Source organism: Poeciliopsis prolifica, unplaced genomic scaffold, assembly GCF_027474105.1.
Source record: "Poeciliopsis prolifica strain line A6 unplaced genomic scaffold, Auburn_PproV2 SCAFFOLD025, whole genome shotgun sequence".
NCBI lineage: Eukaryota > Metazoa > Chordata > Actinopteri > Cyprinodontiformes > Poeciliidae > Poeciliopsis > Poeciliopsis prolifica.
Window position 1 is genome coordinate 4,382,501 of NW_026562400.1, and position 215,555 is coordinate 4,598,055.

Sequence of the window (215,555 nt, forward strand, 5' to 3'; positions counted from 1 at the left end):
CTATATATAAAAAAATTAAAGCAGGTCGTTAGTCTCTTAAAATACTCGGAATTCAAGTATTTCTCAAATATATGGTGACAAAACCAAAAACAAAACTACAAATTTAATCAGATGTGAAGCATTGAAATCTTTTCCACAGATATACCTTCAGAAAGCCTTGAGAACTACTGATCGAAGCGGCTTTAAATGAATGAAGAGCATCCGAGTGCTCTAATGTAAAGACATGAGAGATGATTCCTCACTTTTGCATATTAGCATAAATCTGGCATTAAGATGTACAACAGGGTAAATGTATATAACTCATAGAGATGCATTTCTATGCTCAATATAAAGTGATCCATTAAAAGACTCTGTGGGATGAGAAGCTGGATTCTGTGTTAATAAGGCTTTAAAACACAGTATAGTGTTCAAAAATGCTCCATTTATGTTTCTGAGCATATTGTAGTAGATAAAATGCATATAATAATTGTGCGTTTTTACTTTAGATGAGATAAAAGTAGAATAGAGAGATTTGAATTCCCTTTTGATGATTTAATAATAAACTGGCTGTTTAGCTTCTTTTGCTTCAGTGATCACACTGATGCTGAATAGTCAGTTTGAAATGGCACTTCAGATAATATGTATGACATAGCTTATGATATGTTTTATTGTGGAAATGTTGCGTCGTTGTGATTCAGAGCTCCTGCCAGGTCTGTGTTTTACAGACCAGGATGTGGGCTTTTAAAGCTTCTCCCCCAAACTCTTATGTACATTTTGCTCTTCGATTAGTCATGCAACCACAGTCCTGTAGGACCTCATTACTGTTGGTTATCATTTTAATCTTCTGAGCTGCAGGAGGAACAGGAAGCCTTGCTAGAAATCTATTAAAAAGGAGGTGAACATGGATGAGTGAGAAACAAAGTGTTTTCCTCTGCGTCTGGGCTCTTGAATTCCTTATTTTTTCCCCTCCCAACACTTTTTCATTCTTCCTCTCATTTATCTTTTCTTTATTCTCCTTACTGAAGGAGTCTCTGTCATTATCATTTCAGTCTCTTTTTCTGTCATCTCTGCCTGCTCTGTCCCTCTCCGGGGTTTTCATCCTGACCTTCAGACACCTCCTCCTGGTGCTGCTTTAATAACTTACAGGGGAAATAGGAAATGTGGTCTCAAGTCAAAATTGAAATGGGGTTTTCACCACAGGCTGTTGATATTCCAGTGGCAGTACACTGTAAGCTACTCCCAGAATATTTTCATCAAATTTGTGCCCTGCATCACTTTGGTTAATGAAGAGAAATGATGCGATTTCAACCTCGAACCCTCATTTTTGTGACCTAAGGACGATCCCCTTTGAGCCAGTGAAATCTCTCTGTTCATGTAGAATAAGAGGCTCAGAAAAATGCAAATCATTAATTTTAACCTTCATTTATTTTTTCTATTCACGAGAGTCGATTTCACTAAAACCATTCCTGTCCCCAAAATTACCCTTTTAGCTTCTCTTAAGCTGCTTTTCACTTATTTCCAACATAAAAACTTTGCTGTTTTTGGACACTGATTCATACCTAATTGTAACTTTTACCAACCTAAATCCACAAAACTAATTGTATATGGTCTTTCTTTATTCTTATTTCAGCATATAAATTTACCCAATACAAGGGAAACCACAAAAGTGTTGACACTGATTAAACCAAAATGCAGAAAAACTTCCCCAATACCAAAAAATAGAGAATTAATAGTAGATGGAGTTAAAATGTCCAATATTACAGAGATATTGACAAGAACTTTCAAGAAAAGTTATTATACAGGAACAATAACTTCAGTTTGATGTTTCTTTGGTTAAGAATATTGTTGGACACAGTGATGTTCCTCAGGGTTCTGTTTTGGAGTCCCTTGTTGTCATTGATACAGTTGAGAAAAATATTTGTCCCCATTTTGACAACGTAATTATTGTTCTAATATAACTTAAGTGCAGTTAGACATCATACATTTATTTTGCACACAGAAATATTGTTCCACAAAATTGATACCTCACATTAAGAACTGCTTGAAGGTTTTCTCCTAAGTTACACATATTAGAAGAACTTTAGTAAATGTTTGATGTGTCACTTGAGAAAGTATTGTCAAAAAAAATAAAAAATAGAAGAAATCCGTTTGAATTTGAGAATCTTGATAAGTATGAGAAAAGTTCTCACTGCATTTCCAAATATCAAGAGCTGCAGAGACAAGTGAGAAATTCAGGGAGAGTCACAAAGCTCACAACAATCCTCGCAGAGGTAAGGCACAAAATAAAGAAAACTGGTGAGGGATGTCAGCTAAGGACCCTTTCAAAAGTGGCAAAATAAAAAAACGACTTATGCAAGTGAGAAATATAGTCTAACATAAGCTCTTCACGGGAATGGAAGACAAGGTTGCAAATCTACAAAATCTTCACTTCTGCAAAAGAGGCTCTTTCAATTCAGAGAGAAATATATTAAGGAAACCCTGGTGAAAGATTGCATGAACGAAGCATGTCCTTCAGTTAGAGAACACAAAATCAGAGGAACTGCTTATGTTTGGAGAAATAAAGGAGATGACTTTTACCCAAAAGACAGCGTCCTTACAGCAAATAATGGTTGGTGTCTTCTGTGTGTCTGGAACTATGATTCTTGTCACTGTGAAAGGAATTATGGTGAAAGATGAATGTGGGAAGTTTTTGGGAAACAGAAAAATGTAATGAGAACAAAGGTCTTGGTTGTTGCTGTGTCTTCCAGCCTGACAATGACCCTGAACATGCATCGCTGCTGCAAAGACCTACCCCCAAAATGGAGGTTATTGACTGATTTGCACAAAGTCCTTATTAGAAATCCAATATAAGTTCATGGGATAAACTGAAGACAAAGTTCCCTGAAGTCAATTACATCTGAGAGAATTTGAGGCATTTAAAATAATAATAATAATAATGAGCTGTTATTTCTCAAGATCCAAGAATGTGACTTGTTAAAAACTGAAACAGCAAAAAAACAGAAAGTCATTACGAACATTTAGCATCAGGGAAGCTAATGCTTCTTTCAGTAGCTGCATGCTAACATCACATTTTGTTGTCTGGAACCATCGACCTGAAAGGCAAGAAATCTTTTTTAATCCTTACCATGCAGTCTTATAGACAGTTTAATCTCAGCCTATAGTCATCCAGACATGCTTTCTGCGTCAATATGCGGTTTTCTTTCCTACAGCTATGCCTCAAGTTTTACATTTCACTCTGCATTACCTCCCCAGTCTGCTGGTCTATGATATGTTTCAGAACTATTCTTGTCCCCGTATTTTCTTCTCACCTTATCTGTTTGTTTCTTGTCTTAGTGCACACTGAGACATAGTTGACTTATGAATAGACAGTTCCTCTAAAATTGACCTCTAGGCATCGCTACAAGCAATGAAGATGGTGACTTGTTTTCATTTAAAGCTGTTCAATCTTCTGTTGACGTCTAAAGATAGTTTACTAATTTTTCTGAAAACATTTGTTATGTTGCGCCATTGGAAATATTGCTTCTCCTATTTCCAAACAGCTATTTATCAGTTTCCATTAACTGTTTCTTATTGTAGAGCAGATATTTTTTTTGTTTGCTTAGACTAATTTTGTTTCTCATTCACTTTTATTTGTGTCAATCTGCCATCCTGACACTCGTCCTGTCTTCTGGCTTGTGTTACCAAGATGAAAAATAAATCTGTTCTGAATTGTTTTGAATTGTCAAGTGCCAGGACTTAATGAAATGATGATGACAAAAACCAAAATGGAACCAAAAGTAAATTCAGTCAACACAACCCATCATCTTGGATCTATTGTTCCATCAACTGCACTGACATTAGTCAGTCAGAGCCATTCATTTTTACCTCAGACTGGCCGCATTACCATAAAATGAGATGCAGCAGTTGCTCCCTTTTATGTCAGCAGTTCCATTTGAACATACTGGAATGGGGAATATTATGTGAAAGCAGCCAGACGGCATTTAAATGATGCTAAACAATATGGCTGGAGACAGAGTGACTGTTTTCCAATTCAATTTCATAGTGAATAACCTGCAGTTTGATTTGATTTTTATTTTCTCCTCCCAATGAGGCTCAAGATAGAAAAAGGGGCAGCCTCAACTCAGAGATAGGTGGCACAAATGGAGAATGGCATCATTAACATTCCCTGACAGTTAACGTTTCAATCTGCAGCGGCAACTCAATGCCGACACAAAATGCCACATGACAAACAGGAAAAACAGAGGTGCCAGATTTGGTATGAGACACAGGTCAAGATCATCGAGGCGTCCGTGATCGAATCAACAGCTGTGTGACTGCAGGAGAGGCATACAGAAAATGTAGAGTTAAACCAAAATTATTCATCCCACCTGGTGGTTTCTGATAAGAAACGAGACACACATTTCTCAAGAGATGATAAGAAAATGCAGTTTAAATACAGTTTTTGATCATTGCCCTATAAAAGAAATAAACACAAAACAAGCTGTAGCATCACCATAATGCACTGATAGCGCCTTTGAACCACATTTTCTGCAATAACTTCACTAAACTCAAAGGGTTGCTGCAGAGAAACGTATTCTGCTGCACAGTTGAAATGCAGCACAAGAAGAATTACAAGGAAGCTCAACCTCCACACAAAAACAAACTATAACAAATTTAAATTGGTCATAGGACAGTTAACACAGTAATTACCGTTTTTAAATATGGTACTCAAAAAATACGGCTGTTAATTTGGGATATCCCAATATTATGGTCAACCATAAGTACATGCACACATGGTGCTGCAGAGTTACCAGGATTCGTCACAACAGTATGAGGGATGAAATTAATCAAACCAATGTCTCTTCGCATGACAGCAACTTTTCTCCTCTGCTTTCCCTTCATTCAGGCCCAATATGATGATTATTTAACTACTCATTGCAATAGGATGTGTAGTAGATACTTATCCAGGAAGAGTGATCGCTGCAGGTTAAAGGGTTTCCTTAGATCAGTGGTTCCCAAAGATCTTCTGGGCCCCGCTACGGATTACAATAAAATCCCCCTTGAATCTTTCTGTATAGTTTGACTGAATTATTTTTCTTGTAAAGAGCACCAAGGCGAGATTGGTCGTGAACATAAATAAGCTGAATTAAATTGAATTTCAGTCTCTGCTTTTGTGTTAATGGGAACCAAAAGCAGAGACTTGGATCAGTTCTGATCCAAGTTGGAGAGACAAGATTCATGATGATTCATGAAGTTTTTTGGCCACCTGGTATGTATTCATCTTAGTCTTCCTTTGGCCAGTCGTTGGAAATTCCAACTTTTCTGATAAGTGAAGATGCATTTGAGTAACTAATAGTTCCAACACTGCTGGAACAATTGGCCTCAAGTAAAACCAGAAAGCCCCAAAATGCCAATATAAACTTGGAATGCACTACCTGGTCTGACCTGGTCTATTGCCATCAATGATATACAATTTTATTTCTCTTCTCATTACTTGTGCCTCTTACTGCTAGTTCAAGACATGCTAGCCCTTTGAAATTTGAAGGATTTGCCTTCTCATTAATTGTCTGCATATCATCCTCATTATGGCCAGTAACTTGTTTTGTGAGTTTGGAAACTGGCAGAACCAATCAAACCTCTAAATCTGTGAAGAATGCTTTGTATTCAATATGTTATAGGTTTGCATGTATTGATTAACAGTTGTGTTTATTAAGAATCAGGTGACCTTTGTCAATTATGCTTTGAAATGTTTATTTTGCTCTTTTTCTCCACAGCAGATGCAGGATTTCGCTGACCAGGGGATGATGTTTGTGGGATTTGTCCAGGAGCCATACGGAGCGCCTTGCACCCGGATCAGAGAACCAGAGACCCCCTCCTTGTCTCTGCACTCCAGCCCCAGTTCTGTCCTTGGCTCCCTGGGCAGCTGCAGCCCATCAAACCCCTCAAGCCCCAGAAACCAGCCAGATCCTGGAGCAAAAAGTGACAGTACGGACAAGGAGGGGAACATGCAAGCATCCCGACTGGATAGGGAGAAAAATGAAAGTGAGATCAACAGTGAAAATCACTCAGGTTCTGGCGCAGGGGGCATTCGGGACGACATCTCACCAGCAGCATCTCCATCATCAGAGGGAGACCTGGAGAACAGCGAGGTTCTGGCCGAGGAGGACTCGTCGTACCACAATAACAACAAAGACATCATCGGAGACAGAAAGGAGAGGCCAAGATACAGGAGAGGCGATGGTGAGTGGTCACTATGGTTACAATTTCACATCACAACTAAGATGAAAGAAGTTGTTAGGCAAAAATCAAGGTAATTATCACCTGCATGCTGTGATAAATGAAAGGACCTGCTGGAAAGCAAAAGAAATGTGATTGCACGATGCTCTCTGTATACTCAGCTTTTTTCTAAATACCCCTCAAAATATTCTGTAACATACTTTTAGAGTGCCGGGTTGCTGGTGTGTTTACAATCATGGTTCAATAATATCACATAAAAGTCTTATTGAGAATAGTCTGATGTTTAATTAGCTCAAATTTACATCAGTTTTGAATGCTATGTGAAGCACATGCATACAGTGGCGGAGCCAGAGGGGTGGCCGGGGTGGCACTTGCCACCCCCAGCAGAGCCCTGGCCACCCCTAGTGCCACCCCACTGGAAATGGTAATTTTAAAATATAATACTTATGAGATCGGCAAAGATTTGCCAGGAAAACTGTAATTTCCGACTGTCCCTGAAGGCAGCCCGATGCCCGACGCCGTTCATTGGTTAAACTGACATGTGGGTCCTGCTTGTTCAAAAACACATCAAGGCTTTAGAGTTACACCGTCCAGGAGTTTTGCAGGTATTTACAACATTTTACCGCTCAGCGGTAACCGCTGATACCTTCCTAATGAGAGGCGGCACTTGTCATACATTTCTAAAAAGAAAAAAAAAAAATGGTTGTGTACTGCTGCTTGGTGCCTCGTTTATTATATTATCCATGCTAGTGCTGATAGATCGTGTTTTAGACAGATTCTTTTAACATGTTTTAGTGCACATGCTGCCCTCTAATGTTTTATATCTCCCAGCTCTTGCTTGAAATGTGTGTGGTAAGAATATGTGAAAAACCATTAAGTTTTTATAATGACTGAAATGTAAGTAGGCTATGTCATATGAAAGCTTTGAATTATAACCTAACTAGTTATATTAATTAATTTTGAACGAAAGGAAACAAACATTTTTTCCTTTCGTTCCATGGAACGGTCCATTTGTATATGGACCCTCTGATAAAGCCTTGCTCACCCTTTGGCCACCACTTGAAAAAAAGTCTAGCTCCGCCACTGCATGCATAATACTGTACGAGTCTTTTACCCAACTGAGATTATTATTATTTTTTCTTTGCTTTCAAGCAGCCAGACCTGCTTGTTATCTCTTAATTGTATTTTTTTTGTTCAAGGCAGACTTCCTAAAGGCATTTCAAGGTTTTTCTTTTATCATTTTTACAAAGTTTGAATCTAGTCATTTTAGCTGACCGTGGCAGCAAATTGTGAATTCTGATCCTTGTCAAAACTTTGAAAGTGGTTGAAAAAAAGCTTAAGGCCTAAAGAAAATGTCCATAGAAGAGGGATGCCATCTGAATTTCATCCCTTTGAAAGAACATGAGAGTCCAACCAACCCTGGAAACAGAATTTCTTCTATTATTATGTGGTGTTTTTAGCATCTTATGCCTGACAAGTCCTCTGAAAAATTAGTTGAGCACATTTTGGAAAAGATTTATAAAGACTGCCTGACAATCTGATAAAATGAACAGTCTTAAGAACTCAGTTGTTTTTACATGTTTTACATCTTATGCATCAACATGGTACTTCAACCTGACTTAACCCTGTAAAAGATCAAAATAAACAGCAGAAAAATAAGCAGTAGTGAGCTTGTGTTACATATATTGATAGTAATTTGATTTTTTGTTAATTGCAAATTTTTAAGTTTGGCAGATAAAAACTGAAATTAACTCCAGAGTTTTATAATTCTCATATATCTGATAAAGTTACATACTTTATCAGACTGTAATTTTCAAGATTTTTGTGTCATTAAGATTTTCTGGATATTCAAATACAGATTTAAACAGCAAGTTTGAGGAGGAATAAATGCCCATATACATTCCTATTCAATAATCCTTTAAAAAATTAATATAAGGGAGAGAAAATAAGCAGAAGTACCTTCCAGGTACCCAAATAACTATTAATTTAAAACACTTTAACAGATTACGAGAAAGTCTGCTTGTTTATGTTTCAGTAAAGTGATCCACTATTAAGCAATGTACTACTGGCATTAAGTATAACTATAAATAGTCCAGTGGGTTCTAGTTTAATAATTTTGCTACAACTTATAGTTTTTTTTTATTATTATTATTTCTGGAAGCGTTGGCATATAAAAATAAATGTATTTGTGTAGATGCCCATGATTAATTCTCATGATGATTCATATTTTAGTCAGTTGGGTTCCTACATGCTTTAAATGTAAGAACTAATTAATCCACAAGGGGAACCATAATTAAAGGTCAAAATGTAAAACTTCACAAATGCTTTTTCTCTAGGCTCTAAACTTTAGAGTTCAGCAAAATGACCAAACAGTAATTCTTACAAATTGCACAGAAAGGCCAAATCATGGAGGATCGTAATTAAAGGTCAAAACTTTAAATATAGGAGAGCTGCATCTGCTACAGAGATTATGTCCCCTATACTAATCTCACTATGTAGTATTAATGGATTTCCAGACAAAAAAAAAAAAAAATACAGATTTATACTTAATAAAAAGTGCATAACTTGTAGCTGGTTTCAGAGCAGGTGCATTTACTGTGGATTACATCATTTTGCCGGGAGGGTTGAGAATGAGCTGTCGTTCCCTCACAAGTATTCAAACTGAAAGATTTGACTGCTCAAATGATCTCCATCTTTGTAACTTTGTGTTTTTGTCTGCAACTCTACTTTTTTTGTTTGTTAAGAAAGAAATACCACTGCAGATTTCTCCTAAAAAAAACAAAAAAACAAAAAACACACTGCGTCTGTGGAGGAATCATTTCCTGCAATGTTACACAACAATGTGTCGCTTCGGGACATAATCCCTTCTCTCTGTCAAACACAAAGACGGTCGTCTTATAACCAGAGTTGTGGAGCATACAAATTTGCACACAGCTGATGATGCCGGGAGTTTTTTTTTTCTTTTTTTGGAAGGTGCTTGTTTTGTCTGTTCGGAAAGCAAGCCAGCTACACGCCTTTGAGTTGTTCTTCCTGCACATTTATAGTTTCAGCTTTCTTTGAGTGTCTGGGATTAACAGATGGAGACGCCTACCACTTTCAGCGCCTCCTACAGTCTCTCATCCTGTCACTGAACCTATTTGTGATATGTGTCAGCATCATGTGCAGTCTCAGTAGGAGATATATATATATATATATATATATATATATATATATATGTATATATATATATATACATATATATATATATACTGCGTGTCAGCTATTAGATAGAAATGAACTCATTTTTAGATGTTATATAATACATTTGTGTAATTTTTTGATCTCTATAATCACGTGTTGACATGTATGCAGTTCTCCAAACATGGTGTGGAGCTCACCATCACCCAGTGGTCCATCTGGGCTTTTTGCTGTGAGATAATCCCCCACTGACTTGTCCTCTACCTCCCTCAGCTTCACAGCTCTTTCCACTCTTTCCCCCGTTCCTTCTCCCAAATCTCTGTGACAATGCCAGTAGCGCCAGCATCGCAGCCAGCCGGGGCGGTGAAGGAGTCTGCCAAAATCGCATGTCCCTCTCTACTAATGCCCAGTCTGCCGAGAACGCCCAGGAGTCTCTGCTGCTGCTGCTGCTGGCTTGTCCTCGGTAATCCACAAATCTTTGAGGTGAACACTGTGCAAGTGCTGGCGCTGAGGCTGGCAGAAAGCTATGGATTACTGCTGAAAAAGAAACACCACCAGTGAGATCGGAGCTTTAGCGAGATCCTCTAAGTCTGGAAACACGAACTCTTGGATGAGTTAGGGAAAATGACAATTTCTTCTCATGAAAAATCTTTTTGGGATCAAAGTAATTTAGATGAGCAGGAACAGTCTGTGCGAAAATAAATGTTACCGGTGTTATTTTCTGCAGGTATGAATCTGACAAATGGAAGTACTTAAGAAAGATGCAGAAAGATAAACTGTTTTTGATTTTTCTAAACTTTTTTTCCTGCCCAAATTGTGCATTTATAGCTAGCCGTGCAGTCACACAACACTTTTCTTTTTCTTTTTTTTTGTGCTGATTGGAACAACACTTACTAGTCATTTTATAAGGTACGAAAGTTCATTCTCAACCAATCACATGGCACCAACTCAATTAATTAAACCATCTCGATCTGGCAAAAACCAGTTGCTAAAGTTTAAACCGAGAATCTAAATGGTGAAGGACGAGGATTGAAGTAACTTTGATTGTGGCATGGTTATGGGTAGACAGCCTGCACTGAATATTTCAGAAACTGCAGATCCGATGGGGTATCCACACACAGCCATCTTTTAGATTTACACAGCATGGCCTGAAACAAAAGAAAATGTTCAATGTGCATTAATTGTGGGGACAAAAATGTCACGTTGATATCAAAGGAGAATAGCTAATTCCAGATTTTAGAAAGACATCAGTAGCTTAAATAGATTGGAACAACAAAGCACTGCAGAATGCCATCTCTGAATGCATAATGTGCTAAACATAAAAAGAGATGCTCTGCAGCAGCAGAAGACTGCACTGCTCAACTAAGATCAAAAAACTGAAGCTAAAATTTGCACCAGGTTATAAATGTGTTGTATGGCTTGATGAGTCTCAATTTTAGAAATAATTTTACTAGGCACTGCATATGCACATCTCTAATGTCTGTGAAGATATTAACTGATTTGAACACAAAGTACTTTTACCCGCCGTAGACCAGAAACTACCATCGTAGTTGTCTGAAAGATTGTTAAAAATGTGTTACAAGTAGAAATTTCACCTTAATGTGACACTTAAGTCTTTCAGTTCTCGCTCTTGGCATAACGCCTGAATGCTAATGATGCACCACTGTTGTTTTATGAGCTAGAACAGTCTTATACCGGCCACTTTCGCATAAGAAGTCCCCCTGGCTCTGGAAGGAACTTGGCAAGCGGCTGCTTTAAGAGATTTATGTTGGCTATTAATGTCTTATCTCAGAGATCAAAGATTACTAAATTTTGTGTTCTTCCATGTAGCAAAGTATCTGTTCCTCTGCAGTTTATACAATGTAAATTACAGAATAAAAAAAAATATATATATATATTTATATATACATATAATTTTATATATACATATATATATGTATATATATATATAAAATTTGCTATTGATTTATAAAACGTTAAGTTGCTTTTTATCTCATTAAATTCTGTAGTGAAATCTCTGACTGTAAATGCAGATTTTTTTCTATTATTAATCACCTCAATATAGTCGACCAAATTTTAGCTCATAAAAGCAAATTCCTAATCTTAGAACTGAAAACAAGAGTTTCATCCTATTGTTTTGTTTTTCATTCATAGATTAGGTCTCTGTTGCAGCTTCCCTGCACTGTGCAACTCCAGTTGCATGTTTTTTGTGTTACAGTAGCAAGGCTTTGATATCTGTGATTTTGCAGTGAGTTCTGGCAGATGTCCGTCTGCACAGATTTCCATCAGAATTATTACAGAATTTCACATGAAAGCCTGGCTTTGGGTGGATCTGTTATTATCTCACAGTCCAGTATGATGGACATCAGAAGGCAGACTTCTTATCTTATTTTTCTCTATTTTTCCTCCCACGCTGTCCTGCTGAAATTGCCCCTCGGCAAAGCACTCAATCCGCCTCCTGTGGTTTCTATATGTTTCCTCTGAACTGCTGAAAATACTCACATGCTCAAAAATAAGTTACCTACCCTTCTGGCGTTGGCTTGCTGCAATTTAATTAGACCATGTAAATCATTCAGACAGAACTCAGAAAATAGTTCATACTGCAAAGCAGACAGAAAGCATGTTTTCATCCAGTGACTGTTATTCTGCCGTTTATGTTGCAATTTAATCCACAAAGCAGTCAAACTAGAAGCAACGGAGTAAACCATGAGGAATCTAGTTTTAATGTGATTACACTTCTTTTTGTCACATTGCCAATGTCTTTTTTTTTATTGTTTCATGTTTTATACTGGCTAAGTGGACCAAAGTTAAAAAAAATTGTATAAAAGTAAGTGGGCTAAAAAAATTAACAGAAGTAGTGATTTGTAGCTTTTTTGTGTGTTTTTGTAATCTTTTGCCTGTCCAAAGTCGTTCCTGTTTCCTAAAGCAGGTCATAACAGTCATGTATGCATGGCTAGATAAGTAAATCAGCTCATGCCTTGTAGCACATTTATCAAGTTTTAGGGTGGCTATTTTTGAATTCCAAAGGGAGACAATTAAATTTTCAAATTATATTTCAAAATGTAATTTTTCAATGAATGTGTAAGATGCCATAAACCAGTTAACATAAAAGCAATTAGATCTATTGGGAAGATCTGACAAGTTGGAGGCACATTGAATGGGAATTCACTTGTGTTGCCTAAGATTTATCTTCCATATTGTTCCCTGTTGTAACATTGTTAGCATTGGGAGGATAACGGGAAGATTGTGTGAGTTTTCTCCTGTTGCTGTTGATCGGATATTTCTCAAGAGGGGCAAATGAAAAAGATTTAAGGAATTAGGAGGACCAGCTGTCACATCAGTCTGTGGAGCCAAAGAAGAAATGGTTATAAATGATTCATTCTTCCTGGATGGCTGGCTGGCTGACGAATGGACGGACAGAGGAACCAAATTGATGAAGCAACGGTTCCATTACCAAACACCACCATCCAAAATCGGTGTGCGTGTTGGAGCGTTTGAGTGGGTGGCAGTGTCACACATTCTGCTCATCCATCTGGTTCACTTGGGGAATGACAGTCTGACATTTGCATTGGAAGAAAAGGGGAAAATGTTACCAGGCGCAATTGGCAATGTTTTCTCACAGATCCAAACCCGGCTCACATCTCACGTTTTGTGCTTTTTCAAAGCTAAGCTGAGCAAATATTTTTCTCGCTCGCATCACAACTACTAAAACTCTTTTGCACTTTGATTTAGTATGATTCGAGTGAAGAACAGTGACAAACGAACTGTAGATAAATTTCCGAGCCTGTTTCTCTCTCCAGAGGCCCACTGCATTATGCATATCTATTCTTGATGTAAACAATAGCTAGCTGTGCAGCTTTTAATGCATTATTCAAGGTTATAGTATGAATTAACTCGGTTACTATAAAATGATCCTTTTTAAGTTCTGCATCAGCAGTGTTACATCATTTATAGAAGACTTTAAAAGAAAAGAAGAGGATGACTTGTATTGTGAAAATGACAAAATTGCTTTTGATTCAATGCATGTCTGATTTAAAGAAGGAAAAATCCTTGGGAAAGATTTGCGATGTATTTGTGAGTCACGCTCGGGGCATCATAAATCCCATATTGTATTTCTTTTTTATTTCTCCTATTATTTCACACCTGTCAGATGTCTTATAGTGCTGTGCATACAAATGCATTGTCTTGACAGCAAGGTTCCTCAATTAAAACAGAGGGCACCAACTAATTTGATTAACTCTAAGATAATTTAATTTTATTATTTGTGTGTTTCTTTTACATGTAACAATAGAAACTGAATATTCTAGTTGTGGATTAAGGCACTACTTGTTAATTCCCCCTTAGTTGTGCTTAAATACGACCTAAAGGTGCATTTAACTGTTAAATTGAAGGATTGTATCAATTACTCCACCTGATATACATTTGTAGTCTGAACATCTCTTTTATTAACAGTGATTAGTAAAAAGATAACTCATTAAAATAAATAGGGCTTTACTATTTTGGACCTGTGAGATAATTGGGGATCTCAGGGTTATAAATATATTTGACCAGGGTCAGTTTCATGCTTTGTAGGAAAGCTACAGACTAATTTACTTGAAAGTCTTTTTATTTTTACTCTAGTAATGCAAAAACATGAGATGAGATTAAAAAATCTATATTGTGAGGATTAGAATATTGAGCTTTAATCTTATGAGATTATACATTTTTCACACCAGAATGTTTAGGCAAAGAATCCGTCAGAGCGGTAGAGAGAAAAATGACAACACAGAAATAATGCAGGTTGGTGCCAATAATGTCAAATTATTGACACCAACCAATTAAAAAAGACCTGGAAAACAGGTAGCAAGAAACCTTTTATTTATTGCCAAATATCCTTTTTGTTGTATCATTATTATTCTAAATAATGTTTTTTGTGCCTGCTTTTTAAATAATGACATCTGCAGACCTTACGCAATATCATCTACTGCATTGCAGAAACAGATTTCACATCAAGTGGAATAAAGTTGCGTTGAAACACACAAACTGTTATTTGCAACCGATGGATGATTACTACGAACAGTGCAGCCAACTTTTCTTGGCCGTGTTGCTTGTGATTGTTCATGTTTTGGCTGAAATTCTTTGATTTTCATCTCAGAGGACAAGAAAAGCCTGAACCCAGTGGAGAATTACCAAGTTATTGCAACAAAGTCTCAGGAAATTAGATAAGTGAGTGATTGAAAATAGCCAAACACCAGATATCAAACTTTAAATTACAATAACTTGTCAATATATTCTTGGAACAAAGCTCTTCTGTGCTGGAGCCAACCGTTTACTGAGAAATTCAGAGCAACTTTTTGCATCTGAGAGTCTTCCCAGGGAGACTTGGATTACACTTTGGATTTTAGCCAGAGCGTGGCAGTGGTTCATATTGGCAGAAAAAACCGTCCTCAGATGCAACAGATTCTCGATTCAAATCAATTACAAAGTTCTTTTTCCTGTCTTCCTTCAACAGGAGTGGAACTGCTGGCTTTGTACAACAACCCGCCGCTCCGAGAAGGCCAGGTGAAATACTACACTGTCAAAGTGCCTCTGCGAGTTCAAAGCTATGAAGAAGGCATCAAAGGTGTGGAGGCCAACTGGTTGGATCACATGACCCAACACTTCAACAATGGCGCGTCGCTCATTGACGGATATTTCTACCTGGGCAACGGGAACGGTATTGATTTTAATTTTAAGAACAAACAACCCAATTGTGTCTCTTTACTTCTGAAAACAGTCAAGATCTCTGTCAAGACCTCTGGTTGTCTGTAAGTTCACACTGCAGCTGGTTTTTCATTGTTTGTTGACCAGGTTGCCCTTTTTCCTTTCACTAAAAATGTCAAAACAGATTCTAAACCCACACAAGTCTCCATGATATCATAAGCCTGGGGCAAGAGATTATAAACCTTATTGGTGTGTAAACTATGAACATAGAGCGTTATAAGCATTGTTTGAGAGGATCTCAAGTATTTACAGACTGGAAATCTGCACAACATCCAACACAAACACAATCTATTTGTTTTTATTAAACAATAACTAATTTATCACTGGTTTGTAGAAGCTAATAAATCTGCTGCTGCTCTTCCATCTGATTCCTGGAAGTTAAATGTATAGATTTTTTAAACTTAATTCTGAGTTAGAGCACTCTTTATAATTCTTGGCACTATTCCCAGCAGCATGTGAACTACTGTATGCCTGGATATTTTTCTAAAAATAGTGACATGAAGCATATCCTGGCAATGCTAATGACCGATATGTTTGATTGGTTGTAGTTGACACTAGTGACTTATGTGCAAGGATTTATAAATGTCCTTCAAGCCCCAGCTCATCCTATCATCAGCATCTAAAACAGATTTACACAGACTCTCTGAAATATGGAGCAAAGTGTATTCCATATAAATCAATTATGCTCCACCGAATTCAATTTATAGTTCAATTTTTATTTTGGCTCTAAACATAACAGAAACAACGTTATAATAAAAAAGCACTAACATTGTAACGTTATTATGACATATTTCCCTTTCTTAGCATAATGTTATTTTGCATCTCTTTTCTTCCATGCTACAGATGGACCTTGTAGCATGTTTATTTAGCAACATGTAGTAATTTAATAACTGTCCTATCCACTATTTCTGCTGTTACTGTTCCCTTTGAAGGCTCTATATCTTTTCTGCTCCTCTAATATTTCATCAGGCGCTGCCATGGGGCTCCCTCCCCCCGTCTCAAAGCCCCTTCGTATCTGTAAATCATTCAGATTGTCCTATACTGTTAAATGCTTACATAAGTCATCTATATTCTGACTGTTAAAGTTAATTTTATATATAAAAAAAGAAAAAGTAAAATTGATAATGCCAATAAATGTGTGCAGGTTCTTATATCTTGTATAGAATAGATTCAATTCTATTTTTTACTGTATAAATAATTGTTTTCAATGATCAATCTTTATTTTAGTGTATTGCAAAATCAAGCCGATCTATTAAAATGCTTGTTTTCAGAGTCAAATAGAGGACTATGTCCAGTTTTAGGGGGCGGTTGGGAACAATATTGTTACTCTTACATCAGACCCCAGCAGCACTGTGACAGCAGAGAAATCAGCCGACAGAGTAAATACAAGGCAAAACTCATTAATCTGGAAAAATGAACGCTCCAGCAGCTCCGCAACAAAGATAATTAACCTGATAACAAATTGGTGCTTCCTTGCATATTTTATGTTCTGAAAAATGAAGTAATGAAGTGTATTATGACTACACATACAAGAGTCCTCTAACATTTTTTTTTCATCTTTCATATGGTGTTAAAATATGCAGAAAATCTCTGGATTATCAGCAGCATTTGCCACCAGTGTGCTTTACTGATTATTACAACTGGATTTACTTCACGGCTCAAAGTTTACCACTTTTAAAAATAGACAACTTTACTGGTGTAATTTTAGTTTTTTTGGATATTTGCTCTCCAGAGAGCAGCTGGGAGAATGACATCAAAGCGGCAGCCTATTTGTTGTTAGCAGCTAATTACATCAAACAGCCGAGCAGCTCAGGGCTTTTGAATCGGCTTCCATTCCTGCCGTCTCCATATTTAGCAGATGAGTTTGTGAATTGATGATGGGGCTCTTGACATGATGCAGGGGACCATCTCAGCCTCATGAACATCAAGGACATGTTTGACAGCAAAGCGGCAAGGACACGGACCGGTAGACTTATAGCTGGATCGGAGAAGCCAGTGACAGTCTTGATTTGCAGCAGAGAGAAAACAACTTGTCATGCTCTAATAAATACACAAACTGTCTAATGAGTCATTTTGCTTTTTTAAGACCGACCTCTTTCTTGGATATTAGGTTTTATCGTGGGTGTCTGCCTTTCACTATATGTTACAGGTTTGGGACGCGGTTGGAAAACGGTCTTGGTTTGATCAGCTTCTTGTTGAAGACTTGTGTAATTTTTTTCTTTTCTTGTCTTCTTTCATTAGCCTTGCTATTTTATTTCAATGATGGAAAAATATGTTTTTCATTAGATTTTTTTTACATTTCTGTGCAGAGCATAGAATACCACAGATTTGACCTTTCATATAAATGTATCTTCGTTCTCCAAATCTCTTCACAATGTTCTTGTGCAGCTTTTAGATTTAATCACAACAACCTTACATGCTGCTCAGGTACCGTCGATAGTTTTCTTACTTTTTTAGTTTCTCTTAGTTCTGAAGAATGTCTTTACTAAGCAAAAAGTTAAAGTACATTTTCTTATTATCTGTCTGCAGTGACATGGATCATATATTGTCCATATTGTTTAATCAGTTCCACATGATAAATTTCAGATCCTGAGAAAAGTTTGGAGTCCAAGAGAAACAGAAAAATATCCAGAATCAAAGGAGGTTTTGTTCAACATAGTGACAGTTTTAGTCAAGTTGTTGAGATGATTTGCTTGCACATTTTATTTTGCTTATTTTCATAAATAACCAGTTTGATACATTTATATGCCAACAGGATTTTTAACTACAATTACAATTACTGTTCCTGTGCATCTGGTTCTACCTGTTTTGTAACCTGATACCTTCACAAAACGTACCCTCATCCATTCTAGGTTGCTAATTTGCTGAATAATTTCAGCTTTGGGCATGGTGCCATTAGAACTAATTGCTGGAGGGGGAGCCTTAAGAAAACTCCTTTGGATTAGAAATTTCAAAGCTTCTTTAGCATTTTTTTCCCCAAACACTGACATTCTGCTAAACTTTGACTGCACCTACCAACACGTAATGAAATATTTAAAATGTTTGAAACACTGCGTCTCGTGGTTATTCCCAGTGCAGCTGCACTATGATAGTGAATCTTTGAGATAAGGATAGTTCATGAGTTGAGGACACTTGCAGTTATTTTTCCCAAGGGGAACAACTGGAATGCTTTAAACATTTTACTCGCTAGAAGAAGCTTTAGCAAAATTTTCCAACTATAAGCACCTATTTTTTTTATTCTCTTTTTTCCTCTGGTTCAGTTTGTGTTTTCATGATAAATAGCAACAGGGAATGTGTGTGTCTCTGTAAGAGATCTCTTTTACAGAAACTTGAGGAATAAATGTGTGAATGTCCTGATTTAGTCAGACTGTTATGGTACAACATTTGCATTCACATATGGCTACTGTGCTATCCCCACAGGCAGTCATGGTCAAAAAAATAATAATTGCAGTGTGATGCACTAATGTAGCTTCTGAGTTTTCCAGGAAATGGCTTTTCTTTTGATTTAAATGGAAAGAAACATGACTTCTTCTTTTGCTTATTGAGGATATTTCACCTGCAAACTAAAATGTAGGTCCAAAACACAGCACAGTTCTGCCAGACATGGACCTACACATTGTAATCTAACATGAATATACGTTTAGCCATCTAGTAATGGTTTATGTTAGAGGATAGATGAGATATGGCTCCCTCCTCGGGTGCCAGAGGTCAGGGGTCGGCATAAAAAGATTGTGTCTTTTACAATAAATACATTCCATTGCGTAATCATGTCTAGTCACTAGAAGCACTACAGTTTGCATTTTAAAGGACTGTTTTACTGAATTTATTCAACAGTTTCAATGTTCAAATCTAAAATGGATTATCCTGCATTTTTGTTTTTGTTTCTTTATAATTAAATATTTAGTGAATCTTTCTCCTATAAGTAAATACAAAAATAGCCTTTTTGGTGCTTATTTGTCCCTGGGATAATCTCAAATTAAGACAAAAAGCAAACTGTGGACTGGTTGTAGCTATGCAATTAATTTAAATTTTAAAAGATAACCTCCCATGACACCTTTGGTGTCAGACTTGCAATCAACTAAAACCAAACCACTGCCACCACTGCTATCTTAATATATACCAATAGCTAATTTTTAACTGTATATTAAATTCAAAAGAGAAATATCTACTCATAGCTAATATTTACTTAGATATTTTTACAGCAGTAACAGAAATAAAAAGTATATTTTAATTTCTAGCTAATATTGTACACATACATTTCACTTACAGATCCCTATTAGAGTAAAATTCAAGCAAGCTTACTTCTTTATTAGCATTTCTTGAAGGCAAGTAGCCTAAATATAGGACAGTCGATAGCAGAAATATTTCATTTATTTTAAAATGCAACAAACTGACATGACTCAATGGTTCTAAGTGGCTATCTCGCTGTGCAATCAACATCATTTTATTTTTTTCCTGTTCAAGCTGCTTGGCTGTGAGCCAGCGGGAGGCATGACCAGTTTAACTGTGCACTCAATATTTTCTAATCATGCTATTGTTATGCAGAGGCACTAAATTAGCAGCTGATTGATATTAATTATCTTTTCACCTCATAGCTTTTAAAACTTCAATTCTAAACTGTAACATTTATTTCGCAGCACTTGAAAACTCTCAAAGATATGCAGCTCTTGACTGCAGTGGCATGTGGCGTAATGAATGGTGGTAAATTTGTAATAAAATATGTTACTTAGCAATTGATAGTAGAGTTATTTCAGCTTGTATGAAGCTGTTGGTAAAAGAAATCCAAACTACATTAAAAAAAAAATAATAATCCCAGTTGTGGCTGTAGAAGCTCTGGATTTTAAAGCTGTGTGCAGAAACTGATTGAAAGAACAGATTCACCGTGAGGAATTAAAATTTTCTTCATTTCCTAATATCTGACTTTTATATCTTGATTTATGTTAATTGCCTTTTAAAAACTTCCATTATGCTTTCAAAAATGCCATTGTTATTATTTAATACTGCATTCAAAGCAAATTTCTAGAAAGAAAATTTGACAAACATCTTTTAAGCTGATGCTGAAAAAACTTACAGATTCTGCTGTAAGTTATAAATGTTATTATAAATTCTAACATTTATTTTGTTATAATTTGAATCTTGCTGACAGCAAACCATTTTTGCAAGTTTTACTGAGCTTAAAATAAGGCTATGTTTTCCCCCTGTTTTGTTATGGCTCAAGTTTTTAGTGTATTGCTAAAAACCAAAAGCCACAGCACATGGTTTAAATTACGTTTTATGTTTTTGTAGAGGGTTTGCTAATACTGCAGGAGGAGCAGGAAGCCAAATTGTACAAGAAAAGTGTTCTCCAGCACTTCAGCAACCTTATCACGTGAGATAAAAATTAAACGTGGAAATTTCTAAACCACTTATGTTTTCCTTCTGGTATTTCATATTTAAAATAGAAATCTAGAGATTATCTGCCTTTTGTTATATTCACTATTCATGCTCCATTCCTCATGTTTCCTCCTGTTAACAGATGTACTCTTCAGTCTCTGACAGTCAGTCGTTCCGCGTGGTTCAGAGACACATAAACAGATGAAAACACGCCGTCTACCTGTAATCCTTTTAAAGACGAGTTACCATGGTGAGGTTCGGTAGGACGGCATGGCGGGCCATTGTTTGCATACCCATGTGTCTTGTGATGAGGGATTGCTCAGCAGAGCTGGATGTGACAGTGATATTGAAATTTTCAGATCCAGAGCTTCTTGCAGATCCAACTGTCACAGTGTATGCATCAGAGATTTAGCCTGCAGTCAGAAAAAATGCAGTTAGTGTGGAGCTGCATCTAAATATATGCCCAGACAAAATAAATGCATGATTAAATAACATGATGACTATTTGAATGTATATACATAATTTATCTCTGGAGCCATTCTGAATCTGTTATGCCTAAAATAGTTTTGCAGCAACTTCATTATTACATAATTTAACAATTTTTTGAATAAGATGAATGAAACCCACCCAGTCTGTGCTGCTGTTTGAGGAATCCAGATCTTTTTTTTCACCATTATGGTGAATGCAATTTAATTGTAGATGTAGCTAACACCCAAACAATGTTCATATGTTTTCTTAAATAGCAGTTCTGTTTTTTTTTTTGCTTTGTTTTTTTTTTTTTTTTGTAGCTTCGCATCAAAATGAGATAAGATTTTTTTCTGAAATAGGCTTCATCTCACAAAATTGTAAATTAGCTACATCAGAAAAGCAGGATGCTCTATATAATGAGTTATCAGGATGAGCCACTCGACGGCAGCCTCTGCTGTTTCACTAAATCTGACAACAATACTTCCATTAAGTAGGTTGATAGCAAGAACAATAATGCTTGAGATTCCTACAAATTCACTAAATTACTATTAATTTAGCGGGTAGTAAATTACCCGCTCAAATTTACTAATATTTTTAGTTCTTTATAGATTACTTTATTATATGCAGGTATAAACAATAAAAGAAAAATCACAATAACTGTATTTTACGTATTGCTTAATTGGTCAAAGTATAAATATGGAGCCTACAAATCTGTAATCTCATAAAATCAGAGCCTTTCTCCTTGGTAAGCATAAGCATTGACTGTTTTGTTGTCATGCTTGATACACATTCTTATTCTTAGCTTATTAATGTTCACGTGTTGCTGCATTTAGTTTTTTTTTTCCACTGATACATTTTTGTTTTTTTTAGATTTGCTGTTTTTTTTTTTTCTGTTTTGCAATGCTAGACCGACTATTGTAATTTAATTCAGCAAAAGCTCCTTTCTAAATCTCAGCTGCAGATGATTTCACAGTTTTGCTCCCATTTAGTCAACCCAGTCACAACCATGCAGATCAGCTTGTTTGGGCAAAGGAAGCAAATTCAAATTCACTCAGGTGAATAGAGTAAAACCTTTGAAAGGCTCAGAGCTTGGAGCAATATATGGGGCCACCCTGGCTGCAGAATTATTGCACAGTAACTGAGCTATCATGGTAATTCACTGTCAGGGATGTTTCATAAATAGTAGTGTGGATTTTCACTCTGAATGTCACACATTTTTTCAATGAACTGTAGCATAAAGGGACAAAAACTGACACTTCTTTCCTGGAAATCTCAGGAACAGGCTGTAATCTTTCAGTCGTACATCAGCACTTTGGCAGGCACATATCTGACCAAGAGTCTCAGTACATTTGTGATCCTCTAATACTTTCAGCTTTACTCTATCAGTTGAGCAGAAAATTGAAACCAGTTAAGCTCACAGTATTCGTTTTCGGAAGTTTCTCTTTTACTCTGCATTTGGTCTTCTCGAATTCGAGAGAAATCCGCCAAACGGCTCCCATTTTTGAGGCACCACTCCCTTTTCTTTTATCTTGCACTCTAAAATCTGCCTGACAACCCAAGGGTACCGCCTGCCAGCTGCCTAACATCAGGCTCCACAGGGAGGAGTCACATCCAGTCCACACTCCCTCACCTCTTCCTCGCACTGTCCTGGCTGTGCATGTCCACTCAGCCTGTTTGAAATATAGATAAGCTGTCAGCGGCCGGTCTCCAGCTGTCTGAGGCAGTGGCTGGCACGCTTGTTGAAAACATGTCACCAGAGACGGCTTGGGGCAGGGTTACTCTCCAGCTTGCCAAAGGTCAACCGGGTTTTAGACTGAAGAAAAAAAAAAGAGGAACTCAGTGTGCAGGAACACAGTGAACCTAAAACATTTACCCAATCAGTATTTACTCCATATTGTAACACCTTGATCCACAGGTATATTCATGGGAAAAACAAAGCACACTCAATAATTTGGCAGTTTGTTGAACCACCGACTTTATCAGCGCTTGAGTTGTTTTCTGTCAGTGAAGCAAGAGACTGACAAAGTCTCATGTCGTTGTCCCTTGGTTATTTTGACTTGTGATTTTCATTGACATTTCATTTCTGCAGGCTTCTTTAAAGTAGCATTATGGCATTTTGCTGAAGTTGATTTCTGGACTTTCTTATTGAGACACTCTGTTGAAAATTAGGACTACAGTTGACCAGCAGACAAATGCCAATGAAAAGCTGAAGACCTCTAAAAACACTTAGAACTACATATTTTAATAGTTAAAACACCAAATATACCTTATGCATTAATACGCACAGTATAAACCATCTTAGCACTGAAACTAACATCTGTTAGTTCTCAATTCCACTTTTGGGAAACAACCAATCAAAATGAATGGCATTCCTGGATTGGTTGCATTGAAATTTTTAAGATACGGTCTATAAAAAAAAATTGTGAATAGGTGAAACCATCAACACTGAACCAAGAATAAGCAGGAGGTCACTGTAGCTGCAAAACAAACCACCATCTTCGTTCTTGAAATTTGCTATGAAGTGTTGGTGCTGAGATAATATATTAGGTTTTCTTTAAGACATTATTGTATGCAACATCCCAACTTTGGTTTCATCTGTTCACAGCACAGAATTCCTGATTTGTTGAGATTTAACCTTGCAAACCTACCATTAACAATTTATTTTGTGGACAGAGTAGATGGAATTGGCATCCATCTTATGATGTCTGTTGCTATTTAAAGTGATTGAAAATAGGTTGTGTATATTCATAAGTCATAAGTTCCTAAATTAAAAAAGGTTTTATAGATCAGATTAATCTTACTTTTCTTTTTAATAAAACCAAATATTTTGTGTCTTATTCTCATGAGAAATTTCTTGTGCATCATAAAGCTTTACTGAGATGCTTCGCATCACAGAATTGTTTGATATAGAAAAAGAATATCTAAACATAGATAAAAAGACTGTAAGATAAAGACAGCAAGAATCCTAAAAGATTGAAGGCAGTTGAAAAAAAAAACATATTAAAACTTGAACAGTTTGTACCAAGATCTGATTGTTTACTTATTCAGAGGAGGAATAGATGGAAAAAGATATCAAAGCTTGAGGCAGTTTGTTTCACACTCAAGCTTTGTACTGTCTATGTGAAAGTAACAAGATGAATTCAAAGGATAAAATATTTAAAAAACAACAACAAAAAAACATCTGGGGACAGAAAATAAATAATCTGCACAAAACTCTAGGTGTTTATAATCATTATGTTTATCTTAACCTGTGCCAAACTATCTGGAAATAACTAATCAGTATTGCGGTGTGGATTATTCACATAACATTTTATCTGTCTCATCAAAGTACAAAAGGATCTGCAGCCGATATTTGTGGAAACTCTATTGATAATATGCTCAAATATTTTATTCATCACATCTTAAAATAGTGATGGTGGCTGTCGCAATCCCTTTTTAAAGGTATTAATCTGACAGGTACGCCTACAGGCGGCCATCCCTCTGCAGCAAACTTAAAATTCCTGACTCATCAGAAAATATAATGACACATTTATTAGTCTGAGTGCTCCTGCATTAATGAGAGGGCAGATTATTGGATGTTAAATATAATATGGTACATATGAATTTACAACACTTTGTGCAGCACTTTGCAGAAGTATTTATCCATCTTGCATCTCTTTACCTTCTATCACATTACAATCATAAACTACTATGTATTTTGATGGGAATTTATGTGACGCAAGAACAAGATTGTCCAATTTGTAATAACTGTGAAGAGTGCATTTTTTTCTTTCTTCCTTCCTTTGTGCTGATCTAATCCCATAAAATCCACCCAAATTGTGTCACAGTTTGCAGGTGAAATTTGAGAAATGTGAAAAGCTAAAAAGTCTGAGTACTTTTGCAACGGACTGTACACACACACACACACACACACACACACATGCACACACAGAAACATTTAAAAAGAGGGGGACAACATCAATAAAAACAAGAATTTCACCAATTTTAAATGAAGGACTTAGAGGATTTTTGCCACTAAAATGTGCATAAATTTAGTGGATTAACTTCATGAGGCTGTGGACCTGAAATCAATATGCAGTCATATTCAATAAATTAGAATACCATTAAAAGTATTCTTCATGGTTTTTCTTAATCCATGAAGAAAAACACATAGATCAGTTGCACACAATCTGACATTTTCAAGCCTTTATTTCTGCCAGTTATAAGGATTTTCCACTTAATGCTAATGAAAACGTGACATTTAGGATTAGAATATTTTGTCAGACCTATAAAAACAATCATAATACGTATGTGAGCTTAATGAGAGGTATGTTTAATACCTGCTTAAAGATTCTGCTTACATGTTGGTGAGATATTTGGGACACACACATTCTCACGATTTTTCCAACACCACCTAAATTTAGCCCTTTACGATCCAAAGAGTCTGCATGTGTCAGCACATCTGTGGCTGCTGATTTCTGATGCCATGTGTCAGCTGCTGTCACCTTGCCACTCCACAGCAGTCCACTCTCTGCTGCTGCCTTTCCAACCAGTCCAACAGCTCCGACACATTTGCATACCTCGCCCTGCGACCTTGAGCATGTGATTCACCAGGGATGGAGAACAGTTTTACCGAGAGCACATGGTGGTTTTTGCAAGTGTAAACAATTTATTCTCACTCGGCCCGCCGGCTGCTCAGCTCAGCTCACAAGTCAATAGGCGCGAGATAATGTTTATTCGTGCACGCACCCGGTGGATTCCCCTGACAGTCTGTGTGCCCCCCAGCAACCGGTACCCATCTTCTCCTGCCTCTCTTTCCCCCCATCATCTCAGAGACTGTGTGCATTATCACCAGAGACAAGGCTAAGCAGCGAGACAGGAACCGTGTGCTGATCTCACCTGAGTGATCCCTGTTGGGTTGGCAGGGAACCAACACCAATCCTCATCACCTGACACTTCCCAAAACGGTCCCTTTACTAAATCTGCCAGGCAGCAAATGCTGACAGTTTAGACAGGGAAGGAGAAGTTGGAGAGAAAAGAAGCACGGGGGGCAGGAGGAGGTGAAAACGGACAATGTCTCTGTTTGAGGGAGCCAGTGGACGTCTGAGAGATGTCTTCAATTGAGCGTGCACAAGTCCTAAATGGGTTTTCAGGGAGGGAAGGAAATAAAAGAGTCTGTCATCCTGCGCTCTGCCTCTCCCTCTGTCTTCCTTCCCTATCTTCTCAGCCTCTCTAGCCACCTCTCATCCCTCTATTATTAAGGCTCGGTAATGAAATGTGGAGTGTCTCGTGTTGGTTCCTGGGCTCTGGCAAACTGTATTAGTGTGTAAATGGCGTGGCTGTAATGAGAAAGCACTCAGGCCAGCTGGGAGGACCGGACCTCGGCCGGTGGTTTGTGTGTGAGCGTGCACGTCTGAGCCTGTGCATCAAATGAAAAACAAGAGAGGTTTCTGAGGGGCCGCAGTGGTGTTTCTGTCCTGGTCGCCAATCCTGTGATTGTTAGGGTCCAACAGAACAGAGACGCTTTGAAAAATCTATTTGGTCAGCAGCAAACAATTCAGCATTAAAGTCTGTGTTGCTAACCTCATTTTTAAGGTGAAGAATCCAGGGATCACAAAGGTTTATCCCTTATAGACTGGCTTCATTAGATCTGTGGCTAATATCACTTAAATTTCTCCAAGGATAGCTTTTCTGTCCTGATCATTCAGACGCACAGTCGTGCTTCTTTTAAATCATTTCCCCTGCAGGGTTCACCTTGATCCCGAGCTGTAATTAGCCATCATGTCAATTGCTAATAGCTGCACAGTCTTAGGTTTAGTTATCCATTTTTTTCTATATGTAGTCGTGTTTGTACATTCAGATTCAATGTCATGTCGGAAGGGTTTTTTCCCACCTGACTGGTTTCCTTCCAGTTTTGTTCTTTATTAAACTCCATCCATCTTCACATTAACCAGTTTTCTTGTTCTTATTCAAGAAAGTGCGGTACCACCAAAACCAGAGTGTTCCACATTAATTAAGCTTCAAGAAGTTTTACATCTTAGATTCATTTAAGTTTTGACCTAATCTGACCAGAGAAGCTTCTTACTACCTGGTTTGCAGCAAAACCTTCTTTCAACATGACTTTCTATATTTAAAGTTTTTTTCAGGTGTTGAATATGAGCATAACAAACTGTTTTTTTTTTTTTTTTTTTTTTTTGTCTATACAGCATAGACTGACTTCATGCAGTCTGTGACTGTATTTTACCAGTTAAATCTGCCTCTTTTTCATCATTTCAGAAAAAGAGTTTTTCAGTCTTGATCCTCAGGACAGAGCAGAGCTTCTTTTACATTCTATTCACTACTGAATTCACCTTGATCCTGAGCTTTAATTAGTCTCTGTGTTGCTGTCAAGCCCAATAATCAGAAAAATTTTTGATCAAGAAGTTAATGTCCATTTCTGATTTAACCTCCTTAAAGCAATGCCTTTTTTGTTCTACATTGTTTTCTTGCATAACGTATGAGTTTGCACTGCTCAAAATAATGGTTCTAACTTCTGGATTTTGTTTTTACTTTCTCCACAGATCTACTGCCTAAAACAGTGGAAAGCGTCTTCATCTTCCAAGAGGCGAGCGAGGGTGAGCCAAACGCTGCTGCACCAACGTATGATGCCATTGTAGTGGAACAGTGGACCATTATTGATGTAAGTTTAGATATTTGTCTTTTACTCAATAAATTGGTAGTTTCCTGGCCTGCAGTTGTGGCTTGGGATAAGATGATCCAACAGATAAAACCCTGGTCCATTAATGTATCGTCACTCATGAACAACACACCAATATCCTTAAACTTCTCAACTTGAGAATCACAGTTTTTGCAGTGTTGAACCATCGCTGCAGGCTTCAGTTGTTTGATTTGATTTGTAATCATTGTTAATTATTTTTTCTTTTTTTTATTTAGTTTTTATTAGCAGTAATGGCCTTTATTCATCAGCAGCTTCATAGGAATAAGGGCAGGAAGAGAAGGGAAGGACATTCAGTAAATGACTCGTGGTCGGGTATTAAACCTGGGACAGTTACTTCTACCACTGAGCCATCCGGACCCTGTGATTTGTAATGATTGAACAGCGGCCCATTTTATAACAAAATATACTCTTCCTTTACCACTGAATTCGTCTTGTTCAGAGATATTTTGCCCATCCTCCTCCACCTCATCCCTGAGCCAACCTCACTAGCAGAACCCCAAAGGCAAATCTGGCAAATCTAACTTTATGGGAAATGTGTTGTGGCTGTTTGTCTTATCAGGGACAGACAAGGTCTAATCTGAAGGCCGATTAGTGTCTTTTCTCAACAAGTTCCAAGTTGGAAATTGATTTTTTATGGGAGTAGAAGGAGTAGCAGGCGTTTAAAGTCCTTTTATCTGTTTCTGTGTGTTTTTATGTTGTCTCTTGCAGCTCTGTTCGCATACGTCTGTGTCCGTCATTTGACAGTGTTCGATTTTAGGTTTTGTGTCCCTATATGTGCGTGCAGATCCTATCTGTGTAATTGAATTTGGACTTTTTTGTCGCCTGTGGCTGTCCAAGTGTGAAAAGAGACTATTGTCCTTCTAAAATATGTCTCTCTCTGACTGACCACCATGACGCTGATGGCCTTGTGTGCCTATAAAAAGTCCCTTGCAGTCCTCCCCTCATCTGAGCTGAATGGTAATACTGTTACAGTTAAATGGATTTCAAGGTTTCCTCAGAAACACCAACCAGGAGTGATGCCAAACCGTCACCAGTGTTCCAGAAGATCCAATCAGCTCCTCACTCCTGGAGGCTTTATCAAAAGCCGTTCCACTCGAGCGAGCTGCCAATTCAGATTGACACTTGCTCTTTCACAATGGCTGATCAGGGCTGCACGTCATTTCCATTATCTGCAATAACTGCCTAAAATTGATATGCAAAGCATCCTCACAGCTTCTTATTGTTTCATTTCTGTAATCATTAAGATAGAAAATAAAGAATATTAATTACTGTCGGTTTTCCTCCCTCGTCGTCTTTAGTTAAATAATCTCTTCTCGTGAATGCTTCTATAGTTTCATGCAGCCAATAGTCTCACAGGTGGTTGAATGTATGAAATGCAGCGAAGAAGAGCGCATGCAATCATTTATATTGTCGTTAAGTGGGAGTTTGTCATTTCCCACTCGGAGACTGTTTATCAGCGATTGCACAATTGCACGATTGTTTCATTCATAAACTGGTTAGAAATTGTAATAAGATTAGCATTTGAAAAAGACTGGGTTGTTAATGACATCAGATCCACAAGTGCTTTAATACTTCTTGCATTTCACTGGAATATTCTAGGATCAGTTTGAAAGCTAAAGGATTAAACCAAACAAAAAGAAATCGAATGCAATGAAAACGGCAAAAATTTGAGGAGGAATTTACAATAAGCTTTCTTCTTTACCAACTTTAGAGAAAATGTAGTGGTAGAAAAAGTATGAACATTCATTGGCATTGCTAAGTGAAAAGAGATGGTCACATAGAGACACACTGAGCCAGAAGTAGTTTATATGAAAAAGAGAAATAAAGACAGTACACAAGGTTAATCTATACATTAATGATCCAGTACAGGAAAGAAAGAAAACTAAGAAAAAGAAACCTGCTACAAGCATCTTTTATACAAAGTTTGTGTAGGCAATAGGTCAGTCAAGGACTGGGAAGGACAAGCAGCTAAACCCAGAAGCACTCAACTAGGAGTAATTTCACTGAAATTGAGAATCACAGGGGGTACATAACATTATTTGCAGCAACAGCTGCCTCATTGCCTATAACTAGGAAAAAGAGGCATCTAAACACAGAAGCACTTTTCTGGAATTGTATTATATAGCAAAGAAAGAACCGACTTTGCAAAGTAAATGACAACAAAGGTTTGGCATGAGCCTCCATTAAGAAGACAACAAAGCTAGACACAAATGCACAGAAACCCACTTTACCCAAAGAAGAAAAACAAAAAATACACAAGGTTCATGGTTAGCAGTATGTCCTGGAAAGATAAGCGACTAAACGCAAAATTCCTAGTCGAGGCAAAGCTTTTATGGAAAACAAAGCAGAGAGAAAATGGCAGCAATAATTGCCAATAAGACGTGCCAATAATACCTGAATGAAGAAAAGTCGGTGTTAAAACAATGCTCACACTCACCAGGTGTTTTTTGATTTTCTTATTTATCCTACTTGCTTTCTCTCCATTTGAGTTTTCAAACTCTGTTTTACTATTTTTACATAATAGTTGATTCTGAATCTAGTTGTTGACATCAACACTGTAGAGAACATCCTGTTTGACTTTACTAAATGGAGAATTGTCACATTTATTTACAAAGCTGTAAAATGCAGCTTTAAATAGTTATTAAAGCAGTATTTGACGACATTTAACAAAATGCAATTATTAACAAATGTGCGTCTTGCGAGTGCTGATCCCATTTTTAATGACAAATTAATGATGAATTAATTAATGACACATTTTTAATGGACCAGAAGTAACCAAGCTGTTTTTCCCCAAACAGAGAAACTGGCATCCAAAGAGCCCATTTTCTTTGTTTGATGGACAGCACCAGCATAAGATGATTTTATACTGATTTATGTATTGCAACTAATCCTTTTTTTCAATTTTATTGTCGTCTTACACAATTACATCTTGATGCTTAAATAAATCAAAACAATTGAGTTTCAGCTTTTGCAATTATATAGAATAAACCTTCATCAAAAGTGATTCTTCCAGAGATTTTCTGTGGGAAAAATTGCAGAAATGTATCATCTTTTGTCCTTAAAATGTCATGTGAAGCTGCATCATTCGAAACATGTTTTCCTTCCTGGGCAAAAATGACCTGAATAGAAATTGTACAATATAGACAGTGAAGTGTCAGAAAATGAATAACTATTCAAGAACCTCTGTTAAAAAACTCCAATTAGGACTGGCTTCTCATCTCTTGTGTCCTGTGGGAAAAATCAATACAGGAAAACAGGAGCTTCCCTGAAACTAATGTTCTCTCTCTTATCACTGAGTTTCACAGCAGCAATGACCAAACAAAATGTATTCGCCTTCAGACTTCAGCCCGGGTTGGAATGAATATGTCTGCTCACCATCAGCAGCTGCAGGGAAATTTATTTATCCAGAGAGCCTAAATGCATTAGCAGGAACATGTTATATTTCTGTCTTTGAAGGCACAAAATATCCAAGCATGTGTTAGATTTTTTTTGTAGCAAAATAATGAACCGATTTTTTTCTTTGTGTATTTGATGTGCATGGAGAGTCTGATGTTATTAACATACGCAGAAGCTTCCCTTTCAACCTGCTTTTCTCGTAGCATTTTTAAAAGCACCATTATCCACTTGAGCTTTGTCAGATCTGGTACGGGGCCCATTGTTGAAAACACATGTTGGACCACAAGCTGTATTCTGATGTCTTAAGATGATAGAAACTTTCAGAAATAGACTGTCCTCTGAAATATCAGGTTATGGTCCAAGAAAATGTTCCTTTCTATGGTCAGAATATTTAACAAAATGAAAAAAGGGTAAAAAAATAGTAAAAAATCTGTGAATGTGATGAGAAATGGGAAATAAAAAAAAGTCTTCCAGCTGCAGGACTACAAATGAGGATCAATGGGTTCATGTCTGAAGGTTTGGGGCCCCACTAATATTTATGGTCATCTCTGCTTCTTGAATCTATTAGAGTTCCTCTTTCACGGCACAAAATTTGGAGATGAACCATGTACGATAATTTACTGAGGGTTGAATCAGGCAGTTTACTATAATGGTCTAACATGTTGTCCTGGCATTGTAGATAAATTGCACGTCATTTCTGGAACATTTTGAATTTCATTTTATGCTTTTTTTTCTTTTTCTTTTTTTTGCTTTTTAAGAGAAATGCAGAATGATTTGGCATTAGTTAATGGACTTGGCAGGGATTCGTCGACATTTTTCAGAATTTTTGTTTTCATCGCTGCCTTAGAGAAAAATCATCAGCTGAAATTTAACACTCAGCAGTTTTCACATGTGTTGATCCTTCTTCTAACGTCGCTAATGTGAGGGATGCTTGAATACAAACAGAAAATGGCAGAAAAATGTCTTCCAGATGTCAAAGAAAGATTGCCTGTTTGTGTTTTTGTAAAGTTGCTTTCTGGTATAACAGAATTTCATAGAGAAGTTCATATGAAACCATCTTAAGCCATTATTTATGTCAAAGTCATTTAAATTATATTCTGTCCAGAACAATGGAATACAAACATTTAAATCTGATAGTGGCTTTCTTAAGGAAAAAATGCTACCAGCTACTGAACCACAGGGCCAGCAGGACTGGAAAGATAAACAAAAGGCTTCCAGATAAATAATGGCAGCAATATTTCTACCAGTAGTTGTGTTTTCCATCATTGCAAAACTTTGCTGATATTGCGCCAATGTTGAATAAACTTAATGTTGCAATTGCTATGTTTACAGTAAATAAGAAGTGCATTTGATAACTCATTGAAAGCATGCCACACCATTAACCTCCACTTATTGTTGTCTTTTCTGCCAGTAGAAACATCTGGTTATAGATCACATAATTGGTGTGATCATTTGCAGTTTTTCAAAATAAATCATTGTCAATAAAAACCAAAAAAACAGTTGTTTTTTTCAAAGTTGTTGTATTTCGATTAAGCAAGTTTATTTTCAAAATTTCAAACTGCACAATTAATAATGTATCAGGCCAGGAAATCAACATTGCTGATCCTAGAAACACTGGGATAGGAACACTTTCAAAGGAGAAATAAAGAACAGAACAGAATAGAAATAACTTAGTTGTGCTCGTTGCATAGAAAGAAAAACAAAGCTGGTCAACAGCAATGGCCCCCTCCAAGAAACAAACAAGCTAAACACAAAGGCACTCGGCAACCACTTTCTATGGGAATGAAAACAGATGAGTGCTTGAAGTTAATGATGGCACCTACCAGGCAGTAAGTTCTCCAGCAGCCTGAGCTTTTAGAGAGATGACTATAGAGTTAGCTCATTATAATATAGAAATGTTAACCCATAAATGAAAACTGTTCAAAAATCAATACTGAAGCACCTGACCCTGCCAATATCAGGGATTGTTCTTACAGAATGACTTCATCCTGATGCCAAGAGACGCACATTAGCATTCACCACTGACAGACAATTATCTATGTAATCTTGTTTACAAGCATATATCACTAACTGGGTTCAGAGAAACTGAGTCGGTTTGAACTGAAGAAACAAAAATCTGCTCAGTTTCATTTGATACTCAATGGCAAATTTGTTAAGCTGCAAACCTTGACAAATAAAATGCAGATAATGTTCCACATCACATTCAGAAGCGTTATATAAGAAAATATGTGACTGGGATGCTCGCTACTCTAATTAGGCTCAGCAGAATGTTTCTTTAATATTTAATCACAGTAAAGGAATTATTATCCTTTTCAGAAAACACCTGTGTCTTATACAAAACTCAAATAGACTGTGAGCATCTATGACTGGAAGAATCATCCATTTTGTAATTATCATTTACTTTTTTCTTTAATGGGTGTTAATGATGTTGAAAATATTTTAAAGCTAAAAAAAACACCTCTCTCAGTCTCTGCTGCTGTTTATGTTCCCCCACAGCTGCAGCACATTCAGATTTTATGCTCACCTGCTCCTTGCTTCAGTTTTTAGGCTTCCATTTTAGTTCACTCCTTGACGGATCATCCTATTGTCTGATCACTGTTAATTCAGGGCGGAGATAAATTCAGTGCACCCACCTTCTGCTCCAGACTGCTCAGAATCCAGCTTGAAAAATATTTCTAAATGTCCTCTCACCATGTTTTTGTAAGAATGTAAACTTGCCAGGGCAGAAGCGTGTACTATGTTTGTACTTCCCTCTTGAGAGACCATATTGAGCTCAAACTCTGTGATTATCTCCAACCTATTGACGACCATAGCTGTTGTGTGATGTAGAGGTCGGGTCTATCAGACAAACTGCTCAATTTCTCATGTAATCAGTTATTTATTCAAGATCAAAAGAGCACCAGTACTGACAACTATGTGCTGTGAGACTCTAATCATTACATTACAATCACTTGAACTTTTGTGCAGCTTAATTTCCTTTCTGAGAGCTTGACATCGTTATTAGATAGAGTTGACATTGCTTTGGAAAACTAATGATGGTCAGTAAATAAAATCTTCTTTTTACAGCTTAAAGGGATGTCTTTAGGTAGATTCACAGAGTTGCTCAGGCCTTGAACTTTGAACTCTCAACCCTAAGGACAAACCAGACAATCTGCAGGGGGAGATTTAAGAGAATGTTTCTATTCCTGCAGAGAGACACACACCCCTGAAAATTATTGTTGACAAGGTTAAAATGGAAGGAATGGCAGTTCAAAGTAAAAGCAAGTGAAGGGAGCTTAACAGTTCCAGCATTGTTGTCACTTATTCCAAGAATTCACTTGCACCAGCAGCTTTGAAGAAAAGCATTTCACAGACGGCGCAAACTAAATTATGTCTAAAATGGGATTAGGGTTCAACATCACAGCATCAGTATGGCAGCACAGGAATCTTTGAAGAAATGTGATTAAGTCTTACACAAAGACACCTCAGATGAACACAAACATGTTGTTTTTATGTTTCCTGCAAATCAGATTCCCCCCCCAAAAAAAATTCCACAGAGTCCACTGGGTTCAATGGATGTTCACAGGTTTGTTTTTGCACGTAAGGCAGCATGCTGTTTTGTTTTGCTTAATGTGAGTCCTCAGCTATTATTCAGACTATGAAATCATGTCCTGTCTGTGAGGTTCTGTTTGAGTTCGGTGTATGAATGCTGAGGCTCGAACATGTTGTGCAGAGAGCTGATGAGTCGCCTGTTCATCATATCTCTATTTTTTGTGAGCGAGGTGAGAGAAGAGCTGACCTACATAGAGGGAGAGCAATTTGCACTCTTCCTGACGGTGAGAGATCACATCCTTTCTGTAGGACGGGGGAGAAACGTTCCACAGGGTGTTCGAAAACACAATAAACACCAATCCATCGTACTTAAGTGAAATAAATAACTTCATGCTTTCGAAGTTGAATTAACTCTGATTTCAAACTGAATCAGTTTTTAAAGATTTTACCTACCTTTTTAGCCAGCCTGTGGCCTTTTATACAAACACTAGTTTTCTTTTTAAACATCTGCATTGTCAGTTCTATCAAAGAGACGTTTCAGCTCTTATATTTTGCACTTGGTTTCATTTAATAAGTGCTTTGACAATCAAAAAGCCTCATTTCTAAACCAGAGGAACAATGAAATCTGATCCAAAGGTCGACTGACGCAGCAAAGCATTTCTCAGAATTTATTAATAAAAGCCAACTTTAAATGGAAAATTGACCTTGTCTCTCATTAATTTATTTGAGACACGTTTGGTATGAACAAATATTGCAGTGCCTTTTTCTTATTGGGGGTTTTGGTTACATGAAACATAAAAGATAATGAAAATTTTAAAACACAAAAGAAAGTAAACATAACACGCGTCAACATTCAATGACGCAAAGCTAGAAATAAAATGTAGTGAAGTTAGTCTTCCTTAAATTTGTTTAAAAAAATACTCTAATTGAAGCATAACTTAACAAAATATGCTTAATGGTTTTCTTAAAATAATTTTTTTTTATTGTTTTTGCAGTTTCTGAGATTGTGGCCTCAAGAATGAACCATTATGCTTTTTGACATAAACGGTTTCATTGTCTAGAAGAGAAGAGGCCGTCATTTGAGTAACAATAGTCCAGGAGGGAAATAAAATTTTTATTTCAATTTTATCTTGCATGAAATGCTTGTATTATAGTTCTTCCTTGTAAAGTGCACAATAAAAGCTTTTACTAACACACATAATGAACTGCGAAAACTCCACCAGCTGATGCTCAGCTTGCTTAACTACCCCATCATGTGATATCCTGTTACACCATTTGTCCTGACTCAGATGCATGATAATGGCTTGTCTGGATGCACTCTAAGATTTATTATTGTTGGACTAATCCAGTTTTAAGCTTGTGAAAGGTCTCCTGAGGGATTAGGTAGAAAAAAATACCGGATAGAAGCAATAATGACTAAAACATTTTCACTGGCATAAATGTTTGCTTTTGTGGTCGTCTGTTGTACATCCTTGGACTTTCATTTGAATTCCCGTCAGTCTTTAGATAAAAGGGGTTGTTTTGTGGCTCTTCATGTTGGAAAGTCACCACCTTCCAGTCACGCCCACCTGTTTCCAGTATTGAGCAAGCCCTTCACTGGTAGTAATAGCTCAATATTCTTAGATAACCTGAATCTGTCTTCACACAACTAGAACTCTCATCTTAAAGTTTGTAGAAAGTGCTAATTAGAAAACTGATCTTGATTTGAGACGTTGTCTGATGCAAAGTGATGTTGGCTGCCCAGTTGCCTTTGAAGGTAACTGTTGCTAAGATTTTTTTCCAGCACATCTATCTTCTTTCACATCGATCAGTCTACTGTAAATTGATAGTTTACTTCTTCATTTCTGCCTATATGTTCGTGGTGAAAAATTTTTGCTTTTGATCACTTTTAATCACCCCCCAAAAAACCATTGCAGAGTAGCTTTAAGGTGTTTTATATATTAACATTATTGTAGCCAATCAGTGATGCATTTGAGAGCACAAAGTGGAGCTGCTGAGTCTTAAAAGGTTATTTATGCCCTTTGAGAAGTAGATGTAGACACCTCTGTTGCTGTGACAACGCTGCATGTTGAGCGAGGCAGCCATGATCAGTATCTGAATGCCCTCTTTTTAAAGCAGTTTGCTTCATTATCAGCAGACTTTGTTAAGGTCTGCAAACCTGTTGACCTCCAAATATCTGAAAAAAACACACAGAGAGCTGGTTGAAAACAGTATTATGTATTATTATATTTTTTTTTGCTGTCTTCCAGTGGAGGGTGAAGGCAAGGAAGAAAAACACCAGACTTGTGTTTTTGTTGTTCCTGATCACAAAGTGCATATGAAACGATACTTTGTCCCTGTGTCATAGGAGAATAAAATTCTCATAGGTTTATTTTTCCAAACCTTGCTGAATTTATAGTTCCGCTTTGTATGTGAATATGAAGGAAATCTAGGGGGGAAATGTTAGTGTCACAAATCTTTTTGTGTATTATTTAAACATCTTTTACAGGAAAAACTTCTACTTTTTTCCTACTTAGATACCATTCAGTGAGAAAGTTGAATTGTAGTTGTAGAAACTTATTTTCACAGCAGACAGTTTCATGAGGGATTTAAAGTAGCTGTACTTGAAGTGGTAAAGCTGCAGGTATTCTGCCTTCTTTCTGAGCCATTGCCTTGCAGATATCATCGACCACAATGTGATGACTTTGTTTTTCAGACTCTCGGTTTGGTTGCTGAAGTGCTGATGCAGCGAGGTGGCCCCTGAATAATAAGTAAGGGGAGAGCAAAGGAGCCACACTCCAGGACTATGATTAACTCTCACCTTCTCCAAAACCATTACAGAAAAAATATTTCTCAATTTACTCTCAGGGCAGATTTGTTTTTGGGAGTGAGTCCAATATAAACCACAGAAAATGTTTATGTGCTTCTTTGGAAGTACAGACAGATAAATAGCAGTATTTTGTCTTCTAATGATTAGCAACTTAGAGTCTGATTCAACTTTCTGAGCTGGTTGTTCATGTTTTGTCAGTTTGGTCAGAAATACGTGGAAGAAAATTATTAAGTTGTGTAATTTCCTATGTGCTTGGGGAAATGATGAGCTCTGCACCTTGATGAACATATATTTAGTAATTGATGTCACTGAATTGTAGAAAGTGCCGCGTAAGAACCGGAGTCATGTTTTCCTTCCAAACAGGTGGACTTCATTGCAGTCTTTTTAACTGATCAATAGTTTTTGGATCAATATCACCTCTTCTCTTCCTTACTTGTCTTCTGTTCAACATTTTTATGGATGGATGCTCATGATCAAGCCACTTAACTCTGACTCATTAATCAGACTGGCATAAGAAATCTCTACATGTTCCCATTTCTTTAATTGGACGCATAAAATACTCCAACATACCACACAGTCTGACAGCAAAAGAAAGAAGATTATGAGCTCTCAAAAGCTGCTGCTTGCCAAAGAACTTTTAAAATGCAGTAGTTGATTAGGAAAGTTGATGCATTTCTGTTTCTCTTTGCGGATGAACTTGGAGGTAAACCGTACTTAGTAGAATACTAGGTTGTCAAGTCATTTAATATGTTATTCATTTCTGACCTGGAGAGAAATCCATGATGCATGGGTAGAACTTGCAGACCATGAAGAATGATTCAAACCTGGCCTGGGATCAGAAACCCCGTCACAATGGCAACAGCTGCATCACAGTATAACCCGACGGTGCAGAAATTAAACAAGTTATGCTGTTATCTCAGCTTACTTGATCTAATCTAAACTTAATTAAATTTGGCTTTATTTTTAAATTAACCCAATCTAATGTTGGCTTTGTTGGCTCCTACCAGTCACACATTTTGCTATTTCTGCTTAAAGCTGCAATATGTAACTTTCATTTTAAAAATATATGATTTTCACATATTTTTTTAAAGCTGTCTCTGTGTATGAGAGACATAATCTGAGAAAATATCAATTTCCTCCTCCCTGAGCTACTATTGCCATCTGAATACAAAGCTCTTTACCAATCAGAGCAAGGACTAGAGTCTTAGCTCTGTCAATCACACGCATGTACTCGCAAATTTAAATGTGCTTAAAAAGAATGCTTAGTTGATAGCTGGACCCTAGAAAAGAATGTAGGGAAAGAAGTATTTTTGAAAGATTGAAGGCCATTGAGAAGCAAATGGTGATTTAAAACATTTTCCCAGTAGCTTAACAGTTTTTAACAGCGTAATTGTTATCGTTTGTGGACTTGTTTATTCAGAAACCGTTCACAGATATTGTGAACTGTAAATTACTTAAGCTTTCGCTGACTGTAGGCTGATGTAAATTAAGTGTTGTAGCTGCAACACTGTGCTGGTCTGTAGAGACGTGGTTGTTGACTGTGGTTTCTCTGCCAGCATAACCAGTGTGGCTGTTGGTAATGGGAGCTTTTCATTAGGCTAATGTGTCTCCTCACTTCCCTCACTCACATATCTTCTTTAAGTGTTTACTTCTTCGAGCAATTACCTCTACAGAGTATAAATAATCTGCTTCCGTTTTCTGTAAAAGACTTGTTTGCTTCCCTCCCAGTGAGCATCTAAACGATGTCTAAGTCGTTCAAACACATTTTGGTTAAATTATGTTGTTTATATATTTTTTTAAGTGCAAATTTTTCTATTTGTCTCATATTGGTTTTAAAAATCTATTAGATCAGTGGACCTTCTGGACAACCTTTTTATCACCGCGGACCAGTCAAGGCTTGACAATTTCACTGTACCTACAAATCAAAGGTGCTGAATGTTGTATTTCCCCCAAATTTACATTATTACGTATCATAGTGCAAAAACATAAAATTAGTTTATACTACTAATTCAAACAATAGTGTCTGAGTTTCAGATTATATTGTCTGGCATATTTATTTTATTGTTTACACTTTTTAAAAGACATTTTCAGTCCAAATTTAAACTACTTTGAGAGAAGGGAGCTTTGCTAAACCATTTGTGAGCTGTGAATAGATGTATTTGTGATTTATGTCTAAACTATGAAACAAATCTGAGTGATTAAAGTAATTTTAGTTCAGATGCAACATTTTCTGAATCATATCGAAAAACCAAGATAAGATAAAAACAAGCGTTGGAGGTCGCCAGTAAATGCCAAATATGAAAAGGAAGTGATTCAAACAGTCAGAAAATGAACCTATTAAGTGTGTAGCAACAATATCGGATATTGAACATGAAGTGACTTGTGAACCTTCAGCTCCCCAAGTCACAATTACATTTTTGGTGGATATTCTGTTGGATTTTTCTGACTTTGGATCTCAGAAATCCTGATTTCTGTGAAGGAATGCACTCTGAAAAGCTTTAGCCTCTTAATGCTGCTCTACTGTTTCTAGGGGACAGAGTTACAGGTTGTTGGACTTTAAATAACCTCAAACCTTACATGTCTATCACTAAATTACTCACCTGACATTTTGGTTACTGAGTGCTCTCTTTGGTGGCTGCTTTTGTAAGACTGGTGAGTTAAAGTGAACAAGTGCATGCATGGGAAACTTTGACAGGTCCAACTTTGAATGGCAATAATTTCTACTCTTAGTAGACCAGTAATCCTGTTCGTGTAGGTGTGACAGTTTCTCTCTTTTACATAAGTCTTTCACCTCTTACAGTTGGTTTGCAAACTATGAATAGACTCTTGCGGTGATGCTTACGTTAGGCTGCCTCTTTGACTCATTCCAGAATTCCTTTTGTCGTAGTGTAGTTTTTAATTACGCATTGGTAAAATTGGTTCAGTTTCTTTTTCAGTCTTTAAAATTGAAAGCTGTTTTGCGTCATTCACCATGTCAAAATTAATCAGAACAAGGTTTGTTTGGGCTTACTGATGTGTCGTTTTGTGTGCCAGCTTGCCGAGCGACACGCGTTGTGGTTTTTCATTTTCGGCATGTCACGACGGCAAACCACACACACACTTCCGCTCTAAACTGATCGAGTTTGTGTGCTCTAGAAGTTCATCTATTGGGGGGATTTCTCTTCAGTCAGAAGTCAAAATAACCATTAAAATATTTGATTTAAATCTATGGCATTTATAAGGCTATGCAGCCATGGTTCATTTAACCTCAAACACTATTAAAATGTTTAGCACATTGTGAGCTCTCACACACACACAGTCTGTTTATTGAAGGACTCGGAGCACTGACAAAACGCCTGTCATGAATAAAGATGGTTTCCGTGTTGACTCGTGGCAGCCAGGGAGTTTCTGCAGTGGTTGATTTATGTCACAGGGTTTTTTTTTGCTTCTGTGTGCGTTGCTTTGAAAATAGACAGTACACATTCAGTATATTAAAGCCGTCATATCTGAGAGGAACAGTATTTTTTCAGATGATATTCCAGCCACTGCTGACAGAGTTTGATTGCATGTCATACTTATGTTTCTCGAAGCTCTGAAATCACAGTAAGAATACAGCCTGTAGGATAATGAGCACACTTCCAACACATTGTGTTGTGTGGTTTGGGTTTTGAGAGACAAACTCTGATGATTATACTCCAGTTTTAGGGTGTGTGTTTTTGATTGCAGGTCCTCACAGACTTTTTTTTTTTTTATCCACAGGGTTTGCAGGTGAAGACTGATTACGTTCCTCTACTTCAGTCACTGGCCACATATGGATGGAGACTCACATGCGTGCTGCCGACTCCTGTAATCAGGACTAACAGGTAATGACACTATTTTCAAGTGATTTTTGACCTCTACTGACATCTGTTGACAACCCTGAGAGGTGCAGAAGCACTTGGGACAGGATACCTGATGCTGTTTGGTCAGATTTTACCATCACAAAAAAGCTCAGTATTTTAGATTTTTGCTCACTTAATATGTATGTGTCGTTGTTATACTGTTGTTTTGCTTAGTTTTTTCCCCCCAAACCATCTGATACTACATAAATAATAGCATAGATGAAAAGGTAACTGACTTGAATTATTCAGTACAAAACAGTGAATTCCTGTGGTGTAGCATGTATTTCATCTTCCATTTGACATTACCCAGTTTTTTCTGTGTGGAGTTAATGGAGACCAGTTTGTTTGTTTGTTTGTTTCTTTATTTATTTCAAGCATGTTAGTAGTATAAAATCATGCACAAGAACCAGGAATGCAAAAGACGCATATTTTTGTACCACAGTAATCTTAACATGTTTGAAAAGGTTACTCAAAAAGTTTGGTTGCTAATCCAACACAGTGTCACCACTGTGCTTGATCAGCATACTAAATCACTAAAGCAGGTTTTGGTATTTTTGGCACTGTGGGAAATTGCCAATACCTGCTAGAAAATGAAATCAGTACAGCTTTTTTCCCTGTCTTTCTGATCACCTTCACAACTTCACAACTTCTTGATCAACTATATTTATATTGTCTGCATATAGTAAATCTACATAAAACATCAACATTCATCTGTAATGACAATTAGTTCAGTCCCCAAGCTAAAGGGGAACTGCAAGAACAAAAGGAAAGATAAAAACTAGGCTTTCTACTTTATGTGAAGCTATTTTTAAAACTAACTGGCAGTTTTTCAGTGAAAAACTAGACTTGTAATATATGCACAAGTCAAGTCTTCAGATGAATCTGACAACCTTTCAGAGAAGTTAACCTGACTATGTGTCAGTCTGGCCTGTGCAGCTGCTGCAGCTGTCTGTGTGTGTCTATTGACAAGTAGCGGCTCTGTTCAGTGGAAAAATCTGTTCACAGAACTGTAACGGTTCCTCTGCAAAGCCTCCGCTGACTCATCACTCCCAGCTGCTATATGAGTGTACATCCGCTTATGGTCAAAAGGCCTCGCTTGTTGTCAGACACACAGTAAAGCCTCGCCATTGACTCAGAATGGTGATGATTTAATGAAGTAGTCTGATATACTCCGAAGATGCTGCAGGGCACGAAGAACAAGCATAAAGTAAAGCTAGAAAAACAGAGAATAATTGTGCAATAAAATAAAGATACAGTGAAGGCTAACTTAAGAAGCTGTACAATCAACAATAAATACAGTACAACACAAAAAGTGTTAAACTGCACATAAATTGACTCAAGCCTTGAACAAAAAATTACTATCAAAAACATTGGATGTCATTTATAAATAATTAACTAAAAAGTAATTAGATAATTACTCTAAAAGAGATATTTACTCATTTTCTGAATTTATGAGACAAGTTATTGAAGATGAAACTGGTTTTATTGTTTTAGCACAGTTTGACCCAAATGCATATTAATAATAACAGACTATGCTTTGCAAAGGTATACATAACCCTTAACCTTTTCCACATTAAATTACATCACTGCCATAAACTTCACTGTACTTTATTAGGATTTTATGTTGTAGACAAGCATTAATAATTAATTGGAAGAACCATAGTGCATGGTATCCAGCATTTTTCAAAATAAAAAACTGAAAAATGTGGTGTGCTTTTGCATTCAGTCAACTTACAGCATCATGGAGACCAAGGAATGCAGCAGATGTGTCAGAAATAATGTTGTGTAGACGTTTAAGTCAGGGCTAGGTTCTAAAATAATATATCAAGCATTGGACATTTTAAGGAGCATCATCTGAAAATAAGAGTATGCACATCTGTTAATCTGCCACCACATGGTCATCCACTTAAACTGAGAGGGTGCCCAAAGAAAGCATTAATCAGAGATGGTGAGATGAATCGAGCTGCAGAGGAGTACTAGAAGGAAAGAGATTGCATAAAACTTGAGACTAGCCCAGAGGTTTTCCTTTGAGGGGGAAAGCAACCATAAACATACAACCAGGGTGGAAAGGGAATGCTTTAGATCAAAGCCTGTGAGCATAAATTTAGTTGAGAATCTGAGAAAAGACTTGAAAAGTGATACTCAAACCATTTTAGCTAATTTTCTAATGAAAATTTACTAGAACAAATCAAAGAAGTTTACACCCAGCTTTAACTGCTGCAGAAACAACGCTAAAGTCAAACATGCTCACAATTTAAACTTTTAACCCTGAGACATTTGTTTCCATAGAATGGCAGATTTTACCTGTGGTTGTCAGACAAGGTCAGTGTATCTTTTTAAATATGTCCCCTTTTTATACTATGACTATACAAGACATCATTTTTATGCAGGTCCTTACAAAAAGTAGCTCTTTTTCCCAATTAGTGTAACTTCATTTTGTCTATGCGCAATCAGAACTGGTGGCCATAATGAAATAGTAAGGCTTTGAGACAGGCAATGTTTCCATCAGCACTGTGACGGATTATTTGCCCAACCTTCTGCTCGGCTGCTCATGTTCACTGCTCTTTTAGAACACAACTGATTAATTGCCTCTTTATTTTCATCTTTTGTTTTTATTTTCCCCAACAACCCCTTGTCTCATCTTTTTGAAAACGCCCCAACACAGAGCGTGTTAATTAATCACACTCGGCCTAGATACAGAACAAGATGGAGCTCGTTTCTCTCAGTACTAAAAAAATATTCTGTGCGCTGAAGTAATGCTTGATGATCGTTTTCAGATTAGCAGCAGTCATTACACTTGTTTTTGAAGCGACTTCTTAATTTTTAACAAGTAAATGTGCATGCTGCTTGTTGTCTTAGAGGCTTCCAGGGCTGCACTTCATCTGGAGGAGGTCGGATGAGTGTCAGTGATCTCAGCGGTGGCTGAAATTAATGCGAAAGTGGAGCTCAGTAGTTTCTCCACACAACATTAATTCTTGTAGCAGGCGTTCATGTTCACCATACTCAATTAATGTAGATGGTAATTACATTTTGGAGCCATTAACTACAGTTAATGTGAACTTTGCTCCATTAAAAAGGACCAGAAAGCAACAAAGAATAAGAAAAGTTGACACAAAGGTGATGTTTTGATGACAAAGTGTTATCTAAGGTTTGGGATCAAAGCCAAGCCATATCTGCAACTTGATTCACCTGACGAACTTACCTCATCTCATCACCCGGCTCCATTTATCCTTTCGTCCTCCCTATTCATTTTCTTAAACTTCATCTTCATCAACACCTACATTTAAAACTCAAACCTTTGTTACATTTCTCCTCCTTTTCATCCCTTCATTCCTCTGAGTCCTCATCTGGTTACATAATCATTATTCCCCACTCATCTTTCTCACTTCTTTCTAATTGTTTTCTCTACATAGATGTAAAAAGAAGATCCACCCTCAGCATTGGTCCTCTTCATCCCTATTTATAACCTTGTTCTTCACACTCAGAAGAGGAAACTCATTGTGGAAGTGCAGTGTTTAGGAAATGGGCTTTTCCCAACCAACTTGGTACATCATGCTCTATCCTGGACCAAAGAGACGTGGATGAAAATGATGATGAGGAGGTTATGAGATGAGGGAATGTCCACTTGAGGGTAAAGGGTGGTGGAGTTGAAGGAACATGATGGAGTGATAAGTAGATGAACTGGTGGGTAATTAGAGGCATGACTGGGGTGTGGCGCTACTCATAAACCTAAGTTAACATATCCACTATATTTATCTGTTTTTCCTCAAGCCCTACACTGTTTTTACCTCAGCTTCTCTTTTCAACATTGTTGAATTTGTCAAGTATTTTGTCTGCTGTCACAGAAACCCCAAACTCCTAATCTCCTCCTTCCTAACCAACAATCAAGATTTCAACTAAGAAGTTGATGAAGATGAGCTTCAAGCTAAATCTGTACCTTCATTTATTCATCCATTGTTGCCAATTACCAGCAGTCAGTGGATGAGAGGCAAAGTACATCATGGACACATTACCAGTCCATCAGTTATGCCTCATCCTCATCTTTTTGATTGAACAATTTAATTTACCTTATCACTGTGCAACCCTTTCCCAGAAACTGGAATAAAAATGTTATATCTTAATAGGTGAAATAACTTCTGAGTAGGAAGTTTGCTTCAAGTGTTTATTTATTTATTTATTTATTTATTTATGTATTTATTTATTTATTTTTATTGGGTTTGTTATGTTCTTTCGTCTGTAACAAATTAAGCTATCAACAGTTACATTTACAACACAAAAACAGCCACAGGCTGCCTCTGTTCTGCACAACATGAAGATGCAGCAGAGCCGCTGACGCTGACAGCCAGGAGTAGGTTCAGCGAGGGCCTGTAATTTCCTAAGACATCTCACTCCTTTCTAGTTTAATGGCCTGGGGGCTTTTTGCCCGTTAGTTATCAGCTTTGATTCACCGCGAAGTCATCCAGCATCCTTGACAACCCAGAAAATAGTTTATGGATAAACGGTGGAAGGAAGGAGGTAATGGAAAAAGATCTTTGGATGGTTTAGATAGTGAGCCCTCTGTGAGTCCATTTCATGTTGAGAGAGGGAAGATTTGTCACAGGTTTTGAAGGGATCTGCAGCAATCGTAAAACCTGCCATCTTTCATACAGTGCAATGATCAGCAGCCATCTTCGTTTTAGAAATGATCCAGTATTTCCCCTCACTTAGTACATTATGGTGAAAAAATATAAACCACCTTATAGATTTTTTTCTGCTTTTACATTTTTGGTGCATACATCCATAAATTAGGCTGTGGGGACGTTTGAGACAAATTTGCAAGAAATAACCTACAAAGGGATGAATAGAAACTGTCAGGAAACATGAGACAGGCTAAAAGATCCCCAAACATCTAGAGATTATAAACTGAGAAGAGCTACAAATTCATCTGCATCTCTCTGTGTCTCCAGCTAACCACAGTGAAAGACATTATCCACAAGCTGATAAAACCTAAAGCAGCAACTAATCACAAGTCTACCAGAATTCCTCCAAAAGCTCATTAACGGTTAACAAAAATGCCATAGCAACATCTAAAGGTCTAAAAATATGTCTTAATTATTTCCATTTAGGTCAGAGGTCAAGATTCAACAAGAAGGAGATTAAAAAGAGAATGTCAAAGCATAAACTTCTGGTGACCAAAGAGAAAATAAAAATCTGTCAGTTTTTTGTTTCTACATTTGGCAAAAGAAGATTTGTTGCATAAATGAACTGGAAATTCTCCTCTGTACCAGAAAATGTTTCTAGAGATTATAAACCCGTCAGTTTATAATCTGCAGCTAAAACACACTTGGGTTATGAAGCAGGAAAATGTTCCAAAGTATATCAACAAATTCACCTCTGAATATCTAAAAAGGTGAAAGGTTTTGGAGTGGCATAGTCAAAGTTTGGACTTGATATGTAAAAAATTTGCAATTTTAGTCCCAAATCAAACCGAGTCTACTGAACTATCACTAATGAAAATACCCTTATTTTCCTTACAAAGCAAAATTATCTTTTGGAAAATGAATTTAATATCCACTCAGGCTATCTTTTTTTGCTATTGAAAGCATTTTGTTAATATAAAACATAAGTTGTGACAAAAAGAGTTAAATATGGTAGCACATGCCAAAATAATAAACAATGATGTTGTCACAAATTAGCCTAACTTTGAAGGTAAAGGTTCAAACTTCAACTGGCAGTTACTTTTATAGCACAAATTTGGCAAACAAAAGGACTAAACCTGCCAGGGATGATCCAACAGAAGGGCAAGGATGAGTGTGAGAGACGAAGAAAGCCCACTCAATAATAAAATCTGCATTTTCTGCCATGATTAATCTGTCAGCAGGAGTACTTGTGAAGATTATCCCTCTCAGAATGCAGGACTGTGACAGGAATAGAGGGTGGAGGATTACATTCTGGGGAAACAACAAAGAGAAGAAGATGCTCAGAAGTTGCACTCTCCGCTTTCATCTATTAAAACATGAAGTACAATAAAGTGTGGAAGTGACACTGACGGATGACAGTGGTGAAGAGGTTGAGCTACAAATCTGAGCATTTTGTCTAATCTGTCAGATAAAAGGGTGAAGCATGAGCAGTCAATTGGCTACGTTGATAGATGGCCAATGTGTGTTATCACTGGACCACATTCATCTTGGAGGCTTAGAAAAACATTTTTAAAAACAAAATAACAATAAATTATACAGAGTCTGACAAAACCAAGGATTTAAAAGCTGTAAATCAGTCAGACTGTGTTTGAAAAACAGCACTAATTGTTTCCAACCTTTCCTTCCATCTCTCTTTCCCTCTTGTCGACATCGTTCAGCGATGGAAGTCTGTCCACCAAGCAGATCGTTTTCCTGCAGAGACCGGTCATTAGCCGGAAGAAGAGGGAATCCAAGGTACAACATCTCTGACTTTTCTGTGTATTTTTAAGATTTCTGCAGTCTTTATGATCAAAACAACCATCTTACCCCTTTCATAGCTAACTACTAGGGATTCACAGATCAAATTATGTGTTCAAGGCTGGTGAAAAACTGGGCAATCTGAGAAAAAGCTCAGGATTTATTGACAATGCCATATTTTTGAGGCCAAAATTACTATGTTAATGAGATATACTTGCAGTAAGTTAATGGATTCTAAAAATATTTACTTTGTAGGCTACGCTACTGAAATATGAAAGGAAGGTTGTTTTTCCTTAAAAATCTAAATTTCATAAAAACTAATGAGCGAAGCATTGCCATTCCGGGACAAAGTGCACATGTTTAATTTAGTGCCACATTCCTGCACCGAGGCAGCTGTGAATGAGTTGCCATAAGAGAATTTACAATAGGTGACTGGTTCTGTTCTCCACCAAATCCAGACCCAGGAGGGATCAGACCCTCGTACTGCTGCACCAACACATCAACTCTGTTACCAATTGACCCTCTGGAATACAGTCACATGAACTTATCACCACTCCATTTGGGTACTTAACTCTTTCTATAACGATTGTTTATTTTTTGTTAGATTTAGCCAAAGCTGTGAGGAGCAATTCTTATGTAATCAGATGTGGCGCTAACAGCCACATCTGTCTCTAAAACTTCAGATTTCAGACCTTGCTCCCGCTAAAGGCTCTACCACTAGTCCTTCTGCTCATTATTCACCATCTAAAACCAACATCACTTTTTTCCAGCTCAGCACTGCAGCTGTTTTTGATTTATGTACATAAACATGCACAGTGTGAACAAATTTAAACCAGCATGTTTTTGTTTCAGATATGAGGAATGCTCCAGCAGCTGACAAATGTGTTATTTTGATAACCATTTGGTGTTAACGCTTTTCTGTAGACCCCAAACAGCTGTGATAACATCTGATGCTTACCTGTTTCTGCAGTGAAATGAATTCATGTTGATTTTTTTTCTCTTGGTTTAGTCTAACCATGTCTCACGAACACTTTTCTGTATCTAAAACCTGTAAAATAGTTGTAGTTTCACCTATTCCTTAGTCTGTCTCTCTGACATTGCTCATATGTTGTGATCTTTATACTCATATAAGAATATAAAGCATGTTAGGAGACACATTTGAATGTGAGAATATTTATTGTCTATTTAGCAACCCTGAAAAATCCAATCCAATTAAAACAGAAGAAAATACTCTTTAAAACTCTTTGTTAAATGTAATTTAAAATAAACTGTTTCTGGTGAGTAATAAATTAGGGCATCCTGACATAAATTCCTGCTTTTGATAGAATCACACCCCGCTGTATTGTTTCAGATGCACATTTCAGGAAATCATTACTAAACATATTGAAGTATTTTGCTGTTTAAATCTCTGACATTTAATTTGTTGTTTTCCTGACGGCTAAAGTAGGAGTTCCCACCACTATAACATGGAAAGAGCTGTCTCAGGCCTTCAAAAAGAAGATTGTAGGAGCTTATGAGCCTGGTAGGGGATTTACAGAGGTCTCAAAAGAATCAGCTAATTCACTGCCAGGACATTCAAGACGGCTCTCAACATGTCTACGTCTGATCGTCTAAGAAAGTTTCACCTGAAAGCAACCACGAGATCCCTTAAAAAAACGCCTTCTCTTGAAAGCATGTAATGTCAGAAAACGACTGCAAAAAGTTTAACTTTCCTAGGAGGTTTACCTTTGCACTCTCAGAAAAAAAACACAAAGGCCAGATTGCCACAAAAAATCATCTCAGTCAAGTTAAAGGGAGTAAAACCAGCCTTTTTATCCTATGAAAAATAAATATTGGATATCTTTTGTTCAATGAGTAAAGCTAGGTTATGTTTTTATTGTTTAAGTAAAATTTCGTTATTTTCTTTTCCAGAGATATGCACAAAATAAGGTTTGGCATTTCTTACTAAAGAACCTAATATGAATTGGTATGTGTAAAATGTTCACATAACTGTATGTAACCAGATACAATGTTTTGATTTGATTGTTTGTTCAAATGGATGTTCTCAAGGCCACCAATAATCAGGCAACACCCACCATGGCCTCAATTTCCTGCTCTGTTTTGTTTAAATTACGAAGTTATTCAATCTCAATATTAGATCTGCTGTGATCCGTTCTTAATTAAGTCTGTGTGTACTGCTCTGTGGATGGAAATATTGTCTAACTAACGTGCCATAAATGTTTCAGAAACTAATCTTCAAGGCCCGAAGCAAGTCCAACAAAAACTGCATCAAGGACGTGGCGAAGAACAAGAAGAAAAAGACAATAATTGAGAAGGATTCTGAGGATCTGAAGATCGTTGATGACAGAGAGAAATTTGGCAAGGAAGAGGAAAAGACTGTGACTGGAAGTACAAATGCAGCACAGGTGGAGGTAGCAGGCGAATCTAAGAAAGAGAGGAAGATAAAGTGTGAAGAAGATAAACAGGCTGATGCAGGGATGTTAAGCAGCATCGAAGAAGTCACACGGGAAGATGAACCAGAGAAAAGTAAAGACAAAGTAGCAGAAAACTGCACTGAGGAGACAGAAAGCAAGGCTCCAGGTGGAGAGGGATCAGAAGAAAATGGAGAGCCATCAGGAAAGGGGGAGGTCGAGGAGGTCAATGAAACAGTTGTGACTGTAGAAAAACAGAGTGAGACCAAAGAAAAGGAGCTTGAGGGCACTTTGAAAGTTGAATCCGTGATAGAAAATGGGATTGAGACAGATGAAGAGAAAGATGACGGTGAAGAGAATGAAATCAAAACAGGGGAACCAGTGGAGGTTATCGCAAAGGAGACTGTGGCAGATCCAGCAGCCACAGACCCAAACCCAGTGGAGGCTCAGGAGTAGCACCATGCAAGTCGAGCTTTTCCCCATCATACCTCTTAAATTCCCTCTCTTTAAAACTGATTCCTGAATCCAAATTGAAGTGGGAAGGTGGGGAAAGGTTATTCTGCATTGCTGCAGGATCATCCAAACCCCCCATCTCTCATATGAGTCCCTGATAAACCTGCAACAGTGTAGCTAAACAAAAGAAGACCATGACATCAGTTCTATTGTATAACCACAGATACTGAATGTATTTAACAACAGGGGATGCTTCTGCAGGCAGGTCCATGTGGAGTCCAAACACTGAATGGATAAAGGCAGAGGATCAGAAGGAAAGCAGTGAGATGAAAAACCTCAAAAAGACTTGGTCACAGTTCCAGTAAGAGTGGCAGATAAACCAGAGCTGCTTTGTTCACTAAACACTCACTATTTACTATAGATGGCTTAAGCTTTAGCTTTAGCTAGTAAACAGTCACTGCAGCTTGAGGTTTTAAAAACATGAAATATATACAAAAGTATTTGGATAAAATCGGAAATTAATTTATCGAGTTAGATGGCATTTTATGAAGCTCATCTGAGATTTATTTTTAAGTTTTCTTCTATTATTTTGTTTTTTGACCAACATTAGGTTGTTCCAACCATCTTCATGAACCCTTATGACGGAGCTAATTACAATAACTTTTCATATTTATAATTAGAGAAAATAAATTTTGCTATATGACTTTCTAGAGTGAGCAGGTTTTCTGGTTGTGTCAGTTCTTTGTAAGGAAATCACCTCCTTAGATAGTTTGCTCTAAAATCTTGGCAAGACCCAGGTCTATTTCCTCAACATTAAATGTAATATTTTAATGTTCTTGCAGGTCATTCCTTGTTACATTCTGATCCGGGAGGCAGAGGAAATTTATAGGAGCGCGCTGTTAGAGGTGATGCGAAAAGCATTTGTTGCGACAGGCAATCCAAAGCAGGCTGTGGAGATCATTGTTTACGCTGAGCTCTAAGCCGTCAAGTGCTTCAAAGAGAGCCGATAATCACTCTTTGGTATGGTGCGCTAAGCTTACCTTGCATACAGAATGTTCCCAATAATATTCCCAAGCCCAGCCAGACAAGAAAATTAAATTCAGCTGAATGTTCGCACCTCAAGGACAGGATCAGCAGTTAGGTTTCCTCTGTTAGCTTTACATACAGGAAAGAGGATTTCTGCACAAAATGTGTAGTTGGGGGTTGCCTTTGTTCTGTATTGAAGCCAGAAGTGAGAGCTCTGAAGGAGAAAGTCAGATAAAGGGAATAAAGAAGAAATAAAGAAGGACCACTGAGTGTGAAAGACTCAAATAACAGAAAAAATCGGTTTGTTTAAAGCAACGGTCATTTGTAACCAGCATTTCCTGCAGAGGTTTCTTTCATTGCGTTACCTCCATCTCTTTTTGCACCTCTTACTGGACGCAGTGTCTGACATTAACTGAGTCATAATGTGCCGTATCGCGGCTCTGCGTGGCTTTCCATTTTAGAGCTGGAGCGGGAGAGAGGGAGGAGGCGATGTTTACAGAGCGGGGCTCTCTGTGGATCGCTAATGGATTTTGTCAGTGGGGGATCTGTCAGTAATCATGCATTTATAATGGGGGGGTCACTTGTTGGGGGGAGTTATTGACAACAAAACACCTCAACATGTCAAGTTTCATGTTTGAAAAGGATGTCATGGGGATCCGTTTGCACCGGAGAGGACAAGCTTGATTTAGAAAATTACTTGCACCTCATCGTAATACCTGTTTTGTAAACTGTTAGCATTTGGCTGATTAAAAAGTACCTGCTGTCCTCGTATAATTTGTCACAATTATCATTTTTGTGTTGTGATAATTAATGATATGTGGTTGCGAAAAGTATTTCTTCTCTGGAGAAGAAACTCTACAATTTAAAGTGCTCTCCTGCCTCTGGTGAGATTCCTTTAAATGTAAAATGGAAAATGTTTTTGTGTAGAGTAGAATATAAAACTGTGACCAGTTTAGCCTTATTACTATACTGTAAATGGCCCAGAATCTGCTATTAGAAATGTTTTTTAGCGGCATATTGGTGATTTAAGTGTTATATGTTTGTTATAGTCAAACAGCAAAGTTTTGCTCCGGTTGGTGTTTTGAGGATATTATTCCTGGAGTTAAGAGTGAAGGGTTGAAAATGTTTATCCATATGAAGGTATTACATTTTGTATTATTTTCTGACATTTCTTGGACATGTTCTTGATTGTGAATGTTTGGTTTTCAAGAAAAAAAGAGGCTTATTCTGCTTATTCTGCTAAAGTTTGCAAAAAATGCATTGCTGACTGGTGCTTTGAGCTACCTCCTCAGGGCTGATGTTGGCTTTCAGCTTTGGGGTCGCTGCAAGAGCGACCTCTTGAAACATATGCTCCCTGTCCTCTACTGCTCCAATATAACTATGAGCATGAGGTCATCTCTAATGGCAGCCAAGGTCAAAGGTTTCTGAGTGAGAATGGATTTTTCTCAGCTGTACAAACAGGAGAATGCATGAGCACACCGTGACATATTTATTTAAAGTGCTTTGAATTATTATTATTATTTTTTTTTAGCAGATTGAGATTTCATAGACACTCCTGAGCTCATTTAGTGGGAATGTGACCAGCCTGAAATAACATGCTAATTCATGTTGGTCAATGAACAGCTCCAACCTTTTCTTTTATTATACTAATTCATAACAAATTAGTATAATCGAAATAATTTGAGCTGTTCTTCTGTAAGTTTCAGTCAAATTTAATTTAATCGATCAATTAGAATATTGAAATCTTTGACTTGATCAGAATCTCACGTAGATTCATTACCTCCTGAGTGATATGTTTCAGTCTTTTAATTCTGCTCACCTTGATAATTATGACTTACATCACAAACAATAAAATACTCTACAAAACAAATAAAAATAAGATTTTTAATGCTATCACAACAATGCCCATGTATGTGCAGTAAACACTTGTTTGGGGCTCGTTTACCTGTTTTCATACATTAAAGGGGACATATACAAAATTTTAATTTGTACTTCCATCTATTACTTCTAAAATTAGCCCAAGCACATAAAAGCTTAAGCAAATTTTTTGTAATGCCAGTTTCCACAATTGAATGGAAATGCAGGTATTTACTGTCTCCTGGTAAGTGAACAGTGTTCCCTGTGATTATCTAGGCCCATAATATCCCCATAATATAACACTTTAGAGATGTCAAACTCCAGGTATTGAGGCCTGTGAATTGTAACTTTAAGATGTTGCAATATGCAAATCAAATAATTCAATTATTGGTGGAACTCTGTACAACGTGAACCCATGATAAAGATTTGATTCAGGTGTCCCAGGCAGGGACACATCTAAAAGTTACAGGAGACCAGCCATCGAGGACCGGAGTTAGCTTCAAGCTATAATCATTAAAAGAAAAAGTAATAAATGCTTGGAATATATTACTCTTTGTGTAATGAATGTATTCATGAGTTTAATACTTGATATTCTTGAAATTTAAACTGTTGTGAATCAATGTCGGTGCTCCTGCTTTCTTCTTCTTTTGTGTTTGCTTTAAAATCAGAAAAGTATGACTTGAGCCCATTTGGGTTGTTCTACCCATGTATTCCACAACAGAATCATAGTCTGGAGAGCAGATTAGATATTTAGCTAAGCCAGAGTAACCTGACTGTTTTTTATTCCGGCTCAACAGCATGGACAACAGAAACTTTGACAGAGGACCTGACCCTGTTCCCGCTAGTTCTCTACCTGAGCCCTGCAGGGTACCATCTCCTCATTAAGCACTTACTATTTAGGTTGCTGTGTAGTCTAACCTCCAGCATGAATATGCTCAAGGGAGTGTGAGTAATTGGGGGTTTTCTTCAATTATTTTTGCCTGCTGTTAATGTTAACACAGACGGGGAGACAAAAAGCAAGGCAGAACCTGACATTTAATCAGCTAAACGATGCTGAACCATGTTAACTCTGCCGTGTGTGAAAAGGAGGGGACCTTTGACTAATGTTAGACTCAAATATACATCTGTGCTCCCCTCCATTTATAGTATCTGTGAGAAATATACAGCTTGCTGTCTTATATCAGCATAAATGTCTCTGAGCCTGAGTAGTGGCGCTGGTGCAATCGCTCTTGGTAATACTATAAAAAAAAACGCAATGGTTCATTTCCTGTGTGCTACAATGATGTGAAACGGACAAAGTAGAAGCGACAGAACATAACACAATAGGATGCAGTTACTTTTTTTCCTGTGTTGTCACTTTGGCTTTGCTCACAGCCTCTGGAAAATGTATTGTTAGATTTTCTTTCTCTCTGATGTATTTTTTTAACACCTGAGCTGCCATCTTGAATGTTAAGTATCATGTGCCGGTGTCATTTGCATTGATGTAGAAAAAGTATTCTCTATCTTTCCTATTCTGAGTATGTCAACATTCCTACTGTACCTGGCATCTGTACAATTTGTATATTATAAAATGATTTATATTTAATGTGTACATGTGTCCTTGTGTTTTTTTGGGGGTCAATATTTAAAGTTCAGCTTTTGTGGTGTTTAGGTTTTTCAAACAGGAAGGAAATAAAAAAACAAAGCTCAACTTTTTGATCATATGATCAGAGTCTTGTTTACTATTACATTTTTGAAATACTGACTTCCCTTGAATACAGAGTGTTCCTTTTGTTGTGTGGTTGAGAACAACTTGACATCGGAAATAAACTTTGAATTGACTTTTTGCTGAACTGTGCACTATAAATAAACTTACCTTTCTTGGATCAACTGCTTAGCATTTGGAACTACACTTTTCCAGGAAAAGAACTTTAAATGATTTAGTTGAACAAACCACCAGAATTTGTAAATGCTACATATATTTAATTTGTATATTCAACACATTTTGTTATTCAATCAACTGTGCAGGTTGAATAATTATTGACGGACTACCTTCATAAGGCAATAATACAGAGGAAACAATCTTAGTCAGAAATTGGGAATAAATTACATATGTAGTTTCTTAAACTACTGCTTTTTGACGCTGTGGAGAATTATAATAATTTCATTAACCCTCCCGACATTTGTGACATGCTAAGGTGCTAATCACTCCATCTTCGCATGTCACAAAGGTGGAGTACTATAGAGGTCATGGTCAGATATCAGGGAAGTGGGAGATTGTCCTGTCAGACCATTTGAGTCTTTTTCACCATTAAAGTTGTGAAATACTGACTTCCCTTGAATACAGAGTGTTCCCTTTGTTGTGCGGTTCATAAGGTTTCTATGAGTTCCTGGAGCCACTCATAGAAAAATAAAGCCGTGTAAAAGTGTGACCCCAACAGACAGCGCAGGTTAGCTGGATAAAAAGCCAGAGGGATCCAACTGAGACCATTTCTTAAAACCGTGGGAGGATTAAAGGCAGTTTGGACTCACGTCAAAGAGCTTTTAGGTCCCTTCACATGGTGCCTGTTTGTTAGATCTCCCAGCCACTGCTCTCACACATAAAAACTTTCCTCTTACCTGGATCAAGTTCCATGTAAATCCTCACTTTTCAGAATTAAAATTCAACCTGGGCCCTTTGCTTTCACTTTTTATGCTTGCCAACTATTGTCCTATCCATTGATATTGATGAAATATCAGTGAAAAATCATCTCATCATCTACATTCTCAGCTGCCTTTTTCTCTTTTCTACTTTTTTCTTTAACGCATTTCTTCATTTTGGTCACATTTGTGAGTTACAAGGATGGAAACAACTTAAAATGAAAATTGCTAAAATGGTGACATATGCCATTTAAGCTGAGGTTAAACTTCCTGTGTCCATAATAAAAAGTTGAACCTGAAATATTGCCCCATTAATTGAACTTTTATTTACAGTTACATTAGTTTATCATTACATCATCTACACATAGCACTGAATTGACTCGCATTGCTAGTTTAGTCCTAATCCCTGAGCTAAACAATGAAGAAAGTGATACTACTGTGTAACTTGAAGCTGAAACAGTTCAGTTCAGTTGGGTTTTATGCCATTTCCAGCTCTGAATAATATAGTGCATGTTTTTTTCATAAAGTTCTTAGTCCTACCTCGCGCACTGATCCGTTATACAGCATAGAAAAAACTGGAGATGCTGCCATGAAAAAGATAAAGTGGCAGACATACTTCTATGAACACAATGAATGCGCAAAGCAGAGGAGAGTCTAATGGAGAGGTGAGACTTATGAACCCAAAGCATCAATTTCTTAGAGTAAAAACATATTTCTTTCAGATTCGCTCCATCTGGTTATTACCTTCATTACCATTTGAACCTCAGAATACATCAACTTGATAGTTATTTTCCCACAACACAATAATCCATTTCCCCCACTCTCGGATCAAAACAACGCAATTTAGGCCCTGGGCTGACCCTCATGCATCAATATTTCACGTGAAAACACAAACACACATCATAATATCCCTGTGGTGTTTACGAGCTACATTATATTTACAGTTGAGTCAACACAGCTGGTGTGATCTATAAGCCACGAGCTGTGAGCTCAAGGGAGTGTAAGGTCATTAAGGAGACGGCTTTGCCTCCAACCAAAACGCCAACCATCAGACCCGTTCTGTTCCCTACAGGAGGCATTAATGGCTCTTTAGGCAGACTGGTGAGCCGCTGGAGAGCTGCTAAAAGATGGTCAGAAACACCAAGAATCTGCGGTTTGGGATATTAAACTCATGACCCGGAGCGTTTTCATTTCTGAAGTTTCACTCTGAGAACCAGAAGTAATGTTATTCAATGCTTTGCTGACAGCAGGTTGTTCTGAATAATGAAGTTTACCTGCCGTTAAGAAGGGAAATATAGATATTTTTGTGACTGCTGCAGTGTTCAGGAAGTAGCAGCGTTTCTATCAAAACAAGCTCTGTAGGTTTCTGCACCCAGAGGGATCATAAAGTCCAGTAATAGTTGGAGCTTCAGTCTTTAAGCTTGGCATGAAACTAATTTAAAATCAGTGCTGTCCAAATATATGTATAATTGTTTTTCATCAGGTGTGTCTGCAACTGATGAGATGTGGATTCCAGTTGTGCTTTATGCAGTGCTGCCATCTAGTGACCAGTTAAGACTGTAACGTAAATAAAACTCAACATGCAAACTACATATGCACCTTTTTATGTTACTTGCACTGACTAATGTATTCCTCATTATTACTTAAAGATTAGGTTAACAAAAGCTATTATTTTATCTAAACATTGCATTTGTTCTTAAATACCAATCCACTATTTTACAAACTTCTAAGATTTTAACTGAACAATTGTGAACAACTGTAGCTGAGATTACATTATATGCAGGTAAACTAAATATTTTATTAGCAGTTTGGAGCCCACACTTCTCAGATTTTTATTTTTGAAAGATGTTACTCCCGTAATGATTAAACTAAAACTTTTACGCCCTATGTGTGACTAAGACCTAATAATAATAATGATAATAATAATAATTTACTTTTGTGACATTGCTGTTATACAGAAAATTTAAGAAAATGAAAACACATTTGAAAAACTCAGTCAAATAACTAAAATGACAACCCGAAAGTATAAGAGAGATATTTGTAAAGTGGAAAAGTTCAGCTAAATTTTCAGCATAATTTCTTTTTCAGAAATTTGAAGAGAGCAAACAATTTAAATTATGCAAGTTGTTGCTATATTTGTGGAATCTATTTCAAAATTTTCAACTTGTTTTATTGGTTGGCATATGCTTTAGTCTTTTTTGTCTCACAGTGCCATCTATCATTATCTAATACAGCAAGAATGGGCAAAAAGCATTTCTGGACTTAAAGCAGTAAGAGATCAGGGATTGGGGATATTTTCTGGACTGTCAGTTCATTTGAGCTAAAAGTAAACAGCAGACAGATTTTAGTGACGCAGCATTTATCCAGCTGACATTAGCATCTTCATTCTTTCATGAGGGCCAACAAAGTGCACTTAAGCCTCCGTCTCTGGCCAGTGGGCTCCGAAGTTTAATATGTGGTCAGCACTGGAGTATTCATTATCACTGCCGAGGGGCCATGCAAGAGTACGTCAAAGACTGGAATCATTTTGTCCTGATTTGCAAAATCTTTGAAAAACCATTACCTCATTGTTAGATAACATCCTCAAGTTCTCCCACCTGACCCTACACAAGCACTGTGTTAGCCGATTAACTCCTCCCAGATTAATTAGCACCATTACCTCTGTGTTTTCCAGCCGGTGTCTTATCAACCTTTGTTAGACTTAAACTGTAAATTAATTAGCACCAACTCTCCTGTCATTTGGTAATTACCTCAGCAGCCGCAGGAGTTAAATGAAAGGCTTACATCAGCACTTTATGCTTCTTCTGACTTTGCTGAAACCTCATTGGGCATTAAGTGAGAATACTCCCACACTGAGGAGGTCTTCACCTGAAGAAGAGACGAATTGTTTACCTTGTCCAACGAGGAAGAGTTCTTATTTTTTAGGATTATTAATGCAGGTGAAATAGGTTTGATTTATAGATTCATACTTTTTTCTGCAAAACTGCAGAAAATATGGTTTTGAAAGCAAATCCACCAAAAATCTGTGCTTAAAGGTGTTTTATTAATTTCCTATTGTAAAGCTCTTTAATTTGAAGGTATCAAAGATGTTGTAGAATCAGTTGATCACTGTGGAAAAGAACAAGAGAAATACTCATCAATATCACAGACAGACAACTGAAAAGGTATAAAGTTACATATCAAGTTTGGTGTCATAATTCAGAAATAATGTTCTAAATTACACCCTCTTTTCTCTCAGTGATGTGAAAAAGCCCAAATTTTCTGGATTTACTTTTTATCAGACCTAAAGCTTTCAGATCATGAAACAAAAGTAACAGAAGGGATGATGTGTGTAAATAAAGTAAAACCCTAGACATATCAACAATAGATACAATAGTCAATGGTTTTCAAGCATGAACGTTGCTGCATCTCAATTAAATTCAAATGCAAACTTTGATTAGGCCACTCTAAATCCTTAATTCTTAGAGTCATTCAGAGATTAACTGACTAATATGGTTGCAAGAATAAAACCTTTATGTTTTCCTTAAACATAAAGGTTTAACTCTGATATTAAAATTGCTTTGATAATCGAAATGTTTTATGTGTGAGAAAAATGGCATAAACTGATGAAAGTTGTGAGCAGCAAAGCAGATTTATCCTGCAGTTTGTTAATGATCATTTGTTAACTTTATGTTTACCAAAACGATTTCTTAATATTTTAAAAATGCTATAAATAAAATATGTAGGTAAGCCAAAAGTCTATGAAACGAGAAATTAACACATGAATGAGCTTTCGGATTAGTTCCTTGGTGTCCAAAAATCCCAAAAGTCCAAAAAATAGATAATTTGTGGTCAGGAAATAAAGAGTAAACAGATTCAATTTGGATTTTTGGATCATACTGAAGCTTAATGTGATCACGGAAAGAGTTATCAAAGATGAAAACTTTATATTTTAGAAAATGATAGCCGGGCTTTGCTCAAGGGAACTAAAAATCACTTCTATTTTTAAATCTTTGGAGTTTCAGGGTCTTGGATCAGAAACATTTCAACACACCTGCTGAGATTTGTTACAACAGAAAAGTCGGACGTCGTTGAGAGAAGAGTCGTCCAGAGCCCACTGGTACTCCTCCATCTTGGTTTCTATGCCGCAGATTCCTCCATTGGTGCAGTCTTCACTCCAGTAGCCGTAGTCACCCCACTGCATGCCTGGCGCCTCCAGCGTTGGGTTGCTGCTGCAGCGGAACTTGATGTTGTTGACGGCCGTGTCATCTCCAAACAGTCCCTGGTGGGGCTCCACCCGAATCTGGAAAGATGTCAGCACGCCGCCAGGGCAGTACTGAGGATGGGACCATTCTCCAGTACTAGACAGAAGGTGTCCAAATGCAGGAAGTTAGAGTTAAAAAAGCAAATATAAAGGCAATACAATAATTTTTTAATTTTTGTTACATTTTGATCAATGGCCAATTTATAATTGAAGAGGATTAGGGCAACTGACAAAAAAAAAAATAGTTTTAAAACTCGATTTTAAAGCCTGTTCCAAATTTTGGACCAGATATCAGTGTGGATAAAGTGCAGGTTCACAAATGCTATATCAAGGAACCAACTGGAAACAACATTTGAACTTTTGTAGATCTAATTGTATTACATGATAGTTCATGAAAGTTGTGGAATTCTATATTTTTGTACATAATACCATCTCGATATTCTAAGCCTTGACATTAAAATTAAACTACTTATGTAGGCTGGTCACTTCTTTACGAGTGAGAAAACTTACAAAATCAGACAGTTATGGAGCGATGTGTCAGTCAGTGGGTTAGAGACCAGTTGAAATAGATTTATGAAAAGTTCAACTTGCTCACTGTCCGGTGTGTGACTCGACGTAATACAGGAAGCTGCGGCTCTCATCTTGGGAGCAGATGAGGCGGATCCCATTCAGGGCGGTGTCGTCCCCGCCGTACTGGTCGGTCTCCACCTGAGGAAACATGAAGCAGTTCTCAGACAGAGGAACGGTTTATCTCTGTTCTGCTACAGCAGCTGAGGAAATTCAAATCAGGTTAAATCATAAATGGTTAAGATGGAGTTTTGCACAGAATAACATTTTATGTATTATCTTGAGTATCCAGAGAAATTAACCTGTGACTTTTACTTTTTGCACAATCTCTCAAGCTTGTTCAGAGTCCTGGATTCTCTCTCATGATCTGTTCTCTTCATGTCACACCACAGATTGTCTGCAGGGTTCAAGGGACGTTCTGACCCCTGGGATGACCATGGAAGAAGGTTAATTTGTCTGTGTTGATTTCATCACATCTCTTGGATAACTAATTGATCGATTGATTTATTGCAGCCTTTTCTTATACAGGTAAACGCAACAACAAATGCTATTGCGTGCAATACTTCAAATCAATGAATTGAGGCAAATTTACACATTAAAAGCAAGACAAGAATCAAGTGCCCTATGAATAGCACATAGCAGATTAATGTTCCAAGCAAAACATTTTATAATGTAAGAAATTATCTTGTTAAAAGGCTTAATGATTACACAGTACAAGAGTCTTTATTAATATGAGGCTTTTCAATGAGAAATATGCCCACAGCATCATGGATCCCTCACTGTACTTAACAGTGAGCACAATGTGCCATTCATATATTCCTTTGTTTCATGCCCATTTATAGCAATTGATCCAGAGTAGCTCAGTTTTAGTCTCATTTGACCAAAGCACATTTTCCTACAGGGTTTAGCAAATTGTCCATGTTTACATTTGTGAAATATTTTTTCTTTACTGAATAAATATTCACTCTTCTTTAAATTGTTGTTTTTTTGTTTTGTTTTTTTACAATTGCCATAGTATTATTTTTGCATTTTAAAGTAATGAGAAATTAGAAATATGCTATTTATGTATGAATTGCATTACATTGTCATTGTACTATTCATATGGTTAATATTGAGTTAAAGTTAGTAAAGTTGATACAAAATACATTAAAATAAGCAAAAATCAGATTAAAGTCATTTTAAGTAACACTAAAGTTAGTATTTGATCAAATTTCCATATTTAAAGCTATATGAAGGTCATTGACTTCCATCATTAAAAGAAAAAAAAACTCTTTCACACGTTGTGTTTTAGATTATGGATTTCAGTAGGAATGACTTTATATTTTAAATTCAAAATATTTGTAAATGTACATTTTTATTCCTTTACCCTGACACTGAATCCAACAGCAAAGTAGTTATCAGGACACATCTCTGGCCAGGTCCAGTCTCCAAATCTCTCTCCGTTGTTCACAGTCAGCACAGATCTGTACTGTCTGCTGTTAAAATCTTTGCCGGCTCGCTGCAGAAACCCCGTCTCACAAAACCCGCCGGAGGCCACAGCGAGCAGGACCACGATGCTGAGAAGACCCGACATGCCGGCAACTGCAAAATCAGTGTTTTCACTCTGGAAGGCTGAAAAACAAGTAAGAGCTAACGGTTCCAACTCAAAGCTCTTAAAGCTTCCCTGTAGTTTCTGGTATCAGCATGAATCATTTACAGGGTCACATTACGGAACGGCGTGGGAATAAACAGCTGGAGGTGGAGAAAGAGAAGACGCAGGGAGTCTATTCAGCCTTCAGTGATATTTTGCAGCTCAGCAGTGGATCTTATCACCAAAAAGAGAAAAACAGACAATAGGGTTCTTTAACCTGCAGGCTGCAACAAAAAGTTTGTGTTAACTTTAAAACACAGACTAATGCAAAGACTAAAATAATACATCTTGCATCTTGAGTAAGATGCAAGATGTATAAGCTTACATACTTTAGCTCAACATGAGTTTCTTTCTTCTTTTGCTCTTTCCTTTGTCATTTTGTTTGCATTTCCTTTTAATTCCTGCAAAGCACTTTGTGTTGTCTTGTTCCTGAAAATGTGCTATATAAATAAAATTGCCTTTACTTTTAAGAAGATATATTAAACAGGATAAAAGTTGCTAAATTCCATTATTGAAAAAGTGTTTTGGTCATGGAAATCAATTAAACTCTTTTACAAATTTAGCATCTGACCAAATATAGCTATTTCAGTGCAGGTTTCTAAAACAGGCTGAGAAAACTGTGGAACTATGCCAATGATTGAGGCTTTACACTGGATATTACCTTATGCTGAGATCTGGACTGATCATGAACCTTTCTTGTTTTCTTTGTGCATGAGCAGGAGTATGCATCAAAGATTTAACTTTGTACCTGTCCTTGTACTTCCTGCAACCTCCAACCTCTATGTCAATTAGACAGACAGATTGATTTTGATTAAACTCTCAAAGCTTTTTCTGTATTTAATTGAGATGTAGTTATGGATGAATATTTGATATAGAAGTCCAAAATTGAATACAATGAAATTACAGTACCATATAATAGACTTTTTTTGTGTGTATTTGATTAAGAACAGTGTGAGTTTTTTCTAAAAAAAAAAAGTGAAGCATCAAAATAAAAAAGCACACATATGCGACTTATAGAAACAAAGTTTATGCATAATTGAAATTTGTTGTCTTTTTGCAGGTGAACTCAAGTAGGTTTTATTGCATGCAAACAACTCTGAATTTATTGAAGAAAATGTTTGACAGCATTCAGCTCAAGTAATTACATGCCACACAACCTTTATAACACGACATATAATGGCTATTAACTAGAATAGAAAGAAATATTCATCTTTGGGTGATCACTTTTGCATAATGTCACCTTCCTAACATAATGGACTAAGTCATTTTTGTCAAAAGTGATTTTCTTTGCCTTAGTTATCTTTTGGCAAAAAAGAGGTTGTGATTTTTTTATGATGCTTCAAGGACAATTGCAGTGAATAAAAGAATCTCCACCATAAAAAATCTACTCACATGCATTGAGGTTCTTTTCTTAACAGGAGTTCTTGCTTTATCCTTTATTCAACATATTAATCTCATAATGTTTTAACGATATAAGAAGTAGTTTGGATGTAGTTACCATCCCCATTGCTTTATTTCATCACAATGACAAAACGTCATCCTTGTGCCATCTGGGAAGTTGGAGATTATTCCGACAAAAACTGGAAGGTTTTGTACTATGACTTTGTTGACAGAAATGATAAGGCAGGAGTTGTGCCAAGTTGCTGTAAATTTTGCTGCAATAAGTCAGCTTGTCACTTTCCCACAAATCTGTTACCCATAGGACACAGCTTAAAGGGACACATATAGAAAACAATTTCATCCATCCTTCAAGCCCAGTTCCAACCCTAAGTTCAAACCTCCCGACTATTCTTCAAACCCTAACTCCAACCCGAGTTCTGACCCTGCCTTCAGCACTCCTTCCAAACCTGAATCCAAGTCCAACATTCATTCTTTCCTTCGAATCTTCATTCCAACCCTGTTATCAACTCTCCTTTCTATTTTCCTCCAAACCCTCATTCCAATCCTCCTTCCAAACCTATCTCCAACCCTTCAATAAACCCTCCTTTTAATCCTACTTACAATCCTAATTACAAACCAATTCTAAAACCTCTTTCAAGCCTCCTACCAACCCCAAGTCGAACCCCAATTTCATCCACCTTCAAACCCTAATTCCAACCCTCCTTTCAGTTCTCCTTCCTACCGTCCTTCCAGTCCTTATTCCAACCCTCTTAAATGTCTGTAGGTCAAGATGCTAGACAAACCTGGAGGCTAATATTGATATTTCAGCTAGCCTTAGCTTTTTAGATCTTTGTAGCTTATAAGCTATTGTGACCTCAGAGTTTAGCTTTGCAAACAATTTCTAAATCTCATTGGGTTGGATTTTTGTAGCGTTTTCCCAAGTGTTTGCTTTATTCTGATGCTTCTGCCTATTTCTTACATTTCTGCAAGTGTTCTGCAGTTGACTTAAAATGCTTTGACAATTTTTAATAAAAATATTCAGCTTACAGCATTCACACTGCAGTTTCATCAAAAATGCAAATTTTTCAAATTACATTTTCAATCAAGGAAGTATTTCAATCATATGTTTATGACTTATTTTTTGTAGACTAACATGTAATAATTAGATGGGAAAATAATTATGAAAATTGAATTTTTCTGTCATCTTACACAATAAAGTCAGTGGGTAGAACTAAAGTTACAGTAGTTGGAAGAATACAAAACTTTCTGCTTAACACAACAACTGAATTATATGCTTTCACAAGTAACTTTTGACACATTAATTATTTGACATTTGTAATTAGCATGTAATTTAAATAATTATTGATAAATGCCATCATTATTTCTAAATTTAATGAAATTCTAAAATATATTTTATGGCTTATTTACTTATTTAATTGTGACACTTTTAATTAAAGTTACTTTAGTTGCTAAAAACAGAGAAACATCTTCCTTGCTTGTTTCAGATTCAATTTTTTAATCTGTAAATTATGATCTTTAGTGTCAACCTTCTTTTCTGGGACAACTGAAACCTCCACACTGGGTCTCCTCTATGTTGCCTTCACTTCCCAAAGACAAACACTTGAACAATGCTCTCCTGACATTTGGAGGCAGTGAGGTGTTAAAAATTATTCAAGCACAAAATTAGCTGAATGACCTGCTGCTTTAAAGTCAAGAACAGAGAAGAAGCTTGTGAGTTGAACAGATTTCCTCAGAGCACTTGATCAGCAGAGGGGCGGTCGTTTTCTTTTAAATGGCGAAAATGAAGCCACTGAAGTGGACCCGGAGAGATTTCGAAGATCTGTTGAAACCTTAACTCTTATTGGTCCGTCTCTCAGTTCAGACATAATCAAGAAAATAATCAACAAAGTACTCCTGCTGAAATAATGCGTCCTGCTTCATTATCAAATGCAATTCTTTATAAATGTTTTCATGCCGTTGTAAGTAATTTACTGAAAGATTCCTCTAAAAAGAAAGAGCAATTAAGCAGGTGTTGTAGCTTCAAACCAAAACGCTGATTTTAATGTATTTTTACTAGAATATTCCCTGCTAAATGCAGACTCATGTCAATAAATTTACTGAATCGAGTTTTGTCCTGGGGTCAGTTCCCAAGAGGTTTTGCACAAAGTACAAATTCTCAGAGGAAACAGTAATGAATTGGAGATTGACAGCTTCATTATAACCTTTGTTCATATTGTTGAAGTTCAGTTCTTAAAAAATGAACTTTGAAATAATTACTCAGTATCTAGGAGATTAAAATATCTCAGAACATGCTGCCTTAAAAAAAAAAAAAATCTGCTGAGTGTGGCATTAAGTTTGAAAAGTCAAACTTTTCTGCCTCAATCTTCAGACACTCCTGAAATAAAATAAACCATCTATCCCATCCATCACTGTGAAAATAATTAGATTCAGACCAAATAAATCCAAGAGATACAGTCGGGCGTTGTTATTCCGCGTTGGTAATAAAACATAACTCTGCATGACAAATGTCATCGTCGATCAGGTGCCGACTGCCAGATTGTTTCATGTCTCATTGTTCCTCTGTAAATGTACAAGTGGTGACACAGAAAACTAGAGAAAATGGGGCACAGCCTTAGAATCCTGGATTTTGTGTTTCAATCCAAAATCCAACTTATCCTAAAAACTGAAGAAAATTATTCTCTTCTATGATTAAATTTCATTGTTTGACAACTTAAGTGACCATACAGGAAACGATTTGCAATGTAATCACAAAATAAACAGGTTAATCTTGACTCTCATGGGTGCCATGTATAGAAAGTCAAAAGTGTGTTTATATTATCTGCTGTTGAAAACTCCAACTTAAGTAATTTCCTGTTAACATTTTCCATATCAAGCTTGAATAAAGAGAACAGACGCGTACAAAGTGCTGAACTTAGAGGAATGACTGAATTCACTCTGGAATGGGGTGATGATGCATTATTAACATGTTCAAATTGGATATTTTAAGTGTATGCCTTTCCCACTGCGCAACATTGAGGGATATTTCTATTCTACTCTAAAAATGTCATTAAACTTTCTTGTATACCTGCAATCAAGTGGAAAATATTTATGACCCGTTTTGTAAAGTGCTTTGAGATGGCATTGTGAATCGGCACCATGTAAATGAACTGATCTGAATTTTCTTTCACCTTGACAGTTTCTAAAGTCCAGTCAGCTCTTCCTGCCATTGAAACTCATCTTTCACTTTGCAATTTTGGATTTGTCTTGAACAAAGGACAGATTGCAACAGAATGAGAATGTTTCACCTTGAACTGAAAGCCAGTAAATTCAGCTTGCAGACTACAACATATCTGCTGCCACCTAGAGGAACCAAGTTATCATCACAATGAAAATGACAGTTTCGAACAACTCCAGCACACTGGGTTTTTAATACAAACTAGAAATGTCAAACAGAGACACAAAACTCACATTAGTCCTACAGAAGAGATTATTTGGTGTAATTTACAGTCCAATGAGAAGGTTTCCTCTAATAGAAGTAATTAGCTTAACAGGAGGCAGCAGTCTTAGTGTAAACAACTACTGGAATGACATTAACACATAAAAAGGGGAAAAAGTTGAAAAAGCAGAAATACATTACTTTGTGCAACAGCAAATACAGTTAAAGTATTTTATACAAGCGTTTCTTTTTGTGAACATTCAACAGCAGGTTCAACTTTTTGTAGTTTCAGGATTCCACTTAAATCCTTTAAAGGGGAAACTTAAAATAACTTTTTTTTTAATAAGCAGCCACACGTGTTCCAGTAAGTGCAGTGCAGCCAAAAATATTTGTTTGAAAAAAACGTTTCAGTGTTAAATATGTGTTCAATAAATATAACATTCAGGAGCCTGATAGTTTTGATGCTTTTCTTTTTCTGTTTCTTTTGTAGAAGGATAAACTGTAGCAGTTTTTCAGTTAGTGTAATTTTAATAATAATAATAATTAAAAAAAAAACATTAATGAAAGTTTAGGAGAACTCCCACTAAATCAGTCAAATCTGGAAAATGTGCAACTTACTGCTAAACTTTGTAATTACAGTAGGTCAAACTTCTTCTATACAGTTCTACAAACCCACTACTGTACAGGGTTGAAGACTGACTACAGCAGAAATGTCACCGCAACACAGAGAGAGGAACAAGTCGTGCTTCAAACCGTTAAATGTAATCAACTTTGGGTTTTTACATAAGTATGAAAAGCACCATATGGTCGCTTTTAAACACCGCTAAAATGCTGTTGGATCTGGAACATGAAAAGGAAGCGCAGAGTTCTGCCAACATCTGGTTCCTTCAACATTTAATGCTGAGTTTTAGAGTTCACCTTAAAATCAAACCAGAACTGAAGTGAAATTTAAGAAAGCTAAGGTTCATGACTAAAGGTTTGCTGGTTCAAACTCCAAGATGTTTTGAGATGTGGGAGAAAATAACTTATTCGTCTCTTCAGGATAAACTTAAGTGCCAGCCAATCGCAGATCTGAGTCCAGTCCGTCTTTCTACATCGCTTTTTTTTTTCTTAAATAGCGCCTCCCTCTTTGGGGATAATAAAAATCTTCTTTATAAAAGAAACAATAATATTGTACAGGTATTTACAAAGCCGGGGGAGGAAAAACCAAGGCATTCTGTGTTTGGGGATTTGCATCTTTTAGTCCCACATTCACAATAAATTTAGCTGATTTCTCAGTTTAAAAAAAAAAAATGTTTCAGGGTGTATTATGTCCTGGGCCAGCCCAAGTCCCTGAGTTATCAGTGCTTCTTTTGTTTTAAGTTTGTGTTTATGAATTCAAGTTGAGTCTGAATCACTTGTGTCTGACGACGAGGATGAAGAAGAGGAAGAGGAAGAGTCTGAGCTGGAGCTGCTGCCACTGAGGCGTGACGGCTGGGCGTGCGCCTCCACAGCGCTAGGCTTTTCCACTGAGAAGAGAAAATAGAAGTTAGAAAAAAACTTGCTGAAAACAGGAAGGCCATGTTTGCACCAAAATCACACCTCTAAAGATGAGCCAGTGATTTTCACCACACTAAAGATATATGAACCAAACATTGTGTGCGTTCCTGCCGAATATCTGATGCCCATTATTTCTAGAAAGAGGTTTTCTTGTACATAACTTTCCAACATAATTGTTCAGTATAATTGCATTTGTACTCTAATAAACAAATGATGACTTAATGAAAGGTTGGCACCAGGGAATAATAACAGACTTCCACTGACTGGTGGTCTCCTTCCCAGAATGATTGGAAGCAACAGTTACTTATTTTTCATTTTCAACATAAATGGATGGATTTAAGTGGTTTGGTTGAATCTTATCAAAACTCACCTAAATCACAAAAATATATGTATAAAAAAGTTTTGTTTTGATAATATTTATTTAATCTAGAGTTATTTTTTTTTTACTCAAAAAGTGAATATAAATTAGAGTGTTTTCTTGATAACAAGTGGAATTTTAACAGAAGAGTGTGAGCTCACCTTTAGGCTTAGTGGGTTTTTTCACTGAATTGAGCTGTCCACTGACGTCCTGCAGCCTCCTCTCCAGCTCCCTCCTCTTCTCTAGAGTCAGCTCCTCCTTAGACATACTGCCTTTATTCTTCACTTCTGCAAATAAAAATTCACATGTTGATTTTGGAAGTCATTTTTTGCAGTAGATGCATCTTTTGCTACACATGACGAAGCGTACATTAGTGTTATTGCATTCTTAAAGGAATGGATATATTTGTTTATTTGCAACTTTTAATATTGTATTGAAAAGGCTTACATGGTAAAATGAAAAATCTGCAGAATGTTCCACATTTTTTTATCCAATCAATCGATTAATCGTCAGAAAAAAACAGATCACTAAAATAATTGTTAGTTAACTCCCAAACTACATTAAACTTTTAAATGTGGATCTCAATGAATCACAACATAACAATAACAAACTTATTTTTTCCTATAATGTAGCTAAAAAGGAGCATTTGGATTTTGGTTTATTTTTGATGAATATGAATTTCAGCTAAAGCAGTCAAATAAATAAAATAAGAGTCTTTATTAATATGAGTCTTCATCAAATCTGCTTACTGTAAGTACGTCTGTGTTTTGTACAGTATATAAGAATAAACAGTTCCATTTGTTCTATAAACACATTAAAACAGGATAGAAGACATTACCAATCAATAGATGGAGGGGTTATCTACCTTGCTCACCGTAAGGCTTACGGGGTTTCTTCCTCAGACACGTCATGACATAGCGCTCCAGCTCCTTCAGCGTTGACGGCTTTAAGGTTTCAAAGTCGATTTCGATCTCCTCTGGGTTGGTGTCCCTCAGGGACGGCTCCCTGGACTGGATGATGTGGACCACCCGGCCGAGCTTCTCACCCGGCAGCTTGTTGATGTCGAGGCTGAGCTGGCGCTTCTCATCATACGTCATGGGAACGATCTCTTCCTCTTCCTCCGAGTCGTAGTGGGGAAGCATGGATGGGGCCAGCGTTGGATAGAAAGGTTTCTTTGCTGTCCTGGAAGACAAAGTGAACAACAGCAGCTCAGGTTTGTTTTAATTTAAAAAAGAAATAAGTTGCATGAAAAAGAAGAAGATTTTGTACACTTTTCCCATAGTAAGAGTCAAGAACTTTTCCAGCATCAGATAAACAGTACAAATGAACTAAAGGAAATATTTTTTTGTGGTAGCATTCTATATTCTGCAGCGGGGGTAAGGTAAACTAAAGTATAGCAACATTATGTCTCACTCGCGTAGACCCTGTACACTGGTCAGAAAACAAAAAAACAAACAAACAAAATCACCCAATTTCATCAACTTCAACATATAAAACATATAAGGCAAGCTTTATTTCAATTCTAAAATCAATAAGTTCCTGTAGGAACCCGGCATGTGGATTAAGATTGCTATCTGCTACTAACTTGTTGTTCTTGTTGCTTTTCTTTGTCTGGGCTCTCTTCGGTTGTGAGACGCCCGCTCTGGCTGATTTGCTCTTCAACATCTTGCCCGGCATCTTCCATTCCTCAGAACCAGCTCTGCTCCTGCCAGCACGGCTACGCTTTTCAATCTTCTTCTTTTTCTTCTTCTCTTTCTTCTCCTTTTTCTCCTTTTTTTTCTTGGGTTTGACGATGGGACCTTGTGACAGAGCAGCCAGCTGTTCATGCACGGCCCGGAGCTGTAAATGAAAAAATTAAAACAAAAAAACACATTTGTCATATTAGTCTCTTTCACTGAGATGTTTTAGTAAACTAAAAGGGGATGCGAATGACATGGTGGGCGGAAGACTTACTTGAGTACACACCTGATCCTGTAACTCGGCCAGTCGGTGTGCACGCTCTTCCTCGCTGTCTGAGCTCAGGCTGCTCTCGCTCTCTTCACTGTCGCTGCTGGGCTCGCTCTCAGAGGTGGAGGAGGAAGAGGAGGAGGAGGACGAAGAAGATGACGAAGATGACGTGGGATGTCCGATGACGGACATGGCCGTGTGTTCCATCGGCGGTTCGTCTGGCATCTTGGCAAAACGGAACTCAAAAACATCCTTAGGAAAATATAAATAAACGATCCATCATTCCTCAAACTAAGCATCAGACATGAAGCGTGGTCTGGTCCAAGCAGAAAGAGCCGCTCACCTGCAGCTTCCGTGCCATCGCCACCACGTCGTGGTCTGGTGGGTTGTATTTGTAGCAGTTTGAGAACATCAGTCTGACGTCGCTGGCAAACTGTTGTGCGTCCCTGTATTCACGGCAGTCCATCTTTCTCTGATTCACAGTTTGAAAAGAAAACATGTCAAAATAGCATAAGTTTATTTTTTCTACCAGGAAGCTCTTTGTTTAAATTGTCATATTACAAAGTAAATATATGAGACCTAAAAAGAAAGTATATAAATCACAAAAAAAAATTATAGTATTTCAACAAATGTTATGGTCAAGTTAAAAATCTAATAATCTAAGTATTTTGTAATAAGACAGCAGCACATATGCTGCATATTAAAGAAAAACAATCCATCTTTAAAGTAACAAAAATAAAATATTCAAAATATTTAAAACAGGTGCTACATTTCAAATTTGAAGCAAATTCTGTAGTAGTTGTAAGATTATCTTCTACTTTAACTTAAAAATAAAATAATTTATAGCTGTCAGAGTCACTGACAGCTATAAAATTACTTCAGCAAACACCAATGCCAACTCCTCTGTGTAACGCTTTGATATAAATAATTTAGCCCATTAACATGTTTTTTTTTTGTAGTACCCATTGTTTGTCTAAACAGAAATCAGAAAAAAAAAATTATTAAACCAGCCAAAATGCCTTGCTTTCCCCTTTGCCTGCTTTATAAATTCCTGGATAACTTTATGTTCCCTGTATAAAGATGATATTTATTATTCTCAAAATGGGAGGATCTATTTAATGTGTATTGACACAGCAGCTTGCAGCAGGGAGATCTCTCCCACATGGGAGCTGGACAAACACAGACAAAGAGTAGAATTGGTAAAATAAGTTTCTCTACACTGAACAAGAGCATACAGGGAACAGTGATACTTAAAACTGATGGGAATCCCAACATTTGTTAAATAAACTCTGCAAATATCAAATTATATGATACGCCACAGTTTTGACATGTCTGACAAATTCAGTGACTCTGCATTTTCAGCTTTGTTTTGTCTGAATTCAAATAGGAGTCCAAACTTATTTAGATAATTTAACAGTTCATTAAAATCAATAACAGTTAACATCATTTTAACAAGGAACAAAACTTTTTTCCCCTTGCTTGTGTTGCTTTTCTATCCATCCAGTTACCTTGATGGTGCTGAGGTCCATTGGACACTTGATGATGTCATGGTAGTCGTGAAGCCCCAGAGCAGTCGTGTCTACTGGTGTGTAAAAGGGCCAAGCGTATGCTGCGTGCTTCTTTGACAACATCTCTTTGAGCAGCCCACTGCAGTACCTCAGTTGGGGACTCAGCTTGCCTTTCTTGGAGAGCTGAGGCTGGACAGAGTCTGGCAGGTCCTTCTTAGGCGGTTTGATGGGACGGCCGCTGCCCACCCTTCGGCCCGTCCCGGCCATCATTGGCTGCAGGAGAACGGGACCGCCGGAGCTCCTCACCAGGCCCATGCCAGGTGGGGTCTCCAGGCTCATGCTTCCCATGGAGATGGAGTGCATGGAGGTGTCATGAACTTGACCCCCGTGACCCCCTTTTCCCAAGCCCACCATGTGCGTTGATCCCGACATGCCAACAGTAAAACCCAGGGTGGAGGGAGTTGTGGTGTCCGCTTTACGCTTCACGCCTTTTTTCTGCACAAAAGAGAACCACGATTTTGCTTATTTCTCTTATAAGTAAAAACAATCACTCTAAACTTAGTAAAACCTATAAATCATCTCTTATCATATACATTTAAGGAACAGCAATCAAAAAAACACATTACATATTTATACACACCTTAGTGGTGGGCTGTGTAGGAGGCAGGCCCATGATGTTTGCTGGAGGCAGACTTTTGGTTAGAACAGTCTGAGGAGAGTTGGCCAGCATGGAGTCACCAGTATCAGAGGAGGAAGGTGAGTAGGCGGACTGGGACACCGCTGGCACCTGCTGAGCCCGAGATGCTGCACACGGGGCGGAATGTAACACATGAGGAAAAGATACTACTGCTAGCAATTAATAAAGATTTTTTTTTAAATTAAAAAAAGATACCATACATCAACTGTTATGCTCTTTTACACATCTTTTGTAATTAATAAGATAATAAATTCTCATCAAAATAAGTAGGAAATGTTTCAAAAGTAATCTGGTTTAATGATAATTAAATTGATAATTCTTATAATTATCAACTATTATAAAAAAATAGTAGATACACTTAGCTGAGAATGAAAAGTTTGATGAGCACAGTCTTCAGAAAATGTTACAAAAATTAAGATGGTACATTTTCAATACTCTTAATCAGATAATATGTTCCTTACGGTTAGACTTGCGGCCTCTTCCTCTGCTGTTCTTGCTACGAGGAGCAGGAGAAGGCAGCTCAACTTCCTCTTGGGGCATCTGAGCTACCTTCTGGAGGAAGATCTTCTCCAAGGACTGGGCCATCAGCACAATGTCATCAGTAGGCTAAACAGGGAAAACATTTGACTTTAGAAATATTGGTATTCTACTAAAGATGTATATTATATTATAATTTGAGAATGCCACACTGGCTTTTAGTGTTGAATGAGAATTAGTCACAGGAGAAAAGAATTAGATGACATAATCAACTATGCAAGCTATAGTCAATATATCTTTTTGTACAGGCATCCAGTTCGTCAAAGAGGACTTAGGTGGGATTCATAACTGCAGTTTCTCATGTTGCATTTTTTCTTTCAATAATTTTTTAGTGTGAGTCTGTGCTATGAATGTGTAATTTGTCAGGTTAAAAAAAAACCTGGCTTGTTATTTAAATCAATTACATTTTTAAAAATAAGGAAACACACCAAATCAGTTGTAGTAGAAGCAGTACAGTGGAACACTGTCAAGTGTACAGAAGATGGATACAGATGGACGAAGATCAGGTGGATCTTAGGTGATCCACAGAATCACTGAATACTCGTAACAATTACACAAATCTTCACATGTGAGCAGAATAATTCATAAAAAAGCATTTCTCATTTTCTTCTCGTTTCAATGAAAACCTGTCAACACTTAACTGGTCAATACATCAACTTGTGTATTTTCTGAGAAAAGATTAAAGCAGTTTGATGTTCACAGCTCAACACATCTGAAGTTCTTTTTTGGGTCATCAACATCTCTTACGCTATTGAGATTTAAAAACTGGCTCAGAGTGCAATTCTGCCCCCAGACAGGTTTACTGCAAAGCTGCAGAAACTTCCTTTTTTTTGGTTTGGGTTCTTTTTTAATGTTTTCTCCCTGAGTAAGTTCAGAAATCTCAACCTACCTTGTTGTAGATGTAACAGTTAGTAAACATTGTGTTGAAGTCCTGAATGCACTCTCCGGCACTTTGGTAAAAGTTGTTTTCCAAACGCTTCTTTATTGTTCCCATGTCCATTGGCTGCTTGATGATTTTATAATAATCCTGGAAAAGGTGAAACAATGAGATACTTGATTTGTTTTGGGATTTTAAAATTTACAAGAGTGTGAAAGACTGTGATGAAGTAATAATTTTCTAGTCAAGTAAATAACTGCTTCACCCCAAAACGATGCATTTTTAAAAATATTTTAACAATGCCGTTTGAGTTGATTTAATAAAACAAGCAGCAAAACCCATCATGTAAAAGGTGTGACCTACTGGCAGGTTTAGTCTGTAAGCATCCACAGGCTCATGGAATGGCCAGGCAAAGTGGTGCCTCCACAAACACTTGATGAGGGTTTTCTGGAGGTACTGCAGCTGGTTGGTCATGCGACCTGGCCGGCTGGGGTCCTTCACTGGGGGCTGCGGAGGGGCAGGGGTAGCTTGGGTCATTGTGTGTGGCAAGGAGGGGCTTTCGAAGTCCTCGTATAGCAGGGAGGGCTTGCGAATACGTTTTCCAGAGCTGCAGTGCTGATCCAACATGCCACTGGACAACCCAACCAGAGAGCTGAGATCAGAGAGGAACAAATGAGGAGAAAAAAAAAGTTTGAATTATAGGAAGTCAACATATATGTGACAAAGACATCAAAGGCAAATAATCTGTGTTTACACACTTGACCCACTCATTCCAATTAGCCACATGAAAAGAAAAGCTGTCCTCCCATTCGCATAACTTGTCCAGGGAACTGGAATTCCTTCAACACTTCTACTTTTACCACTTTCATGAGAACCAGCGTTGCATGGAGCCAACAGCAAACACACTTTCATCGATCATGTGATAAGGCTGGCAGATAAGGTTCCAAATCTTATCTGTACATTAAATAAAAGAGAACATTCAGGAAACAGCCATTTTAACAGAGCGTAGTCTTAATTTTGTCATCAGTTTAATTTAAAGCTCAAGAAACTCTGGTTAGTTCTTAAATTCTATTTATACTTGATTTGCAATAGTAGTCACACTGTTTACATTTGACTTGATATATTATTTTAAATAACAAACTGAAAAGCTAACTGAAACAGCTCTAATGACTAAACAAAACAGAAGTGAAGTAGCAGCAGTCTAGTTTACTCAGCAATACAATAAATCTTTTTACAAAGCTTGTATTGTTTATAGCTGCTTAAGTTATTTAATCATTCTAAACACACTGGGTGTGGTTTTATTCTACAATGTTTTCATCAAAGCATATATTACTTATTTTAATTAATTATATGGCTTTCGCAAGAACATTAATAAAAAAATAACAAAAAAACAACAACCAAACAGACCAAAAAAAGAGAGAAAAAAAACATAATCTCACCAAAAACATGAATCAGTGTTACACACCACTTCAGTCCATGCCTTTAACGATCACTGGTAATTATCTATTCAACAGTTGACATGATCAGGTTGTAGGTTTTTAAGTCTTAATGGTGTTAAATAAGACGTGAGAAACAAAAAGGTACTATAAATCTAAAAGGAGTATAAACACCACAATGTAAACAATCTGGACTAAATATGATGTAAAAGGCCAAGGAATAAAAATTAAACTTTTAAATGTTTTTTTAAAAGGTTGTGTGAACTACAGTGGTGAAAGAAAATGAAAAAAACACTGGCTGCACGTCTATTTAGCAAATAGCTTCAATAATAAACTAACATCTGCTCATTATACTCCCAAATGTTAAAATATAGAGCGCCAAAAGACAAATTAATCTGTGCAATAAGTATGTTGACTTGAAAATTAATTATAAACTGTTAAATCTGCATTCAGATTTAGAAATCCGCATAAAAAAATTATTTGCATATTTAATAGAATTACTGAGTTTACTGCTTATTTGCATTAGGGGGCTTTATAGTTTTACCAAAACAACATTCAAATTCTTTGGACACGCCACAAAACACAATATAAATAAATATTACTAGGGCATTTCTGAAAAATAAATATAAGATGCCATAAACATTGAATGAAAATAAATACACATTTCATTATTTCTTGTAAAACTTAAGACCTTGCAGAAACCCTGTAGTTCTAAGTTTGTGATGTGCTACTGTAAATTAATTTATTGACATTCAGACCGACTCATCACGTTCCTAGTTCCCTCTAAGGAGATATCAGAGTAGGCAGAAATTGGATCTCACCCAATAAATCTAAAAACCCACCTGGAAGCTGTGGCAAAGCTTATACACACAAACATGTGGAGTCATTTGTCATCTAAAAGGATTAAAATTTAGCCTTATGCAAATAATGTTTTGCATTCTACTTGATTCATTGTTTGAAAATAATCAAATTAATGTTTCCAGTGTCTTGTCACCCTCACTGTTTTGTTATTAACTGTGCTATGTCTATTTTTTTTAATATGTAATATTGCAATTTGATAACACAAAAAACAGTAGAGTGGTAACTAGAAAATTCCTGGAGAAATTTAACCGGGGCCTGCCAAAGTGTGCCCGTCGATTTGGATCCAGCGTTCTGATGCGAAACATTAGCATCCATGCTAAAGAAAGCTGCAATGTCATCAATACAATATGGAGAGTCACAAGCATGACTGACTGCATTCAGTATACTAAATATGGGTAATAAGTAAGGGAAATAGCTATTACCTCATGCAAGGTAAAAGGCTAATGCTAATGCTCTGCCTTGCTCCGCAAGGCAGAGCCCTAACCTGAGTGGAAAAGATCATGCAGGATAATCTTATTGCACTGCCTACGGCAGTGCACTGGTGGGGAACAGAGAAATGCTAATGTTTGTGCTAATGCTAATGCACTGTCTTGCTGCGCAAGACAGTGCCCTACCTTGAGAGGGAAAGATAATGCAAGCTAAATCATTGCAGCGCCTCTGGCGCTGCATTAGCCACGGCCGAATTTTAAGACTTTTATTTTGAAATGTTCAGAATGTTTCATTTTAAATGGTCAATGTAATCCCCATGAATAACAGTGATTTGGTTAAATCAGACATATAATGGCCAAAAGAGCTTATTTAATGTAAAAGTTGTCAAGGCTTTTATTTTGAAATGTTTTTTAAAGTTAATTTAAAATTTCCACACTAATTCCATGTGTAAAATGGTTGGTTAAAAATAGTTATAAAAGGCCCAAAACACAAGCAGTTCTAAAGTCCAGCTTTTTTCTCTGAGTTCTGCCATAGTTAGAACTACAGTGATGCGTTTTTGTAGTCCTAATCTTCTGGCCCCTTTGTGTTCCGTTGCCATGGTAATGGATCCTCTGCCAGCTGTGAGTCCAGACAGGGGGAGACTTAATTCTATCAATTTGAGGCAGCCATTTTTCTTAAAATATGCATGAGCCAGAAAGGAATCTTAAGGCTTTTATTTTGAAATTTTCAGTAAGATTCATTTTAACTGTCCAAAATAATCCAAAGTGTAACAGTGGTTTTGTTAAAAAAAGTCACATAATCCCCAAGAGAGCAATTCCCTAATATAAAAGTATGTCAGGGCTTTTATTTTGAAATTTTAATTCAACTTTATTTAAAATTACCACGCTAATCCTGTGTGTAACAAATGATTGTTACACAACCATTTGAAATCAGTTATAAAAAGTCCAAACACAATGTAATTCTAAAGGCCAGCTCATTCCTCCTCAGCAGTAACTGACAGTTCCACCATGTTGTAGTTCTGACAATCAGCTCTGACTCTTTTGTAGGCACTGAGTGTTCCGCCATGTTGTAGTTCTACCTTTCAGGAATTGTAGTTCTAAAGAGCAGCTCAGTCCTCCTCAGTAGTAACTGACAGTTCCACCATGTTGTAGTTTTTATATTCACCTATGACTCTTCTGTAGGCACTGAGTGTTCTGCCATGTTGTAGTCCTAACCTTCAGGAATTGTAGTTCTAAAGAGGAGGTCAACTGTCATGTCAGTGTGACACACAAGTAGAGACTTAATTCTAAATGCTTGAAGAAGTTAGTTTTCTGACAGGCCTGAGAGAAATATTCAAGGTTTTATTTTGAAATTTTCATTAAGCTTAATTTTAAAATTTCCACACAAATACTTTGTGTAACAATGGTTGCTTAAAATCAGTTATAAAAAGCCCAAACACAATGTAATTCTAAAGGCCAGCTCATTCCTCCTCAGTAGTAACTGACAGTTCCACCATGTTGTAGTTTTTATATTCACCTATGACCTCATCTGTAGGCACTGAGTGTTCCGCCATGTTGTAGTTCTAACCTGCAGTCATTGTAGTTCTAAAGAGCAGCTCAGTCCTCCTCAGTAGTAACTGACAGTTCCACCATGTTGTAGTTTTTATATTCACCTATGACCTCTTCTGTAGGCACTGAGTGTTCTGCCATGTTGTAGTCCAAACCTGCAGTCAATGTAGTTCTAAGGATAAGGTCAACTCTCATGTCAGTGTGACACACAAGGAGAGACTTAATTGTAAATGCTTGAAGCAGTTAGTTTTTCTGACAGGCCTGAGGAAATATTCCAGCTTTTATTTTGAAATTTTCATTCATCTTAATTTAAAATTGACACACTAATCCTGTGTGTAACATGGTTGCTTAAAATCAGTTATAAAAGTTCCAAACACAATGTAATTCTAAAGGCCAGCTCATTCCTCCTCAGTAGTAACTGACAGTTCCGCCATGTTGTAGTTCTTAGAATCAGCTCTGATCTCTTTTGTAGGCACTGAGTGTTCCGCCATGTTGTAGTTCTAACCTTCAGGAATTGTAGTTCTAAAGAGGTCAACAGTCATGTGTGTGAGGCAGAGACAGATTTCTATCTTTGTGAGACAGCTCAGTCAGTTATAATGGAAAAAGCAGCCCGAACAACTCCTTGCCGTTCGGGAACCGTGATACGTATCGGAAAACCGTTTGAAGCATATGAGAGAGCTATTTTTTGTCTCCGATAGTCCTGCAAATCAAATCTGTAGCTCATTCATAGTAATTACAGCGATGATATAAAAATGGTGTGTGCTGAGGTCTGACATTTTCCAGAAAAGTATGAAAATATATGGTGGAGAGCGTCAGTTAGGCTGGAACTTGATTTTGCTCTAAAGCACCTTGACAGAAAACCGTAAGCCCTAGAAAAATTATGAAAACATTTCACCGGAGCAAACATTCGTATCAATGTCATGTCTGAGTTTCATACCGATAGCACGATATTTGTGGGTGTGGCGGCGATTTCAAAATTTATTTGGGGTCAGAATCGCACTGCTTCCCACACTCTAACGAAACGTCAGTTACACTCTAGGTTTTGGCAGTTGAGCTTTTCGGTTCGGCAGTTGGAAATTTGGCTCGTTTTTTGCTTTTTACGTCGCCGTCATAACGCCGATTCCCCATAAAAGTAATAGCTCCAATGCCGGGAACGAGCCGCACGTTTTGATACCACTTTTGTGGGTGGGCTCGCAGCGGTGCGAGCCGCATTCCGGTCTACGGAAGAAAAATAAAGAAGAACTAGAAAATTCCTGAAGAAATTTAACCGGGGCCTGCCAAAATGTGCCCGTCAGTTTGGACCCAGCGTTCTGATGCTAAACATTAGCATCCATGCTAAAGAAAGCTGCAATGTCATCAATACCATGTGGAGAGTCACAAGCATGACTTACTGCATTAAGTAAGGGAAATAGCGAATACCTCATGCAAGGTAAAAGGCTAATGCTAATGCTCTACCTTGCTGTGCAAGACAGTGCCCTAACTTGAGAGGAAAAGATAATGCAAGCTAATATCATTGCAGCGCCCGCGGCGCTGCATTAGCCACAGACGAATCTCAAGGCTTTTATTTTGGAATTTTCAGAATGCTTAATTTTAAACGGTCAATGTAATCCCATGTACAACAGTGATTTGGTTAAATCAGACATATAATGGTCAAAAAAGCACTTAGTTAATATAAAAATTGTCAAGGCTTTTATTTTGAAATTTGTTTAAAGCTTAATTTAAAATTGCCAAACTAATTCCATGTGTAACAATGGTTGGTTAAAAAGAGTTATAAAAGGCCCAAAACACAAGCAGTTCTAAAGTCCAGCTTTTTCCTCTGAGTTCTGCCATGTTAGAACTACAGTGATGCGTTTTTGTAGTCCTAACCACTGGCCCTGCTGTGTTCCATTGCTATGGTAATGGATCCTCTGCCAGCTGTGAGTCAGACAGGGGGAGACATAATTCTATCAGTTTGTGGCAGCCATTTTGCCTAAAATAGGCATGAGCCAGAAAGAGTCTTAAGGCTTTTATTTGGAAATTTTCAGTAAGCTTCATTTTAACTTTCCAAAATAATCTAAAGTGTAACAGTGGTTCTGTTAAAAAAGTCACATAATCCCCAAGAGAGCAATTCCATAATATAAAAAAATGTCAGGGCTTTTATTTTGAAATTTTAATTCAACTTAATTTAAAATTACCACACTAATCCTGTGTGTAACAATGGTTGGATAAAATCAGTTATAAAATGCCCAAAACACAAATAGTTCTAAAGGCCAACACCTTCCTCAAAGCTCTGCCATAATAAAAACTACAGTGATGCGTTTTTGTAGTCCTAACCACTGGCCCTGCTGTGCTCAGTTGCTATGGTAATGGATCCTCTGCCAGCTGTGAGTCAGACAGGGGAGACATAATTCTATCAGTTTGAGGCAGCCATTTTCACTAAAATAGGCATGAGCCAGAAAGGAATATTAAGGCTTTTATTTTGAAATTTTCAGTAAGCCTCGTTTAAATGTCCAATCTATTCACATGAGTAACAGTGATTGTGTTAAATCAGTTCTAAAATGCTCCAAACAGCAATTGATATAAAAATTGTCAAGGCTTTTATTTTGAAATTTTCATTAAGCTTAATTTCATTAAGATTAATTAAACTTAATTAACACTAATCCCATGTGTAGCAAAGGTTGGTTAAAATCAGTTATAAAATGCCCAAAACACAAGTAGTTCTACAGGCCAGCTCCTTCCTCAGAGCTCTGCCACAGTAAAAACTACAATGATGCGTTTTTGTAGTTCTAATTAGCTGCTCGGCCCTGCTGTGCTTCGTTGCTATGGTAATTAATCCTCTGCAACTGTCATGTGTGTGAGACAGAAAGAATTCTATCTTTGTGAGACACCCAGTCAGTTTTGACTGAAAAAAGCGGTCCAAACAACTCCTTCCCGTTCGGAAACCGTGATACGTATCGGAAAACCGTTTGAAGCGTATAAGAGGGCTATCTTTCGTCTCCGATAGTCCCGCTATTCATATCTGTACATCACTCACATTAATAACAGCGACAAGATAAAAATGGTGTGCGCTGAGGTCTGACATTTTTCAGAAATACATGGAAGTGATCCTGGCTGAGCGAGTCGAAATCCTGTCGCATCACTTTGCTCTGAAGCCCCTAGACAGAAAACCATAAGCCCTAGAAAAATTTTGAAAACATTTTACCGGAGCAGGCATGCGTATCTATGTCATGACCGAGTTTGATACCGATAGGGCGATATTTGTGGGCGTGATGGCGATTTCAAAATTTATTTGGGGTCAGAATCGCACTGCTTCCCACACTCTAACGAAACGTCAGTTACACTCTAGTTTGGGCAGTTTCTAACTGACAAGAATTTTTTGATGGTTTTTCGCTTTTTACTTTTTTATCGTAACTCCGAATCCCACCAAAAGTAATAGCTCCAATGCCGGGAACGAGCCGCACGTTTTGATACCACTTTTGTGGGTGGGCTCGCAGCGGTGCGAGCCGCATTCCGGTCTACGGAAGAAAAATAAAGTTCTATAATAATAATAATAATAAAGAGGCGTTCTATTAGGTGAAGAACAATAGGTGCCTGCCATGCAATGCATGGAGGCAGTGACTGACTTGCTTCGCAAGTCAGTCACTGCTCTCCTTATGCATTGCTATGGGCAGGCCCCAACTAGAAAATTCCTGAAGAAATTTAACCGGGGCCTGCCAAAGTGTGCCCGTCGATTTTGACCCAGCTTTCTGATGCTAAACATTAGCATCCATGCTAAAGAAAGCTGCAATGTCATCAATACAATGTGGAGAGTCACAAGCATGACTTACTGCATTCAGTACACTAAATATGGGTAATAAGTAAGGGAAATAGCTAATACCTCATGCAAGGTAAAAGGCTAATGCTAATGCTCTGCCTTGCTGCGCAAGGCAGAGCCCTAACCTGAGTGGAAAAGATCATGCAGGATAATCTTATTGCACTGCCTATGGCAGTGCACTGATGGGAAACAGAGAAATGCTAATGTTTGTGCTAATGCTAATGCACTGTCTTGCTGCGCAAGACAGTGCCCTAACTTGAGAGGAAAAGATAATGCAAGCTAATATCATTGCAGCGCCTGCGGCGCTGCATTAGCCACGGCCGAATCTTAAGGCTTTTATTTTGAAATGTTCAGAATGTTTAATTTTAAATGGTCAATGTAATCCCATGTATAACAGTGATTTGGTTAAATCAGACATAAAATGGTCAAAAGAGCACTTAAGTGATGGGAAAATTGTCAAGGCTTTTATTTTGAAAATTTTTTAAAGCTTAATTTAAAATTTTCACACTAATTCCATGTGTAACAATGGTTGGTTAAAAAGAGTTATAAAAGGCCCAAAACACAAGCAGTTCTAAAGTCCAGCTTTTTCCTCTGAGTTCTGCCATGTTAGAACTACAGTGATGCGTTTTTGTAGTCCTAACCACTGGCCCTGCTGTGTTCCATTGCTATGGTAATGGATCCTCTGCCAGCTGTGAGTCAGACAGGGGGGAGACATAATTCTATCAGTTTGTGGCAGCCATTTTGCCTAAAATAGGCATGAGCCAGAAAGAGTCTTAAGGCTTTTATTTGGAAATTTTCAGTAAGCTTCATTTTAACTTTCCAAAATAATCTAAAGTGTAACAGTGGTGTATATAAAAAAGTCACATAATCCCCAAGAGAGCAATTCCATAATATAAACGAATGTCAGGGCTTTTATTTTGAAATTTTAATTCAACTTAATTTAAAATTACCACACTAATCCTGTGTGTAACAATGGTTGGATAAAATCAGTTATAAAATGCCCAAAACACAAGTAGTTCTAAAGGCCAACAACTTACTCAGAGCTCTGCCATAATAAAAACTACAGTGATGCGTATTTGTAGTCCTAACCACTGGCCCTGCTGTGCTCCGTTGCTATGGTAATGGATCCTCTGCATGCTGTGAGTCAGACAGGGGGAGACATAATTCTATCAGTTTGAGGCAGCCATTTTCACTAAAATAGGCATGAGCCAGAAAGGAATATTAAGGCTTTTATTTTGAAATTTTCAGTAAGCCTCGTTTAAATGGCCCCAATCTATTCACATGAGTAACAGTGATTGTGTTAAATCAGTTCTAAAATGCTCCAAACAGCAATTGATATAAAAATTGTCAAGGCTTTTATTTTGAAATTTTCATTAAGCTTAATTTCATTAAGATTAATTAAACTTAATTAACACTAATCCCATGTGTAGCAAAGGTTGGTTAAAATCAGTTATAAAATGCCCAAAACACAAGTAGTTCTACAGGCCAGCTCCTTCCTCAGAGCTCTGCCACAGTAAAAACTACAGTGATGCGTTTTTGTAGTTCTAATTAGCTGCTCGGCCCTGCTGTGCTTCGTTGCTATGGTAATTAATCCTCTGCAACTGTCATGTGTGTGAGACAGAAAGAATTCTATCTTTGTGAGACACCCAGTCAGTTTTGACTGAAAAAAAGCGGTCCAAACAACTCCTTCCCATTCGGAAACCGTGATACGTATCGGAAAACCGTTTGAAGCGTATAAGAGGGCTATCTTTCGTCTCCGATAGTCCCGCTATTCATATCTGTACATCACTCACATTAATAACAGCGACAAGATAAAAATGGTGTGCGCTGAGGTCTGACATTTTTCAGAAATACATGGAAGTGATCCTGGCTGAGCGAGTCGAAATCCTGTCGCATCACTTTGCTCTGAAGCCCCTAGACAGAAAACCATAAGCCCTAGAAAAATTTTGAAAACATTTTACCGGAGCAGGCATGCGTATCTATGTCATGACCGAGTTTGATACCGATAGGGCGATATTTGTGGGCGTGATGGCGATTTCAAAATTTATTTGGGGTCAGAATCGCACTGCTTCCCACACTCTAACGAAACGTCAGTTACACTCTAGTTTGGGCAGTTTCTAACTGACAAGAATTTTTTGATGGTTTTTCGCTTTTTACTTTTTTATCGTAACTCCGAATCCCACCAAAAGTAATAGCTCCAATGCCGGGAACGAGCCGCACGTTTTGATACCACTTTTGTGGGTGGGCTCGCAGCGGTGCGAGCCGCATTCCGGTCTACGGAAGAAAAATAAAGTTCTATAATAATAATAATAATAAAGAGGCGTTCTATTAGGTGAAGAACAATAGGTGCCTGCCATGCAATGCATGGAGGCAGTGACTGACTTGCTTCGCAAGTCAGTCACTGCTCTCCTTATGCATTGCTATGGGCAGGCCCCAACTAGAAAATTCCTGAAGAAATTTAACCGGGGCCTGCCAAAGTGTGCCCGTCAATTTGGACCCAGCGTTCTGATGCTAAATATTAGCATCCATGCTAAAGAAAGCTGCAATGTCATCAATAGCACGTGGAGATTCACAAGCATGACTTACTGCATTCAGGAAACTAAATATGGGTAATAAGAACGGGAAATAGCTAATGCAAGGTAAAAGGCTAATGCTAATTATCTGCCTTGCTGCGCAAGGCAGAGCCCTAACCTGAGTGGAAAAGATCATGCAGGATAATCTTATTGCACTGCCTATGGCAGTGCACTGGTGGGGAACAGAGAGATGCTAATGTTTGTGCTAATGCTAATGCACTGTCTTGCTGCGCAAGACAGTGCCCTAACTTGAGAGGAAAGGATAATGCAAGCTAATATCATTGCAGCGCCTGCGGCGCTGCATTAGCTACGGCCGAATCTTAAGGCTTTTATTTTAAAATGTTCAGAATGTTTAATTTTAAATGGTCAATGTAATCCCATGTATAACAGTGATTTGGTTAAATCAGACATATAATGGTCAAAAGAGCTCTTATTTAATGTAAAAATGGTCAAGGCTTTTATTTTGAAATTTTTTTAAAGTTAATTTAAAATTTCCACACTAATTCCATGTGTAACAATGGTTGGTTAAAAATAGTTATAAAAGGCCCAAAACACAAGCAGCTCTAAAGTCCAGCTTTTTTCTCTGAGTTCTGCCATAGTTAGAACTACAGTGATGCGTTTTTGTAGTCCTAATCAGCTGGCTCCTTTGTGTTCCGTTGCCATGGTAATGGATCCTCTGCCAGCTGTGAGTCAGACAGGGGGAGACATAATTCTATCAGTTTGAGGCAGCCATTTTCCCTAAAATAGGCATGAGCCAGAAAGGAATCTTAAGGCTTTTATTTTGAAATTTTCATTTAGATTAATTTTAAATGGCCAATCTCATCCCATGTTTAACACTGATTGGGTTAAATCAGTTATATAGTGGTCAAAAGAGCAATTACTTGATGGAAAATTTTCAAGGCTTTAATTTTGAAATTTACATTAAGCTTAATTTTAATGGTAACACTAATCCCATGTGTAACTATGGAGTTTTGAAATCAGTTCTAAAATTCCCAAAAACCAAGTACTTGTCATGGCCAGCTGATTACTCATCAGTAGTAACTGACAGTTCCACCATGTTGTAGTTTTTATATTCACCTATGACCTCTTCTGTAGGCAGAGTGTTCAGCCATGTTGTAGTTCTGACCTTCAGGAATTGTAGTTCTAAAGAGCAGCTGATTCCTCCTCAGCAGTAACTGACAGTTCCGCCATGTTGTAGTTCTGACAATCAGCTCTGACCTCTTTTGTAGGCACTGAGTTTTCCGCCATGTTGTAGTTCTAACCTGCAGTCATTGTAGTTCTAAAGAGCAGCTCAGTCCTCCTCAGTAGTAACTGACAGTTCCACCATGTTGTAGTTTTTATATTCACCTATGACCTCTTCTGTAGGCACTGAGTGTTCCGCCATGTTGTAGTTCTAACCTTCCAGAATTGTAGTTCTAAAGAAGAGGTCAACTGTCATGTCAGTGTGACACACAAGGAGAGACTTAATTCTAAATGCTTTAAGAAGTTAGTTTTTCTGACAGGCCTGAGAGAAATATTCAAGGTTTTATTTTGAAATTTTCATTCAGCTTAATTTAAAATTGCCAAACTAATCCTGTCTGTAACAATGGTTGCTTAAAATCAGTTATAAAATGCCCAAACACAATGTAATTCTAAAGGCCAGCTCATTCCTCCTCAGTAGTAACTGACAATTCCGCCATGTTGTAGTTCTAACCTTCAGGAATTGTAGTTCTAAAGAGGAGGTCAACTGTCATGTCAGTGTGACACACAAGGAGAGACTTAATTATAAATGCTTGAAGAAGTTAGTTTTTCTGACAGGCCTGAGAGAAATATTCAAGGTTTTATTTTGAAATTTTCATTAAGCTTCATTTTAAATGTCCAAAATAATCCAAAGTTTAACAGTGGTTTTGTTAAAAAAGTCACATAATGCCCAAGAGAGCAATTACGTGATATAAAAGAATCTCAGGGCTTTCATTTTGAAATTTTCATTAAGCTTAATTTAAAATTCACATACTAATCCTGTGTGTAACAATGGTTGGTTAAAATCAGTTATAAAAAGCCCAAACACAATGTAATTCTAAAGGTCAGCTCATTCCTCCTCAGCAGTAACTGACAGTTCCGCCATGTTGTAGTTCTGACAATCAGCTCTGACCTTTTGTAGGCATTGAGTGTTCCGCCATGTTGTAGTTCTAACCTGCAGTAATTGTAGTTCTAAAGAGGTCAACAGTCATGTGTGTGAGGCAGAGACAGATTTCTATCTTTGTGAGACAGCTCAGTCAGTTATAATGGAAAAAGCAGCCCGAACAACTCCTTGCCGTTCGGAAACCGTGATACGTATCGGAAAACCGTTTGAAGCATATGAGAGAGCTATTTTTTGTCTCCGATAGTCCTGCAAATCAAATCTGTAGCTCATTCACAGTAATTGCAGCGACGAGAGAAAAATGGTGTGTGCTGAGGTCTGAAATTTTCCAAAAAAGTATGAAAATATATGGTGGAGAGCGTCAGTTAGGCTGGAACTTGATTTTGCTCTAAAGCACCTTGACAGAAAACCGTAAGGCCTAGAAAAGTTTTGAAAACATTTTACCGGAGCAGACATTCGTATCTATGTCATGACCGAGTTTGAGACCGATAGCACGATATTTGTGGGCGTGGCGGCGATTTCAAAATTTATTTGGGGTCAGAAATCCACTTCATTTTTCACTCTAGCGGAGCGGCAGTTGGTGGCAGTTATGCTCTGCGTTTCGGCAGTTGGAAATTTCGCTCGTTTTTCGCTTTTTACGTCGCCGTCGTAACGCCGATTCCCCATAAAAGTAATAGCTCCAATGCCGGGAACAAGCCGCACGTTTTGATACCACTTTTGTGGGTGGGCTCGCAGCGGTGCGAGCCGCATTCCGGTCTACGGAAGAATAAGTTATAATAATAATAATAAAGAGACATTCTATTGGGTGAAGATTAATAGGTGCCTGCCATGCAATGCATGGAGGCAGTGACTGACTTGCTTCGCAAGTCAGTCACTGCTCTCCTTATGCATTGCTATGGGCAGGCCCCAACTAGAAAATTCCTGAAGAAATTTAACCGGGCCTGCCAAAGTGTGCCCGTCGATTTTGACCCAGCTTTCTGATGCTAAACATTAGCATCCATGCTAAAGAAAGCTGCAATGTCATCAATACAATGTGGAGAGTCACAAGCATGACTTACTGCATTCAGTACACTAAATATGGGTAATAAGTAAGGGAAATAGCTAATACCTCATGCAAGGTAAAAGGCTAATGCTAATGCTCTGCCTTGCTGCGCAAGGCAGAGCCCTAACCTGAGTGGAAAAGATCATGCAGGATAATCTTATTGCACTGCCTATGGCAGTGCACTGATGGGAAACAGAGAAATGCTAATGTTTGTGCTAATGCTAATGCACTGTCTTGCTGCGCAAGACAGTGCCCTAACTTGAGAGGAAAAGATAATGCAAGCTAATATCATTGCAGCGCCTGCGGCGCTGCATTAGCCACGGCCGAATCTTAAGGCTTTTATTTTGAAATGTTCAGAATGTTTAATTTTAAATGGTCAATGTAATCCCATGTATAACAGTGATTTGGTTAAATCAGACATAAAATGGTCAAAAGAGCACTTAAGTGATGGGAAAATTGTCAAGGCTTTTATTTTGAAAATTTTTTAAAGCTTAATTTAAAATTTTCACACTAATTCCATGTGTAACAATGGTTGGTTAAAAAGAGTTATAAAAGGCCCAAAACACAAGCAGTTCTAAAGTCCAGCTTTTTCCTCTGAGTTCTGCCATGTTAGAACTACAGTGATGCGTTTTTTGTAGTCCTAACCACTGGCCCTGCTGTGTTCCATTGCTATGGTAATGGATCCTCTGCCAGCTGTGAGTCAGACAGGGGGAGACATAATTCTATCAGTTTGTGGCAGCCATTTTGCCTAAAATAGGCATGAGCCAGAAAGAGTCTTAAGGCTTTTATTTGGAAATTTTCAGTAAGCTTCATTTTAACTTTCCAAAATAATCTAAAGTGTAACAGTGGTGTATATAAAAAAGTCACATAATCCCCAAGAGAGCAATTCCATAATATAAACGAATGTCAGGGCTTTTATTTTGAAATTTTAATTCAACTTAATTTAAAATTACCACACTAATCCTGTGTGTAACAATGGTTGGATAAAATCAGTTATAAAATGCCCAAAACACAAGTAGTTCTAAAGGCCAACAACTTACTCAGAGCTCTGCCATAATAAAACTACAGTGATGCGTATTTGTAGTCCTAACCACTGGCCCTGCTGTGCTCCGTTGCTATGGTAATGGATCCTCTGCATGCTGTGAGTCAGACAGGGGGAGACATAATTCTATCAGTTTGAGGCAGCCATTTTCACTAAAATAGGCATGAGCCAGAAAGGAATATTAAGGCTTTTATTTTGAAATTTTCAGTAAGCCTCGTTTAAATGGCCCCAATCTATTCACATGAGTAACAGTGATTGTGTTAAATCAGTTCTAAAATGCTCCAAACAGCAATTGATATAAAAATTGTCAAGGCTTTTATTTTGAAATTTTCATTAAGCTTAATTTCATTAAGATTAATTAAACTTAATTAACACTAATCCCATGTGTAGCAAAGGTTGGTTAAAATCAGTTATAAAATGCCCAAAACACAAGTAGTTCTACAGGCCAGCTCCTTCCTCAGAGCTCTGCCACAGTAAAAACTACAGTGATGCGTTTTTGTAGTTCTAATTAGCTGCTCGGCCCTGCTGTGCTTCGTTGCTATGGTAATTAATCCTCTGCAACTGTCATGTGTGTGAGACAGAAAGAATTCTATCTTTGTGAGACACCCAGTCAGTTTTGACTGAAAAAAGCGGTCCAAACAACTCCTTCCCATTCGGAAACCGTGATACGTATCGGAAAACCGTTTGAAGCGTATAAGAGGGCTATCTTTCGTCTCCGATAGTCCCGCTATTCATATCTGTACATCACTCACATTAATAACAGCGACAAGATAAAATGGTGTGCGCTGAGGTCTGACATTTTTCAGAAATACATGGAAGTGATCCTGGCTGAGCGAGTCGAAATCCTGTCGCATCACTTTGCTCTGAAGCCCCTAGACAGAAAACCATAAGCCCTAGAAAAATTTTGAAAACATTTTACCGGAGCAGGCATGCGTATCTATGTCATGACCGAGTTTGATACCGATAGGGCGATATTTGTGGGCGTGATGGCGATTTCAAAATTTATTTGGGGTCAGAATCGCACTGCTTCCCACACTCTAACGAAACGTCAGTTACACTCTAGTTTGGGCAGTTTCTAACTGACAAGAATTTTTTGATGGTTTTTCGCTTTTTACTTTTTTATCGTAACTCCGAATCCCACCAAAAGTAATAGCTCCAATGCCGGGAACGAGCCGCACGTTTTGATACCACTTTTGTGGGTGGGCTCGCAGCGGTGCGAGCCGCATTCCGGTCTACGGAAGAAAATAAAGTTCTATAATAATAATAATAAAGAGGCGTTCTATTAGGTGAAGAACAATAGGTGCCTGCCATGCAATGCATGGAGGCAGTGACTGACTTGCTTCGCAAGTCAGTCACTGCTCTCCTTATGCATTGCTATGGGCAGGCCCCAATAAAGAGGCATTCTATTAGGTGAAGAACAATAGGTGCCTGCCATGCAATGCATGGAGGCAGTTACTGACTTGCTTCGCAAGTCAGTAACTGCTCTCCTTATGCATTGCTATGGGCAGGGCCCCAATTACAAATCGGACTGCAAGACTTCCAATCTCCTGGTTGATGATTGCGTGGTTTGAACGCCCCGCCTTCATTGTTTGTAAACACATGCAGTCCTCAAAGACGGAAACATGTCTTTACTTACTAATAATTCCTATTTTTTGTTAATATCAGAGCTTTACCGTCAACCTGGCAAACAGTTCTTGCTATTTCGTCACATCACAGAAGAGTCTAATCCTTCACAGCAGAAGCTGTCGCTAAGGCATCCATTAATATCCTCGAAAATCCAACGGTTCGCCGAAGAGCTAACGATTTGCTCCGGTTAATTGCGTACGTACACGTACGCTCGAGCAGTTAATTGTGAAAAATCATCTTAATAATGCTTGCATAAAGATGGAGGGTAGCACTGCCAGGCTCTGTGAGCGATGAATGACCCGCCTGACAGAGAGCCGGCGGGGAGCAGCCTGCTGAGACAGCCGATGGGGCTGCAGCTGTCATCTACAGACTGCTGCTTGTACACTGAAAGTTTATATAGCAAACGCATCACCAATTCCGGATATACTTTTAGAATGCATTAGCTAATTGATACGGAAATAATAGCCAGTTTTGAGAGCTAGCTAAATCCGTCTATAACCGCTGGCTCAAGAAGCTAACGGTAACGCTGATGATAAAAAAAAAGTCCGTTTTAGAAAGCACATGAAGGCCAGTAAAATGTCTTAAATATACAAAAAGCTGTCTGTAATTACCTGTCTTGAGGTGGGTTGACGGCCGCTTCCATTGGGTTGAGGGCGGACTTTTATTACCATCAATTTCTCTCCTTTTTTCAACCGCTGTTGTCGCTGCTGTTCAACCTCACAACCACTACGCAGCTCTGAAATGAAATGGCGACTGACTGCTTCCGCTTGAATCTCTAAATACTCGTCACGTGGCAGTGTTGCGTCTGTCCGGTGACGTTAGCTGAAACTCTGGGTTGTCATTGGCTGGTTGGTGTTGTCTGTCAAAAACACCTAGCGCATCAGTTCACTGAATCCAAGCTGTCATGCTGCTGTGGTTGCTTTATTTTGAGGTTGTTCTTTCTTTATAGATATAAAGATTTTTGTTGGCCTGTACAACAACTTTTGAACCCGAAAAGTCTTTAGGCATGCATATTCCATATTTTTCATTTTGAAACCCTTATTTTCCCGTGTTCTCAGCCCTGTCTTGGGCAAATACTAAAGTTTAAATTTAAACGTTTACTCTGAATACGATATATATGTTTAGTCATAGATCTCGTAAAAACAAACACACACACACACACACACACACACACACACACACACACACACACACACACATAAAGCACAATAATTAAAGGTTAAAAAAATATGTTCTAAGACATTACTCAAAAATCAGTAATCATTAAATCAGATAGTCCTAAATATTGTCCTGCAAAAGCAGCATGGAGAACCTCTTAATGTGCTACCATTGTCAAAAGTCTCCATTGTTTTTTTGTTTTTTTTATTATTATTGGTGTACAAAGTGATCAGATACATAAGAATTTAATTGTGGAGCTTTATTAACTTAAGACATTCATTTTTGATGAAAAAAACATTTCAATCAATAATTTCCCAAAATTTCAGCCAACTTGAAAAGCTAAAGTTGCAAATCAAGCTGATTATAAATCTAACTAGCAGAAGGGAGAGGGGATGGAAGTGACTGTAAAATTAAGAACAAGAAAAAGTTAGTTCCATATAAAGGTGTGGACTTGCATAAAAATGGCCTCACAAGAAAAGTTTTACACCAAATTGTTTGCTTACTTCTCCCTCTGTGTTGGTTAGGACATTTGGGAAAAAAATGTTTGAAGAAAAGGTTGAGTTCCCACTATATATATATATATAAAAATCTGTTGTACCCCCAAAAAACATTTTTTACAAACTTGGGTTTGTAAAAAAATGTAGCTGTTTTTAGCTGCCTAAATTGATATTATTTTGAATGTCAATTGCAAAGAGGAATTAAACAACCTTGTTAATGATCACAAAGTACATAAATAGATATATTTTCCATGAAGATTAAATGTTAAAAAACAGAAAAACAAATAATAATAAAAAAGTTTATTCTTATATGTTTGTTTGAATCCAACAAAGTAATTTCACATCAAAACATTTTAAAATTTTACAGTAAGAGTAAAAGACAGAAAAGGTACTCAATCAAAAGAACAGAATACTTTTCAAAATAAGACATTTCTTTACATCTGTTTTGTTAGCAGATGGAAAAATGAGATTACTGCATTTCTTATGTTGATAAAAGTGTTTATGAAGATCACTTGAAACTCTTCCAACTAAAGTAGTTGTTGGGGTGATTTTGAAGCAGGATATTAGAAAGCAACCAGGCTAAAGAAAAAAATAAATAAATAACTCCCATATTTGAAAAAAAGAGAATAATAGAACCCACAGCTTCAAATTGATCTTGAACACCCAAGTGAAAAAAAGGTTATTGATCAGACTGAGTAATATTTCAACATTGCTGGAACCATGTGTAATGGTGATTAGAGGTGATTCATGAATGCCTTTGATTTTTGTCCTTGTGGTACACTAGGATAAAGTCTGTTAGAAGTGTTTCAAAAATATGTATATTTGTATTTGCAAGCATGATATTGGTGATTAGATAAACATGATTGCAAAATTTAAAAAATGGACAGAAAAACATTATTTTTCTGTTTTTATTGTAAAACTTGTTTTTTGATTATTATGGAGTTTCTGAAGTTATCCATAGTATTTTACTGTGCCATCTAACCAGCTCAAAAATGTGAAATATAGAAAAAAAACATATAGAAAAAAATGACCACATAATGTTACGTGAGAGGAACCTTTCTACCTGCTGGCCTGGCCCAAAAGAGACGGCTGATAAGGCCTCAAATTTGTTGTGAAAATAATAAAAGATAAGGTTATATTTTAGTCTTCGTAGCATTTGTAGCATTAAAAGAATGGTCGGTTTTCTCTTGCACTCCTACAATGGAAAAGTCAAGTCAAGTGAAAGTAAAAGTTAAATGAGTTTTACTTACTTTTACTTCCCCTTTAATGCCACGGGACACCAGTGTCCTCATGGATGCATTGACTTACATGTAAGGATTTTGGAAGTGACAATTAAGGGGTTAAATAAAATCTCTGATCAAAACAATCCACATTTTTTAAAATTAGCAAAATGTTGTCAAAAGTATTGTGGTATTTTTATGACTATATACCAAAAAATGGATAAATTAAACAACGATGCATAAGGGAATCTGCATCTGCAGAGCAGATAATTCTTCTCACGATTGAAACATGTCAGTTGATGCTTTTAATTGACATTTCATGTATCAAGCTGAAATGTGCCATGAATGAAATAACGGTTTGCTGGACTTCGGCTGCTTTTAAACACAATAAACAGGATTGATGGGGCCATGTTTTTTGGAGAGTTGGCTGCTACAGAAGAGATTCCAATACTGTAGATTAACAGAAGATATTAGAGCCACATTCTTTCAAGCACCTGAAAATCTACTTTTTTTCTTTCTTTGCATCTTTTTTTCTAAAAAGGTACAAAATTATTTTGTACCTTTTTCCATATGCTGCATATGGAAAGAGTTCAAGGCGTAATATGGAATTTCTTAGCCTTGCCGTGAAGCAGAACAAGCTCAGGCATGTACCTTGTCTGTTTAAGTGCAAGATTATTTAAAATAAGTCTGTACTTTCTCCTGTGCCATTTCCAATGAACAATATAAATAAAAGCCTAAATAAATTAACCGCCCATATTTGTCTTTTAAGTTTCTCTGTTCTGTACAAAATAAATATTTCACAATCAATATTTTAAGGCAGAACATATGTTTTTACAGCAACGTAAAATTTGTGCAGCAGAATCTAGAAGCAGGCCGTTTGACAAAAATGAATTACTCAACATACATGATTTTTTATGTTTTATGGGTTTGTGAACAAAAGATTATGTTTCTTGTCTTCCTATTTCAAGGAGATAGGATCTAAGGATTTAACTTTCTGTTAAAAAATGCTGGTAATGAAAACACTTTTCTTAAAGATGTAGTTCTCTTCCCTTTCAAGGTGCAATTGTCTTATAGAGTCAAACTCAAGCAAATATTTTCAGTAAAAAGTGTTGTTTCATATTAAGAGCATTCTTACCAATATGAGTTTTGTTTAAGTTTTCACCTGAACGCCAAATAGCCACCCCACTTTAAGTCATTTTCAGTCACTCAGACGGGTCACTGCTGCCCACTGCTTTCATCTGTTGGACGTTTGAAGCCCTCTTCCTGTTTCTTTACCATTTCTGAATAAAGGCCACCTTTCTGCAAGAGAGTATCATGACTGCCCTCCTCCTCCACTGTCCCGTTGTTCAGGACAATGATATGACTGGCTGTCTTTGCGACACTCATCTTGTTGGAAATCATAAGCACAGAGCAGTTCTCTGCCAGCTTTAACAGAGCTTCACGGACCTGAGAAGTAAGATAAAAGATTTTTCTTAAAAAAAGAAGAAAAAAATATATAAGCAAATAAATAAAAATTCAGGCAAGTGAATTATTTTGTACCTGGTATTCATTCTCTGTGTCCAAATCACTAGTAGCGTTGTCCAGGATCAGGATTTTCGGTTTTCTAATTAAAGCCCTGGCAATGGCAATGCGTTGCTTTTGACCTCCAGATACTTGACCCCCTTTCTCACCAGCATCTATGCAAAAAAGAACACATACCATTAAAATAATAACATTATTAAGTAGTTAGGAATTTTTCTAGATATAATGTAGAGTATTTGATTGCTGTTCCTGTTGGTACTTCAGAAATTCACTCATACACCATAAAAATGTAACTTACGTCAGAGACAAACAATATGTGGAAAAACAATTTGATTACTATATCAACAAATTAAAAAATATATTTGGAGTTGAGAATGAAATATTGTGAAGCAGTAAAGTGGCCTGTTTGAACAGTCTTATCTTCAATGTAATAACACCACGATGAGTTCCTCTGCTATAGAAAGTAAAAGTGGATCGAACCTGTGTCGTATCCTTTTGAAAGTCCAGTGATGAACTTGTGGGCACTAGCCTGCTCAGCAGCTCTGTACATGTCCTCGTCTGAAGCGTCCTTGCAACCGTACTTGATGTTGTCCCGCACAGATCGAGCAAACAACACGCAATCCTGGCTCACCACAGCAATCTATTAAAAATAGATAAAGAAAGAGGTGTTAGTGGCGATAAAGCGTTGTTTAATGAGCCAAGTATCATGAAGACGTTCAGGAGTAGTTTGACATCTCATTGAACAGTTTTTAATTTGTTACAGATTGAGGATGATCAATTTACTGATTTCTGTTTGCAGATTCTCTCTCTCTCTATACACGTTTGTTTTTTTTTACTTTTTAGTGAGAGAAATGCATTTGTATATATTTTTACGTATGTTTTAATGTATGTTTTTATACATCTTCACATTTCTCACTTTATTTGTTCTCATTGTGTTTTTAATTTAGTCTTCAGTTTCAGAAATTTGACATGTAGGATTAGTACCATGAGGTTTTGCGGGCTCACAGTTTTTGACCACTAATAAGTTTTCACTTTAAATTTGAGAATATTATTGAATGAAATCTAAAGAAGCTCTCTGAATCCATTCCTGATGAATCATATTAACAGATTTATTTTCATGTAGCTATCTGTTACAGCTCACTACAATCTGGCAAGAAAATGAATAGAATATTTGACAGGGTAGTTAAAATATTCCATTTGATTATAAAATGCTCTGTTCATCAGATAATTTTTCCACCTTTTCATGTAGGAACTGGTCTTTGTAGTTTTGAAGGGGTTTCCCATCCAGCAGGATTTCTCCAGACTGAGGTTGGTAAAACCTCTCAAGCAGCTTCACACAGGTCGTCTTCCCTGATCTGTTTAGTCCAACAAGTGCAGTGATCTGCCCCGGCTTTACCTCCAGAGTCACACCCTTTTATGAAAGAAGATTTAGTTTAAAACAAACAGTCTTGGGAAAGATAAGAAACAGCAGAGAGGGGCACACACCTTAAGTATAAGACTGTTCTCATCTGTCTTTCCAGAATAGGAAAAGCGAACATTTTCAAACTGAACATGTCCTTTGAAATTCTCAGGAGCCAAACTGCCAGGAGGAGGTATTTGAGGTTTCCTATCAAGATATTCAAAAATCTTCTCCGAGGCACCAATTGCTTTTTTTACCTCCGGGTAGTAGCGCATGACAGCCTGGAAGAAAAAGAGAGGAGATTAATAAAAAAATCTTTATGAATAAAACAAAACATTTGTCTTTTTAGGGTTTGTGGCTCACCTCAACAGCGGAAGCAAACTGTAGCTCATAGAGAACAAATGAGACCAGGTCTCCACTGCTAACAGCCCCCCGAGTCACCAGGGTCCCACCATAGTACAAAATGCATACCTTCAAGGCCAAAGTTGTCATCTGCAACAACAAAAATGCCAGTTTTCAGAGAATAGTCAGCTGCTTTGTTGTTTCGCAATATGACCTTGATCCCGTTAAAACGCACTAAAAAACAGCCATCTTTGAATTGTGAAAACAGCAGCTAAAACCTTTGCTAGACCCGTTCACTATGGCCAAAGATCCCCAGGAATGTTTGAACTTAATTTCTTTCAAAAACTCTGCTGCTTATCTGCCATCTTACCGCAGTACTATTCACGTGACTTTCCCATCCTTTTTCCAAAATTTTCCATTGTCTCTTACTGTATGCTCCATATAAGAGGTTTCTGGACCTTCACCATCACTTTCAGCCTTACTGAAAGAAATGCTATCAGTGTTATTATCTTATCAGCATCCCAAGAGACTAATGAAACAAATAAAATTGCCAATGTAAGGTCTGAGATTATTTTCTTTTCTACATTAATTTCAGAAGCTAATTTAAATGGATGCTTAAAGCAGAATACATATCACTAATGTACTCACGCTGTTGGCCCAGGTAGAAGCTGCATAAGCTACTGCCTCCTTTTTGTTGAGAGAATATGTTTCGTCCAGTCGCTGTCTGTACTTCTCTGTCTCTCCGTCCTCGTTGGCAAAACTCCTCACTGTCTTCATGTTGGAGAAGGTCTCGGTGGCCACCTGGTTGGCCTTTGCCAGAGAGTCCTGAACCTTTGCAGCAATAGTCTAAACCACGAACACAACAAACTAAATTAGTTTACAGAATAGACCTTTGCAGCATATAAACAAATATCGTCCAGCTTTGGTATGTTTAGGAATTTGTTAGGTGAAAAAAAGAGATTCTGTTTTCTTTGTCTGCTGAAGTGAGCATAAATGCCCACTGATATTATTTACCAATACAATGAATATGTAATGAAGTAACATAGTGTCATGGTAAATTTATAACAATACATCTGATAAAGTTTACAACAAACTTCAACAACAAAAAAAGAAATGCTATTCCAGTTGGAATGTTTCCTTGGGTGACGTCACCTGGTGGAAATGTCCAGTGAGCTCAGGGATGACCCAGATGATGGGAAGTCCCATACAGGTCAGCAGAGTCATTTTCCACGACTGGCTGACCATGAAGTAGAGCAGGAAACCAAAACGAGCCGTGTACCACATCAGGAGACTCAACTTCTCGCTCAGTGCTTCGCTCATGTCGTTGGTGTCCGTGGTAATACGGGACACAAGCTCACCTGAGATAAAACAGAGGTTACAGTCCAACATGAATGCAAGTTTTCAATTGCCATTTTGTTGCATTATTGTTCCCTAATTCTCTCAACTGCAACACTGAGAGTATTTTGAAATCTGTGGAGAATATTATAGAAATAGTTTTATAGGCTCAGACATTTGCACATTGAAATTATTCCTACCTGTGGAAGTGGCATCAAAGAAAGCGATCTCCTGCCGGAGAACGGCCTGGAAAACGGCTCCCTGCACTGAGGTGTGAATGAGGCTCATAGTGATGTTATAGGTCAGGTCGCACATAAACTCAAACACAGCACTGAAACACACAGAGAAGAGGTTGACAGCACACAAAATATCATGGAAGCATTTTATAGGTGGAGTTACAGTGTAATTAATCCCACATGTACAAAAAAAATTGATAAAAGAAAAATAAAGACAACCACATTCACCACATTTTTATCCTTGTAAGTGTTAATTTATGATATGTTATGAGGAGCGTTTGTCTTCTTTCACACAATAAAAATTCTCTTGCAGGTTCTGTGCTAGAAACCTTTTAAATGGCAGGAAAATAATTGGTAATGTCTTATGGCAGTCAAGGAAGCAGAATGTAAATAGTAGATGATTTGTTGTTCTAGAAATAGTCACATTTGACATTAAAATGAACAGTTTTCAGCCTCAAACATTTGTTTGTTGTGACTAATTGAGAAAAATTAGTTGATCTTGATACTTAAAGCACTCCACTCAAAAGCAATACAAGAATAATTTGTAATTTCAACACAAACCAGTATCAAAACCCTTCCATCTGCTTGTTTATAATCATCAAATTGACACGGTTTTTGATTCCTGGTGATCTGCAACTGCAGTGTGGAGTGAATGATGGGAATATATAATGCTAGATGGGGTCAAAATAAGCCCACTTTGACAAGAAAACTTTTGGTGTCTAGTTGGTCATATTCAATCCACCACCAGGTGTACCACAACATGTTCAAGAGATGCCACATTAGCAACTATTTATTTAGCATTTTGATATTGAGAAAAGTTCTTTGTAGCATTTTGTATTGCATTATAATAAGGAAAAAATAACTGGAACACTTTTTTCTCACTCAGTTAAAACTAAAAATGTTTTAAATATTTTAAACTTCACAAATTAAGTTCAAATAAATTCTACTTTTTTAAAATGAAATCATCTGTGGAAAATTTTGCCTGGCTGTGTGTACTTTGTTACCTCACAGCATCCTTCTTTTAGTCTGAAAATAATGTCTGAACCATGACTCAAATTAAGATGTTCATATCAAACTGTAATTTTACAGTTAGCTATTAATCCACAATCCTTCAGGAGTTATTTTACCATATTACATAATTTCACTCCCTTTTCAAGACACCTGATAGGCTATTTCTTCTACTATTTTAGCAATAAATAGGCCTGTGCGAAGAAGTCTGAAAATAAATCCAACATCTTCCTGCTTTAAATAAAAATGTAAAAAACATTTCACATATTACTATTATAGTAATTAATAAAAATGAGCATGAAGAAAATTTGTGATGACAGATTTGATGCTCTACCTGGCGAAAGTCAACACTGTCATAATTGTGATGGCCTCGGAGAATGCATCGGGTGCTTCTTCATTTATGATCCAGTCCGCCATACGACCAGTGTACTGGGGAATAGCCATCTCGCCTGCGGTTAATCGTTAAAAATATTACTGTGTAAACTTTTGCACTCCACGAAGCTCAACAAAACACTAAACAAAAACCCTGAAACAGAGGAGATTTTATAGAAGAATGTTGACCAACGTACCGTAAGATGACAGAACAACAAGAGCCAACACCACAACGAAGCGAGCAGAATATGGCAGCATGTATCCCATGAGCCTCTTCAGAGAGTCTCTACTGTCCGGTCCAGGCTTCTCCTTCTTCTGTAATGTAGTTCTGGTCATAAAGGACGAGATGTATCGACTCCAGTAGAGCCATGACACCGCTGTAACGGCATAGCCCTGTAACACCTGCAACACAAAATATGACATTGATTTTTGAGCTTCAGATTTCTGAAATAATTTAAAACTGACTGTTTGAAGTACTTTTATTAAATGACAAGCGACATTTTTTAAATGCTAATGTGATAACTGCAGTTTTACACACTAAATTAGTTTTGGTTTCAATCTTCTGTCTTCTGCAGACTTAGGTTCAGGACATGTTGGCAGCAAATGATTTCATTTCAGGTATTATAACTCCAGCCTGCGGTGGTATTTGGATATATTGCACGGGTCATTTTTCTCTGCACTGTCCTATTTTTAAAGTACCTGAGGCTCAGCGAGGTGCATGTTCATATGAGAGCATCGAATCATGACTGCTGTTCACTTTTGTAGAAGTCAACTCAAGCCTGCTGTTTTTCACCTGACAAACTTGAGCTCTGTATACTATAAAATGGTTTAAGACAAACATTTTTTTTATGTTGCAACATTTTCCCCTTTGGGCTTGAGTTTGTTGTTTGTGTGTGCTTTATTTCTGCCACTGGTGAGACCTGACATTCTATGACTTCACTTGCTTTAAGCTGAAAGCTACAATGATGTCTCATGTCCTAACCACATCCCAGCACTGCTGATTTGGTCTACATTTTACTTTGTTGTTACTCTACAGAAGTGTGCTGCAGGCAGGAATCTACGCTAGAAGAGCAAAGGGCAAAAATATTTAGATAAGAGCAGTTTTAATAGGAATTAAAGCTGCATTTTCCAAAATGTTGAAGGTCCCATCAGCATGTAAATATAAATTTATAATACTATTATCCAATAATTATTGCACGGCAAAGAGTTATTTCTGATATGAATATTGAACATAGTGATATTGTTAAAAATTCACAATATATTGTGCATAATAAAGGCTTTCCTGCCTTTTTCACTCAAGCAAGCTTTGGAACACCATATTATTTGTTTTGGGAAATGTTCAAAAACTAAAATCTTTTTTTATGTATATCAGTCACCACATTAATATACACACTGAACACAAAACAATAATCAGACACACTCACCCGTTCCCAGGAGTGCCATCCCCACAGTTCTTCAACAGTGGATTGCCCCAGCTGCCAAAGGAGAGTGGTGTACACCGGAAAATGGAAGCAAAGGACGGCTATGCTTTGAAGTCCCTCAAAGCTTCTCACCCATGGGAGGCCTCCGGGGTAAGTGAAGGCAAGAAAAGCCAGGATGAAGGCCCTGGTCAGAGCTCCCCCCCACAAGGTGATGAAAGGATGGGGGAGGAGGAGAGGTGACAGCTGTGCCAGACGAATGGCGTGCACGGCGCACACGTCCATGCAAATGCAAACCAGGGGGAAGAAGTAGCTCATTTTCTGCATTACGGGTAGATACTGCAAAAAATAAACACACACAGAGAGATAGGCTCAGCTAGAAAACAAACAGTAGACTGAATAAGAAAAATATTTTGATTCGAATCCTCACCTTTCAGAAATAGACAGTTTCTCTCATTTGGGGAAATAATATTGCTTAAGACAAAGTAATAGGACGTATATTAAAGCAGTCAAATATATCTGTGTGAAGCCATTTAATGTTCTACTTGCCTACCTAAGCTGTCTGGTACGATTCCAGCCATGCCTACCATTTCAGGTGGACTGAACAATGCAGTGTTAAAGCTTAGGATTTTGTTTTAATACTTCTCCACCTTATAGTCTTTTTTACTCCTTATGGTCTTCATTACATTGTTTGGTCTCCAATATTCTATAGAAAACCTCTCTGACCTCAACAGGTCAGATTAATTTACAAACAGGTGGAATCTTCCTAATTAGGTATCAATTCAAAGCAATGTGTTGCTCTGTATTTAATTAAGGGATGTCGGAGTAAAGGGGGTCTAACTTTGTGAATATGACAACAGACAAACAAGAACACCTTTTCGCATAGATGCTTTTACTTTCACTTTGATCAATAAAATTTTGTTTTGTTTTTTTACTTTCGTTTTTATCTACATCTATCTGCAACACTGTCCAGCTTCAGTCAGGATAATACGGACAAAACAAGTCAAACTCCCAGGATGTATATCATAATTTACTTCAGACAAACCGTAAATATGCAAGCTGCGGCGAGTACAGTAGCTAACACTGGTAAGCTAATGTTACTCGCCGAAACCCAGCAGACTTACTTGAATTCCTCTCCACAAGGTGAATTTGCTGCTTCAGAGACCTGACAGGCTCCGATAGTCAACGTGAAGTGTCCAAAATAAAGCTGCAACGCTTCTGACCCCGACAGGCTGCTAGGAACGTGTATGAGCCAATCGATCTGATAAGGGTGAAACTGAAACCAACTATTTATATCTCTATATCGGAAAGTCCCCTGCAAGTCTGCCAAACAATGAAGCCCAACTCATAGGTGTTATTTAGGAGAATACGGCTTTAGGAGAATAAGGTGTTCTTTTCAATCCAATAAATACAAGTATACTACTTTACCTCACTGTTTCAAGACGTTCAGGTTGTCGCAAATAGTCCCACAGCGACCCCACGTGGTCACTTTCTAGAACTGCACTTTAACGTGGTCACTGGAGTCAATTTCCTGCTTACCAATGTGTTGGATAAGTGTAAAGTATCCGACCAAGAGATGACTCACGTACGAGTAAAGAATTATTTCAAAACTGATTGAAAGACTAAGTTGAAGAAAAATTTTTTTGGAAAAAACACAATTACAAAGTAGGAAATTCAAGTAGAAGAAAATTACTCCCTTTTACTGTGTTTGACCCACACATAGCAGAACAGGCTCAGCAGGTAGAAAAGAATGAAAAAGCAACAAAATAAGTCTGTTTCAGCATAAACTTTAGGTGTGTGTGTGTCTCATGGACGTTTGGTTTAAATGTATTTGTTCTCCATTCAATTAATTTATTCACCGTGGGTAGACTATCCAGAACTTTATACTCAAGTAAGAGTAGCTGTACCTTACAGTAATACTCACGTTATGTACTCCATAAAAATAGTTAGTCAATACAAACCTTGACAAAAAGTTGGTGTGAGCACAATATAATCTGAAATTTATTGCTTCTGTGAAATATTTTTTGTTGTTTCTGTTTGTTCTGTTACGTTTTTTTGTTTTGTTTGTTTGTTTGTTTTTTACATTTGCTGTTTCTAGCATCCAAGTAACAGGATATCCTAAAATTGTCACCTAGCTAAGTGACAGCCTGCTTTGCTTTTCTTCCAGTCTGGCTTTTACTGCTGTTTTTGTCATCTGGATTCCTAAAACACTTTGAACTTTGACAGCTTCCTTCCTTATTTCCCTTCTTTCATGTTCGAAGGATGGCAGAAGTAAAGAGATAAATGGTTGTACTATTTTAAGCTCTTTTTCTAGTTACCTATAAATCACCCAATCTGGTGTGTTTGGGTTTGACATCCTGAGCATAAAATAATTTTAGTACAAAAATATGTATTTTCTTGCATTTCTTATTTATGTGTGTGATGTTATACTTCTATCATGTTCAAAATAGAATAATAAATAAATAAATAAGTTATGGCTCAGAGTTTTCCTTTATTAAGTTATTATTAGAAATTTTGACTAACCTAACAGTGATGTTTTTGGGTTGCTGAAGAAAGTTAGAATACTGAGGAAAAAATATGAATGTGGAGAAAATCCAGACTTCTGTAATCATGCATTACAGAAGAAATCAAATTCAAACCTTAGAACTACTACATCTGAATTTATGTGATAGAACTGAAGCTTTGTTGCTTAGCAGAATCTGATCAAGTGTAAATGAAAAAAATGCCTCAATGACAAATTTTAGAGTTTCAAATAAGAGTCTACATTAGTGGTTCTGTTGAAAAAACTAACAAAAACAATTAGTCCTTTTTTGTCACTGAATCAATGTTCTGAAATTAAAGATTGTATTTTCAAAAAACATTCAAGGTGATATTCAACTAGAGCATTAAATGGTTGATCTATTTTGAGGTTTTAAAACTGCATTTTTTCCTGGGGTGGCAATAAATTTGGATGGCACAGTAATTCATAAAAACACATTTGATAGGGAAAATACAAGACTGTGCAAAATATAGATAAGTCATACTGTAAGCTTAATCAAAAACTAAAGCTATACATTTAAAGTCTGACTGTGAAAAAACCTGGGACCTGGTTTCTCTGTTGTTTTGTGTCTTTGGACCGGAAATATACAGGTCCTCCAATATCCCATCTTACTTAGCTGCAGGGTTGCAGGGGCGTAGACGCCTTGTCCATGATGGAAAAATAAAGCTATCTTTTCAAAATATAACACAAAGAACTATAAAATATGCATTGAAAGCTGGTTCCATAAACTCAGAAGGGTTGGATATATTCAGGCACTCCACACTTCTTAGAATAAGATTTAGAAATAAATGAAAAACTATGCCTGAATTTTCTTTTATATAAAATATAAACAATACAAACAAGATACACCGATGCTTGTGGGTGTAATGCAACAAAATGTGAAAATGTGAAAGGGATGACAAAACATTTGCAAGATGCTGTAAGAGTCTGGCTGTAATCAACCATTTGTTGTTGAAATTAAATAAATTCAAAGAGTTCAAAATTTTAGAGAACACTGGTAATGAAAAAAGGCCAAGATTTTTCTGCATTTCATTGTCATTGAATTTTGTCAAGAATCAAAATGAGATCAGCCTAAGAACATTTGTGACATCTTACAGAAAGGGCATGGTCATTATTGCTCGATACGTGTGTGTGCTTAGATTCAAAAATCTAATTCAAACCACCCTGCGTCCTCACGACATGAAGAAATAGCCCTCCTAGCAGTTCTCCAGTCACATTACTGCAAAAACACACACAGAGGCACACAGGGGTTAGCGCCCTTCCTATTCTTCTGCACACAGTGGCAGGAAGTTGTCCAGATATCCGCAGGGCCTCTGAAAAAAAAGGAGTGAGCGAATAGAGTGAGTAGGGTGGTTGATGCAGCGGTGATGACATTTGGTGACTTCACTTAGCGTGAGCAGCAAGACCTCAAGATGTTCTTGATGTGATGGATTAGGGATAGATTAGAAGAACTTTCAAACCCAGGTTTACTGAAGAACGTGACGTAAACATGCTGAGTCTCAAGATGTTTGTCCTGTTGGGATTGAGTTGCACGTCTCAAGGTGAGTTTGACAAAATATTTCATAATATCATATTTTAATGTACCAGCTCTCTGTTTTCCTGTCCACATAGCTGGAGATCCTCAAATAGGAGTCTAAGAAAATGTACTGTGGGAAAAAACTGATTCTCATTTTAACTCCTATTACTGTTCTGCTAAAGACTAAGTGAATATTTTGGCTTCACTATCTTTAACAGGTTTTCTGAGATTCTCTAAATATGTATTTACATAAAAATGAGGGTTAGTATTTAATTTCTTTTCAATCACAGATAGATATTTTACTGATGAAATGAATCATAGTGAAGTAGCCGTCTAATTTCAGCTCTATTGTCAACGGGCTCTTTTCCCTTTATGGTCTTGCTAACACCTGCCAAGTCCATTGTCCAACTCCATCACATTCCACATTGCCTTGGTGACAACCTTCGACCTTTATCAAGTTCCCAGCCCACTTCGTTTCCTTTGGCTATTCGCTCCTTCTGGAAACTTCCTGTTTATGTCGGGCCCATTTCCTGTCCCCTTTAGCTGGCTGTATTGCGACCCACCTTGCGTGGCTTGACCTGCATTGTGGTGAATAGTTGCTGATGGTTTGAAACAATGAGTAGTTCAATGCATGGGAGAACCAGCCATCTGATAAAAACACTTTGGTTTGAAAACCTAAGGTTATGTACACAAATACATGAACCCCGCCCCAGCTGTTTGGGTTAATTTATATTTGCACAGTTAGGTGTGAATGTGGGGGTATTGTTCTCCCAGATTATTCTTTCAGAAATGCACTAATTAGGCATGACATTATGACCTCTTTGCCCTCAAAATGATCAGAAAAATTATTTAACGAATGTACCAAACTAAGGATTTGAGAGAGTTTGCCAAGGTAAAGTTGTGCCAGTTTTGGTTAGACAATATCCAAAACTGATGTGATTGTGGCGTGTTTCTGGTTTGTATTGATTAAAGTCTACCAAAATCAATCCAGGTAAGGCACCATGGTGAACTGTTGTCAGAAACGGTGTTGCCCTTTGGTCTGTATAGTTGTGGGTCTCTCAGAGTGCATGATTTGTATTTTTTTTTTTTGTTGAATCCTGAAGTGTAAAATAGACTTCAGTGGAGTTTTGAAAACAAAATATGTATACAGGTTTATGTCTGGTTGAACGAAGCGTGTGTCTGCTTGATATTTTTTTTCTTTTTTGGGGGGGATTTTATTGTAATCCATGGAGGGGCAGAAGAAAATCTTTGGGAACCACTGACTTAAAAGATAGCAAGCCAGTAGAGTCAGTGTGATGTTTTATAAATGCTCTATTTAACTTGATACATACCACCTCTTTAATCATTGTTGCACACCATGTAAACAATCTGTAAAAGGGTATGTATATATTCTGGTGCCTTTGACCTCTTCCAGCAGGATAATGTTCACAGCCGTAGAGTAAAACTGGTTCAGGAATATCTCTTAGGGAAGAACTAAGAGATGTTGCTTTGGCGTGCAGATATTAATCAAATCAAGTACCTGTGGGTTGATTAATGAAAGACAAATGGTTGTTTTGACTGTTTTGGTGCCAGATACCACAACACACAATCAGGGGTCTAAAAAAATCCACTCCTGAAAAGGACATGAGTGTTTTAATAGCAAAAAGTTCATCAACAGATAGGAGGGCAGTCACAATATTACGGCCTGCTAATGTACATGCACGTTGTTTTCAGATCGATCAGTCTGCTGCATTGATCTGCAGCTGACATGGAAATTAGCTCCAGTATGCAATTAAATACAATATAAAACCAGTTTGTCTCTGAGTAAATTTATGCATGAAAGGTATATTTCAACAAGCTTCTAATTGCTGTTTGTGTCAGCTTTTCATTCATCCTAATCAGTATCAATTTCAGCAGCTGGGTCCAGTGATCCGTGGGACCAGTGTCGAGAGAACAATTGCAAGGAAAAGTTTGGAGATGGGACATGTAACCGAGAATGCATGGAGTCACGTTGCCTTCGAGACGGATTTGACTGCCTGAAAAAGCGTGATCCCTGCAAGTAAAAAAAACCTTACTGACTAAATTAACTTTTTTGAACTGTAAATTATGGAAACCCTTTTATCTTAATAAGGCAGATTTTAGTGATGTAAAATAAGCATCTCCTCTTCTACTATTAAGATGTTACATATTAGCAGATGATGAAAAAAGATTACCTGGTGGATTTATTTTACATACGATCTGGTACAGATATTTGTAAAATTAAAGGGTGTGCTTAAACACTTTATTATTATGATTCTATTTTTTCTGTCACTGACTCATCTTTTCTTCTCATCTCTTTGTTCCCCATTCATCATATCTCTCAGTCCAGGACACACTCAGTACTGTCGAGCTTATTATGCCAGCAATCGCTGTGACCAGGGCTGCAACAACGCTGCCTGTGGATGGGATGGAAGTGATTGCTTCAGAGAGCAGAGCCCTCTGTGGGCTAAAGGCACCTTGCTTCTTCACACCAAAATCACAAAACAAAATCTCTCCCTTGCTGTCACTCCTCTACTCTGGACACTCAGCGTCATCCTGCAGTCACCCCTGAAACTGAGGGGAAACATTTCCCTTGCAACAAACTTGAACTTGTTTGATATTTACCCTCAGAAGTTTGCTGACATGCTGGCTCACTCTTCACCAACAGACTCTAATGGGTAGGTAATACATGTGGGATTTGAGACTACACCATTTTCTTATTTTAACAGTAATGATACTGAAGACAAAGTTAGTTAATACTAATGCAAAGCAAGCTTAATAAAACAGTAAAATCAAGCACTTGGCAAGACTCTGCCTAAAAACCCAATTGGTTTTATACATGTAAATAATGGTATAAATTCCTGCATAATAACACATAAAATGAAAGGACTGCCTTGAAGACCTCCATTAATCCAAGTAGGGCAATCTTAAAAATTTTTGCTTAGCTTTTTCATGGTACAATCAACAAATATTTTTGTGTAATTTAAAAGCCCAAAAGCAGAAATGATAAGAAAAGCTAAATTAAGCAGTAACTGTTAGTTTAAATATTGAAGATAATTTGGTTCAAATTTGCAACAACAGCAAGAGATTTATGTCCAAAGCTATTGCATCTTCAATAGCTTTGAAGATGCAAGATACTTTGAATTTAAGGCTTAAATTCAAATGTTTTACTACCTTGGTTAACCTAAAAATGTGCAGAAACCTGGAGAATTATTCATTAATTAGAGTAAGGTAGGGTTTAATACTAATCCAATTCAACCAAAAACATTAGTAATATTGACTTAAAAATACAAGCAAAGTTGATCCGTATATATTATCACTAATCAATATAAAAATTATGTACATGACTGTACTTGGTGGACTACATCAATCATTTATCAAGACAACCTAAACTGAACAAACATGTAAACCTAATGGTGCCAAAGACAACACCTTGGGGATCTTAATTAAGCATGAGAAAGATACAACATGGTGCCTGCTTTTGTGTACCAAACTTCTCTTGTCTCTAGATCTCTCCTGTTCCTACAAGTTGACAACAGGCCTTGCTCCAGGTCACCTTCTACCTGTTTCCCGTATGCTACTGAAGCCGGCAGTTTCCTACATGCAGTGATAATGACAAAGCCTTCGACGTTCCCAATGCTGCAGGAGCTGCAAGTCATAATCGCCATCAGAGGTGTCCAAGAGGAAATAGGAACCAGAGAGGAACAAGTGGAAGTTGAAGGTAGGCTCTTGCTTCCTGTCACTTACACACACGCTCACTCACACTTCCATATTTCAAATGTAGCCAATAAAAACAATATAAAACAGCTTTGTTTTTCTGGTGTGCAGACTGGGGTGTGAATTTTTTAAATTGCATTCACAATCAAATAAAAAAGGTACATTGAAAATCACAAAGATGATTTTCAATGTCTTCACAAAGTAGATGTATAAATAAACTGTAGAAATAAATTAAGTTTAAATTATCAGACAGGTTTTTTAGCCTACCGGTAAATGCTTCTTTCATCAGAGGTGAAATTATCTTAGATGCTGCTTTTATCTACTTGTATATTTTACTGTTTCTATTATTTCATTCAAAGAGAAAACCCCTGCCTGGATTTGGGCTGTAGCTGCCATTGCAGTTGGACTTCTGATTTTGATCCCTCTGGTGGTCTTTCTGGTGATGAGGAAGATGAAATTGCAACAATCAGAGAACAACAGCAATGTTAGGGTGAGACATCGGTCTAAACTTGCTAACGATGATGACAGCAGCAAATCCAAGGCCTGGATGCAACACACGCCAAACCAAGAGGAACGAGTTCGATATAGCAGAGAGAAAGACAAAATTAGCCTTCGGAAGAAAAAGAAATACAAGGAAGCAGAGAAAAAGAGGAGGAGGGAACCGTTAGGGGAGGATGCCATACGAATGCGGTAAGTGTTGCTGCTTCTAAAGATTGTGTTGTGGTCTGAAAGAGCTGTGTAACCAAAACATTTGTCCTCTGCTTTCTTATGATTGTGGCAAAATTTTATTTTTGATTGTCAAAGTTTCTCATTTTTGAACACATTTAGAAATGATGTTCTAAATGTATTTGCGGAAATGTATATATTTATTTCACATTAGATTCAGAGTTTGACAAAATGTCAAGAAATACCACAAAGCACTAAGATGTGACTTAAAATGTTAGACACTGCTCATTACATGCTTTATTTGGGATTTTAGATACAGGCAATTAACTGATAAGTGTATTGTCAGATAACTTATCTCAATTTCTCTCAGACAGTTTTTTTTTAATGCAACAAAGAATGCTCAAATTGACCGTTCAACCTCAGAGTTTCAGTAGGAATCACTGGAGTTTGATTGTCCTATAGATGTGTTTTGTTGAGCCAAAGTTAGTGTCTGCTGGAGGAGCTCCATCATCTGGGGTAGCCAAAAGAACGGTCAATACTCCACATTAAGATGAATTGTTCAAGGTGGCGTCTGAATATGGTCATATATAGCAATAAATCAACTCGGTTGTTGATTTATTATTTTGTAGAAATTTATCTTGTTAGCCCTCTGTTTGAAAGAGCCATGTGAAAATTATTAATAATCACTCAACCACAAGGTTGACAAATTCTTGTAATTAATATTATTGAATTGAATGGAAATAAAGTAAACCACTTAACATAGAAACAGAAAGAAAGAAAAGCTTTATTTTTATGAAAAATCTAGATTTATTACAAGTGTCCTTAAACGTACTAAAACATTTTTTTCAATGGTGACATAATTGTATCTTTTACTTTCTTAGGATCAATTCAATTAAAAACTACAGAACTGATCTCAAATAGCTTTGATAAATAGTCAATAATCAAGGCAAACAGAACAGCTTAATATATGATTATAGAGCTTTCGAATGCATACCAGTGGTCAAAAATATCTTCTAAAGAAAGTTGATAATTATTGTATTTTTTTTAATGGGAATTTGTCCCTGTAGTTGCTGGGTGTTTATATCTCCCAAAATCAACACAACAACCCAAACATTTACTGTACATGTGGTGCAGAGTTCCCTGAGCACTTGCAGATAAAGAAGTGATTAAAAAGGAAAACTAACGAACAAATTGTAACAAGATATATTGGAAAAATATGATTTCAAAATACTATCTTTGCTTACAGGCCTTTGAAAAGGGACCAAGAGCCAGGAAGTGACACAGATTTTACCCAAAGCTCAATGGAGGACATCAACATAAGATGCTCCAGGCGACAGGATGACCCATCCATCTGTGACCACAGGACCGCGGACCAGAGACACTTCCGGCCCGGAGCCGCTCAAACCCGCAGGCCAATACAACGTAATTCGTTTTAGAAAGAATACAACTTCTCCTGGAATGTTTTGCTAACTGTCTTGACAATAAATTCAACATTCAAGATGCTACCTTAAATCTACAGCACCTAAAGTGAAGTTATTGTCATGTTTTTATCATATTTTTGAAATGAAAAAAACACAATCATGACTGCTTGCTCTGCTCTTGGAGCGAATTTGCCAGAAGGATTCAAAACTAAATGTTTTCCACTAGTTAAAAGCTTTTAGTAACTTTTGAATCCAACAAGAGCAGAAGAGGTTTTAGTTTTCCAGGTTTACTTCAAATTAGAATATATCTGTTGTGTACTTTCTTTTCTACTTGAGGTTGAATTTAGCCCAAAGTTTATGCCCTAAGTAAGTATAAAAGTATAATTCCTCATCACTATAGTTGTGAATTTATAAATATATAAAATGTAAACACTTCTTTGCAAAAAATAGTACACACACATAGTCCCTACAGTAATCATATGGGACCTTGCATAAAGCTTATTTTTTTCAAGAAAATGTTGCTTTTAAGATTCACATGCCTTTTATTTTTCCCATTTGAATTTAGCATCACTCATTCTGAACTTTCTTTTAAACAGCTCCACCTAGAGGATGGGAAAGGAATGCCATGCCTCCTCCTTTGCTCAGTCCCCCCCAGCAGGTCAGTCATTCCGAGTAGTGAAGCTAAAAACCAAATGTGTATTGTGAGTGTAGTTTATCCTAGTAATGTTCTGTTGGCAGTCGGCAGAGTGGTGTGGTCCCGATGGGTCTGTGGTTCTGATCCGAGCTGTGCGCAGTGGGCTGGACAGAGTTGTTCTGGAACTGTTGCAAGCTGGAGTTCCAGTGAACAACACAGATCATACTGGTAATGCTTCCTGTGACGACATCACTAGTTAGTCTAGACAATGTACCTCAGCCCCCAGTCTTCATGTGGAGAGTTTATGCCAAACGGGTGTAATTCACAATCATCTTTTTCTGACACTGAGGGGGTCGAGTAACTTGTGACTTACCCCGTCTCTCTCACATCCTCTTTTTGTGTCCCTTCTGTCCCTCCTACCTGTCCTTCTCCAGCTCCCCTACTCTCTTCTTCTGACTCAGAACAAAGTTAATATTCTTGTGTTGATGGATATATTAGCTTTGTGGTTAATCTTTCTCCTTGCTTCAGCTCTTCTGTCCTTTTCTTTGTCTTCTACCCTCTGTCCTCCTGTCTCTTCACCCCCTTCCTTTCTTAATTAGAGGTGTCCTCCCTCTTCATCCCCCATCTTCTTACCATCTGGGCTTAACTCTGTTGTGTAATGGTTGTTCACTGGCTGACTTACTCCCTCACCTCCCCTTCACTCACACTTGTCTCTCAGGGAGATCAGCCCTACACTGGGCATGCTCAGTAAATCACCTCTCCCTAGCAAGGACCCTCATTCGCTATGGAGCTGCTGTGGACCTACAAGACAACAAGGTATGTGACTAAGCTTTATGTTAAACCTTTGCACATTTTTTATGTGATAGCTGCAATCTTTAATATATTATATATATATATATATATATATATATATATATATATATATATATATATATATATATATATATATATACATATTTATATATATAATTTTTTTTTCTTTTTTTGAGGGATTTGTTTCACACTTACACCACAAACTGCAAATTAGGGGACAAATGAGAAGTTGTACAAAAGATTTGAGCATCTTTGTGCAAATTTGTTTGAAAATGTGTTTCAATATTGATTTTAATTCTATAGCTATAGTTAGCTACCCCTAAATAAAATTCAGTGAAACCAGTTTTTTTTGGTTTGTGGCTGTAAGTTGGCAGAATGTCTGAAAATTGAAGGGTTATTAATGTTTTTGAAAGGCACTGAATCAATTTAGAATGTTATCATCAAAAGATTATAGGTAATAAATGATTTTGAGTACAGTTTCTTGTACAATTTTTTTTTTCTGTTAGGGTGAGACAGCGCTCTTCCTCTCCTCCCTCCATGGCTGCTACGACACTTCCAGGCTTCTCCTGCTTCATGGTGCCAACCTGGAGCTGCATGACCGAAGGGGCCGTCGTCCAATCGATGTGGCCAGAGAGGCCATGCACCATCAGGTCCTGGAGCTCTTACTGGCTCACCAGATCCAGAGAGGGCCTGTTCCTGTTAACACAGCCAGCGATGTGATGTGGGAGGAGCGTGCTCTAATGTACTCACCGTGGGTCAGTTCTCAGGGTCTCCCTGGAAGAAGCGCCTCATTCTCTGGGATGATAGCCCATCGAGACATGACCTCACCGCCTCAGAGGTAAGCTTTCAGAAATTTGACTCAAACACATCATAATCATTTTGTCAGACTAACTAAACAATGATCAAATGAATGATCAAACTATTTCAGAAAATGGTTGTGGTCAGTTTGATGTAGAACTGGAATGTCTGATGCAATAGTCAATAATTTCATTGAACTCCAATTCAGAATCGTACAGCATTCTGGGGGACATAGGTAGAGGAAAAGCTTTAGACGTCTAACTTTGGTCAGCAAAGCAAGGTTCAGGTTGGTTAGATTTACTAACTCACTCTCTCTTTGGTTACCTTGCAACCACCTGTTGAGTTACTTGCGCAGCAGCAGTTGCATGTTTCGCCGCCTCATAACTGCTTGAAAATAAAAAGAACGAGGTGGAGAGAAAGGAGAGAATGATTACAACAGCTTGAGAGGAAAAACAAAAAGCAAATCAAAAATTATCAAAATCGACTGATATGGAACCCTTACATTGCGCGATGTTTTCAGCCATACAATGGAGATTAAGCATTCTCTTTTTCTTAATTCAAGTTGTTCACCATAATTCTTTGATGCCTTCATCAATTTGATCATGTTTTCACTTTTCTTTGTTGCCAGTGATTGGTCAATGGGCCGAATGCAGTATCCACCGCCCCAGAACTGGAGACCCCAGCTCAATCAATCAGCCACAGCACTCGTTCCTCCAAGAGTCATGGGTCGTTCCCCTCGGCCAATCAGTACCTTACAGGAGGTGACATCAGAAGATGAGGATCGTGACCGGCATCACGAAAACTCCCGAGCCACTACACCTCACTTCCTCTCTCCCCAGCCAGCCCCCCGGCAGCGCTCTTTCTCATGTACCCAGCATGCACTGCAGCGCCGCTCCAGCGCTCTCCAGCCTGAGCCGAATTACCTCATTGTGACAGATAGAACACCCAATGAGCCCATTGAGAGGGTGGTGGTTTCACCCCCACCGACCACTGCCGCCCAACCAGATCGCCAACCAGCGATGAACGGTGAAAATACCAACAGAGTGGATCAGGCGGCAGTGAGTTCAGTGAATACAGAGCAAAAATCCAACACAAACAGCACCACTGACTCCACGCAAACAGTCTTGTAGGCAAGAGAAGTAGGCAGTGAAATACAAGAGGACATGACCCAAATCAGCTTTGTACTGGTTGAGTCAAGAAAATAAAAAACCTCTTGCTATTAATCAGTGTTTAACAGCCATGTTACTCCTCAGAGACATTCTTTACCACTTTTTTTCACTTTAGGCTTTTCCTATTATGCAGGAACACATTGTTGTACATATTTTTTGGGATGAATCCCATTTCCTTTCTAAAGTTTTCTATATTTTTCTTCTAAGCAACTAGACTTTCTTGTAATCTAATGAAATGGTCATATTCCACAGCCTTCTGGTCTTTCTGTAGATTTCTTTTGGAAAGAAGTTAAAAAGCAGTGATGGTTGAAAGAAAAACCTTCAGGAAGACTGGAGAGGTATTAATAGAGATCACAAGGATCTGACTCCTTTAAAAGGGAATTATAATACAATAAGAAATGGTTCAAAACTTTTCCTCAGGATTGTGGATGTTGCAGCAGCTTGTGTTCTGATTATTGCAGATTGTTCAAGAAAAAAATAATTGTAGACTTGTGTCTAAAATCAGAATAGACTTGATAGCCTCTGTACAATAAAGCAATTTCTTTTACATTTTTATGTGAATTTCATTATATTTATTTAATATCATTGCACATAAAGCAAATCATTAATATTGGAAACCAGTGTCTGTTGGAATTGATACTAAAATTAGGCTTTGATATTTTCTTTTCCTAAAGCTTGAAGTTTTAGCAGAGCTAAAGAATTCTGAGCTGGCTCTGCAGTAATCTATTTTCCCCAATACTCTTCATTTATGAATTATTTGCAATACTTGCTGGAATATATATTCCAGCAAGTTCTGAATCTGTTTTTGTTTTACACAGAAATTCTATTCCTAGTAATGTAATTCAGTTATATATCTTAATAAATTGTTAATTGATAGAATGAAACTGTTTCTATTTAGATTTGAAGTGCAGATTCAAAGATTTGAATGACTTGAAATGGTCTCCAAAGCAAGTAACCCTAAATACAGTCCCAAAATGTACTCCTGTTAACATGCCAGGTTTTCCTTTTTGAATTGCACATCCATATCAAAGGCATTAAAAGGAAACTATAGAGTTTTATTGAACTGGCTGCATATACTCCATGTGCACGAACTTAAACTAATATTTTGTACATTTAGTTTTCTTGAGTTCACGTCTGACACAGGTTATAGAGAATGTGATGAACTCTGAATAAAATTAAGTTTTTTTAGTAGGTGTTTATTGATATTTGCTTATATGTATCCTTCAAATAAAATCCAATTAACTCACTGTACAAAAGTATAAATGAGGACAATAATAGAAAAAAGAATTACATCATCGTTACATAATGGGGAAGAAATTATTAGATTTCTTTTGTGTGTGTGCAGTGAAAATAAAATCTCAAATGTGTTTGATAAAAAGATACAACATATGACTAATTTGGATTTTTTTCAGCTTAATTTACTCGTTTAGCTTTTGCAAAGCTAAAGATCACACATATCTAATTAAAACATGTCCTTTACCATTAATCTACCAAGCACCCATGTTTAAATATATAGCTTTGAATAGGTGTAGTAGTTATAAAAACAAAATCATACTTCAATCAGGTTTTGCAGAAATCTTCAATAATCTGCAGGCAAATATTTAATAAAAATAAAGTCCCATCTCCAAATATTGTTGAATAGAAGCTACAAAGTTAGATATTACTTTAAAAATAAGCTAATATCTTAAAGTAATACTAAGCTTCCCTATTTGTTGTTGCACAAAGAGTTCACAACTTTCACATTGTCATTATAACATATATGCATAGCTGGGAGAAATTTATAATCATTTTTGCTGCCTATGGAGGTTTATTTGGGAGGCGTGCATCATGACAGCAGAAGGATAAACGCCAGGAGAACAGAGAGGATGGGAGAGGCCACCATACCAGGACAGAAGGAAAAAATGCTATAAGAGAAAGAAAAACATCCTGAGAATATACATCAATTCAGTCATCCTGTTTTAAGTTTAATTAAATAAGTATTAAAGTCATTAATATAATTTAATTCTAATGCAATATCAAATTCTGTAATTTAGCTAATAACATTTTCAATGGTGATGTAGTGAGGATCTGTTCCCTCTTAATAAATAAATTTTTTTTTCCTAAAATCAGACACTAATTTAATTGAAAACTGAAGTTGTATGTGTCCAGTCATATTTAGAAACAAGAAATGAAGCTATGTGTTGACCTACCATGCTAAGTGCAGTACTAGTAAAATTCACCCTGTTATTTTACTCCACTTTGAAGGTTATCAACAATCAGGTGAGCACTGAGGAGGACCAAGTACAACTTAAAAGGCATTACTTGACGATTTGTTTTTACCCTGCAGAGCATGGACTTTCATTCCTATTTGGTGGAGGATTTGTTATGTTCACTGGTCTTAACTGAGGACATGGTAAAGCTGTTCCATTGATTAGTGGGGTGAGATCTATCAAAGGACAAAACGATCAGTTAGAAAAAACAAATACTGACTGATGAAGTTAGAATAATTAGAACTTTCCAGCTATAAGTTCTTTCCTCCACTCCCACCTTGTGAACATTGTGCAAAATGTTGCACAATGTTAATTTGAAGTTAACAAGTAACACAATTTACATAATGCAATGCATCATTAACTGTGATTATCAGTCTTTTCAAAACAGCTGGTCTGAATGACAGCAAACACGTTTTTTGTGAGGGTAAAAATATGAAATTATATATCAGACATCAAGGATTCTTTGATTCTTTGTGTCCCCAAAAATTGTAAATGAGAAAAACATTATCTGTAGTTTACAAAATTATTTTAATCAAAACATTTCACCTACCTTCAAAGTTGAACATCAAAATGACGCTTCCTCCCTTGAGGAACTCTCTGGATTTCAATTCTTCTAATGTTAAAAAAGACCCAAACCCCCAGCCAGGCCCATTATAGATTAGTTCTCCATTCTCAGAAAATGATCCATATTTAGTCTTCCTAGGATTGTCCCAGGCAGAGCGACCTGTTCACATGACACACGATACATGAGAATATGTGTTAGTTTTTTACCAACAACTTTTCTTCAAAATACAAACATTTTAAGATAAACTTACCAGATACTACTTGATTTTCATCAGAAACAAAAGTATTTTGCTTGGACATTTGCAGTTGCTTGTTCGGGGTTTGATCCATCAACTGGAAAATCATATGTCTTTGCAGACAAGGATATTGCAGCTGGCCATCATTCTCACTAGACACGAGCTGCACGTACATTCCAACAGATGTTTTGAAAAGTCCAGCAATTACACGGTATGCATAGCCGTCTTTGGAGAATTGTCGTGGGCTGTACATTAAGACTCCATAACTGCTTGTGTTTAAAAGACTCTCAAAGTCATCAATCTGCCAGGCAAAGTGTGGACACTCTGTCTCTGAGAGATTGATGTCATCAATTGAGAAACCTCCTGGTGAGTTTCCTGCTCCTTTCCGAACCTCAAACACCACCTGGAAGTCCTTGGTGGCATTCAAGGAAACATGGTGGAGTTTCCAGTGAGATGTTGGTGAACCTAGAGTAAGAGGTTTTAATTTACTATTCTATACACTTTCAATATTACAACATGCAATAGTAGAAAGCAAAAACTTAAGATTTTTTATTTTAAGTCTGACTTCACCAGTTATTTGTCCCATAAGGCGAAGAGTTCCTGTGGTGTGCTGCTCATTTTGAAACTCTCTGATCCAGATATTAAGTACATCTGACTCTTTTCCTTTGTGGAAATAGTAGAACTGCAGACACTGGACATTACATGCCCTGGTAGGCTTCACTCTTTCGGTTTCCATTCGCGCTGAATCTCCCTTTTGTCCTGATGTTGTGCTCACATGAATGAAGTACCCAGTTTCTTTACCTGCAAATACGTTGATCAAGATGATTCCCATAAATCACCTACATCTATGTTATAATTATAGACAACTCAATATATTTTTATATGCTCAGGCAGAAATTATGTTTCCATAACTTTGGTAAATATCACTCAGATTTGCAGTAAAATTGATGGAATATTAAGTGGAAGTCATCCTCACGTAATATTTATATTTATGGCTCTTAAAGAAGGATTGTTTCTTTTTAGGTGACGATCATTTCAAATGTATTATTTCTAAAACAATTGATTTCTCAAAGGTGATTTAGAAAGGCACGTTTTTGTTTTTTTTAATATTGAAAGTCTAAACCAAATTTGTATTTCCAGCACCTTAAAAAAATGTCAATTTGTTTTTTTGACAAATTATTTCAATATTCTAGCTCTGTTTCACTTTTAAATAAATAAATAAATAAATAAATAATAATAATAATAATAATAATAATAAACATTTGAAACTAACTTTCTAAAATAATGACTTTTTTTGATGAAGATCTAAAAATATCTACTAGACATTATTACCGATGAACCTAAAAAAATCTGCAATAAGAAGGGTAGCGTTTAATTATTGACAATAGTTTCCAAAGATTGCAAGACTCACCTTTGCCTAAATGAAAAGCATAATTTAATATAGCACAAAACACCATGAAAGCCAAATAATTATAATATACTAACATAAGCAGTGTTTAATATTGTGCTGTTTGCTCCACTATCTCAATAAAGTGTTCTTTATAATTGTCTAAAAATATATTTATTTCATTTTATTTCTGTTTGTCCAGTTTGAATACTCTTTTGTCTGGACATTTTGTTAGTCCACTAATAGGAAGGAAACTGCAATAACAGTGTTTGGTTAATATTTTGACAAAGTATCTTATAATCCAGGCATAAGAGGAACATTTTAGGACATGTGCAACTCAGAGTGGTAAGAAAAACAGCTGATCTGGAGACACATTCATCTCACTTGATGCCAGTGTTTCTCAATTCCAGTCCTCAGGGACCACTGCTCTGCATGTTTTAAGTGTTTCTCTTCTGCAACACACCTAACTTCAATAAGTGGGTGATTAACAGGCTTCTACAACACTTGATGGCATGCTGAGCAGGCCATCTAATTATTTGAATCAGCTGTTCTGGAACAGAAACATGTCTAAGCTATGCAGGACACTAGTCCATGAGGACTGCAGTTGAGAAACACTGCTTTATGCACAGAGTCACTGAAAATTGTAATGGCTGACCTGCCATTGTGCAAGAAGTGGCATGTCACACCAGACTTAAAAAAACAACTCTTCATTGCTCATGAGCAGCACTTTAGACAGAGTTATAGACAATTGTCAGTTTATATATAAAAAACTGAAAAAGTAACTCAGCAAAAATACCAAACAGTTAAATTACATATATTACTCTTCAAAGGCACAAGGGGCAAATAGCCATAATATACAAGGCACAAATCTCACCATTATCTCCATTTCCACTTGGTAGACTGGTGTGGTCAGAACTGGGGCCTCCATGAACTTTAGTAACGACTTCCCAGCCAATCCCACCCTGTGAGCAGCGGCTCATTTGACACATTGTTCCACTCGAAAAGCCACAGTAAGAATTAAAGGCAACAGTTGACTCTAAAATGGCAAAAAAGAAGAATCTAAGATTTTCATTTTTATGCAATACTTAAATGCAAGTCTCGGCTAAGCTTTTTCAAAATTATATATATTTTTTAAATATGACAACATATTGTTATTAACAACTCCAAAAGTTAATCTATGGGTTCGACAGTTTTTGACCTGAGTTTACTTGTGCATCTCACTGAATTAAGATATCAAAGAATTACTTCTTTATTTGATTAAGTAAATTAAATAATTTAACGTCAAATAAATTTACAATATAAACAATATATTGCATATTTCAAGTACAATTTTTGATCATTTTTCTGACTGTTTAACCTTCCTGTTATGTTAGTTTCTGAGGTACACCAATCCTGTTTCTGGGTAAATTTGACCCGGGAAGTGTTTAATCATGCAATAGTGCCAGAAACCAAAAAATTCCACAAAAACATTTTTGTATTAGATTATTAACTCCAATTCTAACCATTTCAATCAAAATCTGTGCAATGATATTTTATGGCCTCCAGAATTAAGGCAATGATTGCTGGCTTGATGGTTTTCTACCAGTAAAAGATAATTTCCACACAACATGTTAAACCACAGAATGCCATTGACAAAGCAGCTGCCTTTGTTGTATTCAAGTATTTTATTGATAAATGGAATGAAAGAACAAAAGTGGCAGAAGGCGGTGCGCAAACAATCAGGATTCCCACAGCTAAATTAAGATTTCCAAGTCTCGAAGAAGAGTGGAGAGAGTCAAACCAGAATCTAATTTATCTGAGGTCCAGTGGGAAGTTTTCACTGTAAGTGACAATTTATCTTCTGGTGTCAGTCCATTGTGTTTTATCTACACTGAAGTCAAAACAATCACCTACCAGGACGTTTCTGCATTCTTCCTTCTGCTGACAAACTATGTGGAAATGCAGATTTACTTTCCTAGCAAATACTGACATGTGGGTTTGATCATGTAACAAATTCAGCTGGCTTAAATAGCACAGGTGAGTACTGCTAAGAAGATGACTGACACCACAGTTAACAATGCAGACCAGATGGAGGCCACTGTTAAAGCAACAAGCATTAAACACCTCAGCAAACCTGCAGGCTGATCACAACCAAAAGGATCCCCAACCAAAGGGGGTTTATATTACATGGACATGTACATGTCCATTACATGTCCATGTTCACATATTGAGATTTCACTTGTAGCTTATTTTACAGGAAAGATGAATTTACTGCACCCTTTGGTTTCGACATAGAAATATGTTAAAAAATACAAACAAAAGTCAAATGTTAAGCATAGCAGCTTGTCAAAAAGTACAGAAGTTATGACAGAAATTATAATTTGACCACAGCAAATTAAACAATCAATTTATAGCAGGTTTAACAATGTTTCAAGACTTACTGCAGTTGTAGCGGAAGTTCAGCTCTAGAGCATCACTAGGACTCATTTCCAGCCTTTGACCAATCACATCTTGGTATTTAGGGTCAATGGTAATAATTGTTAAGCCGTTGCCATTTGTGAATGCATATTTGTCATAGTGCATCACTGACATGTAGTCATATGGGACTCCATATGTAGTGCTCTCCTCACTGCTAGCCTTGTCAAAATTATCCTCTTGACCTGGGTGACACAAAACATGCTACACTTTAAAAATACTATGGTGTATGGTGCTCTCATTACAGCCAACTTTCATGAAATTCCTCTCTTTACCTAGATGACAAAACAAAATACACATTTTTGCACTGAGAAAAACTTACTTAAATTCATCAGAGATTTTAACAGACTAAAAAACACAAAAAAGTCTGTGTTCTACCTGTTTGGATGTTGGCGAGTACAATCCGTACATAATCATCTCTGTCATATCTAGACTGTTCATGGTAGAAACCAAGAGCATGAAGAAGCTCATGTTCAACAATGGCAATGCTGTCACAGCCTGCACCAATAGAGAGGTCCTGTCCATTGGAGAATACTCGACCAATATATGACCAGCAACTGTAAGGGAGAAAGGCGTTATCCAGGTTTTGTTGAGACGTAAAATCACAAGCAATTTGTTCAGATGAATCTTGCTCTCAATATAACAATACAATTTTAAAATGCAGGCACAGTTTGTTTAAACTAATAACACAAATATTCACGTATTGTTTTTTTTATCTCTAACCCATCCATCCATCCATTTTCTGACCACCCTTCTCCCTAACGGGGTCGGGAGGTGCTGGTGCCTATCTCCAGCTGCGTTCCGGGCGAGAGGCGGGGTCACCCTGGACAGGTCGCCAGTCTGTCGCATGGCAACACAGAGAGACAAACAGGACAAACAACCACACACACACACACTCACACCTAAGGAGAATTTGGAAAGACCAATCAACCTGACAGTCATGTTTTTGGACTGTGGGAGGAAGCCGGAAAACCCAGAGAGAACCCACGCACAGGGAGAACATGCAAACTTCGTGCAGAAAGTTCCTGGGCCGCAAGGCAACAGCACTACACACTGCGCCACTGTGCAGCCCTTATGTCTAACCAACAATGTCATATTGACAAGAGGCGAAAGACACTCAAGAAAACATGAAGAAATCTGACAGGCAGGCCAAACTTTATTGTACACTGAACTGCTGCACTATTATACAAGGTTCGTGTTTCAATTACATGCAAAGGAAAAATGAAGAAGTTTAGTTGAAAGTAAGCGAAATAAGATAAAAATAAATTACCCGTCTAACTTCTGGATGTTGATGTAATAATCTTCTGAGTCCCGGGGTTTGAAATCAATGCATGACTTCACTCTGAACTGCTCAAAGGCTCTCATGATCACTCCTTTAGCTGTCAAATCTTTCAAGAGGAATTTCAAAATGGTAATTATGTTACACGTAATTATGTTTAAGATAATATGTAACATAGCATTTCTGTTACATTACACAACAATAAATACCAAGAATATTAATTCAAAACAAACCAAAAAAGAAAAAAGAAAACTACTGGACCAGTGCTTCCATTATTGTGCCAGTTCATCCTTTACATGAACTGTATCTAAATCCAGTCCAGTCAACTTAAAATAAATTAATTTATGCTCATAGTTTGCCAGCTAGATCATTTGGACTAAATCTCCATCTCCAACTTTAACTAGTTCTTGTTCAATTATCAAATTTTATCCAGATCAATGTTTTAACATTAACCAACCAACAAGGACAATTTATATGGGTTATTTCATTGTCTAGAATCTGATTCCTTCTCTGTTTGTCTTTGCCCTCATAAGCAGTATTTTATATTTTCCAGAATTGCTTTAATGCTTGTTTCAATATCCTGCTCCCTCCCAAACATCCCTCAGTGTAACCTGATCAATTTAAGGGTTGGCATTTAATTGTTTGGTTAATGTCTTTACAACCAAAACTAACTGAAGTCAAGTTTAATATAAAGAGAAGACCTCAATTAAACTTAAAAGTAGAGGCCTTTACACAGATGCTGCACATGCAAACACAGACACTACCCAGAGTATAGATTGTCTTCTATAAAAGAAAACTAATATTCACCCAGGCCTTTATCCAAGACATAAGGAACTGGGGATGACCATAGTTTATCTCCAGGAAGAAGGCTGCTCCTTTGAAACTTTGGAGGCTAACAAAGAAGAATGTGGGGCATAAAAATAGAAGACAACATGCCTACATAAATGCTGTACTAAAAACTGCAGTTAGTCGTTTATAGTAATACCAAAACATACCTCACGGATGTCGTCAAGAGTCAAATCTAAGATCAGGGAGCAATGTTAGTTATTTTAACAGAGAGTTGGACAGCAATTCATAGACACATCTCAGAAAAGCTTTTATAAAAAGTTAAGAAAAGTCTCTTTACCTTCTTTAGTTGTGTTGTTTTCAACCTCTAAAACACAAACAGGCTTTTTGTAAATTCATTTTACCATAAAAAAAACAAACTTAAAATCAATAGTGAAATCCAGAGTAGTATAAAGAAAATGCATGAAACTTACCGAATATTTCTCCATCTAACTGGAGTCAAAAAGAATTAAAATGAGAACGGTATTGCAACATATGGACAAACAAGGTAAAACAAAATTTATATTGTTTCAGGTGTTACTGTATCTTGAATATATTTCTACGTTTGACATTTAAACTGTAGTATACTGTCTGTAAAAATATACTTACTCTTGGGATGGAGAGTCCTGAAGAAAGTGTAAGGTGCACCCAAAAAAAAAAGTAGACTTTCATCCTCATGTTGGCTTTGTGGATAAAATCTAACTTTAAGCTTCACAGAAAACACATTAGATGAAATTAAATGTTAAAATACTTTAACATTTAAACATGCATGACTTTCACTAGATTCCATAAATAAGTAATTAATCTCCTACCTCTTCGAAGACTTTCAGAAGCTGATAATCTGTTCAAATGAGATTCTAAACAAACAGGAAGGACTTTTAAAATCTCCCTCTGTTACAAAACAAGTTAGATCATTTCAAAGCAATGATCCAACTTGGTTAATTTTATCATTGTAGCAGGCCTTCTTCTTTTGCAGCTGTCACACATTATTTTCTGTTGGGTTATGAAAAGTTGCTGCAGTCTATCAAGGATCTCAAATACCTAGAATTTTATGATGAGCCTTACTATCTAGATTAAAATGCTAAAATTATATGCTGACTGATCTAAGACCAGGCATAAAAGGTTTTCTCAAACAAGATAATCATTAAGTCTAGCAATACCTGTCACCCTCTGTCATAGTCGGTGGAGTGTTTGTTGGAAAGATTCTCCAAAAGTCAAAGCAACATTGCACAGTATGTAAATTTTTGCATCATATCGATATTACTAGTGGGGGAAGGCAGACTATGAAACAAAAATCTAGTAGGTTATTCCACACTTTGAACATTTTGTTGTTTTCCTCTTTTGTTGTCATGCACACACTCTTTTACAAAACATGTAAAAAAACACAAAAAAAAAACAAAACCTTATTTACATCTCATTTGAGTTTCATACCAAGTTGGATTCTTTTTCCATATGCATATATAAATAGGTGAAGCTACTTCCTTTAGTTTATTTATTCTGGATCTTTTGCATACAGCATGAAAATCAGTATTTGAATATTAAAATACTCCCTCCAAAGATCTTTATCTGTCACGAAAACAGATGAGGTGTAGTTTCATTTGTTGTGAATTGAAACTACTCTGAAAAACATTTTCAGGGCAGTTAAATATTCAGCTGATGTTAAGAACAAACAATTTCAGTTTTAATTATTATCTGGCAAATTATCTTTAGTATTTTTTTTTTCATAAAATAATACTTGAACACTTCTGCTCCTCACACTCTTTGCTGATTTCATCTGTTTGGCCTAGTCAACTCCCTTTATTCCCCTACCGAAATGTTTTGTAAAAGCTGCCTCTGCCTCTTTGCATTTGGGTCCACTATCAACCACACAATCTTGGTGCTCATTGATACTGGGAACCCTCTTCTTAAACACAACTAAGAGCTGCTGTGTGGGACTCTGGGCATGTATACTCTTAGCCCAGTGTGCACCTTCACAAGGGAAGCTCCTTGTTATCCAAGAAATATTCTTTGCTTTATTTTATTATCTAATTTTTTTTAGCGAGTTCCACTGTTAGTTCTCACAGAAGCTCTGAATCTACAAGCAAGCGTTGAACGTTGAGACACTGGCTTTTCTGTGCATCAAACTTCAATTTTCAGCAGCAGCTTGATGGAACAATGAGGAATGAGTTGATTTTTGTCGACGTCGTGTCAGCGAAGAGAATGGAAAGCTTTGTTTAGATATCAGTTCTCTAATTAAACAATTATAAACTATTCATTGTACAGGACATAGAAATGAACAATAAACTTGAATAAAATAAGTTTTATTCAAACTTTAAATGAGAGTGGATAAAATGCCACTGTAAATTAAGGAAACGACTGTAAAACTGTAATATGTCTGTCTTCAATCATTCATTTTGTGTACATAACTTCCACATTAGTATTTGCGATAATTATATCTATCACATCTGATTACTTTGACCAGAGAACAGAAGAAGGGGAACATGACTAACAATGAGTCATGTTCAGCAACATGAACAGCAACTCCTGGATGGATCTCCTTCAGGACGAAGTTGTGACCGACAGATGATAGAGCTCCGTAGAGAAGAGCTGAGGCAAAAAGACAAATAAATGCTGTCGTGCTCTCAATGAACAATGTCTCTTTTTTATTTATACCCACTACACACTTTATTGTACACAATGTAGTTTGAATGACATCAAAGTTCTAATACAAACTGTCCAAAAATGTTGGGAGCCTTAGACAGAGTGAAAATAACAATATTATGTATTTTATTGAGGCTTCACATTGTAGATTAGCAATGAAGGCATCCAAAAGTGAACACACATCGAACCAAACATTTTAACCCAACCCAAAATACAAGTCATGTTTGTTAAAACATGTCCGTTACCATTAAGCCACCAAGCACCCATGTTTAAATATATTAGCATGTGGTTAAATATTTGTGAAAAGATGTAATCTTCAAACAGAATATTCTGGGTCTAATTCAGAAATTCAAGAGCTTTGAATAAGTGTATCTGTTATCATAAAAGGAATATTATACTTCAAAAATCTGCAATCTTCAAAAATGTGCACATACATGTTTAATATAAATGAAGTCCCATCACCAAATATTGTAGAATAGAAGCTACAAGTTTAGCTTCTAATCAGTGTATTTATGCTGATTTCTTAAGGTAATACACAGTTTCCCAGTTTGTCGTTGAACAAAGAATTCACAATTTAAGGGCAAAATGTCAACTTGCACCTTCACCATAACATATATGCATAGCTCTGAGAAATTTCTAATCATTTTTGCTGCCTATGCAGAGACAGATGGATTATTTGGGAGGCGTACATTATGACAGCAGAAGGATCAATGCCAGCAGGACAGTGAGGATGGGAGAGGCCACCATACCAGGACTGAAGCAAAAAATGCTACAAGAGAAAGAAAAACATTTATTTTATGGAAAACTAAAGCTGTATGTGTCCAGTCATATTTGTCTTTAGAAACAAGTGCTAAATCTTTGTGTTTTAGTTGACCAGCCGTGTTAAGTGCAACACTAAAAACTTTATGCTGTTGTTTTGCTGCACCTTGAAGGTATGGAGTTATCAACAACCAGGTGAACACTGAAGATGATCAAGTAGAACTTTGAAGCTGATTTGCTTAAGTTTTAAATCGATCAACATTGGACTTTGCGAGGGCCACCATGGAAAGCAGTTCCTGTATAGACACCATTTGCATAAGTGCTATTTGTTTCTCTTGACTGCTTACTTCTATATCTGTAGCTTCTATCACATTTTTAAATAAATTGTCACAGTTTGGAGCCCTATTAAATACATTTCCAATTAAAAATACTAAGTCATTTTGAGCTTAGAGACAAAGGTTTATTGTTAAGCTCAATGTTTATATATTAAGTTGGAATTGCACTGCAGATATTGATTGATTTATTAAAAAGTGTGACATTTTTGCTTAGATTGCCAAAATTGTTTTTGGATTTGTTTTAAAACATTTGAATGGGTAAAGTATCTGGATACGTTTGTAAAAGGTGGATTAATTGTCAGTGATGACATAAAAAAACTTGTTTTGGAAAAAAAAAATAAAATGTCATCCGAAACGAAAGTAATAACACTTTACAGAGCAACAGACAAATATGAATGACCCATCACAGGCACCATCTTGAAGGCTTTGATAAATGAAATGGTCATTAAATTTAGGAATACCTGTCATCAGTCGTAGTAGGTGGTGGAATCACTGTGGTTGAGATTCTGAAAAAGTAAAAGCATTATTGCACAATGTAATTTTTGCTGCCTATTGATAATAGCAATATAATTTAAGAAACAAAATTAATTGTCATTTTTGAATTATCCTATCTGCTGTGGACCTTGACTAGCCTTCTAAAAGTTTTTAATAGTTGAATTTGATCATCTAGATAGAAATACTGCAATAATTTCTACACATACAAACATACCCATAAATTTGGGTATGTTTAAATGATGGTGTATGGGATTCTACAAAAGTCAAAGGATTATTTTACAATTTTATTTTTTAGCAGCCTGTATATCTGATGCACAGCACTTACAGCTAAAACATGCATGCCATGTATGTTTGTGCTAAGTATCTGTGTGGTATAAATTGTATCGGCAATAGTGACTTGACTTGAAACATAAATGTGTTTGTTTGTAAAGTATGTTATCACAGAGCCATGAACACTGGCAAAAACAGATAAAAACCTATTAGGTTGACTGACAATCACAATGTTTTTCATCTTATCTAATTATAAAAATGGTTTTGACAAATAACTTGAATAAAGGCATTAAATTTGTGAATACCTGTCATGTGTTGTTGTATCAGGTTTTGGAAGGATGGTGGGTGAGATTCTACAAAGACCAGAGCATAATTGAACAAAAATAATCTTTTCAGGCTATTAGCTGTAACAAAATACATATAGCAACAATAGCAACACGTTGTTTATTTTATGTTCTGCATATAGAGGCAAGGGAAGTTTGAAATGATGGTATCAAAAATGGCAATACCTGTTGTCTGTAGTGGGAGGTGGATGGACAGTAGATGAAGGCCTGTAAAATTATATCCAAACATTTAGGTACAAAACAAAAATAAATACCTGACTCATTACTGATGTTACATACCTTACATAGTTCTTAAAATGTCACTTTCTCATTGAATCAGACCAAATTTTATGTTTCTGAGACAGTTGTAATTATTTTTTATTATTGGCAAATGCCAGAATACAGAGAAGTTTTACCTTTCAGAAAATGTTGACAGTAGTGTCTTCAAATTCAAAAGTTTACAGATATTAAGAATACTGTCCCTTTAACACAGAAAAATTCCAGCTTCTATGTTTAGTTTCATAATGTTGCTCCCATGAAAAATAAGTTAATATATTTTTAAAAATGGTAAAATATGTGTCACATCTTGTAAGAAGTGGATTGGTGGTGGGTGAGAATTTGCGACAAAATTGGATTAACAGAAGTCATGCACTTATTTAATAAAGTAATGAAAGAATAGGGTCAAGGGAAGTTTGAACTGATAGCATCAAATGTGACAATACCTTCTGTCTGTAGTGGGAGGTGGACGGATGGCAGATGAAGTCCTGCAAAATTATATCCAATTTAGTATTTAATATTTAGTAATATTTTATATTACTAAATACTTAAGAATACATTTAGTAGGCTTTGACAAATAAAGTGGTCATTAAATTTGAATACCTGTCATCTGTTGTTGTATCAAGTGGAGGAACGACGGTGGATAAAATTCTGGAAAAGTCAAAGAGTCATTAAAAAATATTCTAAGATCAGTATTAGGCTTAGCCCTAAACCTAACTTTAGGAAATTCTGCAAAAGAAACAATGTACAATACAATTTTTGCAGCCTATTAAGCAAAATACTTGTAGGTTTATGAATTGTCATGTGTGTAAAGATTAGTGTGTAATTTAATTAGACCCTTCTTGGTAATATTTTTACTCATCAAGTCCTTTTCAGGGATTTGTGTTAGTTATGCCTTGTAAGAGTTGCAATGCTTTATTTCAATTAATCTCTGCATATGGAGATATTGGAAATTTCAAACTATGGGGTACTACCTGTTGTCTGTAGTGGGAGGTGGATGGACAGTAGATGAAGGCCTGTAAAATTATATCCAAACATTTAGGTACAAAACAAAAATAAATACCTGACTCATTACTGATGTTACATACCTTACATAGTTCTTAAAATGTCACTTTCTCATTGAATCAGACCAAATTTTATGTTTCTGAGACAGTTGTAATTATTTTTTATTATTGGCAAATGCCAGAATACAGAGAAGTTTTACCTTTCAGAAAATGTTGACAGTAGTGTCTTCAAATTCAAAAGTTTACAGATATTAAGAATACTGTCCCTTTAACACAGAAAAATTCCAGCTTCTATGTTTAGTTTCATAATGTTGCTCCCATGAAAAATAAGTTAATATATTTTAAAAATGGTAAAATATGTGTCACATCTTGTAAGAAGTGGATTGGTGGTGGGTGAGAATTTGCGACAAAATTGGATTAACAGAAGTCATGCACTTATTTAAATAAAGTAATGAAAGAATAGGGTCAAGGGAAGTTTGAACTGATAGCATCAAATGTGACAATACCTTCTGTCTGTAGTGGGAGGTGGACGGATGGCAGATGAAGTCCTGCAAAATTATATCCAATTTAGTATTTAATATTTAGTAATATTTTATATTACTAAATACTTAAGAATACATTTAGTAGGCTTTGACAAATAAAGTGGTCATTAAATTTGAATACCTGTCATCTGTTGTTGTTGTATCAAGTGGAGGAACGACGGTGGATAAAATTCTGGAAAAGTCAAAGAGTCATTAAAAATATATTCTAAGATCAGTATTAGGCTTAGCCCTAAACCTAACTTTAGGAAATTCTGCAAAAGAAACAATGTACAATACAATTTTTGCAGCCTATTAAGCAAAATACTTGTAGGTTTATGAATTGTCATGTGTGTAAAGATTAGTGTGTAATTTAATTAGACCCACTTCTTGGTAATATTTTTACTCATCAAGTCCTTTTCAGGGATTTGTGTTAGTTATGCCTTGTAAGAGTTGCAATGCTTTATTTCAATTAATCTCTGCATATGGAGATATTGGAAATTTCAAACTATGGGGTACTACCTGTTGTCTGTAGTGGGAGGTGGATGGACAGTAGATGAAGGCCTGTAAAATTATATCCAAACATTTAGGTACAAAACAAAAATAAATACCTGACTCATTATTGACGTTATATACCTTACAAAGCTCTTAAAATGTCACTTTGTCATTGAATCAGACCAAATTTTTTGTTTCTGAGACAGAAACAAAAAATGCCAGAATAACCTTTAGTGTCTTCAAATTCAAAAGTTTATTTTAAGAATACTGTTGCTTGAACATTGGAAAGTCCCTAGCCTGGTAAAAACAGCCCCCTGTTCGATACTTTGCTGCGTTCAGAGATTCCAGGTTCCTGGAGGCATGAACTGTGTTGGTTTTAAATTTTACCCAATATTGTAACAGTGGCAATACTTATGTTTCCATTATACTTTACTTACAGTATAAAGGTATCAAAAGGTTGAGAAATATAAAATCAATAGGCATCAGATATGCCAATACCTGTCTGTAGTTGGAAGTGGATGGATGGTAGATGTAGTCCTGTAAAATTATAATAACATATTTAAAGCAAAATGCATATTTATGTGTATATTATAACTATAAAGCTGAAAAAAGTTGATTTTGCATAATATTTTCTTTAAGAACAACTGGCTTAGATAACTAAATTTATACTTTGATTAAAAAGTAAGAAATTTCAGTTCTGATCAATGCTTCACAAGTAATATTTTATTTATTAATTTTTTATTTCTACAACAAAAATGAAGGTAAAACAGCTGCCATTTCTGGTTAGAGGTGGAAACTAGTGAGAACTAATAAAAATCTGAAAATATACCAGCAAAAAAGAAAGCAATAAACATTATTTACAGAATAATTAAAAACATGGACAACCCATTACACCCATTCTATCTTCTGTTTCAACAAATATGATGATCAGTAACATGTGAGAATTCCTGTTGTCTGTTATTGTGGGAGATGGTGGAATAATAGGTAGAATAATGGTGGACCAGGTTCTGCAGAAAAAAAAAAATCTGACTCATATAGCTACATCAATTGTCATGTGTTTAAAGTAAATTATCATTGAAGCTGTGAACCATAGATGATCTCATAAAACTTTTTAAAACCTATTGTTTGGTTTACAGATAATTACACATAATCAGATAATCACAATCATGTCTAATATATTTTATTCAGTAAAAAATTTGAAAGTTTTATTTAAAGCTGAACATTTAGTAAATTATGTATGGGAAAGATTTTTTTCACATAAAATGCAAACAATGCAAGAACTGGGCACCAGGACTACATTGTGAATCAGGAGAGCCTCTGTATATCTATCAAAACTGTGATTCAGAAAGTAAATAAATAAAATACGGGCATGCCATATTCAGACCTATTGTAATCAATTTGATTCTGATTTTTATAGTCTAATATTTTGAACAAATAAGGTTTTAACTGTGTCAATTCATGGCATATAAGATGCCTCTATGTTTTTTTTAACTACAAAATTAGACATTATAAATTGAAAGATTGTATTAAAACTAATTGTTGGTGTATTTGGTGGTGGACATATTTTGAGAAGGATAAAGTTACTCAGTTCTGGCTAGACATTTATGGGTTCAATCACACACTCAATGTGATTGAGTAAGCATAGCGTTTTTTGTTTTTTTTTAATTAGATGAAAGGAAAAGTGCCAATCACATTATCTACCACATAAACTGATTTTTTATTTGCAAGATGGTCATGAAATGCAAGATGAGTCAAGGCCTCTGAGTTTGCAATAACTCTGGACTCTTGATAATATTAGCAATGGTTTATTTTCCTAATGCTTTGCAAATAGATTCATCTGGAAAGCATGAAGAAATGTCCAAACAACTCTCAACAAACTGGAAATACCTGTTGTCTGTAGTGGGAGGTGGATGGACAGTCGATGAAGTCCTGTAAAATTATAATCAAACATTTAGGTACAAACAAAAATAAATGTATGACTCATGGATGATGCTGGCAACTTTGCTTCACAGAGAAAATGAACTTTACATTGGTCAAATGCACATATTATGATGAGTTCATCAAAGCCTACTGTTCAATGTTACAGCACTGATTCAACAGCAATAATCAAAAACATAATTTAAATTAATTTAATTAAACAATGATAGGAATTAAGCAAATTATTCACCACAGAAATGGGAAAAAAATAACACATCTTAGTTTACACTGGATATATTGCTTGATTAGAAAAAATAAAGTGTAATCAAATGTGTGAATACCTGTGTTCTGCTGTTGTAGAAGGTGGGTTGATGACTCTATAAAAGTCAGAGAAAAAACTGAAATCTGTCTGTATTTCTAAATCATTTTATTTTAGAGCTTTGTCTGGAAATGCAAACTTGTCAGAATGAAGTTATAATTTACTCGGCAATTTGTTTTACCGTGCAGAGCATGGACTTTCATTCCTATTTGGTGGAGGATTTGTTATGTTCACTGGTCTTAACTGAGGACATGGTAAAGCTGTTCCATTGATTAGTGGGGTGAGATCTATCAAAGGACAAAACGATCAGTTAGAAAAAACAAATACTGCCTGACGAAGTTGGAATAATTAGAACTTTCCGTCTACAAGTTCTTTCCTCCACTCCCACCTTGTGAACAACAAAATACAAACTATAGAGTCAAAATGCAAAATGTTACATAATGTTAATTTGAAGTTAACAAGTAACACAATTTACGTAATGTAATGTATAATTAACTGTGATTTTCAGTCTTTTCAAAACAGCTGGTCTGAATGACAGTAAACATGTTTTTTGTGAGGGTAAAAATATAAAATTATATATCAGACGTCAAGGATTCCTTGGTTCTTTGTGTCCCCAAAAAATTGTAAATGAGAAAGATATTCTTGTGACATTATCTGTAGTTTACAAAATTATTTTAATCAAAACATTTCACCTACCTTCAAAGTTGAACATCAAAATGACGCTTCCTCCCTTGAGGAACTCTCTGGATTTCAATTCTTCTAATGTTAAAAAAGACCCAAACCCCCAGCCAGGCCCATTATAGATTAGTTCTCCATTCTCAGAAAATGATCCATCTTTAGTCTCCCTAGGATTGTCCCAGGCAGAGCGACCTGTTTACATGACACACAATACATGAGAATACGCTTTAGTTTTTTACCAACAACTTGTCTTCAAAATACAAACATTTTAAGATAAACTTACCAGATACTACTTGATTTTCATCAGAAACAAAAGTATTTTGCTTAGACATTTGCAGTTGCTTGTTTGGGGTTTGATCCATCAACTGGAAAATCATATGTCTTTGCAGACAAGGATATTGCAGCTGGCCATCATTCTCACTAGACACGAGCTGCACGTACATTCCAACAGATGTTTTGAAAAGTTCAGCAATTACACGGTATGCATAGCCGTCTTTGGAGAATTGTCGTGGGCTGTACATTCTGGCTCCATCACTGCTTGTGTTTAAAAGACTCTCAAAGTCATCAATCTGCCAGGCAAAGTGTGGACACTCTGTCTCTGAGAGATTGATGTCATCAATTGAGAAACCTCCTGGTGAGTTTCCTGCTCCTTTCCGAACCTCAAACACCACCTGGAAGTCCTTGGTGGCATTCAAGGAAACATGGTGGAGTTTCCAGTGAGATGTTGGTGAACCTAGAGTAAGAGGTTTTAATTTACTGTGCTACAAAATTTTAATATTACAACATACAATAGTAGAAAGCAAAGACTTAAGATTTTTTATTTTAAGTCTGACTTTACCAGTTATTTGTCCCATAAGGCGAAGAGTTCCTGTGATGTCCTGCTCATTTTGAAACTCTCTGATCCAGATATTAAGTTCATCTGATTCATTTCCGCTGTGGAAATAGTAGAACTGCAGACACTGGACATTACATGCCCTGGTAGGCTTCACTCTTTCAGTTTCCAGTTGGGCTGAATCTCCCTCTTGTCCTGATGTTGTGCTCACATGAATGAAGTATCCAGTTTCTTTAGCTTTAAATACATTGATCAAGATAATGTTTCTCATTAATCACCTTCATGTATTTGATAATCATAGACAACTCAATATATTTTTATATGATCAGGCAGAAATTATGTTTGCATAACCATGGTAAAAATCACAAAATTTTCAGTAAAGCCAGTAGAACACAAAATAATCTTCCTTTAGTATTCCATCTTTATGATTCTTAAAGACAGATTGTTTGTTTTTAGTTGAAAATGGTCTTCATTGTATTATTTCTGAAACAATTGTTTTCTCAAAGATGATTTAGAAATTTGTTTTTTTTAAAGTAATATTGAAATCTAGTCCAAAACAGAAAAAATTGTCAATTTGTTGTTTTTTTATGTTGAATAAACATGACAAATGTTTTTTTCCAATATTATTGCTCTAAATAATAATAACAACAACAACAACAACAATAATAATAATAATAATAATAATAATAATAATAATAATAATAATAATAATAATAATAATAAGAAGAAGAAGAAGAAGAAGAAGAAGAAGAAACATTTGAAACTAATTTTCTAAAATAACTTTTTTATGATGATTGTCTAAAAATATCTACTGGACAAGACTTTGGTGTGTGTATATTACTGACAAACCTGCAAATTCTACAATAAGAAGGGCAGCGTTTAATTATTGACAATAGTTTCCAAAGATTACAAGACTCACCTTTGCACAAAACACCATGAAAGCCAAATAATTATAATCTATGCAAAGGCAGTGTTTAATATATTGTGCTGTTTGTTTCACTATTTCAGTAAAATGAGAAACATTTAGGATATGCATAACTCGGTGTGGTAGAAAAAAAACAGCTGATCTGCAGACAGATTTATCTCACTTTATACACAGAGTCACTGAAATAAATTGATGGCTGACACTGTGCGAGAAGTGACATGTCACTTCTACTGCGGTAGCAAGACTTAAAAAGAAAAAAAAAAAACCTCTCCATTGCTCCTGAGCAGCATTTTAGATAGCGTTTTAGACAATTGTTAGTATATATATACACAACTGAAAAAGTAATTAATCAAAAATAACCTACAGTTAAAAGATATATCATTGGATAAGGATTTATCTGCTTTCCATTGCTCTTCAAAGGCATAAGAGACAAATAGTCATAATATACAAGGCACAAATCTCACCATTATCTCCATTTCCACTTGGTAGACTGGTGTGGTCAGAACTGGGGCCTCCATGAACTTGAGTAACGACTTCCCAGCCAATCCCACCCTGTGAGCAGCGGCTCATTTGACACATTGTTCCATTCGAAAAGCCACAGTAAGAATTAAAGGCAACAGTTGAGTCTAAGATGGCAAAAAAGCAGAATATAATATTATTTACAATGTATTTTGATTTTTAGCTAATATTTAAATGCAAGACTAGGCTAATCTTATACACACACACGCACGCACACACGCACCCCTACACACACACACACACACACACACACACACACACACACACACACACACACACACACACACACACACACACACACACACACACACACACACACACACACACACACACACACATATATATATATATATGAATGAAATATTCTCATATTTCATTCATTCAATGAATTTGATTTCCATTGATGATTTTTGTGTGATTTTGTTGTCAGCACATTCAACTTTGTACAGGACAAAGTATTCATTGAGAATATTTCATTCATTCAGATCTAGGATGTGTTATTTGAGTGTTCCCTTTATTTTTTTGAGCAGTATATATGATGATATTCATATTTATTGAGATTTCACTTGTAGCTTATTATACAGGGAAGATGAATTTACTGCACCCTTTGGTTTTGACATAGAAATATGATAAAAATACAAACAAAAGTCAAATGTTAAACATAGCAGCTTGTCAAAAAGTACAGAAGTTATGACAGAAATTATAATTTGACCACAGCAATTTAAACAATCAATTTATAGCAGGTTTAACAGTGTTTTAAGACTTACTGCAGTTGTAGCGGAAGTTCAGCTCTAGAGCATCACTAGGACTCATTTCCAGCCTTTGACCAATCACATCTTGGTATTTAGGGTCAATGGTAATAATTGTTAAGCCGTTGCCATTTGTGAATGCATATTTGTCATAGTGCATCACTGACATGTAGTCATATGGGACTCCATATGTAGTGCTCTCCTCACTGCTAGCCTTCTAAAATTATCCTCTTGACCTGGGTGACACAAAACATGCTACACTTTAAAAATACTATGGTGTATGGTGCTCTCATTACAGCCAACTTTCATGAAATTCCTCTCTTTACCTAGATGACAAAAAAATACACATTTTTGCACTGAGAAAAACTTACTTAAATTCATCAGAGATTTTAACAGACTAAAAAACACAAAAAAGTCTGTGTTCTACCTGTTTGGATGTTGGCGAGTACAATCCGTACATAATCATCTCTGTCATATCTAGACTGTTCATGGTAGAAACCAAGAGCATGAAGAAGCTCATGTTCAACAATGGCAATGCTGTCACAGCCTGCACCAATAGAGAGGTTCTGTCCATTGGAGAGTACTCGACCAATATATGACCAGCAACTGTAAGGGAGAAAGGCGTTATCCAGGTTTTGTTGAGACGTAAAATCACAAGCAATTTGTTCAGATGAATCTTGCTCTCAATATAACAATAAATTTAAAAAATACAGACACAGTTTGTTTAAACTAATAACACAAAAATTCACGTATTATTTTTTATGTCTAACCTACAATGTCATATTGACAAGAGGCGAAAGACACTCAAGAAAACATGAAGAAATCTGACAGGCAGGCCAAACTTTATTGTACACTGAACTGCTGCACTAATGTACAAGGCTCGAGTTTCAATTACATGCAAAGGAAAATTTAACAAGTTTAGTTGAAAGTATGCGAAATAAGAAAGCAAAGATAAAAATAAATTACCCGTCTAACTTCTGGATGTTGATGTAATAATCTTCTGAGTCCCGGGGTTTGAAATCAATGCATGACTTCACTCTGAACTGCTCAAAGGCTCTCATGATCACTCCTTTAGCTCTCAAATCTTTCACGAGGAATTTCAAAATGGTTGAGAACAAAGAACACACACGTAATTATGTTTTAGATAATAAGTAATATCGCATTTCTGTTACATTACACAACGATAAATACCAAGAATATTAATTCAAAACAAACCAAAAAAAGAAAACAAATACTAGACCAGTGCTTCCATTATTGTGTCAGTTCATCCTTTACATGAACTGTATCTAAATCCAGTCCAGTCAACTTAAAATAAATTAATTCATGCTCATAGTTTGCCAGCTAGATCATTTGGACTAAATCTCCATCTCCAACTTTAATTATCAAATTTTATCCAGATCAATGTTTTAACATTAACTAACCAACAGGGACAATTTATATGGGTTGTATAGAATCTGATTCCTTCTCTGTTTGTCATAAGCAGTATTTTATATTTTCCAGAACTGCTTTAATGCTTTTTTCAATATCCTGCTCCCTCCCAAACATCCCTCAGTGTAAACTGATCAATTTAAGGGTTGGAATTTAATTGTTTGGTTAATGTCTTTACAACCAAAACTAACTGAAGTCAAGTTTAATATAAAGAGAAGACCTAAATTAAACTTAAAAGTAGACGCCTTTACACAGATGCTGCACATGCAAACACAGACACTACCCAGAGTATAGATTGTCTTCTATAAAAGAAAACTAATATTCACCCAGGCCTTTATCCAAGACATAAGGAACTGGGGATGACCATAGTTTATCTCCAGGAAGAAGGCTGCTCCTTTGAAACTTTGGAGGCTAACAAAGAAGAATGTGGGCATAAAAATAGAAGACAACATGCCTACATAAATGCTGTACTAAAAACTGCAGTTAGTCGTTTATAGTAATACCAAAACATACCTCGCGGATGTCGTCAAGAGTCAAATCTAAGATCAGGGAGCAATGTTAGTTATTTTAACAGAGAGTTGGACAGCAATTCATAGACACATCTCAGAAAAGCTTTTATAAAAAGTTGAGAAAAGTCACTTTACCTTCTTTAGTTGTGTTGTTTTCAACCTCTAAAACACAAACAGGCTTTTCATAAATTCATTTTACCATAAAAAATAAAACAAACTTAAAATCAATAGTGAAATCCAGAGTAGTATAAAGAAAATGCATGAAACTTACCGAATATTTCTCCATCTAACTGGAGTCAAAAAGAATTAAAATGAGAACGGTATTGCAACATATGGACAAACAAGATAAAACAAAATTTATATTGTTTCAGGTGTTACTGTATCTTGAATATATTTCTAGGTTTAAAAGGTTCAGACTCTAATTTTACAACATGGTAAACGCTAGATCATTTAAAAATCAAACTAAGAAGACAAAAGGTTTTGTTTTTCTAAATGTTATGCAGGTATAACGTCTGTACCTGGATGTTCCTACATTAAAAAACAATTATTCTGTGGTGAAGTAAATTTGACATAGCTAAATTTGTGAAATCATGAATAAATATTTAAGTTAGTATCTTCACACCTATGTAATATTGAGGTCAAAAATATTTGTTCAGGGTGCAAGACATTGTAATTTTTTTCAGAAAATAAATTAAGTATTTATTTAAGTTAATCCACACACACACAAAAAAACACTTTTGTGATAGTAATTATTTTTTTAAGACACTGATTTATGTGTGACTGTAGGGATTGGCCAGCAAGATGTCCCACAATGCTTTGTACCAGCAGTGGTAGCAATACAGGCACATACAGGACAAACAACCTTGCGCTCACAGCCTCATAACATAAGGGTATTTTTAGAGTAAGGGAGTATCAGAACTGCCTTCTGATAGAGCAGGAACTTTTAAAGAGACAGAGGCACAATTTGAAGGTATTGAATTATAGGGTCAGATTTCTTTTAAGTCATATTAGATGTATACAACATTTTTATAACAACTTTAAAAGTTAATATGATTTAGTCATCATTGTGCTATGTAATGATGATATGTGGCTGGAAAAGCCAAGATTGGTCTTTTCAGGGTGTGGCCCCATTGTGGCCCTTGAAATATCTACTGCTGTTCCTGCACTGCATGAACTCCTCTGACCTTTTAAAGAAACAGCTAAAATCATTGTTATACCAACAGTATTTAATTGTGTTGCTACCTTTTATATCATGTTTTTTATTCTTTATCTTATGGTTGCATCTTTGTGAAGCACTTTGTGATTTTAATGTCTGTGACAGGTGCTATATCAATAAATTTTACTTATGTACTTACACAAGGATGAACAACAATTAATGCACAAAATTATTAAAGATGGTTAAAACTATAAAATTAAACAAGTAAAAATACAAAAATGATTTTTTTTTATTATATAAAACTAAACAGTTAATAGACAAGTATCAGTATACATATAAGAACACAGCTGGAAAATGCAAATGGATTGAATTATTACAGTCACTGCCACCAGATTTTTATCATTTTTCTTAAGGTTTTGACTATTATATAAAACAGCAAAATTATCATTATTTCCTAATATCAAAGCAGTTGACATTTAAACTGTAGTTTATGCAAAAATATACTTACTGTGGAGATGGAGAGTCCTGAAGAAAGTGCAAGGTGCACCAAAAGAAAAATGCAGCCTTTCATCTTCATGTTGGCTTTTTGGATAAAATCTAACTCCAAGCTTCACAGAAAACACATTAGATTAAATTAAATGTTAAAATACCTTAATTCAGTGAACATGCTTGACTTTCACTAGATTCCAAAAATTTTACAGTAATTAATTTTCTACCTGTATGAAGACTTTCAGAAGCTGTTCAACTGAGATGCCAAAGAAACAGGAAGGACTTTTAAAATCTCACTCTGTTACAAAACAGGTTGGATCATTTCAAAGCGTCAACGTCACACTGAAAGGCTTTGCTTTGAGGTTGATCTTGTTGTTGTCAGCAGGCCTTCTTCTTTTATAGCTGTCACACATTATTTCCTGTTGGGTTTTGAAGAGGTACTGACATACTCACTTAAAATAGAAAATGTATATTGTTTACCATAAAGAAAATATGCAAAATATATGATACACTGACTAGTTATAATTGTTTGACAAATATAAGGATCAAGTCATAAGACAACACAGGACATGTTTTCTGGATTTATGTGTCTTCTAGATACCTTTGCTGCTTTTCCATCTGCCAAAGCCAGCAAACCCTTTCTTCTGTGACATCAGCAAGGCATTTTTGACCAAACACCTGGCAGTCACTGGATATTTTCTCCTTTTTGTGTATCTTTTGCTGTACATATGAGAGATGATCTTCTAAAATTCTATCTGGGACCAATGCCACCTTCACCGTCACCTAAATTCTCTTTCCTCCTAATGGTTTGAACATTATTGGCTAATTAATAGCTATTAATAAGTAAATAATATCTAAAAATATCTAAAATTCCTAATCAAATGATACTTACAAAACAGTTTATACTATACAATTACTCAAAGCTCTTTTAAAAGTAGCTATTGATTGTTAACCAGAGTTGATTTACTTTATAAACAACAACAACAATAATTTACAGTCCAAGTTTGTATTACATTAGACAGAGTGTGAGGACTGATATGCAACCAAGGAGATCACAATAATAATTAAAAAAAAAAACCTTTATTGTGATGGAATGAATTGCATTAGGCTTGCATTTCTGTGAATGTCCAATGAAAAACAAATATCACACTCTACCAGGCATGTTTATCTTCAGCGTTTTCTGATGTGTTATGTTTGGGACGACCACTGAAGTCAAAAGTCGTAAAAGAAAAGGAGAGATGAGACATTAATCACTTCCTGGTACATTCCCTTTCCGCTTGAACCTGTTTGTCCACAATCCTCTGCATTTAATTAACTGGCTAAAACAAAGGGGGGTGAATTTTGGGGATGATTTTGGGGATGATTACAGTCTGACTCACCACAGTATGATAAATTACATAGTAGCCAGACTTGTATGCAAATTTTATATTTTTAAACCTGTGGTATTCAACTTTTGTTTCTTGTTCCTTCCACTGGCATGAAACTAGCACAGTTGGAATGTCATTCTGTTCATTCTGAGTTGGCTCTATATTGCTGTACAGTGCCTATAAAAAGTATTAATCCCCTTTGAGTATTTTCCCCTTTTGATCGCTCTTACAAATCAATCATGATCAACAAAATTGGACTTTTGTGACAAAAAAATAATTACAAAAAGTCATTTTCACATAATTTTGAAAGCAGATTTGTACAAAATACTGAAAATTAAATCATATTTACCCTAAAATACATAATTACATAAGAATCTACTCCCTTCAAGTCAGTAGTCACTAGTTGTTATTTTTATTTCTGTGGATAGAACTCAATCGGGCTTGCACAAAATTATTTTATCCAGATACAACATCCAAGTCTGCCAAAAGCCTATAAAATCTTGTGGGAGTAATTCTTATCATCTCACAAAATCAAAGTGACACTTTTAGGCCATAATTTCAACTGGTAGATTTGCTACAAAATTAACAGCACATCAACAAAAGAACATCCACAGAGATGTGGTGGGGCGACACCATCACACTTTGGGTTTTCTTTTAAATAGATGACACCAGACTTTTTGACAATGTGAATTAAATGATTCATACTTCCAAATTTTTGTGTGTTTTCACACTCGGTTTGATTGGGGAGAAAAATGACAACATTTGTGACATTTTCAGCTGGTGGGGTTTTCACGCTGCTTTGTGTCAAACATAGCAAACCCTTTGAAAAACCTGTTTCAATCATGTTTGCTTGTGCTGGCACTGCACCAAAAAACACTCAAGCAAACAATGCGAAAGCTTCTCAAGAAGTCTCTGACTGCAACTTCCTTCTTCATAAAAGGCACATAAAAATAGATTTTCAGCAGGATCTTTGGCTAAAGACCAAAAGCCATTTCTACTGAAAGCCATAGGCTTGTTATTTTAGTGTAGAGGCACTTCCATGCAACTCTTGAAGAAAGTTTCATTCATTATAAACAGTCAATCCACTGTACATTATAAATGTGAATCAGTTTTCCCTATATTTGTTCCTGTTAACCAATTTATTAGATTTTATTATGTGTAGTGGGACAATAAAATCTCAGATTTGTATGACAAAAATGTAAGATATAACAAGTTATGGTGGATTTTTATTCATTATACTTATTTATTGTCTCAAACTTAGTGCAAAGCAGTAGGTCATACATACATGGCTAAAAATGTTTTTGCCATTAAGTCACCAAGCACATATTTTGAACTAGATTAGCATGTGGTTAAATGTTTGTGCAGAACAGAATCATCTTCAAAAAGAATATTATGGGTTTGATTCAGAAATTCAAGCACTTTGAATAAGGTTTTCTCTTGTAAAAACAAAACTTTGCTTCAGTCAAGCTTCAGCAGTACCATACAATGCTCTGCAGATGCATACTGAATAAAAATAGAGTCCCATCACCAAATATTGTTGAATACGAGCCACAAGTTCAGGCATTGATTTCCTAAAGCAATACATATCTTCCCAGTTTGTTTTTGCATAATGAACTCACATTTTTAGGACAAAATGTCAACTTACACTGTCATTGTAACATATATGCATTGCTGGGAGACATCTCTAATTATTGTGCTGCCTATGCAGACAGAAAATTTATATGAGAGGTGTACATTATGACAGCAGAAGGATCAACGCCAGCAGGACAGTAAGGATGGGAGAGGCAACGATACCAGGGCAGAAGCAAAAAATGCTACAAGAGAAAGAAAAACATCCTGAGAATATATATCAATTCAGTCATCCTGTATCAAGTTCAATAAAGCCAGTAATATGATTTAGTCATCAAATTAGGAGTGTAAAAAGGTCTTGAAACTTAGCAGTACCATTACCTGTTTTATCAAGGCAGCAGAATATTCAAGGTGTTTTTGCCGCAAGTAACATTTTATGTGGATGTCAAAAAGAGTTTATTAGGTTTTATATAATAAGTCCATCACACATGCATGGCCTGTGGAAGTCAGACTTTTTTTGCTAAGCCTTCTGAAGGACTTGTCTTGACTACAAACATGTCATAGAATCTCAGAAACCAATAACACAATGTCTGCATAAAACTTCAGAAAAGGCTCTGTTGGAAGAAGCCATCAAAGTGAAAAAAAAACCTGCTTGGCATTAAAGATTAAATGTAGCAATTTGAATTGACACAAGAGGATTGAAAGAAACGTGTGGTTTATGGTGAGTTAAAGTTAAAATAGAGGCTGTTATTGCTAATACTTTTAAAATGTCTGCAAAATTGTGACTTACTTTCAGAAAACTTTTAGAAAAACTGCATAACAGATTTGTATGGCAAGTTATGCAGATAGAGTGTAAATATCTAAGTCTGACAAATAAGATGCTCATTTAATTTAGGGATACCTGTCATCTTCTGTCGTAGCAGGTGGTGGAGTGTTGGAGGGGAAGATTCTGGAAAGATTGCACAATGTAATTTTTTGACTTAGACTTTCTTTTCTATGATAGATAATAAAAGGGTAAAAGTTGTAACATCTTTTAAGAGGACGATTAATGGTGGTTGACAGCAGGTGAATATTCTATTTACCACCAGAAATCAAAGCAATAAAATCATGATTTACAAAGCAATGAAAGAATATTAATTAATTCTATAAAAGCCAAATCATCATAGGAAAACATAATTTTTGCAGCCTTATTTGTAGTAAAATACTAGTTGCTACACAATGAATCAATAATGAATCGTCATGTTATTTTCTGAAGATAGACTCATCTAAGGTTTAAAGACTGTGCAAAAAATTCTCATTAAAGTGCAATACCTGTTGTCTGTAGGTGGATGGACGGTAGTTAAAGTCCTATAAAATCAAAACCATAGTTTAAGTGCAAAACTGAAAAAAATAACCTTATTCCTTACAAAACACTAATAATGTAATTGTCTCATTGAATTTATTTCTAGTTCAGACAGAAATAAAACAATTATGTGTAGTTTCTAAATATACCAGAATCTTCTAAAATAAATTAAAAATAAAATTATAGGGTTCCATGTTATTTTAGGTAAAGAAAACATGCATCATGGTCAGCTGTTAAGATTTTGTTTAGTATGAAGAAAATTATTATTATTTTTTTAAAGTGCTGTTGAACAATCTTTGTTTTGATTCCAATTTTAAATTTTTTTTTATATTAAATCAACAGCACATATTTTACATAGTAATTAAAACATATTAAATCCATCACACCAAGTGTGCATCAGTCTTTGACACATAAGATGCTCATTTAATTTAAGAATACCTGTCGTCCGTCGTTCCAGGAGGTGGTGGAATGATGGTGGATGAGATTCTGCAAAAGCCAAAGAATCAATCAACATAATCTTTGCTGCCTATTATCAATAACAAAATAGTTGCAACAGTGTTGCAGCTGTATGAATTGTCATGAGTGTAAAGCTTGCTATCATTAGGAATACCTGTGATTTGTTGTAGGACTGGGTGGTGGAACGATGGTGGAGTTGCTGCAAAAGCCAGGGCATCAATGAACAATGAGATATATCAAAATACTTACTGCCTCAACATGAATCATTGTATGTGAAGGATGTTATCATTATAGATGTGAAAAAAACTTTTCAATATGTATTTTTAGGTTTACATTCAATCAAAATGTGCCTGTTAGATGTTATCACCTTGTTGCTGTTGATGATGTCTTGTAACAGTCGCAATGCTCTATTTATTTACTTTCTGCCCTGCATATATTCCTACGTATATAAAATTCAAAAGATTTGCAAACAACTCTTGTTAAATGTTATGAAACCTTTTTGTAGTAGAGGGTGGATGGACGGTAGAGGAAATCCTATAAAATAGTAACCAAACAAAAATAAATATTTGACTCATGATTAATGTTAAATATTTTACATAGGTCTTAAGATGTCTGAATTACCCAAATTATTGTTTTTTCTAAATAACTTTTCTATGAAATGAGTAAGAAAACTTTGCAGAACAATTTTGTATTAGTTTCTTCAAATTCAAAACTTTACATTAGTATCTCTGTGAAACATTTTGAAATTTCAGCTTCTAATATGTTGTTACACAACATATTAGTTGAAGAAGGCGCACCAGTTAATTTATCTGAATCGCAGTAGAGATTGGATGACAGTGCAGAAACTTTCGTCTTGGCTCTGATTGGTTGTTTCTGACTGGGAGTGGTGTATTTCTGCAGATGTCACTATGGCTATACAGCAATGAAAGAATATTAAACAACCCATCATAAGGTGTTAAGTTAATTCAGGAATACCTGTCATCTGTCGTTCCAAGAAAGTTGGTGGATGAGATTCTGCAAAAGCCAAATCATCATCGGTCAACATAATGTTTACAGCCTTATTTGTAGTAAAATACTAGTTACTACACAATTAATTATGTCATTTTCTGAATATAGACTCATCTACGGTTTAAATAATGTGCAAACAATTCTCATTAAAGTGCCATACTTGTTGTCTGTAGTAGTAGGTGGATGGATAGTAGTTGACGTTCTGTATAATTAGAACCTAAGTTTAAATATAAAACTGAAAAAATACCTTAATTCCTTACAAAGTACTCATAATGTAATTGTAAGTAAGAAGCAGATTTTTTTTTTATAAAAGTCACCCGTTGAATTCTCAATGTAACTGACCTAAAACAGGCAAAGTTTACTTGTATTTAATTTCAGTCAATGAAAAAAGAAAAAAAAAAAAACGTGCCTTTTACTGCAATTTAGGTAAATATCTGGTTTCACCTGTAGCATCTCTAACAATGATTCAGTCAGAAATCATGTTTTTGGTGGAGAAAAGAAACCGTGCATCTGCAAAAGGGATGATCATTCATCCTATGACAAATTTGTAATCATGATTAAAAAATTATTATTGATTTATCATTGTCACAATAAATTCCAATTTATGATGTTAACCCCCACACCCCAAAAATTTCTGTATTGTGGAGATTGAGAGTTTTAGTATTTTTTTCTATTTTTGTTAGAGTATCATTTTATATGAAAAACTTTGAAAATACCCTCAGGAATTTGAGGGATGACAGAAAAGATTCTACAAAAGCTGTAAAATAAACCAATAAGAGAAGAAGGTGACATCTTCTTTTTATAAAGAGCCTTGACATGACTTCTGTTGTGAATCAGTGATACAAAAAATAAACAGAAGTGAATTCAATTTCACTGAAATGTAACAACATATACACCACAAATAATGGAAAAAGAGAATGCATAATTTTTACATCTTATATAGATTAGAAAAAAATAAAGTATAATCAAATGTGTGAATACCTGTTTTTTGGTGGTGTGGAAGATGGACTGATGCTTGAGGATACTCTATAAAAGTCAAGTCATTATTCAACAAAAACTCTGAAATCTGTATTTCTAAATTATTTTTAGAGCTTAATCCGGTATTAAAATTTGTCAGTATTAAGTTAAAATTGTCAAAACTTTTACCGTGCAGGACATGGCAAACTAGTTCCACCGATTAGTGGAGTGAGATCTAATAGGACAAAAAGAACAAATTATTAAAAACAAATTCAATGTCTGAGAAAGTTGGATTAATTAGAACGTTTCAGTTAATTCTTCCTTATCCTCCCACCTTGTGAATGACAAAATACAAAGTCTATAGAACCAAAAGGGAAAGTGTTGCAAAATGTTAATGGGATTTCCGATCCTTCCAAAACAGCTACTCTGAATGACAGCAAACATTTTTTCTGTGAGGGTAAAACTTTGAATTGATATAACAAAGTTTTCTTGATTCTTTGTGTTCCCCAAAATGTTGTGATAAAGAAGTTCTTACAACATTGTCAGCATGAGTAAAACATTTCACCAACCTTCGAAGTTGAACATCAAAATGACACTTCCTCCCTTGAGGAACTCTCTGGATTTCAATTCTTCTAATGTTAAAAAAAAACTATACCCAAAGCCAGGCCCATTATAGATTAGTTCTCCATTCTCAGAAAATGATCCATATTTAGTCTCCCTAGGATTGTCCCAGGCAGAGCGACCTGTTCACATGACACACAATACATGAGAATATGTGTTAGTTTTTTACCAACAACTTGTCTTCAAAATACAAACATTTTAAGATAAACTTACCAGATACTACTTGATTTTCATCAGAAACAAAAGTATTTTGCTTGGACATTTGCAGTTGCTTGTTCGGGGTTTGATCCATCAACTGGAAAATCATATGTCTTTGCAGACAAGGATATTGCAGCTGGCCATCATTCTCACTAGACACGAGCTGCACGTACATTCCAACAGATGTTTTGAAAAGTTCAACAACTATACGATATGCATAGCCGTCTTTGGAGAATTGTCGTGGGCTGTACATTCTGGCTCCATAACTGCTTGTGTTTAAAAGACTCTCAAAGTCATCAATCTGCCAGGCAAAGTGTGGACACTCTGTCTCTGAGAGATTGATGTCATCAATTGAGAAACCTCCTGGTGAGTTTCCTGCTCCTTTCCGAACCTCAAACACCACCTGGAAGTCCTTGGTGGCATTCAAGGAAACATGGTGGAGCTTCCAGTGAGATGTTGGTGAACCTAGAGTAAGAGGTTTTAATTTACTATTCTATACACTTTCAATATTACAACAAACCAATGAGACTTTACCAGTTATTCGCTCCATAAGGTGGAGAGTTCCTGTGGTGTCCTGCTGATTCTGAAACTCTCTGATCCAGATATTAAGTTCCTCTAACTCATTTCCGCTGTGGAAATAGTAGAACTGCAGACACTGGACATTACAAGCCCTGGTAGGCTTCACTCTTTCAGTTTCCATTCGCACTGAATCTCCCTTTTGTCCTGACGCTGTACTTGCATGAATGAAGTACCCTGTTTGTTGACCTGCAAAATGTTCAAGATAAAGTTTCTGGTATATTTCCTTCATCTACAGTATAATCACATACAACTCCATACATTTGCAAAACAAGGTAGAAGTTTAATGCATGTTATAACCGAAGAAGTACTCCATTTGTTGACCTGCAAAAATTTCCAAAATAAAGTTTTCTGATGGATTCTCCCCTTTTCTTACATATAACTTACAAGACAGTTTAAGGTATTTGGACAACTTCAGTAGTGGATTTTATAATCTTTAACGTAATATTATTACATTTTATAACAAAAGAAAAACTGAGGTCTGTGGTCAAATAAATTAAACTGAAACTATTGCACATTTAGACAATTGTCAAATACTTTACAGTCTCAGGTGTGTTGACATTAGTCATAGCTGTTTGTTGGAAGAATAATAAATGGTAAATAATAAAAGTAATTTTAGATGTTTGTGTTTATTTAAGATCCTTGGAGTCCACACCAAACATTACAGCATCCTTTAGCGATAAAACATTCTGGATGTTTCACATGTAGAATTTGTTTATATGCAACACAAGAACCTTGATGGATGCTAGTTACTGACTAGAAAGCCCAATGACATTTGTTCTATATTTACGTAAAATTGGTTTGCCTTTATTTAAGTGAATTAATTAATTTGTTGAAGTGTTTTATTGAATATCATCATTGCAATATTTTAGCTTGATTCATGCCAGCTTATGTTTTTAGGATGTAAGGCACATATTTCTGGTTTATCTTTTCATACACGTTACTGCAGATAAAAAAACAATTTTTTTTACATCAGTCTGAATGTGAAGAAAGAAAGCAAGATGTTTCATCATGTCTATATGAATTCTAAAGTCTTATTTGGTATGTTTTGTGCAGCATGTTTGTATTAAGGGATGCCACTTTTTACTGGGACATCAATAGTATTTTTATTTCTGCACTTAACCATCACCAAACTCCTCTGAGGAAAAAAGTTTGATATTTTTATTCAGTCTATGACCACTGTCAAAAGATTAGATCTTTATTGCTTGAATTTATACTAAATTTGTATTGATTGTTATGCATTGGAATGTAAAGTACATTCCAAAACTTACCATAATCTTCACTTCCACTTGGTAGAGTGGTGTGGTCAGAGCTTGGACCCCCTTGAGCTTGGGTAACCACTTCCCATCCACTCTGATGCCCTGAAGAGCGGCTCATCTGACACATTGATCCATTAAAAAAGCCACAGTAAAATTTGAAGGCAATAGTTGTGTCTGAAACAGTGAAAGGGGTTCGTATGTAGGTGTTAGGTTTCGATTTTGATACAACTTTTTGAAGTTACTCTTTACACTTTTCATCATGGCTGTTGTTATTATGGGCTCTTAACCATAAAACAAATCATCAGGTGAAAGCTACAATAAACATATGTGGAAAACTTCAACTTTGATGAAGTGGAGTTTTTTCCAGCGTGAGATGCATAGTGCAGACAGTTTCACCACAGTGGCAAACTTTTTCAAGTGTAATAGATAAAGCACCAACCAAAGAGCATAGCTGCAATTGTTGGTTTTTCTTTCAATTACATTACTCTGCACATTCACATAACAAGGTGAGCTGATACAATAATGAAAACATAATCAGCTGAAGTATACAAAAATCCTCTTTGATTAAAAAGCTCAAAGTGTGACATTCTAGAGATGGAAAGGAAAGGTTTCTGTCAGTTTATTATGTAAGAAACAGACTATCTAACCTCTAAATCTAACCTCTAAATCTAATCTTGATAGTTAAAAGTCTGCTACATCCAGTTTCTATGCCAATGTACTGAAAATCATAAGATTTTGATAAATAAACTGATTGTGCATTGTGTACTTTAACAAGGATGAAAAATGAGCTTGTGAAACTGCTACAGGGATTGTTCTAGTATTAAATCAAATACAAGTAACTTACATTAGATACTGTTGAATGGATGTGGTTTTGTCTCAAAAGAGTGACGTCAACCATATTGCGACATACGGAAGTAGAATCTTAAAAAAAACAAGAAATAAAATGTGTGAAAACAAAAAATCTGTATGTCTTGACTTTTACTAAATGTTTTCAACACAATTTGTTGGTGAATTACTATTATTACACACAAACATGAGTCAATTTGCAAAGTGAGTGGAGCACTTGTTTAGTTTCCCTTTTAAAATTGTGCAACGTCCAGGTAAAGCAGATGACAAAGCAAAAGCTCAGTTAAGACAATTTGCTTTTCGTAATGATGTTTTGACTTCCATATGTGTGTGCTGTGCAGAAATGACACTGGCAAAAAGAAAAAACAAAACAGTGATAATAAAATAAATAGTGCAGGCTCAGAGAGAAGATCCTGACATGCGTCAGCTACTGTATTTAAAAAAGAGAGACATTGTTTTATCGGTTAATTCTTGTCTGAAGAGCTTTTCAGTGGTTTGGCCTCAGTAACAAATGACTTCCTGTTTTGTGATGGTAACCCCCTCGGAAAACCAAGATGAATTCCTGTTCAGCAGCTGCATGATAGAGTAAAGGGGTTATATGTTTAATTAATTTTGGAATAAGTTTGTAACATAATAAAATGTGAAAAAACACCAAGTTAAAATGTTCCACTAGCACTTTATGGACAGTGGAGGATAAAGTTACTGTATATCTCTTTGGTTGACCTTGGTTGTCACATGCATCTAGATAACAACACCTGACTGTGGTCTGTGATGTCAGAATGACACAGTGATGAATGATTTACAGTTTGCCATTCAGGTTCACATTTCATCCTCATTCTTTGTAATGACTGTGTCAGTACATCTGTCTGATCTAATCTTCAGAAGTTGCTTGTCACCTGTTGTTTGCTATGTTTTGGGTTACTTGTGTCGGACTTGCTACGAACAAAACAGGATTTAATAGAACAAAATTCTCTGTTTTGTTTAGTTCTTTTACAACAAAAGTCATTTCCGTTTCAGTTTTGAGAAAATATTTTTGAAGTTTACTAGATTTCATTTGCCCAAATTAGAAATCAAGTAAAAGAATTTGAGAGTTTTTGCTAGTGTAAATATGTAATTTATTAAAAGATGATTATTCAGTGAAAAGTCAAAGTTAAACTGATATTCTATATGTTTCACACCAAATGAATTAAGTGTAGCTTCTTCAGACCAATTATTTTAGCTGTTTTTGAAGAAAAATCATTTGTAAAACAAGCTGTTTTATCACATCACTAAATAATTACATTATTTGTTTTTGACCACAGAATTTTCACTGTTTGCATAAAATTATTTTAACCTTTTCCCACATAAACAGAGAACCACAGACAGTTCACTGTCTGTGAACCTGGATGTACCGGAAAGACAAGTGAATGTTGCTCATTCTATTGTCGTGCATCTCTACCTGCGTTGTCACGCAGCTGTGGCAGTGCTGGTAAAGATCAGTTAAAACATGACTGGTGAGTCATCCTTCCCATCAGCCCAACCTGAAACTGATTTTTTGTTCCAAACAGATTTCAGTGTTTGAGCTTCACTTATGTAGAATCTTCACTGTTTGTTGTGTTCTTAGATTTATACAACTTGTCCTTGTTAATGAAAGCAGGATTTGTTGAGCATCTTTCACACATTTACAACATGCACAGCAAAACAAAAGAGCATCTTTAAACTCCCTCTAACAATTTATAAATCACCTGTTAAAGGCATGTCACTGTTGCAAAATGGTGGGATCTGTAGAGATGTTTTTCTTCTGAATGAAGAAGGAAAACAGGTCAGAAGTGAATAAGTCTTCTGCAACACACAGGTCAATCCCAAAGGTTGGAAAAGACTTGAGTCTTGAGTGGAGGTTTGCCTTCCAGTAGCAAAATATCTAGATATACAAGATCTACAACACAATGGTTTTTATCTCAAAACACATTCATGTTCCAGACAGGATCAAAGTCCAGACCTGAATCCAGTTTGGAATCTGTAGGAATATTTAATATTCCTGATGCTTTGAATGTAAGAGACATTGAAATGTTTTGTAAAGAACAATGTGGGCAAGCATTTCTGTTTCTTGATGTGCAAGGTTTTTTGAAACATAGTCCAAATTACATGCAGCTTTCATGCAGGAAACAGGTGTCTCAAGGTGTTGCCTCACGGAGGCCTAAAAACAAATGCAAAGCACACCTTCAGATTTTTAGTTGTATCCAAAATAAACCCACATATTTTGTATGAACTACAGTTACATTTTATTTATGCATTTTATTTAGACCTTTTGTGCCACAGTCTACATGACACAAAATAGCATGTAGAGTAATTTTGTTGGAAAATGGAATGATGGTAATTACACACACACACAAAAATGTTTGTAAACTTATGAATTTATTCTCTTTCAAGTTAGTCCACAAATAGTCATGACAAATCAATAAAAAGTTTGAATTCCTATGAAAAAGCCATAATAATTACTTTTAAAGTACATTATTGACAAATTTACTTTTGCAAAGTTCTGTTTTCAAAAGTGGATGCATGCAACTGCAACCTGAGGGAGGAAGATAAAAGATTTCCATCTCAACGTACAGTTCACATGAGTGGCATTCATACTCTTACATTTTTCTTTTGTTACATAACAATCACAACTGTCAAAATGTTGTAAGAAGATATTTTGTGGTCAACACAAAGTAGAATATATTTTTGAAGTGGACAAAAAGTGAAGTATGGTTTCATTTGTTTAATTTGCTAATAAAAATCTTTGTGCTTTGCAGATCTATTGATCTTTCTGTGCCAACATGTTGAAGAATCACCTTTCGGGTCTCTCAGGATGCGTCTTAAACGGTCAAGGCTGTGGATAGTGTACCCACATTTTTCCATCCATTTTACATTCATGCTCTACTGTTTTGGTGTAATGCATTAAGTCCTAATAAAAAGGACTAGACTCTTTGATCTTAACATGGCCAAATGTGAGTTTTCAAAGGTATAACACATTTATCTAGTAAATTTTACTATACATTACCAGACAAATCCCACCAACTGAATAATGTACAACATCAAATAGATAAAATAACCAGTTGCTAATTGTTTGCTCTACTTGAAAATTTGTTCAATCTATTTTTGGGGCTCAACTGTTTTCTCCTTTGATTATGTTAGACTCCCTCTCTCTTGTAAAACCATTACAGTCACAAAAACAACAACTATTTTAAGACAAACACAAAGATGACAGACACTCTGTCCTTTACTTAACAATAGGATTACCTTCTTAAACAATGCTAATGCTCTGTAACCTTAATCCAAGCAGCTCAACCACACTGAATGCTGTAAGGAAGCTCAGCAGGGGAGGAATAGTTGTGATGAAATGTGGTGACAGTAACCAATGTCAGATTTCAGGACTCTTTATGAGCAGTTTGCTTTCATTATAGCAGCTAGACTATTGTTTGGATTGTTCACATACCAGCAAATAACTCTGCTGCTTCTCACATAAGATCATCTACAGTCATGGAAAAAGTGAACCCTTGAAATGGCAGAGGATGTACTTTCTTCTTAGCTGGAGTAAAACAAATTGATCTTTTGTGGCATCACAAAGGTTTTTAATGCTCCACAGCATGAGGAGGAGGTTGAACAGGTTCTACAGGAACAGCTCAGTGAATTAGATTATTTAAAAGGCAGTCATTCAGTAATTTGTTTTGTAGATTCATCTCATGCAGAATCAATTGTTCACTTTGCTAATTATAGCTTACAGACAATTAAAATTACACAAATGAGCCAAATGAAAAGCCTCCCTTTCATAGCATACATGTGAAATTAGAGGTGGAAAAATGTTTTCAATTATTTGAAATAGTCTTTGTTTTTTTTTTTAGCATTGGGTGGACATCCATGGAAGTCTCTATTCCCTTCATTTTTACTTAATTTTCAGATGGAAAGTCCTGTTTTGAGTTTCTAGTTTTATTCTGTCTGGGCAAAGAAATCAATTCAAACTCCACAACATTTTACATTCACATTTTTAGCCAGTCTTTGGTGCTTGCAGTCTCTGTACAGAAGAGGCCAGTAGAGGTACTGCACATCTCAGCTCTGGCTGCTTCTCTACAGTTTTATGACCGATTAGCACGGTTCAATATATTATGCAAGAAGGTAAAACATAGCACATCTTTTATGGAAACTGATTACCTACATTATGGGTGTAATAAACCATTAGAGAGGTCTCTGAGACAATAAAATAAATGTGATTGATTGGACTCATGAATGAGAGCACACTCTGAGGTGAGGTTCGCCTCTGCCTTCATCCATCTCCCACCTGTTTCAGTAGGACATATTCAATACCAGAGAGAATACCAGTAAAAATCACTGGTTCATAAGGAAACCATTCACAGCACCAAATAAACATGATATGATATTTTGTGGTTTACTGATTATTTTATTTTTATCACTGCAACTCTCCTTTACTGGGCTGAAAACCTCCCGAAGACCGATACGACGGCATGAAAAAACAAACAGTGGCCATCTCAAAAACTGACCTACAACCACAATGTAATTGTTTAAATTTTGTCGATTCCCTTTCAACCATTTGTTTGTATTTCTACTAATTTTCCATGTTAAAATGTTTCAGCTCTGTAATACAATAAATAACATTTATCATGCCATTTCTTATTACTGGTCAGCATTGCAATATGTGCTACTATAATACATTTACAAATTTCAGCAAATAATGTGAATACATAAAATAAGAGATGATAACCATTATCCTGTGACTTTGGTTTTGATTGCAAAGCTCTCATCCAATAATCATCCAATTTAATCCATAATGCAATAATACTATTCTGACAAATGTGGCTGACAAATTTGTTAACAATTGAACTTAATCTACTTAATTGTAACTTCAGATTAAAGTTATATTTGGTTAAGCTGCTCTGCCACAATTTCAACACGGGGTGGCAGTGTGACACCTTCTATTGATTTGAGAGGTTCCCTCTTAATCATGGGAATCCAGTTCTGCAGTCAAAAGCTAAGTTAAACTGTAGAATCAGTCTCAATTGTTGGACAAATATAGTACAATATAACAGGAAAAAATGCCTCAAATAGCAAAACCAAACAAGAACTTCTTGGGCTGGTTCACGAATAAACAGACAAAAATATAACTTTAAATGCTTTTATTCAATTTCAGTTAATAGATCTACAACAGCAACCTTACCAAAAAACACAGGTACTCAGGCAGTCTGTCAAATGTTCAGAGATGAAGTAAAAGTTTTGACAGCAACCCCACCCATAGACTAAGCGGACAAAAGTGAGATTTACAGAAACATAGCAAAAGGGTCTGTTTCAAAACACTGATCTACAACCCTTTCTAGTCTTTAATGGCACTGGGTGATTTTACAACTGGAACTAATTCACAAGTAATGACTTCTTACCACCATCAAAACAAAAACCAAGTTTCTTATTTGCATGTCGCGTCATGTTCTAGAAAACTCACATCATGGCCCAGATTTTTTAACTTCTCATTGTACCAACAGCTGCCGTCACCGTGGCCATTTGGACCAAGCTCTTAATGCCTCACATTGACTGATAAGCCAGCATGAACAGCTCTAATCAGCAGTAAAACAGGCTGGAACATGAAAATGGAAGATAAGATTTGCCATTGCAGAGCCTCACAGGGTTTCTTTTAGTTTCTTGTTCTTAGAATTTCCCTGGAGCTAACATTTTTGGATAATTACACAGTTTACAGAGATAACAAAAACACAAACTTTATCTTTACCTCACAAATTAGTGTGTTTGGTTAAAATGTTTGTGCTCTTGGCCTGGAATCAAGTATTACAGCTTTTTCTGTGAATATATGTATAAAAGTGTGTAAAACTTAACTGTTAACAAGACAACATTTCAACAACATTGTGAAATATATTTTGTAATATGTTATTTGATGCTATTGGAGAACAAACATGGTGTGTGTGCATGCATGTTTGCTCTCATTGCTGGACTCTAACCCTCCACGTTGGATGTTGGCACTGTCAGTATGGGGCTGAGGGGGGTGAACTAAAAGGAGAAAAAGGTAGAGTGCACAATCTAAAACAGCATCAAAACAGGCATGCAATATGAAAGTTGGGCATGCATTTTTACCAAAATATTTGATATGCGATGACATCTGTTTATCTTATTTTCTCCCACAATTGTGTTGGTCCATCACATCTTTATGAATAAGATTTTTTCAGTGATAACACACTAAAGCTTTCATGGCAAAAACAATAAGGAGAAACTCCTAGGCGAAACTGCGAAACAAGCCGAAGCATGTTGAGGCAAAGAGTATAAGGTCAAAATACTTATTGCCTCTTGGGGAAAAACACAGCACATGTTGTGGTAGCTAATGAGAGGTGTATGATTTATGTACGACCAAATATCTTCCCATTACAGTCTTTTCTAAAATTGCATTTATAGACAGATGGACAAAGTTCAGACATTTTTATGTGGTATTTTTATTTCAGATAACTTAAAGAAATTACAAAAATGCTCAGCTTTTTTCCACAACACAGAATAAACACCATATTATATATATATATATATATATATATATATATATATATACATGTGGACAAGTGCAGGGTCTTGCTTGTTTTTTTTTATAGTATTCAGCAATAAATATAACATGGATATTCAGACAGTTTGGTTTCATTTACAGTACAACATTGGAATCTCATTGTTCATCCTCCATGTGGTTGGTGGTGGAACACTTTTTCAGGATTGTGTTAAAGTATATCTTCAGAGGCTGAAGATGACTTAGTTGGCTTCGACGAATGACTGGTAAAGAGACATGAGTTGGGACTGGAGGTTCTGAGCATAGGGGTCCAGTTTCTCTCTCAGGTCCTCAGCATAGGGAGCCACAATTTGCTTCACCAGACTGGCTCTCTGGGTCAGTTCTACCTGGACCTTCTCGGTCACAGGGGCTATGCTTTTCTGGAACGCTTCCAGGTGCCGGTCAACCTTTTGCTTCAGGTCATCTGTGTAGGGTCCCAGTTGAGCCTGCAGGTCCTTCACGCTCTGCTCCAGGTTGGTCTTCAGCTCTTCGCTCTTTTGAATCAAGGTGGATCTCAGTGCTTCGGAGTCCAGTGAGTCTGCATAGGGGGCCAGCTCTTGCTTGAGCTGCTCAACCCTCTGCTGGATCTGGGCCTTCATGTTCTCTGTGTAGGGCTCCAGTTTGCCTCTGACGGAGCTGAGCTCTTGGGTCAGCACACTTTTCAGCATGTCAGCCTCTGTGGTGATCTTGTTCATAAGGTCCTCGGCTGCGGGGGAAAGCTGCTCCTGCAGGGTCACGGCATACTTGCTGGCTAAGTCAGCACTCTCTGTCAAGCGAGCACTAGATGACCAAAACAAAACAAAATGACTGTCAGCTCATCTACGATTGTGTAACATGCTGCAGAAGATAAGCCTCCCCCTTCCAACTCCCCTCATGCAACTTACTTAACTTCCTGTCCAATTGGTGAGCTCCTAATCATCTCCAGAGTATCATCAGCTGTTTGTGTGGCCTTGGCAATGTAGTCCCAGAAAGCATCAGTCAGCACTTCTAACTTTGGCTTTGGAGCATCAGCATAGAAGAGGTTGGCATTGCAGCCTTCCAAAATAAAGATGTCAACAAAGGTTATTTTCTGACCTAATTTATTTTGTTACTATTTCTTTATTTATTACTATTATTAGTCCTTGTTGATTTTATTATTACTCTTTCTGCATTTAAATGAGAGCATCTTACCAGAGAGCACTGCAGCGATTAGCAACACAAACACCTTCATGACTGCAACCTGCTGAAAGACATTAATATTTAATAAGCAATTCCTACTAATAAGGCTACATCAACACTTTTAGATTTTGATGTAAATATGTATTCCTGAAGCGCAGTGCTTGTCTCACCTGCTTTGGGGTGTGTGTATCTTTCAGGCCTTACCGTGTTAGTAACTGTGTCTCTGTGTTGCTTCCGTCTATATATATAGAAGTCAGATGACTGTTGTAGTCAAGAGCCCAAAGTCCAGGAGTCCCTGCCATGCTGTCACAACCGCTCTTTTTCCTATATCTACTGTTTTTTGTCAGCTATAGTTTCACTGAATAGCTGAATGGTGGAAAATATATACAGAAAAATCCTCTTTGATTTTCAAAACTGTTTGCAGAAAGCTTTAAAAGTGTGCAGTTTTTAAGGTGTCAACATAGTCCTGCACTACCAGTCACTAGATAACTTAAGATAACCCTGTTAGACTTGTGCACTTTGTCTTCAGGTCAAGCTTCACGAACTAAGCGCTATCAAAATGGATTCACTTACATTGTTCTTCTCTTAATTTTAGCCAATGGAATTCAAGGTATATATTTTCTAAATGGAATTAAGTTTTAACTAAATAATATAGAATTTTATCTAATTTAAGGATTTTCTTTTATTTATTCAGGAGATGCCTGCTGGACATTTCTATTTGAAATAATTTTATGAGTTGACCACCAGAGGAGATATTTTTAAATGAGTGTGAGAATAATACAAAGCACTCCAGGACAGCTTTGTCCCAAAAATATTCAGGTTAGTGTCCTGCTGGAACATAATGCTCCGCCCCAGTCTCATGTCTTCTGTAGCCTTTAACAGATTTCCTCTCAGTCTCCTTTTCCTTTAGCTTTCTTGACAACACTTTGTGTTATAAGTAAAATTTTACTGACTCTAAACAGCTTCTCTGTCCATGTTAGACAAAAAGCTAATTTTCGGTCTCACCTGAAGAGAGTATTTCTTCTGCATGTTAGCTGTGTACCCTACATATAACAATCTGCAAACTGGACTTCTTTGGCTTCATTTCAACAATGGCTCACTTCTCTCCACAAGTCTGTGCTCTAAGCTGATGATTGATTCTTCTAATTATGTTTAAAATCAATATATGGGTTTCTTGGCTAATCGCCATATCTTGATTGGTTTGCAGTTGTGCCATATTCTTTCCATTCTTGGATGACATCTTGAACTGTGCTATGGGATATATTAAACTCCCTGGACACTGTTTTAAGATACAGTCAAAAAGTACTTTCATTTGTGGAAAAGAAGTGGAGATGGTGGAGGAGTATAAATAACTTGTTTTTCACCTGGGCGAAGACTCAACAACAGATGTGTTTCCAGTGATCAATTGGAATCAGAAAAATACAATTGTTAATGGCAATTTTGAAAAAAAAGAGACAATCCAATTTTTTAATAAAAAGTTTTTGTGCATGGATGTGGTGGTTTTTTGACTTTATTGGAAATAGTTTATTTTTCAAAACTTAAATGAAAACACTTTTTTGCATCACACAATGTGATCAGCAACTAGTTGTCACCATGGGCAGAAGAGATGAAGAAGACAACAGGAAATGAGAGGAAGATGATGGTGATGCTTATTTTTTTAACGACTTATCTTGTGGACAAACGTATTCACGTGTGATTTTAATTGTGTACCTTATTTAATGAAATTACCACAATTACAAATTGCGATTTTCCAATTTTAGCAGAATATTGACAAAGTTTTGCACACATTTGTAATGGAAACACTGCTAATGATGCCATCTATAAGAAAGTACAAAAAAAAAAAAACTCCTCAAAGAAGCTTCAGTCCACCAATGTGCTACTTATCATCTTGCACAAAACCCCAATGAAAGATAAAATGCACTCAAGTTTCTTGTCATAATTTTACAACACATTAGAAATTTAAAGGCACTTTTGCTACTTTAAACATTGCAAATGGCCTAATATTGTTCTTTGAGTGAAAAAGGTTCATAAATCAAGAAAACTCTAAAATGCGTTTATGAGAATTGACCTCTGACACATCTAACTGAAGCAGAAGCTACTTTGTCCCTCAGAGGCTGACGATGCCTGAATGTACTAACCTTTGGTCAGACAGATATGCAAGACTTCTGAACATTGGCATGACACAAAAGCAACAGCTATTAATCACCCTGAAAGTTGTTGGCACAATAAAAAGATTACAGAAAAATACTGTATGTCTACTTAAAGTTGGAATTCAGTGACGGTAATGTTGTGGATTCTGTCTGTTGTAAAGAGCTGAAGGTTTTCAGATGAACAAAAGGTCAAATAGGGTTAACACTATGGATTTAGTTTCACTGCTGTAGTCATGAAGCACAAACACATTTTTATGCAATAACATAACAGTGTAATCTTGATTTTATATTGATTATTTTCTCTTAAAGTGGTAATTGTACAGGATAAGACCAATACTTAAATGCTATTTCTGGGGCAGAAGAGGCTTGTACTTGCTTGTTACATAGATTGTCTGCTACAGAATATCAGCAGGGAAAGAAGGGTGAGGCAAGGTGACAGCAAAGCACTACCTCTTGGACTTTGGGATCATTACTGTCCAAATTCACTATATAAGCTGCAGAGCTTCATCACTTCAGCACCAGCACAACTGAGCGGATTTACAGACACTCTTGTAAACTCAGGTAAGAAGAGGAAATGGCGGAAGCTCTTTTCATCTAAGCTTACTGAAGGAAAATGCTTTTGTGACTTATTTTTTTTTTCTTGTTGTAGCTTCAAAGAGCCATGAAGGTCCTTGCTGTGCTCGTCCTGGCCGTTTTCACCGGTAAGTAAGCTGGAGGCAAATCAAAATGAAGCTTAAAGTCTTGTTAATGACGGAATTGTACCTTCAGACAGCTGCCGTAGTTTCAAGTTATCCTTCTATCCGTCCAACAGGCTGCAATGCCAACCTCTTCTACGCTGACACTCCCAAGCCACAGCTGGAAGTAATGACTGATGCTTTCTGGGACTATGTCGGTAAAGCCACCCAGACAGCTGATGACACCCTTCAGATGATCAGAAAGTCCCAGTTTGGCCAGGATATCAGGTATGACATACACCATCACATGAAGCATGGTTTTTATTTAGTTTTGCAGAGTGTAAACTCACTGTCTCCTGTTATTTGTTCAGTGCCCGTATCACCGACGGCACTGAAGCAGCCAGCCAGTATGCAGTCACCCTGCAGGAGCAGCTCCCACCCAGAGCCCAGGAACTGATCACCAGAGTCACCCAAGAGGCAGAACAGCTGAGAGATCGCTTGAACACCGATCTGAACAACGCCCGGGAGAAGCTGGAGCCCTACACTGAGAACCTGAAGGTCCAGATCAGAGAGAGAGTGGAGCAGCTCAAGCAGGAGCTGGCCCCCTACACCGAGAGTTTGGATACTGAGACCCTGAGGACCACCGTCATCCAGAAAAGCGAGGAGCTGAAGGCTCAGCTGGAGCAGAGTGTGCAGGAGCTGCAGACTCAACTGGGGCCCTACACCGACGACCTGAAGCAGAAGGTTGACCAGCACCTGGAAGACTTCAAGCAGAGAGTCGCTCCCGTCACCGAGAGAGTCCAGGATCAGCTCACACAGAGAGCCCAGCAGGTGAAGGAAATGGCTGCCCCATACGTAGACAACCTGAGGGAGAGGCTGGACCCCTATGCCCAGGACCTCCAGTCTCGTCTCACCTCCCTCTATGAATCCTACATCAAGACCAACTAAGTCAAACTCCAGCTGACTCTGAACCAAAAGAAACTGCATCAAATAAAACAGAATTTTCTCCTGGATGCCAGAAACATGGCAGTACAACTTTAATTTACCTGTTTTGGAAAAGCTACAGTTGTTAGTTCATGTAACATTGTCAACAAGGTGATACATAACAAATGCATGTTGGTCTGTGACCATAAGGTGTCCGCTCTCTAATTTATGAAAATAAAACAAAAGCAAAAGAAACTTGAGATCCTTGTGTATTTTTTAATGAAATGGGTTGAAGTTTAAAATGTATTTGTAATATTTTATTTTCCAGCCTTTCAACAAAAAAGACAGAATATGTTTAAATATTATAAAAAATAAACAAAATAAAAAAAACAGCAACTGTTTAATTTACAAACAAGCAAAGAAAAAATATTCTGTAAAAATGATGCATAAAGGTGAGATTTCACAAGAATTGTCTTGTTTAACATCACACCTTTCTTCAAGATCAGCTGCTAATGATTGGGTACTTATGGGAAATGAAAAGTAAAGAAAACATTTATATTTAATTCTTACTTAATGATGTTTATGTAATTATTATGTTCTATTACCGGGAAAGGTTTTGTAACATGAATGAGACTGTAAAGTGTCTTATTGCAGACAAATCTTCCTAATTACTAGTAGTTTTCCTGTCAATATGAGCAGTGGATTAGTACTGCTCCTCCAAAGTCAACCATGTTCCTTTTGCCAATACTTTTTGTCAGAGTTTTGCAAATAGTTAACTCATGAATACGTTTGTCTCTCTACTCTAAGCTGGAAACAATGTGAGGTGGCCATGCTGTTCTTGGAGAAACCGGTTTCAACTCGTTCAGAGAGACCCCTCTACTCCTTATCTTTAAGAGTCTGTTTTATGACTGACCCCCACCCTGCTTTCAGTAAAACCAGGCTGTCGCAAAGGGACAAATTGGAGTTGCCCTAAGGCACCACTGAGACTCCCCCCCCTTTGCAAAGGCTGGAATAGGGGGTTAAAATACTTAACACTTTTGCCAGGCACTATAAGTGCTGCAGAGGCAAAGAGTTGCAAGTTTCAGACAGGCGTATTCAAAACAGACCATCTGAAAGGATTTAGGAAAGTAGGTCTAAATTTCATGCAAGATATTTTTTTTATCAAACTTTTTTTGAAATGATCTGTAATTAAAGCAGGGTAAGGAGAATGAGGTCTTAGCATAAAACAGTGTTTTTAAACTCAAATGTTCAATGTAATCAGTGATACTTAGAATCCTGAAATACAACCTGCTTTAACACCTAAAACAATTCTTAAATGTTATAAAATAACAAAACAGCTTGTCTTTAACACTAGACATCAATGATAAGTAAAGACATGAATTAATACTGAGAAAGAATTGAGTAACATGTCTTTTCTATGTCCCATTTACAAAAACTGCCCCCAACACCCTCCTCCACGCCCTCGTACTGTGGAGGGCATGTTCAAATTTGTTTTCACCTGCAAGTCTGGATGTTCGTAAATACATCCTGATCCTTCCTTGTTTTTTTTGTTCCAAATCACTTCTCTTTTCGTGCCTCCAAACCTTCAGCAAGATTACTCCCACGCTGACTTACCCAGTGGCAAACAACATTCCTCTGTTCTGCCCCCAGCTGCTACAAGACCTAAAAACACAGTTAACCCTCCACAGACTAAGCATGAAATAAGACAATACATTTTAACCCAAATAACACCTGTTTGGAAACCCAGGTTATGGGGTTTACATTTCAGCCAATTTTGGGCAGCACTGACATTCCACATCAGTCTTTTTAAGAGGCTTGTTTAGGTTGAAAACCTAACAAAAGGACACACAGTTGGGTTCTGGGTCACACACATTAATGTGACAAATGCATGGATACAGTAAGCATGTGGAAGAAAGTGCTTTGATAAAATGAGACCAAAATCCATGTTTTAAACATTATTTAAAACATAATGTTTGTTGGAAAGCTTTGTAAACACACCAACCTTATGCAGCATCATGTTGTGGGAACACTTTTCTCCAGCAGCTTTAACCGACAAAAGCCGGTTAAAGCTGGTGAGAAGAAGGATGTAGCTAAATGGATGGCAAAGAAATTCTTAGGCTACAACAGATCAAAGCATATTCATGTGTTTGAATGTCCCAATCAAAGTTCAGACCAGATCCAATCAAGAATGTTATTCAAGGCTTATAAATTAATGTTTACAGGTGTTCATCTTCTAATTTGACTTAACTTGACCTAGTTTGCAAAGAATATGTACAAATTCATGTGCAAAGTTGGTAGATAGATAAAGCCCAAAAGATTTGCTACAACTGCAATCAAAAACTCAAGTTTTTATTTCTAAAAATGTTTAAAAATCATAATTTTTCTTAAGTTTTATAGTTATGTGCTGTTTTGAGTTGGTCTATCAAGTAAGAACACAAGTAAAATAAAGTTTCAGGTTTTAATGACATAAAATGAAAAAAAAATTAAGATATGAATTTGATGAAAAATAAAAAAATGGGATTACTTTTAATGTTTCTTTTTGAATAGTGGAAACAAAGGATGCAAATCATTCACACATTTTATCCTTATGTCTTTCAGGGCAGTACATGTATATTTCACAAGGGTCAGAAGACTTTTCATAGATACCTCAGCACTAATTTAAAGAAACATCTTCCCTCATCTTGCACCAAGATGCATGTCCAAATAAATGCAGCCTTTCACACATTATATGGTGTTTCTCCACTTCAGACTTGTTGATTACATATTCCTCCAGACATTAGCTGAGCTCAAAGCAATAACAAACTCAGCAGTTCCTAAGATTTGATTTCCTTCTACTCCCAGCAGCTGATACCTCTGAGTCAGAATCAGATGGTAAGAAGTTTTTTTTAGTTCATTTTTGCCATCTCAGACAAAGTGTGTGCAGCTTTCTGTGCAGAAAACAAAACACGTTTATCTACATTAACCCTCTCAGGCTTAAATTACTTGAAAAGACTGTTTAAGTAGTTGCAAATATGCAACCCCTGCCTGGAGAGGGTTAAAGTGAACCTGTGCTTCTAATTAACCTGTAATAACATTACTGAAACATCCAAACAAGTTCCCTTTTGTTCAGTGATTAAAATCCCATCAGCCAAAAAACCACATTCATGTGGGTTACATTCGTTCAGTGCTCTGCCTGCTGACCCCTGACATCAGACATTTGGTGTTTTCGTGGAGCAAAAGAGGAAGCATCTGCAGATTGGATGACTCTGTCAGATTTTCACTGTATTACCTCATATGTCTTCTTGAATCTGTCCCTTTCACTTCCCTTTCTGTTCTGCCTTTTGTCCTGAAAGCCCCTGAAAAACAAAAACTGAGCAGTCAACCCTGAATGATCTGCCTGAGTAAACTCTGACTTCTTTGTGTGTTGTGTGCTAGAGGTAGCACATTCCATCTACACAATACAGGCACCAAATTTATTAGATTTTCTGTGTTGAAGCAGGTTTTGACTGTAAGAACTTTTCTCAGAAAACACTGTCTTTTTCTGGTGCTATTGTTATCACATTTAATGTTCCAAAGAGATTCAAAACTATATTTTTCAATGTGTTCCCTTTCTGGAATAGATTGGTTATCACCATGATTTCTGTGTGACACAACTCCTCATTCCAAGCCCTCATTAATCACTATTGTGTTGGAACATTAGGATCAAAGGGCTTTAGCTATGTTTGCTGTTATCACATTTCAAGGAAAGTAAATAGGTTTTCTCACTAGAATACAGTCAGGCTGGGTGTGCTGTGGTGACGCAGGTGTGAAGGCCTTAGTCCTCGACATGTCTGTGGCAGTTTCAAATCCCGGCCTGGCAACCTTTGATGCATGCCTTCCCCTTCTCTCATTACCCACTTTCCTGTCAATTAACAATCAAATAAAGCCCACAACAACCAATAAAAACTTAAAAAAAAGAAAAAAAGAATACAGTCTGGCAATTTATTACACTTAACCAATCAATGGATAGTTAAAGTGACATCACTCAGTTATCACACAGTCCAGTGACTATGGCCTCACACCAATTACATGCACAACATTTTAAAACTTTGTTCCTATGTAAATTGGATGTCTGTGAAAATAACACTAAAAAGAAACTTAAAAGTCTAACAACAAAGCAGTCAAGTTCTAAAGGGCAAAGGTGTTTCAACGTGGCCACATAGGCAGTCTGGGTTCCACAGATTCAAAACCATTTATTGCTCCTCTGATTATGAAGTTATGACTGCAAAGCACAACAGATTTGGTTTCTCTTTCAAAATATTTAACAGATCACTTCAGCTAGGCATTAACGATTTAATTCTTGTTTATGGATTTGAGTCTTTTCTTGTTCCACTTGTAACTGGCAGCAACAGCAACAACAATGTTCTAAGGCTCTAATTAGAGCAGTAAAATAATAGACTTGTCTGACTGAAAGACCAAGCATGTCTATAATCAAAGTAGCATCACAGTTCATGACACATTTGTGCAGCAACACAAATATTTACTGCTTAGCAAGTTGCAACAAACCTAACTTTACTTTGCAATTTACTTTTCTCCTACACTCTCTGACGTAAAGACGATTTCGTAGCATTTATTTTATTCCATGGCATTCACACTTAATGTTCCCTGATTTACCCACTTTAATCCTTTTTTTTGTACAGTGGGATTTCCATCCCACAAGCCTACACATGCACATCAAGGCACTGTTTAAGAATCACATATCTACTGTTTGAAACATGACACTGGCATCTAAAGGGAGCTATTTGTGATGGAGGTGGTTGTGTAATCTCTTTGTGGTGACAAATGCTAATGCAGGTAATTTGAATTAAAATGTGGATGTGAAAAGCTGCTTTACATCCTGGTGTTAGACGGTGCTTTTGGTCGAGAACTGATTTGTCAGTCAGTTCTCAGAGCAAGAAACCCAATTAACACAAACGTGCAATAAAGAGCAGCAAAGAAAGTGTTCAGATTGACTTTCTGGGTAAAATATAGAGACATATCAATATAAATCATGTTTGTGCAAAACAAGAAGAAACAAACTCTTAAATGTTTTTTAAACTTAGATTGCTCAGTTTTTTCAGCTCACAAATGCCAAAAAGGTGAAGCTTAGCCTTTTTTTTCAGCTTCTCATGTTTTTAGATTTATTTGACTGAATTATTCACTGTACAACAAATGCAGCTAATAACATTTCACTTCAGCTGTAAATGTGTAAGTAATTATACACAAATGTTTGTTTACTGTTTGATTTACTACTCTTATACAATGCATTTTATTTTATTAGAAGTTGTGTTTATTCCTTTTGTTCCAAAATACTCAATAAAATAAAAAGGGACATCACTCAGTTATCACACAGTCCAGTGACTATGGCCTCACACCAATTACATGCACAACATTTTTAAACTTTGTTCCTATGTAAATTGGATGTCTGTGAAAATAACACAAGTCACAGCATGGGGGATTTCCCCCCCGCATCCAGCTCTGGTTGCGCCCCTGATTCGTGTTATATGTCACTGCAACAAAATAATTTACCTTCTTGTATTAATACAGCACCTCTTGGTGTACTGTAATCTAATGGATTAATGCCTGTCAATTTTATGAGGACAAAATGCGAGGCAGAAAATTCTGCTGCAGATAGTCTGAATCATCCCGCTGCAGGTTTTAACTTTCTCCTGGTTGCTTTCGTGTCAGAGCCACGCAGCGCGGTCAGCGCCTTTAACCAGCCTTGTAAAGTGCTGAGAACTACGGACGTAATGTCGGTGGTGGCACGTTGCGTGCCAGGACACGCGGATCTGTGCAGACAAATCACCACCACGCCACGCCATGAACGCACGCGCGAGCGAGAGCGTGAGCAATTACTCACCCCATCCTCCTCCTCACCCCACCCTTTCCACGCGGAACAGCAGCGGCACCCTGGGACTATAAAAACCCTCCGCCACAATCCTGGGAGCACGAAGGAAGCTCAACCTCTCAGGTGAGTGATGCAACGAAGAAATATAATAAAATATAATAAAATAAAAAACTTAAATGGCTTTTCTGAATTGTTGAATGTAGCTGCTGCTTTTTGCAATTTCTGAATGCTTTTTGTTTATATTCCAGGTGTATCTTTCTGTTCAGCAACCATGAAGGCTGTAGCTCTGATCCTGGCTCTGGCAGTCATCACTGGTATGTTTTGTGTTGCTTTGTCACATAACATCTGTTGCAATTCTTTTTTCTAGTTATTAATGCTTTGTGTTTATGCCCACTGTAGGCTGCAATGGCCGTGCTGTCCGACAGGCTGACACCTCCTTGACCCCCGTGGAGAACAGTGTGGAACGATTCCTGCAGTACATCACTAACCTGAACCAACAAGCCGATGGAGTCCTGGAGAACCTCAAAGTCCCTGAGCTCAGCAAGGAGTTGGAGTGAGTGATGTCTTCTGATTGCATGTTCTTCTCTGCCATTGGGACCACAGCATCCTGATGTTTGGTCTGATTTCTCCAGAACTCTCATCGGTGACACCATGAGAGAGCTTACAACATACAAAGACGACATCCAGAGCAGGCTGGCCACCTACACCGCAGGTTCCCCAGGCCAGATCCCTGAGGATCTCCAGCTTCTGGCTAACAGGCTCCAGAAAGACATGACAGATGCCAAGGAGCGCAGCACTGAGTACCTGAATGAGCTCAAGACCATGGTTGAGCAGAACACAGATGACGTTCGCGGCGCATCACCGCCTACACAACAAAGCTGAGGAAGCGTCTGACCAAAGACACAGACGACATCAGAGAGTAAGTTGTGTTTCGGCAATTTGTCTGAATCAAGCTTTCATTTGCGTGTAACCTAAACATTCCCCTTTTTCTTTCTCTCCCTAAGCACCGTGTCCACCTACATGAGTGAGATCCAGTCCCGCGCCAACCAGAACCTAGATACCGTGAAGGGGAACGTTGAGCCCTACGTCGAGCAGGCCAGAGATGCCACCGCTCCGCAGAAGCTGAAGGACATCTCCACCATCCTGGAGACCCAGGCTGAGACCATCAGGACCCAGCTGGAAAGCAGCATGAAGGAGCTGAGCACCTCCATGGACAGCAAGCTGGAGGAGCTAACAGGGCTGCTCCCCATATGCCACCCAGGTCCGCGAGCACCTCGAGAATGTGATGCAGAAGGTCAAGGAGACTGCCACTCAATAAAGAAAAGTGGTTATTAAGGTTGTAAATGATTGCAGATGAAAGTTACTGATGATGTTTTGCTCTTATGTTCAGCATAGAGGGGTTAAAACAGAGGGAAGGTAGATCATCTCCTTTCTTTATTTTCTAAACACTCCTTTATGCAAGTATCTCAGTCACCAAGAGTATATCTTCCAGAAAACAATGATTTTTTTTTTGATTTTTTTTCTACTTTGCTACTGTTTATCCTCATTAGTTTTGCATTCAGTTTTTTTTTTCTGATTATGATTTTTTTTGTTGACATTTTGTTGCTGGTTCAGATGCAACACATACAACTGTCTTTCATTTCAATATATGCACTGAATAAATGATGGACTCAAAAACAACAAGGTGTCTGCTAATTCCTCTGCACATGGGAAAAATTGCTAAAATCTAACTCCATGTTGTCTGTTAGTTCTTGCTGTACTTCATAGAAGAATGGACAATAAATTGACTTCATGCACAGCTGACAGTCTTTTTGCAACAACTTTTGACAAACGCATTCTTTGTTGTTTTTCATGATGTAAGCCCACAATGCTGCTCTCTGTCAGTGTAACCTCCAAGTTTGAGTAAATAAAGAATTCAGAAAAGATGTTTTCACTTGCATGGCTTGTTTCTCTCATCAAACATTTAAGACTGATGTATTATTTAAAATGACATAGATCCAGTTGCACTCTCACTTCAGAGGGGTGTCAAATTACTTTTTCACTTTCAAAGTATTTTGACTATAAAACAAGTTTGTTTTCTCAGTTTGTGCTGCTTGCATTAACTTTAACCCAACCAAAGCCTATTTTCTGGGCGTGTGTCATTTCAGAGTTCAATGAGGACCTTCCAAAAAATGAACTACCATTAGCAAACCTCTTCCTCAACATTTGCTGCATGCGAGAAGGATACAAGATATATATTTCCATCTCGACATAAAATAGAAGAATAAAGCCCAAACTTAAGGCTTTTCTTCTCTGCTGTTTCTGCATCTAATCACAAATCAACTGTATTTGAACTAAGTGGCACCCCTTCATCCTCAAGTCCACTGTTTTGTGTCCAGTTCAGACTTGTTCATATTTGCTTGCAGATTCCTTTCTCTTGATCCCAGCAGGTATTTGGGAACAAGCTGTGCCATTTACAGTGACATTGTACCAGTGCCAGTTTCATCTGCAGGTTTGAACAGATGTGCCACTCAGATCAACAAACGCACAGACCTCATGCATGCTCTCATTCATTTTTGGGATGAGATCGATGGCTGCATGTCATGCCATTTCACATTTCCGTTAAGTTTCTGTGCTGAACATGATCATTTGTTACATAAGAGGATGTGTTGAAAAAGTCTTGGCACATATTCAAGCCTTTCTCTGGTTTCTGCTGTGCTGAATGCATATAACATCAAAATAAGCATTTGCACCTGCTGAGTTTGATAACCTCTTTATGTCTGTCAAACTCAGCAGGACTTTTCCTTTGAAGTTTAGAGCAGAGGCCAGTAGGGGACACCATTCACCCCCTTCACTGACCAACATCCGTCCTCTGACCCCTCTGTGGACAGATATGTGCTGCACTAACTTGCAGCTGTGTTTTCTTAGTTGGAGAGTTAAATAAACTATATGCCTCATGAAAAAAAAGATGTGGAAATGAGACTTCATAAAAGAGAAAAACTTGATTTATAAGACTGAAATAAATGCATTGTGTCTGACTTTTGCAAAAATGTCCAAACATGGTTTCAACAAATTGTCTTAAAATATCCAGAGTGAAAATGTACATTTCCTTCGTGTTTGCATATATTTGGAACATTTTATTACTTAGAACTACTTAGAAAATAAAAACCGTGTTCCTTTTCAAAGTTGTTTAAATAATAAAACAGTTTGTCAGTGTGTAGTTTAACCTCAGTTAAGAGTGTTTTCACACCTGATAGTCGGGTGCTACAGAGTGTGAAAACTATTAGGACAAGATGAGGACCAAAATTGCAACATTCTTTCATTTGAGCTAGTGCCATTCACCTTTACTTGCACTATGTCAAACGAACTGAACCCTTTGAAAAAACATGTTCCCCCCTCCCTTGCTTGTGTGGGCGTTGTACCAAGAACCTTTGAAGGTAGTGACACGAAAACCTCTGAAGAAGACAATGAGTTAAACTTTCTTCACAAAATGCTAAATAAAATATGAAATGGTGTCAGAAAACAGCAATTGTAACATTTCTCTTTTGTAGTTGGTACAAGATCATGACACATTTCTTCTGCTAGTGCTAGACTTACATGCTTGCTTTGGTTGTATTTACCCAGAAATCTGTGCACTTTCGAAGCGGTCTCTGGTCACCTTGGTGTTCACGTTTCCATTCAAATCAGAAGAGTTCACTTCAACCAAATTAAGAATTAGGCTTACCAGAGCTTTGTTGATCTGCATCAGAGTTTGATGGCTCAATCACACCTCACCAAATGAACGACAAATTCAAGGCAAACAAACTGGAGTTAAATTAAACCTGGCTGGTGTGAATGCACCGTAAATCTGTTCTGTGAATCCCCCAGAGACAAAAGAACAGCAAATGAGATGAGGATAAAGTTGTTCAGAATATCATAAATCATAACCTTGATAACTCTGCAGTAGGGCAGAGTTCTCTGGTTCAGGTTGGAGGCTTATCAACATGATTTTTAGCTTATTGTGCAAGAGTGGGGAGACTGTTTAAATGTTGCAAAAAGCTTAAACAAACATGGAAAAGGAGGTACTTTGGCCACATTTAAACCTTTAGGTCCAATCGCATCATCTGATGTGAGGAGGAAAACTAAAACCAACATCTTAAGCACTCCAAAGTGAACCATCTTGAGGAAGTGTAGTGGAGACACTTTCCTTCATGAGGGGCAAGGAAGCTGTTCAGAAATAATGGGAAGATGGAGGGAGTTAAATGCAGGGCAAAAAATCTGTTAGAGGTTGTGAAACAGGCACAGGTTCATTCTCCTGATGGACAGTGACCCAGAACATGCAGCAACAGCGATAAATTGTTCAGATCAAATCATATCCAGATATGAGAATTGTCAGACCAAATTTCAATGAGATTTTGACCTAAAAATATCCAATATGACTGGGATCAGTCTGCATAGATTGCAAGAAGTAGAAGTATTTACAATAAAGGGTTGTTCTTAAAAAAAGAAAAAAAAATCGATTTAACGCTTTACATTTTTATCAAAAGTTTTGAAACCAGTCATCTTCTGCTTTGCAACAATGTCAAAAATGTTGTGTATCAGATAAAAATACTCCCTGAAAATATTATTGACATTGACAATGTGTGAAAAGTTTCAAGGTTCAGAATACTTTTGCAGGATGCTTTTGTGAACTGTATCCCATTTACAAAGTAGGACACTTTTGTAAATAGGATACAGACCTTTTGACGTTTAGGACTTCAAAGGTTATTTGTGCTGCTGTACAAGAGCAATTTGCATTTGTTCTGTAGTAAAATTAATTTGAGGAACTGCTGATATAAAACTACAAACTGTGGGCAGATTTAAAAAAAAGTGGATTTTTTTTCATAGATTCTTCTAAGAAAAATCATTTCACAAGATCATGAAAAACATGTTTACAGTTTTTTTTTGTGTGAAGGGGCACTTGATTCAAAGTGAAAGAATGACTAACACAATGAGCAGCTGTTTATCACTCATGAAATCACTGCCTTTAGGGAAGCTGTGTTTATTTTCTGGCAGATGGAGTGAAACTTCGAGAGTAAGCTCCCAGTTGTTTTGAGGATTACTCATGAAAGGTAAAAACAAGAAAACCACAATTGGTCTGCTTGTTCAGCACTTCTGCTCGCTCTGTTCCTATAGCGTGTCTGCACTTTGAGAACTGCCCAGCAACAATCCGGGAAGAAAAAAAAAAAAAAAACAGCACAAAATAAGCAGGTGGTAACTAGCCCATGACTGCTAGTAACCTCTCCTAAAACATCCATGGTGCTTTTGCCTCATTTTGAAATCTCTTTCTTCACTTCATTTTTCAGTGCTCTTTAGTGCTGGCACACAACAATGGTCTCCACGGGAGCCTGGGCAAAACACAAAAACAGGCCTTTCCTAGGCTCATAATTGCGAATTAGAAGCAAGGAAGGCCTCCACTTTAACACCCAATGCTCCTACAATTATTCAAGAGGGGCTGGTATGCACGCAAGGTCGGGACCCTAATTGGCCTCTTCTGAACAAAAGATGAGAATTTGGGATTTCAAGGACCTTAATCTTAATGCCAATGCCTAAATTGTGGGCTTTTCAACATAACAATAGGACTGCCTGGTTGCAGTGATTAGCAATAGATTGACCATTGTAGTCTAAGTCAAGATTGTTCATTTGATTTGCCATGTATGATAAAAAGCTTTAATTGTGGGTTACTGCAGTGCATTGACTGAGCATCTCTTTGGCGTCACAAGCTGGCTGGAAGAATCAGCCACATGTGGTTCTGTCTTGGTCATTTCCTTTTTTAAAAAAAGGAAGGTGTACACAAACCAGACAGTGGGTGTTGTATTGACATTTCTAATTCGAGAGGGAAATGAAAAACTAACAAAGCAACAAAAAATGGGTTACAGGTCATTTTCCCCCTTCACCAATTTATAAGCCCATTTCATAGATATGCGTAAAAATTTAGACACTTCCAAATTCATAAACGTGAGAGAAAATTTGAAAGTTATCTCCATAATTTTTTAAAAATTATGGAAATAAATGGCCATAAAAAATACCCAATCACAAGTAATTTTATTTAGCTGTATAACATTATCATTTCATGCATTCTGCACATTTGATATAGTTTATAGTTTTTGTATAGATGCAACTTGAAAAGGATAATTTCACAAACACAAGCCAAAGGATTGATCACAAAATTGCCAAACGTACCAAAAGCAAGCACTAAATGTTTTTACTGCCTGATGTCACCACACACAGGTCTACCACAGCAACTGCAACATTTTTTATATGGATGCCAGCCTTTCTAAATGTTTTTACATTTGTAATGAAAGAGCAAAATTAGTTTCAAAATAACTATTTTTACTTGGACATCGCCTTAGAACCTTTCAGTTTATACTTAACTTTTAGTCAATTGCAATCTGCATGCGTAAAAGAAACCAAGGTTAGCGCTATCTCAGGGACCCATGTCCTCTTATATTGAGCTGTGGGGCTAAACAGTCTCTCAAATGAAAAAGAATCACTCTTGGAATCGGCATAGTACTTCGAGGTTGTCAGTTGGGAGGTGCATAAAAGGCACAAACAGTGTAATATAACAAAACTATTAAAGTCCAGTTGCCTTCCAACACAGACTTGTCAGGTCATTACGTGGAGTTTTTTTCTTTTGACAGAGTTAACTCTTGGCCAACTATCTAGGTCCAAAGTAGCTTACACATAGCTCATGTCTGTATTTCCGTCAGCAGTGAACTCTGCTGTCTGTCTACATCACCTCCATACTTATCTGTTCAAACCACTGTTTTGCTGAAGGTTCAGATGAGAATTTTACTCCCTTTTCTACTAATTTTCCCCTTAATCACAAGACATTATTTGTTAATTAAGCTCAACATTTCATCAATATGCACCAGTTGTGCATCCTTTAATTTACAATAGGCCTGTTTCATCAGTAAGCTTTTGTAATGCAATTAGATGAGTGCAGATCAATAAAATGGGCAGGGATTCCTCAAGGCCGTCGCATCTACGTGTTGACCTAAATCTGGTGTTTTGCATAACACTCTTGAAACGGGGAAGGGTTATAAAAAGCAGGCACACTCTGACCATCCACGACACACCATTTTTTTTCTACACAGAGACGGAAAAGAGGTATGCTTTACACTTTATCACTTGAAAAAATTACGTTTTTGTAACTTTGTGCTGAACAAACAATAAGTAAAAAAGGTAAAGAGAAAAACAACTAAATAATGAACGTTTTGTTTTTTGGAAAATTCTGCACTTCTTCGAAAGCTAAACTTTAATTGTGTATTAAATAAAGTGAAAAACAATCTATTTTAATGTTTTTCAAAGAACATCTGTGCTTGCAATTTAATGCAAATTCATAACATAATTTTTCTGATTTCTAACCTTAGGAAAAGAAGTCAAGATGAAACTGTATCTTGCAGCTGCCGTGCTGTTGCTGGCTCTTGTCGCATACACAGGTTCTTCTTAGTGTTTTATACAGAAAAGTCTTGCATGTTTCTTTCTGCTATTATCTCATTGTCCTTGTTTTTTTCACTGACTTTCAGAGGCTCAGGATGACTCATTTGCAGAAAGGTTCTCAAACTTTGGGGATCAGATCACAGAGTTCGGCAAGAATGTAGCTGAAAAAGCCAAGACCCATTTTGACGCCATTGCAACCAGTGATTTTGCAGAGAGCACCAGGTAGACTGATACACATAAAACGCATGTAAGTTTTCTTGTTAAGTACATGACTCACATTTTATTTTGAACCTCCACAGGAATTGGTTCACAGAGAAATTCCAGCAGTTTAAAGACAAGGTACAAGAAATGAACCAATGAACTGGTGGCCCAGTCAATGACCTCCCCTCTGTTCCCAACGCCCACGCTGACAGATGACTTGCTTCTACACCATCTCAAGGCTGAAGTCACGTCGCTCAACAAAATGGATGAATTTGCCAATTCTTAGCCTGTGATCTTTCTTTGGGAAAACTGTGTAAAACTGCAATAAAATACATGGAATGGAATAAAATGTTCTGTTATATCAATATATTTCTGTACAAATAAAATGAGAACTTCAAAACAGACAACAAGGACCTTGTGGATTTTGTTTCTTCAGATTTAACTGAGTTATTAAGAGCAGGCAGAACAAAGTGTGCTGTCCAAGTCGCCTAATAACAAAAGTTTAGATTATGTCAGTAGACAAATGACACTTTGAACTAAAATAAGCAGATTGGTTGCTTCTGCATTGCTGCAGTGAAATATAAAAAAGGACACATTTAAAGAGTTTAGTTTAAAAAAAAAACATAGTTCTAAGAAGACAAGGAGACAAATAGAAAAACACTGAATGAGAGATGATAAGAAACAGTGACCAAATATTTTCTCTCGGAAATGTTGATCACTTAGTGTGAATTCGCCGGAGGAATGACAACATTTCTGAATTTGTGAAAGAAAGCCATATTCTAATTCTGACATTCTGATGTCCATTTGCATTTTGCCATTGACTAGAAAATTAGCAAATTCAAATGTAATTTTTTTAACTGCATGTAAAACGATACAAGTACGAATACCCAGAGTATAATATCTCTACCATGAAATGCATTTTTTCAACCGACCAGCAACATAGTCAAAGATCATGGATGGATGGATTGGGGAGCAGGATGGGTGGAGGAGTCACTTTCCAGCAATTACCCTCATCATACAGCCAAAGTTACAACTGAATAGTTTAGACCAATAATTGTGGATTCTCAGGATTCACTGTCCTGCATGTTTCAGGTGTTTCCTTGCTGCAGTGAATAACATAGTAATGCAGTAGTTAATGACATTCTGATAAGGTAATACAGTTATTTGACTCAGATGTGCCAGAGAACAAAGATGCTCAAAACCCACTGGGTCCTTAGGACCAAGACTGAAAACCACTGGATCAGACTAAGGCCTCGGTGTGTGTTCCAGCAGCCTAATATGAGTCTAAGTCTAAATTTAATTGAAAATATGTATCACCAAGATGGCACCAGCTGTGCTTCAAATCTCGCAATACATAATGCACAATATCCTGCCATATCAAACACCTCTGATATCAAACCTATCTAATAGATAACGGTTCATTTCTGTTGGTTGTAAGGACCAAAGGGCAAACGCCAACATGGTAGCTTTTTGGGCATTTCATAATGTTCCTGGTATAAAGTCACTGTTTATGATGTGTTAATAATTCACCATCCAGGTTCAATGAAATCTTTTTTGCTGAAGAGAACAGTGGCATAGGTCAGTCGCTTGTACACAAAGGCATAAGATAATACATTCTAGGTTTATTTAGCATCTATCTTACCTGATCTGAAGGGATGCTGGGCCTAATGATGGAGTCATTAGGGAAGGGTTTAAAACTCTTAATTGTGCTAGATGGCTGAGATACAGATTTTTACGTATTCTGCTCTACTAGGAAATAACCTTTCAGACAGAATTGCTTCCATTTAGAGAAAGTGAGGTGAAAAGTCCATGTATCTACTAAAAACTCAAATCAATATGAGGTGGACTCTGGCCCCTGCACGATCTTTTTGAACCCGTCTCAACTAAAACACGTATCTCTGCTTTGGAGACTTTGCCTGGTTTGTACACATTTCAGTACTCGCTAAATGGGATGAGATATGAAAGCCAAAGGGTGCATCTACAGCGAACGTAGGCCCGAAAGAAGATGGCAGCAGTTCAGAACCCGTAAATTTACAAAATAACCATTTTGCAAATCTTTGATGACACAACAATTTGCAATGTAATATAAGTACACAACATTAACACAAAATGTGATACTTGAAAGATTAAACTAGATGGTTCCAAAAGTATTTTGAGTTTTAAGCTTTTTAAATCCCCAGCATTGGCAGCTACTTCAAATGTCTTTGCATTGCACGTGTTTGTAGTCTTTGCTTTTATGAGGGAACAAACAGTAGGAGTCAGATTGAAAAAATAAACCTATTCACTGGAACAGGTTCAGACATGTTGCTTTGCTGTCACTCTGTGATTTGGCAATAAAATATTGAAGCACAGAAAAAAAGAAAACAAGCGCAGGATCAATGATCTTGCGGCAAGGACCAATGTTCGCACTCTTGCACCAACCTAAATCAAATACAGCAGGCTGATAAGATTGACTCGCTTAATTTCTGTTGATGAAAGACGGGAAAAATGGTAAAAACAGCTTTTTGTTTGTAATTGTGTTAGTTTAATGTAAAAACCTGAGACATGTAAAACCTTCTTTTTTTGTTGAACCAGTCAGGAAAAGTTATTGTGATATTCTGATGGTATTAGCAAAAGACAAACTGACTGCTGGTTGTGTTTCTCTCTTTTTTTTTCAGCACTTGCGATTTCAGAAAATCTCCCTTCTGTTGTTTCTCTTGCAAGGTACATCTTAAAAAAAAAAATCACACAAAATTCTCGTTATCAATGTTTTTCATTTATGACATTGAGTTTGAGTTAATTTACTTCACTTGAATTGATTCACCTGCAGCATGGAAGTCAACTTCGGCACAGACAACTGCACCTGAGCAACCAGACTCCAGAGGAATACTGGAGAGGCTGGCAGACAGAGCTGGGTGATTTATTGATGTTTTTGCTTTTTTTTAATTTGTGGAGGAAACCTGAAGCACTTAGGTCACCGAATAATATCAATCCTATTTTTGAGTGGCTCAGTTTAAATCACAGTAGCTTGAAAAGATTATATATTTTGTCACAGATTTCTTCTGCTTTTATCACTCTTAAATGTTTCAGATCGAAATAAAAATTTTACAAATCACACCAGAATAACTAAAGTTCACACAGACAAAAAAGAGATGACAAATACATTTCTTAAGAAAATAAGAATCAAATCAAAAATGATTCCATTGTGAAAAAAATAATCTAAAACTGGTTATGTCATGCTTGACCTCAAAAACTCCCTTCAAGTATTTCTGATGAATAGCATGAGTTTTTTAGGTTACAATGGTGGTGTCATTTGTCATTTATCAATCTCAAGTGATCTGGACATATTTTATTGTGCTCTTGTATAATCTTGGTAGGTGGACCACTTCTCAGAAGGTGGTCTGCCTTCCCATGGTCCCATTTTTCCCCTTTATTTCCCTTTGACACCCTTTCTGGATTGAAAGAATCAGGGGCTTTATTTCCTCCTTTGTGTTTTTTTTTAAGTGAGTTTTTTTTTTAGATCTTGCTGACTACTTATCAAGATATAAAAAAATTAAGGTTGTAATTAAGAAGTTTTCTAATTCTACAGGTTTGATAATTATTAGGCTCAAACATACCTGATGAAATTGAATTCAGATGTCAAAAACTGAAGTTAATCACAGCTGATTCATATGTAAGAATGGGTAGAAGGTGTTACATAGAACCAAGTTGCTTGCAATGTTTTTATTTTTGCATAAATTAAATTGATATTTTAGTCGTCTTTTTGGTCACATTTCACTTTGTCCAATATCAGTTTCTGTATATAAACAAACAAAAACATGGAAGAAGTGTTTAAGAAAAAACCTCTAAAACAAATACTTTGGTGTTTTAGCTGCATTTTGACAAAGCATTGAATCATCTTTACTGGTATATTTCTGTGTGTATTTAAAATGTACATTTTGATCTGTGTACAGGCAAGCCAAAGCTCGAATCCAGTCCATTGGAGAGACCGTGCTTGGCTTCGCAAGCGCTTATTACGAAGACCACATACAACCCAGTGGCTGGAGGCTATGTTAAGTGGGCCTCTAAAATAAGAAGTTCGCTATGGAGAAGTTCCAGAAAGCCTCTGACAACTACGTGCCACCTACTCATCAAGCACCTGAAAATTAAAGAAACAGAAAAAAAAATTGCTTTATCAGTTTTTACTTTCACTACTTCACTTTTAATTTCCTGCTGATGAATGAAAAGAATGATGACATAATCAAATAAAATGTAATTAAAACAACTTTGCTTCTTAAGTGAACTCTATTGTGGAAGGTTGGAGAAAGTGGTGAATTTAAATGACTTAATGGGATTTTATTTGACCTAAACGATACATAATTGTGAAGCAGAAGGAAATGATACACAAGTTTAACAAAATAAAAAACAATCAAGTGATACAATTTTATTAATTTTCTTCTAGTCCAAAATAAATGCAAGTGCATATAGCAAAAATAAGTCCACTTCTGTGCAATTTCATTTCAGCATAAATCACTTGGCCTCAAAATGTAATGTCAAAGCAACAAAGTAGTGTCTAAAGAAGAGACTTCAAAGTATAACTGATGGAGAGAACTGAAACTTTGAGTTACTGAATCTCAGCCAGGGATGTAACTTAGAGACTTCCTGTAACACAGAAAAGGACAAAACCCCAACTTTTGGCTGCTTTAAGATTCCACTGAAATTAAAAAAAAAAACAAACAAACAAACAAAAACCTTACCTTCTGCAAGATATCGACTGCACACAGCTGCCCTATTAACCCATACTTCAAAACATCAAAACATTTTAAGAATCCTTTGCTAATAGATGGTGAGTGATTGAGTCTTATTCAGATGGCCATCCAAATGCTAGAAAGGATGCACAAAGAGGTAAAAAATAAAAACAAAGCAATCATGGACATGTCATATCACCTTCCAAGCTGTTTGTTTTAAATTAACAGGTTCAAAGGTGAAGTCTTGGGGTTCAACACAATTTGTCCAGACAGGTCAGGAATGACAGACCACATTTCCTCCAATTTTACCGAACCGACAGACTTGCTGACTGGAAAATGCTGATCTAATCAGCATTATCTTCTTTCACTGAAGGTAATGGGCCGATTTAACGATTTCTGCTTGTTTTTTTTCCACAAAGCACCATCTTTTTTCTAAAGACACAGTTTCTTCAATATCAGCAGTGTTCCCTTTGCATCTTACCATCTGAATGCAGATAAACGTACATCTCAGAAACATTGCACAACCACAATTCCACATGCAGCCCGGACGGCCATGTAAACTGGACTTTGTAGGTGGATGCCTTTGAGTGTGTGTGTGTGTTTGCGTGAGCGGATACAAGCGTGTGTGTAATATCACCAGATGACGTTTGTTTGCAGTCCCCCCTATATCATCCCCAGATGTGAGCTGTGGTTTACAGACAACTCGCCTCCAGAGAAGACTGTCACGTCTTGGATCTGTACATCCAGCAACCACAGTAGGTGCTCAGCTCTTGTTAATGAGCATAACTCTCACTTCTTTGAAGCATATTTGACTTTTGCCCAAAAGAAGTGAGCAAAACTTTTCAGAAAATATATTTGTATCTTTCTATTTATTTAAAAGTTTGTATTTTTTTTTGTTTGTCTCTCTTATTTCAGAGATGAACACAAAATTGATCCTCGCACTTGTCTTCGCTCTTCAGGGTAAGGCAACATGCAAACGCCATCTGAATAATTATGCATGAAGTAGATGAAAAGTAAAATCTAATGATGAAAGAACCACAGATATTCCCTGATATTTCTGTAGCATGCTGAAAATGTTGCTTTGCAAGATTTATGCAGAGAAATATTGAAAAGTTTCTTTGAACAATTTGGGATTTACTTCTTTTATTCATTGTCAAATCATAGTTAATCTCTTTTTGCTTTATTTTAGTCTCCATGAGCCTGAGTGAGGTTCCTGCACCAAGCCAGGAACTTGTCGACAAGTATGAGAACATGAAAGCTACTTTCTACAAGAGACTGGTCAATGCTTATGGCAGGCTGCAGGGTGCCGTTGGAGACACTGACCAAGCACAGACCACCAGGGATTTCATTGAGTCTCTGAGAGACAAGCCTGAACTGCAAGCAGCTGCCAAAGTTGCAAAGTCAGTGGACTATAACAGTTTCAATTTGAAGAAAGCATTGATGTCAAATTTTTCTTGTGCTTAGTTCAACCATTATATCTTGTTGAACATCAGAAGAATCTGTCAACTTTTGCTAACAGCAAGTAAAGGTTTTTCTACTTTGTTTTTTTTTTCTTTTGCAGGGGTTTGGGCTCAGAAGCAGCTCCAGTGGTGGACAGCGCTCGCTCATCTCTGCTCGGTTTGTACGAACAATACCTGCGCCCCCATGTCGGAAACAGCTTGAGCGAAGCCATCGACCAGATCAAGGTCTACCTGGATCAATACATGCCCGCTGAGTAAAACAATAACAATAATAATAATTCAAAAAGAACCAGCTAGAGTGGAAGTGCTTGTCAGATGCCTGTAATAGATGATAGCTGATAGAATTACACCGGTTTAGCCTGAGAGGAGCAATACTCAATGCAAACACAATTCTTTTGCCTGTTTCTAAATCAACGTCTTTGCCAGATCATGCAGAGTTACAAGCATGGCAAACATGTCACCATGTTCGCAAGTTCTGCATGTAGAGTACTATATGTCTGATACACTAACAGTGTCTGTGTGACTGTGTACGTATGTGTGTGCGTGTTCAATAAAACGTACTAAAAACTATGAAACGTGTCCAGAAATCCCTTCATTAAAGAATCACTTGAACAGAAACAATGATGCAGATTTATTTTGTTACATTCATTTGGTTACTACCTAAAAATCATTCATTGTCATGTTTCATTATAGGAATTTATCAGTCCTCACTTCAGTTCAGCCAATTAATTCCTATTTTACAAAAATGAGTATCTTTTCCTGTATTTTAAATGTAAGCATGGTGTACTACTTGTTAGCAAGATGAGACTCCAGGAAGAACATTTACAGCTTTATTTTGTGCACAGAACATTTGAGCCTCCAATTCATAAGGTTGCATACATATTACAAGTGACTGCTTAAAAGCTGCATGTGCTGATCCAGCACTTCAAATACTATTTGCATCTAGAGATGCATCTAGCATTACAATGTGGTGCTAGTTTTATGATAGCATATTGTGCAACAGCCTGGGGAGGATTTGTGGCTTTTTACCTAATTTAGGACAAACAACAGATGGACACAGCTTTTAAATTGAATTGAAACAAACAAAAAGTTCCTATTTTTCAATTACGCAGCATTTCATGCAAAAAACTAACAGCAGACAGGGCCGAACACGATGCAGGCTTATAGTGACAGAACAAGTATGCAGCTTTAGTGTTTCTCCTCAGCAGGACTGGATGATACCCAGAGCTTCGCTGACATTTTGAACCCTGCAGCTGGACACAAACTGCCCTGAGCGACATGACATGTGAGTCTGAATCACATGATCGGCTCCATGTAGGTGTTACAGAGAAGACTCAAATGTTAACTTCAGCTTGTAGTTTACAAAATTATTACACACAATTTCACCTTAAACTGAGTAAAACTGTATTCATAGTGAAAGCATGCATTTTTTGTTGTTGAAAATGCTCTTTATCTTAAGCTCAACCCACTTTTAAAGTGTTGTGTTTATTTTTATAATTGAGTAAAACATCCATAATTGTGGAAAGATTATATGTTTTCAATTCTTCATTTTTAAAATTCAAACTTAAAAAGAGTAACACAAATTTATATTCAGCACATTTTTACTTTTTAACCACTTAAATGATATCCTGCACAAGCAACTGCCATCAGAGGTCACATAATTTGTATAAAGGTACCCATCTGTGATACAATCACAGTACAGCTGTTTTGTGTAGAACTCAGAGAATGAATTTAATCAATGAACAAGCGGCATCACGAACACCAAGGAAAACAGCAAACAGGCTGAGGATAAAGTCAAGAAAGTGTTGACAGACTGGCTAAATTATTGAAGAAAAGCTAACGGAACTACCTCCATAATTTTCTTCTATCCTTGTAGGGACATTGCCTGTGGTCGGAGGTATTTGGGTGAGTATCGTAACACACCATCAACACGCCAAGTTTACCATAAAACATGGTTGTCACCGTATATTTACTGTGGGGAAGTATTAAACCACGGGTCTGAATACATACGTAATGACTGTGTGAGTGGCACTTTGTAAAATAAATATTAAAAGTACGCTCTACCTTTTGTTGTGACCTATCTAAATTCCAAAGAGATACACCACATTTCTATTCTTGAGGTTGTAAATCAATTGATCACAGTGGAATCTGAGACGCCTGTGAGAGGGATATGAATACTTTTCAATGTGCCAGTTTAAGGAGACAGAAATGTGTAAAATATCAGCTGTGACTACTATTTTATCTGCATCATATGTTTTAGATGCAGCCAGCTGACAAGAATATCAGTCAGCAGATACGCTTTTATTGATAATAAAGTGCATCAATGGAGTATCTCTTTGAGACAAGGACCAATTATGACATATTAAATTGTGTCTAACGCATCAATGACGTATGTATGCAGGACAGGAAAACAACTGTATCTGACCCACCACTGTATTCTTGTTGACACGTCATCGTACTGTATAAAACTGAGTTTGCGTTTCAATGCATTGCCTTTCCCCGCCTGGGACTGATCCTAGTTTTGAGCTTGTGTTCGCTTCCTTTATCTCTTGAAATGAAGAGAAGAATTCAGCTGACTCATATGTCCCTTAATTAAAATGTTTACATTTTCTTGACACTTCTATGCGTACAGCTGTGACCATGGCAGACAGACTTCTGTAATTTAATGTTTTGAAACATTTTAGTTAGATATCTATGATATAATACATTTCAATAATAAAATCACACAAATCCTACATTAACTTGATGTGAGTAGGGATGAGTCGAAAACCAGGTGTCAGTAGAGAGAAGATTATTCTGATGTTGGTTGCTGTAATGTCACATATTTGTGTGATGACTTACTGCACACGCATTTTGATTTAGAAAATATTCAAAATGGCGGTGTAGTAGAATCGTCCTCATTTTACAAAAAGGACACCGGGGCCGACTGCAACATGTATAGTTTTAAACACATTAAAAGCGTGGAATACCTCCAACAGTTGAACACACATCATACGACCGATTTGTACAAAAGTAAAGTTGTTTGATATGTTGCGTAGCACCGGCGGAGACTCTGAATGAGGGGAGCTTCCAGCACTGAGTCTCCTGCTCTGCGTGTCCCTGGAAACGTTAAGCTCATCTACGTCCTGATTATTGTATTAACATCAGCATCACACTGTGTGAATAATATCGAAATAACAAAACTGCTTTTTATTTCCAAAATACAATTTTTATCTGAGAAACAGGCCTCATGTGAGCAAATTCTTTCTTATTCAATATGACTGAATTTTTATGGTGATGCACCAATGACTGAAATGTTTTAATATCCAAAAATATACCTGTATTTCTCTTCTTTCAAATCCTTAAAAAAAACGGTTAAGGTCTTGTACTACATCTGTTGTCTTATCAACAAACATTGCTGGGTAGTTCGATAATATCTCTGATATTTATTTTATCAGACATGTTTGGATAGTTGTTCTGCAAATTCCATGAACTGAGATTAAAAAAAGATCATGCTAAGAGTTTAGCAATAGCTAGCATCAGTACATATTAACCAGATTCAAAATATTTACAGTCAATATGACCACAGGTTAAAGGTCGACAGAGGAAAACACAAACAAAAGTAAACAATGGTAATGAATTTGTTCTCTGTAATAAGAAATACATGTTCTCACTGTTTATTTAAAATAAAAGGAATTTGTAAAATCTGAATAAAAATAATGAACTGGGAATGTATTTGCTTTTTTGACATTTTCATTTTTGAATCTTAAAAATAATGACGAGATTGTTTAAGGTTCTTCAAAAGACACTCAAATGTTCTCAGACTTATATAAAAAAACAGAAAAAAAAGCCTAATTTCAACATAAACATAAGAAATGTACTATACAGAGGCTTGAATTTTTGTGTGATAAACACCAAATATTTGTTCATAGTTCATAAACGAGTAGATTTCTTTCCCCCTATTTTTTCCCCGAGACTTTTAGGAGAATATTTCTAGGCTGTTGATACAAACTTGGAACGTTTTGAAGACAAGCATCATGTTAAGTCGGGCATTAAAACTAACAGACCCTTTTAGAAAAACACAATATAATATCAGTCAATCATATGGCAGCAGGGGTACAGGTTGTGCTTCAGGACATGGGTGTCTTGCTATAACTGATGGAAACTTGAATTCTCTCAAGCAGATAATCCTCAAGGATCATGTCTCTGCACTAGTTCATGCACACTTTTATCACCTGAGGTAAAAGATCAGAAACACATTAAGGTGGTCAATGTGTGTCAAAAGTTTTTTTTCTGGTGTGAACTATGGGGACTAACAACCCGACTCAGGACTGATGACGTGTTAAACACACTGTCGACTTAGGACCAGTTTAATAGTACATAGGACTGAACACATCATTCCTGTTATGCAAGTAACAACGAACCTTCCTGTGGACGTGTGAGTGGCAGAAGCTCCTGACCTAATCAATAAGAAGGATCATTGACTGAGGCTGATTCAATTTGAGTTTACACAAACAGATGCAGAAGAATAAAACATCCTCACAGCTACGCAATACGTCCACCTGACTGCAATCGTCTGGTCAAGGCGTTTACAGTCATTTTTTAATATGCACAATCTCTTATATGAAGATGCAATGACACACTTCACCAGGACAACGCATATCAGAAAACAATTCTGGGTTATCTCCCTGGTGGAGTGCACTTTGGCTCTGAGAGCAACAAGTCAACACATTTACACTCCTATATAAACAGCTCAGGCCAGCGGTGCCTCCGACTTTGTTTTCTTTTTCTCATTTCTGCACAGGAAAACAGTGAGTACTGAACATTTTGCCACATTTCTGAAAAAACAAAAAATGACGTTACGGTAGACCAGTTAGTGTGTATTTATTTGAATTTGGCTTGCATTTCAGAATATTCAAATAGGAACATATTCTATTTTTTAGTTACAAGATGGAAAACAATTAACATGTATTGTTACTGTATTATTGAAGCATGAGAAGCAACAGTGGGGAAATCTTAGATAATGTCTCACCCTAGTGGATAAAGAGGTGTAAGGTTTCAGTTGTCTTTGCTGTCTCTCTGTTCACAGATCCAAAGCACCATGAATAAACTGCTGGTAGTTACTGTGTTGGTTGCACTTCTTGCTATCAGTAAGTGTATTTTTACTCGTATAAAAACACTGGCAGAAAATGATTTTAGTATACCAAAGTATATTATTCCACTGATAAAGTTAGAAAACTAAGTTGGGTTTCTGTGTTTTCGTGTTTTGCTTTGAAGTTTGTTTGTGTAAATGTAGCAAAGGACAAGTAAGCATTGATTAGAAATTACAAGATTGAATAAGTTACATTAAAATATTAAAATTTTTATTGGCATTATTGGCATTTTTATTGGCATTGTAGCTCAATTAAAAAATTGAGCTACAAATTTTAGTTTGGCAAAAAGAAAAAGAAAAATTGTGTTTATGTTGTTTTTAGCATCATTTCTTGTATTATTTTCCATTCTCACTGCATTTTTACAGTGTCACTCAGCTAGAATAAACCTGGTTAAAAAGCATAATGTGGCTTTGAAAATATTAGGAACTTATTTCACATTTTGTCATGCAACATTTTCCAACTTATGAAGAGGGTTGAATCCAAATGTAAATTGTCAGGCAATGTTCTAATTTGTGTTGGTCTATTCCATACAATTCTGACAAAATACACAAACGTAAGTACTTGTAATGTGACAAAATGTCCCATTACAATGTGACTAGGGCTAAGAATACTTCAGCAAGGCCATGAAAATAGTTTCTAAAGTCAAAACCACTTCGGACCACTTCTCTTGCAGATGCCGAAAGCTTTCGTTTGAGAAGGCAAGTGGAGGAGGAGGAGGGAACGCTGAACAAGATCTCAGGCACTGTCAAGTCCTACTACAACAGCGCTGTGGACACCGTCAATGGATACGTGGACACAATCAAAGGCCTGAAACTCCAGGAGAAAGCACAGTAAGAATATGTCGGTGGCTTCATTGATAAAGCCTGAGCAGAAGTTCGGATTCAAAAACCAAATTGTTCCTTTTCGTTTCTTTCGTCTTCAGGAATCTTTACACCGAAACCACTACAGTTGTGAGCACCTATGCCGGCATATTCCAAGACCAGCTTTACCATTTTTTTCACCAGTAGGACAAAAAAAATACAAATACATCGCACTGCTCATCCTGCACATGAAAGTGTCTACACATCATTCGACACCTTAATGTTTGGTTCTCATCACCAAATGGAGCCTCACAACTGAAATAGTTATAAAAAGCGCATTTGCTTTTTATAGTGCTTTTTAAACCACTGAACTGATGACAACACATATTGGAGACATCCTGACTTCACAACCTGCCTAGAGGAAATGGATGGCCAAATGTGGTGAGCACATGGGGCACTCAATATCCTGCAGATAATCTCATGTCCACCTAGTTGTGTTGCATTCCCTCTTAATTTACTTAAATCAGCCATTTCACCCCTTGATGAGTGTAATGTTTGTGTCATATCGTGAAATAAAGTATTTATACAAAAAAGGCATTTGCAATTTATTTACAGGAACAGACTGCCATGTTTTTGGACTCTACGCCTGTTTGTGTCTCCTTTCATCTCACAAAGTCCCACATTTCTGTGTTGATCAATTTTCAGTCACAAACAAGTTTTTGTTTGTGACTGAAAATCAGAACCCATGTTTCTGCTCCAATTAATAATGAATGAAAAAATAAGTCAAATATGAATGTAGTGAAACTAACAGATGACTCAACAACAGATTATGAAGGCTGTTTCATCAGCGCAGACAACTACTGATGCAAGATGGTATTGATTTTTAATGAATGCTTCAATCTGCAAGACACAAACGCTTCTGAAGTTACACCACAACAAAAAAGCAAATGAGACAATAGAAAGTTTATTGATGCAATTTTTAAATACCAAATAGTATTATTGATTGAGTTTTAGATGTGTATGTTGTTTTTTGTAGGCCTTCCTGTATTTTGGATACAAATCTATATTTTAATTTTCACACTTTAGTAAACACAATAGACAGGTTCAATCTAGTATGATGTCAATATTTCCATTTGTCTGAAAATTCTTTGGATTCTGTCTTTTGGGAAAGAATAGGGAATAGTACATTCTTTTACAGTTTCAGAAGTTTCAGGTTTTGCTTTTTTTAATTAGACCTTGAAAAGGCAGTTTGATTTTTTTATTTATTTATTCTGTTTTATTTTATTTGCTTGTTTTTTATTTTAATCCCAGGAGGACTTTTTATGCGCTTTATATGTTTGCATCTTTATTTATTTTTATTCTATATTTACATTATACCTTTTTTGTTAGATGTCTTACTTTTACAACTGTGTGAAATATCTATTTATTTATTTACTTATTTATTTAATCGTTGAGTATTTTATGCTGTGCTACAGATAATTTAATGCACAAATCCCTCCACCACATTAAGATGACTGGTTTTGCATTCAGACCCTGACCTCTTTTAGATAATTTTTTTGTCCAGTGTTACCTTTAATTGAATATATTGTATTTCATATGAACTTATCCTTCCATGCACCCTTGCTAGCAGCGAGGATGGGGAGCTTGGTTTCTCTTTTAAGTTCGACATTTGGCTAAAAGAGCAGAGAACGCACAGCGCAAAACAGAATCTCCTAGAACGGACAACCTTACTTACACACACATAAGCGCACTTCAAAGTGACCACTTAACCAAGCACACTTGTTTTTGGGAGGAAGACAAAGCACCGAGTGAGGACCCACTCTTGCACCGGAAATGTACAAAGTCTTGCAGAAAGATGTTGGAAAGTATTTAAACTCAGGGCCATCTTTCTGCAAGGCAACAATGCTAAAATCTCCATTTATTCAAAGGGGCTAAAGCAAAAGCAGGTAGTTATTCCTGTCCTTCTGTGGTTGTAGTGTGCCCCATTGTGGTACAGAAGAATATAAAACTTTATCATTATTGTTATTATTTAAATTATGGGCTTTATTTGAGCTCCAATAAAATGGAACACATAAATCTGAAAGGCATATGAAACACATATTTAACAGTTCATTAAAAATGTTTGTCTTTTTAACTCTTTTTGTTTCACAACTGCCAAATAAAATATTTAAAAATATTTTTTTTTTAAATTTAAAAATCATACATTTATTCTTGCAAAATCAGAAGTTTGTCAAGAAAGTTTACATAAACTTTGAGTCTCTAACTTTTGCATTATTTGAAAATACAACCGTGGCCCAGGGCTATTGAGGTAATAAACACCGACCCAACTTTTACAGAAGGCACACACACAGATAACCTCCTGCACAGTGATGCTTCCCGACATTGACTGGTTTAATTGCTTTAAGGAAGAGAGAGTAGGAACGATAAGTTGACTTCTGGAAACAGGTTTTGTAATTTACTGTGACTTGTTTTAGCCTTTGGATTAGCAGCCACCAACCTTTAGAACAGTCGGTCTCTCTTTACTCAAGCATATCACACTCTTAATCGCTTTAAGTCATTCATAAATGTTATTTTTGCATCTCAGAATATATACAACGTATTATGACTATTAATATGGTGAACTATTAACTTTAGAAAAGAGACATATCAATCTTGACACAGCTCTTATCTTCTTTCTTATTACTTGATGGAGTTGCACAAAACCTTTGCTCATTTATCTAGGACACTAACATTGGGACAAAGGAACCATAAAGAAGGTGAAAATAGTCTGTACTCATCTTTATGCAATTCAAAAAGACATTTACTCACAAACTGATCAGATACAGCATTGGTGACTGGCTAAATGATCTGATTTATCTCCTGCACAACATCCTTCACGTTGGTTTGCACAATAGATGTATCTTCCCATGTAAAATTATGTCACAATAAAATGTGTTACTCTCAAAGTTATATTGAAGTAATTTTACAAACTGATGGGAACCAGATCATTTCTAAGTCAAAACTAAGAAATTTCAAAGACAAACACAGGATTTATCCCATATACACATACTATTTATTACAAGTGTACCAAAATAAAAACAAGCTTGTCTTTGACTTTGTTCAAAAAGAAATAATATTTAATAAATATAGAAAACAAAATTTGATACATTGTGCCAGATTACAAAGCTTTCAGCAATTCACATTTACAGTCTTTGCTCCTGTCTCCTTGAGTTCTAGCATAACCTTTGTATGTCTGCAGTGGTTTGTTTAACACTGAATGGTGAACCAGCTTGGTTTTTTGTATTTTTTGCATTGTGTTATCATCCTCTCACCAATCCTCTCACAAGATACGCCATATCTTTTTGCTAACACATGGATTTTAAACAGACACCTGCAAAATCACACCTGTGCTAATATCTGTCCATGAACAGTTTCCGTCAAATCAGAGGTGGCCTGGGTCACTTGTTATCTGGGAAGAACAAATTATTCCCTTTAGATAAAGGGGACTGTCAAATCTCTTTACAGGAAATGAGATGCGTCGTTTAATATGTTGCCTAATAAAGGTGTTGTATATTACTCTGATAAGACACAAGGGTTCCAAGACTGACGGGGAAGTGACGTTGAATTTTAATAAGTATCCAGCTCCTCCCTAAAATAAATTACAGGTTGTATTGTAGGCTTTGTCTCTCCATTGGAAGAAACTCAGAGAAACACAATGCATCTTCTCCTCCTGGCAGCTACCTTTGTGCTTGCAGGTAAACCTTTACAGGATGCTATAGAAAAATGCTAAGGCTTACCCAATATTTATAGCTTCCTCTTGTTGTCATCGGTGCTTTGTAGGAGCCTACCCACTGGAAGACGTGAGAGAGTGCCAGCCTCACTCAAGGCCCTGGCATGTGAGCCTGCATGGTGGAGGAGTGTCATGCAGCGGAGCGCTCATTGACCCGTGGTGGATAGTGACTTCATTTGAGTGTGCACCTATGTAAGTGATGGCAACAAAACAAAAAGCTGTTTAGAAATAAATATTACATGGCTTTTGTTGTGAATAATGTTTAGTTTTTCAGTCATATGCGTTGTTAGACCGGGAAAAGCTCAAACTGACTGTTTGGAAATCTCAGTTGGGTTCCAGCTTAATTGTAGACCATTATTCAACCTGTTGTTCATGTCTGTGTAAGACATTCTGTTTCTCTCTTATTGTCCTTTTTTCTGTCTGAGTTTGATCAATTATACGCCTCTCCTTGTTTCTTTGCAGAGCCTATCAGACCGTTGCGTCTCTTGGAGAACATGACTCAAGTGTGGAAGAAGGCACAGAGCAGCACATCTTAGTTTCTGATGCGATCCAACACAGCCCCTACCGCTCGCCTCTCCACAGCCTCACCATGGTGCGTCTGTCTGAACCTGCCAGTTTTAACCAGTATGTCAAACCAATCCCACTACCAACCCGCTGTCCAAAGCCCGGAGAAGTCTGCTCCATCAGCGGCTGGGGCTCCACAGAACCAGACCAGTGTAAGTGGATTTAAAGGCGGTAATGCTGATTTTGATCTTATTTTCTTAGCATTTAGGCGAGGATACAGCATCAAGTGTAGGTTTGAGAAACTGACTGTATTAGCAGACCAAAGCTCTTTCAGCTCAAACCTGAATCGGGGTTACTCCTGAAGGCCATCAAATAAAATGCATAAAACGTGAAGTTTATACATTTTAAAAACGTACAACAATATTGTATATTGTTCTATACAATATGTGTGTATAGAGCATATTGAAAAAGAAAAGTTGTTACAAAGTTTGTTACAAAATCCTCAAACAAAAAAAGGTTGGAAATTACTAGTAAATTTCCAAATTGTGAATAAAAACCAATTCATTATAGTTTAACATTTTAAGATATCTTTAACATAAGGTATGTTAAACTATAATGACATAAAAACTTCAGTATTGCTTTTTATTTGATTTGTCTGAACAGAAAAAATGTTTTGTATATTTCTCAAAGTGTAATTTATTTCTTATCAAATTACTCAAAAATAATGAAACTGCCATTATATGTTATAAGAAAAACACACCGGAAAACTAATAATTAATGTAATACAGAATCAATTTTATAACTCATTACACATGTTTGTTTCCTAATGATCCAATGAGATAAAAAGGTAAGCAATGGTAGATGATTGGACAACAAAAAGTGTTGCTAATTTTACTGTGTTGATACAAGGAAAAAATTGTTTTCTGAAAAAAAAAGTTAAAATGTGTGTTTGATGATTAAAGACCTAAATTTTTAATAAAGTTTATATGTTTTCTGGGATGTAAAGGAATGGATTTCACAGCTGGTACTTGATAAGAGTATTTTAAGGGGAAGAGTTATGTAGAAGAGAAGAAAGGAAAGATGGAATCAAAGTTTCAGAAACACCATAAATCTGGTGTTTAATTTCTTACACCAGACCTACAATGACAAAACAGAAATACAGAGTACCTACTTTGTTGCCCAACAATAAGTTGATATTTTCAGAACCTGCTTCAGTTTCTGCTCAGGGATTATCATCTGTTCTTCTCTCATTTATGGGGAAAGGTCGTGGACTTTGGTTCAATTTGTTGGCGTCTAATTTTGAATGGGTAGAGCTTGACTACCAATTCAAACTCAGGATACACATGGGTTTTAATCTGGAGCTCATTTTTATTCTAGTCACTTGAGTCTCCAAAGAGGAAAGAATGTTTTTTTTAATCATTTCCATTTAAAATCAGTTTCTAATTACCTGCCAGAGCACCCAGCCAGTGATCAGAACTAATTAAAAGAGGTAGACTCTGAAAACAGGATTTGCTGAAGGATTAGATCTTCATGCTCCATATAATCTGTTAAATCCAGTGTAGAATGAAAGATTGTTTTGTTAAATACCTGCATTGGGTAGCAATTTGACAAGCAATGGAACACAGATTGTAAACTATTTAAAACAAAGATAAGATACCTGTGTGAAATGAAGTAAACAGTTTAAAATAAGTAACAACTTTCCTTCCCTCTCCTTAAATCAGATGACCCTTCCCAGCACCTGAAGTGTCTTACTGTGCCGGTGGTGAACGATATGATTTGTTTCAATACCTTCCCTTCATATCTGTTCTGGGGTGTCATGGTCTGCGCCGGTCAAGCAAACACAGATAACTGCCTGGTGAGCATCGACACGCAGCAGAGATACTGATGCTGACTGTTTTTGATCCCGTCCACCCTGCGCCCTCCAGAGCTGTCTTCCATCACATAACCTTCAGTTTTCTCAAAGTGTTATGCCGTGTCTTTTCAGACCGGTAGGAGCAACGTGATGGTGTGTGCCGGTGAACTGCAGGGTTTGACGTGGTTCAATCATGGCTGTGAGGATCCAGCTCACCCCCACAGTTTACACCAAGATGTGTGAATACACCCACTGGATTAAAGAAATGATGGCCATGTATTCTCCCGAGACTACAACTCCTTTCCCCTGGATACCATAAGGCAGCTTTGGCACGCACATCTGCATTTTATATGGGAGACTGTTTTTTTTACAGATCGCTCCTCACAACTGGAAATGTTTCCTTGCTATGTGTTTTGTTAAGGTTTAATGAGATTTTCTGTAAATAAAAGACACGTAAATGTTTCCTGTAGTTTTGATTTTATCCATTTTGTTTTACCACTTTTGGTTGCTTTCTGTAAAGGTTTCAAATACTCTTGTTTTGCCTCACAAACTGAAAACCAACAAGTTAGGTGACTTGACATTAATATGACAAATGACAACCAAATTGACAACAATGCCCAAAGCATGATGCTGCCTCTGCCTTGTTTTCTTTGCATAGTGTATTCCAGTATTACATGTTTTCCAGGTAAGAAATGTTCAGTCAAATCTGCTTGTTTAAGTGTTGGAAAACAAGATTCATCTGACCAGGCTACCTTCTTTCAATTCACTGTGGTCTAGTTCTGAGACTTAAGCTTTAATTGGTAGTGTTTCTAGAACTGGACAAGGTCAGCATGAAAACCTGGCTGCTCTTTGGCTATCTCCAGCCAAAGAGCATCATTTGGCACTTTTCAAACTAACTTTCTCTGTAGTTTGAGTAATAGTGGCAGATCTATTAAATTTCACTCCCAACATTTCTAGATGAACCTTGGCCATCTAAAATCTCACCTTTAGTTCCCCACTGCTTCTTCATTGGACCACTTTTAATAACGCTACAGCTGCTTTGACCCAGTGGTCTAGTTATCACACTCTGGCCCTTGTAAAGCTCTCTTATTTTGGACTATTCCACTGGGAAAACTTGAGTAATGTTATCCAGGTGTGTGTTATTGTGAACTATAACACCTAAAAAGAAGTATGGTTAATGATCGTCTACAACCTTTTCTAGATGGTTTTGGCCTCTTTCAGAAGAATAATGATCCCTGCCAAAAAGAAAGAATGTTTTGGGAATTGTTTGAAGAGCACCACCATGAGCTGTGTTGGTTTGGCCTCCAAATTCCCGAGGTTTCAGTTTAAATGTGCATCTTTGGAATGTGCAAGACATAGACACCTGATCCACAAAGGGTGCATATTGCAAATTATCGAAAGATATGCTGATAATATCTTACTGCCAGATACCAAAAACCCTTTTACTTCCACTATTAGGTTTTCAAAATACAGAAAATAATATAACTTTAAAGAAAAATTATGGATACATTTTATTCTATGGTATGTTGATAATAGTGGAAATCATGCAGAAAAATAAGCACAGTCTTCAATGTAATGGCAAGAAAAAAGTTTTAACTGCACATTCAATATTATTCTACTGTGGAAATTTAAATTATTCCCTAAAAAGATCTCTGGCATTGTGGAATCAATACCTCAAAGGATCTGGACTGTTTAGGCAGCAAAGGCAGGTAATAGGTAGGTGGTGATGTTGTTATTTTTATCAAAAGAGGCCAAAAAAATTCTTGAGAGAAAGCAGCACAACAAGAAATGAACTGGACTGATTTAACTCTTGCCAAATCATACTGACCATTCAAAGTATTTCACACTAGAACCATATTCATCCATTTGCACTCACAAACAAGCATGCATTGTTTGAAAAAACAACTTTGAGTGAGATGCCTTGCCCATGGGCAAGGCATGATAAGGAGAAGATGAAATAAAACCTGCAACCTTCCAATTGCAAGAAAATCCCTCTGTACATTGAGCCACAGTCGCTCTAATTCTTTAAAATCTATCCTTCTAGTGACTGAAAGGGATAAAATAAAAACTACTATATTAGGGCTTTCTAATAGATTACTGCTTGTTATTGCATCTTTAAATGTCATCTATCAAATTTTGTTCTCTTTCACAATGAATTGCGTCTGGAAATTTTCTGCCAAGGCTTAAAAATGCTGCAATAATACAAGGTACAACTAGAGGGCGGTAACACCTAATGATTCAGGCACAGCGAGCCGAGAGAAAGAGTAAACAGGTGATGGAAATCCTACATTTTTAAGGTTTTTCTGTGAAGTCTACAAACACGCCCAGCCTTTTGCGAAAGAATGTTACAGCCATAAACACATGGATGTGATCTAATGTTACCGAGAAACAAAGAAACCGGGGGAACACATGGGGTAAGTCAGTTTCACATGCAAACACACCAATACACAAACATGCAAAGTGAATGACAGCTGTGTCCATAAGCACCCAAAACACAGGGTCAACTCTGCCATCTGCTTCCAGCATTTCTCTCCTGATCCACACCCCCACTTTTCCTGTTTTTGCACCTCAGTGGGAGAAAGAAAGCAAACTGAGGGGTAAGTAGTAGTCACTTCAGAAATCATTGTATTAATTGGTGTGATAGTTTAAAGCACTTTTGTGTTCTTTTTTTCTATCAACTTGAAATATCACATTTCATAATTAAAATATACAACTGAGTGATATTGCTGATATATTAGTAATTGATAGCTTTTATCAGCATCATAAGATAATTATTCCCTTAAACAATAAACCAAAAAGAACTGGTTGGAAATATGAAAGGACTGTAATAATCCTTGATGAACTTTATCTCTGGCCTTTCAGTTGTGTTTCCCAAATGGGTTGTGACTTGTAAGATGGCTCAGGCTAGTGAGGGTTGCAGTGCATGAGAGGTTGTTCTGGCTTCTTTTCTGACCTCCTGGAAAAGTTTTGTACTTATTATTGAACAAAACTGTTCCACATTTTCACCATTTGTTAACTGCATTCAGAGGCCCAACAGTCCGGTGAGGTTTTGTATTCACTTACATTGATCTTGTCATTAAAATGTGTTTGAGCTTGAACATTAAAGTGTGACAAAAGCCAATTAGAAAATCTGCATTCTTTCCCACAGAATACTATGTCAACAAACAACTTAAAAACATCATCCACAAAAAAACATTAGTCAGAAAGTAATGAGTCCCTGTCGCTAAAACCACTAATTCTTCATAGAAGCCTTTATCACAACTTTTTAGATGTTTTAACATTCTTCTCAACTAAAAATTAACTCATGGAGATCATAGATAAAAAGTCACTAGAAGTTAAACATTGAAATGGAGCCTGTAGGAATAATGAAAGTCCCATTCATCCATTCAGTTAATCCATTCAGGAGTCGACATTGACCTCTAGCAAATCTAAATGTGGGCCAACAGTTATCATCTTCATGAACCTTGCTCAGTGTGTCTCAAATGCCTTACTGGTGTCCAAATGTCAGTGACTTCCAAAATGAGATTCCTATTTTCATTTGATGGCCACTAACCATAAGTATCAATACTGATGTCATTCAAACAACACATGGATGTTTCTTTTGCATTGTGGAACTGGAATTTAAAATTTATTTCAATACAATCAGGGTCTGGATACATAATTATGTTCCTGGGTGACAAATCTTCCACTAATATCTCTCAGTCTTGTTGGACTTAACAAGTTGACCTCTACTAATGGTTAACTTTTGCTCTTTTCATTCCCTTTACACTCCCTTTAAAGAAACAAATTATAAATTGTAGCTAAGTTTCTAAAGGTCCTCCCAACCTCCTCCTCTGTCTTTTGGCAGCCATAACTCAGGCGTAAAAGCCTGGCTTACAGCGAAAACAAATATCACCCTCATTTGTCCAAACCTCCTTGGTAGAAAAGAAAAACTGATGAATGAGGGAATTAAAGTGAATGATGACCCAAAGGAGGAAATATTTTTCTTAGGTTGTGACAGAGCTTATCAGTGTTGCATGGGTACAATTTCTGCAAACCAAACCCAGGGCGTCTTCCTCCATTCTTCCATCTCCCTTCATCGCGCCATTTCTTTGGCAAACTGTCACCATCACTCACTGACGGCTTACATTCCCAGCATTCCCATGGCACCTGGCTCACAAGTGGCAAACGCGTGCACAAACCAGGCAAAAGTGCACAAAGCAGCTCGACTTTTTCACCAACATGCCTCCATCAAATGTTTTAACTTCCCCAAAAACTGACAGGTCTTTCTCACACAGATGAAAATTAATAGGGTGAGCTGGCTTGCAGTGCATTAGCTCAAGCTGATGCATGTGTGTAAGTGCGTGTTTCACTGCATTAGGCTCACTGAGGATAGCACAGGCCAAGTCAATCATGCTGGATCTCTCCCTGTTGTCCCATTGAGACCTGCGGCTCATCAGGGGAGATAATTAGTCTGAAGAGCTTTAATGATACTTGCCTAATAGCTACGAGCACACAGAGGCAGCAGTGTGTATGTGCGCACCGCCATGTGAGATGCAGAGAGAGCGCAGATGTGGGATGCATCTCTGAAAGGTGGTGAGTAAGCGAATAAGTGATTAAAATCCCGGCTTGTATGCGTTTATGTGTGTTTGTGTGCATGCATTCAGAGGGTGATAATATTCAAACTGATGAGATAATGAACGCTGGGGCTATCAAGCTCCAACCCACACATTTGCAGAAAAACGCAGAAGAGTCTTGCTACTCCCTGGCTCCTTGTTAGCGGGGAGCTCTTCGTTTGTTGATGCCTCCTGCACAGAGCAACCTTGACACAAACCGAAGAAACATAGCAAGCGGGAGACAGAAAAATATCGAGGTTCAGGGGATTGGATTATATTTGCATATTGAAAATTGTTGCGAATATAAATGAGCATGTGCACTTTGCTAGAGACACGCAGTTTAGTAAATACAGTTACAAAGCACACTGCAGTTTCTTGGCTCATATTTTTAGTTTCTGAGCCTGGAAACAAAAACAGTGGCATTTATGTATCCTCATAATTTTTAAGATGTTTTCCCAAAATTCAAATTTAACAAAGCGGAATCCAATAAACAATTTTTTTTTTTCCATTTGGTACTATAATTTATTCAACAAAATGAACGAAGAAAGAAAAACAAATAAAATCATTCAGTCTGTAAATTTATAATTATCTCATATTCTCATGAAAATGAAATAAAACTGAATCTTCTAAATTAAAAATGTTGTTTATAAATAAATAAGCAAAGAGATTTTGGAGATGTTTCTAACAAGTTTTATATCAGTGTAGAAGAAAGTCACTAAATATCTCTTAAATGTATCATGTTAAGTAGGGATTCAGGCTGGATTTACAATAAACCTTCATCTCTCGTCAAGACTGTGGCTTGAAGAAACAGATAACTCCATAACCTTCATTCTGAACAAAAATAATCCCCTCAAAGTCTGCTAGACAGACCTTCCTACTAAAAATTAAGTCAAATTCATGTTTTTATGAAAGCATACTTTGCAGTGACTCATTAGAGGCTGCAAAAAGCAACTAATTTTATGTCATTAGTGTATAGGTTCGAATGTGTACAAGAATCTTTATATACATATTTGAAGTGTCCTGTAAAATCAATCATACCAATAAAATAGAGTTGCAACCCATCGTCAACCGTGTTGGTTGCACTTTTATGCGCTTCCATAAAAATCAGTCAATATCCTTTTGACTGATTTTGCTTTGTCACAAGAGAGGCTTGACTGAGACCCAGCAGGTCATATCTTCATGTTTTCAGCTTAAGAAAATGTGAAGGTGCCAACTCACCAACTTTCTTACTATATTTAGCAACATTTCAGACAAAAAAATCAGAATCAGCAGATCAGACTTTATGAAGATCGATGATCAATAAGAAATTGGCAATCTGTTCACATCAATTAAACGTTTCCATATTTTGTCGGGTTACAACCACAATATTCACAGTGGAGGTGAAAATGTTTAATTTTAGTTTTCTCTAATCAGAGCACCTTCTTTAAAAAGCTTGAGGCAATGTTATAGAATAACACAGATTAACTTGAGTAAGTTGCACAGTCAACAAATTCAACAAAGAATAATAAAATGGTTACAAAACCAACCTGTAATTCGAAGTCAAAATCACAAACTGATTACAAATTACAAAGGTGCATAATTGGTGGTGTTTTGTTTCCATTGAGAATCACTGATAAGACAATCTGTGGATCTCTTTTCCATGGATGTTTCATAACCTGTTACTTATCTTTTCAATCAAGAAGAAACGGTTTCTAAACAGAATGTTTTTCCAATAAATCCCAAAGGAGGCAGTTTGAAACTTGCAAGGTAAAACTTGCGGGCAATAATTGGAATACATCTATCTGACTATTTGAGGTGAATGGAGTGAAATGACAATGCACCCTGAAAAGTACTATTCATAGTAATGCTCGCTTTAGCTACAGGTTCAAACTTGTGACCCCAGCAGGATTCAATTTAGTTTTCTTTACAATCTGCACCACAATTTTTAATGACAGATGCCACTGCATGCTTGAGAATTAACTCACCAGTTTCATGCTTAAATTCTTTCCGTTAAGATTTGTTGCTCTGGAAAGCTTGATACCAAACATTCTGCAAGCTACAACAGGTTGCTTCTTGTACGAAAGAATGTGTTGTGCATCTTTGAAATGTATGAGTTTGAGCAAAAAGAATGCAATGTAAAAACAATACCTTCAGGGGATTCTTTATACGTCAGAGACAGAACAGACAACAGACAATGAAGCTATCCAAACACACTGGAACACTGTTGCTAACCGCAGTGATCACACGGAGTCGGATGCACGTCTTTCATGCGCAGACACAAAATACGTCACCGGCTCGTTTCAGAGTGAGATGTCCCACAGCTAACACCAGGCGAGTCTGACAAACTCCCCCCAAGCTAAGCTGCAACTCACTGATAGGTCTGTCACACAGCAGTCGACTCATATATCACAGCAAACCTGAAAAGTCCCCACCTGCAGGGAAAAATCGTCCACAAAAGATTGAAAATGACACCACAAACAGTTCTACTTATCTGAGAGCTAACCAAAGCAACTCTGGTTGAATGTTTAGTCAGTAAATACTTATTTAATCCTAGCGGTTCTGCTGTAAAAAAAAAAAAAAGATTTGACATGGATACATAAATATTGAATTACTTTGCATTGTCTTGTTCAGAAAATAAGAAAAACAGCACTTAAAAATGATTGATCAAGTTGGTGCAGGGAGCAGCTGATTTCCTGAGAAAGCCTCCAAAATTATGTCCACCTTCATGGACATGCTGCCTCCTTCATTTTATAGCATTTTTAGCTTAATCCTAAAAAATTTGGATGGGAAAGCAGGGAGGATAAATGAAACCTGTGAGATACGTCTATAATCTGACAGTTAGGAGGCAAATGAATTACAACCACGATAACAAAGTGAGCAGCTATGAAACATCTAAGAATGTTGAACAGCTGGCGCCACCATTTCAACTGTGACGTCAAAAAAACATCCAGTTTGAATGGGAGAAGAACAAATCCTGTCAAAAAAGTAACTTCAATGTTTTTCTATAAATTATTGTTATCCTTCTATCCCACACATTCTGAAAGATCGCAAGGAGTTTCCTGGGACACAAATTGAGAGGTTTCCCTCAAACTGGTTCCAGTATTAAACTGGTGCAAGTGCTTAATTAGAACTAGTTCATTCTAGTTCTTTTTCTCCAATCTCAGGCTATTCCTCAGAAGAACTGGTGCTACCCTGCTCCAACTGGAAATGGGCCAGAGGAAAGAGCTGCAAAAAGTTCCTGATGAAAGGAGGCCATCAACCCGTCAAAATGTTTTGACGATCATGTTCAAAGTTGAGTTATTTTAGTCTTTCATCTTTCAAATTAAGGTGAGAATAACATCTAAAACCATCACATCTCAGCAGCACTAAAAAAAAAGAAAATCAATAAGCAGTGGAATAATATAGGCTCTCTGCTTCTCCTCACTGTTTATTTCAATATCCCCCATCAAAGAGTTTGATTTGTTCTATGGGCTGCATAAACTGCTCTTACAGATTATATTTTAAACTGAATCCATAAAAAAATTCCACCTCAGTTTGGAAAGACTGTTGGCCTTTTAAATGTTTCCAGGTTGTATTAAATCCTGCTGTAGCTGTTGTAGGTCTGCTGATCATGCCAGGGTTGTGAGGCATCCGCAAACACTTGTTTGAAACACACTTAATAAATAAACCTTTATCTAGACATAGTAGGTCATTTTATTGTAGGGAACGTGAGATAAATACTCCGATTTCAGTGCAACTCTCCTCACAAACTCAGAAGACAGAAGTGGAGAACCTAAACTAGTTTCTGAAATCGGGTGGAAAAACTGTAAAAGTTTCTTATGTAGCTCCTCATTCTACACTCTCTTCAGCACTAAGACTTATAGTAGCACCGCCATTACTGCAGATGAGACCAATTGGTCTGATTCTCCATTAAGCCATCTCTTCTGCACAAGAAACTTAGATACTTGAACTCCTTCGCTTGAAGCAAAGACATACCTCTGACCTGGAGGGAGAAAATACCTTTTAGAAGTCGAGAGCTATGGTTTTAGACTGAGAGGAACTTAATCTTGCCTTGGCTATCTCACATTTAGCTGTAAACTATCTGATGTTTGTTATTATATTATTTGCACAAAGCATATGTATCATATTTGCATTCATGGATTACTTTTCTCTGACATTTCTTGTTTTTTCTGAACTAAGAGATGTCAGTTTAGCATCTGGTACTGTTGCTACAATCATTTTCTGTGCAAGATGTTTTCTCTCTAAGGCTTAATTTCCTGCAGGCTTGGAAGCAAAAGTAAAATGCGTCATACTGTGAAAATTGATTAAATCAGTATTGAGCTTTGTTATTTTCAGTATTGGCTGTAAATAAATGCAGAGAGACTGTAGATGCAGCTTAACTGCTAAACTTTGTAGCATAATACATGACCCCAGCTTTGACCTCTACATGTCAAAGGTCAGCTTCCCATAGGCATGTCTTGGTGGCAGTTTTCCAAACTATTCCAAACTGAATAGTTTGGAATGACGCATACATACAAGCACACACTGGGAGAAGAGTGGGATGTAGAGCACATACAATTAGTCAGGAATGCCAGCTCCCCTGTCAGACTTCTCAATCCTCTCAGTTTTAAAAATGACATTTTATTTTATAGCTGAATATTCAAACAGAAACTTTAATATATTTAGTGGAGCTTCTGTCTGAAGTCACAAAGCATCTCAGAGCAAAGGTGGACGAAAAAAAAACACAATTTATCAAATTATGTACAAATTAAAATAGGAATAAACACTGAAGTGCAGTGTTGCTTAAATTACACTACTATATAATTAAATTGCTAAATCAATTTTGTGTGTTTCCCTATTAATTATTCAATATGATTACTTGAATTGTTGATTCATTGTAATGACCTTACTTTTTTTCCGTTCTCATTAAATGATCAATTATTATGCACTTAATCTCTTTCTTTCCGATAACTTGTTTTGATCAGAGATAAAGCCGTGTCACCTGAAGGACGGGAATAAAATCCTTAGGAGTTATGGCTTGAATCAAAATGTAACTTTATGTATTAATATAGAGATATTTTCTAACAATAAACTTAATCAACAAACAGAAATAACAAAAACAAAGACAAACAATGAAAAACGAAAAGCACAATCGAATTAAGCTGACCAGAATTTGAAGGGCTTTGACTAAAACAATGGGAAGACCTTTGATAACTTATCAGTTAGCCAATTAAAACCCTTAGACCTTTTAGACTTTTCTTCAACCTTGTGTGAAAGATATTCTTGCCTATTTTGATTTTGAAAGCAAAAAGAGAAACTATGGTCCATCACAGTAGTTTCTGGGTCTTCGAATCATACTGTGGTCTGGAATATGAACAATCCCAGCTGTGTGGCAGGAGGCTCCGGTTTCTCTTGTTCCTAACCTCTAGAGTCTGGTTAATAATGCTCTCTCAGCACAGGTGTTTTTAGCTGGAGGTCACACTTAGTGAGTTGTGGCTATCAACTAAAGGAGACAATCTTTTGGCAAAAACAAAAAGGCTCTTTCCTTAGGAGGGTAGGGAATGAAGAGCAGATAGACCTAATTAGTCCATATAGTGTTTCCCCAAACCATCAGGTGAGAGTCACTGGTCAGAAAATACCAACACCTTCTTGTTGAAGTGAAGAGCTCTGATGACACACAGATGTGAAAAAGTCTCTTTCTCCTGAAATCCAAGTCACATTTGGAATAGCACCACATGCATTTCTAATTCATACATTAGATATGCATGAGTTCTAAATCGACTTCATCTGTCCTAATTAAATGGGAGACATTTTTGCCCACATTCTGTGAATATATCCGTTAAAGTTTTTGACCAACAAAAACAGCATTATGAAGACAAAAAAATACACCAGACAAGCCGTGACAAATTAATAACAGAGTTAGGCTACAAAGCAAAATCCCAAACACTGTTCAATCCACCATCTAAAAGAGGAAAGAGTATGAAAAAAACTACAAATACTTTATGGTTCTCTAATCTGATGACAGTCTGGGCAAGAAGAGTTTTAAATGAGACACAGCTGAGAGACCAATTGTAGCTGCAGAGATCCACATGTCAGGACAGAGAATCAGTCGACCTGAAAGCTGTTAGTTATGCACTTTACGAATCTGGTCTAAATAGTGTTAAAGGGGTACTATTGTGTGTTTTCCAGGCACATTGCATCATTTTATAGCACAATCGAGTAGCTATGTTGTTATTAAAATGCTGTATATATCAAAGCTGACTTCATATTGCTCCTTCATTAACCCTTTAGCAACATTTTTCACTGAAAAGTAGCTAATATAATGAGCTCAGCAGATGCTGAAGTGCCTGAATACATCAAACTATTTCTATTTTCGTTTGTAATAAAATATCAAAAAACCATGACTCTTTTGTACTGTCAACAGTAAAATATACTGAATTGACTTATTTTTGCAAGTCATTCTACTGTTCTGCAGTGTTAGACAAATGCAGTCAGGCAGCACTGAGAGGCAAAGGAGTTATAGAGGTAAATAATTTAAGTAACTGAGAATATGGAAAGATACACTTGCTCTTTTTCATGCATGAATGCTCTTACATTTTTCATCCTATATGTGTAACAGAGATATTTTACAGAGCTATGCTCTCAGATCTTGGATCAAATAAAGTGGACACGCCTGATAAGCCGATAAGAATCCGTCTGAGAGAAGTACCAGAGCTCCTTACTCACACATAAATAGTCAGAGGGTGATATGCGAGGAAGCTGCAATTGCTCTTTTTTCCATTACAGCATATGAAGACCCTTCTGGTCTCATAATAATCATCACAAGAGGGATTTTTTTTTTGTGTTGTTAAAGAAGTTCAGAAGAAACATAAAATAAAAGCAAAAGTAAAAAAAAAAAAAAAAAAAAAAAAAAAAAAAAAAACATCTCTCCATGTGTGCTCATCCTTGTTGAACAAAACAAAGAAAATGCACCTCAAACTCTGTTTACTCCACCAGCTGGAGAGAAGGGAGAATACCTGAGTGCGAGGAAGGAAAAAAAGGAGGACAATCTCGGCTACAATGGAAAACCTCCATTAGTAAATCAGTGGAGCATAAGATAGTAATTATCAGGTGCACACCTGGGACATCTCTAAGTTGCTCTAACTGTCACTGCTATTACTATTACAACACACAAGGGAGCGCACAGGGAAAGACGGGATATAGAGAGGCGTAGGAGGGTTACGGGCAGGCATCACCGGCTGATGTAAACATGTTTTTTCTGGCACCTGTGTGTGTCTAACCTCAGGCAGTTGGGCATGTTTTAAAATGCATTTTTTTTGTGGTGTGAGAGCTGGGAAATAAAGGTCAACTGCAAAGAATGTGCTATACTCTTTCATTATGCTGCAGAGCTCAACACGCTCCCAGCTATGTGCGCCATTTCTGTTCGTTTATCATATATGTTAAAGACAGGAGCGGCATTGTTTTTTTGTTTTTTTTAATGTGTGGATAATGTGTTTTAATGTGTAGACAATCAAGAAAGACACTACAGTGTGTTTTTTTTTGTTCAGACAGCTGCTGTAATGTGACGTTAGCTAGTTGCAGGAGCCTGTAGCATGTAAAGAAGTTCTCAGAGGAGGGAGCAACGCTCAACAGCTGCTCTTCATTCCTGCAGGCTTTTTTTTCTCCTGCTCATTCCTCCTCTTTAAACTCCAACTTTCTTCTCTGATCTTTTTTTTTTTGTTTTCTCTCCTTCAGACTCGAGGGAACTTTTTTGAGCTTTTGGCGATGCTTTAAAATCCAGCTCAGAATGTCTGCGAATATGAGAGGAATCTGAGTATATTATACCATACTGGTGTTCAGATAAGTATTGCAGTTTATCAAGAGAATGTCTCTGGAGTTTAATTGCATGGTTGTGCTGTGAGGAGACAGGCAAACGAAAATAAGTTCCTTAAAATGATGACAAGATCAAAGTAATGTAACAAATAAAACATCACTTCAATTGCAAAAGTCGCTAGGTTTAAACTGTCACATTTCAGCCCAGATAGCATCCATCCATTTTCTAACACCCTTGTCGATCGTAGGGTTTGGAGGGGTGCTGGCAGGACAAACAACCATGTACACACACTCACACCTAGGGAGAATTTAGAGAGACCAATTAACCTGACAGTCATGTTTTTGGACTGTGGGAGGAAGCCGGAGTATGCAGAGAGAAGACCCCAAGCCGGGAATCAAACCTAGGACCTTCTTGCTGCAAGGCAGCAGTGCTCAGATAGCAGTTTCTATCAAAGTAAAAATTTCAGGGAACTTAAAAATATCCTCAATAAACTTGCAAAGATTTTCAGAGGAAGACCAATACAATAAAGTGCATAATGTTAAGTGAAAGGAAAATACATGTTTTCATTTTTACTGGTGCATTCAGCTTAACCTATTAACCTATGCCACACACTGGCAGGACAAATGATAGTCCAGAGCAATGTGTGGAAGGAAGTGCTTTGGTCAGACACATTGTAATTTAATGTATTTTTTGTAATACATGGAATTGGAGTGATTTTCTTTAAGAACAGACAAAGTAGACAAATACAGGAGAAGCCAGGAATTACAGTCTGCAAATCAATTGACATGGGCAGAGTTCATATTTCATCAGGGTAACAACTACAACTGTACAACCAGAGCTGCAAAAGGCGGATTTAGATTAAAACATCAGTTTGTTAGAATGACCCATTCAAAGTTCAGACCTGAATCTTTGACACCTTCAATTCAATCTGTCAAATGAAGAATTGGCAAACTATTCTGCCTCTCAGTTTGCAAAGCTGGTGATGACATAGCCCAAAAGTCTTTCAGCTTTAATTGTTTACCAAAATGTGGTTATATAAAGATTTGACTCAGGAGGGTTGCATAGAAATGTGTCACACAGTTTTCAGATTTTTGAGTTAAAAAAAATCTGAAACCATGAATAATTTTCCTTCCACTTAACAACCATAGAATTGCTTATATTTGTTTTGACACATAACATCCCGATATGATACACAATGTGGAAATGTTCCAGGAAAATGGTGCTGTTGAAAGGCAACATTAGACTTCAAGTTCTGACTTACTGGATTTTCACTTTCTCTTTTCCTGTGCAGTGAAGTTTTCAAACCTTCAATGTACCGTTCTTTTGCGGGTTGTCTCCAATTTCTAACAATCTTTGGGTCAGGGAACAATTGCTACTATGAAAAACTTTCTCCTGCACTTCTTGCAGTACTCTACTTTTGAGGCATGCTGAGCTCTGCCTGATATGTCATCCTTGGTCACTCTTGGTGTTTATTTCATTTAAACTTTTTTAAGTATTTGCAGGGAGATTTTGCTGGTGCAAGTAAAGGGGCTGCTAGCACTGATGCTCAGTGACAAAAATGTCCATATCCCATAATCTACTTGTGGTTTAATATCTAAGATATTTTGGTTTGCCCAGTTGCCTTAAAATTCCCCAAATTCTCTTCAATCTACAAAGGTAAAAATTGGAGAGGTAAATGGGAACATGTGGGCATAGTAAGTTTTGCCATATTCCTGTTTTCTATGGTTGTTTCCATACTCCATATTTATTGCATATACTTTTTTGTACTAATTATGATTTGTTTTTGTTCTTCTTTCCAGTGTTTTTATTGTTTCCTGGTTTGATTAGTTTCCATTTATTTTGTTTTAGTATTTCCAGTTTTTGATTCTGGTTGCCATTGAGCTTTCCTTGCAAGTCCTTTGATGTTGTAATATAAATAGTTACAATAACAGAGAATGTAACTGATTGGCAGCTGATGCTGGTCAAGCCAAGCTTCATTAATTTATCTTCAGACAATTATTGTTAACTCTAATAAAGAAAGTAGTATTTGGCAGAACAGTTTTCTAAAAATCTAATTAACTTGTTTTTGTTACTTTTTAAACAAATATCTGCTGTGATCTGTGCATAATGCCTTCTATTTTTGACACTGGTCTGTGTGTACTCTTTGACAAAAATGTTACTGCCATAAGGTTGACCTGATTCTGATAAAAGGTGACCTTTTACCTTTGCGAAGTGCCAAACACCTGAGCAGCATTCAACAGTGCTTTACAACAGCATGAATACTACTTGAACCTTTCCACAGTCAAAGCTTCAATGAGTTTCAGGCTGTTTATTGGGATTTAATAAAAACAATAAGGATACATGCATCACATTGTCTTACAAATTAAATACACAAGCATTTACATTCAACCTCTTGAGTCAATAATTTGCAGAACTAACTGTTTCTCCAATGACAGCTGCAGGTCATTGGGGGCAACTCTATCTTTTTTTTTACCTTGTTTGCAAAATATCTCAAACTCAGTGAGATTTGATTGAGTGTCTGCAGAGCAAACATTGTCTTTTCAGCAAATTCTCAACCGGATTTAGGTTTGGTTTTGAAAGGCATGATGGTGCCACAAACATTTCACAGATGAGACTGTTTACGTACACAAACAGTCTACGCAGTATAGGTCAAAATGTAAATATTTTGACTCATCTGACCAGTGTACCTTCTTTTGACAACTTGTATCCTAAACGGGCATCGGAAAACTTTATAGAGACATTTTTAGAAATGGATAAAATCTACAAAATAAATTTCCTCTGTGTTCTTTGACACATTTATGCCATTAGCTTTCTAAGGTTATCTAACAAAAATCTACACAAAACACCATATATTTTAGTACAGATACAACTAACTAGTAGAGTTCATTAATTGGTGAGATTTACTAATATTCTTTTTTGAACTTAATTATGTGTCAACCATCAGACAAAATCCCATTTTAATGCATTATAGCATGTGGCTATAACATGGGAAACCATAAACAAGTTCAAGTGCCATGAACATGTATACTTTTGCGTTACACACTTGGTATGCACTTTAAAGGGCTCTTAAGCTGATGCGTTTTAAAGTTTTTTAAAGTTTTAAGCACAATATGTTTAAATTGTTATTGCATTTATCTTTAAATCCCTCCAGGAAGTGTGTCTTTATTCCCTGCATTAGTTTTTCATTCCTTCAGACACAGCACAATATAACATTGCCAATTAAAATGAAAGCACACCCAGCTGTGCCTTAATAACCAACCATCCCACATGCGGTCTGGAAGTCCTGAGTGACACTCACTCACATGCTTGATGAAACTCTGGCTGCGGGAGATCAGACGCTGCTTGCCTAACCGACATACCTGGTGATACAACAGATCTCCATAGTATAGAAACAAGAAACACAGACGCAAGATACACAGACACCAGCTTCTCTGCGTCATAAGCAAGCAGCAAACACATTTGGACCCACACAGGATATGAAATCTAAAGAAGAAAGCAGATAAACACATTTATCACAGGTTCTTTCATTCTTTATCTTTGCTCAACACACCTCCCCTCTCTCCTGTCCTCCATCCAACTTCTTCCCCAGCCAGTATTTGAGTAACGCAGATTTATGACATATTAACAAATATTAAACAACAATCACTACTTTAATTTCCTGCCATCCTGACAGGTATTTCTCCCTCCGCAGAAATATGTTTCCCATCTTAGCTTGCTACTTTTCTGGAGTCTCTGCATCAATAATATTCTTCCCCTGACATAAGCAGCCTATTATTAATTTCTACACACGCTGATCTTTTACACACGCTGATCTTTATCTTGCCTTGTTTGTTTGCTGAGGTTCTGTGTGCTACTCGTTATGCAGGATGATGGAGTACATATTGTGTCTAGGAACCTTTCCAACATAGAATCATCTCCATCCCAATGCACATAAAGTCTAGTATTCTGTAAAAAGGAATGCTACGTGCTTTAAAATATTAGTCGTGTAATTATTTACGTTTTAAATTATTTTGTACAGAGCAGTTTGTGAATGTATGATTTCGTCATTTCAACAAGTTTAGCCACATTTTAAATAGAATTTAACAATGTTAATGTAAACATGAATCATATTTGTGGTGTGATGACAGTAAGGCTGTAATGAGAATATGGGTCTGGTTATGACTGAAAATATACATTTTGTAGACTTAAGAACGGTCAAGAGGCTGGGGCAAAAAAAGGGGTAACTATTTTAGCAACAGAGCTAATGCTAAGGCCTTATCCTAGGAGGAATTGTTAGTAATCAGTGGCCCATTAGATACTGACCCATGAGGACATGGGAGGAAAAATAAAAACTCGTGGGCACAACTTAACTCGTGAGAAGAATATGTTTAATTCATGGTCACTACTTAATTACTTATGATCACAACTTGTTATATTAGGTAATTCCCACAAAATAAATAAGTTGAGGTTGTGAGTTATTAAGTCATGGTCACGAATGTAACAAATTGTTCCCACGAGTTACTAAGTCGTGAGCACAAATTTTTTGTCTTTTTTTCCCACGTCACCAGACGAGCTCTGTACCTTGCTGTGGTTCTCAGTAAAAAAAAAGGTTTGCTTGTCATAATGTTGAGGCATGGCTTCCAACTAGCAAGCTATGCTTCTGGCCATTGGCCATTTTCTTTTTTTTTTTTTTTTAAAAAGAAAATGGAGGCCATTTAGGCTAAAAGTGAGATATTTGGTATGAAATTGACAAAGAATATTAATCAAGGTTTTAGATGTTGATTAGTGGGCTAAATGTAAACATGTTGAAGCCAAACGTTTTAAGAAAATTGAACTACAATACAATGAGTGGACTCATGGGAATTAGGAACCACAGCCACCTACAAAAAGCACAAATAATTGAAACCCCCTCTAGTAACGCTTAAAACTAACTCTCTATTTTAATAGGCAAAAAACACCAAATATTCTTACTTTAACATAAATTAGTACACACAGTGGAAACCACTTTAGCACTATCACAGATGATAACATCTAAATTTTTTCTTGTATCCATTCCTGTACAGTCAGTGCCAAAGAAAACAAATGTGGCTCCTGTGTTGGCTGCTTTGCAAATGCAAGCCATGTCAAGTAGAACTGTGCCAAGGTATTTCACCTTCCCAAGAGGCATTTTCTTTTGAATATTTTAGATACAAAAATCGAAATAAATCTGTGAGCAGGCAGACTTTGTGGGAATAATTTGGAGTTATATTCCACAGAAAAAATAGAATGGGTGAATCTATGAATACTGAATTGCAAATAGGGAGAAGTTCACTGTAGCTTCATGTGTTGGGATTTCTCATCTAAAAGCACACTGACTACTTTTTTTTTTGTGTGTGTAAATTAAACTCCATTCCACATTTGGCTTAGTAACGTCAGTGCTGCATCATCACCTTTATGAGGCTGAATTAATGACTTAATTTAGAAAGCTTAGAGCTGCTGAGTCTGTTTAAGAGTTGAACAGCTCCAGTTGGAAATTATGATTTATACTGAACAGATTTTATTTTGTTCATGAGAAAATGACACAAATTTAATGTCATGATACAGAAATTATGCTATTTTCAAAGAACTCATTAATTGAGCTTTTGGAAACGCTTAAATAAAACTGTTTACGGTTTTCGTCCCCAGGTTTACACTTATGTAAATCTGTCTTTACAGTTATTCCTTTCCTTTTTATTCTTCATTCTAAAATAAAAATACAGAAGTTTCCATAGTAATAATATCAACAAAATGAAATCAATTAAATTTTGGTTTGTAATTTGTTTTCTGTATGAAATTTTAAACTGATCAGTCTAAAAAGATCTGGGTTTAACCCAATAGTTAAACATACGGCCCAAAATTAAAGCAAAACATTGGTGTGCCATCTTGAGAGAATACATTTAAATAGCTTTCGCTTGATTACAATGCCTTAGTGATAATGCTAATGAGTCAAACTTGCAAGCGTAGAGAACTTTTTAGCTGCAAGGAAGACATCCCAATGATTAACATATTTTAGCTGTGGTTGTCAAGGAAACAAAAATTTACATGGCATCTCCTTAGAACAGATTTAAAATGTGTATTACTATTTTAAAATATGCATATTTCATTCTAGGTTGATAGGGTATTTACATGCTTTGCTTTTCCTTGGTTAAATAGGTTTTGTTTTGTTTTTCTGTATGGCCCCTGCTACTCTCCATTATAGAGGTTGAGCCAAGACCTGCTGAGTAACGGCCGGACGTGGGCTGAAGAGGAAGAAGGGGACAGACAGTGGCTGTCATTTCTCAATAGGCTGACAGAAAATGGCTAAATCAGTTTAAAGCTACTGCAGCTAAAACCCAGTGAAGGGAGAAGGAACTCCCAGCGGGTCGAGGGAAAGCAGGAAGGACTTTGGTGTGAATGACAGTAATCCTTGTCATTGTTAAAGAGACTGAAAATGCTCTGATCCCCCTCATTCTTTCTAAAACAAAGCTTGAGAAAATCACATGCTCATATAGGCACACTCTCTTGATTCATATCACACTTCTAAACCCTTGTTATATTCTCCAAATACTTCAGAGCTTTTATCGAGGATGTGTCTCTGATATAGTATTTCAATGGTTATGCAACATTTTAATTGCTAATAGAAAACCTAGTAACTTCAAATGTACATTTAAAAACAACTTTTTTTTCTTTATCCTTCAAAATGCTCACTGTTGATTTAGTAATTTGAATAAAGCTCATAAAGAGCAAATGTAACCACATCAATATACACAAAGGGACAGTTACCTCTAGTGGTTTTGGTGAAATGCTTGTGTCTATTCCCTCTTTGTCCACTTGCTCCCAGTTTTGCTGCTTTATATTCAAAGCACACATTGATTTGACTGGGTCACTTTGACAAGAGACTTTTAATTTCCTAATGGAGTATCAGCAGTGCAGTGGGCGTTTGTTGTTACAATGAGGCCAACCAGAAAGGCAGAGCATGATTCCAGTAAAAGGTTTACACCAACACATCATCAGCATATGTTTTTTTTAGGTTGTATATATTATTTGTACAAGGAGTAAATATTTTAAATAAAAATTAGATCCACAAATTAGATTTTTTTTGTATTCCTTTTGACTTCCTGTAATCCATACAGTCAAATAAAATTCTAATGTTTTCTTGAAAATCCCTCAGTTCATGATGCTGCCACCACTTTGTTTGACATTTGACATTGTATTCTTTGGTTTAGAAAGTCTTACCTGAACTTCTTCAACATACATCTTGTCATTGTGGTCTAACGGCTCAAAGTTTGTTTTATATGACCATAAAAATGTTCAACAGAATTTATTCAGGTTGCACATTCTCCAACCAGCTGACTAAAACTGCAGGAAGGGTCAACAGGGCTGACCTTTCTTTCTCCCAGGACTTGTAAAGGACTAAGGTCAGGAAAACAGCAGCTAACATCTCCACACGCCTCACACATCCCAGACACACACATCAAACCTGGTTTTAGATTAAGCATCCTTTGTGGTTTTCTTGATGCCCTGTTCTCACCTAGAGTGGATTAGAGAAGATCCAATTTAAATTAAATCATGTGGACTCAATTCTTCGTTTGCCTCATCCTTTCGACTCTAACAGACAATTGAAGTAAAGTCTAAACTGAATATTTTTCTCATATTGGGTGTAATGTATGTGTGTATAAGCTGCATATGAAGGTTTTGGGTAAGTCTCACTGTTCTGGTACAAAATTAGAAGCTACAAATATTAAATACAATTTCAAAGTTCTGAAGATTTTGTTCATTTTGTGTAGAGATTACTGTTGCTTTTGAAGGAAGCATCAGATTGGGAGGCAAGTTATGTTTTCCAAACGTCATCCTGACCTGTACTGATCTATGCGCAAAGCAACTGAGAAATTTGCTCATGATTGATGGAATTAATTTCAAGAAACAATGGTGTGATGAAAGCAACCAGCATCATAAAATTTAGCAGAAAGAAAATCCATAAACGCATCACAGATGCAAAACGTGTTCCTCCATTTTTCCATTCTGTCAGAATAAATCATGAGATCAGTCATAGAACATAAAGATTTGCATAATGTTGTTAAATCAAAGATATTAAAATGTGGTGGATGATGGAAATGCAATTAAGATATATTTTTTCAAAAAAGCAAATGAAAACACAAACTGAATTACATCAAGAGGGATTTGATGGCTGGCATGTGAATGCAGTGTGCATACAGGTGCATGTTAATATTAAAATAAATTCAAACATACTTTATTCATCCCAAAGGGAAATTAAATTTTGTTGTAACCATAAGAGTTATCAGAGATCATGGTGGGTGTTGGCAGGACAGACCTTCTGGAATGATGAATGTTATGCAAGAATATTATTGAATCTTTTTTTTTAATTAAAAAAATTGAAACGCATAGATTTAGTGATATATTTTGACAAAATTGTTGTAGTTTGCATATAGTATTCGCTCAATTTAAATTATCAAAATTGGAAGACGATGTAATAGAAATAAAAATGATTTTTCATATAAAAATTAATTTAAGGCCCATTCAGCTACTGTAATGCTCCTGACTTGGCAATTAAGTTGAATAGTTGCTGAAAAATTATGTGCATGTATAAGTGCCAGCAAAATGGGTTGTATTTCACTGTACATTTTAATGGAAAGTTGCAAGGAAGGAATGAGTTTGGCAAGCTTTTCTTTTTTATTGCAGTTTGCTCCCACATTGTACGTTTTGCAGATGGACTATAATTTGTAAACGAAACAGATATCATCTCACTGATTACGTGGCCATGAGAGAGCACAGACAGGAAAAAAAGAAACTTTGTAAATCTTGCACTCTGCATTTCTGTCATGCACATTTGTGTTTTCATTGCAACTTAAATATAATTTTGAATTTCAAGAGCAGCTCATACAACACTGATTTTGCAATGTGATTTTCCTCATTTTGAAACAGTGTCTGCAAATGTGTGCTGCATGCGGAATGAGATCGGATGCTCTGCATGTTCTGATCTACAACATGATGACAGCAGCATCGTTAAGGAGAAAACTGAATCAGGTACGATTTCAGTACAATTAGTACATCGAGTAGTAATGTTGGCAACACTGAAGCCCTGATTTTTACCAAGATGCCCACCAACAATGGCTCATGAAGTTCAAAAATATATTTCTTGTAATTGGTTTGTATCAAGGCCAGTCTGTATTCACACCAGAAGCACCAGAGTTTG

At 36.7% G+C, this 215,555-nt stretch overlaps 15 protein-coding genes and 1 pseudogene across 25 annotated transcripts in view; 9 read left to right on the forward strand and 7 right to left on the reverse strand.

Annotated features, from left to right (window-relative positions):
- Positions 1 to 55,000, forward strand: part of LOC129370810 (raftlin-like) — a 137,056-nt gene extending 82,056 nt beyond the window's left edge. For all 3 annotated transcript variants that reach the window (XM_055047007.1, XM_055047008.1, XM_055047009.1), the window contains exons 5-10: positions 5,733 to 6,198; positions 14,864 to 15,067; positions 27,495 to 27,613; positions 41,127 to 41,230; positions 47,586 to 47,661; positions 49,890 to 55,000. In XM_055047007.1, coding sequence (XP_054902982.1) covers positions 5,733 to 6,198; positions 14,864 to 15,067; positions 27,495 to 27,613; positions 41,127 to 41,230; positions 47,586 to 47,661; positions 49,890 to 50,531 — 1,611 coding nt within the window. In that variant the 3' untranslated portion in view covers positions 50,532 to 55,000. The remainder of the gene's footprint in view (positions 1 to 5,732; positions 6,199 to 14,863; positions 15,068 to 27,494; positions 27,614 to 41,126; positions 41,231 to 47,585; positions 47,662 to 49,889) is intronic.
- A 4,054-nt stretch (positions 55,001 to 59,054) lies between these two features.
- LOC129370958 (vitelline membrane outer layer protein 1 homolog) lies at positions 59,055 to 62,505 on the reverse strand. Its single transcript, XM_055047266.1, has 4 exons — positions 62,207 to 62,505; positions 60,869 to 60,981; positions 60,064 to 60,370; positions 59,055 to 59,138 (listed from the first exon to the last, which is right to left on the reverse strand). Exons 1-4 carry the CDS (start codon positions 62,411 to 62,413, stop codon positions 59,136 to 59,138), a joined length of 630 nt encoding a protein of 209 aa, XP_054903241.1. The 5' UTR covers positions 62,414 to 62,505; the 3' UTR covers positions 59,055 to 59,135.
- Positions 62,506 to 67,259: 4,754 nt separating this feature from the next.
- Positions 67,260 to 91,970, reverse strand: brd2b (bromodomain containing 2b). 5 transcript variants are annotated; one of them, XM_055046964.1, is made up of 13 exons: positions 91,829 to 91,970; positions 75,517 to 75,703; positions 75,113 to 75,401; positions 74,762 to 74,899; positions 73,797 to 73,941; positions 73,279 to 73,442; positions 72,639 to 73,133; positions 71,474 to 71,602; positions 71,137 to 71,382; positions 70,769 to 71,022; positions 70,049 to 70,365; positions 69,345 to 69,470; positions 67,260 to 68,794 (listed from the first exon to the last, which is right to left on the reverse strand). In XM_055046964.1, exons 3-13 carry the CDS (start codon positions 75,374 to 75,376, stop codon positions 68,664 to 68,666), a joined length of 2,409 nt encoding a protein of 802 aa, XP_054902939.1. In that variant the 5' UTR covers positions 75,377 to 75,401; positions 75,517 to 75,703; positions 91,829 to 91,970; the 3' UTR covers positions 67,260 to 68,663. The 5 variants fall into 5 exon arrangements, with proteins under 5 accessions (XP_054902939.1, XP_054902938.1, XP_054902937.1 ...); XM_055046963.1 differs by having other exon boundaries at positions 75,508 to 75,703; XM_055046962.1 differs by lacking the exon at positions 75,517 to 75,703 and having other exon boundaries at positions 71,149 to 71,382.
- Positions 91,971 to 93,157: 1,187 nt separating this feature from the next.
- tap1 (transporter 1, ATP-binding cassette, sub-family B (MDR/TAP)) lies at positions 93,158 to 103,199 on the reverse strand. 3 transcript variants are annotated; one of them, XM_055046968.1, is made up of 13 exons: positions 103,152 to 103,199; positions 101,730 to 102,062; positions 100,503 to 100,707; positions 100,268 to 100,382; positions 98,890 to 99,020; positions 98,507 to 98,712; positions 98,003 to 98,200; positions 97,376 to 97,504; positions 97,099 to 97,293; positions 96,851 to 97,024; positions 96,094 to 96,253; positions 95,632 to 95,768; positions 93,158 to 95,538 (listed from the first exon to the last, which is right to left on the reverse strand). In XM_055046968.1, the coding sequence occupies exons 2-13, from the start codon at positions 102,048 to 102,050 to the stop codon at positions 95,308 to 95,310; spliced, it is 2,202 nt and encodes a 733-aa protein (XP_054902943.1). In that variant the 5' UTR covers positions 102,051 to 102,062; positions 103,152 to 103,199; the 3' UTR covers positions 93,158 to 95,307. The 3 variants fall into 3 exon arrangements, with proteins under 3 accessions (XP_054902943.1, XP_054902942.1, XP_054902945.1); XM_055046967.1 differs by lacking the exon at positions 103,152 to 103,199 and adding an exon at positions 102,848 to 103,144; XM_055046970.1 differs by lacking the exon at positions 103,152 to 103,199 and adding an exon at positions 102,154 to 102,319.
- Positions 103,200 to 105,648: 2,449 nt separating this feature from the next.
- notchl (notch receptor, like) lies at positions 105,649 to 115,542 on the forward strand. Of its 2 annotated transcripts, none has more exons than XM_055046965.1 (11): positions 105,649 to 105,803; positions 107,672 to 107,816; positions 108,121 to 108,453; positions 109,285 to 109,496; positions 109,852 to 110,182; positions 111,405 to 111,580; positions 112,176 to 112,237; positions 112,318 to 112,441; positions 112,932 to 113,029; positions 113,533 to 113,864; positions 114,453 to 115,542. In XM_055046965.1, exons 1-11 carry the CDS (start codon positions 105,752 to 105,754, stop codon positions 114,952 to 114,954), a joined length of 2,367 nt encoding a protein of 788 aa, XP_054902940.1. In that variant the 5' UTR covers positions 105,649 to 105,751; the 3' UTR covers positions 114,955 to 115,542. The 2 variants fall into 2 exon arrangements, with proteins under 2 accessions (XP_054902940.1, XP_054902941.1); XM_055046966.1 differs by having other exon boundaries at positions 107,675 to 107,816.
- Positions 115,543 to 115,642: 100 nt separating this feature from the next.
- Positions 115,643 to 124,865, reverse strand: LOC129370787 (meprin A subunit beta-like). Its single transcript, XM_055046971.1, has 15 exons — positions 124,800 to 124,865; positions 124,597 to 124,696; positions 124,422 to 124,440; positions 124,289 to 124,315; positions 124,158 to 124,183; positions 123,970 to 124,054; positions 123,154 to 123,271; positions 122,262 to 122,440; positions 121,850 to 122,068; positions 120,304 to 120,465; positions 118,613 to 118,843; positions 118,058 to 118,507; positions 117,793 to 117,966; positions 117,313 to 117,418; positions 115,643 to 116,897 (listed from the first exon to the last, which is right to left on the reverse strand). Exons 2-15 carry the CDS (start codon positions 124,663 to 124,665, stop codon positions 116,819 to 116,821), a joined length of 1,944 nt encoding a protein of 647 aa, XP_054902946.1. The 5' UTR covers positions 124,666 to 124,696; positions 124,800 to 124,865; the 3' UTR covers positions 115,643 to 116,818.
- Positions 124,866 to 126,606: 1,741 nt separating this feature from the next.
- Positions 126,607 to 140,957, reverse strand: LOC129370788 (meprin A subunit beta-like). Its single transcript, XM_055046972.1, has 28 exons — positions 140,851 to 140,957; positions 140,643 to 140,742; positions 139,250 to 139,268; positions 139,114 to 139,140; positions 138,983 to 139,008; positions 138,796 to 138,880; positions 138,008 to 138,125; positions 137,469 to 137,647; positions 137,345 to 137,367; positions 137,060 to 137,255; positions 136,238 to 136,399; positions 134,855 to 135,085; positions 134,300 to 134,749; positions 134,035 to 134,208; positions 133,520 to 133,625; positions 133,361 to 133,396; positions 132,990 to 133,031; positions 131,601 to 131,639; positions 131,130 to 131,171; positions 130,753 to 130,803; positions 130,596 to 130,637; positions 130,060 to 130,101; positions 129,689 to 129,736; positions 129,532 to 129,573; positions 128,996 to 129,037; positions 128,792 to 128,839; positions 128,183 to 128,227; positions 126,607 to 127,396 (listed from the first exon to the last, which is right to left on the reverse strand). Exons 2-28 carry the CDS (start codon positions 140,709 to 140,711, stop codon positions 127,318 to 127,320), a joined length of 2,463 nt encoding a protein of 820 aa, XP_054902947.1. The 5' UTR covers positions 140,712 to 140,742; positions 140,851 to 140,957; the 3' UTR covers positions 126,607 to 127,317.
- Positions 140,958 to 147,507: 6,550 nt separating this feature from the next.
- LOC129370851 (meprin A subunit beta-like) lies at positions 147,508 to 153,717 on the reverse strand (annotated as a pseudogene).
- Positions 153,718 to 157,420: 3,703 nt separating this feature from the next.
- On the reverse strand, positions 157,421 to 158,776 carry LOC129371006 (apolipoprotein A-IV-like). 2 transcript variants are annotated; one of them, XM_055047337.1, is made up of 4 exons: positions 158,713 to 158,776; positions 158,555 to 158,606; positions 158,269 to 158,419; positions 157,421 to 158,164 (listed from the first exon to the last, which is right to left on the reverse strand). In XM_055047337.1, exons 2-4 carry the CDS (start codon positions 158,592 to 158,594, stop codon positions 157,588 to 157,590), a joined length of 768 nt encoding a protein of 255 aa, XP_054903312.1. In that variant the 5' UTR covers positions 158,595 to 158,606; positions 158,713 to 158,776; the 3' UTR covers positions 157,421 to 157,587. The 2 variants fall into 2 exon arrangements, with proteins under 2 accessions (XP_054903312.1, XP_054903313.1); XM_055047338.1 differs by having other exon boundaries at positions 158,555 to 158,603; positions 158,713 to 158,753.
- A 2,397-nt stretch (positions 158,777 to 161,173) lies between these two features.
- Positions 161,174 to 162,550, forward strand: LOC129371005 (apolipoprotein A-I-like). Its single transcript, XM_055047336.1, has 4 exons — positions 161,174 to 161,253; positions 161,342 to 161,393; positions 161,504 to 161,654; positions 161,738 to 162,550. The coding sequence occupies exons 2-4, from the start codon at positions 161,354 to 161,356 to the stop codon at positions 162,312 to 162,314; spliced, it is 768 nt and encodes a 255-aa protein (XP_054903311.1). The 5' UTR covers positions 161,174 to 161,253; positions 161,342 to 161,353; the 3' UTR covers positions 162,315 to 162,550.
- A 5,651-nt stretch (positions 162,551 to 168,201) lies between these two features.
- Positions 168,202 to 170,060, forward strand: apoeb (apolipoprotein Eb). The gene is given in 7 exon segments (XM_055047206.1): positions 168,202 to 168,258; positions 168,384 to 168,449; positions 168,535 to 168,688; positions 168,768 to 168,985; positions 168,988 to 169,054; positions 169,140 to 169,379; positions 169,381 to 170,060. Coding segments are annotated over 6 exon segments (795 nt in total). The 5' UTR covers positions 168,202 to 168,258; positions 168,384 to 168,406; the 3' UTR covers positions 169,454 to 170,060.
- Positions 170,061 to 175,129: 5,069 nt separating this feature from the next.
- Positions 175,130 to 176,186, forward strand: apoc1 (apolipoprotein C-I). The gene is made up of 4 exons (XM_055047248.1): positions 175,130 to 175,242; positions 175,506 to 175,574; positions 175,662 to 175,797; positions 175,875 to 176,186. Exons 2-4 carry the CDS (start codon positions 175,520 to 175,522, stop codon positions 175,933 to 175,935), a joined length of 252 nt encoding a protein of 83 aa, XP_054903223.1. The 5' UTR covers positions 175,130 to 175,242; positions 175,506 to 175,519; the 3' UTR covers positions 175,936 to 176,186.
- A 1,992-nt stretch (positions 176,187 to 178,178) lies between these two features.
- Positions 178,179 to 180,019, forward strand: apoc4 (apolipoprotein C-IV). The gene is made up of 4 exons (XM_055047330.1): positions 178,179 to 178,266; positions 178,434 to 178,479; positions 178,586 to 178,670; positions 179,709 to 180,019. The coding sequence occupies exons 1-4, from the start codon at positions 178,264 to 178,266 to the stop codon at positions 179,809 to 179,811; spliced, it is 237 nt and encodes a 78-aa protein (XP_054903305.1). The 5' UTR covers positions 178,179 to 178,263; the 3' UTR covers positions 179,812 to 180,019.
- A 1,088-nt stretch (positions 180,020 to 181,107) lies between these two features.
- Positions 181,108 to 182,517, forward strand: apoa2 (apolipoprotein A-II). The gene is made up of 4 exons (XM_055047209.1): positions 181,108 to 181,237; positions 181,398 to 181,442; positions 181,672 to 181,882; positions 182,044 to 182,517. Exons 1-4 carry the CDS (start codon positions 181,123 to 181,125, stop codon positions 182,198 to 182,200), a joined length of 528 nt encoding a protein of 175 aa, XP_054903184.1. The 5' UTR covers positions 181,108 to 181,122; the 3' UTR covers positions 182,201 to 182,517.
- Positions 182,518 to 186,675: 4,158 nt separating this feature from the next.
- Positions 186,676 to 188,480, forward strand: apoc2 (apolipoprotein C-II). Its single transcript, XM_055046984.1, has 4 exons — positions 186,676 to 186,732; positions 187,011 to 187,071; positions 187,748 to 187,904; positions 187,997 to 188,480. The coding sequence occupies exons 2-4, from the start codon at positions 187,023 to 187,025 to the stop codon at positions 188,079 to 188,081; spliced, it is 291 nt and encodes a 96-aa protein (XP_054902959.1). The 5' UTR covers positions 186,676 to 186,732; positions 187,011 to 187,022; the 3' UTR covers positions 188,082 to 188,480.
- Positions 188,481 to 191,498: 3,018 nt separating this feature from the next.
- Positions 191,499 to 194,468, forward strand: LOC129370794 (trypsinogen-like protein 3). Its single transcript, XM_055046983.1, is given in 6 exon segments — positions 191,499 to 191,608; positions 191,694 to 191,835; positions 192,106 to 192,359; positions 193,869 to 194,002; positions 194,132 to 194,215; positions 194,217 to 194,468. Coding segments are annotated over 6 exon segments (756 nt in total). The 5' UTR covers positions 191,499 to 191,568; the 3' UTR covers positions 194,319 to 194,468.
- Positions 194,469 to 215,555: the final 21,087 nt, after the last annotated feature.

Bases quoted from the DNA above. Each gene is read 5' to 3' on its own strand.
- tap1 (XM_055046968.1), bottom strand. From the start codon at position 102,050: ATGCAGAAAATGAGCTACTTCTTCCCCCTGGTTTGCATTTGCATGGAC. The intron at 96,254-96,850 runs GTGGAAAAATTA...TATTTTTAATAG, and splicing joins ACCAGTTCCTACATGAAAAG to ATTGCTGTGGTGAGCCAGGA. The intron at 95,769-96,093 runs GTTCGATCCACT...TTTTTTGCATAG, and splicing joins TTCAAAAGGATACGACACAG to ATGCTGGTGAGAAAGGGGGT.
- apoc4 (XM_055047330.1), top strand. The intron at 178,480-178,585 runs GTACATCTTAAA...ATTCACCTGCAG, and splicing joins TCTGTTGTTTCTCTTGCAAG to CATGGAAGTCAACTTCGGCA. The intron at 178,671-179,708 runs GTGATTTATTGA...ATCTGTGTACAG, and splicing joins AGGCTGGCAGACAGAGCTGG to GCAAGCCAAAGCTCGAATCC.
- LOC129370788 (XM_055046972.1), bottom strand. From the start codon at position 140,711: ATGAAGATGAAAGGCTGCATTTTTCTTTTGGTGCACCTTGCACTTTCT. The intron at 138,126-138,795 runs GTGAATATTAGT...TCCTCGTGAAAG, and splicing joins TGTCTTGGATAAAGGCCTGG to ATTTGAGAGCTAAAGGAGTG. The intron at 127,397-128,182 runs GTATTCCTAAAT...TTTCTCTTGTAG, and splicing joins CCTACTACGACTGATGACAG to CATTTTTTGCTTCAGTCCTG.
- apoc2 (XM_055046984.1), top strand. From the start codon at position 187,023: ATGAATAAACTGCTGGTAGTTACTGTGTTGGTTGCACTTCTTGCTATC. The intron at 187,072-187,747 runs GTAAGTGTATTT...CTTCTCTTGCAG, and splicing joins GGTTGCACTTCTTGCTATCA to ATGCCGAAAGCTTTCGTTTG. The intron at 187,905-187,996 runs GTAAGAATATGT...TTTCGTCTTCAG, and splicing joins AAACTCCAGGAGAAAGCACA to GAATCTTTACACCGAAACCA.
- apoc1 (XM_055047248.1), top strand. From the start codon at position 175,520: ATGAAACTGTATCTTGCAGCTGCCGTGCTGTTGCTGGCTCTTGTCGCA. The intron at 175,575-175,661 runs GTTCTTCTTAGT...ACTGACTTTCAG, and splicing joins GGCTCTTGTCGCATACACAG to AGGCTCAGGATGACTCATTT. The intron at 175,798-175,874 runs GTAGACTGATAC...GAACCTCCACAG, and splicing joins GATTTTGCAGAGAGCACCAG to GAATTGGTTCACAGAGAAAT.
- LOC129370958 (XM_055047266.1), bottom strand. From the start codon at position 62,413: ATGTCGGGTCTTCTCAGCATCGTGGTCCTGCTCGCTGTGGCCTCCGGC. The intron at 60,982-62,206 runs GTAAAGGAATAA...ATGTTTCCTCAG, and splicing joins CTGTTGGATTCAGTGTCAGG to GTGGAGACCGACCAGTACGG. The intron at 60,371-60,868 runs GTGAGCAAGTTG...CCTTCTGTCTAG, and splicing joins GTCGAGTCACACACCGGACA to TACTGGAGAATGGTCCCATC.
- LOC129370787 (XM_055046971.1), bottom strand. From the start codon at position 124,665: ATGAGGATGAAAGTCTACTTTTTTTTTTGGGTGCACCTTACACTTTCT. The intron at 124,184-124,288 runs GTAAAGAGACTT...CCCTGATCTTAG, and splicing joins AAACAACACAACTAAAGAAG to ATTTGACTCTTGACGACATC. The intron at 118,508-118,612 runs GTGAAGTCAGAC...CTCTTACTCTAG, and splicing joins CCTTATGGGACAAATAACTG to GTTCACCAACATCTCACTGG.
- LOC129371005 (XM_055047336.1), top strand. From the start codon at position 161,354: ATGAAGGTCCTTGCTGTGCTCGTCCTGGCCGTTTTCACCG. The intron at 161,394-161,503 runs GTAAGTAAGCTG...TCCGTCCAACAG, and splicing joins CGTCCTGGCCGTTTTCACCG to GCTGCAATGCCAACCTCTTC. The intron at 161,655-161,737 runs GTATGACATACA...TTATTTGTTCAG, and splicing joins CAGTTTGGCCAGGATATCAG to TGCCCGTATCACCGACGGCA.
- LOC129371006 (XM_055047337.1), bottom strand. From the start codon at position 158,594: ATGAAGGTGTTTGTGTTGCTAATCGCTGCAGTGCTCTCTG. The intron at 158,420-158,554 runs GTAAGATGCTCT...TTATTTTGGAAG, and splicing joins AATCGCTGCAGTGCTCTCTG to GCTGCAATGCCAACCTCTTC. The intron at 158,165-158,268 runs GTAAGTTGCATG...TTGGTCATCTAG, and splicing joins CCAATTGGACAGGAAGTTAA to TGCTCGCTTGACAGAGAGTG.
- brd2b (XM_055046960.1), bottom strand. From the start codon at position 91,860: ATGGAAGCGGCCGTCAACCCACCTCAAGACAG. The intron at 71,603-72,638 runs GTAACTGGATGG...ACTGTGAATCAG, and splicing joins TGGACCTCAGCACCATCAAG to AGAAAGATGGACTGCCGTGA. The intron at 68,795-69,344 runs GTGAGCTCACAC...TTCTCTTCTCAG, and splicing joins AAAACCCACTAAGCCTAAAG to TGGAAAAGCCTAGCGCTGTG.
- notchl (XM_055046965.1), top strand. From the start codon at position 105,752: ATGCTGAGTCTCAAGATGTTTGTCCTGTTGGGATTGAGTTGCACGTCT. The intron at 111,581-112,175 runs GTAATTCGTTTT...TCTTTTAAACAG, and splicing joins AACCCGCAGGCCAATACAAC to CTCCACCTAGAGGATGGGAA. The intron at 112,442-112,931 runs GTAATGCTTCCT...CTTGTCTCTCAG, and splicing joins GAACAACACAGATCATACTG to GGAGATCAGCCCTACACTGG.
- apoa2 (XM_055047209.1), top strand. From the start codon at position 181,123: ATGACGTTTGTTTGCAGTCCCCCCTATATCATCCCCAGATGTGAGCTG. The intron at 181,238-181,397 runs GTAGGTGCTCAG...CTCTTATTTCAG, and splicing joins CTGTACATCCAGCAACCACA to AGATGAACACAAAATTGATC. The intron at 181,883-182,043 runs GTCAGTGGACTA...TTTCTTTTGCAG, and splicing joins GCAGCTGCCAAAGTTGCAAA to GGGTTTGGGCTCAGAAGCAG.